Source organism: Schistocerca piceifrons, chromosome 3 (genome assembly GCF_021461385.2).
Source record: "Schistocerca piceifrons isolate TAMUIC-IGC-003096 chromosome 3, iqSchPice1.1, whole genome shotgun sequence".
NCBI classification, from domain to species: domain Eukaryota; kingdom Metazoa; phylum Arthropoda; class Insecta; order Orthoptera; family Acrididae; genus Schistocerca; species Schistocerca piceifrons.
In genome coordinates, this window is record NC_060140.1 from 837080993 (window position 1) to 837322008 (window position 241016).

The window sequence follows — 241016 nt, forward strand, 5'->3', positions numbered from 1 at the left end:
CCTGAGAAATCAGTATCCAGAACAACCACGTCTGGCCCTAATAACGGCCTTGATACGCCTGGGCATTGAGTTAAACAGAGCTTCGATGGCGTGTACAGCTACAGCTGCCTATGCAGCTTCAACACGATACCACAGTTCATCAAGAGTAGTGACTGGTGTATTGTGACGAGGCAGTTGCTCAGCCACAATTGACCAGACGTTTTCAATTAGTGAGAGATCTGGAGAATGTGCTGGCCAGGGCAGCAGTCGAACATTTTCTATGTCCAGAAAGGCCCGTAAAGGACCTGCAACATGCGGTCGTGCATTATCCTGCTGAAATGTAGGGTTTCGCAGGGATCGAATGAAGGGTAGAGCCAGGGGTCGTAACACATCTGAAATGTAACGTCCACTGTTCAAAGTGCCGTCGATGCGAACTAGAGGTGACCGAGACGTGTAACCAATGGCACCCCATACCATCACGCCGGGTGATACGCCAGAATGGCGATGACGAATACCCGCTTCCAGTGTGCGTTCAACGCGATGTCGCCATACACGGATGCGACCATCATGATGCTGTAAATAGAACCTGGATTCATCTGAAAAAATGACGTTTTGCCATTCGTGCACCCAGGTTCGTCGTTGAGTACACCATCGCAGGCGCTCCTGTCTGTGATGCAGCGTCAAGGATAACCGCAGCCATGGTCTCCGAAGTGATAGTCCATGCTGCTGCAAACGTCGTCGAACTATTCGTGCAGATGGTTGTTGTCTTGCAAACGTCCCCATCTGTTGACTCAGGGACCGAGACGTGGCTGCACGATCCGTTACAGCCATGCGGATACGATGCCTGTCATCTCGACTGCTAGTGATACGAGGCCGTTGGGATCCAGGACGGCGTTCCGTATTATCCTCCTGAACCCACCGATTCCATATTCTGCTAACAGTCATTGGATGTCGACCAACGCGAGCAGCAATGTCGCGATACGATAAACCGCAATCGCGATAGGCTACAATCCAACCTTTATCAAAGTCGGAGACGTGATGGTACGCATTTCTCCTCCTTACATGAGGCATCACAACAACGTTCCACAGGCAACGCCGGTCAACTGCTGTTTGTGTATGAGAAATGGGTTGGAAACTTTCCTCATGTCATCACGTTGTAGGTGTCGCCACCGGTGTCAACCTTATATGAATGCTCTGAAAAGCTAATCATTTGCAGATCACAGCATCTTCTTCCTGTCGGTTAAATTTCGCGTCTGTAGCACGTCATCTTCGTGGTGTAGCAGTTTTAAGGGCCAGTAGTGTATTATTGTTTTTTGCATGTGGTAGTTCTTCACTATTGTGAGTTTTTGATAGTGTTGCTTCCTCTCAGGACCTTGAGGTTTACATGTTTTTTTGGTGATGGTTTCTTTTATTAGATGAGATGCAAAATTGTAGTGTCTGGTAAATTTAAAATTTATCAAATAACTGAAAAGGCCATAGCGGATGGTGCCTGGTATCTGTGCGTTACTTTGCTCGGCGCTTTTGTCGAGGTGGAGAAGGTAGCTTTGTGGGGAGCCTGGATGGACGGGAAAGACATGAGATCGCGCCATGTGTGGGATCGCTGGAGGTCGCTGCTTGACGCCACGCCCTGTCCTGGCCTGCTGTTGCGCGACAGCACAGTCGCGATCGATACGGAGGGCGCCCCCACCCCCTCCCCCCCATCCCTGCAGCCAACCCCTTCCCCTCTGCCCGCCCCACTCACCAACAGCAGAGCGTCTGGCCGCCGTCTGCCAGCATGGAAGGCGGGGGGGGGGGGGGGGGGGGGCGAGAGGGGGGACAGGGCTCACACCGGGCGATACGCGAGATGGCTCTCAGGCTGTCCGCCGCAACGCTGTCTGCTGCCAGGGACGGCCTCCCACTGTGCGATGTGCGATGTGCATACTCTTTCCCACCTCGTTCTCTTTCTCAAAGGCTGGTCTCACTGGACATGTTAACTATCCTACTGCCAACTGCTCTCTCCATACTTTTGCCGCACGGGATTAGCCGAGTGGTCTCAGTCGCTGCAGTCGTGCACTGTGCGGCTGGTCCCGGCGGAGGTTCGAGTTTTCCCTCGGGCATGGGTGTGTGTGTTTGTCCTTAGGATAATTTAGGTTAAGTAGTGTGTAAGCTTAGGGAGTGATGACCTTAGCAGTTAAGGGGGGTAGGAAGTCAAACGGGCCGTCTTGGAGCAGGAGAGACACCACAGGACATTTTAATTTCCACTGTCTATACTTTTACGAATAAATTCTTAAACTTTGTCAGCATGACCAGGAAGGATTCAGGATTCACACTCATAGCAGTGGAAGTTCAAAAACAGAACAAAATTAATTTTGTTTCACATGTGAAAGTTCATCATTTTTTCACTTACTATTGGCTGCGTTTGTTGCCTTATGTACACGTTTCTTCATAAGTAAGAGAGATTCTTCGACGGGTTTTGCACAGCGTACAAACCATACTTACAGGTGTATGAAACTCTAGAAATCATATAATTTATGAAAAAATGAATGTGCTGTTACATTTTAAACTTCATGTTTAGAAAAAACTCAAATTTTATAGTTAATTATCTCAATTTTTACTACAGTTTTTAATAGATTTGGAAAATTCTAGAGTTTCATACACCTGTAAGTATGGTTTGTATGCTGTGCAAAATTCATCGAAGAATCTCCCTTACTTATGAAGAAAAGTGTACCTCTAGCAACAAATGCAGCCAATGGTAAGTGAACAAAAGGTGAACCACAAATGTAAAAAAAAAAATTATTTTCTTATATTTTTGAACTTCCACCACTATAAGTGTAAATCCTGAATCCTTTATGGTGATTCTGACAAAGTTTTATGAATTTATTTTTAAAAGTATAGACAGTGGAAATTAAAAATTCCTGTGTTGCCTCTCCTGCTCCAAGTCGTCCCGTTTGACGTCCTACCCCCCTTAAGTCCCATAAGATTTCACACACATTTGAATATTTTCTGTCCATACTTCCTACTTTCTACTTTATAACAAGCTACCCGTCCCGGCTTCGAACAGGTAGCATTAAGTACCTAACGCCGGACTACTTGCTCACGATATACGCAAACCTCCCTCGTGAATCAGTCTCTCTGCTCTGTAAATCGTATCAAATTCCCTACAGCAGATTCCGACATTCAACTTCACATACAGGCAGATTAACGCTACAGGGGACTGTAATCGTTACAACGCGGTTTGGAGCAGCCTTGGTAGTCGGTTCCTGTTTGAGATAGGAACATGAGATAAAAGCATTTTGGTTTAGCCTCGACCAGCAGAACAGTCATTCTAGCAACTGTCTTACTGTAGCTCTGTCGCAGTATATTAAGCAAGGGTTTAACGACGAAGAAGAGCTGGCGCCCAGGCAAGTTGTGCGAAGAGATTAATTCGTTTATCAATACATTTTATTGGACTGAAATTAATGCTGAACAAATGGCACCATTTTTATGTGCACCGTTTTGATTTTACGTGCAAAAACAATCACCTTTAAATAATTCCGGACTGGAGCGACACTGATGGTTCAGATTTAGTTCACCGGTGTTTCGGATCTTGCTCTAAGATAAGTTTTAACCGTCTGGAAAAAATCTTGTTTCCTTTGGATTTTTGGTGCAAGAAACACGCTTTTCTGAGAGGTTCCTAAAGTGCACCGCCTCTATACCTTATACCTGTACGAATCGTTTCAACCTTTACACGAGAGTAGATAAATGGATAAAGTCAAAACGAATTTTTTGCCAATAATCTTTATCCGTTGTCAATATACGATGCTTTAAAGTCGAGCTAAATGTAGAATGTAAAACTCATTCTTAGATGAATCGAATACACGGAAACGGTTTAAAATAAATCAAATAAATAAAAAAACTTGTTCTTACTAAAAAGTTTATAACTTGCTTTCAAAAATATAGCTTCACTCGGAACTTACGTGCAAGAAACATGTTGTTTTTGAGTATTTTTTTTCCTTTTTTTTACTTGCGCCACTTCTGCGTTTAAAAATTGTGCTAATCGGTTCAAATTATGTAAGAAGGTAGACAAATACATGTAATTAATGGTCATCCTGTTGCTTTTCGAAAGTTTTATCCGTTGCCTCGATGTAAGTAGCGTGGTTCGAAGGACTATGGAAAAATCTACACCACATCAGTCGTCATCTGTGTCAACAAAAATCTGCATCGGTTGCCAAGCTATGGCGGTCTGATGTCAAAATTATGGTGGAGTAAAAGTTGGCAACCGGAATGAAAAATGTTCGTATCATAGGACAGAAATAGGCGAATATGTCCCGGGCACAGTTAGGAATGTAAATAAAAGAAGGGAATTAGCTTTTCACGTATCTGGCAGTTTCAAAGATATTTAAAAGCAAAAAGTCTTGACGTATTATAAAGTACGTATAGATTCAGGTCAAGCTTCGCAGCTCTCTGGAGTTGCTTTTCCCACCAGATACTACCTCCTCTGTTGTTGCCATGGTCATAGCTGCCGTCATTGCCACACCAGTTAAATATGGAGCAGATATTACACAGTTATCATTGCTATAAAGGATAAATTATATCACCAGCACAGACGGTTTCTCGACAGTGCCTCGTTTCTGGAACGATTTGCCATGATAAAATTAATGGTAAACGACGTATTGGTGGTTAAAGGCTTTACGTATTTGCTGCTTTTCATATTATAATTACAGTACTATGAAATTATGGTGTTTCACGTCACCGGTGCCTTGAAGGCTTATCAGAAATGCGCCGTTTTTTGGTACATTTTGTTATAATTAAATGTCAGAGAATGAGATAACGGCCCGACTCTGTAGCTGACTGGTTAGTACAGCTGATGCAATGTGAGCGGGGCGGGGGGACTGGTTCGATTCCCGGCACTACCAGGGATTTTTCGTCGGTGGTAAGACTGGAACAGTGTGCAGTCAGCCTCCTGAGGTCAACGGAGGAGTTGCTCGGTCCAGTAGTAGCGGTTCCAAAGTCAAGAAACCCCATAACGACTGGGAGAGTAGGGTACCGACCACATGTCCCTCCATACTGCAAGCCGTTGGCAGAGGATGACACGGCGGTCGGTCGGAACCCGATTAGGCTGTTTAGGGCCAGAACACGCAACTTCAACTAACATTAATGACAGACTGCCGGTAAAGATCTTAGGGTATCGTAAGATCAACATTTTTAGACTCAAATCACGTTTATAGGCTGTACTATACTGTATAGGGATGCGAGCTGTGAAGGGTAAGTTCGTCAATTTCCTTTTTGCTTTCTGCAAGTAATGTATTTTGTAAGAGATTCTAGACCTGTGTTATTAGTTTAATAGAAGTATGTTCTGAAATATTCGATTTTATGTATAAATAAGAATGCTCTTCTACGAGGAGGAGGAGGAGGTTACTGTTTAACGTCCCGTCGAAAACGAGGTCGTTAGAGACGGAACACGAGCTCACATTAGGGAAGGGGGCAGAAGGACATCGTCCAAGCCCTTGCAAAGGAAACATCCCGGCATGTGCCTGAAGCACTTTTAGGGAAATTACTGGAAACCAAAATCAGGATGACCGTATGCGGATTTGAACCGTCGTCCTCCAGAATGCGAGTCCAGTGTGCTGCTCTCCTATGAGAAGTGAGTTTGTTCGATTTTGTGAACGTGCTAGGAAACATGGACAAACGAAATGCAAGATTGCTATCTAAGTCGCTGGCTGATCCCCTCGCAGTTCAATACAGTGTTTACTACAGGCAGGACAACTTGGTATTAGTGTGAACAGGGGCGGCTATGTGCCTTTTACTATAACAGACGCACTGAAACAGGAGCAGGTTCTGTGTAATGATAAAAGGAACAGTTTTCGCAATAAATATTGCTCAGTTAAGGTTGTTTCTTAAGTATTTGAAAAAGTTAAATACCTTATGACAGAGATAATAACTCCGAAAGGATGTCGAAGCATTTATTGACGAAGTGTAATACACTCCTGGAAATGGAAAAAAGAACACATTGACACCGGTGTGCCAGACCCACCATACTTGCTCCGGACACTGCGAGAGGGCTGTACAAGCAATGATCACACGCACGGCACAGCGGACACACCAGGAACCGCGGTGTTGGCCGTCGAATGGCGCTAGCTGCGCAGCATTTGTGCACCGCCGCTGTCAGTGTCAGCCAGTTTGCCGTGGCATACGGAGCTCCATCGCAGTCTTTAACACTGGTAGCATGCCGCGACAGCGTGGACGTGAACCGTATGTGCAGTTGACGGACTTTGAGCGAGGGCGTATAGTGGGCATGCGGGAGGCCGGGTGGACGTACCGCCGAATTGCTCAACACGTGGGGCGTGAGGTCTCCACAGTACATCGATGTTGTCGCCAGTGGTCGGCGGAAGGTGCACGTGCCCGTCGACCTGGGACCGGACCGCAGCGACGCACGGATGCACGCCAAGACCGTAGGATCCTACGCAGTGCCGTAGGGGACCGCACCGCCACTTCCCAGCAAATTAGGGACACTGTTGCTCCTGGGGTATCGGCGAGGACCATTCGCAACCGTCTCCATGAAGTTGGGCTACGGTCCCGCACACCGTTAGGCCGTCTTCCGCTCACGCCCCAACATCGTGCAGCCCGCCTCCAGTGGTGTCGCGACAGGCGTGAATGGAGGGACGAATGGAGACGTGTCGTCTTTAGCGATGAGAGTCGCTTCTGCCTTGGTGCCAATGATGGTCGTATGCGTGTTTGGCGCCGTGCAGGTGAGCGCCACAATCAGGACTGCATACGACCGAGGCACACAGGGCCGACACCCGGCATCATGGTGTGGGGAGCGATCTCCTACACTGGCCGTACACCACTGGTGATCGTCGAGGGGACACTGAATAGTGCACGGTACATCCAAACCGTCATCGAACCCATCGTTCTACCATTCCTAGACCGGCAAGGGAACTTGCTGTTCCAACAGGACAATGCACGTCCGCATGTATCCCGTGCCACCAAACGTGCTCTAGAAGGTGTAAGTCAACTACCCTGGCCAGCAAGATCTCCGGATCTGTCCCCCATTGAGCATGTTTGGGACTGGATGAAGCGTCGTCTCACACGGTCTGCACGTCCAGCACGAACGCTGGTCCAACTGAGGCGCCAGGTGGAAATGGCATGGCAAGCCGTTCCACAGGACTACATCCAGCATCTCTACGATCGTCTCCATGGGAGAATAGCAGCCTGCATTGCTGCGAAAGGTGGATATACACTATACTAGTGCCGACATTGTGCATGCTCTGTTGCCTGTGTCTATGTGCCTGTGGTTCTGTCAGTGTAATCATGTGATGTATCTGACCCCAGGAATGTGCCAATAAAGTTTCCCCTTCCTGGGACAATGAATTCACGGTGTTCTTATTTCAATTTCCAGGAGTGTATATTAATCGTTGTCGTTGTTGTTGTTGTTGTTGTTGTTGTGGTCTTCAGTCTTGAGACTGGTTTGATGCAGCTCTCCATGCTACTCTATCCTGTGCAAGCTTCTTCATCTCCCAGTACCTACTGCAACCTACATCCTTCTGGATCTGCTTAGTGTAGTCATCTCTTGGTCTCCCTCTATGACTTTTACCCTACAGGCTGCCCTCAGATACTAAATTTGTGAACCCTTGATGCCTCAGAACATGTCCTACGAACCGGTCCCTTCTTCTTGTAAAGTTGTGCCACAAACTCCTCCCCAATTCTATTCAATACCTCTTCATTAGTTATGTGATCTACCCATCGAATCTTCAGCATTCTTCTGTAGCACCACATTTCGAAAGCTTCTATTCTCTTCCTGTCCAAACTATTTGTCGTCCATGTTTCACTTCCATATGTGGCTACACTCCATACAAATACTTTCAGAAACCACTTCCTAACACTTAAATCTATACTCGATGTTGACAAATTTCTCTTCTTCAGAAATTCTTTCCTTGCCATTGCCAGTCTACATTTTATATCCTCTCTACTTCGACCATCATTAGTTATTATAGCAAAACTCCTTTACTACTTTAAGTGTCTCATTTCGCAATCTAATTCCCTCAGCATCACCCGACTTAATTCGGCTACATTCCATTATCCTCGTTTTGCTTTTGTTGATGTTCATCTTATATCCTCCTTTCAAGACACTGTCCATTCCGTTCAACTGCTCTTCCAAGTCCTTTGCTGTCTCTGACAGAATTACAATGTCATCGGCGAACCTCAAAGTTTTTATTTCTTCTCCACGGATTTTAATACCTACTCCGAATTTTTCTTTTGTTTCCTTTATTGCTTGCTCAATATACAGATTGAATAACATCGGGGAGAGGCTACAACCCTGTCTCACTCCCTTCCCAACCACTACTTCCCTTTCATGTCCCTCGCCTCTTTTAACTGCCATCTGGTTTGTACAAATTGTAAATAGCCTTTCGCTCCCAGTATTTTACCCCTGCCACCTTCAGAATTTGAAAGAGAGTATTCCAGTCAACATTGTCAAAAGCTTTCTCTAAGTCTACAAATACTAGAAATGTAGGTTTTCCTTTCCTTAATCCTTCTTCTAAGATAAGTCGTAGGGTCAGTATTGCCTCACGTGTTCCATTATTTCTACGGAATCCAAACTGATCTTCCCCGAGGTCGGCTTCTACCAGTTTTTCCATTCGTCTGTAAAGAATTCGCGTTACATTAGAAAAAGAAGACACAGCAAGAGAATACCAGAACACATTTCATTATCAAGTACGGTATAATATTTTTGTCAAAACTGATTTTCTCCGCTTACCTTCGACGTTCGCGAAGACCCAAGTAACGAACCTATTTTACGCGCTTCCGTTTTTGTAAAGGAACTGTGTGATTGGCGTGCCTGACAATCATTGTGGTCGCAGATCGGGTCGAGGAGCACGTTCCGTGTGATGTTCCAGCTCGTTTCTGAGCGTGCACCACGCTGGAGACCACGTTTGCCGTGCCTCACATCGAAACACACGTTCACTATGTGGACGGACCGGTTTCCACATAGGGTACCGTGTTCGGACTGTGTTTTAGCTGTGCTCCGATTATGTTACGAAGCATGCGATCACGACTTAACTCTTCTATTCACTTTGCTTAGGCGTCAAGTAGCTCGTTTCTACATAGCCTGGTGCGTCGCTGCCGTATCCATGCCATACGCCTGTCTCGCTCTAGGCTACCCGTCGGGAGAGCGCTCTAATGACAGATGACAAGTGCTCAGTCGGGACCCAGTACGTCATATGGAAACCAAATCGAGGTGCCGGTATGTCGCCCTTTCGCACTCGATCGGTGTTCGGCTCTTCCGGCTTCGCCAGAACGGCTACGAACCTCTCTCGAACGCTCGTGTCGCGTCGGACATCACACTATGCTCTGCGTGTTTTTCGTAAACATGGGTGAGGAGCTTGTAATACTTGTTCAGCAGCATCCACCGCTCTACGATTTGTCGCATAAAGATTCCGACAATACTCTTACCAAAAGCAATATATGGAGGTACATCGGTGAGAATCACAACAAATGCATTACGTGTGGGTTTTGTTTTGATGCTCGTGTTACCTTTTGTTGCACTTGATGAAGGTGAAACTTCTCCTTTGTATGTAAAGAATAACCGTGTTGGAAAAGCTCTTACGTTATTTGATTTTCAAACAGCTAAGCAAAACTGAACGTACTCAGACAGTTCCCTCTTCACTTATTCTGACCATCACTAACTGACAAACAATATTTTTAGAGCAACGCAGTCTGACTTTCAATGATCCCTACAAAAGAATGGCCCTGACTAACAATAACCTATATCTTTCATGAATCACAAACCTTACAAAAATCTTTGTTACTCGAACTACTACAATACAGCGAGCACCAATACAGCCAGCTAAATAAAGGATTCTAATTACTGAAGGCACTACCTACTGATAGGCATAGTTAGCGAATGAAAGATTTTGATAGAGAACAAACAATATATTTACGTTAATAGTATATATATATATATATATATATATATATATATATATATATATATATATATATATATATACAGGGTGAGTCACCTAACGTTACCGCTGGATGTATTTCGTAAACCACATCAAATACTGACGAATCGATTCCACAGACCGAACGTGAGTAGAGGGGCTAGTGTAATTGGTTAATACAAACCATAAAAAAATGCACGGAAGTATGTTTTTTTACACAAACCTACGTTTTTTTTAAATGGAACCCCGTTAGTTTTGTTAGCACATCTGAACATATAAACAAATACGTAATCAGTGCCGTTTGTTGCATTATAAAATGTTAATTACATCCGGAGATATTGTAACCTAAAGTTGACGCTTGAGTACCACTCCTCCGCTGTTCGATCGTGTGTATCGGAGAGCACCGAATTACGTAGGGATCCAAAGGGAACGGTGCTGGACCTTAGGTACAGAAGAGACTGGAACAGCACATTACGTCCACATGCTAACACCTTTTTATTGGTCTTGGTTCAGATGTGCTAACAAAACTAACGGGGTTCCGTTTAAAAAAACGTAGGTTTGTGTTAAAAAACATACTTCCGTGCATTTTTTTGTGGTTTGTATTAACCAATTACACTAGCCCCTCTCCTTACGTTCGGGCTGTGGAATCGATTCGTCAGTATTTGATGTGATTTACGAAATATATCCAGCGGTAAAGTTAGGTGACTCAACCTATATATATATATCAGTTCATGACATCTCGTCTTGCAAATATCCTTTTTCTGACGGACACACGTCCAGATCGTCCGCTCTCAAAACTCTGGCATCTCTCTCCTCATATCCACCACTGCTCGCGGCTCACCTCCAACTGCCCAACGCTACACGCTGTTCACGTCCAACTGCCAAACGCTACACTAGCGAATATTCCAACAATGAGTCCAACCAGCCACAGACTGCACACAGCGCAGTCAGCGATATTCATACAGAGCACGTTACCAACATAAAAACCTAAACAGCCTACTTACAAAAGTAACAGTGGTAATGTTTTTCACATTCAGGTATAATTTTTCCTTTACCTGTAGGTGATGAATGCACAAGAAAATAGGCGCTACTGAGGTCGTATTCTATTCGAACTCTTGTTAGAGGCAAACCCACATATAACCAGCCTGCAAAGAAGATACATAAATGGAGACTGAAAGATCAAATGCAGTTCTTAGTACCGTTTCTTCAAAACTGTGTGAGTTGTTCCAACGTTCTAAGTTCCCTAGATGATGTAAATGTAGAGAAAGAAAGAGAATGATGAGGTAGTTCCAGCCTCCGTACAGCCCCAGTACTTCCTCTCCCGCAAGTTGTACAAAATTAAGGCGTGCTGGCCAGATAAACAGAAGCCAGAGGACTTTAATCTCGCATTGAAGCGCTGGTGGCACTCGGAAACCGCACTGACTGATTCTGCAAGAGCCAGGAGTCGGTCCCGGCAACCGCCGCAAGTACCAGAGAAGAAAGGAAAACTAACGGCATTTTTTCGAAGATATAACAGATACAATGATGTTTTCCAATCTCGACACTACGGAAATAAAAAAAAAGAAATTGTAACATTGAAGACCTGAGAAAAAGGAAATTAGTGTCATGTGCAATTGGAAGTTCTTACCTTAGTGTTACAGCCTGTCTTTCCTCAGCTGAAATACACTCTCTCCATTACGTGTGTTTCTCCTGAAGCTTAGGAAGAAGAAACTGCAATAAATTCTTGGAAGGTAGTGAAATTCATTCTAGAATACTTCATGAATATCGCAGGATTATCAGCGAGCCGGTTAAATATCGTGTGGAATTCTCCCTCTTCTTCTCTGCCTCTGAATAGAGGGTGAACCCAGTAACGACATTTCTTTCTTTCCCGTTCTCTTTTTCTTCTCCACAAAACTAAATAAGTCACGAAAGCCTCAATAACACCGTGCCCTATTTGCGCCATTGGTGACTGTACACAGCTCGCACACGGTGTGTTACGCATGAACGCACGCAACGCGACACTGCAGGAGCACAGTCGAACGCGCTGCCCTATATGGAAACCGCCCCCAACAGTTTTTTTTCAGGTTTCCTGCTAAAAGTAAAGTTGTGTGGCATGAATGCCTCGGAGACCCCAAAGGGCAGCTTCAGCCACCTAATTGGAAAGCCTTTCGCCATCCTTCGCGCCCGGAAGCACCTTTCCTTCTAGAAGTACGAGACCTGTGTGCGAACGTGTATCTATTAAGTGTAGGTGAGTCTAGTATAGGGTGGTCCATTGATCGTGACCGGGCCAAATATCTCACGAAATAAGCGTCAAACGAAAAAACTACAAAGAACTAAACTTCTCTAGCTTGAAGGGGGAAACCAGATGGCGCTATGGTTGGCACGCTAGATGGCGCTGCCATTAGTCAAATGGATATCAAGTGCGTTTTTTTAAAAATAGGAACCCCCATTTTATTACATATTCGTGTAGTACGTAAAGGAATATGAATGTTTTAGTTGTACTACTTTTTTCGCTTTGTGATAGATGGCGCTGTAATAGTCACAAACATATGGCTCATAATTTTAGACGAACAGTTGGTAACAGGTAGGTTTTCTTAAATTGAAATACAGAACGTAGGTACGTTTGAACATTTTATTTCGGTTGTTCCAATGTGATACATGTACCTTTGTGAACTTATCATTTCTGAGAACGCATGCTGTTACAGCGTGATTACCTGTAAATACCACATTAATGCAATAAATGGTCAAAATGATGTCCGTCAACCTCAATGCATTTGGCAATACGTGTAACGACATTCCTCTCAACAGCGAGTAGTTCGCCTTCCGCAATGTTCACACATGCATTGGCAATGTGCTGACGCATGTTGTCAGGCGTTGTCGGTCGATCACGATAGCAAATACCCTTTAACTTTCCCCACAGATAGAAATCCGGGGACGTCAGATCCGGTGAACGTGCAAGCCATGGTATGGTGCTTCGACGACCAGTCCACCTGTCATGAAATATGCTATTCAATACCACTTCAACCGCACGCGAGCTATGTGCCGGACATCCATCATTTAGGAAGTACATCGCCATTCTGTCATGCAGTGAAATATCTTGTAGTAACATCGGTAGAACATTACGTAGGAAATCAGCATACATTGCACCATTTAGATTACCATTGATAAATTGGGGGGCAATTATCCTTCCTCCCATAATGCCGCACCATACATTAACCCCCCAAGGTCGCTGATGTTCCGCTTGTCGCAGCCATCGTGGATTTTCCGTTGCCCAATAGTGCATATTATGCCGGTTTACGTTACCGCTGTTGGTCAATGACGCTTCGTCGCTAAACAGAACGCGTGCAAAAAATCTGTCATCGTCTGGTAATTTCTCTTGTGCCCAGTGGCAGAACTGTACACGACGTTCACAGTCCTCGCCATGCAATTCCTGGTGCATAGAAATATGGTACGGGTGCAATCGATGTTGATGTAGCATTCTCAACACCGACGTTTTTGAGACTCCCGATTCTCGCGCAATTTGTCTGCTACTGACTAACGGATTAACCGCGACAGCAGCTAAAACACCTACTTGGTCATCATTATTTGTGCAGGTCGTGGTTGACGTTTCACATGTGGCTGAACACTTCCTGTTTCCTTAAATAACGTAACTATCCGGCGAACGGTCCGGACACGTTGATGATGTTGTCGAGGATACCGAGCAGCACACATAGCACACGCCCGTTGGGCATTTTGATCACAATAGCCATACATCAACACGATATCGACCTTTTCCGCAATTGGTAAACGGTCCATTTTAACACGGGTAATTTATCACGAAGCAAATACCGTCCGCACTGGCGGAATGTTACGTGATACCACGTACTTATACGTTTGTGACTATTACAGCGCCATCTAACACAAAGCGAAAAAAGTGGTCCAACTAAAACATTCATATTTCTTTACGTACTACACGAATATGTAATAAAAATGGGGTTCCTATTTAAAAAACGCAGTTGATATCCGTTTGACCTATGGCAGCGCCATCTAGCGGGCCAACCATAGCGCCATCTGGTTTCCCCCTTCAAGCTAGACGAGTTTCGTTCTTTGTAGTTTTTTCTTTTGATGCTTACTTCGTGAGGTGTTGGTGATGAGACAAGGCAGAGGGTGAAACACGGTACCGGCACACAGTCCACTCCCGTCTAAGAGCTCCAGGGAGGCTGCCCTGCTTAGCGTCCCCATCCGACGGACGGGTCACCATCAACAGGTCACATTCCCTCACTTCATGACACACTGCGGAGAGAGTTGGAATTTAAACCAGGACACTGGTGCAATGACTGGCGGTCAGAAACTTCAGGCCTCCACTTCTCCCCCAACTACCGGCCAAATCTAGTATTAAAAATTTCTTCCACCACCAGGATTAGAACCAGATTACCTCCTGGACGAGTGCCACCGCACAGAGATGTGTTAGCATCTATTTTTGTAATCTCATTTTGTTTATTATTGTTCGTTGCATTTGTTCGGGGCGGGCGTCCCATGACATCCATTCAAGTTCATCGTTGATCCATTCACTCAGTTTTTTTTTATTTATTTTTTTTATTACAGAGAGCAGCTAACCTTCTGACCGAACACGCTGAGCTACCTTGCCGGCAACTAGCTTACCTCCAGGAGGAGTGCCACCGCATAGGAGTGTGTTAGCGTCCTCGGCCACAGTGGTGCGTTGTTGCCACCATGACGCGCTATGTCGCTACTGAAAACCAGCTGGAAAATCCTCGAGCTCTCCAGGCCAAAGCTTATCGGCGAGATCCGGCGGGATACTCCAGCAAAAGGATGGATCCGCAGAAAATACCCAGTCCCTTTCTTTTCCACTTCTCGCCGATCATCCCCTTCAAAATTCCTACAGCACGAATTGCTTTGTCATCCACACAGCAAAAATGGGGTATTACACTTTGGCTCCGTTATTATTGGTATTAAGTGTGTATTCTGTCGGCCAGCTAAAATTAGAGCGCTGCTGGTCTTAGTGAAGGGTGTATTGGATTTGAGGAAGCCCGGTGTTGACAAAATTGCCTGCCATTGCGAGAAAGTCTATACCGCACAAACGATTCGTACGGTCCAGGATCGATGCGTGGAGCACCATTCAAAAATGGTTCAAATGGCTCTGAGCACTATGGGACTCAACTTCTAAGGTCACTAGTCCCCTAGAACTTAGAACTAGTTAAACCTAACTAACCTAGGGACATCACACACATCCATGCCCGAGGCAGGATTCGAACCTGCGACCGTAGCGGTCTCGCGGTTCCAGACTGCAGCACCTAGAACCGCAGGGCCACTTCGGCCGGCGGAGCACCATTACCACATGCGTTTATTTCTCCCAGAAGAATCTGATGTTGCGAAACATTGTCTTACTGAAGGACGTAAAATGTTGTGCGAAGCGACACATGTGGTTGCCTCTGCGTGGCGTTATTGGGACTCTGTACTGAAAGAAGCTGTCGAATTCCGGCTATCTGACGATATTGTAAACAGAGATAAGTTGTATTCTTTAAGTAAGAGTTGCAACCCTTTTTCATTTGACACTCAAAATCAATGGTGGCAACAGTGTTTGAATCAATGGTGGCAACAGTGTTTGATATCTATTTATGGTTTTCGCGACTTTACACTACCGGTGTGCAGTTGTGCCATGCGCTAGAGCGCAGTTAAGTTCGCGCACGCGCAGTGGACTTGAAGGCGATGTTTAAAGGAGCCGCTGCTGCGGTTTGATTTCAGTTCTGGCGAGTTAGTGATGATGATGTGTGGTTTGTGGGGCGCTCAGTCCAATTTCGCCAGTTTCATGATGAAATGATGAGGACAACACAAACACTCAGTCATCTCGAGGCAGGTGAAAATCCCTGACCCCGCCAGGAGTCGAACTCGGGACCCCGTGCTCGGGAACCGAGATCGCGACCGCGAGACCATGAGCTGCGCACGGCGAGTTAGTGAGACGGCTTACTCAACTGAAGATGGTAGCTAGGTGGACCTCCGAAATATTGTCAAGACGACGTTACGCTCCAGCTGGAAATCCCATATAAATATAGAGAGGTATTACCCTGCCTGGAGAAAAAAATAAAAAATAAAAAACCAGATGAAGCTCCCAGAATAGGAAGAGGATGCGAAGTGAAACTTCATGGGTTCAGGTGATGTTATTTCTATGATTACAAAATCGAGTCAGATTTGCAAACAACTTAGTAGTACAGTCCCACTTGTCACGAAGATATTTGTTCCCCCTCTGGCCTAGATGCGTGCACTGATTTGGTTAGGAGAATTATCTTTTCCTGAGGCAAGCTGGCCAAACAGCTGTCGTAGCTGCTCCTTGATAGCTTGCATACTGGCACTGGGACAGAGTTGGTCCCACACATGTTCCATCGGATACAGACCTGTGTATCGTGCTGGCCACGGGACTACCCCAGTATGACGCAGAGAGTTCATAGAGAGACGTCCTCTGCGTTGAAAAGAACTATCCTGTTGAAAATTGGCCTCACTATAATGTCACATGACAGGTAACACGCGGGACGCAGGATGTCCGCGACGTACTGTTATGCCATCAGAGTTCCCTCAGTCACTACCAGCCAAGACGTGAAGTCATACCCGATGGTTGCCCACAGTATGGTCCAAACAGCAGCCCTACTGGGCCTCTCCAAAACGCTGGCGGAACGAGACCTGTCCCCAGGTCGCGGACGATGTTCCCCCGGAGCAGTGCTGAACAATGATTCATCGCTGAACACAGGCGTAGACATTCATGAGCAGTCCATGCTTCCCGGTGATCACACCACTCCAGACGCAGCCGTTTGTGCTGTGGTGTTGACGGCAGCCTACGCAAGGGACGATAATTCCCTAGTCCAGCTTTCTCTGACTGGGGACTGGGTGTTTGTGTTGTCCTCATCATTCCATCATCACTCGTGAAAGTGACTAGATGGTACTGTGTACAGATTGGGAATTTGGACGGGCGCTGATGACCACAAACCAAACATCATCATTTAGCACAGCTACTGCTAGTCTCCACTGGTGCGAAATGACACGGAATATTGCATGGAATACATTACTTGTTCTACACTCCTGGAAATTGAAATAAGAACACCGTGAATTCATTGTCCCAGGAAGGGGAAACTTTATTGACACATTCCTGGGGTCAGATACATCACATGATCACACTGACAGAACCACAGGCACATAGACACAGGCAACAGAGCATGCACAATGTCGGCACTAGTACAGTGTATATCCACCTTTCGCATCAATGCAGGCTGCTATTCTCCCATGGAGACGATCGTAGAGATGCTGGATGTAGTCCTGTGGAACGGCTTGCCATGCCATTTCCACCTGGCGCCTCAGTTGGACCAGCGTTCGTGCTGGACGTGCAGACCGTGTGAGACGACGCTTCATCCAGTCCCAAACATGCTCAATGGGGGACAGATCCGGAGATCTTGCTGGCCAGGGTAGTTGACTTACACCTTCTAGAGCACGTTGGGTGGCACGGGATACATGCGGACGTGCATTGTCCTGTTGGAACAGCAAGTTCCCTTGCCGGTCTAGGAATGGTAGAACGATGGGTTCGATGACGGTTTGGATGTACCGTGCACTATTCAGTGTCCCCTCGACGATCACTAGTGGTGTACGGCCAGTGTAGGAGATCGCTCCCCACACGATGATGCCGGGTGTCGGCCCTGTGTGCCTCGGTCGTATGCAGTCCTGATTGTGGCGCTCACCTGCACGGCGCCAAACACGCATACGACCATCATTGGCACCAACGCAGAAGCGACTCTCATCGCTAAAGACGACACGTCTCCATTCGTCCCTCCATTCACGCCTGTCGCGACACCACTGGAGGCGGGCTGCACGATGTTGGGGCGTGAGCGGAAGACGGCCTAACGGTGTGCGGGACCGTAGCCCAGCTTCATGGAGACGGTTTCGATTGGTCCTCGCCGATACCCCAGGAGCAACAGTGTCCCTAATTTGCTGGGAAGTGGCGGTGCGGTCCCCTACGGCACTGCGTAGGATCCTACGGTCTTGGCGTGCATCCGTGCGTCGCTGCGGTCCGGTCCCAGGTCGACGGGCACGTGCACCTTCCGCCGACCACTGGCGACAACATCGATGTACTGTGGAGACCTCACGTCCCACGTGTTGAGCAATTCGGCGGTACGTCCACCCGGCCTCCCGCATGCCCACTACACGCACTCGCTCAAAGTCCGTCAGCTGCACATACGGTTCACGTCCACGCTGTCGCGGCATGCTACCAGTGTTAAAGACTGCGATGGAGCTCCGTATGCCACGGCAAACTGGCTGACGCTGACGGCGGCGGTGCACAAATGCTGCGCAGCTAGCGCCATTCGACGGCCTTCACCGCGGTTCCTGGTGTGTCCGCTGTGCCGTGCGTGTAATCATTGCTTGTACAGCCCTCTCGCAGTGTCCGGAGCAAGTATGGTGGGTCTGACACACCGGTGTCAATGTGTTCTTTTTTTCCATTTCCAGGAGTGTAGAATGGCAGGTGTAGATGTGAAAGGGAGAAGGTGTACTTGATGCAATCCTCGGCTGTGGTGGTCGGATTACAACCTTGAAGACGAATATGCTTGCACTCACGTTTCCAAGCAGTTCAACATTGGGGCACTGTCACATCCGAATGCCCCACACATCTGGATACGGCGCGATTCGACCAGCCGGCTACATAGAGACCCACAGCGACGCACTTTTCAAACTCTTTCAGGGGCAGATAACGCAGTCTCACACGCGTCTCCGGCATCTCCATGAACCGGGTGGTTATAATTAAACTTTCCCTATTTAACACGTTATAACAAGGAAACTAATTATCGTACGGAGATCAAACTTAAAAGCTTTAATGTCAAGAACATGGGGAAGAGAAATAACACAGAATCAATTTAGCTGAAACAGTTTTAATGTTGCTGGTACGGTACATCACACCATTACATACCGGTACCATTACTGCTACAAAGGGGTAGGGTCTTAGTATGGGGTCCATCAGTGTCCAGAAGAGTCTGAATACGAACGATTTCATTCTGCACAAGCCGGCCGCTATGGTCGAGCGGTTCTAGGCGCTTCAGTCCGGAGCCGCACTGCTGCTGCGGTCGCAGGTTCGAATCCTGCCTCGGACATGGATGTGTGTGATGTTCTTAGGTTAGTTAGATTTAAGTAGTTCTAAGTGTAGGGGACTGATGACCTCAGATGTTAAGTCCCATAGTACTCAGAGCCATTTGGACATTTTTGAACATTCTGCACAGCAGAACGAAGCACGTCCGTAGGTATACTGGCTACCTCTTTTGATATGCTGTATTTCAGTTCAGCACACGTGTGAATGTTCCTGTGGTAAATCCTATCCTTCAGGTAGCCCCACAACCAGACAGCACAGGGAGTGAGATCAGGTGATCGTGCCGGGCAAGCACTTGGAAACGATCGGCCGATAATTCGATCGTTTCCAAACGTGATTCGGAGAAGCAGGTGAGCTTCACGAGCGATGTGCGGTGGGAGTCCATCTTGCACGAAAACTATTAACCCTAGTGCGTCTCTCTCCTGTAGGGCGGGTATGACATGCTTGCGAAGCATATCGCAGTAACGCTGGCCCGTCACACTGCACATCTTCGTCCTTGAGCGCCGTCCTGTTCAAAAAGAATCAGCCAATGATGAACGTCGCCGTCAAGCCACACCATACAGTGACACGTTCACCACACTTGATGCACAGTGACTGGAGGTGAAGATCACCACACTCGACAATTCTGTGTGTTCACCTCACCCATCAGACAAAAATGAGCTTTGTGTGTCCGTAGGATGGTTCAGGGCCAGCCCTCGTCAACTTCAATGAAGTGGAACGCGGAGTCAACACGCCGTTGTGCGTCCTGTGATGCAAGCTGCTGTAAGATGTCGATCTTGTACAGATACCATTTGAGAACGGTTTGAAGCACCTTCAGCACGGAGGACCACGGGATGTTCAACAGTCGTGACACGGCACGCTCACTGCCAGACGATAGGGATTTGCCGCAGCGAGAGAGATTTCATCAACCACCTACGGTGAAACCGGTCGTCTACCTCTTCCCGGAGCGACGTCCAGTTCTCCAGTTGATTCGAACTTCTTCATCATACTCGGCACAGAAAGTGGAGGAAGAAGACCCCTCCATAATTCTTCTGGCCAGCGATATTGTCGAATTGCAGCTGCAGCATTACTGTTGTTTTCATAATAGAGTTTCACCAATAATGCCCTGCTCCTTTTGTCCAAGCTCATGTTGACACGTCAACAAGTGCACTGCGACTGGTCAGGTGGGTGAGTATATGAATCACGATGGCTGATCACGGCACCTGGTGTCTATATTTGGAACTGGACGGTGGCGCTGTGACGGATGGAAATCATACACCCAATACAAGTTTGGTACTCGTACGCTAATTAGTTTCCATGTTGTAGCGTGTTAAATAGAGAAAATTTAATTATAAACCCCTGGTACCTCACAGAAGTCACTGAAAACCCGACGTCGTTCACGCCCTTTGTGCACCCTACCAGGTCTGGTAACAACACTAAACACTAATGCACTCTGGTAGCCGTTCTCCTGTCACAGAGAACTCCAACACTAATCATTTACGTATCCTCCAAGTACGTCCACGAAGTTACATTCGCATTCGACCATCTCTTGTGGGTGCTGCAGATTTTTTGTCAGGCAGAGCTCAATCTCCTGAAACTAGGCGCTTATGTGATCCCAGATAAAATTTGGCGGAGTAACTCTGATGTGATTTTAATGGCTGGGAGACACAATGCAAAAATCTGAAGTAGGCGGCGGCTTTCCTAGAGGTCGTGGTTACTTTTGAATAGAGCACCCACAGCTCGATAGAGAAATCGATGGCAGTCTGGCCTTGACTTATCTGACTGCATCTAACAGACGTATTGTGAAACTGCGTCAATTGAATGAGACAAACGTCCACAGTTTTAATACATGATCGCCATCAGTCATAAGAAAGATAAACGCTTTATAGGGGAAATAGATTCGGCACAATTAATGACAAAATTCAGTTCCTACTGCATCTTTGCCCAGCAACTGACGAAAACAAATAATTCTGCTTTGAAGAACGTGTACATCTCAGCGTTGTCTCGTTACATATATCCATTTGCTGAAGACTATTGATTGCAGTACTTTCATGGACAAGATGTATTAGCAATTGCTCTGTTACTTCATGACCTTAAAGTGCTGTAAACTATATCATACTTTGGTATTTATGAGTGTGATTCATTATTGTATTCCTCCTTTGATATCAGTTTCTGTGCGACTGACACTAATAGCACGACTTTGAAATGACACAATTAAAAGAGCAACATCCACAACTTGTATATTTTTAATATGGCGAGTTTGATGCATTACCTGTAAATTACTGAGCCTTAAAACATTAGCTCACATTTATGCACGTTAAGATTAAAAGGAGGAGAAGGAAACTGATCAGTTGATGAAATAAAGAACAGAACAACAGGATTGTGTTCTGGTTAAGTTTCATGCCAGTGTCCACGATTAAGTACGGAAGTAGCACGTGCTTATAATTAAACTGACGGTATTCAGAGTACTGTAGTGCGAGCGTATACATCGCAGGACGCTGAAGCATTGTAGGTATTTTCATTAATCACTCCGGTCGCGGAGTATGCTGAAAAAATAATAGTTCCACTTTGTGCCACCAGTTGAAAATATGGCGTTGTAAGCAGTCATAATGTGGTGTGGGTGCAGGTAAAGCGGAGGAGCAATCGGACATTTTATAACGGTGGTTCTGGCACGTTTATAGGATATAGTCATAAGTTACAACATGTGTTCACCGTGGTCTCCCGACTCAGAAAAATTCTGCATCCGTAAGACAGTATGGTCGATGGTTGCTCGCAGTATAATCACAGCAATGTGTGGTGGTTGCGTGCTATCATTGAGATAAGGAAGAGTCTGGAAACATCCCTGAAAGGCACGATTTTTCAGATATCCCCACAACCAGAAGTCATGTAGATTTAGGTCGGGGTATCTGAAAGGCCACAAATCTTGAAAGTGACTAGAGATCATGCGGTTGTTACGGAAGGTTTCTCAAAGCAAATCTTTCACCTGGCAAGAGACACGAGACGTCGCCTCCTCTTGCATGAAAGTAGTGGTGTGGACACAGCTGCGTTTTTGCAAAGCTGGAATCGAGTGTTACACAATGAGGCCCTTATAACATGCAGACCTCACTGTACGCCTGACACGCCCGCGAAGTGTCATCTCCTCGAAGAAAAATGGACTGAGAATGAAGGAGCTTTTGAAATTAGACCACACTGTCACATAAGCTGCGTGCAGTGGATGTTGCTGCACAATATGTAGCGTATTAGAACACCACATTCGATTGTTTTTTGCATTTGCACAGAATAAAATGTGCCTCATCCGCCCAAAGAATATTCTCCAGCCACATGTCATCCATTTCCATGCGTGTCAAAAAACAAAGGACAAAGTCACGACCTTGTAGCCTATCAGGGCTTTCATTTGGTGCACATTCTGAGACTTTTACGGATACCAACGTAAAAGTTGCCGCAAAATCTTTTGAACTGTTGGCTGGGGTAGAGACAACCCGTAACACAGCTTGAGCACTGGCTGCAGAACTTGGGTCATGTGCTGCACAGAAAATTATACATACAGTAACTTCATAAACAACTGCGATGGAAATAGGCCGCCTCCCACTCCCTGCTGCACCATGTAACTCAACTGTTTCTTCAAATTTCTTGACCCTATATTTATTGACTTGGGGCCTCTTCACAGTTGTTTCTGTAGGTGATATTCCCGCAATGCAGCGCTGCTTCTGCTGCCTTTCCGATAAAACAACTCTTATCAGCAGTGCACGGTCTTTCTTCTCAATATGCACTGCGTTTCGTAACGTACGGAAAGTTTCAATCTTCTTCTACATCTACATCATACCCCGCAGGTCACCTAATGGTGTGTGGCAGAGGGTTCTTTCGGTACCACTATCTGATCCCTCCAACACTGTTCCAATCGCGAATAGTGCTTCTGAAGAATGATTGTTGGTAAGGCTCTGTATTGGCTCTAATTTCTCGAATTTTCTCCTCGTGGTCAATACGTGAGATGTTTGTGGGGGGAATTAATATTTTGTACGACTCATCCTGAAAAGTGCTGTCCCGAAATTTCAATAGTAAATCTCACCGTGGTGCTCAACGCCTCTCTTTTAGCGTCTGCCAGTGGAATGTATTTAGCTTCTCCGTAACACTCCCTCGCCAGCCAAACGATCCCGTGACGAAACGCGCCGCTCTTCTTTGGATCTTCTCCATCAGTCCTACCTGGTAGGGATCCGAGACTGATGAACAATACTCAAGAATAGGGCCAACAAGCGACTTATAAGCCACTTCTTAAACCTTTACAACAGCAGTCACCTCACAAAAGAAATCAACATACCTCCCCAAGCGACAAACAGCATACTGACGTCAAAACGGGAAACATTTCAATTCTGACTGCTTACAGCGCGTTATTTTCACATTGTCGCAGAAAGTGGAACTACTATTTTTTCAACATAATCCACGATCGCACCGATTAATGACCATACCCGCGATGTTTCAGCGTCCTAAGGTGTATACAGCCCGCACTACAGCACTCGGAACACCCTCAGTTTAATTACAGCCATCTGCTACATCGCCGTCCATCAAAATTGCAACACCATGAAGGCAGCGTGCTACAAACGCCAAATTTACATGAAGTTCGCTACAAGCTTGGATATGCATATGATTAGTACCGTGTCTGCTTGGTGAATACAGTACACAGCCATACAGAGAGAGGAGTAACACAGCTGTAATGCCAGACGCACACAACACCGGCATATTATGTTCCCGTGTTACGTCACGCAAATAGCACCCAAGCGAGCATTCATCCGCCAAATGCGGATAGAGGCAGACACACGGCTCCACTCAGGCAGGGTATATCGAGAGTTAGTTCGATAGTATCCAGAGGTAAGACATATCTATTCGTAGAGTAGTGGAGGGCGCAGTGTTACTTTATAAAACTTCATTTGAATTTTTTTGTCTTATCTGTAAACTACAAGTTTATGCCACAAATTTATATTTATCGCAATATATTTCTCACACTGCCTGTTCAATAGTTCCCAATTGTAATCTACCCCTCCTACCTACTTCCAACTATTGTCCACATTAATGAGCAAAGTACTTGGTGAAGATATGTGGGGAGCGTAGATTACAATAAACTTTCTAGTTTACTTAGCTTGTCATGATGAGTTTGCTCCAGTTCTTCTTGTCAAGGGGTCTGATTCTTGAAGCTGATAATCTCACATTATAGGTCCTCTCGAATAGACTGGACTAAATAAATTTGAAGATTGTTGTTGCAGAATTTTTATTTTTACGTAAATACATTTTCATACATTTTAGTATATCATATGGTCTTTTGATTTTTCACGTTAAAAAGGCCCAAATTACATTGTTCGCACAAAAATACAAAAATACGTCCGATCACATCAGAGGCATCTTACGGCTCTCACACTCTGCGGAAATAACACTATTCAAAAGGGTTTACAATTTTTATGAACAAATGAATCTCTACTAGCACCATTATATTATTAATTTCGATTATTATTTCATAAATGAATCCAGAAATAAACATAGTAAACAGTACAGGATTGCGTAATTAATAATAGAAATTTTAAGTGTGCCAATAATTCTTCGTAATTTCAAATGTTTCTAAGAAGAATAATCTTAACTGTACATTCAGAACTAGTGCTTCTCGATTAAAACATCGAAACTAAAGTATTTTATAAAGTAATTACTTTTCATAAAGTTTAGTATGAAATATAACATACTGTGTATAAAATTATGTGAAAGTTTTCAGAAAAGCAGCTGAGAAAATACTGACCTACTGAAAATTCGGAAAATAAAGCTGGTGTAGCCAACTACTGTTGAGGAAAAGTAATGTTAGAGGAGGATGTCCCGTTACACAGTGCACTGTACTGGTTCCCTCTTGCACCATTAAATTTAATGGCATTTATCTCCTTTGGACCCCGTTATTTCACTTCAGTGAATTCAATTCACTTGGTAAATAACCTGCGCAATACAATTGAAGGGTCAATTTTTCGAAGTCCCGTAACTGTATCCCATTGTGACGCAAAAGTTTGAAATTTAGCTCAAAGCTGCCCACAGCTGTCCTGTGTAATGGTGCAAAAACCTGGCGCCCTGCGACGTTACCCTCGGATACATGCAAGAAAAAGGTCGCAGTTCAGAAGTTCTTGTGGGGTATAAGGTGGGTTAATGATGTCACATAGGCACCAAATTTCACCACTATTCTGAAAAATGCCACCGTCGACCTGTCATGCGATGGGAAGGTCGTCACAGCCCCTCTCGCCTAAATTTCGCACCTTATTTTGACACCTCTGTGATGGAGGTCAGAACGTTACGCCCAGCGTTGAAAACACGCGGCATTCTTATGGGTCGCCGAGGAAAGTGTTTCAGACACATCGCCGCTCAGAATTGTCACGAAAGGACCACAGGGAGTGGCATAAAGGGCGTCAATCAAAACGCACCTTCACTTGGGTCGTTTCTTCCCACACATTTCGCGCGCGAAAACGGTGGTTCGCAATGCGATGAGCAGCAGCTCGATGTTCTTGACAAATTTTCCTCTGCTGATGCCCCTCGAACGATTCAGCCCTTCCCTACAGAGATCGCGTTCTGCAACCCCTTGTACGTGATCTCAGCCTCTTGCAGTGTGGCGTGGCCGCAGTTCTTTCTCTGGTGTACTGGGCGGAACCTCCAGGGACTGCTGAAAAGCATTCGATTAAATTTGAATGTGACCTAAAGCAGAAAAGAATGTTTATGCTTTTTCATCGATTCTTTTTCATGCCCTTCTTTGCCCTGTGCACCGGAGAGGGAGGGGGAGGTGATGCGACATTGACACGCATTTGAATGAAATGGCGAAAGGTCGCTCTAAGATGCCCAGTTCGGCAACATCCGGCGTGACACTCGAGCATCTTCGCTGGACACTTTAAAAATGTCCCTGTACGGAGATAGTCATTCACTGAGCCCTATTCACTTGCATGAAACGCAACCCACTTCACAGTTGTGCCTGCTGGCTGCATTCCACACCACAGGGATGTCGAAGGGGTTGCCTATCTTGTTGGTGGTTTGGGACTGGAAGGTGGCTGTCTCCGCACAGGAACATTTTTAAAGCGCCCGGCAAAGTTGCCCAGGTTCCGCCGTTAGTGTTGCCGGAAAAGGAATGTTAGAGGTACCATTTGTCGTTTTATTTACGTGTGTTTCAACGCAGCATCCTCCCTCCCCAGCTCACCCCCACCCCTCCACCTGACACGTGCAGACATAACATAAAGGTGCGACAAAGGAGGGATGAAAAAGCATAAACACCATTTTGGTTCTGATCAGGTTGAAATTTCATCGAATGGTTTTGAACAGTCGCAAGTGATTCCAGCCTGTACTCCAGAGCGAAGCTCGCAGTCACACTACAGTCCAAAGGAGTGAGATCAAATTCAATGGTTTTGCAGCGCCACAGAAAAGGGGGTCCGGTCGATCGGGAGTAGTCAACAGTGGCAAAATTTGTTAAGAAGGTTGTATTATTGGACATCGCTCTGCAGACTGTTGGTTTTGAGCACGAAATACGTGAAAATGAGCGTCTTAAGTGAAGGGGTGGTTTCATTGGTGTCCTTTATGCCGTCTACTGACGCCTTTTCGTGTTGGTTCTAAGCGACGGTGAGTCTGAAATGTTTTCCTCGGTCACCCTTAAGAAAACCGAGGGGTGATTTCAACGCTGCGCATCGCGCGGTTCAGACTTCCATCGGAGAGGCGTGAAACGAAAGGGTAAAATGCGGTAAGAGGTAGTGTAAGGACCTTGGCATCGTGCGACATGTTCACTGTGGGGAGAATTGTAGTGAAAATTGGTGTCAATGTGACATAATTAAACCACCTTACACCTCACATAAATTTCTGAGTTGCGGCTTTTTCTCGCACTTACCGACACCTTGCTGTTTGAAGCCTCACCGAACCCGAGAGGGACATCGCAGGGCGTTACGCTTTTGCTTTTGCATAATTAGACAGGAAGGCTGCAACCACGTCCGAGCCACATTTCAAAACTCTGCGTCGGAGTCGGAGATAATCACAGGGTTTCAAAAAAAACCTCACTTTGATTGTGCTGCGGACTGCAGATGTCGCAGTTGAAGCGGTGAGCGATCCTGATGGCAGATCTACATCTACATCTACATGGATACACTGCAAATCACATTTAAGTGCCTGGCAGAGGGTTCATTGAACCACCTTCACAATTCTCTATTATTTCAATCTCGTATAGCGCGCGGAAAGAATGAACACCTATATGTTTCCCTACGAGCTCTGATTTCCCTTATTTTATCGTGGTGATCTTTCCGCCCTATGTAGGTCGGTGTCAACAAAATATTTTCGCATTCGGAGGAGAAAGTTGGTGATTGGAATTTCGTGAGAATATTCCGTCGCAACGAAAAACGCCTTTCTTTTAATTATTTCCAGCCCAAATCCTGCATCATTTCTGTGTCACTCTCCCCCGTATTTCCCGTGCTGTATTTCTTTGAGCTTTTTCGATGTACTCCATCAGTCCTACCTGGTAAGGATCCCACACCGCGCAGCAGTATTCTAAAAGAGGACGGACAAGCGTAGTGTAGACAGTCTCCTTAGTAGGTCTGTTACATTTTCTAAGTGTCCTGCCAATAAAACACAGCCTTTGGTTAGCCTTCCCTACAACATTTTGTATGTGTTCTTTCCAATTCAAGTTGTTAGTAATTGTAATACCTAGGTATTTAGTTGAATTTATGGCTTTTAGATTAGACTGATTTATCGTGTAACCGAAGTTTAACGAGTTCCTTTTAGCACTCATGTCGATGACCTCACACTTTTCGTTATTACGGTCAACTGCCACTTTTCGCACCATTCAGATATTTTTTATAAATCATTTTGCAGTTTGTTTTGAACTTATGACTTTATTAGTCGATAAACGACAGCATTATCTGCAAACAACCGAAGACGGCTGCACAGATTGAATCCAAAATCGTTTATATAGATAAGGAACAGCAAAAGGCCTATAACACTATCTTGGGGAACGCCAGAAATCACCTCTGTTTTACTCGATGAGTTTCCGTCAATTACAACGAACTGTGACCTCTCTGATAGGAAATCACAAATCCAGTCTCATAACTGAAATGATGTTCCATAAGCACGCAATTTTACTACGAACCGCTTATGTGGTACAGTGCCAAAAGCCTTCCGCAAATCCAGGAATACGGAAACGATCTGAAATCCCTTGTCTATAGCACGGAGCACTTCATATGAATAAAGAGCCACTTGTGTTTCACAGGAACGATGTTTTCTAAACCCATGTTGACTGTGTGTCAACACACCGTTTCCTACGAGGTAATTCATAATATTCGAACATTTTGTTGTTGTTGTTGTGGTCTTCAGTCTTGAGACTGGTTAGATGCAGCTCTCCATGCTACCCTATCCTGTTCAAGTTTCTTCATCTCCCAGTACCTACTGCAACCTACATCCTTCTGAATCTGCTTTGTGTATTCATCTCTTGGTCTCCCTCTATGATTTTTACCCTACAGGCTGCCCTCCAATGCTAAATTTGTGATCCCTTGATGCCTCAGAACATGCCCTACCAACCGGTCCCTTCTTCTCGTCAAGTTGTGCCACAAACTTCTCTTCTCCCCAATTCTATTCAATACCTCCTCATTAGTTATGTGATCTACCCATCTAATCTTCAGCATTCTTCTGTAGCACCACATTTCGAAAGTTTCTATTCTCTTCCTGTCCAAACTATTTATCGTCCATGTTTCACTTCCATACATGGTTACACTCCATACAAATACTTTCAGAAACGACTTCCTGACACTTAAATCTATACTCGATGTTAACAAATTTCTCTTCTTCAGAAACGCTTTCCTTGCCATTGCCAGCCTACATTTTATATCTTCTCTACTTCGACCATTGTCAGTTATTTTGCTCCCCAAATAGCAAAACTCCTTTACTACTTTAAGTGTCTCATTTCCTAATCTAATTCCCTCAGCATCACCCGACTTAATTCGACTACATTCCATTATACTCGTTTTGCTTTTGTTGATGTTCATCTTATATCCTCCTTTCAAGACACTGTCCATTCCGTTCAACTGATCTTCCAAGTCCTTTGCTGTCTCTGACAGAATTACAATGTCATCGGCGAACCTCAAAGTTTTTATTTCTTCTCCATGTGTTTTAATACCTACTCCGAATTTTTCTTTTGTTTCCTTTACTGCTTGCTCAATATACAGATTGAATAACATTGGGGAGAGGCTACAACCCTGTCTCACTCCCTTCCCAACCACTGCTTCCCTTTCATGCCCCTCGACTCTTATAACTGCCATCTGGTTTCTGTACAAATTGTAAATAGCCTCTCGCTTCCTGTATTTTACCCCTGCCACCTTTAGAATTTTAAAGAGAGTATTCCAGTCAACATTGTCAAAGGCTTTCTCTAAGTCTACAAATGCTAGAAATGTAGGTTTGCCTTTCCTTAATCTTTCTTCTAAGATAAGTCGTAAGGTCAGTATTGCCTCACGTGTTCCAATATTTCTACGGAATCCAAACTGATCTTCCCCGAGGTCGGCTTCTACCAGCTTTTCCATTCGTCTGTAAAGAATTCGCGTTAGTATTTTGCAGCTGTGACTTATTAAACTGATAGTTCGGTAATTTTCACATCTGTCAACACCTGCTTTCTTTGGGATTGGAATTATTATATTCTTCTTGGAATCTGAGGGTACTTCGCCTGTCTCATACATCTTGCTCACCAGATGGTAGAGTTTTGTCAGGACTGGCTCTCCCAAGGCCGTCAGTAGTTTTAATGCAATTTTGTCTACTCCCGGGGCCTTGTTTCGGCTCAGGTCTTTCAGTGCTCTGTCAAACTCTTCACGCAGTATCCTATCTCCCATTTCATCTTCATCTACATCCTCTTCCATTTCCATAATACTGTCCTCAAGTACATCGCCCTTGTATAGACCCTCTATGTACTCCTTCCACCTTTCTGCTTTCCCTTCTTTGCTTAGAACTGGGTTTCCATCTGAGCTCTTGATATTCATGCAAGTGGTTCTCTTTTCTCCAAAGGTCTCTTTAATTTTCCTGTAGGCAGTATCTATCTTACCACTAGAGAGATAAGCCTCTACATCCTTACATTTGTCCTCTAGCCATCCCTGCTTAGCCATTTTGCACATCCTGTCGATCTCATTTTTGAGACGTTTGTATTCCTTTTTGTCTGCTCCATTTACTGCGTTTTTATGTTTCCTCCTTTCATCAATTAAATTCAATATTTCTTCTGTTACCCAAGGATTTCTATCAGCCCTCATCTTTTTACCTACTTGATCCTCTGCTGCCTTCACTACTTTATCCCTCAGAGCTACCCATTCTTCTTCTTCTGTACCTCTTTCCCCCACTGCCGTCAATTGTTCCCTTATGCTCTCCCTGAAACTCTGTACAACCTCTGGTTTAGTCAGTTTATCCACGTCCCATCTCCTTAAAATCCCACCTTTTTGCAGTTTCTTCAATTTTAATCTGCAGTTCATAAGCAATAGATTGTGGTCAAAGTCCACATCTGCCCCTGGAAATGTATTACAATTTAAAACGTGGTTCCTAAATCTCTGTCTTACCATTATATAATCTATCTGATACCTTTTAGTATCTGCGGGATTCTTCCATGTATACAACCTTCTTTTATGATTCTTGAACCAAGTGTTAGCTATGATGAAGTTATGCTCTGTGCAAAATTTCAACAGACGGCTTCCTTTTTCATTTCTTACCCCAATCCATATTAACCTACTATGTTTCCTTCTCTCCCTTTTCCTACATTCGAATTCCAGTCACCCATGACTATTAAATTTTCGTCTCCCTACACTATCTGAATAATTTCTTTTGTCTCATCATACATTTCATCAATTTCTTCATCATGTGCAGACCTAGTTGGCATATAAACTTGTACCACTGTAGTAGGCATGGGCTTCGTGTCTATCTTGGCCACAATATTGAGTGCACTATGCTGTTTATAGTAGCTTACCCGCACTCCTATTTGTTTGTTCATTATTAAACCTACTCCTGCATTACCCCTATTTGATTTTGTATTTGTAACTCTATATTCACCTGACCAAAAGTCTTGTTCCTCCTGCCACTGAACTTCACTAATTCCCACTATATCTAACTTTAACCTATCCATTTCCCTTTTTAAATTTTCTAACCTACCTACTCGATTAAGGGATGTGACATTCCACGCTCCGATCCGTAGAACGCCAGTTTTCTTTCTCCTGATAACAACGTCCTTTTGAGTAGTCCCCGACCGGAGATCCGAATGGGGGACTATTTTACCTCCGGAATATTTTACCCAAGAGGACGCCATCATCATTTAACCATACAGTAAAGCTGCATGCCCTCGGGAAAAATGACGGCTGTAGTTTCCCCTTGCTTTCAGCCGTTCACAGCACCAGCACAGCAAGACCGTTTTGGTTAATGTTTAAAGGCCAGAGCAGTCAATCATCCAGACGGTTGCCCCTGCAACTACTGAAAAGGCTGCTGCCCCTCTTCAGGAACCACACGTTTGTCTGGCCTCTTAACAGATACCCCTCCGTTGTGGTTGCACCTACGGTACGGCCATCTGTATCGTTGAGGCACGCAAGCCTCCCCACCAGCGGCAAGGTCTATGATTCATGGCCGGCCGGAGTGGCCGAGCGGTTAAAGGCGCTACAGTCTGGAACCGCATGACCTCTACGGTCGCAGGTTCGAATCCTGCCTCGGGCATGGATGTGTGTGATGTCCTTAGGTTAGTTAGGTTTAAGTAGTTCTAAGTTCTCGGGGACTTATGACCACAGCATTTGAGTCCCATAGTGCTCAGAGCCAGCCATGATTCATGGTGGGGCGGGGGGGGGGGGAGGGGGGGAGAGGGGTCGAACACAATATACACTCCTGGAAATGGAAAAAAGAACACATTGACACCGGTGTGTCAGACCCACCATACTTGCTCCGGACACTGCGAGAGGGCTGTACAAGCAATGATCACACGCACGGCACAGCGGACACACCAGGAACCGCGGTGTTGGCCGTCGAATGGCGCTAGCTGCGCAGCATTTGTGCACCGCCGCCGTCAGTGTCAGCCAGTTTGCCGTGGCATACGGAGCTCCATCGCAGTCTTTAACACTGGTAGCATGCCGCGACAGCGTGGACGTGAACCGTATGTGCAGCTGACGGACTTTGAGCGAGTGCGTGTAGTGGGCATGCGGGAGGCCGGGTGGACGTACCGCCGAATTGCTCAACACGTGGGACGTGAGGTCTCCACAGTACATCGATGTTGTCGCCAGTGGTCGGCGGAAGGTGCACGTGCCCGTCGACCTGGGACCGGACCGCAGCGACGCACGGATGCACGCCAAGACCGTAGGATCCTACGCAGTGCCGTAGGGGACCGCACCGCCACTTCCCAGCAAATTAGGGACACTGTTGCTCCTGGGGTATCGGCGAGGACCATTCGAAACCGTCTCCATGAAGCTGGGCTACGGTCCCGCACACCGTTAGGCCGTCTTCCGCTCACGCCCCAACATCGTGCAGCCCGCCTCCAGTGGTGTCGCGACAGGCGTGAATGGAGGGACGAATGGAGACGTGTCATCTTCAGCGATGAGAGTCGCTTCTGCCTTGGTGCCAATGATGGTCGTATGCGTGTTTGGCGCCGTGCAGGTGAGCGCCACAATCAGGACTGCATACGACCGAGGCACACAGGGCCAACACCCGGCATCATGGTGTGGGGAGCGATCTCCTACACTGGCCGTACACCACTGGTGATCGTCGAGGGGACACTGAATAGTGCACGGTACATGCAAACCGTCATCGAACCCATCGTTCTACCATTCCTAGACCGGCAAGGGAACTTGCTGTTCCAACAGGACAATGCACGTCCGCATGTATCCCGTGCCACCCAACGTGCTCTAGAAGGTGTAAGTCAACTACCCTGGCCAGCAAGATCTCCGGATCTGTCCCCCATTGAGCATGTTTGGGAGTGGATGAAGCGTCGTCTCACGCGGTCTGCACGGCCAGCACGAACGCTGGTCCAACTGAGGCGCCAGGTGGAAATGGCATGGCAAGCCGTTCCACAGGACTACATCCAGCATCTCTACGATCGTCTCCATGGGAGAATAGCAGCCTGCATTGCTGCGAAAGGTGGATATACACTGTACTAGTGCCGACATTGTGCATGCTCTGTTGCCTGTGTCTATGTGCCTGTGGTTCTGTCAGTGTGATCATGTGATGTATCTGACCCCAGGAATGTGTCAATAAAGTTTCCCCTTCCTGGGACAATGAATTCACGGTGTTCTTATTTCAATTTCCAGGAGTGTATGTTCTAAAATCCTGCTGCATATTGACGTTAACGATATGGGCCTGTGCCGGCTGGAGTGGCCGAGCGGTTCTAGGCGCTACAGTCTGGAACCGCGAGACCGCTACGGTCGCAAGTTCGAATCCTGCCTCGGGCATGGATGTGTGTGACGTCCTTATGTTAGTTAGGTTTTTCTAAGTTCTAGGGGACTGATGACTTCAGAAGTTAAGTCCCATAGTGCTCAGAGCCATTTGAACCATTTTTGATATGGGCTTGTAATTTAATGGATTACTCTTACTACCTTTTTTGAATATTGGTGTGACCTGTGCAACTTTCCAGACTTTGCGTACGAATCTTTCGTCGAGCGAACGGTTGTACCTAACTGGTATACGGACTGGACCAGAAGATTTGCTTTTATTAAGTGATTTGAGTTGCTTCACTACTCCGAGGATATTTACTTCTACGTTACTCATGTTGGCAGCTGTTCCCGATTCGAATTCCACTTTTTTGTATTCTATGCCCGCAGCTGGCGACACGCTCCATCGAGCCGTCCTTCGGGCTGCTGTTCGGCGACGAGCTGCGGGAGCTGGGCGTCGAGACGACGGGCGCCTCCGTCATCATGAGCGCCTACGACGCCACCATCAACTTCTCCGGTGAGTACCCCCCGCTGCCCGCGCTTCGCTGTCTGGAACAACTCGCGAGGTGGTCGAACTGTGCGTACTGTCCCGCGACAAGCCAGCTCCGTTTATCTACTCTGAAGCTCAAAAGAAACTGGTATAGGCAAGCGTATTCAAATACAGAGATACGTAAGCAAGCATAATACGGCGCTGCGATTGGCAGCGCCTCTATAAGATAACAAGTGTCTGGCGCAGTTGTTAGATCGGTTACTGCTGCTAAAATGGCAGGTTATCGAGATCTAAGGTAGTTTGAACGCGGTGTCATAGTCGTCGCACGAGCGATGGGACACAGCACCTCCGAGGTAGCGATGAAGTGGGAATTTTCCCGTACGACAATTTCACGAGTAAATTTTTTTGTTTATTTATAGACACAATAACATGTTTATGACACAGTCATAACTGGTTTCGGCCATACAATGACCATTTTCAGATGCTAAAGGCGTTGTCAACTCATGAACCTGTGTTCAGTGTATGCTGGTGGAGGCAGCATCTGAAGACAGTCATTGTATGGCCAAAACCGGTTACGACTTTGTTATAAACATGTGATTGTGTCTATAAATAAACAAAAAAATTTACAAGTGAATCAATCACGCACTCCATAGACAAAATGTCGTTTTTTCCAATTTCAGGAGTATACCGTGAATATCATAAATCCGTTAAAACATCAAATCTCCGACATCACAACGGCCAGAAAAAGATGCTGCAAGAACGGAACCGACGACGGCTGGAGAGAATCGTTCAACGTGACAGGAGTTCAACCCGTCCGCAAATTGCTGCAGATTTCAATACTGGGCCATTAACGGGTGTCAGCGTGCGAAACATTCAGCGAAGCATCATCGATGTGGACTTTCGGAGCCGGAGGCCCACTCGTATACCCTTGATGACTGCACGACACAAAGTTTTACGTCTCGCCTGGGCCCGTCAACACCGACATTGGATTGTTGATGACTGGAAACATGTTGCCTCGTCGGACGAGTCTCATTTCAAGTGTATCGAGCGGACGGACGTGTATGGGTATTGAGACAACCTCATGAATCCATGGATCCTGCATATCAGCAGGTGACCGTTCAAGCTGGTGGAGGCTCTGTAAAGGTGTGGCACGTGTGCATTTGGAGTGATATGGCACCCCTGATACGTCTAGATACGACACTGGCAGGGGACACGTACGTAAGCATCCTGTCTGATCACCTGCATCCATTCGTGTCCATTGTGCATTCCGACGGACTTGGGAAATTCCAGCAGGGCAATGCGACACTCCACACTTCCAGAATCGCTACAGAGTGGGTCCAGAAACACTCTAAACACTTCCGCTGGCCACCGAACTCCCCGGTGATGGACGTTATTGATCATATATGGGATGCCTCACAGTGTGCTGTTCAGAAGAGATCTCCAACCCGTCGTACTCTTACGGATATGGACAGCCCTGCAGGATTCATGGTGTCAATTCCCTCCAGTGCTACATCAGACATTAGTCGAGTCCATGCCACGTCGCGTTACGTCACTTCTGCGTGCTCGCGGGTACGCTACACGATATTAGGGAAGTGCTCCAGTGTCTTTGGCTCCTCAGTGTAGATCTGGCGAGAGCGTGCCTTTGTGCCGTACGACGTGATCGTCTGTCAATCAGGAAGAATTTAATTAATTACTTATCTTCGTATCTAGTGTTGTATGTAGGTTTGAAACGCTTTTCTTCCGTTACCTCAGGATTAGTGTGTACAAAAGTAATGATATAAAATATATTTATTGCAGGGATATGGACTCTACATCTACATACAGGGTGTTTCAAAAATGACCGGTATATTTGAAACGGCAATAAAAACTAAACGAGCAGCGACAGAAATACACCGTTTGTTGCAATATGCTTGGAACAACAGTACATTTTCAGGCAGACAAACTTTCGAAATTACAGTAGTTACAATTTTCAACAACAGATGGCGCTGCGGTCTGGGAAACTCTATAGTACGATATTTTCCACATATCCACCATGCGTAGCAATAATATGGCGTAGTGTCTGAATGAAATTTCCCGAAACCTTTGACAACGTGTCTGGCGGAATGGCTTCACATGCAGATGAGATGCACTGCATCAGCTGTTCAATTGTTTCTGGATTCTGGCGGTACACCTGGTCTTTCAAGTGTCCCCACAGAAAGAAGTCACAGGGGTTCATGTCTGGCGAATAGGGAGGCCAATCCACGCCGCCTCCTGTATGTTTCGGATAGCCCAAAGCAATCACACGATCATCGAAATATTCATTCAGGAAATTAAAGACGTCGGCCGTGCGATGTGGCCGGGCACCATCTTGCATAAACCACGAGGTGTTCGCAGTGTCGTCTAAGGCAGTTTGTACCGCCACAAATTCACGAAGAATGTCCAGATAGCGTGATGCACTAATCGTTTCGGATCTGAAAAATGGGCCAATGATTCCTTTGGAAGAAATGGCGGCCCAGACCAGTACTTTTTGAGGATGCAGGGACGATGGGACTGCAACATGGGGCTTTTCAGTTACCCATATGCGCCAGTTCTGTTTATTGACGAAGCCGTCCAGGTAAAAATAAGCTTCGTCAGTAAACCAAATGCTGCCCACATGCATATCGCCGTCATCAATCCTGTGCACTATATCGTTAGCGAATGTCTCTCGTGCAGCAATGGTAGCGGCGCTGAGGGGTTGCCGCGTTTGAATTTTGTATGGACAGAGGTGTAAACTCTGGCGCATGAGACGATACGTGGACGTTGGCGTCATTTGGACCGCAGCTGCTACACAGCAAACGGAAACCTGTGGCCGCTGTTGGATCACCTGCTGCACTAGCTGCGCGTTGCCCTCTGTGGTTGCCGTACGCGGTCGCCCTACCTTTCCAGCACGTTCATCCGTCACGTTCCCAGTCCGTTGAAATTTTTCAAACAGATCCTTTATTGTATCGCTTTTCGGTCCTTTGGTTACATTAAACCTCCGTTGAAAACTTCGTCTTGTTGCAACAACACTGTGTTCTAGGCGGTGGAATTCCAACACCAGAAAAATCCTCTGTTCTAAGGAATAAACCATGTTGTCTACAGCACACTTGCACGTTGTGAACAGCACACGCTTACAGCAGAAAGACGACGTACAGAATGGCGCACCCACAGACTGCGTTGTCTTCTATATCTTTCACATCACTTGCAGCGCCATCTGTTGTTGAAAATTGTAACTACTGTAATTTCGAAAGTTTGTCCGCCTGAAAATGTACTGTTGTCCCAAGCATATTGCAACAAACGGTGTATTTCTATCGCTGCTCGTTTAGTTTTTATTGCCGTTTCTAATATACCGGTCATTTTTGAAACACCCTGTAGATACTCCGCAAGTCACCGTAAGATGCATGGCGGAGGGTACCCTGTTCCCCTACTTCTCATTTCCGCTCCTGTTCTACTCACAAAAATAGAGCGAGGGAAAAACGACACTGTCTGTGCGCCTCTTTATAAGAACTAATTTCTCGTATTTTATCTTCATGGTCCTTATCCGCAATGTATGTTGGCGGCACTACAATTGTTTGGTAGTCAGCATCAAATGCCGGTTCTCTAAATTATACCTATAGTGTTTCTAGAAAACAATGTCACTTTCCCTCCAGAGATTTCCATCTCAGTTCCCAAAGCATCTCCGTAACACTAATGTGTTGTTCGAACCTACCTGTAACAAACCTACCAGCCTGCCTACGAATTGCTTCAATGTCTTTCTTCAATCCAACCTGGTATGGATCCCAAACACTCGATCAGTACTCAAGAACAGGTCGCACCAGTGTCCTATATGCAATCTCCTTTGCAGGTAAACCATTCCTTCCTAAAATTCTCCCAATAAACCGAAGTCGATCATTCGCCTTCGCTATGACAGTTTTCAAATGAACATTCCACCTCATATCGTTTTGCAACGTTACGCCCATCTATTTAAACAACTTGATTGTGTCAAGCAGGACTTAATACTGTATCCGAACATTATAGGTTTTATCTTCCACTTATCCAGATCAACTTATATTTTTCCACACTTACGGTCAGCTGCCATTTAGGGCTAGGTACTGTTCATCTCTTTTTTTTTCCTTTATTGAATTTCGATTCCTCCCGAAGGGGGCGGGCTGGCAGCAGCTTAGTACGCTGTTCTTCAGCCTACAGTATTTTTCAAACAAAAGCTGTGAGGACGGGGCGTGAGTCGTGCTTAGGTAGCTCAGTTGGTAGAGCACTTGCCCGCGAAAGGCAAAAGTCCCGAGTTCGAGTCTCGGTCCGGCACACAGTTTTAATCTGCCAGGAAGTTTCATATCAGCGCACATTCCGCTGCAGAGTGAAAATCTCATTCAGGCAGCGGGTATTGTCAGTAGAGACGCAGCAAGAGCATAATGGGTCGGTCAGCAGAGTTCCGGGGCTTCGAACGCTGACTACTCGCAGGATGTCGCCTGACTAACAGATCCATAAGGCACACATAAACCCTTCTAAAGCTGCCCTAGTCGACTGTCGGTGATGTGATTATGAAGTGGAACCGCAGCCAAACCAACAACGGGCAGACCTCACGTACACACGGACACGGACCGTCGAACATTGTAGAAGGTGGCTGCAAAAAGTAGCATGAAATCAGCGGAGGGAATCAGCCATGAACTCCAAACTGCTATCAGCCGTTCAGCTACCACAATGACCGTGCATAAGGAGTTAAAAACAATGGAGTGTAATACTCGAGGGTTCTCACAAGCCACAGGTTTCTGTAGTCATTGTTAAGAGTCGCTCCAGGTGGCGTAAAGAGCGACGTCAGTGCAAAGTGGACGTCTGCCCAGAGTCCTGACTAGTCAGAATGTCGGCTTCGCCGCAGAGACACGTCACTACGTTCTCTCGTTTCGGCTGCTGTGGAGGAATGGGCTGCCATTCCTCCACGGACATTCAGACGCCTCACTGAAAGTGTACCCAGCTGAGTTCAAGGCGAAGCGTTGACACACCTGACATTAATGCCCACTAATAGGTGTTCCCATACAAGTGATCTGGTAGTTGGTGATGAGTCTTCTGGGCTGTATAGCCGTGCTCGAAGGAACTTCTCCGTTCCTGACAGTCGGCAAGATTCAGTGTCGCTTGGAGCAATTCCGAAGATGTCCAGCGCAGTCTGGACGAAACATCACTAACCGAAAACTTTCTCGGACCACAGCGATCAGCAACTACGACATCCGGTAATGAAAGCCTTCACTGTGTGATCTGATAGTGTTTGTTATATCGGCAGTGGTCCTCAAACGCCTTATCCGTACATCAGGTTCCATTTTCTTCAGCTCTATTGTACATCAAGCATGGCAAGCAGACATTAACAACGTACCAGCTTATCACATACACGAAATGTTTCAAATGCCTCTTACCGTGTGTTTTCTGGTGTTCAGACGCCTAATTGATTCCATTTTACCTAATACTTTTTGAGACTGAGAAGCTTATGTCCCGAATCAGCAAAGTTTCATAAAGCATCGCTCGTGCGAAACTCAGCTTGCCGTTTTCACTCAGGATACACCGCGAACTATGGATGAAGGACAACGGATGAAGGGCAACAGACAGATTCCATGTTTCTAGATCCCTGGAAAGCATTTGTCACGGTGCCCTATAGCAGGTTGTTGAGGAAGGTACGAGCATATCGAAAAAGTACACAGATATGTGATTGGTTCGAAGACTTCTTAAGTAAAGAACCCAGTATGTTGTCCTCGACGGCTAGTGCTCGTCAGAGACAGAAGTATCGTCAGGAGGGGCCGAGGAAGCGTGATACGACCGATCTTGTTTCTTGTTCTCTGTATATATAAATGATTTGGCGGACAGGATGGGCACCAGTCTGGGATTGTTTGCTGATTACGCCGTAGTGTCCAGTAAGGCATCGAAGTTGAGTGGCTGTAGGAAGGTAGAAGGCGACTTAGACAAAATTTCCAGTCGGTGTGATGAATGGCACCTGGCTCTAAATGTGGAAAAAGTCAAGTTGATGCGGATGAGTAGGAAGATCAAACCTGTAATTACTAGTGTAATTGATAGTGTCCTGTTTGACACAGTCAAGTCGTTTAAATATCTGGGCGTAACGTGGCAAAGCGATGTAAAATGGAACGAGCGTGTGAGAACTGTGGTAGGGAAGGCGAATGGTAGACTTCGGGTTATTGGGAGAATTTTAGGAAAGAGTGGTTCACCTGTAAAGGAGGCCAGATGTAGGACGCTGGTACGACCTGTTCTTGAGTGCTGCTCGAGTGTTTGGGATCCGTATCAGGTCGGATTGAAGGAGGACATCGAAGGAATTCAGAAGCAGGCTGCCAGATTTTTTCCGGTAGATTCGAAGAAGACGTAAGTGTTACAGAGATACTTCGGGAACTCAAATAGGAACCCCTGCAAGGGAGGAGACGTTCTTTTCGAAAAACATTATTGAGAAAATTTAGAGAATCAACATCTGAAGGTGACTGCCGGACGATTCTATTGCCTCCAAGATACATTGCGCGTAAGGACCACGAACGTAAGTTACGAAAAATTAGGTCTCATACGGAAGCATGTAGATAGTCATTTTTTCCTCGCTGTGTTTTCGAGTGGAACAGGAAAAGAAGTGACTAGTAGTGGAACGGGATACCCTCCACCACGCACCGTGCGGTGACTTGAAGAGTATCTATGTAGATGTTGATGTATATGTAGACGACAGAATCAGCCCTATCTGCAGACGCTGTGCTCTGTGTTATTATGCGTACTGGCTGCTGCACTCCAACCAGACTGAAATATTGTTTGCATCGAGCCCTTATTTATAGTCGAGTTCGGAGCCAGCAGTGTTATTCCGCGAAACGCACATCCTCTCAGCGTTTCCCGGCCCTGGTGGTTGAGGCAGCCGGCGACATGTGAATAAACTGAACGCCGTTCCCCAAGCATTGTTTAAATTGATATCTCTGTCCTGTTTTATTAGATTCTCTGAGACAGTTACTTCGATAGGCTCCTTAAGTAAGCTGCCCCAGAAACGTAGCGTCTACGCCGTTTAACATTATGCGTACCTAGGCGAGCTAACAGCCCGCCTAGAATTTCCATGAGATTTTGGAACACATATTGTGTTCGAACATTATGAATTACTTCGAAGAAAACGGTCTATTGACACACAGTCAACATGGTTTTAGGAAACATCGTTCTTGTGAAACGCGACTAGCTCTTTATTCGCATGAAGCGTTGCGTGCTATTGACAAGGTATTTCAGACTGATTCGGTATTTCTGGATTTCCAGAAGGCTTTTGACACTGTATCACACAAGCGGTTTGTAGTGAAATTGCGTGCTGATGGAATATCGTCTCAGTCATGTGACTGGATTTGTGATTTCCTGTCATATAGGTCACAGTTCGTAGTAATTGCCGTAAAGTCATCGAGTAAAACAGAAGTGATTTCAGGCGTTCCCCAAGGCAGTGCTGTAGGCCCTTTGCTGTTCCTTATCTATATAAACGATTTGGGAGACAATCTGAGTAGCCGTCTTAAGTTATTTGAAGATGGCGCTGTCGTTTATCTACTAATAAAGTCATTAGAAGATCAAAAGAAATTGCAAAGCGATTTAGAAAAGATACCTGAATGGTGCGAAGATTGCCACTTGACCCTAAATAACGAAAAGTGTGAGGTCATCCACATGAGTGCTAAAAGGAATCCGTTAAACTTCGGTTACACGATAAATCAGTCAAATCTATAGGCTGTAAATTCATCTAAATACTTAGGAATTACAATTACGAACAACTTAAATTGGAAGGAACACGTAGAAAATGTTGTGGGGAAGGCTAACCAAAGACTGCGTTTTATTGGCAGGACATTTAGAAAATGTAACAGATGTACTAAGGAGACTGCCTCCACTACGCTTGTCCGTCCTCTTTTAGAATACTGCTGCGCCGTGTGGGATCCTTGTCAGACACAATTGACGGAGTACGTCGAGAAAGTTCAAAGAAGGGCATCAAGTTTTGTATTATAGTGAAATATGAGAGAAAGTGTTACTAAAATGATACAGGGTTTGGGATGAACTTCATTAAAACATATGCGTTTTTTGTTGCGACGGAACCTTCCCACGAAATTACAATTACCAACTTTCTCCTCCGTATGCGAAAATATTTTGTTGACACCAACCTACATAGGGAGAAACGAGCACCACGATAAAATAACGGAAATCAGAGCTGGTACGGAATGATATAGATGTTTATTCTTTCCGCGGGCTATACGAGATTGGAATAACAGAAAATTGTGAAGATGGTTCGATGAACCCTCGGTAGGCAGGGCAGAGATGTAGATGTAGATAAGGTGAATTTGATGGATTGCGGAACGCTAGCGGGCCCAGGGTAGAGACAGACAGCGCATCGCCTGACACGTGTCAATCCCAGAGCTGGGAATTCGGACACTTGCTGCTCGTATTGCTTTTGCGCAGAATATGCTCCAGGAAATGGCGGAGTGTCAGACAAGTTACAGCTCTTTGAGATTCGGCAATAGCTCACATCAAATATTAAAATGCAAATCTGAATACATTTGCGATCTCAGAAAATTGAGGTGCATTCAATGACACAGCAACGTCTCAATATCTTAAAAACTACTGAAGTTAATATCTCATAGCGAATAATCAGTTTCACAATGAACCTATGAATTAATAACTTTTAATCGCTTCAACCGATTTCAACAAACGAAATCTCAGACGATAGCATTGCACTGTATCTGTCATCCCTGAAAGCTACTTATCTGCATCTATTTTATTTATTAATGTACATCTTTTTTATTCTGCAAATGTTTGTCACAACATCGTATTCTCCACGGAACATCAGTACCTCACGGAACATCAGTACCTCGCGCACTGTTATACTTGTGTTTTTATTTCATGAACAGTTTACTGTTTACTGCTTTTCCAGTAACTTTATTTAAATGCTAACTGCAACTTCTATTAAAAAACTGTACTAATTTAAAAATGGTCGGTGGCCTGCGTTAGCGGACTCCACAATTGTAAAAAGTGCCACAAGAAGCTTTTGTCAAGTAGGCATAAATAATTGTTTAAGCAATTTTTAGCGTCTGTCTGATTGTTGTCTAACGTAAGCGCTCTTATGCAAGAATTCTGGCTTATTTATTAATGAAAAAACTTTTATGTATTTGTGAATAATCTCAGTGTAACGGAATGTTTACGGTATTACTTTACTTATATATTGTTGTAATATATTAGTTTAGTCCGAGAAGCGTCAACATGAGTCAAATCCTGTCTGTCGAGCTTATTTTTGGTGAGGATGGCCTTCAGCCAATGAAAGAGCTGATGGTAGCGGACCACTATGGGAGTCAAGTGGAGACCCGGGCTTTTGAGTGAAAAGCTCAAAGCAGCGATTCTTGACACTTCTACGCGAGTCCTTCGAGGAGGCAGACCTTCCTAGGTTATTGTTTCATAGTGGTGAATGGCGGCCACAATATCCAACTTTTGAAGGGGCTTTATATTTCGAGAGGTCTGAATGTGCCTCAGAGTAGGACTAACTTTTGCCGCTTGATTTACGGAGCTGAGAACAGACAAACTCACTATTCTTTGTATCGCGTGTGTTAATTTGTGAATCATCTCGCTGAAGTCTGAACTATTTTGAGCTGGATAAGTTTTCGCGTATTGTGATCGAGAAATGGACTTACTTTTCACAAGTCTTTCATTACTATGTAGTTTGAGGATGTTGGTACGATTCTAGTAACGCTCTCAACGTAACTTTACTGCTTTTGATAAGGGTATTTTCTTTATAAATTTTAACTGTACATCGTACGGCCACTTCTCGTTTTTTGGAGATGTCGTTTATTGAATAAAATTTATTTAACATAATTTTTGTTCAAAAAATGGTTCAAATGGCTCTGAGCATTATGGGACTTAACTTCTGAGGTCATCAGTCCACTAAAACTGAGAACTACGTAAACCTAACTAACCTAAGGACATCACACACATCCATGCCCGAGGCAGGATTCGAACCTGCGACCGTAGTGGTCGCGCGGTTCCAAACTGTAGCGCCTAGAACCGCTCGACCACCCCGACCGGCTAATTTTTGTCATCTACATCAATTAAAGAAGTGAGAACAGTATCCCTGTTGTTAAATTAATCATTTAACTTTTATTTTGTATTTCTGTGGATTTTATTAATTCGAAGTTCTAGCCAGTGCATAGAATCTTTGCCTGCAGAATCACAGCTGCAGGTTATTATTTGCAGCGAATTAGCTGCGGGTCATGAAAGCAGACGTGCGCGGCTCGACCGTGTGACCACATCGAAGTATTCTTTTTAAACAGAGCCATGCCCAAGTACCTAAAGTACGAGCGATATCAGGCAAACTCGCAACTGGGTTGCTCGAATGGGCTGCTGTCTGGGAAGAGCAACAACTCAACGGTAACGCTTGGGTCCCGCCCAAAAGTGTGCCGACGTTTTTCATTTCAAGATTACACTCGAGGCAGTGTTTGGCGGCAGCTGATTCGCATCCTTGTTTTAGTCGGGTGTGTCGTTTCTGCCCTACCTCCAACTCCACTGTTCTGATAGTCTGCCCAGCGTAAGACATCCCACATTCGACCGGGACTCATACGTCCTGCTTTCGGCGACCTAGATCATCTTTAACATTTGTCGCGTCCCCGCACAGTATCCCTACACGACACTTTTTTCTTTCTTTTGGCTTCGATATTATCTGCGTGGCGCAGTCAGGACGTTAACGACAATATGGGTTTAGTTAGCTTGTTTGTCAACCTTCATAACGGACATGAGAGGGAGCACCTCTTCTTGGTTCGGATGGGTGTTGGGTTACAACAGGTTGGTAATTCTCGTGGACCTGGCAGGACTGATCTTCTGAAGTAACAACTTTTGCTCAGCCGGCCGGGGTGGCCGAGCGGTTGTAGGCGCTACAGTCTGGAACCGCGCGACCTATGCGGTCGCAGGTTCGAATCCTGCCTCGGGCATGGATGTGTGCGATGTCCTTAGGTTAGTTAGGTTTACGTAGTTCTAAGTTCTAGGTGACTGATGACCTCAGAAGTTAAGTCCCATAGTGCTCAGAGCCACTTGAACCACTTTTGCTCAATTCATTTTTTATTCTAACCAAAACACTTGTTTCTTGAGGTGTCAGGCCAAAACCACTTAACAGAATGTTAGATACTTTCGATAATCATCAGGAAAGACCTTTATCAGAGGCGAGTGCTTTCACTGCCTCTCCATCTACTGGCCACTTCTTAGTCATAAATAGTCAGAACTCTGAAATAATTCACTATCAATCAAGGGCTACTTACGCTATAGTACTATATACAAGTACCTATCAGTAACACTACTGCTGTTCACAGAAAATCCTCTAAGTTCATTCTTCGAGACAGATTCAGATAGTCTCTGTTCAATGCTGCTCTAATGAACACTGAAAATTGCTATTTAGCTTGCAGCTGCCATGTGTCCACCAAAGTCTTCTCGTAACTGAAGCGTCTACTCCTCCATCAGGTGCTGCTGGGGAGCGTCGCTGCTCTCCAGCTGCTCTGATTACTCGTTGAATCCCTACTCTCCTTTAAGTTACCCCACTCTGAGCTTTTATTCCCTTCGACATTGATTCTACGTAACATCTATCGTGAATATTTCCTTGGAACCTTTCGTCGACATATGATAATCTTCATGTTTGACTATCATTCTAACTTCCAATAGAAATTCCTGCATTACGTGCATTGGCAGGTTACCACTGACGCCTGTGACCTCGACCCTCGTCACCTTGGCGAACTGTCAACAAAAATTCTCACTAGTATGTTTGGTAAGCCGCTGAGAAGCAAACAGTTTTCGGTTGCCTTCAGACTCGCTATCTCACCCTGTTTGTCACCCGTCTATTGTTCAAATGTGTGTGAAATCCTACGGGACTTAACTGCTGAGGTCATCAGTCCCTAAGCTTACGCACTACTTAACCTAAATTATCCTAAGGACAAACACACACACCCATGCCCGAGAGAGGACTCGAACCTCCGCCGGGACCAGCCGCACAGTCCATGATTGCAGCGCCCAGACCGCTCGGCTAATCCCGCGCGACACCCGTCTATTCCATGTGTCTGAAACCATGTGTCCACTTCTAGACATGACTTTGTTGTTGTTGTTGTTGTTGTTGTTGTCTTCAGTCCTGAGACTGGTTTGATGCAGCTCTCCATGCTACTCTATCCTGTGCAAGCATCTTCATCTCCCAGTACTTACTGCAAACTACATCCTTCTGAATCTGCTTAGTGTATTCATCTCTTCGTCTCCCTCTACGACTTTTACCCTCCACGCTGCCCTCCAATGCCAAATTTGTGATCCCTTGAAGCCTCAGTACATGTCCTACCAACCGGTCCCTTCTTCTTGTCAAGTTGTGCCACAAACTCCTCTTCTTCCCAATTCCATTCACTACCTCCTCATTAGTTATGTGATCTACCCATCCAATCTTCAGCATTCTTCTGTAGCACCACATTTCGAAAGCTTCTATTCTCTTCCTGTCCAAACTATTTATTGTCAATGAAACTTCCTGGCAGATTAAAACTGTGTGCCCGACCGAGACTCCAACTCGTGACCTTTGCCTTTCGCGGGAAAGTGCTCTACAATCTGAGCTACAGAAGCACGACTCACGCCCTGTCCTCACAGCTATACTTCTGCCAGTATCTCATCTCCCACCTTCCAAACTTTACAGAAGCTCTCCTGCGAATCTTGCAGAACTAGCACTCCTGAAAGAAAGGATATTGCGGAGACACGGCTTAGCCACAGCCTGAGGGATGTTTCCAGAATGAGATTTTCACTCAGCAGCGGAGCGTGCGCTGATATAAAACTTCCTGGCAGATTAAAACTGTGTGCCCGACCGAGACTCGAACTCGGGACCTTTGCCTTTCGCGGGCAAGTGCTCTACTATCTGAGCTAAAGAAGCACGATTCACGCCCGGTCCTCACAGCTTTACTTCTGCCAGTATCTCGTCTCCTACCTTCCAAACTTTACAGAAGCTCTCCTGCGAACCTTGCAGAACTAGCACTCCTGAAAGAAAGGATATTGCGGAGACACGGCTTAGGCACAGCCTGGGGGATATTTCCAGAATGAGATTTTCACTCAGCAGCGGAATGTGCGCTGATATGAAACTTCCTGGCAGATTAAAACTGTGTGCCCGACCGAGACTCGAACTCGGGACCTTTGCCTTTCGCAGGCAAGTGCTCTACAATCTGAGCTACCGAAGCAGGACTCACGCCCTCTCCTCACAGCTGTACTTCTGCCGGTAACTCGTCTCCTACCTTCCAAACATTACAGAAGCTCTCCTGGGAACCTTGCAGAACTAGCACTCCTGAAAGAAAGGATATTGCGGAGACACGGCTTAGCCACAGCCTGGGGGATGTTTCCATAATGACATTTTCACTCTGCAGCGGAGTGTGCGCTGGTATGAAACTGTCTAATTCTGCAAGGTTCGCAGGAGGGCTTCTGTAAAGTTTGGAAGGTAGGAGACGAGATACTGGCAGAAGTAAAGCTGTGAGGACCGGGCGTCAGTCGTGCTTCGGTAGCTCAGATGGTAGAGCACTTGCCCGCGAAAGGCAAAGGTCCCGAGTTCGAGTCTCCGTCGGGCACACAGTTTTAATCTGCCAGGAAGTTTCATATCAGCGCTCACTCCGCTGCAGAGTGAAAATCTCATTCTACACTCCTGGAAATGGAAAAAAGAACACATTGACACCGGTGTGTCAGACCCACCATACTTGCTCCGGACACTGCGAGAGGGCTGTACAAGCAATGATCACACGCACGGCACAGCGGACACACCAGGAACCGCGGTGTTGGCCGTCGAATGGCGCTAGCTGCGCAGCATTTGTGCACCGCCGCCGTCAGTGTCAGCCAGTTTGCCGTGGCATACGGAGCTCCATCGCAGTCTTTAACACTGGTAGCATGCCGCGACACCGTGGACGTGAACCGTATGTGCAGTTGACGGACTTTGAGCGAGGGCGTATAGTGGGCATGCGGGAGGCCGGGTGGACGTACCGCCGAATTGCTCAACGCGTGGGGCGTGAGGTCTCCACAGTACATCGATGTTGTCGCCAGTGGTCGGCGGAAGGTGCACGTGCCCGTCGACCTGGGACCGGACCGCAGCGACGCACGGATGCACGCCAAGACCGTAGGATCCTACGCAGTGCCGTAGGGGACCGCACCGCCACTTCCCAGCAAATTAGGGACACTGTTGCTCCTGGGGTATCGGCGAGGACCATTCGCAACCGTCTCCATGAAGCTGGGCTACGGTCCCGCACACCGTTAGGCCGTCTTCCGCTCACGCCCCAACATCGTGCAGCCCGCCTCCAATGGTGTCGCGACAGGCGTGAATGGAGGGACGAATGGAGACGTGTCGTCTTCAGCGATGAGAGTCGCTTCTGCCTTGGTGCCAGTGATGGTCGTATGCGTGTTTGGCGCCGTGCAGGTGAGCGCCACAATCAGGACTGCATACGACCGAGGCACACAGGGCCAACACCCGGCGTCATGGTGTGGGGAGCGATCTCCTAAACTGGCCGTACACCACTGGTGATCGTCGAGGGGACACTGAATAGTGCACGGTACATCCAAACCGTCATCGAACCCATCGTTCTACCATTCCTAGACCGGCAAGGGAACTTGCTGTTCCAACAGAACAATGTACGTCCGCACGTATCCCGTGCCACCCAACGTGCTCTAGAAGGTGTAAGTCAACTACCCTGGCCAGCAAGATCTCCGGATCTGTCCCCCATTGAGCATGTCTGGGACTGGATGAAGCGTCGTCTCACGCGGTCTGCACGTCCAGCACGAACGCTGGTCCAACTGAGGCGCCAGGTGGAAATGGCATGGCAAGCCGTTCCACAGGACTACATCCAGCATCTCTACGATCGTCTCATGGGAGAATAGCAGCCTGCATTGCTGCGAAAGGTGGATATACACTGTACTAGTGCCGACATTGTGCATGCTCTGTTGCCTGTGCCTATGTGCCTGTGGTTCTCTCAGTGTGATCATGTGATGTATCTGACCCCAGGAATGTGTCAATAAAGTTTCCCCTTCCTGGGACAATGAATTCACGGTGTTCTTATTTCAATTTCCAGGAGTGTATTTATTGGCCATGTCTCACTTCCATACATGGCTACACTCCATACAAATAGTTTCAGAAACGACTTCCTGACGCTTAAATCTATACTCGAAGTTAACAAATTTCTCTTCTTCAGAAACGCTTTCCTTGCCATTGCTAGTCTACATTTTATATCCTCTCTACTTCGACTATCATCAGTTATTTTGCTCCCCAAATAGCAAAACTCCTTTACTACTTTAAGTGTCTCATTTCCTAATCTAATTCCCTCAGCATCAGCCGACTTAATTCGACTACATTCCATTATACTCGTTTTGCTTTTGTTGATGTTCATCTTATATCCTCCTTTCAAGACACTGTCCATTCCGCTCAACTGATCTTCCAAGTCTTTTGCTGTCTCTGACAGAATTACAATGTCATCGGCGAACCTCAAAGTTTTTATTTCTTCTCCATGTATTTTAATACCTACTTCGAATTTTTCTTTTGTTTCGTTTACTACTTGCTCAATATACAGATTGAATAACATCGGGGACAGATTACAACCCTGTCTCACTCCCTTCCCAACCGCTGCTTCCCTTTCATGTCCCTCGATTCTTATAACTGCCATCTGGTTTCTGAACAAATTGTAAATAGCCTCTCGCTCCCTGTATTTTACCCCTGCCACCTTTAGAATTTGAAAGAGAGTATTCCATTCAACATTGTCAAAAGCTTTCTCTAAGTCTACAAATGCTAGAAATGTTGGTTTGCCTTTCCTTAATCTATTTTCCGACATAAGTCGTATGGTCAGTATTGCCTCACGTGTCCCAACATTTCTACGGAATCCAAACTGATCTTCGCCGAGGTCGGCTTCTACCAGTTTTTCCATTCGTCTGTAAATAATTCGCGTTAGAATTTTGCAGCAGTGAGTTATTAAACTGATAGTTCGGTAATTTTCACATCTGTCAACACCTGCTTTCTTTGGGATTAGAATTATTATATTCTTCTTGAAGTCTGAGGGTATTTCGCCTGTCTCATACATCTTGCTCACCAGATGGTAGAGTTTTGTCAGGACTGGCTCTCCCAAGGCCGTCAGTAGTTCTAAAGGAATGTTGTCTACTCCCGCGGCCTTGTTTCGACTCAGGTCGTTCAGTGCTCTGTCAAACTCTTCACACAGTATCGTATCTCCCATTTCATCTTCATCTACATCCTCTTCCATTTCCATAATATTGTACTCAAGTACATCGCCCTTGTATAGAACCTCTATATACTCCTTCCACCTTTCTGCTTTCCCTTCTTTGCTCAGAATTGGGTTTCCATCTGAGCTCTTGATATTATTACAAGTGGCTCTCTTTTCTCCAAAGGTCTCTTTAATTTTCCTGTAGGCAGTATCTATCTTACCCCTAGTGAGATAAGCCTCTACATCCTTACATTTGTCCTCTAGCCATCCCTGCTTAGCCATTTTGCACTTCCTGTCGATCTCATTTTTGAGACGTTTGTATTCCCTTTTGCCTGCTTCATTTACTGCGTTTTTATATTTTCTCCCTTCATCAATTAAATTCAATATTTCTTCTGTTACCTAAGGATTTCTACTAGCCCTCGTCTTTTTACCTACTTGATCGTCTGCTGCCTTCACTACTTCATCCCTCAGAGCTACCCATTCTTCTTCTACTATATTTCTTTCCCCCATTCCTGTCAATTGTTCCCTAATGCTCTCCCTGAAACTCTGTACAACCTTTGGTTTAGTCCGTTTATCCAGGTCCCATCTCCTTAATTTCCCACCTTTTTTCAGTTTCTTCAGTTTTAATCTACAGTTCATAACCAATAGATTGTGGTCAGAGTCCACATCTGCCCCTGGAAATGTATTACAATTTAAAACCTGGTTCCTATATCTCTGTCTTACCGTTATATAATCTATCTGATACCTTCTAGTATCTCCAGGACACTTGCATGCATACAATCTTCTTTTATGATTCTTGAACCAAGTGTTAGCTATGATTAAGTTATGCTCTGTGCAAAATTCTACTAGACGGCTTCCTCTTTCATTTCTCTCCACCAATCCACATTCACCCACTATGTTTCCTTCTCTCCCTTTTCCTACTCTCGAATGCCAGTCACCCATGACTATTAAATATTCGTCTCCCTTCCCTACCTGAATAATTTCTTTTATCTCATCATACATTTCATCAATTTCTTCGTCATCTGCAGAGGTAGTTGGCATATAAACTTGTACTACTGTAGTAGGCATGGGCTTCGTGTCTATCTTGGCCACAATTGTGGTGTCACCGCCAGACACCACACTTGCTAGGTGGTAGCCTTTAAATCTGCCGCGGTCCGTTAGTATACGTCGGACCCGCGTGTCGCCACTATCAGTGATTGCAGACCGAGCGCCGCCCCACGGCAGGTCTAAGAGACTTCCTAGCACTCGCCCCAGTTGTACAACCGACTTTGCTAGCGATGGTTCACTAACAAAATACGCTCTCATTTGCCGAGACGATAGTTAGCATAGCCTTCAGCCACGTCATTTGCTACTACCTAGCAAGGCGCCATTACCAGTTACTATTGATACTGTAATCATGTACCGTCAAGAGCGACGCTCATCATTTATGGATTAAAGTTAAGTATTCCACCAGCTACGTCCGTTTTTTGCTAAAGTCTAATTTCCTTGACCTGCGTGAGCTAAAACGCGTGCCTTTCGGCTTCCTCTCAAAACCGGTGTTGGCTCTCCTGCCAACCCACAACAATAATGCGTTCACTATGCTGTTTGTAGTAGCTTACCCTCACTCCTATTTTTTTGTTCATTATTAAACCTACTCCTGCATTACCCCTATTTGATTTTGTATTTATAACCCTGTATTCACCTGACCAAAAGTCTTGTTCCTCCTGCCATCGAACTTCACTAATTCCCACTATATCTAACTTCAACCTATCCATTTCCCTTTTTAAATTTTCTAACCTACCTGCCCGATTAAGGGACCTGACATTCCACGCTCCGATCCGTAGAACGCCAGTTTTCTTTCTCCTGGTAACGACGTCCTCTTGAGTAGTCCCCGCCGGAGATCCGAATGGGGGACTATTTTACCTCCGGAATATTTTACCCAAGAGGACGCCATCATCATTTAACCATACAGTAAAGCTGCATGCCCTCGGGAAAAATTAGGGCTGTAGTTTCCCCTTGCTTTCAGCCGTTCGCAGTACTAGCACAGCAAGGCCGTTTTGGTTAGTGTTGCAAGGCCAGATCAGTCAATCATCCAGACTGTTGCTCCTGCAACTACTGAAAAGGCTGCTGCCCCTCTTCAGGAACCACACGTTTGTCTCGCCTCTCAACAGATACCACTCCGTTGTGGTTGCACCTACGGTACGGCCATCTGTATCGCTGAGGCAGGCAAGCCTCCCCACTAACGGCAAGGTCCATGGTTCATGGGGGTAGGAGACATGATGTAACATGTAATTATAATTATTAACATATCCTGATCTGATATGTAATTAAAATTATTAACGTTTTTTACTGTCATGACACATCAGAGGACGTTTACCGTTGTTGGAGGATGGATAAGGTCTCAGCTGGTTAGATCGTCGCAATATCGCGCTGGAAAATGGAATAAACAACTCGGGTGGAAACCTTAAAGCACAGCATTAATAAACCATGCTGAAAAATCCTCGGGGATCACTTCACAATGCTCCCTTGTGTGTGTTAACTTAAGGTGTAAGGTTTTGTGAGAAGTGGAGGCGGATCAATTCCCTGCCCCCAATGTTCACTGGCCTGCAACCCACCAATCTTTTGTATGTAGCGGCATTTGTGAGCTCTCGTGTATCGAACCTGTGTACTAGATGCAGAGAATCGGAATTGTATCACTTCTGCAGATAGACACTTCTGTGGGGCTTTGGGGTCCGCGTGGGATAAGCGGCTTTTCACACGGAATGTGACAGTTTGGTTGTGAACTGGCGAAGACTACGCACGTAAAACCAAAAAACCTTGTTGTGGTGACAGTCTTATCTGCTGCTTAACCCTTACATCTAGGTTAGGTCGGAATGTGACAGGCGGTCCTTAGCTGGCGAAACTAACGAATGTGAATGCGGGAGACTATCTGAGATGTCTTTATCCCCACAGGAAATTCACAATGTTACATCTCCGTACACGTGTGATTCCGGACGACTTCCGCAAATTCTAGAGAGTCTTCGTGCTCATTTTGCGGTCGACTCCGAGACTTTGGATATAGAGGTATGTCATCACATCCAGGATTCAAATTCAGCGCTATAGCAGGTTGACGCACGTATCAGTGTTAACTGAATGCATCTCAAACGTTTGATTTCAAAGCCCTGACGTGTTGCTGAGACATAGCTCACAGCTATCTCTCGGTGATATACTATTCCAGCTGATGGCTAGATGAGTACAGAAGTAGTAGTAGAGTGGGGTTACGAGCGCAATTTTGATACCAAATGGATATACAAATTAATTAAATTGATCAATTAATCACATCCCCCCCGCCCCCTGATGATGTCACGCATTTTCTCAGCTGTATGTGTGCCCCAGCCCCCTCATCCCCCTCCCCCACTCGCCCCCCTCCTCCCGCTCCCCACGGCCTACCCTATTGGTGGGAATTTCGAATTTTGGCGGGAAATTAAAATTGGTGGTATCCTTTCCGGGACTCGAACCGTGGTCCTGCTGGGCGGAAAGAAGCCCAAGTGTACCCCCCTAATACATGCTATATCATAGTAGCGTTAATGAAACAAATCGTGAGAACCTGTCTCGCCCTATGTAGGTGGGAGATTGAAATTTCGTTAAAAGGTATCGCTGCAACCAAATCCTGTTTTAAAATTGGCTGTAAATGTAGTACAGCTGACAACATCTAGCACAAATGCACTATTTGTGATTAATTGATCAGTTTAATTGATTTGCATATCAGTTTGATTTCAAAATTGCGCTCATAACCCTACTATACTTCTACTTACAGATTCTTTGAGAGACACAGTTGCATATCGACGCACGCATGAATAGGCAGCGTGAAATTTGTTTCATTGATTCACGGCTGTTTCATCGGACAGTGGTGTGGAATCTGCACAATATTTCGACGTGACAGCTGCTCATCATCTTCAGGAAGGTGGGGAGCAGCTGTTTCTTTGAAATACTGTGTAGCTTCCACACCATCCGACGCAACGCCCGTGAACCAATGAAGCAGTTATTACATCCAGAAAGTCTTAAACAGCACGGCATGAAATTTTTTTAACAGCAGGCTATTTGCAAGTGGTATGTGAGTACCATCTCAGCACCTGTGGCGAGAGATTCTCACATTTGTGATTACGTAGGCTTTCCCGGCGTAATAAGTCATGAAAGTCTCTTCGGATTAGCTGCCGGATCCTAAAATCAACTTGACTCGATATTTCAGCGATCCAACTGGTCGCCATCTTCAGGAAAATGCTGCTGCTGAACGGTGGCCTATATTGGACGTTTGCAGCCTGGCGTCAGTTCTCAGCGGGACTCACCAGCAGAAGCAGCATTTCCTGAAGATGTCGACCAGTTGGATCGCCGAAATATCGAGTCAAGTTGATTTTAGGATCTGGCAGCAAACCCGAAGAGACTTTCATGATTCTCACATTTGTCTCGCAACATGCGGGAGTCATTGACGATTCGTTCCTTTTTTCTGGTTGAAGAAGTTCGCCTTCTGAGGAATGATTTCGATCCATCCGTCCAGCAGTCTAATTTGGAGGGAACTACAACTCCGCCAGCCATGCTTGGGATGTGACTGATATACGGGTTGCACCTGGACCAGCACCAGATGGAGGCCGCTCTGTTAAACGATTACCAGCAGCTCCCCAAGAACTCATTCACACTCTCTGTGAATCGGTGCCGAGCAGATACGATGCAGTATTGGGAACACCGGATAATCACACATTGTGATAGAGAAGTGTGGCGTCCTCTTCTTACTCTGCTATAAGTGTTTACAAGGTATCTAGGATCAAGCAAAGCATGCTTGTTCTGTGATATATGAACCAAGTAAAACCTTATATTTAAATAAGAGTTCTTTTATTTTCATAGTATATCGCTTTCTAACATTCATTTAAAGCACCATTCAGAATTCTCGTACTGTTCTTTGGGACACGGCACTAAAAGTAAAATTCTTAGCAAGAAATTATACACAACAACTTCGTTATTTTCAAATTGAAATGTTGGATTCGTCGTTCTGCCTCTTGCTTCTACCATCCCTCTCTCTCTCTATCTCATGTTTTCCTTTTCTGTTATTTATTTAATAGCCGCTTCCTCTCGGCGTAATTCTTTACTTTTGTCTATCCTTTCCTGAGATTTGAATCCTATATCACGTGTGTATGTTGTGGTGGTCTTCAGTCCTGAGACTGGTTTGATGCAGCTCTCCATGCTGCTCTATCCTGTGCAAGCTTCTTCATCTCCCAGTACCTACTGCAACCTACATCCTTCTGAATCTGCTTAGTGTATTCGTCTCTTGGTCTCCCTCTACGATTTTTACCCTCACCGCTGCCCTCCAGTACCAAGAACGCTATTATAGTGGAAAGTATTGTGAACAGGGAAAATCCACCTAAAATGTGGTCGTGCATTGACATTTACATTGAGGTGATAAAAATAATGGGACAGTGATATACACATATGCAAATGATGGTAGTATCGCGTACACAAGGTACAAAGGGCAGCGCATTGACCAAGCTGTCATTTGTACTCATGTGATTTATGTGGAAAGGTTCCTGGCGGAATTATAGCCGCACAAGGGGAATTAACGGACTTTGGATGCGGAATGTTAGTTGGAGCTAGACGCGTGGGACGTTTCATTTCGGAAATAGTAAGGGAGTTCAGCATTCTGGGATCCACACTGTCAAGATTGTATCGAGAATGCCAAATTTCAGTCATTACCTCTCACCATAGGCAGTGAAATGGACGACGGCCTTCACTTAACGACCAGGAGCAGCGGCGTTTGCGTTGAGATGTCAGTGCTAACAGACAAGCAACACTGCGTGAAATAACAGCGGAAACAAACGTGGGACAAACAACCAACGTATCCATTAGGACAGTGCGGCGAAATCTGGCGTTTACTGGCTGTGGCTCCAGACGGCTTCCTAACAGCGCGACATCGCCTGTAGCGCCTTTACTGGGGACGTGACCATATGGGTTGGACCCTAGACGACTGGAACACTGTGACCTGGTCGGATGAGTCACGCTTTCAGTTGGTAAGAGCTGATGGTAGGGTTCGAGAGTGGCGCAGACCTCAAGAAGCCATTGACCCAGCTTGTCACCAAGGCACTGCGCAAGCTGGTGGTGGCTCCATAGTGCTGTGGGCTGTCTGTAAATGAAATAATCTGCGTCTTCTGGTCCAACTGGAAACATCATTGACTGGAATGGCTATGTTCGGCTACATGGAGACCATATGCAGCCATCCATGGACTTCATGTTCCCAAACAATGATGGAACTTTTGTGGGATACACATTTGATAGACCGAGTGACGTGGCGCAGTGGCTAGCACACTGGACTCGCATTCGGGAGGACGACGGTTCAATCCCGCGTCCGGCCATCCTGATTTAGGTTTTCCGTGATTTCCCTAAATCGCTCCAGGCAAATGCCGGGATGGTTCCGTTGAAAGGGCATTGCCGATTTCCCACCGCGTCCTTCCCTAATCCGATGAGACCGATGACCTCGCAGTTTGGTCTCTTCCCCCACAAAAACCCCAACATTTGATAGGGCTGGTTTGAAGAATGTTCTGGACAATTCGAGCGAATGATCTAGCCGCCCAGATCGCCCGACATGACTCCCATCGAAAATTTATGGGACATAACCCAGAAGTCAGTTCGCGCACAAAATCTTACACCACCAACACTTTCCCAATTATGTTCGCTATAGAGCCAGCATGGCTCAATATTTCTGCAGGGGACTTCCAATACTCGTTGCGTTTTCAGACATAGTCAAAGTTTTTGACAAAATCTATCATCCATGATATCTACGTTTCACATATCACACTTTGTCTTTCATTTTTTTGACGTGAATACGTCTTTAAGACCAGAACCGGGTATGGAGGACCAAGCAGTGAAAGAGAAGCGAAACATGTACAGTTCACATTTTACTTATCCTTTACTTATTTACACTACTGACCATTAAAATTGCTACACCACAAAGATGACGTGCTACAGACGCGAAATTTTACCGACAGGAAGAAGATGCTGTGATATGCAAATGATTAGCTTTTCAGAGCATTCACACAAGGTTGGTGCCGGTGGCGACACCAATAACGTGCTGACATGAGGAAAGCGTCCAACCGATTTCTCATACACAAACAGCAGTTGACCGGCGTTGCATGGTGAAACGTTGCTGTGATGCCTCGTGTAAGGAGGAGAAATGCGTACCATCACGTTTCCGACTTTGATAAACGTCGGATTGTAGCCTACCTATCGCGATTGCCGTTTATCGTATCGCGACATTGCTGCTCGCGTTGGTCGAAATCCAATGACTGTTAGCAGAATATGGAACCGGAGGGTTCAGGAGGGTAATACGGAACGCCGCGCTGGATCCCAACCTCCTCGTATCACTAGCAGTCGAGATGACAGGTATCTTATCTGCATGGCTGTAACGGATCGTGCAGCCAAGTCTCGATCGGTGAGTCAACGGATGGGACGTTTGTAAGACAACAACCATCTGTACGAACAGTTCGACGACGTTTGCAGCAGCATGGACTATCAGCTCGGAGATCATGGCTGCGATTACCCTTGACGCCGCATCACAGACAGGAGCGCCTGCGATGGTGTACTCAGCGACGCACCTGGGTGCACGAATGGCAAAACGTCATTTTGTCGGATGAATCCGTGTTTGGCGACATCGCGGTGAACCCAAATTGGAAGCGTGTATTCGTCATCGCCATACTGGCGTACCACCCGGCGTGATGGTATGGGGTGCCATTGGCTACACGTCTCGGTCACCTCTTGTTCGCATTGACGGTACTTTAAACAGTGGACGTTATATTTCAGATATGTTACGGCCCGTGGCTCTACCCTTCATTAGATCCCTGCGAATCCCCACATTTCAGCAGGATAATGCACAACCGCATGTTGCAAGTCCTGTACGGGCCTTCCTGCATACAGAAAATGTTAGACTGCTGCCCTGGTCAGCACATTTTCCAGTTCTCTCACCAAATGAAAACATCTGGTCAAAGGTGGCGAGCAACTGGCTCGTCACAATACGCCAGTCACTACTCTTGATGAACCGTGGTATCATGTTGGAGCTGCATGGGCAGCTGTACCTGTATACGCCAACCAAGCTCTGTTTGACTCAATGCCCAGGCATATTAAGGCCGTTATCACGGCCAGAGGTGGTTGTTCTGGGTACTGATTTCTCAGGATCTATGCACCCAAATTGCATGAAAATGGCCGGTCGGGGTGGCGAGCGGTTCTAGGCGCTACAGTCTGGAACCATGCGACCGCTACGGCCGCAGGTGCGAATCCTACCTCGGGCATGGATGTGTGTGATGTCCTTACGTTAGTTTGGTTTAAGTAGTTCTAAGTTCTAGGGGACTGATGACCTCAGAAGTTAAGTCCCATTGTGCTCAGAGACATTTTTTTTGCATGAAAATGTAATCACATGTCAGTTCTAGTATAATATGTTTGTCCACTGAATAGCCGTTTATCATCTGCATTTCTTCTTGGTGTAGCAATTTTAATGTCCAGCAGTGTATTTATTACAAAGTGTTTTTTTTTAGTGATACTACTATTAGGTTTTTGAAGTTACTGTTGAGAAAACAGGCGAAAATCGAATGGGAGCCAAGCCAGGAATGTATGGAGGGTGATCGATAACGGTGAACCAACGGCGTCGGATTATTGCAGAAGTCGCAGTGCTTGTGTGTGGTCTGGCGTTGTCATGGCGCAGGAGACGGTGCTCCACGTGTGGATGAACTCGTCGAATTCCAAAATCGATTACAGCGTGCTGTTCCCCACAGAACTACATAGTTACCTTACACACCGCCATGTTACACGCTACAGTTAGTAGCCTTCTAGAGACAGAGAGCTGGAAATATGTAGACGTGAAGAATAAAGATCTGGAATGTTAATAGAGCTTCCAGCACGCACTCGTATAAAGTTTCTCGCTTCTGTCGGCAAGTGTTGTGTAACGCGCGAGAAAAATTCAGTTGGAAACACTGCCACCAGTAAGCCAGGACTTCATATGCCATCTGTTTCACATCTCCACAGATAATTTCCGGTAAAAATTATTTTATTTTCACACTTCTTCTATGTAAAATGTTACATTGTCTTGCTTAATTCATCCTTTTGGAACCACATTATATCATAAGATTTTGTCGCTCCCATAAATTTGCAGCCCTGAGTTGTGGCACTGTTCGCCTCTACATCTACATCTACACACATACTCCGCAATCCACCATACGGTGCGTGACGGAGGGCACCTCGTACCACAATTAGCATCTTCTCCCCATGTTCCACTCCCAAACAGAACGAGGGAAAAATGACTGCCTATATGCCTCTGTACGAGCCCTAATCTCTCTTATCTTATCTTTGTGGTCTTTCCGCTAAATGTAAGTTGGCGGCAATGAAATTGCACTGCAGTCATCCTCAAATGCTGGTTCTCTAAATTTCCTCCTTTCCTCTAGAGACTCCCACCCGAGTTCCAGAACCATTTCCGTAACACTCGCGTGATGATCTAACCTACCAGTAACAAATCTAGCAGCCCGCCTCTGAATTGCTTCCTTGTCCTCCCTCAATCCGACCTGACAGGGATCCCAAACGCTCGAGCAGTACTCAAGAATAGGTCGTATTAGTGTTTTATAAGCGGTCTCCTTTACAGATGAACCACATCTTCCCAAAATTCTACCAATAAATCGAAGACGACTATCCGCCTTCCCCACAACTACCATTACATGCTTGTCCCACTTTATATCGCTCTGCAATGTTACGCCCAAATATTTAATCGACGTGACTGTGGCAAGCACTACACTACTAATGGAGTATTCAAACATTACGGGATTCTTTTTCCTATTCATCTGCATTAATTTACATTTATCTATATTTAGAGTTAGCTGTCATTCTTTACACCAATCACAAATCCTGTCTAAGTCATCATGTATCCTCCTACAGTCACTCAACGACGACACCTTCCCGTACACCACAGCATCATCAGGAAACAGCCGCACATTACTATCCACCCTATCCAAAAGATCATTTATATAGGTAGAAAACAACAGCGGACCTACCACACTTCCCTGGGGCACTCCTGATGATACCCTCACCTCCGATGTACTCACCATCGAGGAAAACGTACTGGATTCTATTACTTAAGAAGTCTTCGAGCCACTGAAATATTTGGGAACCAATCCCATATGCTCGTACCTTAGTTAGGAGCCGTTCTGATGCATGGACAGCAACTTCTCTGTCTCAAGGAAATTCATTATATTCGAACTGAGAATATGTTCTAGAATCCTGCAACAAACCGATGTTAAGGATATTGGTCTGTAATTTTGAGGATCCGTCCTTCTACCCTTCTTATGTACAGTCGGCCCTGGGATTATGTATCCGTATATTCTATGCGGTAACTCTTTATTTTTTCGTGTACCTCACGAAATTGTCAAATTTTAAGCAGAGCTGCAGCTTCCTGGTGCGGCTGGTTCGCAGTTTCTCACGTATGGGTGGCATACGCGCCGGGCAAGTCGAAAGTCACGTGACATTATTCGACGAGTGCTCTACTGCGTATCGAGCTCTACAGCATATCGGGAAATCTCGGGCCCTTTCGGGTTCGAGTACCGTGTGCCCAGCCGCAGCATCATCTCTACTCGACAGAACACGCACTCGCGAAATCCGTACCTGGACCGCTCTGCAGAAAGAGTCAGGTGCATGCGCACATATCAAAAGAAGGATGCGTGTGGAACGCAGCTTAATGAAGTGACCACGGGAGCAGGTGTGGCGGCCGTGACGCAACGTACACGCACGGCGCTCAGCTAACGCGTGCGCTTTGCGTGCTGTGTACCACGGGGCCACAGATCACGGCTCACTCCACACGACACGCCTCGCCCACGTGACATAAGCAGCTGCTGACAGCCGGCCGTGTCTGAGGACCTGTTTTTTGTGACGGGCCGAGGCGCTAACAGCGTCTTAAGTGGACACACTTGCCTACTGGCCTGTTTTCCGCGTGATTCTCTCTGAATTGCTTACAAGGGAACTAGACACCCAATGAGTCGCCGATTTTGCCCATCTGTTATACTACTGTATCACCCGAATTCAAAAATCTTAGCAGTAATCCAAACGCTTTCAAATCGAAACTCAAGAATTTCTCATTGGTCACTCCTTCTGTTCTGTCGAGGAGTTCCTTGAAACATTAAGCTGATTCTTGTTGTATTGTTGATTGCCTTTACTCGAACTTATGGACTGACTGTTTTCGGGTTCATAAACATTTATTTTTATATCTGTTATTACTTTTAGGTTGTAATTTCATGTACTGACACGTTCCATGACCTTGGAGATTAGTTCCTCAATTTGGTCCTACGGAACTATTCGTATAAATAAATAATAAATAAATACACTATTGCGTCAAATGTAGCCGAACAACTATTAGTGGAGATTAATAGGGGTGTGAACTCCTTGCTTTTATGACGGCTTGAATTCTGCTGAAGAGAATTTCAATCAGGTCACCGAACTTTTGTTTTTAAAGGTGTAAAGATATAACTGCCATATCACTGTACAACAGGTTTTATTCCACAATCTAGATTTTGGCCTTAGACCATTATCAACTGCACTGCAGCAGATTAAAGCACAATAAAATTTCAAGTATCAGAAAAACAGCAGGGCAAACAGTCCAATTTATGTATGATCTGCATGATTTGTTCTCTTCCTTACACATGTAAAACCATTAAACTTGTGTAGAACACAAGTTCAAAAGGTTAAAATGGCTCTGATCGCTATGGGACTTAACAGCTGAGGTCATCAGTCCCCTAGAACTTATAACTACCTAAACCTAACTAAAGGACATCACACACATCCATGCCCGAGGCAGGATTCGAACCTGCGACCGTAGCGGTCGCGCGGTTCCAGACTGAAGCGCCTAGAACACAGCTCATCATCGAAATATGTATCTTCAGTTATATAAACCAATTTTGTCAAAAGTAAGTGACTACATTTGTCTAGTAGGCTAATCTACTGGCAATTAGCATGACTTCCACACTTGATATGGTTGTGGGATAAAATAGATGACCAAATCATATGTTTTAAACTTAGCTACACTGTGTCTAAGCAGCCACTGACATAAACATAAATGAAACGATCGTCAAAGACCATCATAAAGGCGTCCTAGTTTTTACCATGCGTTCTTTGGTATGTCATGAGAACAGGTAGTGAGGCTCTTTGTTACACAAGCTGGTTACATTATCTCTGAAGTGGGTGTTTACATAATGTGGTGTGAAGAGCCAATTTCCAGCGTGCATGTAAAAACCCGACTTACATAAGTAGTATAATCTTGCAACATAGTTTGTGAAAGTCTCTGTAGGAATGGCAGCCCATTCTTCCTCAAGTCCCGAAGCCAGATGATGTAGTGATGTTGGACATTGGGGTCTGGAGAGCAGACAGCGTTCTAACTCATCCCAAAGGCAATCCACTGCGTTCAGATCGGGACACTGGGCAAGCCATTCCACTTCAGGAATATTAATGTACACAAACCATTGCCTTACACATACTGCTTTATGACAGGGTGCATTGTCATGTGCTACAGCCACTGTCCTACTGTTCCTCTAATGTGCGCAGTACACAGTTCTGTGAAATTTGTTCTTATACTTCCACATTTAGCGTTTTCTTAAGTGCACAGAGGGATCATATTTTAACGTACCCCTTGGCGCGTGGTGGGGTTGCTATTGGCCACCTCAAGCACCTCCCTGTTCGACCCTAACCTCTCCTCAACAATCCTGCCGAGCATCTCACCCTCAGCCTCTTCTTCCCCACCCGTACCGTCATATGTGCCACCATCTACATCCACCATCGTACGCCAATCCCATACGATTACCTAGCCCACATTGACCGGATCTCCTCCATCAACGTGATTGCTGTAGACCTCATATCCACAGCCATGCTCCTGCCGAACTCCAGCGATGGCATTGGTTTATCACCACCCTCCAGGGAGATCTGGTTCCCCTCCCCCAACACACCAGACCCTAATCCAGCACAACTCGCGACGTAATCCTAGCCTCTCCCAACCTTGGGCGTGTCACTGCGAATGTCCTTGACCTAATTGACAGTGACATGCCCCTGTTCTCCTTACTATCTCTGATGGTCGCCATGCCTCCACCGTTCCTCGCTCGGACATTCCTTCTAAACTTGTCCACGACTACTCCCGTGCCAACTGGGATGCCTACCGAGACTCCATACACATTCAGGTCGAAAGCCACGATCCTACCCTCCAATCTCCCAATGACATTTCCTGAATTGCTGCCTTCCTCCACCAGACCTTGTCTGATGCTGTCGCCACCCATATCCCTACTAAAGCCATCCACCCTCACCGTCTGGCCCTGCCCCCACAGGTCATCCTTCTCCTTCGTGAATCCCGTTGCCTCTACAGATTCTACCTCCGCACTCATGACCGGGACACATTCACCTGCCACCAGTAATTGCAATGACACATCCGGAACATGCTTACTGTGAAGAAATGCTGTGCCTGGGGACAGACATGCACAAAACTCAATGCCACACTCCCGATAAACTCTTCCAAGTATTGGTCTGCTTTCCACCACCTTACTGGGAACCGCCCCATCCTGCAGTACCCTCTCCTCCTTGATGACATCGCTTTCCCGACAACCTCAGTAAGGCCAAACACTTTGCCTCTCACCCATCCAATGTCTTTTCCATTCCAGATGATCCCCAATTTGATTATTCCCTCTTCTCCGACGTCATCGAATGTATTAACACTCCCATCACTAGACGGGTCATCAGCCTCACACTCTGCACTAAATGCAACACCACTCCCGGCCATGACCGCCTTACCTACCGCCATCTGAAATACTGCCCTCCCTCCTTCCTTGCAGTCCTTGCCGCTCTCTACAATGAAATCCTTGCCATTGGCTTCTATCCTGACCTGTGGAAAATCTCCCATATCCTTATGTTCTCCAAACCCCTGATGCCTCTTCCTATCGCCTTATATGTCTCAACTCAGTGTTCAGCAAGCTCCTCGAATCCATCCTTATCCGGCACATCCATCACCTCCTCCACTGATACCACCTCCTCCCCAACACCCAATGTGGCTATTGACCTTCCTTCTCTGCCGATGACCAACTTCTATGCCGCACTCGTCTCCTCTCCATCCAGCTTAACTCCTGTCGCTCCGCCATTTTTGTCTCCCTAGACCTCAAAAAGGCCTACAACCATGTATGGCATCCTGGTCTCCTGTTTAAACTCTGGATCTACTCCCTTCCTATCAATTAGGTCTGTCTGATTGCCTCCTTCCTCTCCCACCGCCCCTGCTACATTACCATCCATAACGCTGATTCCTGCACATTGTACCCCTCTGCAGGTGTGCCCAGGGCTCTGACCTCTCCCCTCTCCTCTACCTCCTGTATGCTGCAGATATGCCCCAACCCTCCCCCCCCCCCCCCCATCCTCTGCCCACCTCCTGCAGTATGCCAATGCCTCCACCTCCCTTACCCTCGCTCCTACCCTTCAACAGTACCAACGCCTTCACCAGAATCACCTTGACCTTTTTGCCACATGGTGTAACCAGTGGCTCCTCAAATACAATCGTTCCAAGACTCAGGCAATCCTTGTAGGTTGTACTACTCGCTCCTTCTGGCTCCTTGATTTTTCCCTTACCATCTGCACTCGTTCTGTCTACCTCTCCCCCACCCTCACCTACCTTGGACTCACCATTGAACGTCACCTCACATGGATCCCTCTTCTCCAATCCAAAGCCCACAACCACCTCTGTCTTCTTAAAGTCCTCTCTGGCAAGACATGGGGGTTGAACCACTCCACCATCCTCCACAACTACAAATCCTAAATCCGTCCCATCCTCTGTTATGCCAGTCCCACCTGGATATCTGCCCCCCAAATTCTATAAGTCCCTCCAGATCCTCGAGTGCCATTTAATCTGCCTCACCTTCTGTATACACCTCCTGTCCCCCACGTGGATCCTCTATGACCTGATTCCTTTCCCCCATCTGCTCCTTTTCCTCGAACATGTCTGCGTCCTCTGCACCTCTGCCGACTTGATCCCCCTCATCCCCTGGTTGCTCCTCTCCAACCCCTGCCTGCTGCCACACCTTCACCATTGTACCCTCCTACTGTCCACCTCTACACTCTTCAACTCCTCCCCTGAGGTGGTTTCCATCAACTCACCCTCCCAGATGATGCCCTCTCTCCCTCCATCTATCCCTCCTATCAACTATGATCCTCACCTACCCCTCCCTCCCTCTGTCCTTTTCCTGGGCTCCTTCTCCCCCCTTCCATCCTGTTTTTTCTCCACCTACCCACTGCTTGACTCCATTGTCTCCCCCCCCCCAAGTCCTTTTTTCTTTCCCCTCCACTGTCTTCCCCACTCCTTTCTCGTGTCCACCCTGCTCCCCCCTTTTTCTGTGCTCTTTCCCTCCATCAGTTCCCCTCCCCTTTCCCCCTCTCATCTGTCCGAGTCCTCCACTCCCCCATACCCATACGCCTTTGTACTTATAGTGCAGGGTGTTCTGTGAGTGTTCAGTGTTGTGTGACCCCATTTTAAAGTGATGCGAACAGAAACCAGACTGTCACCGTGTTTTTTAATTGTACCTTTCTATTTCCTAAGTGTTTTTAATCAGCATCACTGACCAACTTGGTTTTTGTTTTCTTCCCAACTTTTTTGCCATGTACCAGTTTTAAACAGTCACCGTTTTATCACCTCTTTTTATTGTTATATCTCCTCATTTTGTTATTTAACTTTACCTGTAGGCTGCAGAGCGGCGTATTACGCTTCTGCCAATAACGAAAAAGAAGAAAAACATCTTAACCACAAAAAACTCCTCCATACCGTAACATCAGCAACTCCGTACTGCACAGTTGACACTACACATAATGACAGGTAGCGCCTATTATGAAGATTATAGAGGAGTAAAGATTATAATAAACTTTCTGGTTTACTTAGCTTCTCATGTTGAGTGGCTCCAGCTCTTCTTATCTAGGGGTCTGATTCTTGAAGCTGAAAATCTCACATCAGGTCCTCACGGTCGATTTGAACTAAATGAAAATGAAGATTGTTATTGCAGCATTTTTATACGTAAATATATTTTCTCACATTTTAGTATATCAGATAATCTTTTGATTTTTCAAAGTAACAAAGCCGAAATTATATTTTTCGCACAGAAATACATTCGATCACATCAGAGGCAAGCTTACGATTCCCACACACTACGGTCATAACAATATTGCAAAGGGTTTACGATTTTTCTTAACAAATGAATTTCTACTAGGTTCCGTTACATTATTAATTTCGTTTATTATTTCATAAATGAATCTAGAAATAAATTTAGTAAACAGTACAGGGTTGCGTAATTAATAATAGAAATTTTAAGTGTTCCAATAATTCGTAATTTCAAATGGTTCTTAAAAAAGTTCTGACACTACATTCAGAACTAGTACTTGCCAATTATAGTATCGAAACTAAAATAATTTGTAAAGTTATTCCTTTTTCATAAATTTTAGCTTGAAATATAACATACTGTGCATAAAATTATATGAGACTTTTCAGAAGAGCAACTGAGATAATATTGACCTGTCCAAAATTCGAAAAATAATACTGCTATCGACAACTACTGTTGAAGAAAAGTAATGCTAGAGGAGGATGTCCCGTTACAAATCCTGTCAATCGAATTGCCATAGGGTACAACATGAGTCATGAGTACAAATCACTCGTTTCCGGTCTTCCAGCGTCCAGTGGCGTAGCTCTTTGCACCATCTCGAGTGTCGTTCAGCACTGACAACGGAAATGTGTGGCTTGTGAGGAGCTGCTCAACCACTGTACCTCATTCTTTATAACTCCTTACGCTCAGTCACTGTGCTAGCTGGACTCCTGGTAGCACCTTGGAACTCGCGAGTGATTCCTTCCGCTGATTTTATCTCATCTTTTACAACCACCTTCCACAATGCTCGATCCTCCATGTCCGTCGGTGCATAAGGTAGGCCTATGCCTCGTTTCGGTGTAACTGTGGTTGTTCCTTCACGTTTCCAGTTCCATAATCGCCATATCTAGGCCCAAGTTGACTAACTTGGGCAGCTTAAGAAAGGTTGACATGTCCCTGATGGATCTGTTACTCAGGCGACAGCCAGTCACTAGCCCACGTTCCCAGTCGCTGAGCCCTCCTGAGCGAATTGTACTCCTGTTATCTTCGCTACTGACAACGCAACACTCCCTGCTTTCTTTGATACTCTCGGGTCTGTCTCTCGTCACTTTCAGTGGTCAGTTCCGTATCACGCAGTGGTGTCCGGATAGTTTTGAACAGATAGTGGCCATATTTACATGTGCCGAAATCTCCTCTAGAGCTATGAAATTCTCAACTGTTTTCGAGAAATCGAGGTTCAAAACTTTTCGAGCCCGCTGAATACCGTACGAGAGCGTCTGCTACAGAACAGCGTCGTTACTGCGACTGGCTAAAGGCGGGAGAGTAGAATTTGTCCATAACGCGTGCGAGATACGTCATTTTTTGGGTTACGTCCCTCAATCGCTAAAACGGAACGCTTGTACACTGAAGCGCCAAGGAAACCGGTACAGGCATGCGTATGCCGGCCGGAGTGGCCGAGCGGTTCTAGGTGCTCTACAGTCTGGGACCGCGCGACTGCTACGGTCGCAGGTTCGAATCCTGCCTCGGGCATGGATGTGTGTGATGTCCTTAGGTTAGTTAGGTTTAAGTAGTTCTAAGTTCTAGGGGACTGATGATCTCAGAAGTTAAGTCCTATAGCGCTCAGAGCCATCTGAACCATTTGAACCAGGCATGCGTATTGAAATACAGAGATATGTAAACAGGCAGAATACGGCGCTGCGGTCGGCAACGCCGGATATAAGACAACAAGTGTCTGGCGCAGTTGTAGATCGGTTACTGCAGCTACAATGGCAGGTTATCAAAATTTAAGTGACTTTGTACGTGGTGTTATAGTCGGCGTACGAGCGATGGGACACATTATCTCCGAGGCAGTAATGAAGTGGAGATTTTCCCATACGAACATTTCACGAGTGTACAGTGAATATCAGAAATCAGGTAAAACATCAAATCTCCGACATCGCTGCCGCCGGAAAAATATTCTGCAAGAACGGGACCAACGACGACTTACGAGAATCGTTCAGCGTGACAGAAGTGCAACCCTTCCGAAAACGGCTGGAGATTTCAATAGTGGCTCATCAACAAGTGCCGACGTTGCGAGCAATTAAACGCAACATCATCGATATGAGCTTTCGAAATCGAAGACCCACTCATGTACCCTTGATGATTGCACGACAGAAACCTTTACGCCTCACCTGCGTCCGTCAACCCCGATATTGGACTGTCGATGACAGGAAACATTTTGCCTGGTCGCACGAGTCTCCATTTCAAATTGTATCGAGCGGATGGATGTGTACGGGTATGGAGACAACCTCACGAATCCATGGACCCTGCATGTCAGCAGGAAAATGTTGAAGCTGGTGGAGGTTCTGTAATGGTGCGGGACGTGTGCAGCGGGAGTGATATGGGACCTCTGATACGTCTAGATACGACTCTGACATGTCCATTGTGCATTCCGGCGCACTTGGATACTTCCATCAGGACAATGCGACACCCCACACGTCCAGAATTGCTACAGACTGGCTCCAGAGACACTCTTCTGAGTTACTTCCTCTGGCCACCAAGCTTCTCAGACATGAACATATTTGGAATGCCTCGCAACGTGCTGTTCAGAAGACCTTCGTACTCTTAGGGATTTATGGACAGCCCTGTAGGATTCATGCTGTCACTTCCCTGCAGCACTGCTTCAGACATTAGTCGAGTCCATCCCACATCGTGTTTCGACACTTCTGCGTGCTCGCCAGGGGCGCTACACGATCTTAGGCATGTGTGCCAGCTTCTTTGGCTCCTCAGTGTAGCATCGCTTTGTTGTCCGTCTGTATGTTCGACTGTGAAAAACACTGTTTCTCAGGAGCAGGTAGAAGTATCAAGCTGAAATTTATGTCACATACTGAGGCCTAAAATCGTTTGGCGATGTAATAAATGTCAGCTTTGAAGTCACTGTAGCCAAATGCTACGGTGATTCAGGTCACGTGTTTTGATACTCGCAAACTTACTCATTAAAACTTAGAGGGTACTTCCTGTCGATCTGCAATGATGAAACTTGGCAAGAAGTAAGATTTCACAGTCCAAGCAAAGGAAAAAGTCCGAAAATGGTTGATTATACGACACGAAAAAAAATATTTATTTTGTTATTAGTTATCCGACATCAAACTTGAAAATAAAACAATAAGTATTTATGCGGTCAGGCTGACTGTGTCGCGAAAGCAAAAGTCAAACATCACGCAAGGAGTGACTTAGTTGCTCATATGAAGGATTTTGGGATATTTGTTTCACATAAACCTCGAAACGCCATATCTACGTCCAGTAATTGCACCTGGATATCCGATGATGGATAATTTCCGAAACCCTTTGTATGAGCAATGAAATCATTCTTTCCTTATTTTTTACTTTTACCATTGCACCCCAGTCAGCTGAATGGAGAACTGGTGATTATGGTAATAACTGCTTCGGGGGGTCTGCACCTACCATCAGCTCTTACCAACTGAAATAGGGACTCATCTGACCAGCCCACGGTTTTCCAGTCGTCTAGGGTCCAATCGATACGGTCACGAACCCAGGAGAGGCGTCACAGGCGATGCCGTGTTGTTATCACAAACATTCGCTTCGGTCGTTTGCTGCCATAGCCCATTAACAAAAAAATGGTTCAAATGGCTCTGAGCACTATGGGACTTAACATCTGTGGTCATCAGTCCCCTAGAACTTAGAACTACTTAAACCTAACTAACATAAGGACATCACACACATCCATGCCCGAAGCAGGATTCGAACCTGCGACCGTAGCGGTCGCGCGGTTCCGGACTGAGCACCTAGAACCGCTAGACCACCGCGACCGGCTAGCCCATTAACACCAAATTTCGACGCACTGCCCTAACAGGTATATTTGTCGTACGTCCCACATTGATTTTTGCGGTTATTTCATGCATTGCTGCTTGCCACGTCGCACTACCAGCCCTACGCTAACACCGCTGCTCTCGGTCGTTAAGTGAAGGCCATCGGGCACTGTGTTGTCCGTAGAGAGAGGTAATGCCAGGAATTTGGTATTCTGGAAACACTCTTGACAGTGCCTCGGAATATTGAATTCCGTAACGATTTCCGAAATGGAATGTCCCATGTGTCTGACTCCAACTACCATTGTGCGTTCAAAGTTTGTTAATTTCCATCGTGCAGCCATAATCACAACAGAAACCTTTTCACGTGAATCACCTGAGTACAAATGACATCTCTGCCAATGCGCTGTCGTTTTACACATTCTGTACGCAATAATGCTGCCATCTGTATATGTGCATACCGCCATCACATGACATTTGTCAACCCATTGTATATCATGCATTGTATTCTATCATTGCAGTTCATGTGGATACGTATTGTTACACCCAGTTGTTGTTATCCGTTGTCTGATATGTACATCACCTGCTAAACCTCTGAGATTGCCATTATGTGTAAGATCATTCAAATGCAACGTGAACAGCAATGGTCTCAACAAACTTCCCTGGGACACGCCTGAAGTTAGTTCTGATGTACATGTCACGATGACTCTCCATCCAGGATAACATGCCGAGTCTCCCCTACAATGAAATCTTCGATCAAGTTACAAATTTTGTTTCATGCTTCATATGATAGTACTTAACAATCTGTGGCGTTGTAACGAATCAAAAGCTTTTCGGAAGTCAAGATAGACGGCATGTGACTGACCGTCTTGGTCAATGGCTTAAAAGTGTCATCTGAGAAAAAAGCGGGATAGTTTTGTCTGGCTGGTTGGAGTAGTGAAAGTGATTTTGTTCAAGATAACACATTACGTTTTAGCTCAGAATATGTTCTAGGTTTGTGCAACAGTTTGACATTAATAAGGTTACGTGGACGTCGAACCACTGTGCACTCAGAATTTATCGCGCGCACAAATCGTTACCGTAATTGAAGAACACGAAACGTGACGGATGGGTTCCTGGGAGAACTGAGCATTTTCATATGCAGTCTGACATGCACTGAGCCACCGAACAATCAGCTGCCAATTACAGCGCTGCGTTGTCCGGTAGCTCGGAAACCGAAGCAGTAACTACGGACGCAGCGAAAGCCGGCTACAGCGGGCCTGAGACGTCGTTTTATTCCGCTCATTGGTGACCTGAGGAGTGCAGAGTTGCTCAAGCATTCATTTGGTTTGTAACTGAGTTTATGCCTCCTTAACGGGGTGGAAGCACAAACAGCTGACTAACAAGCACCTGTCCGCATTCCTCTTGTTTGCGTTTTCCTAATGAAATCCTCAATTACGAACGAGAAACTATTTTCTGTCAGCCGTCAATAACCGTTACAAAGTCACAATTGATTCATTTCGCACGTCTTAAACAATGAAAGGATTATTTGAAAACAAAAGTAACATTTTTGTTTAGTTTTCGGATATGGTCGCTCAAATGAAACAGACTTCTGTAAGTAACTTTTGTTTTTTATAGTGTTAGGATGAATATCTTTTGTGCATATGCATATCTCTCCAAAATGTTCGTGTCACACGAGATATTACTGAGGCTGACCTTCATTTAGTGCGGTAAATTAGAAGTTACTTGACACTGTATATACGGATACCGGATTGGTTCTCCAGACTGGGAGCAAATGAAATAAAAGTTCTGTTTGAATGCGTATATTTTAGGTTAAACCTGAATCAACTGTTGTGATATTCACTAATATTTGTAAACAGTCGTTTTTTTATTCTCCGGTGGACTTTCCGGGTGTTACACCATCATCACGTCTTTTCTTCCTTTATTTATTTATTTTTTTAAAAATAAGGTCAATGTAACGTGGGTGGTTGACACACAAAAGCCGCGCGGAATCAGCCGAGCGGTCTTGGGCGCTGCAGTCACGGACTGTGCGACTGGTCCCGGTGGAGGTTCGAGTCCTCCCTTGGGCATGTGTGTGTGTGTGTGTGTGTGTGTGTGTGTGTGTGTGTGTGTTTGTCCTTAGGATAATTTAGGTTAGGTAGTGTGTAAGCTTAGGGACTGATGACCTTAGCAGTTAAGTCCCATAAGATTTCCCACACATTTGAACATTTTTTTGACACACAAAATTTTCTGTGGCGCATGATGCGCAGTGAAACGTATGGGCGAACGGTCTCTCGCGTTATTCTGTACAAGCACACTTGATGACACTGATGTAACCTACTGAAACGCCTACAGACGAGATAAATATAGGTGACAGCTTACCGTGGATAATACATTTCAGCTGACGCTCTCGAAAGTTATCTGCGAACATGTTACCTAGAAATTTTTCTGTCTTGTTTCTCCTCTTATATCTAAGAAATATCCTTCAAAATTTTCTATAAATTTACACTAAAGAGACAAAGAAACTGGTGTACCTGCCTAATATCGTGTAGAGCCACCACGAGCACGCAGAAGTGCCGCAACACGACGTGGCATGGCTAAAGTAGTGCTGGAGGGAACTGATACCATGAATCCTCGAGGGCTGTCCATAAATACGTAAGAGCACAAGGGGGTAGAAATCTCTTCCGAACAGCACGTTGCAAGGCATCCCAGATATACTCAATAATGTTCATGTCTGGGGAGTTTGGTAGCCATCGTAAAGGTTTGAACTCTGAAGGGTGTTCCTGGAGCCATTCTGTAGCAATTCCGATCGTGTGAGGAGTCGCTGGAATTGCCCAAGTCCGTCGGAATGTACAATGGACATGAATGGATGCAGGTGATCAGACAGGATGCTTACGTACGTGCCACCTGTCAGAGTCATATCTAGACGTATCAGGGGTCCAACTGCACACTCCCCACACCATTACAGAGCCTCCACCAGCTTGAACAGTCCACTGCTGACATGCAGAGTGCATGGATGAGGTTGTCTCCATACCCGTACAAGTCCATCCGCTCGATACAATCTGAAACGAGACTCGTACGATCAGATAACATGTGTCCAGTCGTCAACAGCCAATGACGGTGTTTACGGGCCCAAGCAAAGCATAAGGCTTTGTGTCGTGCTGTCATCAAGCGTACACGAGTGGACCTTCTACCCCGAAAGCCCATATCGATGATTTCGTTGAATGGTTCGCACGCTGACACTTGTTGATGGCCCAGCATTTAAATCTGCAGCAGTTTGCGGAAGGGTTGCACTCCTGTCACGTTGAACGATTCTCTTCAGTCGTAGTTAGTCCCGTTCTTGCAGGGTCATTTTCCCGCCGCACCTGTGTCGGAGATCTGATTGTTTGCTGGATTCCTGATATTCACGTACATTCGTGACATGCTCACACGGAAAAATCCCCACTTTATCGTTACCTCGGAGATACTGTATTGTAGCACCAGTAACCGATCTACCTAATTTGTCCGACACTTGTTGTCTTATATATGTGTTGCTGACCGCAACACCGTATTCTGCCTGTTTACATATCTCTGTATTTGAATACGCATGCTTATACCAGTTTCCGAAGCGTAGCCTTTATGAGCTTTCGAAAGTTAAATCAGAAGAGTAAACGGATAAAACGGATAAAAAAATAATTTAAGAATTAAAAACTTCAAATGATTTACACGTATTCATTCGTACTGCAAAGCTTCTTGATTTTCAAAGTCAGCACTGTTGTTTTCGAACTCATTAGTGTAAGGGAAAACATAAAAAACAAACGAAATCGAAGGTGCAACGTTCTATCTGATTATTTGATTTTGTCAAACGTCTACCACAACTTGTTTGAACTGAACAAAATACCCGGCGACGCACTGAGCATATTGCCGAAAGCACCGTGTCCCGTTTTGTCAAACGTCGGGGATGTTTCGCTCTCCCTATTCCCTGCCCGCTTATACCTGGCGATCCGGCCCTCCAGGTGTACAGTGGGACCGCATCCCACACAGTCTCCAACCTGCAGGGATGGGCAAAGTCTCGCTTCCACGGGAGGGTGTCCACCTGCGACGCTTTATAGAGAAAACCATTCATGTTAATTTTATGGAGGCAAGTAATGACACGCCGATGATTAAAAGTCAACGTTGAATCTCTAAATGGCGTATCCAAAGATGTACGAGGTATGCTTGAAAAGTAATGGAAATTTTATAATGTTTGTAATTCTGTCAGTGACAGCAAAGGACTTGGAAGAGCAGTTGAACGGAGTGGACAGTGTCTTGAAAGGATGATAGAAGAGGAACATCAACAAAAGCAAAGCGCCAACAAAAGCAAAGCGAGGGTAATGGAATGTAGTCGAATTAAATCAGGTGATGCTGAAGGAATTAGATTAGGAAATAAGACACTTAAAGTAGTTCATGAGTTTTGCTATTTGGGCAGCAAATCAGCTGATGATGGTGGAAGTATAGGAGATATAAAACGTAGACTGGCTATGGTAAGGAATGCGTTTCTGAAGAACAGAAATTTGCTATCATCGAATGCAGATGTGTCAGGAAGTCTTTTCTGAAAGTATTTGTATGGAGTGTACCCATGTATGGAAGTGAAACATGGACGATAAATAGTTTAGGCAAGAAGAGAATACAAGATTTCGAAATATGTTACTACAGAAGAATGATGAAGATGAGATGGGTAGATCACGCAACTAACATGGTGGTACTGGACAGGATTGGGGAGAAGAGGAAATTGTGGCACGATTAGAAGAAGGGATCGGTTGGTAGGACACGTTCTGAGGCATCAGGGGATCACCAATTTGGTACTGGAGGGAATCAAGGAGATTAAAAATCGTAGAGGGAGACCAAGAGATGAATACACTAAGCAGATTCAGAAGGATCTAGGTTGCAGTAGTTACTCGGAGATGAAAAGACTTGCACAGGATAGAGTAGCATCGAGAGCTGCATCAAACCAGCCTTTGGACTGAAGATCACAACACCACCACCACCAACAAGAACAGTAACATAGTCCGATTCGCGAGATTTTTTTCGTTGTTGTGTTGGTAAATATGCCTGAGAAGTACCTACACTGTGTTAGCCATATCTGACATTTAATCTGCTGCCAGTTGTCAAAACAGATTACATGCTTCCTGGTAGAATTCACGCAGTTTCCTGTGGCTCAGTGGCCTCGTGAAAGTCTTTCTACTTTAGAGACTTGCGTGTCCCTAATCCACTCCCCTAATCTGTCCTAGTTATCGTACGGGGGTGAGAGATTTACAGTTTAACTTGGAATTCAAACCATGTGCATTTCCAGGGGACTTCTCATGTCGTTGCGAAGCGTAGACCAGATTAAAGGTAGGCTGTCAGTTTTCGTTGTTGGTGTTAAAGGTATGAAACGTTTGAGAGAAAAATTTGTTGAATTTCGAAGAAAAACAGCGTGAAGGCAAGTCGTCCAAGAGTCCCTGAATGAAGTCAGTAACAATGCAGAACTACTTACACGCGTCGTAACACGTGATGAAACATGGGTTTACGTATATATAACGTCGAAACTAAAGTCCCACGTCCAGGTGAAAGCATTCTGAATCGCCAAAGCCGAAAGAAGTTCGACAAGTGCCATAAGATGGGAAGGATATATCCACTGTATTTTTCGATTTCACCGGCATACTGTAACCTGAGTTCTTGCCACGAGGTCTAACGAACAACGAGTAGTACTACATAAAAGTTCATCTCCGCTTTCATGAAGCGGTCTGAAAAAACACCCGGATTTGTGGCGAAACAATTCACGGCTTTGGCACAACGATGCTCCACCTGATCACACTTTGTTGCTTGTATCTTTAATTTCTGGCCAAAACAATACTGTAATGACGCCTCGGACTCCATGTTCGTCAGACGTCTCCCCATGTGGCTTTTTCCCGTTCCCAAAAATGAAGCAAATCTAAAAGTGCTGTCGTTTCAAAAGCAGAGACTAGACACTGAGAGAGCTTAATGCTATCCCAAAGATAGAGTTCCACATCTGTTTTGGGGCTTTGAAAAAGCGCTGCTATAGGTTTATAATACCTAATGGGGCTATTTTGTAGGGGATAAAGTTGTTACAGATGAATACATAAAACTCGCTCAAAGATATACATTATTTTTTGAACATTTCTCATATTACGTTCCACAATGAAATATATTTTTTTGTCACAGAAGAAAATAACAAAATATTTAACGAGTGATGCTAACAAAAATGCAACGAAAGCAGATATATTGTATTGATAATACTAATTTACATTAATAAGAAGTAACAAGTTCAAAAAGGAGCTATAGGAATACGAATTTATATTTATACTACCATGCACGTTTCGTTTTATCAGTAAAATGAAATGCCGAGGGTAGAAACACGAAATTTTTTTATTGGTTGCAGGAACGGATTTTAAATATTCTTAATAATAGAAATGCAGCTACGGACACTGTGGCCACAGAAATGAAGGAAAAAAGTAGTTTTGCGTACAAACTCACTATGAATGCCTACAACCATAAGAACTTTTCGACCAATGCAAAATTAAAACATTACCGGACTTTGCTACACCCTGAAGCCCTACGTGCAGCAACAAGCTTGTAAGAAAAGAATTGCATATGAGACTAGGATTTGTGGAACAAGCGATTCTCAGGAGGATAGTCGGATCTCAAAGAAGGCGAGACGGTAAATACAGAAGGTGAGCGGACCAAGAACAGCATACCACAGTAGAGAGGAATTCACATATCATCAGGGAAAGGACTATCTTCTTCTGACACACCCTTATAATCGCCCAAGGCAGGGCGACACGTCAGTTATTGGAGTTTCTTGTGAACAAGAGGACCAAAGTGTACTGGATCCCATAGGTAGAAAATGGATAAAATGGCTCTGAGCACTATGCGACTTAACTTCTGAGGTCATCAGTCGCCCAGAACTTAGAACTAATTAAACCTAACTAACCTAAGGACATCACACACATCCATGCCCAAGGCAGGATTCGAACGTGTGACCGTAGCGGTCGCTCGACTCCAGACTCCAGACTCTAGCGCCTAGAACCGCACGGCCACTCCGCCAGAGGTAGAGAATGGCCTGGAAGAAACAGGAGCACAGGAAACAGAGATTTACAACAGGGTGACTATCGAATCAAAAATCTGGGCTATCATAGGACTATAGGACAGAATTAAACACAGGAGAAAAACATCATCTACAGAAGAGTGAAGAAATTTGTGAAGTAAGAATGTTGCACAGGATATAGACCAGCAGAAATACAAAGGTGTCCCAAGTTTACGTGGTCCTCATATGGCAAAAACAAAACGAAGAAGAAAACATGTGTCTCTCCTAAGAGTCATCAGGCACTTTGATTTAGTGTTTCGGCAGATATATGCAATTTCGTTTTTGTAATGTGTGGACGAAATCAGCTCAAACATATACTGCTCCTGTGAGGTTGTTACACCCCCCATCGGGTGCTTCCCAAGGTGTGGGATAGGGCAAACCCTCCCATATGTGGGTGGTACCGAAGAAATGAAATTTCCAGGGCGGACTAAATACCATCACAAAACCTAGCAGTGTCTGATCTGATATGCTAGCGACTGTTGATCATCGTTTGTTCATCTAGTTGTTGCGCCTGCTAGACATACGGCTTGATCTCAGCAATTAAGTCTTACAATCTTGTGACCTTCATCGGGCATGACCAAAAAATTTAAGTGGTAATAGGGGGGAGGCAGCGGTAAGACGCTGGGCCGATGCTACATTACACATTTTGCTTTAAATAATTTGTTACAGGTAAAGTCAGACTTCAATATTAAAATCCAAAGAGCGTGTTTTAACTTTCACGAAACAATAACACATGCTCTGTACTTCATATTACAATTTCTGATGACATCATGCCGCAAGAAACAACAGTTCGATCGTGATCCACATGAAAAACCAAGCTGTAACCACAAATTTCACACACTGACTTCAGATCAGGGAAAGAGGTATCAGAACCTAACTGAATTTCAGACTCTAGATAACAACTGTAAAATGATAGATCTATTTGATATACAAGTTGAGCCCTGAGTTGAGCAATGTAGCTGTACTTACGAAATTTTGACGTAATGTAATTACTATATTTCCATCTGATCAAGTTAATATGAAATCGCAACTATAATACAATTTATTAACCCCTTTAAAAGGCCTTTTGCCAAAATTCAATGTGGTGAACAGATTGTGAAAAAAATGCAACAGTAATTACATAATTTCAGTTAATGAAGAGTTCTTAAAGTTTTAAAGCCTGAGTACACAAATACAAAATAACGTTAATCGCAGGCACGGTGCCTCTTCGAAATGGTATCTACCTACACGAGCATATTTGCTGTATTACAAGGAACTCAATACAGTAAGGCAGTTCAAAAAATAGTAACGGCATCTTGGAACTAAATAGCAAATTTCTGTAACTAACAGGCCCTGCAGTACACAGAACTTGATAATAATTACAACTGACTAACGTACAACATGATGACAAATTACGAAAACCATACTACTTAATGTAAAAGCCTGGCCCAAACAATAACACTCAGGTACATTCCCCACTGTCAGATGGTTGCTCCGTACCTGTTTTTAAAACATCAGTCATCAACATGGCCTCTACAGTGCATTAAACATAGCAGAAAATTTCGATGGAAATACCTGAAACTTAAATTTGTTACTAGAAAACCCACACACATAAAAAGTAAGGGACGGCACTTACGAGGGCTATTCGGAAAGTGAGGAACGATCGCTCACAAAATGGAAGCCCCTCCCAAAATTAGAAATGTTTTCTTGACGACAGTTGGCTACACCTTCCACCCACTTCTCTACATAGTCGCCGCTCAGACTTAGACGTTTGTCGTAGCGTTGTACCGACTTACCAATAGCCTCGTCATAGAATGCAGCCACCTGTGCTTTCCGCCAATTTTTTGAGCTGATCTACGGCTTGTTGTCTGCGCCAAAGCGCTGTCGTCATGGCCAGCGGTTCATGTGAGCAGAGTTAAAATTCAGCGGAAGCCAATTACGGGGTGTATTGTAGGTGATCAAACATTTCCCATCCTAAACGCTGCAGGAGCATCTTCATTGATCCTGCACAATGCGGCTGAGAATTGTTACGAAGAAGGAACTGTATGACAGTTACGTTATATGGGCTGCACGACATTAGGCGAAATCTCTCACTAGGCCCTCATACACTACTGGCCATTAAAATTGCTACACCAGAAAGATATCGTGCTACAGACGAAAATTTTAACCGACAGGTAGAAGATGCTGTGATATTCAAATGATTAGCTTTTCAGAGCATTCACACAAGGTTGGCGCCGGTGGCGACACTTACAACGTGCTGACATGAGGAAAGTTTCCAACCGATTTCTCATACACAAACAGCAGTTGACCGGCGTTGCCTGGTGAAACGTTGTTGTGATGCCTCGTGCAAGGAGGAGAAATGCGTACCATCACGTTTCCGACTTTGATAAAGGTCGGGTTGTAGCCTATCGCGATTGCGGTTTATCGTATCGCGACATTGCTGCTCGAGTTGGTCGAGATCCAATGACTGTTAGCAGAACATGGAATCGGTGGGTTCAGTAGGGTAATACGGAACGCCGTGCTGGATCCCAACGGCCTCGTATCACTAGCAGTCGAGATGACATGCATGTTATCCGCAAGGCTGTAACGGGTCGCGCAGTCATGTCTCGATCCCTGAGTCAACAGATGTAGACGTTTGCAAGACAACAACCATCTGCACAAGCAGTTCGACGACGTTTGCAGCAGCAAGGACTATTAGTTCGGAGACCATGGCTGCGGTTACCCTTGACGCTGCATCACAGACAGGAGCGCCTGCGATGGTGTACTCAACGACGAACCTGGGTGCACGAATGGCAAAACGTCATTTTTTCGGATGAATCCAGGTTCTGTTTACATCATCATGATGGTCGCATCCGTGTTTGGCGACATCGCGGTGAACGCACATTGGAAGCGTGTATTCGTCATCCCCACACTGGCGTATCACCCGGCGTGATGGTATGGCGTGCCATTGGTTACACGTCTCGATCACCTCTTGTTCGCATTGACGGCAGTTGGAACAGTGGACGTTACATTTCAGATGTGTTACGACCCGTGGCTCTACCCTTCATTAGATCCCTGCGAAACCCTACATTTCAGCAGGATAATGCACGACCGCATGTTGCAGGGCCTGTACGGGCCTTTCTGGATACAGAAAATGTTCGACTGCTGCCCTGGCCAGCACATTCTCCAGATCTCTCACCAATTGAAAACGTCTGGTCAATGGTGGCCGAGCTACTGGCTCGTCACAATACGCCAGCCACTACTCTTGATGAACTGTGGTATCGTGTTGAAGCTGCATAGGCAACTGTACCTTTACACACCGTCCAAGCTCTGTTTGACTCAATGCCCAGGCGTATAAAGGCCGTTATTACGGCCAGAGGCGGCTGTTCTGGATGCTGATTTCGCAGGATTTATGCACCCATGTTGCGTGAAAATGTAATCACACGTCAGTTCTAGTATAACATATTTGTCCAATGAATACCCGTTTATCATCTGCATTTCTTCTTGGTGTAGCAGTTTTAATGGCCACTAGCGTATTAAGCGGGTGGCACCGTTTTCTACGCATCTTTACGTGCTCACTGTGCGCTCACAACTGAAAAGAGCGACATGACACGATCGACCGGAATACTAGAGACACTAACCAACACATACGTGCAAAGCTTCATCGAATTTTCGCAGTGGTTTAAATTTCATGATCGATCGGAACTTACTTTTCGAATAGCCCTCGTATAAACAAGGATCGAATTAGTGGTATGTGTGACACACAATAGCTACTCATTTGCACCTTAACAATACGCGACCGACTTGAGGTCACAACACTGTACGAAACTTGACGGGAGAATAAACACATTAGTCGGATTTCAGATGTAAGTAGAACGCAGAAATAGTGTTCAAATGGCTCTGAGCACTATGGAACTTAACACCTGAGGTCATCAGTCCCCTAGACTTAGAACTACATAAACCTAACTAACCTAAGGACATCACACACATCCATGCCCGAGGCAGGATTCGAACCTGCGACCGTAGCGGTCACGCGGTTCCAGACTGAAGCGCCTAGAACCGCTCGGCCACAACGGCCGGCTCGACAATTTCCCATACAGCAGCAAAAAGCCACAGACTGCTGCTCACGGTGCGTCAGATCATTTATTCATATAGAGAAACTCTCACATGGCACGAGAAGGAATTCCACTACACCTGATCCGAGTCAAAAGATAGGGGACCAGACATGCCATGTAGAGACGTATCGGAGCATCTCAAAACGTTTCCGAACAAAACAAAAAATTTTCGTAGGTATACTGAAAGTAAACACTTTATAGAAACCAGGAACACTGCAAGAAACCCGGTCTGCAGATGAAAATAATTTCGACTCTGAGAATTAGGGGATCTATAGAGCAAAACTTGCAGTGTATATCAACACAGGGCCGAAAAAAATTGACACAGGTTTTGCGGTTCATAAGTCCGTCTCAGATTAAGTCACTGACTTTACATTACCTTCAGAAAGACTCTGAAGATGTCAATAAAATCAAGGAATAAGGCATACACTCTGATTAACGAGCATGCGCCAACAAATGACTACGAGACAAAAGACACGCGGGTGATGACGCTGTCGTAAGAGACGGAACTTGGTAAAATGACCCACAAAGAAATTCTAAAACAAGAAAAATATTATCATGGTTAACGCAAGCAAATGAAATATCAATGGGCTAAAAGAAACACAAAGGCCCTTAACAACTGAGATTCTTAGAAAGAGAAATTGAGCACAGAAAACAATGCAGAAGTAAAATAAAAAAACAGGAAACTTGAATAATTCTCAACGGAAGAAACAACAGGGAAAAAACAGACAAACGAAAGAAAGACAAAAATACAGTGAATTAATGTAGAAGTTTTGGGGAGAAAAGAAAAGATGAAGAAAAGGAAGTGAAGCTGTGATTGAGTCAAGATCAAACTCTCTCCCAAAGAGGAATAATCGATAATATATATATGTATATAAACCTTTTTGTATTCCATGAGCTGCACTTCAAAATCTATAACCATTAAAAAGATTTTGTACGTGACGGACAGGTCGTTTGATGTGTTGTCGACAGCATATGGCACCGCTGATGGGTGGGATATACGCCTGAATATCCGTCTCGCAAATAAATGCATGTCATGGTGTTCAACAAGATGTCTCTATCAGATACGTATAAGGTGGTGCACCGAAAATACAAGATTTTCACATGTATGGCATCAATATAATTTTCAAGTGGAATACTTCGAGATTTTTCTATAAGGCTATCTAGTTTTTGCGAATGTTCTCAGATGTTAACGAATGTTCTAACATAAAACTTAGAAATGGCACATGTCGCATTGATCCGCTCCCTGGCAAAATCGTCTCAAAAAATGAGTTGTGAAACACAGTAAAGACAGAGGAACAACTCATCCAGAAAGTAAATTCGCTTGTGGAGAGAAATTATGTAAACAAAGAATATGATGTAAGCGAACAATTTTAGGAACGAAAAACATAGTTCAACTAATAAATTAGCGAATACAGAACATGACACCAAGGGAAGAAAAAAATATTTAAATCCATTGATACAATGATGAACCAAGACGAAAGTGTAAACTTACCAAGAGAATTCCTAAATTCGCTCAGTATTGTCGGTAAAACCTCTCACATAAACCTCGAAATAATATAGAGGCGGAAATACTAACCGGAAAGAGCAATACCACGATTCCACTCATTTCAACTAACGTACCACGTAGCTTTTAAAGGCTTCTATTTCTGATAAGCGTGGAGTATGACTATCAATAAAACACAAGGGCAAACATCCCAATGTTGTGAAGTGAATTTAAAAGAATATTATTTATCACACGGACAGCTCTACGTACCCTCTTCTCTTGTTGGGCAACGGCAAAACTTATTCCTTATATTCGCGAAAGCATAGCGCCAGATGTAGTTCATAAGCATACACTTCGAATAAGTTTCGTGATATACAAATGAGATGATTAATTTATTTTTTTCCAATTCAGAAAAGAGATGGAGTAAAGGACCAAGCGAAGCAGGTGCTTTTCTGCTAGTCACTGTTTCCGGCATCGTCATGTGGTAATCCATCCACGATCTCCCGCCAGAATGCCCCTCGCCACTGTCAAGTGGTACTTGACAGCTGTGTGGCTGCAGGCCTCGTCCTCTTGCAACCGTAATACCGACTGTGACGTCACTGGTGCTCAGTGCATCCCCATACAAGGCAATGGTTTTTTTCTTGTGTCTGCCGCGCTCGCTGCTTTAGCCTGGTGATGGCTGGGTTCCACTTTCACACAGCTGCAAACTGCCGTCTTTATCGAGGATGTTATCACGTACTTAGGATATCTATAGCTTCCTTGATTACACTGTCACAAAATAAATCCTTGAGTTATAGCTGTGAAGCTAAGAAATCTTATCTGTGCTTATCCCAGAAACATTTCACTTTTTATTTATAAAGTCGTCAACTGTGAGGATTTCTCGGAATTTTGTTGCAGTTGCTCAAGCATACGCTGTTTTTGTAACATAGGAACTAGTCACTTCCTCCAAGATTTTGGATCATAATGTTAACATCGCGGGCAGTTTTTGTACACAACAGAAGGAGATAGGTAGGAATATTGCGATTTATAGTCCTGCCTACGACGGTGTCACTAGAGACCGGACAATAAGCTTGGTTCAGTGAAAGGTGTGAAAGAAAATAGGGTGGAATTTACTCTAAATGATTTAGTGAAACAGTGGAAAATTATATCAGGATAGTCGACCGGGGGATCTGAAGCAACGTAATCCCGAATGCGCGTCTCTATTTTATCCTCAGGGCCACCTCGATCGGTAATTCTGTGAAGGCAGATTTAATGTGGCCGTCACTGACGCGCCGACGCTAGTGTATTGAGTTGCGTTGACAATATGGCTTCTGTTGCCGGCTGCTTTGACAGATGGAAGAAAAACTGGGTCGCAGCACAAAGTGTTCGCTTAAACGTCCTGCTTTCTGCTGTCGGCAGTGAAACGCCGCCTACGGCTGACGCAATACCGGGCAACAGAGCGAGAGAAGCGTTCACTGAAATGTAGGCCACCCACCACGCATGAGTGTCCGGCGACGTGCAGTATTCACAGTGCGCACGGCGTAAGCGTCGCTCGAAGACGTCCAGTGAAATTACGTAGGGAATACCATACGATAGAAAAGACTCAAAGTTGAACAGATGCTATGCAGCAGTGTCTCATGCATTTCTTTATCGCCATCACCACCTATGTGATCATGTCGCGGCAGAACGTGCACCTCATACAGACGTCGAATTGCTTCTCCGTGTCCCATGTCTCGTTGGAAAATCGAGCATTTAGACGAAATGGGAGCAGGTGCTGATCCAGGGTTCTGATCTGATAGGGGGTTACGGGTTGTTATCGTTTCCCCGTCCCCTCCAAACCTTAGTTTTCGTCATCTCCGCTTTTAAAATGCTGAACATGAACATTAGCAGTATTTATAAAACGTTTTAACATAATCATAATAATAATTATAATAATTTATTTACACAATTTCCTAGTGCATTACTTAAGAATAACTTTCAAGAAATTCCAGCTCATTGGAATAATCATTTGAATAGCATTCGTTCAAAAACTCCACAAGTACATCTGTCATGCTGTTGATTCAAAAGCTATAGTACCAACAAACTCATACAATTTTGGCGTCATACTTAGCATAATATAAAACCGAAGTGTGCACGCACCATTATTAGTATATTACTTAGCACTGCGACTGTGAAGACGTATTTGCAAACTATGGCAATACAATGGTCTAAACTGAGGTTCATTGTTGTCGTTTAGCCTACATTAAGGGAAGTAAGTATTTCTACTGTACTTCTCTTAGTTGAAGGTCTTTTCCTATTTGTCTTGCCAAAAGGAATAGTATACATCTATTTACATACACTTGTACGCAAATGGAACAGGCAGTAATCTTAATTCGTGGGACAGCAGGGAGTGCCCTCTGCCACGTACTTCGCAGTAGTTTATAGGCCATAGACGTATATATACAAAATTGAAGTGAATTTCAGTTTAGTCAGTGCCCTCCATCCTTGCGCCTCTGTCAACGTGTCTACCTTCCCTTCATCTCCAGACACTCCATATCCCTTCCCAATGTAATTTCGCTCGCTTGCTCTCCCACACCATGAAGTCATCCATGAAGTCATCCATGAAATCTACCCTTCCTTCTAACCGTAACCTACCCAACCCTCCCCAGATGAAGCCTCCAACCCACTCTTTCCTTGCTCAGCTCGTACCTATCTCCTAACACCTACATCTGATCCATGAGTTCCTCCCCACATAACCATCCCACATCTTCCATACATATATTGCTGTACCACATGTTTTCCATACATATATTGCTGTACCACGTGTTTTATGGTATGTGGCGCCGATTAAATCATAACCTGGCTGTTGTCTATTTGTCATACTCAGCACAGCGTACAAAATTTTAGCCATGAATTGCTGGAATCAAGTCCCCTTGGAGAAGCCGGCTTGCTACCAAACAGAAGTTGCTCACTCCGTGTTCTCTCTTTAACTACTTACACTGAAGACGGGCTTCAAGACCAACTGAATCATTTGTTAATTTTTAGATTTAAGACACGGTATGGAGATTGGGAACAAGAGTTAATACTGATTAGCTTCTCATGGCTGGGGTTCACAGTCACGCAGACTTTTCTAAACGACATCATATTCGCCGTTGGCTGAGGCGCATCTTAATGTTTGACGTCTGTTGAACCAAAATCATTTGCAATACCACTTTATAATGATCTTAAGGCTGAAATTTCAGCTGTGAAATAAATTATCTCTACAGTCAACGGTGAATATGATGTCCTTAAACAAAATTATTGACTCGTAACTTCCTTCATATTATTCCCCGTCATGTGATTGTAAGACTGCTAGAAAATATGCCTTGCAATAGAAGATTCCAAGTGACTGTTTGTACTAAATGGAACAAGCAAATGAAGTTGAATAATGATCTTCCTCAAGACTCTGTTTTAGGTCCTGTGTTCTTTACCATTTATAATGCTAGTATGCCTTCAACAACATCTCTTAAATTTGGATACGCTGATAATTGGGCGCTAGCGACAGAACACAAGAAAATTAAGAAAGCGGAGGATGTTCTAATAAATGACTTGACTGAAACGAGTAACTTTTTGTGTAAAAGGAGGCTCCATTCCATTCAATTTAAGACAGAGGTTTCGTGCTTCCTCCTGAACAATAAACTTGCACACTTGGAACTTAAAATTCCTTTCAGCAATGTCACCTTAAATCGGAGTATAAAACTACTAAGTCTACAAGGAACGTTAAGCTGTCAGTGGCGCCTGATAATCAGAGCCGCAAAATAATGTGATACATAAGGTATGTGGCACCACATGGGGCTCTTCGGCACCTGCGTTACGAATAACAGCTTTAGGTCTGGTTTTTTCAGTAGCAAAATACTGCTGACCCGTCTGACTTATCAGGACCCGTACCAAGAAAATAGATATCGAACTAAACCACACAATGCTAATGATTTAGGCCACGGATGAGAGTACTCCCACCTGGCTACCAGTCCTAAGTCAAATACCTCCACTACAACTCCGAAGACAAGGAACACTTCTTAGAGAATTAAAAAAAAAAATCAAAACAAACAACAACTTCGTTTTCATTCGTTTTCTGATAACATAAAAATCAAACGATTCCGCTCCATAAAACCACCATTTGTGGAAGTTAAATGCTTAGAAAATAAGAACTTTGATATTGAGCAATACTGCAGTAGGCTGGGAAGGTACTATAACTGCAGATCTGAAGAAATTTCGATGTACCGCTGAAAAGAACGACTTGCTTTGACCTCGCAAGATATTCCAGAGTAATTCTAAAACGAATTAGAACCAACCACGAAAAACGTGCCACTCATTGTATAAACGAAATCTGAACACACCTCCGACGTACGACAGACAGCAGAATGATAGACAGTCCAGCATATAGTGCAGACATCTCCACTGTGAGCCTACACGGGACAATTTGAAGACTTTCTGAGTAAGACTGATTGTTCCGTTAACTACATTTGTAAGCTAGATGTCTCTTTATGGATTTACTCTTTGCTTATGTTCATTTGTGTGATTTCTAATAATGCCATACGATAAATAAATAAATCCTTTATTCTTCTCCACATAGCCTTCTCTCCAATACTTCCCACGTTCAAGACCACGGGCTAACCTACGAAATCTACGCTTCCTTCCCACCTTAAACCATTCTACCCATATCACCCCAAACGAAGGCTCGAACACGACCTTTCACTTGCCCAGCTGGGATCCCACTCATCTCCTAACACTTATATCCTGCCCATCAGTTGCATCCCACACAGTCATCGCACACCCTTCTCCACGTAACTTCATTACGTCTCACACCCAAGACAACGGGCGCATTCCTGAACTCCAGTCTTCGTCATTACTATGACCTAGCTTACCGATCCCATGCCAAACCAACACCCCTTGCTCGGCTGGCATCTATCTCCTAGCATCAACATCCCGACCCACCAGCTTTGTCTCGTCTAGTCACCTCACAACCTTCTCAATATAACCTCCTCAATACTTTCCACTCCCCAGACCATGAACTCATCCATGAAATCTACCCATCGATCCAACTCTGACCCATTCTTCTCATCTCATCCCAGATGAAGGCTCGAACCCATCATCTCCGTGCCTAGCTGAAGTCCCTCTCATCTCCTAAAACTTATATCCTGCCCATCAGTTCCATACCATACAGTCATTCCACACCATTCTCCATATAACTTCATTACGTCTCACACCCAAGACAATGGGCACATTCCTGAACTCTAGTCTTTGTTATTACCATGACCTACCCTACCCATTCCGTGCCAAACAAACACCCCTTGCTCAGCTGGCATTGGCCTCCTAACACAACATCCCGATCCACCAGCTGCATCTCATGTAGTCATCTTACAACCTTCTCAATATAACCTCCTCTCCAATACTTTCCATGCCCCAGACAATGAAATAATCCATTGATACCTACCCTTCGTTCCAACCTTGACCCATTCTTCCCATCTCATCCCAAACAAGGCACGATCTCACCATTTTCTCGCTCCGGCTGCGATCCCACGCATCACGTAACAAGTACATGCTACTTATAATTTCCATCCCACATAGTCGTCTCACATCCTTCTCCACACAACATCCTCTGCAGTCACGCCCCAGTCAGTTCCCACAGGTACAAGGAGCCGCCGTCAGCAGCGCAGCTCCAGGTACTGACCCACGGACACTTTCTCGTTGTGTTTCAGGCCTGTTCGTGGGCCCGCTGATCAAGATCTACTCGTACCGCAAGGTGGCGCTCGTGGGCTGCGTGCTGAGCGCCGTGGGGCTCATCCTGACCGCACCCGCCAACAGCATGGCGCACATCCTCGCCACTTACTCCATCGTGGGAGGTAAGCCCCAGCCGTGTAGTACCCGCTAACTCCTGCTCACTCAGAAAACAAAGCTGAAGCAAAGCAGCACGACACAATTTACTGTTATGCGCTACCTGACAAAAAAGTTGAGAATTCAGAATGGGAGGGCGAAACGAAATGACACTTCATGGGTTCAGAGGGTACGTGACGTCATTTCAGTGGTTACAAAGTGGAGTCGATTTTACATACAGAACTTGACAGCATGAGCCCACATCAGTAAGACGTTGCACCCGCACTGGCGTGGATGTGTGCGCTGATTTAGTTGAGAATGGTCTCATAAAGCAGTTCCAACCTCTTCTGAGGCAAGTCGGCCCATAAATGTCGTAAATGCTGCATGATATCCTGAATGCTGGCAATGGGACGGATTTGGCGTCTGAGCTGGTCGTACACTCTTCGTATTGGGGACATATCTGGGGATCTTGCTAGAAATGGAAGTACCTCAACATCACGCAGGCAGTTCTCAGATACACGTGCCATGTGAGAGTTTCTCTATATGAATAAATGATCTGACGCACCGTGAGCAGCAGTCTGTGGCTTTTTGCTGCTGTATGGGAAATTGTCGAGCCGGCCGTTGTGGCCGAGCGGTTCTAGGCGCTTCAGTCTGGAACCGCGTGACCGCTACGGTCGCAGGTTCGAATCCTGCCTCGGGCATGGATGTGTGTGATGTCCTTAGGTTCGTTAGGTTTAAGTAGTTCTAAGTTCTAGGGGACTGATGACCTCAGATGTCAAGTCCCATAGTGCTCAGAGCCATTTGAACCATTTTTGGAAGGTGTCGTAGAGTGACTGTAGGAGGGTACCAAATGCCTTGGACAGAATTTTTAGTTGGTGTGATGAATAGAAGGTTACTTTGAACGTAGAAAAATGTAAGACAATGCAGATGAGTGAGAAAAACAACCCGGTAATGTTCCGACACGGCATTCGTAGCGTGCTGCTTTGAGACAGTCACTTTGTTTAAATATCTGGGTGTAACGCTGCAAAGCGATATCAAATGGAATGATCACATAAGGGCAGTAGTGAGGAAAACGGTTGGTCGACTTTCGTTTACTGGAATAATTTTAGGAAAGCGTAGCTCACCTGTAAAGGAGACAAATTCTTGAGTACTGCTCGAGTGTTTGAGATCCTCAGCAGATCGAGTTAAAGAAAGATGTCGGAACAGTTCAGAGGCTAGCCACTAGATTTGTTACCGGTAGGTTGTGGGCTTTCAAATAAAAATGTGAAATGTGTGGTGTGTAGTGGCCCTCAACTACGTACCGTCAGACTCAGAGTTGAAATATTAAAAGTTTTGGCAGGTTTCGTTGTCTAGGGGCTGGGATATGTACAGGGTGTTTCAAAAATGACCGGTATATTTGAAACGGCAATAAAAACTAAACGAGTAGCGATAGAAATACACCGTTTGTTGCAATATGCTTGGGACAACAGTACATTTTCAGGCGGACAAACTTTCGAAATTACAGTAGTTACAATTTTCAACAACAGATGGCGCTGCAAGTGATGTGAAAGATATAGAAGACAACGCAGTCTCTGGGTGCGCCATTCTGTACGTCGTCTTTCTGCTGTAAGCGTGTGCTGTTCACAACGTGCAAGTGTGCTGTAGACAACATGGTTTATCCCTTAGAACAGAGGATTTTTCTGGTGTTGGAATTCCACCGCCTAGAACACAGTGTTGTTGCAACAAGACGAAGTTTTCAACGGAGGTTTAATATAACCAAAGGACCGAAAAGCGATACAATAAAGGATTTGTTTGAAAAATTTCGACGGACTGGGAACGTGACGGATGAACGTGCTGGAAAGGTAGGGCGACCGCGTACGGCAACCACAGAGGGCAACGCGCAGCTAGTGCAGTAGGTGATCCAACAGCGGCCTCGGGTTTCCGTTCGCCGTGTTGCAGCTGCGGTCCAAATGACGCCAACGTCCACGTATCGTCTCATGCGCCAGAGTCTACACCTCTATCCATACAAAATTCAAACGCGGCAACCCCTCAGCGCCGCTACCATTGCTGCACGAGAGACATTCGCTAACGATATAGTGCACAGGATTGATGACGGCGATATGCATGTGGGCAGCATTTGGTTTACTGACGAAGCTTATTTTTACCTGGATGGCTTCGTCAATAAATAGAACTGGCGCATATGGGGAACCGAAAAGCCCCATGTTGCAGTCCCATCGTCCCTGCATCCTCAAAAAGTACTGGTCTGGGCCGCCATTTCTTCCAAAGGAATCATTGGCCCATTTTTCACATCCGAAACGATTAGTGCATCACGCTATCTGGACATTCTTCGTGAATTTGTGGCGGTACAAACTGCCTTAGACGACACTGCGAACACCTCGTGGTTTATGCAAGATGGTGCCCGGCCATATCGCACGGCCGACGTCTTTAATTTCCTGAATGAATATTTCGATGATCGTGTGATTGCTTTGGGCTATCCGAAACATACAGGAGGCGGCGTGGATTGGCCTCCCTATTCGCCAGACATGAACCCCTGTGACTTCTTTCTGTGGGGACACTTGAAAGACCAGGTGTACCGCCAGAATCCAGAAACAATTGAACAGCTGAAGCAGTACATCTCATCTGCATGTGAAGCCATTCCGCCAGACACGTTGTCAAAGGTGTCGGGTAATTTCATTCAGAGACTACGCCATATTATTGCTACGCATGGTGGATATGTGGAAAATATCGTACTATAGAGTTTCCCAGACCGCAGCGCCATCTGTTGTTGACAATTGTAACTACTGTAATTTCGAAAGTTTGTCTGCCTGAAAATGTACTGTTGTGCCAAACATATTGCAACAAACGGTGTATTTCTATCGCTGCTCGTTTAGTTTTTATTGCCATTTCAAATATACCGGTCATTTTTGAAACACTCTGTAGTTGCCTCATTACAGGTCAAATACTGCTGAGTCTACAGTATAAAATATGAATACACACATGAATCGAATGGTCGAAGGTTCTTAACACTCGGCAATTGCAATTTAATATAGCAATTTATAAATGAAAGATTGCAATTAAGTAAAATCTGCAGGTAATATTTTAACGACTTCAAATGATGAGTACGACAGTAGAAGTACTTTTGAGTATGCGGTATATTTCTGCCAAACACTTATTGGTACCGATGGTCCAGCAATTAAATAAAATACAAGTTGACTAACAGGGAAACAATAGATTCCTACTTCACGTAATTAGTTATGAGCGACAACACAGCTCGCAAGATATTCACTTCTAAACGCACACTGCGTCTTCACGTTAGAAGCCACGGAAAACTCACAAGTGTACCAGTCAGCACTCTGAAGTATTTGAACGGCTCCAGACTCTCCAAGTCTCTCCGCGACTGTGCGTCCGTCACGCCGTCGCGTCCAGCACCTCCCCGTGTCCTGTGCGACTGTCCCTCCGTGCCGCACTCTCCCGAACTGTGTCCTCCATTCACTTCGGTAGTCGCCTCCCATAGTAACGAGCGCTGTGATTGGCGATAGCGCTTCCGTCATATCTCCAAGCCAACGCACACTCACGAACATTTTGATACACTTTCGAAATGCTGGATTTACATTTAAATAACTTGAAATTAAATAAATATTCCTACGGCTGGACCATAAACACCCTCTAACACACATTATTAAATACATAAACAAATTAAATAGACATATATCAAACGAATAGCAAGCAAAAGTAGGCCAGTAGCCTAACGTCTCTGTGCTTTCTAAAACACAGTAAATATTTGACCAATTTCTTCATGAATAGTGCATATCGGATATGAACAAAGACATATACGAATAAATATATTTATAAGCATGCTGCTACCGTTTTCACGTGCAACTGTGGCGTACTTATGGACTGACGCGATCGATAGTAATCGGTCACTTTGACCTCCAATAACTCATGTATTATTGAAGTTACATGCCTGTAATTCATTCCAATTTAGGCTTACACCAATAGCTTTCTAAAGACACGTCGATCGACGAAATTGGATGAAGCGTTTAGATTTTGGAAATTCGTTGTCGGATACTAAACTTTAAACTAATAAATATATTGAAAATCTGATTACACCATCAGAATCGTCGTGCAAATAATAGTAATGTACCTGTTTCTTTTTGAGGTATCATTGAGGTATCATAATTCATCTGGCTACTATCAATTTCTATATGAACTGTGAAATGTCGGCCATGATGGTTTCAGAAAGTCCGCCATCTTTGGCACTCTCGGCATTCACATCTACTTCATGGACACAAAGCACCGTCCTTGTCACAGCGTCAACATGGAATTCCCAGCCACGTGACATGGCTGGACCACTCTTGCTTCAGCCAACGTCCGGTACCACGTGGTCGGCCTGCCGAGCGGCCCGTGCGGCCATGCCAACTCCGAACTTAGAATATTTCCAGGGAACTCCGAACTTAGAATATTTCCAGGGCGCCACAGTTCACCCATTACCTCACAAGGTACGCTCAACAGAGTGCTACGGAGATGCTTCACGAATTCAAATCAGAATCCCCTGACAGGAGACGACGTTTCTTTCGCAAAACACTGTTGAGAAAACTTAGAGAACCTACATTTGAAGCTGACTGCAGAATGAGTCTACTGTCGATACGTAAATTTCGTGTAAGAACCACGAAGATATGAGAAATTATGGTTCGTGTGGAGACATGTGTACCGTGTAGACAGTCGTGTTTTCCTCGGTCTATTTGTAAGTGAAACAGGAAAGCAAAGACTAGCAGTGGTACAAGATACCCTTGACCATGCATCGTACGGTGGCTTGCGGAGTATGTATGTAGATGGAGAAGTAGGTGTAGACCAGCATTGTCCTGTTGAAAAATAGCTTCATGATAGTGTCGCACGGCAGCTAACACATAAGGACGCGGGATGCGTGTGATGTAGCATTGTGCCATCAGGGCTGCCTCAATCACTACCGGCTGTGAGCTAAAATCATACCCGATGGCCTACCATTCATCAGCAGTCCATCTGGACATGGGAATACTCCAAACGTAATCGTTCGCGTTGTGGTGTTAACGGCCACCTAAGTATGCGACGGCAATTCACTAGTCCGGCTGCAGCTAGTCTCCAGCCAATGGTGCGGGATGACAGAATGTTGCCCGGAGTTGTTCTCAGATGACAAGCAAATGTATGAAGGGATTACATCGTGCCTGGTGGATTATTCAGCGATCCTCTCAGCTTTTCAACAGAAACTGCTATATATGCTTTCACTGATAAAATATTAAATGCTCTGAATAACAGAACATCGCCCTTTGGGATATTTTGCGATCTCTCAAAGACTTTTGACTATGTGAATCATGAAATTCTTCTAGGTAAGCTTAAGTATTGTGGTATGAGTGGGACAGTGCACAAATGGTTTAATTCATATTTAACTGGAAGAATGCAGAAGGTTGAAATTAACACTACAGATAGTCTGCAAAAATCAACAGAGTCCTCTAACTGCGGAAGTATCAAGAACTGTGTCCCACAGGGTTCAGTCTTGGGTCCCTTATTGTTCTTAATACATATTAATGAATTGCCACTCTATATTTGTGAAGACGTAAAGCTAGTTCTTTTTGCTGATGATACAAGTGTAGTAATCACATCCAACAAACAAGAATTAGCTGAGTAAATTGAAAATAGTGTCTTTCTGAAAAATTATTACGTGGTTCTCTGCAAATGGACTCTCACTAAATTTTGAGAATACACAGTACATGCAATTCTGTACAGTAGATGACATAACGCCATTGATAAATATAGACATTGAACGGAAGTCTGTTGCTAAAGCAGAATATTCAAAATTTATAGGTGTGTGCACTGATGAGAAATTGAATTGGAAGAAACACATTGACGATCTGCCGAAAATTTAGGTTGAGCTACTTATGCTATTTGGGCTATTGCAAATTTTGGTGATAATCGTATCAGTAAATTAGCCTACTACGCCTATTTCCATTCACTGCCTTCATATGGCACAATATTTGGGGGTAATTCATCATTAGGAGAAAAAATATTCATTGCACAAAAGAGTGTAATGAGAATGATAGCTGGAGCCCACCCAAGATCACCTTGCAGACATTTATTTAAAGAACTCGGGATGTGCACAGTACCTTCGCAATACATATATTCACTTATGAAATTTGTTATTGTCCCAATTCAAAAATGTTACCTTAGTGCATAGCTACAACACTAGAAGACAGGATGATCTTCATTATTCTGGGTTAAACCTGACTTTGGCACAGAAAGGGGTGAATTATGGTCCCATAAAAATCTTTGGTCATTTGCCAAATAGCGTTAAAAGTCTGACAGATAGCCAACCAAAATTTAAAAAGAAATTAAAAGAATTTCTGTATGACAACTCCTTCTACTAAATAGGTGAATTTTTAGATCTGTAGTAGTAACTGTAAAAAAAAAAAAGTATTGTGTAAAGAAAACTTATGTCGAACTGACATGTTCCACATCATTAGGAAATGTAATATTCATGTTCTATGGAACAAGTGTTAATGTAATGTAATGGTCAGATGTGGTGGATCGGAGGCTTGACAGCGAGTATGCCTGCGCTCACATTCCCATGTCCTACAATATCGGACCATTGCCACCACACACACATCTGGATATTGCGAGATTTGACCAGTCGGCGAATGGAGACGCACAATGAGGCCCTTTTCAAACTCTTCAAGTGCTAAAAACGTTGACTCACACCAGTACGCGGCATCTCCATGTGCTTCAGTGATCACTTAACTCCTGACACTGACCACACCTCTTATTCACACTACCAGGCTTGTTAGCAACACTAAACACCAACATCATTAATGCGCTCCAGTTTCCGTTGTACCTGTCGCAGAGAATTGCTCTCCTAATCAGTTACGTACCCGCCGATGGCGTGTATGTGTAGAGAGGTACACTTGCATCCGTTCCTGTCCTCTGGACGCATCACTTTTTTGTCAGGCAGTGTTTTTGCGTCACTCTTCTCAAAGTCAAAATCTTATCCACTAACTTCTTTCGCTGGTTCTTTCAGCTCGACGTAAACATTGTTTTACATCAAATTTTCTACAGAGTTGCCCCTATTGGTGGGACTGGAAAGGCAGAACGTATACCCCTTATACAACAATTACACGGTGTTTCAAACAGAGACATCCGATTTCACAGGAATATATCTCCTATTTGATTGAGGATAGAAGTAGACATCTTCGTTGCAGCGAAAAAGCTTAAATAACTTAATAAAGGCAAGACCTGGGGTTACAGGTATACCAGTTAGGTTCTTTTCAGAGTATGCTGATACAGTAGTTCCATACTTAGCAATCATATACAACCGCTCGCTCACAGAAAGATCCGTACCAAAAGACTGGAAAATAGCACATGTCACACCAAGAAAGGAACTAGGAGCAATCAGCTGAATTACAGACCCACATCACGAACCTCGATTTGCAGTAGCATTTTGGAACATGTACTGTGTTCGAGCACTATGAATTATGTCGAAGAAAACGATTTATTGACAAATAGTGAACGCAGATTCAGAAGTCAAGAGTGCTATCTATCGGCGATGTGAAACTGATTCCATATTTCTATATTTCCAGAAGGCTTTCGACACCGCTCCTCAAAACCGACTTCCAATCAAATTGCTCGCCTATCGGGTATCGCCTCAGTTGTGCGACAGGATTCGTGATTTCCTGTCAGGAAGGTCACAGTTCGCCGTAACTGTCGGAAAGTCACAGAGTAACCGGAAAGTCATAGAGTAAAACAAGTGTAATATCTTACGGTCTCCAGGGAAGTTTTACAGGCCCTTTGTTGTTCCTGATCTACTTAAACGATTTAGGAGACAATCTGAGCAGCCGTCTTTGATTGTCTGCATATGATGCTGTTATCAGGCGATCAAAAAAAACTGCAAAATGATTTATACAATATATCTGTATTGTGTAAATAGTGAAAATTGACTCTAAATAACGAAAAACATGAAGTCATCCTCATGAGCACTAAAGCTAAACTTTGGTTACAGGATAAAACGCACAAATCTAAAGTCGGTCAGTTCAATTAAATACTCAGGGATTACAATCATGAATAACTTAAATTGGAACGATCACATAAATAATGTCATGGGGAAAGCAAACAAAAGACTGCGATTTATTGGGAAAACACTTAGGAAATGCAACAGATCTACTAAGAAGACTGCTTTGCACCACGCTGTGCAGTGTGGAATCCGAATCAGATAGGATCGACGGAGGACATCGAAAATCTACAAAGAAGGGCAGCTCGTTTTGTAAAAACATAAAAAAAAAGTTTTGCATCACCCCGGTTTCCAGAACTCCTGAAGATAGACCTTGACTGTGGATATTGCATCACAGACACAGTCCCTTTCACTGTTCAGAGATGTCACTAAAACCGCTCAAAGATCTAAACAACCATGCTTGAGCAGCGCCTACAAGATGGAGGGGGTCCGACAGCTGATCAGTTCCAGTCATTCCACCAAGAAGGAGGTACACGGCTCGTGTTGTCAGTAGTTCAACCATGCCTGGACGGTCAATACCGCGATTCGATCGCGTCCGCATTGTTACTTTGTGCCAGGAAGGGCTCTCAGCAAGGGAAGTGTCCAGGCGTCTCGGAGTGAACCAAAGCGTTGTTGTCCGGTCATGGAGGTGATATAGAGAGACAGGAACTGTCGATGACATGCCTCGCTCAGGCGGCCTAAGGGCTACTACTTCAGTGGATGACCGCTACCTACGGATTATGGCTCGGAGGAACCCTGACAGCAACGCCACCATATTGAATAGTGCTTTTCGTTCAGCCACATAACGTCGTGTTACGACTCAAACTGTGCGCAATAGGCTGCATGTTGCGCAACTTCACTCCCGACGTCCATGGCGAGGTCCATCTTTGCAACCACGACACCATACAGCCCGGTACAGATGGGCCCAACGACATACCGAATGGACCGCTCAGGATTGGCATCATGTTCTCTTCACCGATGAGTGTCGCATATGCCTTCAACCAGACAATCGTCGCAGACGTGTTTGGAGGCAACCCGGTCAGGCTGAACGACTTGGACACATTGTCCACCGAGTGCAGCAAGGTGGAGGTTCCCTGCTGTTTTGGAGTGGCATTATGTGGAGCCGACGTACGCCACTGGTGGTCATGGAAGGCGCCGTAACGACTGTACGATGCTTGAATGCCACCCTCCGGCCGTTAGTGCAACCATATCGGCAGCATATTGGCAAGGCATGGACGAAAATTCGCGCCCCCATCGTGCACATCTTGTGAATAACTTCCTTCAGGATAATGACATCGCTCGACTAGAGTGGCCAGCATGTTCTCCAGACATGAACCCCATCGAACATGCCTGGGCTAGATTGAAAAGGGCTGTTTATGGACGACGTGGCCTATCAACCACTCTGAGAGATCTACGCCGAATTGCCGTTGAGGAGTGGCACAATCTGGAATAACAGCGCCTTGATGAACTTATTTTGTGCTACGACAAATACAGGCATGCATCAATGCAAGACGATGTGCTACTGGGTATTAGAGATACCGGTGTGTACAGTAGTCTGGACCACCACCTCTGAAGGTCTCGCTGTATAGTGATACAACATGCATTGTGTGGTTTTCATTAGCAATAAAAAGGACAGAAATGGTGTTTATGTTGATGTCCATTCCAATTTTCTGTACAGGTTCCGGAACTCTCGGAACCGAGGTGATGCAAAACTTTTTTTGATGTGTGTATTATTGCGAAATAGGTGAGAGGATACTATGGATACGAAACGCGAATTGGGGTGGCAATCATAAAAAGAAAGGATCTCGTGAAATTTCAAACACTTTCTCCTCAGAGTGAAAATATTTTGTTGGCGCCCTCCTACATAGGGAGGAATGATGATCGTAATAAAATAAAAGTAATAATCAATGCTCCCACGGAAAGATTTAAGCGTTCGTTTTCCCCGCTCACTGTTCAAGAGTGGAACGGTACGGAAGTATCTTAGAGGTGGTTCGGTGAAACCTCTGCCAGGCACTTAATTGTGAATTGCACAGTAATCATGTAGATGTAGATGAAGATAAAAACTTCGAGTGAATTTCTAAAAGTCTTTCGGTGCCATATCTTAACTTCACTGGCCGCTCTTATTACCCACTGTGTGTCGAGGTAACGTGACGACAACAACAAAGGGCGTTTCGCCGTCTCGGGTTCACAAGGCGCAATTCATTTCCATCTGCGCATGTTCATTTCGTATTCGCGGGTTCTCGCTAGAGTTTCGTTGATTCTGGAGCTTTCAGCGAAAGGGGCTCGAAGTGAAGAGGGCATTTACCTGCCGTTTCGTGTGCGAACTGCTGTCGTTATCGACGTGATTTGCGCGAGCGGTGAAGTCGACAGGAGTGGACGTGCTATCGCTGATAGAATAGGCACTTCAGATTCACAGCACAAAGTACCGAACAAAGAGAAATATCAATTTGTTCTCTGATGGTGCTTGTGTTGCGAGTGTGCTCGAATGAATATTTGGGTTAAGAAAACCTCTTTAGTCACGGTAATATTTTTTTTTCTTTTGCACAATGCATTTCGAAGGGTGTGTCTTAATCATCAGATGGATTTTAGTTCATATGAGAAAGAGGATAATTTCATTACATCGTTGCCTCTGTCAGGTAGGAAAGTAATGAAGAGGCAAAAGCCTTTGTACTTATTTTTCTTAAAAATGAACAGCAGGATAACTTCCTTCAGGCTAAATAAATACGAATATGTATTATTATGCTGATTAAAGTTGACTAAACATACACAAAAGACCTGCTTTTGTGGATTGCGTTCAAGGTAATTGTAACTTCTCCATAGAATTATCGGTATTATTTTAAGAGCTTTCAATGTAACACCTTAATAATTAAATATATTTTTTCCCGTGATTACGCTGCTTCCACTTCAGCAGGCCAAATACATTTTATCAAGTAATCGTATGTGTGTGTTACATTACATTATTCGTACTTTGTGGAGGCTTCTTCCTTAGACGTACTTGAATAAAATCTTTAAGTGCTTCACTTGTCGTTCCAGACTTCAGGAAACATATGAGATTTAACAGTCATTGAAACACAAAACAAAACCTAACATAAATGTCTCCAGCTGCTGATAGTCAGAATTTAAATGCTGGTCATTCGACAGATTGCCCCGTTTATAAATTTCTCCCTTAGCTACAATGCGAAGCCAGCGAATAGCGTCAACCGACGTACATGCAAGGTTTTAGAGTAATTCTAAAGGGGGGTGTTGGTTGGTTGGTTTGGGGAAGGAGATCAGACAGCGTGGTCATCGGTCTCGTCGGATTAGGGAAGGATGGGGAAGGATGTCGGCCGTGCCCTTTCAGAGGAACCATCCCGGCATTTGCCTGGAGTGATTTAGGGAAATCACGGAAAACCTAAATCAGGATGGCCGGACGCGGTATTGAACCGTCGTCCTCCCGAATGTGAGTCCAGTGTCTAATCAAAGGGGGTTGTTAATTCCGTGCTAAGTTCCACATTTGCTAAAAAAAATTTCCTAAGTCATTTTGTTTGCTTTGTCAAAATGACGTACTCGCTTCATTCATGATTGTAACTAGCGTTGTATGAAGTGAAATGTGTGTATCGATTATCAGTTAAATTAATAATACTAACAATAACGCAGCTTTCATGGGTTCTGATGGTTCGATAATATTCGCACGTGTCAGCATCTGATTTCTTTGCAGTTGAAGTCACTGCGCTTTTCTTGAGTTGGAGGGTATTTCGCCTGTCTCATATAGCAGTTGGTATGATTTTATCATGACTAACTCTCCCAAGGACTTCAGTAATTCTGGCAGAATATTATCTACTCTAGGTGCCTAGCTATGTTTAGGTCTTTCAGGACTGAAAACTAAGGTGCCCATTGCTCTCTTTCTCCATCGCAAACTGAACTTTCACACTGATATTACAGAGATGCGCCAGCAAGACATTCTACGAACGCTCGCTAGACTGTATTCGCTTTCATTCTTTTGGATGTAAACGAAGTATTTAGGTACCAGTGCCCCTCGAGCGGGTAATGAAAGCGCATGGAAAATCACCCGCACCGCTTTTCGCAAATCGACAGCCGGGCTGGTGCGATCCAGATGCTGGCAAGTAGGCCGTCCGCGGGGCACGGTCCGCCCCCCCACCCCCCCCCCCCCCCCCCGCCACGCCAAACCAACACCCCTCCCGTGACGGTGCCAGCAGCTGGAACAGCTGACAGCCGCGTCCGAGTCAAGGTCACGTGACGCGACCGCCACTGTCGGAGCCAGACGGCCCGACTCCGCACTGACCTCGCCCACGCGCATGCGCGCACGTGGCGACCAGCTGATCGCGCCATGCAAAGCTCCCAGCATGCCTCGCTGACGCAAGCGCGAAACGTTCCTGGCAACCGCAGTCTCCTGTGAAGAGACGCCCTACACACGAGCAATAATCGCCGACGATCTCGATCGACAGAAATAACGCCTGCAGTCGACTTTTCGAGCCCGCTACACACGAGTCATTTACCAAGCAATTTCACCTAGTATTTCGAACGCCAGTGTGTTACGAAGTTCTGGTTCGGAAAATGAACTAATATGTAAAGCAGCGGTAGCAACTGATCTGCTTATGTGGACAAAAACGTGTAAAAAATAAATTAAGCACAAAGCTAAAACGGAAGTTGAAATTTATCGGACTTGTTATGGAATGCTTTCCCTGGGAAGTGTAGCTATCCACCAACAGTTTTCAGACCCAAATAATCGCCTGCATATTAAAAAATTCCCTTCTGGAGAGTTCGGGAGCCTGTAGCAAGTCTTCTACTCTGACGCCATTTCGGCGATTGTGCCTCGATGATGATGATGATGATGGTGTAAGCACAACACCAACACATACACAGCACCAGGCGGAGAAAAACCTCGACCCTGCTAGGAATCAAACCGGTTCCCCATGATTGAGAGTCAGTATTGCTAACCACAAGACCACAAACTGATAACTTGCTACCTAAAACAAGTTGAAACTGTTTGGAATTTTATAGCTGTCTTTGGTCAGTTCATTATTCCACTCTGAAGAAATTTTCTTAGTTTCCTGATTCGCCGGCCGGTGTGGCCATGCGGTTCTAGGCGCTTCAGTCTGGAACCGCGTGACCGCTACGGTCGCAAGTTGGAATCCTGCCCCGGGCATGGATGTGTGTGATGTCCTTAGGTTAGTTAGGTTTAAGTAGTTCTAAGTTCTAGGGGACTGATGACCATAGATGTTAAGTCCCATAGTGCTCAGAGCAATTTTTTTCGTACTCTGAATTAACCACATACCACTCGTGTTCATTGATGCTTACTTTGCATGATTTTCTGATTCTATTTGCTCCCCAGGGTACAGGAGTATTCAAGGAACTTACACAAGTTAATTTAGTAGAACTATAGTAACCTGTGAGTTTATCACACAACACATTATTATTCTCGTTGACTTCAAATGTGTTCATACAATTTTCCAGCCCCCCATTTGTTTAATATTTGCTAGTCTTGTTTAAGAATCAGAATCTTAATTCGCCTTTCAGCATTTTTCAAACAATTAGCTCTGTCGAAGTACACAGTGGACTTGCATTTCGCGGAATAATCAGTTACATATGGCGTCACAGAAAGTAAAAAGCTTAAATAAAAACTAAAAGCACGTTTTGGTTATCACTTAAGAAAAAGCTTGAAGAAGGAAAATCCAAGTAACTGTTCCTTGTATTGTGTACATCCACATCACATAGCACGCTGGATTTCACCAGATTTTCTCTAGCATATATTAAACAGTTACATATGTACAAGCTACGCACCTTCATTATGCGTAGATATTTAAAGTAGCTTCTGCACGTCCCCATTGATGCTAATCCCAACACAAATGACTGCTTGCTTCTACCACCTGATATTCTCTTAGCTCCTGGTAATTACCCCGTAGCAATATTCCACGCTGCAGATGAGAATGGAAAAAAGCAAAGTATGAGTAAAGTAACAACTGTTTGCTCTTAATTTGTGGAATAAAATATTACACGAGCTAGTTTGCTGAACACATAATTTATGTGTCCTCCTCAAGAGAATTCTGATCAGCGATCAGTCCAAGTGATTTCGGTGTTTTACTTTTATTTTCAGCTATCTTGCGATTAATAGTTTTTTCTTCAGCTGCTTGGACTGACACCAATGACTAGTCATTTGCATCATTCTCTGATATTACCTATTGTAGTACACTCTCTAAATTCCCTACTGCAATTGTTGTTGTTGTTGTGGTCTTCAGTCCTGAGACTGGTTTGATGCAGCTCTCCATGCTACTCTATCCTGTGCAAGCTTTTTCATCTCCCAGTACCTACTGCAACCTACATCCTTCTGAATCTGCTTAGTGTATTCATCTCTTGGTCTCCCTCTACGATTTTTACCCTCCACGCTGCCCTCCAATACTAAATTGGTGATCCCTTGATGCCTCAGAACATGTCCTACCAACCGATCCCTTCTTCTGGTCAAGTTGTGCCACAAACTTCTCTTCTCCCCAATCCTATTCAATACTTCCTCATTACTTATGTGATCTACCCATCTAATCTTCAGCATTCTTCTGTAGCACCACATTTCGAAAGCTTCTATTCTCTCCTTGTCCAAACTATTTATCGTCCATGTATATCACTTCCATACATGGCTACACTCCATACGAATACTTTCAGAAATGACTTCCTGACACTTAAATCAATACTGGATGTTAACAAATTTCTCTTCTTCATAAACGCTTTCCTTGCCATTGCCAGCCTACATTTTATATCCTCTCTACTTCGACCATCATCAGTTATTTTGCTCCCCAAATAGCAAAACTCCTTTACTACTTTAAGTGCCTCATTTCCTAATCTAATTCCCTCTGCAATTATTAGTGTCTTATCATTGACATATAGTACTGTCTTATATGGTATACTAGGGTGATTTTGTCGACAGTATACAAACTGTAGGGACTGATCGCTGAGACGATACGGAACAAAAAAGGTCTCATGAACTTATGCCCGGAAATTCGTGGTTTCCACGCTAGAGACCATTTATTGAGTCACACATTGTTACAGAGACTGCGGTCTAATACGCGCTGTACCATGCAGTCACAGTTACAGTATGTGTTAATAATGGTTTCCATGTGCCTCAACGCATGGGTGTACGCGCCGTAGCATCTTCTGACTCATGCGCTCACGTCTGCCAGACTACATCCGAACAATGTCAAAGGCAGCATGAATACGCTGCCCCAATGTCTCCAGATCTGATAGGGGCTCTGCATACACGATACTTTTGAGATGGCCCCATAACCAGAAATCGCACGGGCTGAGATCCGGTAAATGAGCAGGTCACGCAACTGGATCCCTTCGTCCGATCCATCATCGACCAGGGAAGGCACAATTGGCGTGCGACCGGACGCTAACGGCGAAGTGGGCTGGGGCATCGCCGTGTAGTAGCCACATAACGCTTCCAATCATCAGTGTCGCTTCTTTCAGCCGGGCTCGCAAAGTCACTCGCAAGAAACGCCGATACGCAGAGTAGGAACGCGGTTAGAGGCGCTATGTCACGGATTGCGCGGCCCCTCCCGCCGGAGGTTCGAGTCCTCCCTCGGGCATGGGTGTGTGTGCTGTCCTTAGCGTAAGTTAGTTTAAGTAGTGTGTAAATCTAGGGACCGATGACCTCAGCAGTTTGGTCCCTTAGATATTCACACGCATTTGAACATTTGAACAAGAAACGCCGATAGCTCCGACCTGTTAGGCGGCGTGGAAAGAAAACTGGTCCCACAATACGGTCGCCAGTTACCCCGGCCCACACATTCCGGCTGCACCGATACTGATGATTCACTGTCATCATACCGTGGGGGTTCTGCATACTATCCCAAAGTCGACTGTTATGAAAACTGAAGATATCCCTCCGCGTAAATGTGGCCTCATCTGTGAATAGGATGGCTGACACAAATCCCGGAATCGTGGTTGCCTGATAAAGAAACCACTGACAAAATTGCTCCCGATGTGGAAAGTCTGTCGCTAGTAAGCCCTGCACTCGCTATAAGCGATAAGGGTAATGACAACTGTCATGGAGAATGTTCCACACTGTCGACTGGCTTACCCTGTACTGCTGGGCCAACTGCCTGGTACTGACACGGCGGCCACCTTCCACAGTGTTAATCACATTTTCCTCCAAGTCTGGTGTCCGAACATTTCGGGTACCTCCTTCACGATTTCCCGCTTCCTGAAACGACCCTGTCTCAGACAGACGGCGAAACACTGTTGCAAACATTGAATGCTGTGGTTGTTGTCAGCGGGGATAGGTCTCCTGATACAACCTTACTGCCCACCCCCCGTTGCCATTTGCCTTTCCGTAAGTAAACGCCATGTCGCCAAGCTCTCGATTCGAATACAGACCCGTTGTGTACAACGCCGTATCACACCCACCACAAGGTGAGTCAGCTAGAGAAGTGAATCGGACACAACATTACCAATTTCTATGGCAGGAGAGGGCGCTAAGGCATGACGTACGAGGAACAGTACCACCCTCTAGCCGGCCGGAGTGGCCGAGCGGTTCTAGCCGCTTCAGTCTGGAACCGCGCGACCGCTACGTTCGCAGGTTCGAATCCTGCCTCGGGCATGCATGTGTGTGATGTCCTTGGGTTAGTTAGGTTTAAGTAGTTGTAAGTTCTAGAGGTCTGATGACCTCACATGTTAAGTCCCATAGTGCACAGAGCCATTTGAGCCATTTTTAACCACCCTCTAGGAGGAAACCATGTATACTGTAACTGTGGCTGAATGGTACAGTACAGTGCGTATTCGACTGCAGTCTCTGCAACAATCTATGAGTGAATAAATGGTCTCCAGCATGGAAACCATGCATTTCCGGACATAAGTTCATTAGACCTTTTTTGTTTTCGTATCGTCTCATCGATCAATCCCTAGAGTTTGTACACAGTGGAAAAAAAAAAATCACCTTGTATAATTCGAGAAGTCATTAATGTAGAAATCTAACAGGAAAGATCCAAAAAACAATACCTTAAGGTATTGGGAATTTTCATGGCGCATTAATTGATCCACAAAATTACAGGAATTCGGCCATAACTACACTTTGACAGTTGTTAACATTTCGGCTGTAAACTAACCGGCCATTTCGGAGCGAGTCTGACACACTGATGGTAAAGAGTCTTTTTCTTTTTTTTCCCCTCCCTTTATTGTCATTTCATCCCCCATGCGCCACATGGGCGATGGTGGGCTGTCAGCGGTAACAATTCGCCGCTCCTCAGCCAAACGATTTAAAAAATTTAAAACATATTACAATTTTTTACATGGCCTTAAAGAATGAATGTTTTCACAAAACGAACTAGAGATAATGAGATGCGTTGGTTAAAAGGTAAAAGGCTGATTTATTGTTTGTTTACGTGTCGTATGACTAGGACCTCCCGTCGGGCAGACCGTTCGCCGGGTGCAACTCTTTCGATTTGACGCCACTTCGGCGATCTGCACGTCGATGGGGATGAAATGATGATGATTAGGACAACACAAAACCCAGTCATTGAGTGGAGAAAATCTCCGACGTAGCCGGAAATCGAAGCCGGCCCCTTAGGGTTGACATTCTGTCGCGCTGACCACTCAGCTACCGGGGACGGACATCTGTTTAAAGAATAGACTAGATAAATGAAGTGTCAAGTTTATGTACACTGCTTGTGGCAAGGATATTATGGGATTTGTTGGCTTGTGAATCTTGTGTAGTATTGACTTGATAAGGGTTGATGTTTGATTGAGGGATTTGGGAGGATCATGAAGGATGAGGTTCCGAACCGAGTGTTAGAATGTGTGTGGAGGTGAGTGGTGTGCACGGAAACCCTGACGAAGGGAGAAGGGCGGTTGCTGCTAAATCTGACAGGGCACGTATATACTAGGGCGGTTTTCGTGGTCGGGTAAGGGCGGGTGATTAAAGGAGCATTGGGACATGATGTGGAGAGTATGTAGGTGTAGTGTTCGGGGGAATATGGTGATGTATGCGACGCAGATGCTAGGTTAGGATAGCGGGGGCATTAGCTTAAAGTTAGTAGGTAATGTAGGATATTGGGAGGTGTTCAGTATGGAAGAGAAGGGTAGGGAATTTTATAAGTTGATAAAGGATTCGTGTAGGGGAAGATAAGTGGTTCAGAATAGCTGTTCGGAGTGCGTGGCGTTCTAGCACCAATAGGGAGTGATAGAAATTTGGACGGGCGAAAATTCATACCGCTGTGGTATAGCAGAGGATGGTGCGTATCATTGATTTATAGGTACGGAGGATTTTAGAACGATGCAGTCACTATCTTCGGCCGGTTAGTAGTTTTTTTATTGCATAGTTAGTAAATGGGATTAGTTGTCGTTGTCGTTAAAGTGCTAGTTCGAGGTATTTCAGTGTGTCGCAAAACGCAATGTAAAACTTATGCCGCCGTATGCTGCTAGTGTCTCATCCTATAATAATACACAAAAACGCCAAAAGAACTGGTACAGGCATGAGTATTCAGATCCACAGATATGTAAACAGGCAGAATACGGCGCTGCGGCCGACAACGCCTATGTAAGACAACTGTCTGCCGCAGTTGCTAGCTCGGTTACTGCTGCTACAATGGTAGGTTATCGAGATTTAATCGAGTTTGAAGGTGCTGTTATAGTCGGCGCACAAGCGATGGGACACAGCATCTCGGAGATAGCAAATGAAGTGGGGATCTTCCCTTACGGCCATTTAACGAGTGTACCATGAATACCAGGAATCCGGTAAAACATCAAATCTCGGACATCGCTGCGGCCGGAAAAAGATCCTGCAAGAACGAGGTCAACGACGACCGAAGACAATCGTTTATCGTGACAGAAGTGCGACCGTTCCGCAAAATGCTGGAGATTTCAATGCTGGGCCATCAACAAGTGTCAGCGTGCGAACCGTTAAACGAAACATCATCGATATGGTCTTTTGGAGCCGAAAGCCCAATCGTGTACCCTTGATGACAGAACGACACAAAGTTTTACTCCTCACCTGGGCCCGTCTACACCGACATTGGAATGTTGATGACTTCAAACGTGCATGTTGCCTGGTCGGACGAGTCTCGTTTCAAAAATGGTTCAAATGGCCCTGAGCACTAGGGGACTTAACTTCTGAGGTCATCAGTCCCCTAGAACTTAGAACTACTTAAACCTAACTAACCTAAGGACATCACACACATCCATGCCAGAGGCAGGATTCGAACCTCCGACCGTAGCGGTCGCGCGGTTCCAGACTGTAGCGCCTAGAACCGCTCGGCCACCCCGGCTGGCAGCCTCATTTCAAATTGTATCGAGCAGATATACGGGTATGGAGACAACCTCATGCATCCATGGGCCCTGCATGACAGCAGGGGACTGTTCAAGCTGGTGGAGACTCTATAATGGTGTGGGACGTGTGCAGTTGGAGTGATATAGGACCCCTGATACGTCTAGATTCGACTCTGACATGTTACACGTACTTAAGCATCCTGTCTGATCACCTGCATTCATTCATATCCATTGCGCATTCCGATGGACTTGGGCAATTCCAGCAGGACAATGCGACACCCCACACGTCGAGGAGGAGGAGGAGAAGATTAGTGTTTAACGTCCCGTCGACAACGAGGTCATTAGAGATGGAGCGCAAGCTCGGGTGAGGGAAGGATGGGGAAGGAAATCGGCCGTGCCCTTTCAAAGGAACCATCCCGGCATTTGCCTGAAGCGATTTAGGGAAATCACGGAAAACCTAAATCAGGATGGCCGGAGACGGGATTGAACCGTCGTCCTCCCGAATGCGAGTCCAGTGTGCTAACCACTGCGCCACCCCGCTTGGTCACACGTCGAGAATTGCTATAGATTGGCTCCAGGAACAGTCTTATGAATTTAAGCACTTCCGCTGGCCACCAAATTCTCCAGACCGGCTACTGTTAGAACAGTTTTGAGATTTGTTTAATGCAGTTTCACGTAGGTTTGCACTTGCAGACCGACGCATACCGTCGTCCAGTAATGATAACTTCCAGTAGCAAGTTTCGGTCACTATTTTCAGCGTAGGGCTTGTTAGACGGTATCAACTACGACGCCGACAGAGTCTTGATACAGCTGCACGCAATCAGCCGACTCCACCGCCACGCCGACCACGCAATGAACATGATAATACAGAAAATGCCCGTCTTCCTAGCTGCGCATTCTTCTTTCGCTTTCTTCAATTTCTTTGCAATGTGTTAGATGCTCATACAGCCGCAAGGCACAGTATTCACCGTTTGCCTGTTAAGAGAGTCATATGTTCAGCTGTTTTTTTATTCCTTCTTCATTTAATACACCAGGTCAACCCGTCTTGCGTAATTTATTTATATGTTAAATTAGAATGAAGTTATATAATGCTCATGTTAAAAGGCAAATACCAGGGCAGGCACCTTATATAATTCACTTGTTGTGAGCTGTTGGTACCAATTCAATTCTATTTGTTGTTTCTTTATTTGATACTTTCTACAGTATCTGGCAACCCAAATTTTTTATTTTTGTTTATCATTATTTGAACAATTTGTGAGTGATTGTTAAATGAATTTGATAAAATTTCAATAATTATTGCATGTGCCGTTTAATGCAGTTTCACTGAATAAACCACTTATATGTTGAACAGCACTCCTTGCATTTCATTTATAAAATTTAAATCAAAACTCACACCTCTTTCTCCCTCCCACACGAGGTATCTTGCAGAATATCTTCATTTGAAGTGAATGACGCCCAAGGCAACTGCGGACGACATGCGCAATACAATTAAGGACAGTGCTCCGTCTTATGCAACAGCGAAGAACTGAGTGTCCGACTTCAAATGTGGAAGAACGAGTGTGGGAGATGCGCCAAGGAGCGGAAGGTCTTTCACCGTTAGAGATGGGCAAACTCGTTAATCCTTGGGAACTAGTTCATTGGTGATCGCTCTTTATTTGGGAACCGGTCATTTTTACTCGTTCACCGTTCATTTGTGCTTGGTGTATGGTTCCTATGACAAATTCAGAATTAGTAGCATAGGCGACTGAAGATGGAAGGCGCCAAGAGGGGCACTTGCCTTCTCCCTGGAGCACAGAGTTTTTACTCACTACAGAATTCTCACACAATTGTAATTTTTCTGATTCAGCAAAATATCTAGTTTAGCCCTCTGTAGCATTCTGTGGCTGATCGCAGTGAAATAATGTAACGTGGCGCACGAAAAACCGGCCCCGAGTACAGACTGCTCGCCAATTACGCACTATTTGTTGACCGCTACGAGCAGAATAGATAAAGTTGTAATAATTAGGCAGTGAAGAAATAACAAATAAGCTAATGCAAACAACAACTTCGAAACAATAGATGACGATTGGCGGGCGACAATGAGCAGTCTAGCACTCGGGGCCGATTGTTCGTGCTCCACCCTGTACCACTGAAATAAAATTGTAGGAGTTACCGTATTCGCTTTACAAAATGTGACGCCAGACACTCGATTATGGAGAGCGGGCTTCATTCGGTTGTAAGTCGGTCTGCCTTCCATAACAATGAACATGCTGTATTACATTGGATCAAAAAAAGACGGAAAATGGCCACTCATGTGTGCCGTGCCGACTTCCTTTGCATGTGTAACAACAAAAAAACTTGCCTTTTTCAAGTATTTCTTCTGCTGTTTATTGAAATACGTAATTATAAAATACATTTTAATTACCGGTCGTGGACGCTGGATAGGATACGAAAAGAATCAGAAGTTCCAAAAAGGTTTGAAACGGATCTAGAATGGGCGTGCGCAGTGAACGAAACGAACGACTCGATACTGAACTAACTAGGAGCAGTCGGCAGTGGAACTGCGACGAGCGGCAATGTGAAGAAGGACGCATCCGGCCTAGCGAGACCGAGACCGACTGGAACGAGACCGGCCGACGTGTCGCTGCGGGAACGAGACCGACCGTTTCCCGTTCCCTGGAACTGTAAGTAGAAAGCCGCGACCGAAATGAACTATGAAAGACCGATCCTTAGAATTCCTACCTTGCTCGTTCCGTTCATCTTGGTGAACAGTTCCTTTTGACCCGGTAGTTCGCGGACGACCCATCTCTAGTCACCGTTGCCACTGATGAAACAGTGACTGCAATTCACGATACAATTTTGCAGGATCGTCTAACAACGTAGCAGCACATTGAAACCACATTTGGAATCTCCCATGGGCGTGCTCATGACATTGTTGTGGATATTTGGGGAATGCGGAAAGTTTCATCTCAGTGGGCCCCGAAAGACTTGAATGCAGATCGGAGACGGGAGCGTGCGCAGTATTGTGAAGAAATAGTCTGCCAATGTGAAGCGGATGAAGACGGCTTTCTTGCAAGATATCTGGTTTGGTCCTGAGACGAAACAACAGTCACGACAGTGGAAACATCCTTTATCCCCTTCCCCCAAAAAATACTAGGTGCAAAAATCAGCCGGTAAGGTGATGGCATCCGTCTTCTGAGATGCAGAAGGGTAATTAGAGTGGATTACTTGCAAAAGGACGTAACTATGAATGCATCATACTATTGCACCCTCCTGCGCCGTTTGAGATAAGAGATAAAGAAAAAATGTGCGGAAAATTGGCGCGCGGAGTTCTTTTGCATCAGGACAACGCAATTGTTACATCATCAGCCACATTCTACAGATTTGGCTCCATCAGACTTTTTTCTTTCCCCAAACCTAAAAAAAGACCTCAAAGGACGATGATTTGACGGTGATGCAGACACTGATGCTGTGAAAGCTTGGCTGCACTCGCGTACTTTCCTTGCCCGCGTCACGCCTACGCGATGCCACCAAACGACATTCAAAATCGCGGTGGGCAGTGACAATGTTGTGTTGGCTCATAACTGTAAATGTAGATGTCAAGCAAGTATTAAGCCTCGGACACCAGTTGAAGAGTCGTAAAATTACTGTACTGTACGATGTCGATGTGTGAGCGCCAAGGAAATGGGAATAGCTAAGTTCCTGTAGCCTTTCTGATCGCTGCAGATGACAGAACCCTGTCGCTGCGAAAGAAGGGAGAGACACGTGACGTCGTTATTCAGAAACCTGGGTGCGCAGCTAGGACAGCTGCACCGTTTGTCCCACATAGAGGGCAGCCTTCTGGTGGTGTTCTGTGCTGCCTGCCGGCGACCACGTGCCTGCAGCCGCCTTGTTTGTGCGGAAGTGGAGCGTGGAGCGCGTGGCGGCGGTCCTGGCGATAAGGCGCGGGCAGCTGCGGCGCGTGATAGATCCCGCCGCCGGGCACGCTTCCCGTGTGTTTACGCCGAGTTGCTGGGACCGCGAGAGGAGAGACAACTAACGCTGCTGGCGTATTTACTGCCGCTTTTCACAATATATATGTAAATGACCTAGTAGATAGTGTCGGAAGTTCCATGCGGCTTTTCGCGGATGATGCTGTAGTATACAGAGTAGTTGCAGCATTAGAAAATTGCAGCGAAATGCAGGAAGACCTGCAGCGGATTGGCACTTGGTGCAGGGGTGGCAACTGACCCTTAACATAGACAAATATAATGTATTGCGAATACATAGAAAGAAGGATCCTTTATTGTATGATTATATGATAGCGGAACAAACACTGGTAGCAGTTACTTCTGTAAAATATCTGGGAGTATGCGTACGGAACGATTTGAAGTGGAATGATCATATAAAATTAATTGTTGGTAAGGCGGGTGTCAGGTTGAGATTCATTGGGAGAGTCCTTAGAAAATGTAGTCCATCAACAAAGGAGGTGGCTTACAAAACACTCGTTCGACCTGTACTTGAGTACTGCTCATCAGTGTGGGATCCGTACCAGGTCGGGTTGACAGAGGAGATAAGATCGAAAGAAGAGCGGCGCGTTTCGTCACAGGATTATTTGGTAAGCGTGATAGCGCTATGGAGATGTTCAGCAAACTCAAGTGGCACAGCCGGCCGGTGTGGCCGAGCGGTTCTAGGCGCTACAGTCTGGAACCGCGCGACCGCTACGGTCGCAGGTTCGAATCCTGCCTCGAGCATGGATGTGTGTGATGTCCTTAGGTTGGTTAGGTTTGAGTAGTTCTAAGTTCTAGGGGACTGATGACCACAGCAGTTAAGTCCCATGGTGCTCAGAGCCATTTGAGCCAAGTGGTAGACTCTGCAAGAAGGCGCTCTGCATCGCGGTCTAGCTTGCTGTCCAGGTTTCGAGAGGGTGCGTTTCTGGTTGGCTCAAATGGCTCTGAGCACTATGGGACTTAACTTCTGAGGTCATCAGTCCCCTAGAACTTAGAACTACTTAAACCTAACCAACCTAAGGACATCACACACATCCATGCCCGAGGCAGGATTTGAACCTGCGACCGTAGCGGTCGCGCGGTTCCAGACAGAAGCGCCTAGAGCCGCTCGGCCACCAGCGGCCGGCGGTGCGTTTCTGGATAAGGTATCGAATATATAGCTCCCTCTACTTATACCTCCCGAGGAGATCACGAATGTAAAATTAGAGGGATTCGAGCGCGTACGGAGGCATTCCGGCAGTCATTCTTCCAGCGAACCATACGCAACTGGAACAAAAAAAATGGCTCCGAGTACTATGGGACTTGACATCTGAGTCATCAGTCCCCTAGGCTTAGAAATACTTAAATATAACTAACCTACGGACATCACACACATCCATGCCCGAGGCAGGATTCGAACCTCCGACCGCAGCAGCAGCGCGGTTCCGGACTGAAGCGCCTAGAACCACACGGCCACAACAGCCGGCGACTGGAACAGGAAAGGGAGATAATGAAGTGGAATGTAAAGTGCCCTCCGCCACGCACCGTTGGGTGGCTTGCGGAGTATAAATGTAGATGTAGATGCAGAAAGAATTCTGTAATACTCTCCCTGAGAAAAATGGTGAAGCCCCCAAAAGACATGGTCGAATGTGAACGTAGCTTAGTACATGTACTCACCATCAGTGGGCATGTAAACGGTTACAGGTGCAGTTCTCTGTGACAATTAGAACGGCGACCGCAGAACACTGGTGTTGTCATCAGACAGGGTGGGATATAGAAGGTGCGTGAATAGAGTCAGATGTTGGATGACCACTGTGAAGGTCACACAGGCGCTGTGTACTAGTATGAGACACCGTTATCAGCACCTGACAGACTTTGGAATGGGCCTAATTGTGGATCGCCATTCGGCTGGCTGGTCGAATCTTGCAACATCCAGATTTTTGGGGCATTCAGATGTGACAGTCTACATCCACATTTTCATCTACATGTATACGCTGCAAATCACATTTGAGTGTCTGACAGACGGTTCATCGAACCAACTTCACAATTCTCTATTATTCCTATCTCGTATAGCGGGCGGAAAAAACGAACACTTGCATCTTTCCGTGCTAGCTCTGATTTCACTTATTTTATCATGATGTTCGTTTCTCCCTATGTAGATTGTCGTCAACAAAATATTTTTGCAGTCGAAAGAGAAAGTTGGTGATTAGAATTTCGTGAGAAGATTCCGCCGCAAATCCTGTATCATTTCAGTGACATTCTCTCCTCTGTTTCGCGATAATACAAAATGTACTGACCTTCTTTGAACTTTCTCGATGTACTCGGTCAATCCTATCTGGTAAGGATCCCACGCGGCGCAGCAGTATTCTAAAAGAGGACGGACAAGCGTAGTATAAGCTGTCTCTTTACTAGATCTCTCTTTAGTAGATCTGTACATTTTCTAAGTGTCCTGCCAATAAAGCAAAGTCTTCGGTTAGCTTTCCGCTCAACATATTCTACGTGTTTTTTCCAGTTTAAGTTATCTGTTATTGTAATTCCTAAGTACTTAGTTGAATTTTCGGCCTTTATATTTGAGTGATTCACAGTGTAAGCAAAGTTTAACGGATTCCTTTTAGCACTCATGTGGATGACCTCACACTTTTCGTTATTTAGGGTCAACTGCCAATTTTCGCACCATTCACTAGTCGATAAACAACAGCGTCATCTGCAAACAACCTAAGACGGCTGCTCAGATTGTCTCCTAAATCATTTATGTAGATAAGGAACAGCAACTCGTGAGAGCAACTTGTTGGGACTCCTAGCAGCAAACAGAGCAAAACCTTTCGAATCAGCTGCCGCAGATAGGTCATTAGTGACCATAAGGCTATGAGAACATCAATGACTACAGTAGTTGTTTGGGCAGGATACACACTGCGGAGTATTTGAGCTGTGAACATCAAATATTCTGCACTGAGGTCGAAGACGTGCAGCACAAAAGAAAAAATTCAAAAGTACTGTTCAGCATGCCTTGGACCAGTACGTGCCGGGCAGGTTTTAAAGGGATCGAAAGGCCCACTGTGGTGTAATAGCCGTGTTAAGAAGTTACTACAAAAGCGAAAAGAGATTCATCGCAGATTTAAGTGAAGTCATAGCCCTGTTGACAAAGAAAAGCTGAAAGAAGCGTAAGTGAGAGGAAGGAGATCAATGCTAGAAGCATTCAATGAATTTTAAAGTAAAATTTGGCTAACTGTAGTGATTTAAAACGCTTATGTAAAACCAGTAAACGGATTTATTGAGTCGCACAATGATCATATTGGCACTGGGACGGAAGATGACAGACAGAAGATCGAACCACTGAAATAGGTCTTCCAAACTGTTTCACCGTCGAAGATCCTCCTTTAAACCATCGGAGGAATGCTGAAATGGCAGATATTGAGAAAATTAACTAAAATCATTCCATATCGGAAAAGGCATCTGGAACGGATGAGATGCCTGTGAGGCTTTAGAGACGTTATGCGAAAGAATTTGTTTCCCGTTTAGCAGTAGTGTATCAGAGGATGTTGGAGGGAAAAAAAGCGCAGGTCCTTCTCGTTTTCAAGAAGAGCCGTAGGACAGATGCACATAATTATAGGCCTATATTTCTGTCGTCAATCTGTTGCAGAATTATGGAACAATTTTATGCTCATTTATAATGACATTTCCGTAGAACGAAAATCTCCTCTATAAAAATCAAAATGGTTTCCCACAAACAGAGATACTGCGAAAGACAGCTCGCTCTGTTCCTCCATGAGACATAGGCTTTCAGGTTGACGTCGCATTCCTTAACTTCACGAAGGCATTTGACAGGATTCCACACAGTCGTTTAATGAAGAAAATACGAGCTGACCAAATATCGGACCATATTTGCGGTTAGCTTCGGGATTTCGTTACCAATAAACATTGACACGTCGTTCTTAACGACAAAGAATCACAGATGTAAATGTAATTTCAGCAGTACCTCAAAACACATGCAAATGGTCTGGATGAAAACTTGGAAAGCTCCGCGAGGCTGTTTGCAGACTAAGGAGATCATTACAGAAAGGTGCACATCTCACTGTTGTGACCCGACGAAACTACAATGGTCCAGCCACAACTGTGGGTTCTTCGGGTACTTTGGGAGATGGTTCGTTTTTAACTACAGTAGATGAAATATTAATGCACTTCATTACATGAATGAATGAAAATATTTACTGAACTTGCAACAGTTCTTTGTCACAGGATATCGTAGAATATTTTCAGTTGTCATTGACTGCGAAAGCACCACTTGGTGCACAGGTTAACAAACTGTTCTCTTGCAGTACGAAATCCAACCTTTACGAATATTCTGTTCATCAGAAACTTTAACTATCACAGCCCTACACGCTGATGTTGACTGCTCTAGTGTGCTCTCGGGCTGGGCTGAGGTCTTCCATTCTCCATACTATACTCACCTCGAAGTGAGGGCGCTCCTATTGCTGAAACGGAGGCGTGCTCTTCTGGAGCGCCTTCCACACGTCGTAGTGGATTGCAGTTCGCTGCTAATGTCTGTGGTAGCGATTAGCGGTACTGACTTTGGTGCGGCACCGCGATCTCTGTACAATGCTACATACAGAATACTGTAGCAAATTGTGGGAAGATCTGAAGAGGATTGATGATTGGTTCAGGATCTAGCAGTTGACCTTGAACATGATTAAATGTAATGTATTGTGAATAAACAGTCGAAGAGATCCATTACCGTTCGATTACTTATTGACAGCATATGACTGGAAATAGTAACTACCGTAAAATATCTAGGAGTAACTACACAGAGCGATGTAAAGTGGAAAGATCGCATGAAACATACTGTAGGAAAAGCAGATAGCAGTCTGAGATTTATTGGAAGAATAATAAGGAAATGCAATTCAACAAAGGAAGTAGCTTACAGAACATATATTTCACCGATTCTTGAGTGTTTCCCACCATTCTGAGGCCCTTACCAAGATGGACTGGTGGAGGAGATAGAGAAGATCGAATGTGGTGTGTCGTCAGAACAAGATATAGCCTGGGTAAAAGCACCACAGGCGCAAAGATGCGAGCTAATATCAATGCCATAGAGACTCTCCACTTGCGCGAGTTCCATCAGAGCCACGGGCGGCCCTGAGGATGAAGATGTTGACTTCGCGTCGGCCAATTGCCGGCCGAATACGATACGCCAATGTTCGGACGACAACGGACGGAAGCCTACTCGGAACAGAGATGAGCAGCTCTAACCCATTTGGTCATAGATCATCGTCCAGGGATGACTTGGACAGGGAACATCGTTTAGTGAACTTTTGGAAGGGAACATACAGTTTTTGTAATTGCATTTGCTATGTAATGTGAGGTCTGATGATGAAGATGTTCCATACTCCGAAAAGCATAGGGGACGATGCAGGAGACCCGCACCGCCGCACTAGGCAAGGTCCTAGGGGAGGTGGTTTACCATTGCCTTCCTCCGACTGTAATGGGGATGAATGATGATGATGAAGACGACACAACAACACCCAGTCATCTCGAGGCAGGAAAAATCCCTGACCCCGCCGGGAATTGAACCCGGGACCACGTGCGCGGGAAGCGAGAACGTTACCGCAAGACCACGACCTACGATTGTTTGCAATGAGCCATTGAGGGCCTCTTTTCTATTACAAGCAGTGTTGCAGACTTAATTATTAAAATAGTCAAGAAGATAAGTAAACCTTTTAACTTATTTGAGTGACTTCGTTACTAATTTGTTGGAGTGTTGTAGAACCCTTGTTCTCCTATGCTGTAGCTTAAGCCTGGGGCATAGCTGTGTAATAGTCGCTGGGAGAAATTGTCATAGCGGTGTAATGCACCAGAAGCAGTTTCACGAACTCACAGACTTGGCCAACCGTAACAGCAGTGGCAACTCGTGCTTCACAGCAGTAGCGACGAGGCCTTTACGAAACTGACGACGAGCGTTTACAAAATTAAGTATTCATCAGCATCAAGTGATCGATGGCTTGAGTTGTACCTTAAAGACAATGGCACACACATGAAGCATTTATTATAAGATTCACTACAACTGATACAAAATTACCAATTAAAAAACTGAAAAAAGTAAAATGAAACCTAGCCTAATTTTACATGTCGATGACTAATGTACATTATAGCATCCATGGTATTGTTTTGTCCATCTCCACTTTCGCGACAGAATAGGTATAACAGCAGTCAGATGATAATGATGATACTTCTGTCTGAGTGCCCAGTATCCAAAACATTAACCACTGTATTAAAACGTTTTACTAGACGTGCGTGGTTAGAGTTAGTAATAAAGTAAAAAGTCAGCAAGGACTAAATATGACAACAACACACACGGGAATACTAAAATCATGTTGTAATCCGTTCTAAAACTTCTTATTAAAAATACACTACTGGCCATTAAAATTGCTACACCACGAAGATCACGTGCTACAGACGCGACATTTGACCGACAGGACGAAGATGCTGTGATATGCAAATGATTAGCTTTTCAGAGCATTCACACAAGGTTGGCGCCGGTGGCGACACCTACAACGTGCTGACATGAGGAAAGTTTCCAACCGATTTCTCATACACAAACAGCAGATGACCGGCGTTGCCTGGTGAAACGTTGTTGTAATGCCTCGTGTAAGGAGGCGAAATGCGTACCATCACGTTTCCGACTTTGATAAATGTAGGATTGTAGCCTATCGCGATTGCGGTTTATCGTATCGCGTCATTGCTGCTCGCGTTGGTCGAGATCCAATGACTGTTAGCAGAGTATGGAATCGGTGGGTTCAGGATGGTAATACGGAACGCCGTGCTGCATCCCAACGGCCTCCTATCACTAACAGTCGAGATGACAAGCATCTTATCCGCATGGCCGTAACGGATTGGGCAGCCACGTCTCGATCCCTGAGTCAACAGATGTAGACGTTTGCAAGACAACAACCATCTGCACTAACAGTTGGACGACGTTTGCAGCAGCATGGACTATCAGCTCGGAGACCATGACTGCGGGTGCACTTGACGCTGCATCACAGACAGCAGCGCCTGCGATGGTGTACTCAACGACGAACCTGGGTGCACGAATGGCAAAATGTCATTTTTTCGGGTGAATCCAGGTTCTGCTTACAGCATCATGATGGTCGCATCCGTGTCTGGCGACATCGCGGTGAACGCACATTGGAAGCGTGTATTCGTCATCGGCATACTGGCGTATCACCCGGCGTTGTGGTATGGGGTGTCACTCGTTACACGTCTCGGTCACCTCTTGTTCGCATTGACGGCACTTTGAACAGTGGACGTTAAATTTCAGATGTGTTACTACCCGTGGCTCTACCCTTCATTCGATCCCAGCGAAACCCTACATTTCAGCAGGATAATGCACGACTGCATGTTGCAGTTCCTCTACGGGCCTTTCTGGATGCACAAAATGTTCGACTGCTGCCCTGGCCAGCACATTCTCCAGATCTCTCACCAATTGAAAACGTCTGGTAAATGGTGGCCGAGCAACTGACTCATCACAATACGCCAGTCACTACTCTTGATGAACTGTGGTATCGTGTTGAAGCTGCATGGGCAACTGTACCTGTACACGCCATCCAAGCTCTGTTTGACTCAATGCCCAGGCGTATCAAGGCCGTTGTTACGGCCAGAGGTGGTTGTTCTGGGTACTTATTTCCCAGGTTCTATGCACCCAAATTGCGTGAAAATGTAATTACATGTCAGTGCTAGTATAAAATATTTGTCCAATGAATACCCGTCCATCATTTGCATTTCTTCTTGGTGTAGCAATTTTAATGGCCAGTAGTGTATAAATTCATTGGATTGATATAATTACTTTAATACTTAGGGTGACCCAGAAATGTTGCGACAGACTTCGATGGGGTGCAAAGGGTGTCTCGAGGAACAAATCGTTTTATTGGCCGCACACTAAAAACACGCATCAGGTCTACTGAAACACTGGCTGCTACGGTCGCAGGTTCGAATCCTGCCTGCGTGGATGTGTGTGATGTCCTTAGGCTAGTTAGGTTTAAGTAGTTCTGAGTTCTAGGGGACTGACGACCTCAGATGTTAAGTCCCATAGTGCTCAGAGCCATTTGAACCATTTTTTTTTTTTTTTTACTGAAACACTGCCTTAACTACGTTTGTCCGTCCACTTCTATAGTATTCGTGCGCGGTATGGGATCCTTGACAAACGTGATTGACGGTGCACGCCAAAAACGTCCAAGGAATGGTAGCACGATTTGTAATGTCACGAAATATGGGAGAGAGGGTCCCAGATATAATATGCGATTTGGGGTGACATCCATGAAAACAAAAGCGTTTTTCGTTGCCGCGAGATCTTTTCCTAAATTTCAATCACCAACACCTGTTCTGAATGCCAAAACATTATTTCCTCGGGAACTAGCACAGGAAGAAATGACCACAGTAATAGTTTAATTCAGGGCTCGTAAGAAAATATTGAAGTGGCCCTTTTTTCCCGCACGTTGTTAAAGAGTGGGACTGTAGAGAAATAGTCGGAAGGTGGTTCAATGAACCCACTGCCAGGCACGTAAGTCTGGATTGCAAATAAATCCTGTAGATGTAGTCATCTAGATGTAACAACGAAATTATGTTGTAATTGCAACATGTGAGTTAGATTTGATTTGAACATCAAAGTTGTATACTATTTATTTATTTTTTGTTCATTATTTTCAGCCATAGACAAACACCTAGTTGCGTTAAATTCATGCTGAAATAAAGTGTCATGCATCGACCAATAACAATAAATTCTTACCTACTTGTTATGGTACTGAAGTATCTGCCAGCGTCTTCAGAAGTGGATATCGCATACGACGTTCCTAGGGCGTTTATAAATGGATATTGCAGACGACTTCCATCAAAATTTGAATGTAGCTTCTTAAAAGTTCCGTGATGAAACGATCTGAGTTGCTGGCGAGTACAGTTCATCCTCATTAGACAGTATATATTATCATTATACATGAGGTGAAAAGGGTATCGCCGGGTGCTGTGGCCGAGCGGTTCCAGGTGCTTCAGTCACGAACCGCTCCGCTGCTGCAGTCGCAGGTTGGAATCCTACCTCGGGCATGAATGTGTGTTAGGTTAGGTAGGTTTAAGTAGTGCTAGGTCTAGGGGACTCCTGATCTAAGCAGTTTGGTCGCATAGTTCTCAGAGCCATTTTTTGTCCTTTCCGTAAATTTTCTTTACATAAACGGCCGTCATCTTAAGATTGCGTTGACATAGAAGCTCACTTTTTTTTACCACCAGGGGACCGTATACCGCAGGAAATGCGATACATTACCGCTTATTATATCTACCCGTACTCGAGGTAAACGGGTTTTAAGGTTTGGGTAGACAGATAGACGGCCAAGAGAGTGAGACAAGTTGGGTTCCAGTTTTAGCGATAAAGGTGACGAAATCCTAACCACGAAAATAGCTACGACAGTCACTGAAGATAAGGGCCGCATAAATAATTCCCTTTACTCTTTATTCTAAATGTTCTAGTTGCAGGCGATACATTAGCATATTACTCGTAGCTACGCTTTCTATCCAAATCACGTTTACAGGAATGCAAATAAAATCCATTTGCCTGTACATATGGTAATTCAGATCACAATATTAATGCCATCGCGTTTTAGAAGTGCGAGCATTCCCATTGCCAGCTAGAAACACTTCGGCTAATGAACATTTTCTGGCTCTGGCGAGACTGATGGAGAATTCGAAACATTGTAAAATACGTTTGGCAGCTATGTCGCCGTTTATTTCCTGGGGTGGTGCAGAATTATCCTACTAAATTTACTTGCTAATAACACTATTTTGTTATTGCCATTTTCATTGCTAAATTGACGGCTTTTTCATGCCTGGGGTAATAATAGAGGGCTGTTTGCCTGGGTTGTCTGCTAGTGTTGTGAAAGGTGTTTGCTACTGCAACTGAGGTCTGGTTTGCTTTCGGTTCTAATCTCGATGGAGGCAGATAGACTATCAGTAAAGCAATTTCAAGAAATTCTTGAGGCCCCAATACGTTTTATTGCTACCTTTATTCTGTACTGGCGCCCTGTGGATGTCAATATGAAACTCTACAAGAGTTTCATACTTGTTACTGCCTACTTTTTCCGCATCTGTCAATAATTTAATTGACTTAAGTGTGGCACTGAATGATTTTTAACTGAATTTCGTTATGAATCTTTACGCATTGCTAAATTTGCACGCTGTCATGGTAGGTCGGCAACGGTAATCCAGTATGATTTTTCTGAACGTTGACACAGACCGTTTCGCGGCCGAATGCGCATAATATTTTGCTAATTCGTAACGATCTTACTAAAACAGTTATGTTATCTAGATAAGCTGAAATGGTATTTTATTAGTATAGTTCATACTAATTAGCGTTTCTTCTTTCATTTATATCTTATATTTACGTGTTGTGTTTAACACACTAATCAGCATTAATATAGTATTACACATGACTGAAAACAGTCTGACAAAGTTCGGATAGTTTTTCAGTTTCACGCCTGTGCATAGTATGTTGGTAGCCTTGCCTGTTATGCTGTGTAGCAGACGTTAAAGCTGTGCGGATCAGCAAACCGAAAAGGCGAGGGGTCTCGCTCGTTTTGTCCACGACTGTACATTTCCCGAAACTTAAGGCAGTCACGTGACTCGCTGCGTTTCAGTAATTGAAACAAATATGTCGTGTTCTCAATGAGATTCCAAGACTTTGCGTGACTGAAGACTGATTTCGATTTATTTCTTAGACCATACTAGCTTTTAGTTGACGTACCTACCTCATTACTTCCAACTTGAGCTGATATGCATACAGAGCATCATCCGGTCCAACGACCTGTTCGCCCATTCCAGGAGTTTTTTCCACTTTTATATAAACCCCACATTTAATGTGCTTAACTGCGCAGACAAGCCGCTAAATTAAATTCAGTGTCTGCTTCAACATGGCGTCTGCGAACATTTTTTATGTTATGAAACTGACAAAATGCAGCCATCGTTCGAGCTTAACAGATATTAAACTGTGTAACTCCATGTCCTCCGAAGCACAGCCAGATATCCTAAACTCGATATGTGTTTAACTTTATAAACATCACAGATTAGTGTTAAAAGGCTGTATGGAAAGCTTGTTGTAATTCTGCTCGCTGTATCAGCACTATTTAATGTGCTCATTTAATTAATTAATAACATTAATGCTTTGGCAGGAAACTAAGATTTTGAAAATAAGCAGTATCGATAATATCGGACTTGTAATAGTATTCTGCAATTTCACCTCCTAGTAGTCGCACACGTGTTCCTAAATTTCCCATCATGTGTAACCTTCAGCATGTAACGGTCTCACTCATGCACCTGCTCAGCCGGCCGTGGTGGCCAAGCGGTTAAAGGCGCTACACTCGGGAACCGCGCGACCGCTACGGTCGCAGGTTCGAATCCTGCCTCGGGCATGGATGTGTGTGATGTCCTTGGGTTAGTAAGGTTTAAGTAGTTCTAAGTTCTAGGGGACTGATGACCTTAGAAGTTAAGTCCCATAGTGCTCAGAGCCATTTTTTGCACCTGCTCAAAATAGCGCTGCGAATACGGGAGCCGGGGCGCCGAGCAGCAGAAATGGGGACATTTTCGTAACAAGAACGTCGGATAACCATTAGTTTTCTCCCCGAGTGTTGTGTGTCACCCACCGGAATTCATCGCCAGCTGATTCGGATGAGCGGTGATGTCATCACGAATGTGCACAAGTGGATAATAATGTCGTGTGACAGTGAACCAAAACAGTCTCGATGAAATCAGTGATAACACGATCTAGATCGCAATGGCACTTTATTAAAATGACCGGTTTCGGCCTATACTTAGGTCATATTCAGCAAGAAGTTTACGATGCGTACAACAGCCAGTTGAACTCAGTCGCTGAAACTACCAATAGAGTCCTTTCAGTGACTGAGGTCAACTAGCTATTGTACGCATTGTCAACTTCAGCTGATGGTGTTGTCTGAAGACGGCCAAGTATAGGCCGAAACCGGTCATTTTAATAAAGTACCATCTCGTTCTAGACTGTTTTTTCACCGATTTTATATTCATTACGAGATCGCTGCTTCCCGAAATTGTTACCAAAAATTCTTCCCCACAAAAGTACGTTTACTATCGTTCCAGTTTAAGTTTTACTGGGTATTGAGATGAACTGACAGTATTTCGAAGTGTGTTTTGTCATGTAACCGAAAGTTAATTATTGTTACTGGACTCAGCTTTCGTGTTTAATGTATTCCCCATTCAACAGAGTACGCTCCTCGTACACCACACCTAATTGTTTCAAAGTATTAAATTGTTACTGATGTTACCAAGTTGCAGTGGTCATCTAAAGTTGCCGTTTTGAAACAAAGGAAAATATTATAGTGAAATATGGCAATTAAAAAACTGACTATCCAAATAAACAAACATTTCTTGTTCCAGTCGTTGCAGTTGGTCTACTACACAATAACGTAAATCAGGAGCAAAGTCCATTAGTAGATCGTTATCAGGAAAACCAGCCCTCATAATGCAAACTGCCACTACAAGAAAGAAAGTTTCCAAACATGTCAATAAGAAGTCGAGGAAAGTGGACGCATTCTGTCTACTGAATCGCAACGCACGCCACTTAACGAGGCCCGCCAAGTGTCATACCCCGATCTTGGTGAAACTTCGCTCAGTGAAAGAGGGGACAAAATAAGCGAACACGTGTCTCGGCTTATCTGCATACACTCTACCGCTTCTGAGAAAACGACGGTCAAAGTTTTCAATGCGCTGTTGCTTTAGTGTAGATACCTCTTAGCGGGCAAGGATTCAACTGAAGCGGTGGCTCTGCGGCTACCATAGCGACTTCGGAACTTTGCGCTGCGAGTTCGAAACCCGGGTCCTCCCCCCCGCATCCCCCACTCTCTGAATTATCTACGAATGTTTATTCCAATTTATGTTGAAATAATGTTGTCGTTATTCGTCAATTTACTGTGTAATGAAAGAAGTTAAAAGAAATAAACGACTGAGAAAATTATGTGAAATATTTGTGAATGTCCTTCAACCTTACAGGCTGTAAGGAGGTTGAAAAGAATTTCACATTATTTTCTCATTCGTTTATTTTCTTTTTAATTCATTAATTACACAGAAAGTTAACTGACGAATAACGACAACATTATTTCAACATAAATTGGGAAAAACATCCGTAGATAATTTTGATAGAGAGGGAGGAAAAAATAATAAAAAAAAACCAGTATGGTCTCGAACTCGAGAATCAAAGTTACGAAGGAACGACGGTAGCCACTGAGCCACCTCTTCAATTGCATTCTCGGGCGCCAAAGGTGTCTACACTGCAGCAACAGCGCGTTGATAACTTTGACCGTCGTTTTCTCGAAAACGGCCGAGTGTCTGCAGATAATCCGAAACACATGTTCGCTTATTTTGTCCCCTCCTTCACTGAACAAAGTATCCGAACAATCAGCGTATGACAACTGGCGAGTTCCCCCCCGTTAGTCGAGTCGCTCCTTACGCCCGGCGAGAACTATGTATGCCTCAGAGTAAACTGCGCCACTTGGAAACACAGCGAGCGAGGATAAACACGTTTTCCTTCTTATAAGGCAACCGTCTACAGCTAAAATTCACGGAGTGTTCTTTAGGTTGCCTCAGATATTTCAGAAATGTTTCTTGCGTTAGGCCTGCCGTATATGCAAAACGTAAACATTTCATTTCATGTAATATTTATTAGGATAAGACATGACAAGAGCGGACCAGTCCATTCTGAGAAAAATTACAGATTCTAAGTTGCTCCACTATGTAATTACACGGGTACAGGCTTGCGAACTCTCTTTTATGCCATCGATTTCCGTGTTACACATACTTGGCCATTGCGTTGTGGCTGCAGTCGTGGAGGAGACAGTCTGTTTCCTACTAGCGCTGTTATCGCAGCAGATATTAACCGCGACGAATCATTCAGTCAACCCTAAATGGCCCATCTGGCTGAGGCAGACAAGGACGCTATAATAGCACTCCTTGCAGAGGGATTTTCAAATGGCTATATAGCAAGAACTATTGGTCTTCACAAATTGACGGTAGCTAGGTGGATTAGACGAAAGGAAGAGGGTGGTAACCTGAATGGAAGGCCTCATGGCCGTCGCCGCAAAACAGTAGCAACACAGGATTGGCAGATACGCCGTTTCAGTGAGAACCACCCATTTGTCAACGCACGACAAATTCAGCAGACTTTGGGTCTCAATGTTAGCAGTAAGACCGTCACTCGTCGCTTAAGGGAAGGTGGATTGAGAGCAAGAAGTGCTGCTGTGAAAGAGACATTGACTGTTTCGCACAGAGAAGCCCGCCTTGCTTTTGCTGCTGAAAATGTCCACAAACCTCTCCAGTTTTGGAGGCGAGTGATTTTCACTAGCGAAAAAGTTTTCTCGGCGGCATCAACCGGAAAAGTACTTATTTACCGGCCAAAAGGTGCTTGGTATAATACAAAATATATTTACAGTTGCCGAAGGAGGGGCAGGGAGTCGGTAACGGTATGGGCATGGATATCGACCGAAAGGTGGTTCGACGACCATAGTAATATTACTGTAATGGAATGGCCACCTAAAGGAGCTGACATGATTCCCATTGAGAATATTTGAGCAAAAATTGTCAGAGTAATACTGGAAAAGGGACAGTCACCGTCGACTCGCCGGCAGCTTTCTGATGTGATTCATGACGCTTGGAATGAGTTACTTGAATCTCCTAGTTATGTGGCTAGAGTTGTTGGCTCAATACCCAACAGACTTCGAGCCGTTGTGGAATCCGAAGGAGGCTATACGCGATACTAAGCAGCATCAGCAGAGGTGGTTTTTTTTCCAGCCATTTAACCAATCAGCTGCAACAGATGTTCCAAGTTTTTTTTTACAGATGTATATTTTATATAATTTTAAGGAAACGCAGTAAGTGGAATCTGGACAAACAAATCAATTTACAACAAGATATGTAATATTTAATATAACTCACGTTATATATTCAAGCAGTCTCTAAAAAATACATGACACATGTGTATATGCAAGAAGGGTAAAAATCAATTCAGCACAAATGAAAAATATTGAGGAGAAGCTCGCCGATGAAGGCGTAATTGAAAAGCGAAGGTTGGGCTAGAAGGGGAGGTAAGGAGGCCCGAAAAAGAAGAGAAAAATCAAAACCCAATAGACTGATTTTTGGCCCGCTATTTGTCCACAGGTGGCTAAACATCAGAGGTGTAAAAAATTTTGAGTGGTGCCAAACTGCTCTGGAACAGTAATGTGTTTTAGACAAGGAGATGATTTTTAGTTCACTTCATTTTAACCATTCACAGCACGCTTTGAGACTCTAATCTATAATTTCATTTTATTATTATGTATCTTTTCTTCACTGAAAGTGAACGGCAATAAGTTTCAAGATATAAAGAACAATTGGAAGTTTTTAATTTGTGGAATACTTCAGTCCGGTACCGCGCTGCTGCTACGGTCGCAGGTTCGAATCCTGCCTCGAGCATGACTGTGTGCGATGTCCTTAAGTTAGTTAAGTTTAAGTAGTTCTAAGTCTAGGGAACTGATGGTTCAAAAATGTTTCAAATGGCTCTGAGCACTATGGGACTTAACTTCTGAGGTCATCAGTCCCCTAGAACTTAGAACTATTTAAACCTAACTAATCTAAGGACATCACACACATCCATGCCCGAGGCAGGATTCGAACCTGCGACTGTAGCGGTCGCGTGGTTCCAGACTGTAGCGCCTAGAACCGCTTGGCCACTTCGGCCGGCAGGGAACTGATGATCTCAGATGTTAAGTACCATAGAGCCATTTTGTGGAATAGCGTATTTAAAAGTTAATATTTTCAACAAATCTGTAGTTATAGGACATATTAAGAAGCAAGTCAAAAATGGCATTGTGGAAAGAATAGGTTGGTCTCTAAAGGGTGACGACGGTCAAATAGCAAATACAAAACTGTGGGTAACAACTACTGTTGATGGTGAGGAGCCATAATCGATATGCCACTATTCTGTAATTGTATTTCGGAAGTTTATCGTCGATCCTAGGACTGAAACCGATACTCTGTTTTACGTAAAGAATATAACCTTAAAAAATTTACGTAGCAGCGCAGAATATTAATACACAGGAACCTAATCCCACTGCCTTTAATTTTATTCTCACGTATGGCATTGAGACAGTAAATAACAAGAAGGATAACAAAACTCTCAGAATCAATACAAAGAATTCAAGTGTCCAGTGGATTCAAAAGTTTGCTATGATAGCGAATAATTGCTTTCACTGACTCCTTCATGCCTACGTTTTCTCAGTCAGACAATATTTGAAACTAGGACTAGCAAGGTAAAACATTTTTCAACAAACTGTCAGATTGGAAGTCGAAGAGCAAGTTACATAAATTACGACGACAACAAACGTTTTTCTAGTAGACTGGTCACTGTAGGCATCCAACGCTTTTATTGTGCGTTACATGTGCAGTATGTAAACTGGCAACGCCACCAACACACAATACCACTAAGCTGTGAAACAACTGTAGCAAAACAGAGTATCCTCGTTGTCCACGTGATTGATGAGACGACTAATACGCAACATAAATGTCAATGTAAGCAGCAATTTCTTTTGGAACGTGCTTCCCGAACCAAATAACATACATTTCCTACGTCTTCAGGGCGAATCATGTAGCAAATGTAATATAAAGGACATAGATTTTCGAGTGGATTTACAAACGAAATTATGAACCACTCAAGAACGTAAATCGATGGTCACATAGTTGTGAGACGTATTCTACGGTGTTCCCATTGTCCATTACACTAGCAGCAGGAAGAAAACATTCGCTCAGCCGATGTCCTGAGATCGCTAGAGCTAGCGAAGATCGCGCTTCGAAGACGCCACAGCATCGTCTGCCACCACTTCGTGGGAAACGAAATACCTCCAGTATAAGTCAATGTGTTGTATTTGCATACCTGTGACTATGACTTGGCGCTAAAGCGTGATTATGGATAGTACGTATGCTCAGATTGCGAATCTAACATCATAAATAAAGACAAAGGGGAAACGAATTAGGCGTCCTTCCTCTTCCGTAACATCAAATATATTTTAGTTATTCTATCTTAAGTGAACTACGCAGAAAATCATTCATCAGAAGTGAATAACTTTTTAGCAACACCAGATGATATTAACAGCTTGCCGGCGCTGGTTAGCCGTGCGTTCAACGGCGTCATATCGCGGACCGTGCGGCAGTTTGCGCCGTCGGTTCGAATCCTTCCCCGGTTATCGATATGAGGTAGGCTAGGTAGGTTTCAGTAGTTCTGGGTCTAAGGGACTGACTACCTAAGCAGTTTTGTCGCATAGTTCTTAGAGCCATTCTTTGACCTTTCGCGTAAGTTTTCTTTACGTAAACGGCCATGTAATTAGATTGCGTTGACATAGAAGCTCACTTTTTTACACCACCAAGGGACCGTACACCGCAAGAAGTGCGATACATTTCCGCTTATTATGTCTACCCGTACTCGAGGTAAACTGATTTTAAGGGTTGGGGAGACAGATAGACGGTCAAGAAAGTGAGACTAGTAGCGTTGCATTTTTACCGATTTAGGTGACGAAATCCTAACCACGAAAATAGCTACGACACATACTGAAGATGAGGTCTGCATAAATGATTCCCCCTACTCTTTATTCGAAATGTCCTATTTGCAGTCGATACATCAGCATATTACTCGTAGCTACGCTTTCTATCCAAATCACGTTTACAGGAATCCAAATAAAATCCATTTGCCTATACACGTGGTAATTCAGATCACAATATTAATGCCACCGCGTATTAGAAGTGCGAGCATTCCCATTGCTAGCTAGCTTAAGAAACACTTCGGCTAATGAACGTTTTCTGGCTCTGGCGAGTCTAATGGAGAAATCGTAACATTGTAGAATACATTTGGCAGCTATGACGCCGTTTATTTCCTGGGGTGGTGCAGAATTATCCTACTAAATTTTCTCGCTAATAGCAGTATTTTGTTATTTCGATAAACATCCTGAATGATTGTCACATAAGCGTTGACATAAAGGTAGAAAATTCATGTTTTTTAGTCCAGAAGGCTATATGCAACAGAAACTGCAGATCATTTTGCCATTTTCATTGCGAAATTGCCGGCTTATTCATGTCTGGGGTAATAATAGAGGGCTGTTTGCCTGGGTTGTCTGCTAGTGTAGTGAAAGGTGTTTCCTACTGCAAGGGAGGTCTGGTTTATTTTCGGTTCTAATCTCGATGGAGGCAGATAGACTATCAGTAAAGGAATTTTAAGAAATTCTTGGGCCCCCGATAAGTTTTATTGCTACCTTTATTCTGTAATGGCGCCCTGTGGATGTCAATATGAAACTCTTGCCTACTTTTCCGCTTTTGTCAATAATTGAATTGACTTAAGTCTGGCAATGAATGTTTTTTAACTGAATTTCGTTATGTATATTCACGCATTGCTAAATTTGTACACTTTCTTGGTAGGTTAGCAACGGTAATCCAGTACGATTGGTCTGAACGTTGACACAGACCGTTTCGCAGCCGAATGCGCATAATATTTTGCTAATTCGTAACGATCTTACTAAAACAGTTATGTTATCTAGATAAGCTGAAATGCTATTTTATTAGTATAGTTCATACTAATTAGCGTTTCTTCTTTCATTTATATCTTATATTTACGTATTGTGTTTAACACACTAATCACCATTAATATAGTCTTACACACGATTGAAAACAGTCTGACAAAGTTCGGATAGTTTTTCAGTTTCACGCCTGTGCATAGTATGTTGGTAGCACTTCGTCGCCTTGCCTGTTATGCTGCGTAGCAGACTTTAAAGCTGTGTGGATTAGCATAACGAAAAGGCGAGGGGTGTCGTTCGTTTTGTCCAAGACTGTACCATGTCACGAACTTGAAGCTGAACTTTCGACTGCATTAATTTTCGTCTGAGAGCATCAATATTGTCCGCCAAATACAGGGTGACATATACAGGGTAAATATATGAAGAAAAAGGTAAATTATTTACAAACTTCGGCGTGCACACACTTTATTCAACATGTAAACGTCACTACAAATATTCAGATTTAGGTTATGAACTGTTCGATATGCCTGCCATCATTGGCGATGATGTGACACAGACGAATAGCGAAATTCTGCATGACCCGTGGAAGTGTCTGAACATCGATGTTGTCGATGGCCTCCTGAACGGCTGTTTTCAGCTCAGCAATGGTTTTGGGGTTATCGCTGTATACCTTGTCTTTGATATAGCCTCACAAAAAGCAGCCGCATGTGTTCAGATGCGGAGAATATGGCGGCCAATCGAGGTCCATGCCAGTGGCCCCTGGGTACCACAGCGGCAGAATGCGTCCCCAAAGTGCTCCTCCAGGACATCAAACACTCTCCTGCTTCGATGGCGTCGAGCTCCGTCTTGCATGAACCACATCTTGTGGAAATCAGGGTAACTTTGGATAATGTGGGATGAAATCATCTTCAGAAACTTTCGCGTACCTTTCGGTAGTCACCGTGCTATCAAAGAATATCGCACCGATTATTCCGTGACTGGACATTAAAAATGGCTCTGAGCACTATGGGACTTAACTTCTGAGTTCATCAGTCCCCTAGAACTTCGAACTACCTAAACCTAACTAACCTAAGGACATCACACACATCCATGCCCGAGGCAGGATTCGAACCTACGACCGTAGCAGTCGCGCGGCTCCAGACTGTATCGCCTAGAACCGCTCGGCCACTCCGGCCGGCCTGGACATTACACCCCACACAGTCACCCGTTGAGAGTGAAGAGACTTCACGATCGCGAGATGCGGATTTTCAGTCCCTTAAATGCGCCAATTTTGTTTATTGGTGAACCCATCCAAATGAAAGTGGACTTCGTCAGTTAACCAAACCATGCATGCGCATACTAATTGCCATCATGCCCCGCGGCCATCCGTATAGTTTGAACGTCCTAACGCAAATCGTTCAAAAATTAACACGATTTTATTTTATATAGTTTAATAACTGTCACCCTGTACATTACCAAATGATTCTCTCCTTCCATTAATGAATGAATGAATTGAAATAATTGGTCATGCCGACCATAAAAGATTTTGTCACAACTCTACTTTCCCCGAACCCAGTTCTTCCCTGATGGCCACCTTCACTTCATCCTGCATTCACTCTCATTCGTCAGAAGACAAGTGTGTCACATCGTCTTTGTGGCTGTGTTCCAATGAGGTTCCAGTGAGTGTTTTTCCATCTCATAATAGTGTGTGACATATACAGTAGCCTGCATCGCCTTCAAACGATGCGAAAAGTAAGGAATTTCCATTCTGCATTGAATAATGCCCCACCTGGACTTTTTGCTTTTTGTGGCAATTGCGCAAACGCCATCGTATTCCTAATGCAGATCAGAAATTTAATGTAACACAAGTATCATTGCTATCAAAGCGCTTGGCGTCTGACGAGGCGACTGCTTGATCCAGCGGCGTCTTATTGCAGCCTCTTCCTGTCCCTTCTCACCCATCATCTCCTGCACTCAGAGTGCTAGGCAGGGGTGCGACCGGTGCACAGTTCGGCCAGATGTGCGCTAAAGTTTCGTGTACCGTATAGTGGTGCCATCTGTGTCTGCAATATACGTGAGTGGCAGTCCAGGTAGTAGATACAACCTCTGACGCCAAAGTGGGTCACGTGACGACAGTCTGTGGTGTCCAGAGGCGCATAGCTATGCCAGCACAGCGACGCTCGGGCATGCTCACGCTTTTCCTCGCTCAATGCTATCATCTACACTCTGGTCGCATCACGTACAACTCTTGCCTGTTCCACAGACTCGCTCGGGTTACTGTGTCAGCCAGTTTCTCGCCTGCCGTTTGTCGACGACTATGTCTGGAGCTGATTCTGTACATTAGACTTAATCTGTCGAAACTGCTGTACATCGTGTTCGATGAGCGAGACGTGTACCACGTGTCAAGTGGGTCACAAATACAGAATGTTGTGACTGTACGAAATTACTTACGTCCGGCCGTAACTGTGGGTTGCTGTGGGAGAATGCTCATCACTAGAACATATGAAATATTCCTTCACTTCTTTACATAAATGAATAAAGATTTCCTTAACTCAGACACAGTTCTTCATCATAGGATTACTTAATAATTTACAACTGCCATTACTACGGAGCATCACTCGATGCACTTATTAACAAACTGTTCTCTCGAGGTACGGGGGCTGTTCGGAAAGTAAGGTCCAGTCGGTCTCGAAATGGAAATCGCTGTGAAAATCAAAAATGTTTTAGCAGCAACAGCTAACTACACCTTCCAACTACTTCTCTACATAGACGATGCTTAGATTTATACATGTATCGTAGCGTTGTAGCAACTTCCCAATATCCTCGTCATAGAAGGCAGCCGCCTGTGCTTTTCGCCATTTATCTAAGATAGTACACAGTTGTCTTTGCCAAAATGTTGTCTTCATAGCCAGCGTTTCATGTGAACAGAGATGAAAATGTGAGAGAGGCACATGCGGTCTGTATGGTGGATGAACAAACACTTTCGATCACAAACGCTGCAGGGGCATCCTCATTGCCCTTGCAGTGTGCGGCCGACAATTGTCATGAAGAAGGATACGCATGACAATTATGTTATGTGGGTCGCATAACAGCGGGCGAAATTTGTCACAACCACTCATACGTGGCAGGAGTCCGCCCCGATAGCTGAGTGGCCAGCGTGACGGATTGCCGTCCTACTGGCCCGGGTTAGATTCCCAGGTGGGTCGGGGATTTTCTCCGCTCAGGGACTGGGTGTTGTGCGGTCTTCGTCATCATTTCATCCCCATCCGACGCGCAGGTCGCCCAATGTAGCGTCGAATGTAATAAGACCTGCACCAAGGCGGCCAGACCTGCCCCGCAAGGGGCCTCCCGGCCAATGACGCCAAACGCTCATTTCCATTTCCATACTTGGCTCAGAACTGTGAAGAGCGATGTGACGCGATCGACAGACGTACAAGAGACACTGCCCAAGACATCTGTGCAAAGTTCCGTCAGGTTTTTCACTGTGGTTTCCTTTTCGCGCCTGATCGGACCTTACTTTCTCAATAGCCCTCGTACAATGTTTGACGTTTGCAAAAGTAAAATTCATGAGAAACTGTAACTGTAATTATCCTACGAGATGATGTAGACTGCCGCTCGGAATGGCCGCGCGGTTTGAGGCGTCATGTCACGGATTGCGCGGCCCCTCCCTCTGGAGGTTCGAGTCCTCCCTAGGGCAATGGTGTGTGTGTTGTTCTCAGCATAAGTAGTGTGTAAGTCCAGGGACCGATGACCTAAGCAGTTTGGTCCCTTAGGAATTCACACATTTGAACATGTTGACATAGACTGCTGTAGCTGAGGTCTCGAAGTGGGGTTGGGCTCTTGCGTGCTCGGTTCTATATTGACATCAGTGTCAGGACGCTGCTATTGCTGAGAGGGGAGGCGTGGTGTTCATGAGCGCCTTCCGTACATCAATGCGGATTGCAGCGAGGCCTCACTAACGACTTTTGTGTCGCACCATTATCTCTGGACGGTACCACACAGAAGGAATGCGTCTCTTCCGTCTGCTCCAAGTCCTTAGAAGATCGGAGACCTCAGAGCTCGAATGCCCCTCGTATTTATTGTTAAGCTGTTTTTGATGTTGCTGAGCAAGAGTCATAGAATCATTTTTAAATGAACACACCGCCATTTGACTGTACTGATGTTTATTTAATTACGACCCAGCTTTCGACCTTTTACGCCATTTTCAAGTCATTCCTTACCCACAAATAAAGAATAGATGTTATCTGGACATGTGTCCGGAAACGCTTAATTTCCATGTTAGAGCTCATTTTAGTTTCGTCAGTATGTACTGTACTTCCTCTATTCACCGCCAGTTGGCCCAATTGATGGAAGGTAATGTTGACTTTGGTACTTGTGTTGACACGCGACTCATTGCTCTACAGTACTAGCATCAAGCACATCAGTACGTAGGTTAGTGTTCATCACGAACGTGGTTTTGCAGTCAGTGCAATGTTTACAATTGCGGAGTTGGCAGATGCCCATTTGATGTGTGGATTAGCACGGGGCAATAGCCGTGGCGCGGTACGTTTGTATCGAGACAGATTTCCAGAACGAAGGTGTCCCGACAGGAAGACGTTCGAAGCAATTGATCGGTGTCTTAGGGAGCACAGAACATTCCAGCCTATGACTCGCGACTGGGGAAGACCGAGAACGACGAGGATACCTGCAATGGACGAGGCAATTCTTCGTGCAGTTGACAATAACCCTAATGTCAGCGTCAGAGAAGTTGCTGCTGTACAAGGTAACGTTGACCACGTCACTGTAAGGAGAGTGCTACGGTAGAACCAGTTGTTTCCGTACCATGTACAGCGTGTGCAGGCACTATCAGCAGCTGATTAGCCTCCACGGGTACACTTCTGCGAATGGTTCATCCAACGATGTGTCAATCCTCATTTCAGTGCAAATGTTCTCTTTACGGATGAGGTTTCATTTCAACGTGATCAAATTGTAAATTTTCACAATCAACGTGTGTGGGCTGACGAGAATCCGCACGCAATTGTGCAATCACGTCATCAACACAGAATTTCTGTGAACGTTTGGGCAGGCATTGTTGGTAATGTCTTGATTGGGCCTCATTTTCTTCCACCTACGCTCAATGGAGCACGTTATCACGATTTCATACGGGATACTCTACCTGTGCTGCTATAACATGTGCCTTTACAAGTACGACACAACATGTGGTTCATGCACGATGGAGCTCCTGCACATCATTTCAGTCGAAGTGTTCGTATGCTTCTCAACAACAGATTCGGTGACCGATGGATTGGTAGAGGCGGACCAATTCCATGGCCTCCACGCTCTCCTGACCTCAACCCTCTTGACTTTCATTTATGGGGGCATTTGAAAGCTCTTGTTTACGCAACCCCGGTACCAAATGTAGAGACTCTTCGTGCTCGTATTGTGGACGGCTGTGATACAATACGCCATTCTCCAGCGCTGCATCAGCGCATCAGGGATCCATGCGACGGAGGGTGGATGCACGTATCCTCGCTAACGGAGGACATTCTGAACATTTCCTGTAACAAAATGTTTGAAGTCACACTGGTACGTTCTGTTGCTGTGTGTTTCCATTCCATGATTAATGTGATTTGAAGAGAAGTAATAAAATGAGCTCTAACTTGGAAAGTAAGCGTTTCCGGACACATGTCCACGTAACATATTTTCGTTCTTTGTGTGTGAGGAATGTTTCCTAAAAGTTTGGCCGTACCTTTTTGTAACACCCTGTATAGCAATCCATCAAGTTCAAAACTGGTCATAAATTAAGAAAAATATTGGCTCCCCACTAAAGCCACGTGTGGCACTTTTTTTTCCTTTTTTAAGCAGCTCGCTAATGTTTGCTCGCAGGACTGGGCGTGGGCTTCGCGTGGTCGTCGACGTTCGTGTCGCTCAACTACTACTTCAGCAAGTACCGCGGCCAGGCGATCGGGCTGTCAATGGCGGGCACTGCGGTGGGCATGATGCTGATGCCGCAGGCGGTGCAGCTGCTGCTGGCCGAGTTCCAGTTCCGCGGGGCCGTGCTGGTGCTGGGCGGCATCGCGTTGCACTCGGTGGCCGGCGCCGCCCTGCTGCAGCCCGTGCGCTGGCACCTGCGGCCCGCCGCCCAACCGCCGCCCCTGGCGCTGCCGGCCGCCGCCGCCGCCGCCGTCGACGTCGAGAAGGGCGCAGTGCCCACCGCCATCGTCGTCACCAGGGTCAGTGCAGAGCGCGCGCCAGCTTCCGCAGTTGGAGTCACAAATGAGAGCTGTCGAGTTTAGCCTCGCCCTGTCTACGTCATGCATTCAACGACACTCAATGAGGGATCACTAGAGTACTGAGATCTCTGCTATGAACGTCATATCAGCAGGTGACTGTTCGAGCTAGTGGAGGCTCTGAAATGGTCTGGGGCGTCTACAGTGGAGTGATATGGGACACCTGATACATCTAGATACGACTCAGACAGGTGACACGTGCGTAAGCATCCTGTCTGATACCTGCATCCATTCATGTCCACTGTGCATCCCGACGGATTTGGACATTTCCAGCAGCAAGGGTTCATTAGTGTACTGAGATCTCTGTTGTGAACGTCATATCAGCAGGTGACTGTTCAAGCTGGTGGAGGCTCTGTAATGATCTGGGGCGTATGCAGTGGAGTGATATGGGACCGCTGATACGTAAAGATACGACTCAAACAGGTGACACGTGCGTAAGAATCATTTCTGATCACATGCATCCATTCACGTCCGCTGTGTATCCCAACGGATTTGGATAATTCTAGCAGGGCAATGCTGGAAGGGTTCACTAGTGTACTGAGCTCTTTGCTGTGAACGTCATACATCATTGAGCAACACATAGTTCAACAGATATGACGTCATAAACAATGGGATGCATGAAAATGTCACGCGTGAAGTTCTAATAAATTTATTCTCTACTACTAAGACACTCCTACGGTCGAATCAACTTAAGGAAACGCCTGAACTTGGCAGCATATTTGATAGCTTTCGACTCCTAGGCGCAGATGGTTGTAAGCGAAAACAGTAGCCGTTTTTAGAGCTATCAAGAGCCATTGCCATAGAGACGTCTATAAAATCACATTGTGGAGACTCGAAGCAGCTGTACTCATACACTTGTACATTATGCATATTTCGTTGTATGGCTGTTTCATAGCTTCAGAGGTATTTTCACGGATACCTGGAAATGAATTTTTTTCTATATTACACTACACACGTAGCTGATCTTTTGTTTCCGTTTATAATAGAAAATTTGCAAAATGAACACCCTGGTGATGCCGGCTTCCTCATCAAGTAAGACAGTTCCAGCAGGGCCATGCTGGAAGGGTTCACTAGTGTACTGAGATCTCTGCTGTGAACGTCATATCAGCTGGAAGGGTTCATTAGTGTACTGAGATCTCTGCTGTGAACGTCATATCAGCAGGGGACTGTTCAAGCTGGCGGAGGCTCTGTAATGGTCTGGGGCGTATGCAGTGGAGTGATACGGGACCCTTGTTACTTCTAGATACGACTCAGACAGGTGACACGTGTGAAAACATCCTATCTCATACCCGCATCCATTCACGTCCACTGTGGATCCCAACGGATTTGGACAATTCCAGCAGGACACTGCGACACTCCACACATCCAGAATTGCTACAGCGTGGCTCCAGAAACACTCTTCTGAGTATAAATACTTCCGCTAGCCACCAAACTCCCTAGACCTGAACATTATTGTGCATATCTGGGATGCCTTCCAACATGCTGTTCAAAAGAGACCACCACCCCGTCGTACTCTTACGTATTTATGGTCAGCCCTGCAGGATTCATGGTGTCAGTTCCCTGCAGCACTGCTTCAGACATTAGTCGCGTCCATGCCACGTCGTGTTGCGGCACTTCTGCGTGCTCGCGGGGGCCCTACACGATATTAGGCAGGTGTATCAGTTTCTTCGGATCTTCAGTGTAAAAATCTCCTCTTAAACCACCACACTGATTTCAACGAAGCTCGGTACACATACCCCTTACTGTCAGCTAACAATTGCTGTCGGTGTAAGAATCACCTATCTGTCACATTTCAGGAGATATGACACCATAAACAGGGAAATGAGTGAAAAACTGCCGCATTCTGCATAACTTTTAAATTCATTACTCTATTCGCAGCACGTTTCGCAGATGCAGAATGTACCTACACAAATACATCATTGAGCAACACATAGTTAAACAGATATGACGTCATTAACAATGGGATGCACGAAAACGTCACGCGTGAAGTTCTAATAAATTTATTCTCTACTACTAAGACACTCCTACAGTCGAATCAGCTTAAGGAAATACCTGAACTTGGCAGCGCTTTTGATAGCTTTCAACTCCGAGGTGCAGATGGCTGTAAGCGAAAACAATAGCCGTTTTTAGAGCTATCAAGAGCCATTACCATAGAGACGTCTATATAATCGCATTGTGGAGACTCGAAGCAGCTGTACTTATACACTTGTACAGTATACATATTTCTTTGTACGACTGTTTCATAGCTTCAGAGGTATTTTCACGGATACCTGGAAATGAATTTTTTTCGATATTGCACTACACACATAGCTTATCTTTTGTTTCCGTTTCTAATAGAAAACTGGCAAAATGAACACCCTGGTGATGCCGGCTTTCTCAGCAAGTAAGTCATAATTACAAATCGTAATTAGATATCACTGTGTAACGAGCAACCGGAGACAAGGGTTCCTTACACCAAAATACTCAGAAAAAATCTCTCAACAACCTGTGAAAGTTTCTCAGTGGAAACACCAAAATACTCAGAAAAAATCTCTCAACAACCTGTGAAAGTTTCTCAGTGGATCTGATATTCACACAGTAGACATCCAAACAAACGAGTCGGGACCAGTGTAACGCGAACTGATCGACTACTTATTAATCTGGTACCAAACACTTAAGTATGACAGCAACTCTTAATTCAATGCGTGCAGGAAGCTACCTGAACTGTAACCGAGAATGACAGTACAGAATATGAAACGCGAAGACATGTAACATAAAAAACGCCGGAATAAACATCGCGCATCGAGAAAGCACAAGCACACGCGTGTGGAAAAGAAAACGGCGCTCCTGGCGGCAGGGTGCGGAACTCTTTGACAGCCGCGATTCAGCTGTTACAGCACGAGACGCTGCAACGTACACACACTACGCAGACACTTAAAATTCCTCCGCACTCGCGTGTAACAACTGTCGTGTCGGACGCTATAAAAGCGTTTCCGTATGAATTAAGACATCGCAGGCATTTACACTACCGGCCATTAAAATTGCTACACCACGAAGATGACGTGCTACAGACGCGAAATTTAACCGACTGGAAGAAGATGGCTCTGAGCACTATGGGACTTAACAGCTATGGTCATCAGTCCCCTAGAACTTAGAACTACTTAAACCTAACTAACCTAAGGACATCACACAACACCCAGTCATCACGAGGCAGAGAAAATCCCTGACCCCGCCGGGAATCGAACCCGGGAACCCGGGCGTGGGAAGCGAGAACGCTACCGCACGACCACGAGCTGCGGACCGGAAGAAGATGCTGTGATATGCAAATGATCAGCTTTTCAGAGCATTCACACAAGGTTGACGGCGGTGGCGACACCTACAATGTGCTCACATGAGCAGAGTTTCCAACCGATTTCTCATACACAAACAGCAGTTGACCGGCATTGTCTGGTGAAACGTTGTAGTGATGCCTTGTGTAAGGAGGAGAAATGCGTACCATCACGTTTCCGACTTTGATGAAGGTAGGATTGTAGCCTATCGGGATTGTGGTTTATCGTATCGCGACATTGCTGCTCGCGTTGGTCGTGATCCAATGACTGTTAGCAGAATATGGAATCGGTGGGTTCAGGAGAGTAATACGGAACGCCGTGCTGGATCCCAACAGCAGTCGAGATGACAGGCATCTTATCCGCTTGGCTGTAACAGATTGGGCAGCCATGTCTCGAACAGTGAGTCAACAGATGGGGACGTTTTCAAGACAACAACCATGTGCACGAACAGTTCGACGACGTTTACAGCAGCATGGACTATCAACTTGGATACCATGCCTGCGGTTACCCTTGACGCAGCATCACAGACAGGAGCGCCTGCGATGGTGTACTCAACGACGAACCTGGGTGCACGAATGGCAAAATGTCATTTTTTCGGGTGAATCCAGGTTCTGCTTACAGCATCATGATGGTCGCATCCGTGTCTGGCGACATCGCGGTGAACGCACATTGGAAGCGTGTATTCGTCATCGGCATACTGGCGTATCACCCGGCGTGACGGTATGGGGTGCCATTGGTTACACATCTCAGTCACCTCTTGTTCGCATTGACGGCACTTTGAACAGTGGACGTTACATTTCAGATGTGTTACGACCCGTGGCTCTACCCTTCATTCGATCCCTGCGAAACCCTACATTTCAGCAGGATAATGCACGACTGCATGTTGCCGGTCCTCTACGGGTCTTTCTGGATAAAGAAAATGTTCGACTGCTGCGCTGGCCAGCACATTCTCCAGATCTCTCACCAACTGAAAACGTCTGGTCAAAGGTGGCCGAACAACTGGCTCGCCACAATACGTCAGTCACTACTCTTGTTGAACTGTGGTATCGTGTTGAAGCTGCATGGGCAGCTGTACCTGTACACGCCATCCAAGCTCTGTTTGACTCAATGCCCAGGCGTATCAAGGTCGTTATTACGGCCAGAGGTGGTTGTTCTGCGGACTGATTTCTCAGGATCTATGCACCCAAATTGCGTGAAAATGTAGTCACATGTCAGTTCTAGTATAATATATTTGTCCAATGAATGCCCGTTTATCATCTGCATTTCTTTTTGGTGTAGCAATTTTAATGGCCAGTAGTGTAGCTTAGTGCAAGAACCAGCAGCATTTGTTTAGTGGATCCAGAAGGCGCGCTGCCCTTGACCTTGCCGAACAGTGCCAGTCAGACATTTTAAGGCAGGGAAACGGAATGCAGTGCAGCCAGCTGCAGCGAAAAGGCGAGCTGGTCGATTCCGTGGCGACGTAGCTCGCTGGTACCGGCGTGCAGCCGCTTTGTGTGCGCCTCCACGTGGCGGGCATTCCGTGCTGTCTCAAAAGTGCGCCGCTACTGCTGCTATACTTGGACCGTGGGAACTTGTTCCAGTCCGTACCGAGGAAGTGGTGAGGTACGCCCCTGCTAAGGGCGCAGGCACACGGGAGGTGCAAAAACTGACAGGGTAAAATAACAAAGAAACTTCTAACTGGGATAGCTCCCCATCGCACCACCCTCAGATTTAGTGGTAAAATTACCCAGTGGATATCCCGTCAAAAACTGAACACAGATCAAGCATGAAAACAAGAAGAAGGTGTACTGAACTCTGAAAGAACAAGCGAAACAGAAACAGTAAACGGGCCAAGCTTAAGATGTGCATCATCGAGCGACTTGCAAGAACCGCGGCGTCATGCTTGTGTGGGCACGGTGTTGGACTGCAAAGCGGGAGATCTGTGTTCGAACCTCCCCCATGCCCCATTTATTTTTTCTCAAATTTATGAACTTTCTGCCCTGTTATTGAGGTGTCCGTTCCCCTTCTATAGTCTTGGCAACTGTCGTACTATGCACTGGTTATAGAATGTGAGTCACATGGTAAGAATATAGTACCGTCGCAAGTAAACGTGATGAATAGTGAGAGCAGTCGAGGAGTCTCATAGAACTCTCACAGAAATGAAAACAACAAATAAACAGGTGTGAACTACGTTACAACGAAGGAATTCAAGAGTCTAAGCTCCCAAAACGGAACGCAAGAGTCATAACGTGTGGTACCTGTGTAGAACAAGTAGGAGCTACGTACGTCTGGAGGTCCCTACCTTACACCTCGCTGTTGCAAACGGACGTTACACCACGACACAGACACAATTTTGAATATAGCGAGCAGACACGTCAATAACCAGACAGAGAGTTCGTAATTTTGTGAAAAACAGTGAGGAATGACGCAGGTCTGAACCCTGATCTCCCCCAACACAGTCCAACACCGTGACCACATAACCAAGACGCCATTAGATATTGCACCTCTTTAAGTTGGAGCGTTCACTGTTTCGATTTTTCTTCTTTTTTCCCGCAGTTCAGTACACGTTCTTCCTGTTTTCATGCTTGATCTGTTTTCAGTTATTCGGGGTATTTCTGTTTTCATGCTTCAACTGTGTTCACTTTTTGATGGGCTATCCAATGGACCATCTTATCTGTACCACTAAATCTGAGGAGGGTGCGATGTGGAGTTTCCCTCGTAGCAACACCATATATGAATACCTATTCGACCATTCGAAGATCACCGTCTTGTTTCACTTAAAAATAAAAAAAAGGTGCCTCTAACAAGCTTTCTGGAAGCCTTCCTGTAAATACGTATGTTCTGTGGCCGTTTCCTGATTCGAGACGCAGATCAAGTTTTAATGAACATATTTAAAAAATTACATTACGCAACTTTTTTTGTACATGTTTCAACCTAATCCAGATGCTTTCTTTAACTGTCTAATCATCTTGGACGAGGGTTGGGAACAAAGTGAACATTTGAATTGTGTGAATCCACATCACTAATGTGAGCAGAGACCCAACAATCGTCGGGCACTTTTATGCTGAATATTTTTTTTGTTCATAAGGGCATACCTTTCACAGCAGCACACTACCGAAATCTCCTGAGTAGATTACGAGAGGATGTCAAGACGAAGCGTCGCAGAAAATTTGCAAGGGGGTGTTTTTGCTCCACTAACCCGTCCTCGTTTCAAATCCAATCACGTCCTTGAGCGTTGTCCTAACTTGGAAATCCCCACCCCAGTGTAATATTTGAAATGTACCCCACGCTGCTACAAGTGCAAGTCCAAATCAGCTCACACAAAATAGAAACGACTGTCCCCATGTGCCTCCCAATAACTCCCTCCGTTCTACCCCACTACAGAAGACACTATCCGTTTCACTACAACTGTTCGCAAAATATCCCGCCAACTCAAATGGCTCAAGTCACACTGACTACTCGTTGTGCGGTTTACCTGAATGTCACCACCACATACTCCCAAATCGAGTCCCATTCCACTTTCCCCCAACATACCCTTGTAGAGGCCGACAATTATTGAAATATACGAAATAAAATCGTCATAACTTTTGAAAGGTTTGCGTTAGCAGGTTCAAACTGCACGGTTGGCCGCGGGGCATGATGGGAATTAGTATGCGCATGCATGGATTGACCTAGTGGCGAAGCCCACTTTCATCTACATCTACATCTACATTGATACTCCGCAAGCCACCCAACGGTGTGTGGCGGAGGGCACTTTACGTGCCACTGTCATTACCTCCCTTTCCTGTTCCAGTCGCGTATGGTTCGCGGGAAGAACGACTGTCTGAAAGCCTCCGTGCGCGCTCTAATCTCTCTAATTTTACATTCGTGATCTCCTCGGGAAGTATAAGTAGGGGGAAGCAATATATTCGATACCTCATCCAGAAACGCACCCTCTCGAAACCTGGCGAGCAAGCTACACCGCGATGCAGAGCGCCTCTCTTGCAGAGTCTGCCACTTGAGTTTATTAAACATCTCCGTAACGCTATCACGGTTACCAAATAACCCAGTGACGAAACGCGCCGCTCTTCTTTGGATCTTCTCTATCTCCTCCGTCAACCCGCATTTGGGGGGACTGAGAATCGGTATTTCGCGATCGATAAGTCTCTTTACCCTCGACGAGTGACTGTGTGGTATGCGATTTCCAGTCACGGAATAATCGGTCCGATATTACTTTATGGCACGGTGACTACTGAACGGTACATGAAGGACTTGAGGGCCAATTTCGTCCCCATTATCCAAAGTCACCCTGATTTCGACAAGATGTGGTTCATGCAAGACGGAGCTCGACATCATGGAAGCAGAAGTGTTGATGTCCTAGAGGAAAACTTTGGGTAGCGCATTCCGGCTATGGGGTACCCAGAGGCCACTGGTATGAGCCTCGTTGGTCACCAGATTCTCCAGATCTGAACAAATGCGACTCATTTGTGTGGGGCTATATTAAAGACAAGGTGTACAGCAATAACCCCAAGACCCTTGCTGAGCCGAAAACAGCCATTCAGGAAATCATCGACAGTATCGATGTCCCGACACTACAGCGGGTCAATGATGGCAGGCATATAACATGTCATAACCTAAATCCGAATATACGTAGTGACGTTTACATGTTGAATAAAGTGTGTGCACGCCGTAATTTACAACTAATTTACGTTTTTTTTCATATAGTTCAATAACTGTTACTCTGAACGATCCAGCTCCTGCAATAACATGTACAGCGTATCTAGCTGTAGCCTACTGCAAACAGGTCCCCATAATAAGCATAATACTATCCTGTCCACTTACCCCAGCCCTCTGAACGAAAGGCCGGCTGGAGTGGCCGAGCGGTTCTAGACGCTACAGTCTGGAACCGCGCGACCGCTACGGTCGCAGGTTCGAATCCTGCCTCGGGCATGGATGTGTGTGATGTCCTTAGGTTAGTTAAGTTTAAGTAGTTCTAAATTCTAGGGGACTGATGACCTCAGAAGTTAAGTCCCATAGTGCTCAGAGCCATTTGAATCATCTGAACGAAAGTTGAAAAATTTCCAATTTTCCTTGCCTTCTGCCGCTCAATCACACTATCGCTTTAGCGTGCTATTTGTTTATAACCTGACGTGAATGATGAAGAGTGGCTCTATAGCTTGTTAAAAAGAATCTATCACCTTGTTGCGTCCTGACATAGATGGGAGAGGGAGAAAATGTGTTATGGTCAGCCCGCGCTCCCGAGCGGTACAGAGCAGAAGGCAGAAGGACAATTCACAGTGAAGACATTTGATTGTTTTCTTCTATCTGAGCCAACACTGGAACAGGCATTTACTAGAAATGCAGGTGGTGAGTCTTGGTAGGGAACTCGTTGTGGAGACTTTTGGACAAACAGGGTTTTGAAATAGTTGTTTATTCCAGACAGGGCTAACTAATTCACTGGAGGCTAGTTCCAGGGTTAGAAAAAGCATGAATAAGACTGTTACAACAGAACCCAGTGCAGAAGTCCCAGGAGTAGATGCTAGTCACAGTAGCAAACACTAGCAGCATCTCATGGCAACAACTTAGTTGCAAAACAAAACATACTGAATGTGACACTGTTCACTGAGGCACTCCAAGTGAGAGAGCAGACTTACACGGAGATGAACCGAGGCTGGAGTCGACGGACGCGCATTCGGCGCCCAGATCGTCTGACTGAGAACTCCGCCAAAATGCGGATTCTAGGGGTTTTAAAGAGTCGGGTGGGGGCTCTGTTTTTCCCACTTAAAGCCACCCAGCCAATCCTGCAGGTCTCTTGCAGGCGCCTGCCAATCACGGTTTAGTTAGGTCCCCTCTACTGCTCCTAAGGCGGGGATGTTAATGCAGTTGCACTAAGTCCGTATTTGGTATGAACATTGTTCAGCTGAAAGCTAAACGTATCTGCTCTCCCAAATAAGGCTTGCAACATTATTGTTCTACGTCATTTAGCCCCGCCCCTCGGGCTCCCCGGAGTAGGGATTGCTAGGTCAACAGTTTTCTTTGGCGTTTTCGCTCTCTTTCTAACCCTTGTAAGCCTGCTGACGTTGCTGTTCTCATGGCTGGTATCAAGCTGGCTTTATACGCTAGTACGTGCCTGTTGGTTACAAAGTTCTACGGTGGCAACCTACCACAGTGTCTAGACGACATATGAAGTTACACGTTAATTCCTTGAAGAGTAACTAGCGCCCTGGGACCGCGTCTTGGGGCGTCTGCATTTTCGCGAGGCTCTCCCCTTACGGTTTACTTCATGTAACAATATCTCTCCTAGTTTCGTCTGCCTCAGCAACGTCTCTACTTCGGCGTCTTGGAGCGCCTGCCCTCCTTTCTCACAGCTTCAAGATAACACTACTGTAGCAAGGAATAATCAATATATTACAACCTGAGGATGCGTCTTCAATTGACTTTACAGTCAGTGCTGATGATTTCAATCGAAATCACGCGTTCTCGATACTAGCCCCAGCTTCAAACTGTCGCAACAGTTCTAAAAGAGTTTCTTTCAGCAGAAACGTTTTTGTGCGCCTGAAGGCGCAGCAGACAGCCTTAAATTCAGTTGTCGGGTAAATCGGGCAACAAGCAACGGCCAGCGGCGACAAGTGACGAACGACGTACTGGAAATCCCAGGAAATCGATACTCCCCGCTGCAGGCGCCCCAGGCCTCTCCGTGAGGTCCTCGGTTCCCAGCCAATCGACGAGCTGTGGAAAATACCCTGAGCTTGCACCAACAAATAACCGAACATTAGGTCTGTGTAAACATTGATGCGAGGACGGGGGAATCAGTGACGAGAAGATACTTACTCGTTAATTGACACCAGCATGCAATAAATTCAGATCCATCCCGTAAGTAACATCGTTACTATTCGTTTTTATTGTCTCAGAACATCTCTGAGGCGCTTTTTCTTTTCGTGCGGCAGTCGAGTTGTTGAATTTTTGAGGTTGTTCATGGCCGTTTGCCAAAGAGGACAAGTCCTGATAGGTATAACAGTTGCAAAATACTGGCACGAATCTTTTACAGTTGAGCGAAACGGTAGACAGAAACTAGCCCTACGTAACATCAGTTTGCGTTCTGCTGAAATGTAGGAACGCGCGATAGAATACTGATCCTACAACTTATCTTAGAAGATGGAATGCACAAAGGAAAACCTACGTTCATATAATTTGTAGATTTAGAGAAGGCTTTTGACTATACTGACTGCAATAACTTGTTTAGAATTATGAAGGTAGCAGAGATAAAATATACGGAGGAAAAGGTTATATACAAATTGTACAAAACCAGACTACAGTCGTAAGAGTCGTTGGATATGAAAGGGAAGCAGTAGCTGAGAAGATAGTGAGACAAGACTGTAGTATGTCCCTGACGTTATTCAGTCTTTGCTGTGGGCAAGGAGACATTTAAATTTTACGGAGAAGAAATAAAACTTGCATTGATGAGAAATTGAATTGGAAGAAACACATTGATGATCTGCTGAAACGGTTAGGTTCAGCTACTTATGCTATTAGGGTACAAATTGTACAAAACCAGACTACAGTCGTAAGAGTCGTTGGATATGAAAGGGAAGCAGTAGCTGAGAAGATAGTGAGACAAGACTGTAGTATGTCCCTGACGTTATTCAGTCTTTGCTGTGGGCAAGGAGACATTTAAATTTTACGGAGAAGAAATAAAACTTGCATTGATGAGAAATTGAATTGGAAGAAACACATTGATGATCTGCTGAAACGGTTAGGTTCAGCTACTTATGCTATTAGGGTTATTGCAAATTTTGGTGATAATCGTATCAGTAAATTAGCCTACTATGCCTATTCTCATTCACTGATTTCATACGGCATCATATTTTGGGGCAATTCGTCATTGTGAGAGAAAGTATTCATTGCACAAAAGCGTGTAATCAGAATAATAGCTGGAGCCCACCCAAGATCACCTTGCAGACATTTATTTAAGGAACTCGGGATATTCACAGTACCTTCGCAATACATATATTCACTAATGAAATTTGTCATTAATAACCCATCCCAATTCAAAAATAACAGCGAATTGCATAGCTATAACACTAGAAGAAAGGATGATATTCACGATTCTGAATTAAATCTCGCTTTGGTACAGAAAGTGGTAAATTATGCTGCCACAAAAATCTTTGGTCATTTGCCAAATAGTATTAAAAGTCTGACAGACAGCCAACCATCATTTAAAAGCAAATTAGAAGAATTTCTGAATGAGAACTCTTTCTACTCAATAGATGAATTCTTAGATACGAAGTAGTAACTGTAAAAAATTAATTAATTAATTTGTGTAAATAAAATTTATGTTAAAGTAACACGTTCCACATCACTACGAAATGTCGTATTCATGATCTATGGAACAAGGATTAATGTAGCTATGCATGAGATTTAAGGAGTGTATTGTAAGTTGGTCAGAGACGGCAGAGGACAGCCGGCACGGTAGCTCAGCGTGTTCGGTCAGAGGGTTAGCAGCCCTCTGTAATAAAAAAACTGAGATAATCGATCAACAACGAACTTAAACGGATGTCTAACGACGTCCGCCCCGCGCGGAAGTTAAGTCCCATAGTGCTCAGAGCCATTTGAACCATTTTTTTGAACATCAACAAACTTAAAACAAACTTAACTGAATTATGAAATTGGTATTGAACGAATTACATTCGGAAGTGAGACACTTAAAGTAATAGACAAGTTTTGCATTTGAGGAAAAATAACTGACGACGGCCAAAGTAGAGAGGACATAAAATGCAGACATGTAAGAGCGAGAAGAGTTCTTCCGAAAAATGGAGGTATTCTAACAGCTAGTATAAATTTAAGCATCAGAAAGTATTTTCCGAAGTATTTACCTGGAGTACAGTGTTATATGGAAGTGAAACTTGGACGATAAACAGTTCTGACAAGAGAACAGAAGCTTTTGTAACATCGTGCTAAAGATGAATGCTGAAGACTAGATGGGTAGCTCGGATAATATTGAAGAACTACTCACTGTAATGGTTAAGAAAATAAATTTACAGCACAACTTCATTAAAAGAAGTAACTGGTTGATAGGACACAGGGTAAAGAATCGTTAATTTGGTAATAGCGGGAACTGTTGTAGATAAAACTTGTAGAATGAAACCAGGGCTTGACTAGAGTGAGCAGGTCGTAATGGATGTAGGGTGCAGTGATTGTCAAAGGCATGAGGAGAATTGCACAGGATAGGCTAGCGCGAAGAGCGGCATCAAACCATAGAACTGAAGACCATAACAACAACAACGCTAACTTAACTGCTACTAGTGAAACGAACTACACCGTGTCTTTTTTTTAAAAAAAATAGGTTATTGACGGTCATAATTACATATAATTTCAACGAGGCATTAGCGGTAACGATAGGGAGCAGTAGATCATTCACAATCACATTGAAAGAACCACGTGTCACAGGCCCTTCTTACACAGTCACATCACATTGCTTGACATAACACGCGAAACAATAGAGATCACGGAGAAATTTTATGATAGAATTAATGTATGTGTTCCACATCTACATCTGTACTCTGCAACCCATCGTGAGGTGCATGGCAGAGGCTACGTCACATTGTACCAGTTATTAGGGTTTCTTCCTGTTCCATTCACGTATGGAGCGCGGGAAGAATGATTGAATGCCTTTGTGTGTGCTGTAATTATTCTAATTTTATCCTCACGTCCCCTATGTGAGCGATACATAGGGGGTTGTAGTAAGTTCCTAGAATAATCATTTAAAGGCTGTTCTTGAAACTTTACTAATAGACTTTCTCGGGACAGTTCCGTGAGAGTCTTCCAGTTCAGTTTCTTCAGTACCTTTATAACAGTCTCCCACGGATTAAACAACCTTGTGACCATCCTTCTCTGTACATGTTCAATACCCCTGTTAGTCCTATCTGGACGGGTCCCACACACTTGAGCAATATTCTAGAACCGGTCGCACAAGTAATTTGTAATCAATCTACTTTGTGGACTGATTGCACTTCCCCAGTATTCTACCAATAAAACGAAGTCTACCATCTGCTTTAGCCATGACTGAAACTATGTGATTATTCCATTTCATATTCCTTCAAAGTGTTACACCCAGGTATTTGTGTGGGTTGGCCGATTCTAGCAGTGACTCAGTGACATTATAGTCATAGGATACTACGTTTCCTCGTTTTGTGAAGTGCAAAATTTTACATTTCTTAACATATAAAGCAAGTTGCCAATCTCAGCACCATGTTGAAACCTTGTCAACACCTGACTGAATATTCATGCAGCTTCTTGCACATACTAATTCATTATAGATAGCTACGTCATCTACAAAAAGGCTGATTTTACTATCAATATTGTCTGCGAGGTCATTAATATACAAATGTGATCATTCCATCTCATATTCCTACAAAGTGTTACACCCAGGTATTTGTGTGGGTTGGCCGATTCCAACAGTGACTCAGTGAAATTATAGTCATAGGATACTACGTTTCCTCGTTTTGTGAAGTGCAAAATTTTACGTTTCTTAACATATAAAGCAAGTTGCCAATCTCAACACCATGTTGAAACCTTGTCAATACCTGACTGAATATTTATGCAGCTTCTTGCGGATAGTAATTCATTATAGATAACTACGTCATCTGCCAAAAGGCTGATTTTACTATATTGTCTGCGAGGTCATTAATATACAATATGGGCAGTAATGGTCCCAACACGCTTCCCTAGAGCACCCCGAAGTCTACATCTGAGGATGACTCTCCATCCAAGATAACATGCTGTGTCCACTCTACCAAAAAATCCTCAATCGAGTCACAAATTTTCCTTGATACGCCATGATCGTGCTCTTCACAATAAGCGTTGGTGCGGTACTGAGTCAAATGCTTTTCAGAAATCAAGGAATACTGCATCTACCTGGTTGCCTTGACCCAAAGGTTTCACATATGTCATGTGAGAAAAGTGCGAGTTGTGTTGCAAATGATCGATGTTTTCGAAGTCCATGCTGGTTGGCATTAGGGAGGTCAAGGTACCTCACTTTGTTTGAGCTCAGAATATGTTCTAAGATTGTGCTACAAATAGAGTCAAGGGTACTGGGCGGTAGTTTTGCGGATCACTTCTGCTACCCTACTTGTAAATGGGTGTGACTTTGCCTTTTTTCAGGGACTGGGCACCGTTTCTTGTTCGAGGGATCTACAATAGATTACATTTATAAGAGGGGCTAACTTAGCCGCTAATTCAGTACTGAATCTGACAGGGATTCCATCTTGGTCTGGAGTTTTGTTCTATTTTAACGATTTCAACAGTTTTTCAACACCACTGGCACTGATACTTGTTTCATTCAGATTTTCAGTGGTACGAGAATTAAATTTGTGTGTTCGATTGGGACTATGAAAATGGTGTGCCTTGTGGGTCACTAATTTACAATTTGTTCAATACGAGGCTGTTTCACTCTGCTGCAACCATTCTTATCAATAACTGAATTGTCCGCCAACATAGCTGACTGGTCAGTGCGGCAGATTGCCATGAGAGAGCCCGGGTTCGATTATCGGTCACGTTGGAGATGTTCCCCAGTTGTTGACTGGGAGTTGAGTTGTCCTCATCATCGTATCATCTCCATCGGCACGCAAGTGGCCGAAGAGGCGTCAACTAAAAACACTTCACCAGTCAACCGGTCTACCCGACGGGAGGAACGCCCCCCCCCCCCCCCGCCTCCCACACACAGTAACTGAATTCTCCACTGAGTCTCTTCTTACATCTTCTAAACATTCTGCGTGGTGTCTGTTTGTTCTATATCGTGTCTCCCTACCACTTTCGCACAACGACGCTCTGAGGGTGTTTTTTAGGAAATTGAATAGTTTGAACCTGGGACCTGTTGCTGGTAAGGAGACGCCAGACCACACATGACATGTAGAATTCAGAAGAGTTCAGTGAGACTAGCGATGATATAACCAAATACTTAATGATTTCAGCGTCAGCTCCACTGCACTCCCTGTAAAAGAATCTTAACACTAACTAAATTTAGTGGAAGGGGTTCAAGGCTTTCCTGTTTTTAGTTAGCTGGTAAAATAACGTCGAAAAAGCAGTTAAGTTTACCATTGGAAATTTTATTCTACTCACAAAACATCGTTTATAAATTGCACTATTGATAAAAGGAAATGTTTTAATACAGGATGGTAAAAACCAACTGCGTTCAACAAAAATGTGAACGAATATTCCCTGAATGGGTTTCCAACTTCTACAATGGATCGAAGGATGACCTATGCCATATCACATCTATAATCTAGGTTTAAATTAAGTTTCACAAAAGAGAAAACTATCAAAATGGTCTACAGTGACCCTCAATTATCTTTAATTACTTATCTAACTTGTCGCAAACTACAGTGGCTGATGTGGCTTCTCAATAACTATATAACAGAAAAATCATCGCGTTTCAGATTTTTACTTCAAGTGGCAAATGTGAAAACCATGAGCTTTAATTGACGATCGACTCTAGTATCACGTAAAGGGGATGTAACAGATGAGACTTCTGCAGTTCTGAGTGAAGCCTTATGCGCTCAAAAATGTGGCATCGCGTGCGTTCATTACCTTGTCAGTGTTCGTCAGGGGGCGGCGGACAGCACAGCTCCGCTCACCTCGCTGTCTCGGAAGCAACTCTCTAGCAACTCTCTCCTAACTTCTCCTTACTATAATTTACCGAAGTTGGTTTAATAAAAACCTATCTGGCTATGTTTTCGTCTGACCAATCAGGGTCTCAATGTTAACCTTAAGCTCTGCCTACAAAAATTCTGTCTATCAAATGAGAAACGTTATACTTTTCGTGGTGGGGCAATGTTTTTAAAGTTTGCATCGTAACAGAGAAGCGAAAAAGTCTCACGCTAAAACTTGCAGCTGGTGTGGTCCTTTTAGCGTTATCGTAAGATCTATACTGTTCTTCTGGAGGGCTCTATCTTTTAACATGGGCTGGGGGGTGGGCCTAACGTAACAGAGACGCGAAAAAGTCTCACGCTAAAGCTTGCGGGTGGTGTGGCCCTTTTTGTGTTATCTTAAGATCTATACTGTTCTTCTGGAGGGATCTAGCTTTTAACATGGGCTGGGGGGTGGTCCTAACTTAACAGAGACGCGAAAAAGTCTCACGTTAAAAGACTTGCGGGTGGTGTGGTCCTAGCAGTTAGCTGGCGACGTGGGTGTCTGTCCGTCCCTTATCGTAGGGCTTTCTCGCTTAACACGGTTCTGCTCTCGGCTTCTGTTCTCGTTTCTCCCCTCGGAACTGCGTCTGTCTCACGGTGGGAAGGTATTACATGCATTTAGGCATTCTTGTGTTAGTCTGCGGTATTCCATTTGCTCACTCGTTACTCGTATTACTTTGGTTAATTTAATGTCACGATTTATTCGGAGCTATGTGACATACTACTGGATTTGCTTATCATGTCAGGATTTTCATGGAAGGTGTTGGATTTGCCTGACACCTTACAATCTGCTGGGCAGATTCCGCTAGTAGCATCCTTTGTGCTGTGGAAAACTGCGATTGATTTCCCCAGAGTTAAGGTACTTGCGAAGCGCAGATACACATTCAAAAATACAGGTAGTGAAACGATGTTGTATCGGCGTAAGGAAGGAAGTAAATAAACTCATCGGAGCTCCGCCTCTAGAACTGATAATGGCCCCATTTCGGAGATGAACGCAGTCTGCAAGTTTCTTCAGGTATGCCACATCCAGCTGAGCCATCCCGCTGATGATCTGATCCTGCTGAGTTGCCAAATTTGAAAAATCTTAATCGACAACAAAATTTGAAAAACGGACCCCAACCACATACATACTATCTATTCTGAAATACATATGTGGGGTAGAAAGAATTGTCATTCATTTTTTGCCAGCTCTTTTAATTCGCGAGGATGGTGGTCAAGTATTTTTGACTGCACACTTTGCTTTATTCTGCGCAGGATTAAACTTAAGTTTTGAATAGTGGAGACTATTTTTTATCCTAGTGTCCTATTTATGAATTTCTTCTTTTGAATTCGGAGGACACTGCACACACATATTAATGTACTTTGAAGTATCAGTCACAACAAAACGTAAGTAGTAACAAAGACATGCGCAAAACCTTTTGACACGCCAAAATCACTTTTTTAAAAAAAATGAATTAAGGGATGTGTTAACTCGTTGATGAAATTGACATTTACATCGTTTGCAGACGACAAGCTATGAATGCAGACACCGTACAGTTGGTCCCGCAAAACAAGGTAATGTAAAATCACGGTAAAGAAGCAAAAAGAACAAAAGCTTTCCTTAGGCCTCACTTTGTTAAATCAAATCTTTTTACGGTTTTCAATAAACAAAAACCCCCTGTGATGGCTCAGAGGAGCTGAAACATGTTTGGGTAAAAACAAAAAGCAGTGCATTTGCAAAAAGGCGTAACCCATATCCTATAATTTAACTGCAAGTGCGGAAAGAAAGGACAAGAGCTGCAGATCCAAAAGGTGAATACCAGGTACTTCCTTCTCTCTCATCATGAGAGCTAATAAGCTACCTAACACGAACTTTTTCTTCCCTTTTAGTTACATAAGACGTGAGCCATTTACTCATTGCACCTCGAAAATAATAAACTTTAACTTTCTCCAAAAGAATATTGTGATTTGCATATTCAAATGCCTTAGACAGCTCTTAAAATCTCTAGTAGGTTTACTAGACTTTTTTGCCTCGATTGGTCGTTCCTATGATATCCATGAATATTGGCCGTTCCTCCTGCTCAACCATTCTTAAGTACATTACTTTTTCCAAAAATTTTGTCCCACTACCTTTCTTGAAGCATGTGTGTTATTCCGTTTCAGTACCAGGCTGTGAAGCAAAATTTATGCTTCTGTATGGTTCGCATTATAGTGGGCAAGTTATTTTGTTAATTTAATGAGCACGACAATGTTTATGCTGCAAATAATCCGCAGTTGCGCAGCTTTTTTAAGTTGAAGTGATACGGCATATTGGGCTGTGACTGTAGTGTGCTCAATGACTGCCAGAAGTTTCTGGGAGACTGAGCTGTCGGTGCGGGGCTTTTGATTTGCAGGTGAGGCTAGCGAGCGCTAGGCAGGCCGACGCGAGGCAAGGTTAGGCGCCGGTGATCAATAACGCCGCTAGGCGCCACCCACTGCCGCCGCCGTGGACTAGTCGTGTTGCGAACCTCGCAGACATTCTGCCGGCGGAAGATGAGGCCACTCCCCCACGTCAAACTGCGCCATATACAATCAAATATTACGCAAACATAGTAAAGTCTGAGAAACTGTTAATCGTGTACGGTAGTCTTCAGTTGTTGCCCTGCTGTCAGTTTACACGGGAACAATATCAATGCTATGAGGGATAGTCGCGTGGTCTGGGGCGTCTTGCCACAGTTCGCGCAGCTCCCCTGGAGGTGAGTCAGTCCTCCACTGATAGCGTTATCCTCATGTAGCCCAGGGGGAAACGCATGGTGGTAATGTCTGGGAATCAGGGTGGTTACGGAAACTCAGATCGCATAATTGTTAAGGCGACTGCTTGCGATAAGTGGGAAATCTGATTTCGGATCCTGGTCTGACGCAAATTTTCAGTTGTCAATGTTTATACATTATACTGCAGATTCAGCATATCTGAACGGTTTACACAGGTATCACTTCATACGATTGCATCATCACTGATTTCACCCTCATCGATCCACTCTTTCCGGTTCAGTGAATTTAAATAATATATTTGAAAATGAAAAACCCGCATTATTTTATCTACTAATTAGTGTTAGGCTTAAAAGACCGTAATCAATCCGAAGTAGACTGCCAAAAAACTTATTTCGCGTTTACGTAGACGCATGTTGCGCAACGCTTCTAATGTTTGTAGCGCATTTCGTGGAGGATTTACAGATTTTCTCCCAAATACTCTTCTACAGGCGTGCTTTGTTTTGTACCAACTCTCGACAGACTGTAACCATAGAGAAATATTGCCAGTCTGTTAAAACTTTGCAAACAGATCCTAATGGCTGCACAAACTTTAACAATACATAGTCGAACTGCTGGCTAAATGACTCATTGGAAAACAACTTCGTGCTACGGTCTACCTTTTGTGCTTGCTTGGGAAAGTGGAAAATTTCCCGGTCTGTTACAGATCACTGTGTCACCCAAGTAATAAATGCACTTAATTTTTCATGTAATTCCCTCACGCAATATTTATCCAGTGAGCAGATTTTATCCTCTAAGTCCAGTTTTGTGAAATTACTCATTAGCAACTGGCCTAGTCTCTTCAATAAACAAACCGATGCATAATACATAATGTGAAAAGGTTTTATGCATTGCATTCTAAATCTTGATGTGTTCGTAAGTATATATTTTCTCGCTGAAAGGAATGTCGATGTTTTGAAGTATTTGTACGTCGCTTTACCTATTCTTTCATTTGACAGCAGTGTAGAAAATTTGCAGTACAACATTTGTCAAGAAACTCAGTTTAGCCATTAATAAGCTCATTCACTCCTATTTCATTAAATCCTCTACTATATTCTGACTTTTTGTATCAATAACCGCATCTGAGAACAACGCATCCACCATTCAAACTGTGCTAAGCGAAGTGCCATCTAGAGTGCGCTATTCGCCTATTCTTTCGGTCAAGGCAACTTTTATTTATGGGCTAATAACGAGTTTGCAGATTTTTCGAAGACTGCTGCAAATTTATTTTAGTGATTAATTACCATCTGGAGAATACACTTCATCCTCATGTCCTGTTTTCTTGTACTGTCTCCACATACTCGATAACGTGACGAAAGTGTGTCTGTATTGATGAAATTGTTAGCTGTTCTCTGAACAGAGACTACATATTAAAATAAATTTACAGTAGCCATCGAAAAATTCCACCTGTTCTAACTTTGTTCCTCCTATTTGGCACTCAATCCGTTTATATCTCTTTCCCACTGAAATTACTTTCGTTGGCATCTCCAAAACGAAAGTAATGTCAGTGGGAAAGAGATATAAAAGGATTGAGTACCAAATAGCAGGAATAAAGTTAGAACAGGTGGACGATTTCAAGTACTTAGGATGCATATTTTCACAGGATGGCAACATAATGAAAGAACTGGAAGCGAGGTGTAGCAAAGCTAATGCAGTGAGCGCTCAGCTAGGATCTACTCTCTTCTGCAAGAAGGAAGTCAGTACCAAGACTAAGCTATCTGTGCACCGTTCAATCTTTCGACCAACTTTGTTGTATGGGAGCGAAAGCTGGGTGGATTGAGGTTACCTTATCAATAAGGTTGAGGTTACGGATATGAAAGTAGCTAGCATGATTGCAAGTACTAGTAGATGGGAACAATGGCAGGAGGGTGTCCACAATGAGGAAATCAAAGAAAAACTGAGAATGAACTCTATAGATGTAGCAGTCAGGCTTAGATGGTGGGGTCATGTTACACGCATGGGAGAAGCAAGGTTACCCAAGAGGCTCATGGCTTCAGCAGTGGAGGGTAGGAGGAGTCGGGGTAGACCAAGGAGAAGGTACCTGGATTCGCTTAAGAATGATTTCGAAGTAATAGGCTTAACATCAGAAGAGGCACCAATGTTAGCATTGAATAGGGGATCATGGAGGAATTTTATAAGGGGGACTATGCTCCAGACTGAACGCTGAAAGCCATAATCAGTCTTCAATGATGATGATGATGATCGAAAAAGTTTTATGCATATGCATACAAACAAACATATATACAACCACACTCTACATCTGTCAGTCTATCAGTCATTTTCAACAGAAACTCATGTTGTTGTGGTGGTCTTCAGTCCAAAGACTGGTTTGTTGCAACTTCTATGCTACTCTATTCTGTGCAAGCCACTTCATCTCGTAGTAGCTACTGCAACCTACATTCTTCTGAATCTGCTTACTGTAATCATCGCTTGGTCTCCCTCTACGACTTCCCCCCCCCCCCCCCCCCCACCAATACTAAATACTAAATTAGTGATCGCCTGATGTCTCAGAATGTGTTCTATCAATCGATCCCTTCTTCTAGTCAGGTTGTGCGACAAATTTCTTTTCTCGTCAATTCTTTTCAGCACCTCCCATCATCTGCAGCACCACATTTCAAAAGGTTCTATTTTCTTCCTGTCTAAACTGTTTATCGTGCATGTTTCACTTACGTACCTAACTACACCCCAGACAAATACTTTCAGAAAAGACTTCCCAACAGTTAAATCTATATTCGATGTTAACAAATTTCTCTTCTTCAGAAACACTTTTCTTGCCATTACCGGCCTACATTTCATAGGCACTCAACTTCGGCCATCACCAGTTATTTTGCTGCCCAAATATCAAAACTTATCTACTAGTGTTAGTGTCTCGTTTCCTAATTTAATTACCTCAGCATCGCCTGTTTTAATTCGATTGCATTCCATTATCCTTTTTTTTATATTCATCGCCGCGCCGGATTAGCCGAGCGGTCTGGGGCGCTGCAGTCATGGACTGTGCGGCTGGTCTCGGCGGAGGTTCGAGTCCTCCCTCGGGCATGGGTGTGTGTGTTTGTCCTTAGGATAATTTAGGTTAAGTAGTGTATAAGCTTAGGGACTGATGACCTTAGCAATTAAGTCCTATAAGACTTTACACACATTTGAACATTTTTTTATATTCATCTTGTATTCTCCTTTCAAGACCCTGCCCATTCCGTTCAGCTGCTCTTCCAAGTCCTTTGCTGTCCCTGATATAATTACAATGTCATAGGCAAACCTCAAAGCTTTTATTTCTTCCCCCTGAATTTTAATTCATACTCCAAATTTTTCTTTGGTTTTCTTTACTGTTAGCTCAATATACAGATTGAATAACATTCGGGACATCCTACAACCCTGTCTCATCGCCTTCTCAAGCACTGTTGATGCCCCTCAACTCTTATAACTGCTGTCTGGTTTTTGTACACGTTGTAAACAGCCATTCTCTCCATGTATTTTACCCATGCTACCTTCAGAATTTCAAAGCAGAAATTCATACAGACAGAAAACTAGCAGATAGGAAATACTGCCTGAAAATGAGGATACCATCGACCAGGGGTAAAGCGGACTGAAGAAAGAGAAAGAAAAGACGGAGGAAAAGAACATGTGAGCAGCTTCGAAACTCTGAAGATTAAAACATATATATTTGCGTAATTCGCTGTTAACCGATCATTTATTATACTGGTATATACACTGTAGCGTCAAATAAACTGGTATAGGCATGTGTAATCAAATACAGAGAGATGTAAAAAGGCAGAATAGGGCGCTGCGGTCACATTGGTTACTGCTCCTACAATGGCAGGTTATCAACAGTTTAAGTGAGTTTGAAAGTGCTGTTATAGTCGGTGCCTACGACCATTTCACGACTGCGCGAATATCAGGAATCTGGTAAAACATTAAATCTCCGACATCGTGCGGTTGGAAAAAGATCTTGCAAGGACGGGACCAACGACGACTAAAGAAAATCGTTCAGCGCGACAGAAGTGCAACCCTTCCGCAAATTTCTTCAGATTTGAATGCTGGGCCATCAACAAGTGTCATCGTGCGGACCATTTAACGAAAATTCATCGATATGGGCTTTCGGAGCCGAAGGCCCACCCGTGTACCTTTGATGACCCCACGACACAAAGCTTTATGCCTCACCTTGGCCCGTAAACACCGACATTGGACTGCTGATGACTGGAAACATGTTGCCTGGTCGACAAGTCTCGTTTCAAATCGTATCGATCGGATGGACGTGTACGGGTATGGAGGCGACTTCATGAATCCATGAACCCTGCATGTCAGCAGGGGACTGTTCAAGCTGGTGGAGGCTCTGTAATGATATGGGGCGTGTGTAGTTGGAGTGATATTGGACCCCTGATACGTCTAGATACGACTCTGACATGTGACACGTACTTAAGCATCGTATCTGATCACCTGCATTCATTCATGTCCATTGCGCATTCCGATGGACTTGGACAATTCCAACAGGACAATGCGACATCCCACACGTCGAGAAGTGCTGCAGAGTGGCTCCAGAAACACACTTCCACTGGTCACCAAAATCCCCAGACATGAACATTATAGAGAATATCTGGGATGCGTTTAACGTGCTGTTCAGAAGAGATCTCTACTCCCTCGTACTCTTACGGATTTATGGACAGCCTGGCAGGATTCATGGTGTTAGTTCCCTCCAGCACTACTTCAGACCGAGCGAGGTGGCGCAGTGGTTAGCACACTAGACTCGCATTCGGGAGGACGACGGTTCAATCCCGCGTCCGTCCATCCTGATTTAGGTTTTCCGTGATTTCCCTAAATCGCTCCAGGCAAGGGTGCGGTCGACTTCCTTCCCCATCCTTCCCTAATCCGATGAGACCGATGACCTCGCAGTTTGGTCTCTTCCCCCAAACAACCCAACCCAACCCACTACTTCAGACATTAGTCGAGTCCATGCCACATCGTGTTGTGGCACTTCTGCGTTCTCGCGGAGGCCCTACACGATATTAGGCAGGTGTACCAGTTTCTTTGGTTCGTCAGTTTCATACGGTAATCTTTTTGGATAACAGTTGCGTAAATAGCGGCAAAGCCGCAATTCCTCGATTGTACTCGCGTACACCCACTCCCTTGTACGCTGGTAGCGTCCACTTGCACGAGACAAAACTCAATAGACGAGTTCACTGTTATAAATGAGCAGTGGCTGAGACTTGCAAGTGGTGTCTCCTAACGTACGAAGACGGAGAGTTCGGTGATGACGTCATAGGACCCGCTGGCGAATTTAGAGCGAGTGCACGGAATTCATTTCTGATCACTAGTGTGAACATCTCTGCAGAGTGACGTTGCCTCCCGCACTGTTTCATTTCGTTGACACCCGGAGTGGATCGACCTGACTAAAGCGATGTAACTGTTGCGCAGGTCCCGCAGGACAAGAAGAAGGAGGAGGTGCAGACGGCGCTGCTTTCGGCGCCCAAGATCGAGGTGACGTCGGAGGCGGACGAGAAGCTGGCGCGTGCCGTGGCGGCGGTCGTGGCTGCCGGGGGCACGGTGAGGCCGCGCTCGCAGATGCCGCGCATCACCTCGCTCACCAACATGGAGGCGGCGCGCAAGCGCAAGGCCTCCATCATCTCCAACATCTCCAGCATGGACTTCCACGGCAGCTCCCTGCACATACACACGGTAAGCACCAACACCACCGCCGTCGAAACATTTCTAGCAACTGAAATCCTCTTCGTCTTTCTTGTTTCATGTTTTCCAGTACTTTATCACCTTCTCCCCATGCTGTCTTTTTTCTGTCCATATTGTTCCTAATTTCTGTTTTACCTGCCTCAAAAGCCCTAAAAATTTAGTATTTGACTCTTAACAAAGCTTCTTTCCGTTATTTCCTATTCTTTGATGTTGTTTATACCGGGTGATCAAAAAGTCAGTATAAATTTGAAAACTTAATAAACCACGGAATAATGTAGATAGAGAGGTAAAAATTGACACACGTGCTTGGAATGACATGGGGTTTTATTAGAACAAAAAAAAAAAACAAAGTTTACAAAATGTCCGACAGATGGCGCTGGACAGCAAAACGTCAGTGACTGCGCATGACAATCGTGTATAAAACGAGCTGTAATGAGAGAGAGAATCAGATGCGCCAGTAGTCGCAGCATGTTGACGTTACCTGAAAAGGCGCTTTTAGTGAAGCTGTATTATCAGAATGGGGAATGTGCTAGTTCAGAGCTACGAACCTACCGCCATAGGAAGGGAATTCGAACAGGTAAAGGTCCGTTGACAAATGCAGCTGTGGCGAGGATGATTTCGAAGTTCGAAGCCACGGGTTGTTTAGACGATAGACCCCGTAGTGGCCGACCGAGCACAAGGCGTAATGCTGCTGAGACAGTTCAGGAAGAAATGGAGGCTGTAGCGGGTTCGTCTATGCACGGGAAAGTCAGCGTTCGTGCAGTCGCACGTCGCACCGGCATTCCATACACTACTGTTTGGTAGGCACTGAGGCGTACACTCCGATGCTATCCGTACAAAATCCATCGGATTCATGAACTGTTACCTGGCGATTCAGTGAAACGGAGGGCATTTGCGGTGTGGGCGTTTCAAAAGATGGCGGAAGATGACGATTGGTTGAGTAACGTGTTGTGGACCGACGCTCCGAGGGTCTGTCAACGCCCACAACTGCAGAATTTTGGCTACCGAACATCCTAGAACTGTCGTGTAAATTCCATTTCACGACGAGAAAGTCACGGTATGGGCTGGATTTACCACATCTACCGTTATCGGGCCTTTTTTCTTCGAGGAAATGCGTGATTCTGGTTTTGTAACTGCTGCCGTGATGGGTGAGAGGTACGCCGATATGTTACAGAATGGCATCATCCCCAGCCTGGCTGATAAACACCTGCTGGAACGTACGATGTTTATGCAGGATGGCGCTCCACCCCTTATTGCTAGACGCGTGAAAGACCTCTTGCGCGCGTCGTTTGGTGATGATCGTGAGCTCAGCCGCCACTTTCGTCATGCTCGGCCTCCCAGGTCCCCAGACCTCAGTCCGTGCGATTATTGGCTTTGGGGTTACCTGAAGTCGCAAGTCTGTCGTGATCAACCGACACCTCTAGGGATGCTGAAAGACAACATCCGACACCAATGCCTCACCATAACTCCGGACATGCTTTACAGTGCTGTTCACAACATTATTCCTCGACTACAGCTATTGTTGAGGAAAGAACATCATCTTTGCTTTGTCTTACTTTGTTATGCTAATTATTGCTATTCTGATCAGATGAAGCTCCATCTGTCGGACATTTTCGAACTTTTGTATTTGTTTGGTTCTAATAAAACCCCATGTCAGTCCAAGCATGTGTGTCAATTTGTACCTCTCTATCTACATTGTTCTTGTTCATTCGGTAGAGAAGTTGAAAGAAGGTTAATCTTCACCTCCAGTATTTTCTGTATACTTTGCTATATTTCTTCATAACTTCCCATTTTCCAGTGAAATGTAGTCTTCAGTTTGTATTGCACCCATTAATTTTTCAAATAATCTGACTTGCAATTATCTCTGTTCTGTCCAATATATAGTTCATTGTTAAGCATGTACATACATATAAACGTTCTAGTCTTACAACTGTGGTATAGTGTCTTAACATTGTAATTCTAGAGTTGAATTTCTCGTTGTAGATATTATTTTTTAACCATATACTCTTCCCATTGTACTAACTTTTTCGTCTACTACAAATTTTTCTAGTCCATTCTGCTGTATGATTTTCCTGATGTATTTAAATTGCTTAACTTCTTTTATTTTTCCTACTTGTGTTTCTGTGTATTTTGGTCCACCTTTTATATTTGTCAGTGTCATGAAAAGGAAAGATTGCTACTCACCGTACAGCGGAGATATTAAGTCACAGATAGACACAACAAAAAGGCTATTAAACCAAGTAGGCTTTCAGTTAAAAATGCCTTGATCTGAATTAGACAACACGCATTTATATTTGTCATCAATTCTGGTTTTTTCAGTTAAAATTCTAAGACCAGTCAAAGTTTTTATTTATTTTATTTGTTGTTGTTGTGGTCTTCAGTCCTGAGATGCAGCTCTCCATGCTACTCTATGTTGTGCAAGCTGCTTCATCTCCCAGTACCTACTGCAGCCTACATCCTTCTGAATCTGCTGAGTGTATTCATCTCTTGGTCTCCTTCTACGATTTTTACCTTCCACGCTGCCCTCCAATACTAAATTGGTGATCCCTTGATGCCTCAGAACATGTCATACCAACCGATCCCTTCTTCTAGTCAAGTTGTGCCACAAACTCCTCTTCTCCCCAATTCTGTTCAATACTTCCTCATTAGTTATGTGATCTACCCATCTAATCTTCAGCATTCTTCTGTAGCACCACATTTCGATAGCTTCTATTCTCTTCTTGTCCGAACTATTTATCGTCCATGTTTCACTTCCATACATGGCTACACTCCACACAAATACTTTCAGAAACGACTTCCTGACATTTAAATCTATACCTGATGTTAACAAATATCTCTTCTTCAGAAACGCTTTCCTTGCCATTGCCAGTCTATATTTTATATCCTCTCTACTTCGAACATTTTATTATATAAGTATTTATTTTGTTTCAAATTGTTTTCATTAGTCACGCTAATCGTTATAGATCTTCTTTTAAGAATTTATAAATACATCTACAGGTCTGATGGAATTAGTTCGAGAGAATTAATCAACAATACTGAGTGCTTCAGATACAGTTTGCTTTTTTTATATATTACACACATTACAATACAAAGTCCCGGATGTCATCTTCAGTTGTACCATAATCGCAATTTGGAGAGGATATTAACTTTGAGGTGTTTCACTTTTTTTGGTAGTTATATCGTCTGCTCTTAATCTCTTGGCGGTGACGATTTCCTTCAGTTTAACATCATTATTATGGAACCTTGAGGTATGTTGAATAGCACATATCTTTCTTTTCCGTTTAATGTGCTCATTACATAATGTTTATCACTCCTCTTTTGCCTTAACTGCAACCTGCCGATAGTAATTTCTGTACAGAGTAGATGTCATAGTGGGTTCGAATTGTTTCTCCTTTCGGTAAGCTGGTCAATGCATTCACAGTCCCCTTGTGACGATGTGGCCCGCTATCCGTTGGAAATAGAACGATGTATGGAGGTGTCTCGATCTCGTAAGATGTGGTAGGAAATCCTGTCTGCCCACGGTAGCTGAATGGTCAGCGCGACGGATTGTCAATCCTCTGGGCCCGGGTTAAATTCCCGGCTGGGTCGGGGAATTTTCTCCGCCCAGGGACTGGGCGTTGTGCTGTCCTCATCATCATCCTATCATCCCCATCGACTGCAGGTCGCCGAAGTGGTGTCAAATTAAAAGACCGGCATTCGGCGAATGGTCTGCCCGACGGGGGGCCCTTTTCATACGATTAAAAAAATAAGTAGGAAATCCTGCGCTACATAATTCGTGGTTTTCCCAGAAGGTGCACTTGCAAGGGACGACAGAGCACTGATGTAATCTATACATCCATAGAATTTATAGACGTTTAATTCTGTAGCATGCAGTATAGCCTGTAACATAGCAAATAACTTAGCTGTTAGCACAGACATTTCTATAGGTAGCAAGAAGGGTCGACTGTGCCCATCTGCCTCAACACAGAATGTAGCTTCTACAGAGATGAGTGGTATTTTCGATCCATCAGTGAGCAAAACATCTTCTAGTTACTCATTAATACCCGTCCTACGCCTTGCTGCAACCAGGGACCGGCTACGATACTCATTTACAAATGTAAAGGAGCTTTCGTTCTCTCATATGCACTGTCACTACTAACGTCAATCGTCAGACATCGTCCATAGTTGTAGACGTAACTATAACTAACGAAAATAAAACATAAGTGGAAAGGACACACAACCTATCGGCCGAGCAAATATGTTCTCTGCTCGATTCCAAGAGATGACGAAAGACCTAACAGAAAGCTGTTAGATGACATAAGAAAACTCGTGTTGTAGTAGCGACTTGGATGTTTGTGGCTAAAGAAAGTAACGATTGAGAATTCTAGAAGAAACCTTTATTCAGCACTGTATGCCAGACGGTTGACTACATAATATCATCTACGTGAAATAAAATAAAAACTTCCTCTGAATTTTAATGTTCGAGACTCGACTTCGCTCGATACTTCTCGGAAGTACTCGGTACACCATGACATTTCACTCACTACTTTTCGTATGTGGAGTCACATTTCACCCGAAGTTGTTGGAACGGGGCTGTCTCTCACAAACCCCCACAACAACAACAACAAAATCAAATGCAGTGAGATCAGATCCAAGCAACGTGTCACGTTGCTGGTGACTTAGTCAGATGCTTTGAGTTGTAGAAGGCACAGTGCTGTAATTGAGACAGAGAGCGAAAAATGGCTTTTGTTGCTGTGTTATTGCCGACTTCAGTCGACACACGATGGGTAATGAATAAATTGGTTCTATAACTTCATTGTTAATTTGAACTATATTATTTCCAATATGATGGTTATACATCATTTTTGCTTTATTGCAATTATTTTTCAGGTCATCTTCCAAACTTGCACTATTCATTTCTTCCATTAGTTGTTCCCCCACAAGCAAACTATATGATCTCATTAAAAGATCGAAGCTAGTTCACATATGTTCTGTTAACATGTAATCCTTATTGGTTAACATGTAATCCTAATTGGTTTTCCCACTTGAAGGATATAAAACCGTTCTCTACGTCTGCTGGAAATATTTTTAGTGATTTTACATCTCCTTGCTTCCTCTTTCAGTTTTGAAGTTCTCACTGTTCTAGTATAGTCTAATGGAAACTGTAATATGTTGAGTATTATTCAGTTTATTGACAGTGTCTGAATCAGTGTCTCTTTTTTCAAGGAATAGGCGTAGATTTTGTTGACACTGACTCAGAAGCTTTCTCAAAATCTATGAATTTCAATTTCTTTTTTTGTTTTTGTTTTCATAATCTGTTTTGAACAGCTTCTCCTTTACAATTTTTATTCCATCTTCTCACAGCATTTTGAAAATATTTTCGATTTGTTTTGTTTGACTTTGCGTTTTCTATCATGTTCATGTTATCGTCCGCTTCAAACTCAATTATCCTACATAGCTGCAGTGTTCCATTTGTGATTTTCTTCTCTTTGGTTTCCTGCTGATCAACAATCAAATAATTAGCAATAATTTACCGTGATTTTTAGTGTTGTACGGTCGCAGGTTCGAATCCTGCCTCGGGCATGGATGTTTGTGATGTCCTTTGGTTGGTTAGGTTTAAGTAGTTCTCAGTGTAAGGGACTAATGACCTCACATGTTAAGTCCCGTAGTGCTCTGAGCCATTTGAACCATTTTTTAATGTTGTTGATTTATCAACTCTCAGTTAATAAGGACTCTGACAGCAATCAAACCATTTTTCTGCTCAATGCGCAACACCTTTCATAATGTAGTCTCCATAGATAAGGTGAGCGATCACTACATCTATTGTGCTATAGTTTAGGCGCTCTGTTGATTTCGCTTTTCACCCAGCAACTTCAAATGGCTACAGCATCTATGCGAATAAGGCGCAAGTCTATACTTTCTTAATTCAATGTTACGCATATTTGCATATTTTCAGTTATTTATGGTTTCTTCCAAAAAGAAACTTACGTTTGCAAGGGTGCCAGAAGCTACACATGGCCCGACGTAGTTGATCTTAGTGGTATGTGAACCACGTAGAGAGAAGGATGGAGGAAAATGTGCAGCATCGCTACAGCTGTGGAATTCAGTTGAAACAGAAAATTATGGAACAACCAGAAATGACGGAAATCCGCTGAGGAGACACTGGAAGAAATGAAGGTTCAAAGCTGCCCGAATTTGTTTACAATACAATGAAATTTTACAGGCATTAAATCAACAACGCAAATGCTTGAAAATTCGAGAAGAGCATGAATCAAGAAAGTAGAACACAGATTAAAATCAACATGACCACCCGTTAAAAATTGAATGTGATGTTACCTGTCAAGTAAATGACGCCTGCATACGAATGCTGACACTAGAAATACAAATAAAAACACGGATCTCTAAACGAAACTACAAAGCAGATGTAACAAATATTAAAAAAACACTGCCAATGAACTATGGAAAGTTTATTTTGCCCTAACCAGAAGAACACGCGAATCAAATATTTTCATGGAATGGTGTCGAGTAAACTCAGGGACTGAAAAGGAAGATCAAACAGCTCTTTTTAGCTTCTAGGAGAAATGAAAATAAAAGAAATTGACGAAGATAAAGAAATGTACGAACGGTAGTTCATACATGAAAGAAATTACTGAATGCGAGAATACAGATCCAGTGGGTGATCAGATGACAAAAATACTATGCACTCTACGTACTGACATGTAGGGGAGTGTGACAACGTAGTCACAGCATGCTTGCACACATCCACTCTTCGGTTATTACACTAGGCGTGAGCTTGACGATACGTTTATTGATCTATCATGTGGATACGAGGCTAAGAAGCAGAACAAAGCAATTTCAAGTTACTTGAGAACTTTTAACATTGCAGCGCGTCAGCAATCGTGAATAATTTAATGATTATAAAGAAACCGCCTCGATTGCAATCGAGGCGGATTCTTTATAATCATTAAATTTCAAGTTAGGTCTTAGCCAACTGTGGATACTAAAAGACAAGCAGATAGTAGTTCTGAAACAGCAACAATGTGATCTCGCTCGTAGAACATTCTTGGACGGTATGTTCTGAATATTTAAGATCTGCGCACTCCGGCCACTACGATAACCAACTCGCTGTAAACAGTTATGGCCTCCACCAGAATAGACAAAATAATCTGAACTCCAGTAAAAACAAACCACATATCTTTAAAAGCAGTGCCAAATTGTTTCAAAATTCAGAAAGTATGTCGTCCACTTCGCCATCTGTGATGTACTAAATATCGTGTTGACATAGAAGCAAGACTGAATGAGAATTGTAACATAATTTCAGACTTCTACGAAACTCTTTCTCGCTTACAACCCCCACAGAATGATGAAAGGAAAAAGTTTATCGCTTACTACATTTTAATGATGATGATGGTGTGATGACTTATGGTGGAAGACACTAAACATTTAGGTCATCAACGCCCTTGCATTAATGTTATGCCGAAGACGATTTTCATAATCTATGGAAGGAGATCAATAATCTGGAAAACTACGTTTGATCCCACCACAGGAAACGTAAAGCAACACCAGGAAGGTGAGGTTCAGAAAAGCCCGTAATAAAACCCCAGCGAGACACAGCGGGATAACTAAATGAAATCATGGAGAAAATACTTGTAAAGATGCTGTTAACAAAGGGACAAATTACCGTGGCTGGATGACGACTTAGAAATAATACATGACCCAGCCACTCTGTGACACATTAAGATTGCACACCAAGTATTTTGGGAAGAATTCCGGACACCGCATAAAATTTTAAGACACAAACAACACTCGCCTCGTTATCAGTTAAAATAGAGGGAAGATCCTGTGGGAAACCCTGTTCAACCCTCAGGTCGCCATATAAAACACACTCGGTTAAAAGATGTCATACTGACAGCTGTGTCCCGCACCTCTGACATACTGGGGGCTCCTCACGACGCAAGAGGAAGCCGTGTCTCAGTGGACAATGTCCCACTCTAAGCCGAGTAAGGACTACTTCTTCACACCATCGCGGGCAGAAGGAGCTGATCCATGGTCGCACTGAAGTTTTGATGGAACGCAGGTTATTGTTCCTCACTTCCAGCCACAGGGACCCCCACTAACATGTAGCCTTCTTGGTCACAAATGAAGTGACATCCCGCAGAGCGACTGAACAGAGCGGGCAGGAGGAGGAAGGGAGCAAGCCTCCTTAGCAGCAACATCAGCGAGTTCATTTCCCTGGATGCCTATGTGCCCTGGAACCCAGCAAAAAATGATTTCCTTGTTTTGTCTGTGCAACAGGAGAGCGTCCTGTATCTGTTGCACCATCCGATCTGCTGGGTACATCTGTCCAACGGCGAGAATGGAGAATCAGAGCAGACGATAAATTTTTTGTCACGACGCCTTCTCATCTGCTCCATTGCCCTCAGGATAGCAAAAAGTTCCGCGTAATAAACTGAAAATTGCTCTGGGAGCCTTATCCTGAGGATAGTGTCGGGGAACACGACAGAACAACCGAAAACATCTCCCTGCTTAGAACCATCCGTGTAGATGATAGTAAAGTCTGGGTGGCTACATAAAATTTCATTAAACTTAATCTTAAAAACATAGTCTGGGGTACAATGCTTCTTGTAAGCAGTCAGTTCTAAAAGCAATCTGGGCCTTGGTAGTAGCCAAGGGGACGCCCTACTCTACCCCTAGCTTAGGACCTTAATGCCCCCCACCTGTAATAACTCAAGGCTCTCCTTTGCAAGGATCCCAAATGGTCGTGTTGCCTGTGGTTGATGATCGAACAGCCGTTCCAGTGGCGGCTGAGCAACGTAACTGGATGCTGGCGATGTAGGAACAGACAGTTCCCTATATACGAGGGCCGTTCAGAAAGTAACCTCCGGTTGATTTAAAAAAATACACCAAGTTAAATAAAAATATTTTAATATATACATCTTACAACTACATCTTTGCACTATTTTTCTACATAGTCTCCATAGCGATTGAGGCACTTATCGTATCTCTTCACAAGCTTTGAAATTCCTTCTGCATAAAAATCACCCGCTTGTGCCTGGAGCCAGCCTGTGACCGCATCTTTGAGCTCTTCGTCGTCATCAAACCGCTGTGACCCGAGCCATTTCTTCAAATGCATGAAGAGGTGATAATCACTTGGCGCCAGGTCTGGGCTGTAAGGTGGATGGTTGATAACGTCCACTTGAAGGACTCAAGAAGGGCCGTTGTTCTGCGGGCAGAGTGAGGACGGGTGTTATCGTGCAAAAAAACGATACCGGAAGTCAGCATACCACGGCGTTTGTTCTGTATAGCCCGTCGTAACTTTTTTATTGTTTCACAGTACACGTCTTGATTAATGGTCGTACCACGTTCCATGAATTCAACCAACAACACCCCTTTGGCATCCCAAAACACCGTTGCCATCAGTTTTCTGGCAGAAAAATCTTGCAAGGCTTTTCTTGGTTTGGTAGGCGAATTTGAATGTGCCCACATCTTTGATTGTTCTTTTGTCTCAGGGTTCACGTACTTAATCCAGGTTTCGTCACCGGTCACGATTCTGTTTAACAATGGTTCTCCTTCGTCCTCATAACGCGACAGAAAGTCTATTGCAGAGGCCATTCTTTGAGTTTTGTGGTGGTCGGTAAGAATTTTGGGCACCCATCGTGCACAGATCTTACGGTAACCCAATCTTGCTGTCACTATCTCGTACAAGAGAGTCTTAGAAATCTGTGGAAAACCAGTAGACAACTCCGACATTGAGATACGTCGATTTTCACGAACTTTTGCATCAACTGTCTGAACGAGTTTGTCAGTCACCAATGATGGTCTACCACTCCTCTCTTCATCATGAACGTTTTCTCGTCCACTTTTAAATAAACGTACCCATTCACGGACAACTCCTTCACTCATAACTCTTGGTCCGTACACGGCACAAAGCTCACGATGAATAGCTGCTGCAGAATATCCTTTGGCTGTAAAAAACCTTATGACAGCACGCACTTCACATTTGGCGGGGTTTTCTATTGCAGCACACATTTCAAACTGTCACAAAAACTAAACTAGCGCAGGTACGACGTTCACTCGACCACGGCTTGATGCCGACTGACCTGTTGAGTGCGTGAACGCACAGATGGCGTCGCTACTCCCCCCACAACCCGCACTGTGACCAATCGGAGGTTACTTTCTGAACCGCCCTCGTACTTCGCGTATCGCGAGAAGAAGACGTCGAATAGACAGCGGAGACTCACCAGCCTCCGCACACAAACTAGCAACAGGGCTCGTGCGATAGGCCCCTGTCGACAGCTTAATGCCCTCGTGGTGAACTGCATCCAGCATTTTAAGGTATGAAGTCCTTGCTGACCCATAAATCTGACATCCGTATTCAAGCCGTGGTCGCACAAAGGCCATATAAAGTTAGAGCAGACGTGCTCTGTCGGCTCCCCAAGACCTATGACTGACACATTTAAGAATGTTTAGCGCCTTGAGACATCTCAGTTTCAGTTCTTTAAGGTGTGGCAACCATGTTAACTTCCCATCAAAGGTAAGACCAAGATACTTCACCTTTTCCTTAAAAGTGAGAGCAGTGTCCCCCAGTTCTAAAACGGGCAAATTAAACAGACAGTGGGAACGATTATAATCAACACAAACTGTTTTCTCTTATGAGAATCTAAAACCTGTTGTGAAGGACCATTCCTCCAACCGCCTGATCGTTTGTTGCAATTGCCGAGTAGCTGTGGTGAGGCTGGAGGATGCACAGAAGACGGAAAAGTCGTCCACAAACAAGGAACATAGTACTGGACATCGCACTGTGGTTGTAATACTATTGATTGCAATGGCGAAAGCCGTGACACTTAAAACATTCCCTTGAGGGACACCATTCTCCTGCTTAAAATGGTCAAACAGAGCATTCCCAACCCTGTATCTAAAATATCTGTCTGAGAGAAAGGACCATATGAAGGTCGGTAGACGTCCGCCGAATACCGACTGATGGAGCTGCGACAAAATATTATGCCTCCAGGTAGTGTCGTAGACCGTTTTCAAATTGAAGAAAACACCAACCGATAAGGTGTCGCTTACGAAGGAAAGCTTGTTGAATTGCAGCTTCGAGCACTGTCAGGTTATCAAGAGTGGAGCGACACCTCCTGAACCCACAATGGGAGTGACTGAGTATCAAGAACCCACACTAGGCGCCAATTGACCATACGCTCCAGTGTCTTTCCTACGCAGCTTCTCAGATTAATACTGCGATAACTACCAGGGTCTGTCCGATCCTTTCCTTGTTTTAAAATTGGGATTAAAATAGATTCCTTCCACGAGTTGGGAAAGTCGCCAGTTATCCAAATTTTATTGAAGAGATGAAGGAGGACTTCCTTTGACCGTCGGTCCAAATGTTGCAACATGCTGTAGGTTATCAGGTCGTTTCCAGGGGTCATATCACAAGCAACTGACAATGCAGCCTCCAGCTCCGACAGAGAGAAAGGCTGGTTGTATTCTTCCATGTTGGTGGAACGGAAATCAAGATCAGCTTTCTCCTGGACTTCCCGATATCGATGGAAGGTGGGACTCTGGCTGGAATATGCTATAACGGATTTATGTGATTCAGCCATTGTCTGACCTATATCCCTCATCAATGTTACAAGAGACCCCTGTATTCGTACAGCTGCTATTGGCGGTGGAGAGTTGTGCCTTGAGATGCTCCTGATGGCTTCCCATACTTTACTGGCGGATGAGGACTTATTGATGGAGTTCAAGAACTCTTGCCAAGACCTCTTCTTACTCTCCCAAATTATTCTCCTCGCCTTTGCGTGCGCCATTCGAAAGTATGCAAGATTCGAATCTGTAGGGCATCGATTGAATCTGTGCATAGCTGCCCTCATATGCCTGACTGCAAAACAATACTCATCGTTCCACCAAGGGACAGGTCGCCTCATAGGCACTTCCACAGACTTTGGGATGGATGCATCAGCAGCATGGTGTATCACAGCTGTAATGTGATCCACCCAGTCCTGGACGCCATCATATCGCTCGAAAACACCTAACTGCCTGTAAAGCATCCAGTTAACCTTCTTGAATAACCATCTCGGTAGCTTTCTTTCAGGGTCTGCTCCATTAGGCAGATGGATCCAGATTGGGAAATGGTCACTACCATGAAGATCATCGTCCACTGCCCACTGAGCAGTGTCCCCAAAAACAGGCGAGCAGAAGGAGAGGTCTATGGTGGTATATGAACCTGTAGCGGTGCTAAAATGTGTGGCTTGACCCATGTTCAGCGGTATAAGATCTGTTGTGTGTAGCATATCTTCAAGTCCTCGATCCTCTGGGCATGTGGCGTTAGAACCCCATAATGCACTGTGTGCATTGAAGTCCCCCAAAAGGTGAAAGGGTCAGGGTAGTTCATCAAGAAGTTGAGTGAGGACCCCACTGTCAAGAGGCTCATGGGGTGGTAAGTACACAGAGCACACTGTTATGTCAACATGGGTCACTATCCGAACAGCAACCGCTTGTAGTGTTGTTGTTAAGGGAATAGGTGAGGAGTGAAAAGTGTCTTTTACGAACACTGCAACCCCACCTTTTGCGTTGTCTCCAGTAAGGTCGTCATTTCTATAAAGGTGATAACCTCCAAGTACAGCTGTGACAGTCTCTTTGAAATGAGTCTCTTGAAGGCAGAGGCAAAAGGGTCTGTCCTGTACAAGAAGTCTTAATTTTGCCAGATGAGTCCTGTATCCATTTGCATTCCACCGATGTATGGGAGCCATTTCGTCAATGTGGTCTTGATTTACCCCTGTCTTTGCACCAAGGTGGTGGGGCGCTTGTAGAGTGAGCCGGGGTTTTGGGGCTGACGGGGTCTGGTGATGAGGCATCAAAATCCACGATGTCCTCATCATCAGTCAGACATGCCAGAATGACGTCTGATGGTGCCCAAGTCAGCTTTCGACCCGAATGTTGGGATCCTTTCCCTGCTCCCTTTCCCAGAAAGGGTGAGGTGGATAGGGGGCAGTGAGAGGCACTTTTCTCCGAAGAAACTTACCGTTGAGGGATACTCTGCTTTTGGGGTGCCTTTGAGCTGTGCACTGTGGAAGCATTACTGGTCTCTTCCATCGTAGCTGTTTGAATCGCTATGTCTTTCGCTTTACTTTGACACATACAGGTACAGTACAAGTGCTAGAGGTGTAAAATGGAACACTGGATGTCGTCTGAGTCCTTAGTAACAGGTTTCTGCACTGACGAAGCATAAGAAGTGGCAAAGACAGGAGTTTCATCGCCTGATAGTCCTTTTTGGCTTCTGCGTATGGGATCTGCTTGGTCACTTTGATTTCCTGAATTTTGCATTCCTCTGCAAAAACAGGGCAGGCTCGGCTCCAGACTGGGTGGCTTCCAGAGCAGTTAATACGAACTGCTGGAGATGGACAGTCCATCCCAGCTTCATGGGCTGCCTTTCCACACTTCCCATAAGTTGCTTTGCCTCTGCAACTCAGCATTGTATGGCCGAAATGCTGGCATCTGAAGCATCGATAGGGTTAGGTACATAGGGTCGAACCTTAAGTCGGAGGAGACCTGCCATGATGTGTTCAGGTAGCGTTGGAGAACTGATGTACTAAATATAGTGTTGACATAGAAGCAAGTCTGACTGAGAATTGAAACATACTTTCAGACCTTTACGAGACTCTTTCTTGCTTACAACCCCCACAGAATGATGAAAGGAAAAAGTTTGTCAAATACTACATTTTCACTTGTCATGCAGTAAGACTGCTGCATCAGACATGATGTTTTAATGTATTACTTCATTACTACTAACACTCTCTGTAACATTTTTAGAAGACAAATTTATATATACTACTGAACATACCTGTAATATTATGTGATTGTACAACACATAATTTAGGTATGACATCACGAACATTGAGTTGCGTGGAAACAAAGCTGCAGAGTCTAGAGATACGTGTGAAATACATATATATGTGAAATACATTAAAGATAGGTGAAAAAAATGGAACTTGTGAGAACCCTGCAAAACTGCAGGGAAAAAGCTACTCCTAAACTTCTGGATCGATTTCAACCAAACTTGGTACAAGTTTGTGGTTATCACATAGTGCTGATCAGTAATAACACACTTTAAATTTAGTAAATGCATTCATTAGACACGAAGCAAGAAGAAGAAAACATAGCATTACAGGTTGTGCGCCGAGAGACACATAGAACAAAGCAGTTCAAAGAGGTCGGAGTCAAAGATAGGGTTCTCCGTGCCAGAGATGCCTCAAGTGCTACTTTCTACAGTATCTAGAAAGAAATACTGTGTAGGTGAGGTGGGTAGGACAACGTGGTGATGGAGAGAGAATGTGTGAGGAGCAGATGGACAAAGAGAGGGGGACGAGGAAATAGACAGAAAAATGGAAGAGGAGGATATGGACAGAGAGGGAGGCAGGAGGAGATGGATTGAGAAAGGGAAAAGAAGGAGATGGACAGACAGAGGGAGAGGAAGAGATGGACAGAGAGGGGAGAGAATATGGACAGAAAAGGGATGGAGGAGGATATGGACAGAAAGAGAGGAGAAAATGGACAGAGAAAGGTAAAGAGGAGAAGAATGGCATAGAGAGGGGGGGGGGAGGAGGAGATGGACATAGAGAGGGAGAAGAAGCAGATGGGCAGAGAGATGGAGAAGGATTGAATGGACAGAGGAGGAGTGAAGCAGATGGGCAGAGGGATGGGGAGGAGCAGATGGACAGAGGGAGGGGCAGGAGGAGATGGTCAGAGAGGGGGTTAGAGAAGATGGGTGGAAAAGGCAGAATGAGGAGGTGGACTAATACATATATACCCAGCCAACACTGGGTATTCAACTAGTATGGCAATAAAAGCAAAAGCCCTCCAGTAAATGTGGAATCACAAATGAGCAATTTGCAATATAATTGCAAATGTACAGTTACAAGCCACTGCTGATTACAGTATGAAAAACAGCCCTAGTTAATACAAAAGTATTTGAAATGTAAACTTCCAATCAGGTCCCCATTGAATTGGGCTTAAATTTTACCCAAGTCCCTTGTGCAATGTGGGCTCAAAGACTTCTTAAGTAATAGAACCCAGTACATTGTCCTCGATGGTGAGTGTTCATCGGAGGTGAGGGTATCATCTGGAGTGCCCCAGGGAAGTGTGGTAGGTCCGCTGTTGTTTTCTATCTACATAAATGATCTTTTGGATACGGTGGTAACAATGTGTGGCTGTTTGCTGACAATGCTGTGGTGTATGGGAAGGTGTCGTCATTGAGTGACTGTAGGAGGATACAGGATGACTTGGACAGGATTTGTGACTGGTGTAAAGAATGGCAGCTAACTCTAAATATAGATAAATGTAAATTAATGCAGATGAATAGGCAAAAGAATCCTGTAATGTTTGAATACTCCATTAGTAGTGTAGCGCTTGACACAGTCACGTTGATTAAATATTTGGGCGTAACATTGCAGAGTGATATGAAGTGGGACAGGCATGTAACGACAGTTGTCAGGAAGGCGGATAGTCGTCTTCGGTTCATTGGTAAAATTTTGGGAAGATGTGGTTCATCTGTAAAGGAGACCGCTTATAAAACACTAATACGACCTATTCTTGAGTACTGCTCAAGCGTTTGGGATCCCTATCAGGTCGGCTTGAGGGAGGACATAGAAGTAGTTCAGAGGCGGGCTGCTAGATTTGTTACTGGTAGGTTAGATCATCACACAAGTGTTACGGAAATGCTTCAGGAACTTGGGTGGGAGTCTCTAGAGGAAGGGGGGCATTCTTTTCATGAATCACTACTGAGGAAATTTAGAGAACCAGCATTTGAGTCTGACTGCAGTACAGTTTGACTGCCACCAATTTATATTTCGCGGAAAGACCACAAAGATAAGATAAGAGAGATTAGGGCTCGTACAGAGGCATATAGGCAGTAATTTTTCCCTCGTTCTGTTTGGGAGTGGAACAGGGAGAGAAGATGCTAGTTGTGGTACGAGGTACCCTCCACCACACACCGTATGGTGGATTGCGGAATATGCATGTAGATGTAGATGTAGAATGTGGTACATGCACTATGGGGCATTGGAACATCTTGCTGCTGATGTAAGGCTTGTGGTCTAAGACAGCTAAGTCTTTCAAGGCATCTACTTTGATCTCTAAGATCACCTTATCTCATTCCTCTGGATTTTTCTGTATGGGTTCATCTCAAAACTGAAGTGTTCAGGACTCACTCTTCCCACTGATATGGCTAAAGAACTGGGGCAGCAAAATGTACAGTGTTGTCAAGCTTTACAAGATGATCCGGGGGTGTTTAAAAGAATTCATGACTCACTGCAGAGATGAGTGCAGTATTGTGTCCAAATGTGAAGACAAAACATGGAACACCTCCTTTAAAAGGCATGAGTGTAAACTGAAACATGTAACTTGCTGAAATAGCACTGTACTGTATTTCTTGTTGAGGTAGACAAAATGTGAAACTTCAGTCCAGGTAGAAAGACCTTCCTAGTTTGCACTAGGATCATACAGTATTTCATTCTGGAGTCAGTGATGGGTCATAACTACACATTTGCAGTTACCTCTCAAATTGCTTGTGTTGTGAGTTCATGTTTACTGGAGAATTTTGTCTTTTGCTCTTGTATGCTTTCACCTGCATCAGTTTCCGCTGTTAATTAAGATACTCCTTGCTTAGCTCATACTGCTATCTGTGTTTTCCAACTATTTCTCTCTATGCTTTTGAAAATCATATTAATGTGTGAATTGCAGCCTATTTCAGACTGATGGTCAAAGTATACTGATGTCATAAAAACTGAAACAAATAAAAATAATGTCCTGTATGTGGGAAAGTATTGATATGAACTCTGATCCCAGCTGACCATTTTGTGCTCTTCTGTAGCAATGGGCTGTATGTCATAGTCAATTTTCACTCTATCTGTGGTTTAGTTCTATAATCATTGCTGACAATTCAGAAACAAGAATGTATTTTAAAAGCACTTGTTGTCCACCTGTGTCAAACCATAAGCCTACAGTTACACATACAATATGTTATCACTGGGTAAAAGGATTTTATTGTTTATTTATTTTTAATTCCATAAATCCACATTGAAATGAATAACAAGGAAGTGGAATGAGTCAGGTTTACGTTATTATAGAAATACAACAAAAAATTTACAGTGACCAAAATGTAAATTACTGAGAATAACTTAAGATACTGTACAGAAAAAAAGATTATTTATGCATTGACCATCATAAAGCCAGAAAGATGAATAATGGCTAGCATATTAGAAATTGAAAGTCTCAAAATACAAATATGAATAACAATACAAATTTACAAATGCAATCATTGATTAAGCTTCATGTACTCATCAAGAGAGCAGAATGACTTACCCATAATGCATTTTCTTAAATTAGGTTTAAATGTAGATGGTACATTACTGTGGGCTTTGATACCTGATGGAAAACAATTGAAAACTTTCATGGTAGAATAGTGAACACTTTTTTGTGCAAGACTTAGATGTTTTAGATCCCTATCTAAACCAATTTTTGACCTTTTATTGTGGTCATGGCATGCACCATTAGATGTAAAAAGAGAATAGTTATTAGAGACAAAAATCATCAAAGAAAATTAGTACTGAAATGTGGTCGTTAATGTCTGGAGCTCATGGAACAAGTTTCTACAAGAATATCTTGGGTGAGTGCCACTCACGATTTTAACTGCTCTCTTATGTGCAATAAACATATTTCTTGGCTAAAAGTTGACTACCCCAGAAAAGTATACCATATGACATTATCAAGTGAAAATAGCCAAAATAAGCAGCTTTGATAGCATTCATATCATTAACAGAGGTAATTACATAAAGGACATACACTGCCACACTGAATTGTTTTTGAATGTCCAGTATATGCCCAGACCAATTTAACATGCCATCGATTAGAATGCTGAGAAACTTATCAGATTCACAATTTAATATATTTTGGTTATCAACGTTAGAATGGATTACTTCATTTCTCTTGTCAAGATGCACAAAACTGCATATGTTGCGTTTTTCCAATATTTGAGTTAATTCATTCGACTTAAGCCAGTAGAAGATGCCTACAAGTAAAGCATTACATTTATTTTCTAGTTCACTGTTTGTACAAAGTGAGAGATTATTGATGAAGGTAAGAAACAGTATTGGTCCCAAAATGGGTCCTTGTGGTACTCCACATTTTAGTGTGCCCCATCAGTTTCATTAAGAATCATCTTCTGCTTTCTATTGTGTAGGTATGATTCAATCCACCTATCTTTGCTACCGTTCAAATCATACAAATCATACAAATAAGTGTTGTGATCTACACAGTCAAAGGCCTATGACAAGGCACTGAAAATTCAAGTACATGACATTTTATTATTTATTGACTCAAGAATTTCAATTGTGTGAGAGAGAAAATGGTCTGTTTTGCTTACCGCAGTATTAACTTTTAACAAATGATCTTTTTCCTATAATTACATTTCTTGTTTCCCACGAATTTCTGTATGAGGTTACCTTCTTGTTCCAGTATATACTGGCAGTAGTCTTCTTCCTGGAAATCTCCATGCAAACTTTTTCTAAAGATTCTCACTAATAATTTTATTCCTGTACATCATCCAACATTCAAACTCTATTTCCATATTTCACATTGTAACATATTTCTCCTATTACTAGCATGAGATCTGTTCTAATCTGCACTGAAAAGTGAATGGCTGAGATTTGTGATTTGTCTCTCTGTTTACCTTTCTGCAGCCACGACATCGCCCGCTTTCCTCTGTGGTGAGTGGTAGTAGCTGTCTTCCATTTGAACTTTGTCGATATTTCTGCTTTTTGCTTTTTATTCATATTTGTAGGATTATACAATATTTCATCACAAAATGCATATTTTTTTGTTTCAATTATTTCCACTATGCACACACAGAAGCATAAGCACTCATCATGTTCACTCGCTGTATTGTGCAGATTTTAATCTATATTTAACCTAAAAGCACCAGATTTTTTTGTGCTTCATCTAGAATTTCACCTATTTCTTTCGATTTGAACTTCTGCCAGTGGATGTGAGGAATGGCAACATTGGATCACAGTTGCCATGCTTTCTGTAGACTGCACATGCATGAATACTACCAGATTCCTTCCTTTTTGTGGCTTTGTTCATTCTTGGCATGATCTTTGCAAAGTGGTACACCAGTACATGTAAAAATGTGGAATCGCCTGAAGATGGTCTGTCCCACGGTGAGTCCAGTGTTTCATCGATGCACAGTTTTTTTATTTCCTTGACCATTTATGGGAGATACTCCTTAAAACTGGTTTCACAAGTGCAGAAATAATGCTTCAATTCATTATTATGATGGATTAGAAGAAGTATTCAGCACATATGGAAAACAATAACAAGCCTGTTACAGACATAATTTCTTAAATCTAATTCATGGTGTTACAGGTTTGTAGAACAATTTCAACTGGTAGACATTTGAAGAAATATGCTCCCTGTCTCACAAAATGCACTGATACAATATTGATAATAGGTGTTAACTGAGGACTATAGGTCAGCCCTATAGCTCAACATGGCATTTACTACAGTTGTGAAGAAAAAAAACTTAGAGTACGTATGAAGGTATAATAGGTTTATTATCCCATCCATGTTAGATCCACATTGGACTGGGAAGAACAAATCATGATCTCTGTGTGGAACTCTCAGGGATGCCAACTTCACAACATTTTACTTTGAATAGCTGTAGCTATAGTAATCATGTAATCAAAAATGGTCACCATTCAGAAATATCCAGATGGAATGCTGTACAGAATAGTAAGCCTAATAAACAATTTAATTAAAACTTGGATACCAGTAGTGATATTCCAAAACCCAAGTCTCCTTTTCTAGTGCATAAAAGGCATCGGATATTTATGAAACCATAATATGTTTTGTGTATTGCTTTGCAAATAAAAATATGGCACTACTATTAAACTGACAGTGACAAATTCTCATCATTCCAAAGTCTGATGAAAATAATACCAAAACTGAGTAAAAGTAGCACAACTAAACTATTAAATGGTCACAGTTCTCATGGAGAGAGGAAATCTGATACTGCACTGTGTATATATATTTTTCACTTTCTAAATTTTGTTAGCAATTACTTACTCTGATGTGCCACATTTACAACCTGCCAGTAATAATGAACTGCTGGCCACTTCAGACTGTATGATTATCATCCTCACTCTGACTTGTCCACCAGTCTCCATGACTAATCATTCAACAACACCAATGCTTCCCATTTGCATTGGATAAATTTGTAGCAGGGGGCTACTTTTGCTTGATTTGATTTATATTTGATCCTTTTCATTATTTTTGTACAAGTTAAGTGAAAGAAAACCTAATGGTATGGCATGCCATCTCAGGCAGTGATGCCAACACTTTCCAGCTAATGAGCTTTGCTATTGTGCCTTTAATGGTACGGCATGCCATTTCAGGCAGTGATGCCAACACTTTCCAGCTAATGAGCTTTGCTATTGTGCCAATGTCCAAGACAAAGTTTCTACAACAAAAACAGTCTAACTTCATTAAGGAATGACAAATATAAATACTCTACTTTCAAGTTTGTCTAATTCATTCTTGCTGTAACCTGAAGAGATTGCAGTTGCTTAGGCTTTCTGACCTGGTCTTCCTGAAATCCACATTAGCAGTGTGCTTAGAGGCAGTGTTCCCTCATAAGACCAGTACAGAGACACCAAAGACAGTAAAATAGTATTAGTGCAGGTACCACAACCCGATGTGAGAGGCTTCTACACAATGTGTGTTATTGGCTGTCTGGCAGTTTCCATGTAAGCCCACAGTTTATCAATACTGTTGCTGAAGACTGGCCAGCCGAAATTGGTATGGCCATAAGTGATGGATGGGCCCAGCAAAATGTAGCCTAACAGAGAACCTCTCCTTGCTGCTATGTCGATCATGAGCTTCGTAGTTGGCCTTGTTTTGTTCCAATTTAGCTCTAGGAATGTGCCGAAGTAAGAATGTAACTTTAGTTTTTGCTAGTTGTTGAGGTAAAAAAAAAAAAATACAATAATTTCTATACACAAGATTGAACGGCACCACACTTTCCCTTTTTTTCAGCCAAATGCTAGTGGTATACATTCTTGTGTTTGTATTAATGTGTTTCAATCATGTTTTTGTAACATTAGTGGTGTATGACTTATATTTTATGCCTTGCTGATTTATTCATGGCATTGAAACGTTTTGTCCTGTTGTGAATAAAAAAATGTACAGCACATTTTTATTCCCCTCTTGAAGGAAGTCTCCTAGTTTTTGAGGACACCAAGGTGTGAGAATGAAGGTGGTACTGTTTGAAACAGCTTGACATATTACTGGATAATCTCTCATGCTCAAGAGATAGATAACAATGTTGGAGATATTTGTTTTCTGAAAATGAGCTCAAACTGTGTGTATGATGTTAAACACAAAGGTGCTAGTTCTGAAAAATGTGCGATTGGAGGATGCTGATACTTATCATATGTAAACTGTAATTATATCTCGTACCACCAGGCACTGGACAGATACACACCAAGTAAAATGGATCATGATGGGAGGGACCTTCCATGGTATTCAGTGACTGTAAAGAACTTTCTAAGGAAATGGTGACTACTTCATAATATGTGGAATACAATATATGGGGTTGGAGATACAGAAACACTGAATGTAGTGTGTTTGGCTGTCTAAAGGCCAATGACTAGTGTATCAAAATCTTAACAAAAGACATTTTACAAAACCAAAAGAAATTCTAGTCACATGTAATGGCTTCCATAAGTACCAAAGTTACTTTCCAGGTGTTCATGACATGAACTGAAACTGAGGTTAGCAAACCAAAAATTGAAATGCTATCACAGTTTTCAAATGTTTCTGTATAAATAAAATTACAGAAAAATTAAATTAAAGAAGCATGTAACATCTGATGCAACTCCTGTCTGTTGAGCATGATGGAAAATGTTGTGGTTTTAGGAACTGTGGCATAACTTGTTCGTTTTCATTTTAATGTATACCATGAGAGATCTGATAAAGTTTTGATGGTATGAATAAAAATAAAATAATTCTTGTATCAAAGCTGTGGAAGGCAAGCTAAAGAAGAATAGATTTGTTTGGTTTTCAGACTGCTCACAGAAATGCAATATTGTTTCCTGTGTGGAAATGATTTCAGTACTGCCCTGTGATCAATGGAGATGCAGTCCTTTGCAGAACATTGTCAAAACGAAATCTCTCATTTTTTCTCTTTCACTTCCTCATGCAGGCCTTATTGAGCTGCAGAGAGAGACATTTCAATATCCTGGTGCATGGATTCCAGTACCAGTTCCCACAATACATTAATCTTGGCTGCTGCACACTCCCTGATATCTGTCCCTAATTCCCATAAGGATACCCCTCCCCTCAGCTGCATGACTTATTCACACAGTACACAACATGTAATTGAATAAAAAAAGTCTACTCAAACAGTGGCAGGAGAACACATATAAAAAAGGTATTACATATGCAAGCTTCTGGAGCCAGTGGCTCCTCCTTCTGGCAGAAGGGTTGAAGGGGAATGAAGAGGGGTTAAGGAAAATGACTCGTGAGGTTTAAAGGGGTAGAGTTTGTAAAAGTCACTCAGCACTTCTCATCCCATCTGGTAAGTCTCCCCTCACTGGAGGTTCTGGGTAACATTTCCAAACTCTACATATTTTCCTTAACCTCACCAGTCATTTTCCTTCACTCCTCTTCCTTCTCCTTCAACCCTTCTGCCAGAAGAAGGAGTCACTGACTCCAAAAGATTGCATATGTAATACCTTCTATACGTATGTACCCCTTCTGCCACTTGCTGAGTAGATTATTTTCTGTCCAATTACTTTACTTTTGTTATATACAAAGTCCGAAGTTCAAAGTTGAAAACATTTCTTCTCCAAGAGTTGCAGGGCTTCTAAAATTCTAAGGGATGGCACACAGCACAATGTGTGCCAGGCAGTTTGACTGCTGACCTTTGGGTACACTTTACCCAAATAACCCAAAAAATATAACATTCAACTTTAATTATTCCAGGCAACAATAAAAAGTAGATGGCATGAATATAATGTAATAAATCAATAAATATGATCAGACATGATGTTTTGTAACCAAGTAGTGTTATTGTTGGCACCAGTGTTGAAGAAATGTATAAATGCTTTTTATTTTTTTTTAAGTTTTTCCTGTTTTTCCAATTTTAGGAGTATTAATCAGTGGCATTTTTATACTGGATATGCTGCATTTAATCATAGGAACATATACCTGTTTGTTAAATTTTAAAAAAGTGGCAACCCCATTCATATTAATAGTATAAAACTCACTTAGGATACACTAACGAAAAGTGTTTAGCTATAAAGTGTTAATTTAATCTATCTTTCAGAAAATATACAGAGTAGATACCTATCAATCCTACTTTCATGTAATGAGTTACATAAAAATGGATATTTTAGAATCCTGCCCCTCTGGGATAAATTAGATTTGATGGCTGCTTGTGTTGGACTATCAATGTTATCCTTCAAACACATTATTGCTATTCTCTTCAATACACTTAAATCAGTTACATAGATTAACAATAAATCTGTTCACTAACTAACATACCTCCTTATAAATATTAAATATGTGGGAGAGGATAGACTTCTGCTCACCAAGTAGAGGAATGCTTAGCAATGGGTGGAACTGTAGTAAAGCCAGAAATTTGTTTGGCCTTTAGTCAAAGTCCTTCTTCAGAGATGACTACACACACACACACACACACACACACACACACACACACACACACACACACACACACACACACACAAACGCGCATGCCAGGGCCCCCACACAAAGAGAGAGGAGGGAGAAAGACAGAGAGAGAGAGGGGGGGGGGGGGGGGGATTGTTTAAGCTCTGAAGAAAGACTTTGTCAAAAAGTGATGGCAGATTTTATCTTTTGAGTATCTTCTGGTCCTTTGTATTTAGTGATCACTGAATCTATTTTCACATACATATTGCATATCTTCTTGCATTTTCCATCAGTCAACAGTATAATTAAGATTTTTTTCTATAGACCAACAATGAAAGAGTGACATCAGAGAGAATGTTACAGCAATAGGGTTCAGCAATGAAAGAGGCATAATAGACAGACTTTCTTGGGTCTAGAAATCTAAATGTAATCCAGAATGTGACATAACTCTTCCTTCTTTTTAACACCTATCCAACTTGCCCTTTACCATGACCAACGAATTATTCAAACTTGAAACCTCGAGATTAAAATGAAAGTAAAAAAGTGAACATCAACGCAATTTGAGACAGGTGAAGAGTATGTAATGACTCACAATTGAACAGGAGCTTCTGGAGCAGTGGTGACAGATAAACATGTCGCAAGCTTTTCAATTTCTTTATAATTTCAAAAGAAAAATTCAATCAGGAAAGCTATAAAATTGAGACAGAACTGCAGCCAGGTATTTACTTTCAGGAGGAAAAAATTAGTAGTAGACTAATATTCATATCCTCACACCAGGAGAGCCACTCTAAATCTGGGGCTTGAGGGACCTGCCCCACATTCTTAACCTTTTGAAACTACATCTCTCTCCCCTCTAAGGAAAGAATTAATAGTTCATAAACCCGGGATAGTTCATGTAATTTTATATATATCTACCTGCAGCAGTGAGTAGTCGGTGTATCTCATAATTTTGTTATCAAAAATGGAAAATCAAGGATGTAATGTAAAAATATTATGAAAAGGAAAGTTGTTACTTGACATATAGTGGAGACATTGAGTCGCAGATAGGCACAACAAAAAGACTGTCACAAATAAAGCTTTCGGCCAGTAAGGCCTTCATCAACAACAGATAACAGACGCACACACACACACACACACACACACACACACACACACACACACACATGACTGCAGTTTCAGGCAACATAAACCATATTATTTGTCATAATTTTGTTACGTTGAATGGAAAAAAGAACAGGAGAGATACATGGTGTAAAAATAATCACAGGTAGCAACCAGCAACAAATAGTTGAATTCTGAAGCATTACAGACTTCTAGAAATCTGATCTGTATATAATCAGTTGTCTCTCAGTAAAAGCTTCTCTTCTGCCACAAATATTGTTAATTTTCATTTATGTGTATCACAAAATCAATCATTTTATGTGATAAATGTTGATTTTTGTTACTTCATTGGGAAATTAAGAAATTGGTTTTACTTTCCTATAATCATTAGTAAGATCCTTTACTTTAGAGCAGTGTAGTTTAAGTGTAGTTACAATAAAGCATTTTTGTTCACAGCCTCTTGAAAGTGAAGATGAAGATGAAGATGATTATATTACTTTTAAGCCCAAAGTTGAAACTCAAAAAAATGAACAGAATGATATAAACAAGAATATAAAGGAAGCAACAAAACCCAAAGTGATCAAGGCAGCTAAGAAGAGAAGTTACTGGAGGAGAGTTATAAATTTTATGGACTTAGATCTTCTAAAAGATCCAATATTCCTGAACATTTTGTTTGGATTGTCTATATTTTATGTGGCTGAACTGAACTTCAAAATGATTGTGCCATTTTTCCTTGCAAATCTTGGATATTCCAAATCAGATACAGCATTCTATTTATCAATGACAGCTGTGGCAGATATATTTGCACGTGTGGTTCTCCCACCAATATGTGACCGGATTAAAGTACAGAGACGAAGTGTCTTTATGATTGCAACTGTTTTCCTTGGACTTGCAAGGTCTGGTAGGTATTGATGTTATTACTATTATTATTATCATTATTATTGTTATTATTATTAATGTTGTTGTTTACTCCTTACAAGCACAATACTATATTGTAGTATTTAAATGAGTATTACAAAGTTTAAGTTCTGTTTACAATGTTACTGTTGGATTGTAGACTGCAGGCAATCCAGACAGAACACACCAGATTCCCAGCAATGTGTAATAAATTAACAATGCAAGTTCAGTAACTTAGAAAAGTAAAATTTTGGCTATTACCTACATATATTAGGATGGAATCATACCCTATTTACCAAGCAGAAGCATTTATTCATCATGCCTTCTTTTGGTGACAAAAAACAAATAGGTTATTCATTTGAGTAAAAAATATTAAAACCAAGTGAAACATAATACAAAGTACATTTTATGTTCCCTTGGAGAGTACAGCATCACAAATTAATATAACATAGAGAAATATGAGAGAATGTGGTAATAGTATGCTTCATTACAGTTGTTATTTTGGAATGTAAAAATAAGAGAGGAAAAAGTCACATAAATCAGACGGAAGAATTATGCAGTAGGTTTTGAACATAAATATTACTACTACTGATAATTTTATTACTGTGATAATTTTACCTCAGCTAGTCTGTAAATTTTGTCAAAACTTCAAAGTATTTGTTCAAAATAAGAGTAAGAAATGCATGCAACCAAAATAAGCCACGTCCTTTGTTGATGGATTACATTTTCTAAGGACTCTCCCAATGAATCTCAACCTGGTACCCGCCTTACCAACAATTAATTTTATATGATCATTCCACTTCAAATCGTTCCGCACGCATACTCCCAGATGTTTTACAGAAGTAACTGCTACCAGTGTTTGTTCCGCTATCATATAGTCATACAATAAAGGATCCTTCTTTCTATGTATTCGCAGTACATTACATTTGTCTATGTTAAGGGTCAGTTGCCACTCCCTGCACCAAGTGCCTATCCGCTGCAGATCTTCCTGCATTTCGCTACAATTTTCTAATGCTGCAACTTCTCTGTATATTACAGCATCATCCGCGAAAAGCCGCATGGAACTTCTGACACTATCTACTAGGTCATTTATATATACTGTGAAAAGCAATGGTCCCATAACACACCCCTGTGGCACGCCAGAGGTTACTTTAACGTCTGTAGACGTCTCTCCATTCATAACAACATGCTGTGTTCTGTTTGCTAAAAACTCTTCAATCCAGCCACACAGCTGGTCTGATATTCCGTAGGCTGTTACTTTGTTTATCAGGCAACAGTGAGAAACTGTATCAAACGCCTTCTGGAAGTCAAGGAAAATAGCATCTACCTGGGAGCCTGTATCTAATATTTTCTGGGTCTCATGAACAAATAAAGCGAGTTGGGTCTCACATGATCGCTGTTTCCGGAATCCATGTTGATTCCTGCAGAGTAGATTCTGGGTTTTCAAAAACAACATGATACTCGAGTAAAAAACATGTTCTAAAATTCTACAGCAGATCGACATCAGAGATATAGGTCTATAGTTTTGCGCATCTGCTCGACAACCCTTCTTGAAGACTGGGACTACCTGTGCTCTTTTCCAATCATTTGGAACCTTCCGTTCCTCTAGAGACTTGCGGTACACGGCTGTTAGAAGGGGGGCAAGTTCTTTTGCATACTCTGTGTAGAATCGAACTGGTATCCCGTTAGGTCCAGTGGACTTTCCTCTGTTGAGTGATTCCAGTTGCTTTTCTATTCCTTGGACACTTATTTCGATGTCAGCCATTTTTTCGTTTCTGCGAGGATTTAGAGAAGGAACTGCAGTGCGGTCTTCCTCTGTGAAACAGCTTTGGAAAAAGGTGTTTAGTATTTCAGCTGTATGCGTGTCATCCTTTGTTTCAATGCCATCATCATCCCGGAGTGCCTGGATATGCTGTTTCGAGCCACTTACTGATTTAACTTAAGACCAGAACTTCCTAGGATTTTCTGTCAAGTCGGTACATAGAATTTTACTTTCAAATTCACTGAACGCTTCACGCATAGCCCTCCTTACACTAGCTTTGACATCGTTTAGCTTCTGTTTGTCTGAGAGGTTTTGTCTGCATTTAAACTTGGAGTGAAGCTCTCTTTGCTTTCGCAGTAGTTTCCTAACTTTGTTGTTGAACCACGGTGGGTTTTTCCCGTCCCTCACAGTTTTACTCGGCACATACCTATCTAAAACACATTTTACGATTGCCTTGAACTTTTTCCATAAACACTCAACATTGTCAGTCTCGGAACAGAAATTCTCATTTTGATCTGTTAGGTAGTCTGAAATCTGCCTTCTATTACTCTTGCTAAACAGATAAGCCTTCCTCCCTTTTTTATATTGCTATTAACTTCCATATTCATGGATGCTACAACGGCCTTATGATCAGTGATTCCCTGTTCTGCACTTACAGAGTCGAAAAGTTCGGGTCTGTTTGTTATCAGTAGGTCTAAGACGTTATCTCCACGAGTCAGTTCTCTATATACAAGCTAAAACTACTACAAGAAATTAATCCAAATAACAACCTAAAGAAACTTCCCTTTGTTCAGACAGAAAGAAGTTTTTATTGGTCATATGCTTTTATCGGTGTCTTTTCCATGCGCCCTAACATCTCTCTATCAGGATATGTTATCATAGGTATTAGAGAGCCTATGTTCACATGTTTAAGATTTTTAGTGCAGTTCAGCCAATATTTGTGAATATGTGGTATAATATTGCTCATTACAAGATAACAGAGCAACTCTTTCTCCAAGAGCAATCTGCAGCAGTAAATATGTTCTTATATGGACTAAAAATAGTCTCCATCTCCCATAAAATCATGTGACTGCCTTAACGATATTGAAATTGTACACATTTTCACTACTTTGGAGCCAGTGTCAGATGGGACTACATGAATGGATTTATAAAATATTGGATTCATGATGGAGAGAAATTTTCCTTGATACTTTCTTGTGCACCTGTTCCAGCTCTGTAGAGGTTCATTTCAATATAAACTAAAGATATAAAGTATTGTGAAGCACCTATCCTCAACTGAAGTTCAACTTCAAGCCTGGATTTGATTCACTGACCCTTGTGACACAATTGATAATGATTGAGTGAAGGGAATTACTGTCACGAAAATCTCTTAAAGAACATTATTTCTGAGTTGCTATACTTCTGCCTCCTGAGAGAGCTGACTGTAATGATCTGTAGTTTCTTATCAATGTAGGTTAAATTTACCCATTTAAGAATATGATCTCTATCAGGTGTGGTCCGGTTTCAGTAGGTCTGTTCACCTGTCCACACCACACCTCAGTGGCTATTGGTATCTTCATCACCACAAATTTTAGTGTTACCTGTTGAGAAGGAGCACTTGATGCTTTACTTTAGTAGGTACCTTTTACCCAGGTTTTTTTTTTTTTTTTTTTTTTTTTTCACAGGATTGTAACACATCTCCTCAGTTGGCCTACAAAGGCGCCTGGATTAAATCTGATAGAGTAATTGTGCACCAGTTTGAAGCGTTCACAAGATGCAATTGATCATTTGATTCCCCATGGACAGGAATTTGTGTGCTCTGTGCTTGGAAGATGTTACTATGAAGCGAAAGTATTTCTCTAATGTGATGGCATTAGTGCTGGATCTGTTAGCTCATATTGGTGATGTCTGAGCCAAATATTAGTCAAAACTGGCTGGTAGTATTAAATAAAGCAAAAAGTGCAGCATTAAAATCATTCTTAAAATTGAAATTACAAAGTATATAAGTTCTAGTGTATATGTATTAATTTTCTATTAGAAACATGCCAATGGGAGGCACACAAGATCCTACAGCTACAGTATATACTTTAGTAATAATAAGGTCTATACACATTTTTGTTTTGCTGTGGTCATTGATGGGAATATGGAGTTTCATGAAAGGGGTATGTTACAGGTTCTGTACTTTTTTGTATGTGTGCAATGGTAATGTAGAATGAGATTACTTCAGTGACAACTGCTAATGTGGGGAGCGGAAATGAGAGGGCTCATATTACAGTCAGTGCAGAAAATGGTTAGTCATTTAAAATATTCAAGAAGTTTTGGGCAGTAGTTTGCAGATGAACTCTTAGAAGAAGCCTGCAGCTGTCAGGAGTTTTTGAAAGTCTGACTGAAGCATGAGGATGGGATTATAGTGTGGACATTTTAATTATAAGCATCAGTGAACCGGAGTAAGCCTCATACATCCTCTTCCTTTAGACAAACAGTACAGCTTTTAACTAGCACCAATAAGAGAGTTTTTAGCTATGACAGTTTGTATAACTTTATCTATCAGTGACATGAGTAGACACAGACAGATAGTCATTACTTGCACAGTGTACCATGCAGAGCATGTTCTGTTATGCAACACTATTGACCTTTGTGACTAGTTCATTACGAAGCTAACTGGCATCCTTTCTTCACACTAGTACCTAACCATTGTGCAAATGGAAGCTTACCTTACAGCATGTTGATGGCATCCCAAACTATACTATCTTGGTGTGATTCCTCTTACTCTCTTACCCATTTTCTCTTGTTTCTGCCACTATTTTCACATTTATTTATTGTCTCTTTCTTTCTCTCCTTGATATTTTATAGTTTCTTTAATTAATACACCTTTCCATTGTTGCTTCTTCTTAGACGTCTGCATCTTATTACTGCTTTTCTACACTCTTCCCTACTTCTATATCATTTACGCTTCTATCTTCACTTCGTCCCTTCCTTATCTCTGATTTGTTTAATAACAACATATCCAACCTTCCTGTCAACTGGCTTACATTTTGCCTGTCGTTGTTGGTCTTGTAAATTTAATTTAATTTTGAAAACCGTTGTAGCTAAATGTCTTACATTACAATTGAAATGCTTAACCTTAGATACATACGAGGGCTATCCACAAAGTACATTACGTTTTGGAATTAAAAATAAATAAAGTATTGGAAATTTTTTTTATTATATACAGATGAAAGCCACACTTAAATACTACTTTTCTACATAGTTGCCATTTAATTTAAGGCACTTATCATAGCGATGGACGAGCTTGGAAATTCCTTCGTCGTAAAATTCGGCCGCCTGCGCCTTCAACCACGTGGATACCTCTTCTTTTGGGGCAGAAAAGGTGTGATATTTTGTGGATTTCCTGGAAAGAGGCACTACAATAAACTCTCATAGGTATTGACACACTCTGCACAACCTCAGAAGAGCAATACAAAACAAGCGCAGGGGAAAGTTGGGCTCAAAGATCTTGCTGATTCACGACAATGCCCGGGTCCACACAGCAAATCTTTTAAGTGGGAGTTGTTTCCTCATCCGCCGTACAGTCCCGACCTGGCACCGAGTGACTTCCACTTATTCCCAGCAATGAAGAAGTGGTTGGCTATGCAGCGTTTTGATGACGACGCACAGCTTCAAGAAGAGGTAACAGCGTGGTTGAAGGCACAGGTGGCCGAATTTTACGACGAAGGAATTTCCAAGCTCGTCCATCGCTACAATGAGTGCCTTAATTCAAATGGCAACTATGTAGAAAAGTAGTATTTAAGTGTCGCTTTAATCTGTATATAATTAAAAAAATTTCCAATACTTTATTTATTTTTAATTCCAAAACGTAATGTACTTTGTGGATAGCCCTCGTATTACAGACATCAAACTTCAAGATATCCATTACAATGAATATCTGTATTTCTTATTTGCAGCACTAGCAGAGCAAACAGAGTATGCTCCTTTAATGGTGGCACTAGTAATGAATGGATTTCTGCGAGGGGCAGCTCTCATCAACTTCAACTTGACTATTTCAGAGTATTGCAGCCTGGAGAAATTACCAGCAGGTTTTGGTCTTCATATGGTTGGAAAAGGAATATTTATTGTTGCTCTTGGTCCAGTTCTGGGTATGTATAATAAGTACACTGATAATTAGTTAATATAAAATATTTCGGATGTTTATAAGACAGTACAGCTAACAGACCCACATAAATCAAAACAATGACAGCACTCCTAACTTTCAGAGCCACTTCTTCCTTGTCAAGGACAAGGAACAGAAAATTCTTTGGGGATGTTGTAGGTGATAGATCACTTAGAACCAAGGTTATGAGAGAACAGTTTCTTATGAGGAGCAAAAGGAGACAAATATAATGGAAAAAGTGTTTGAGAAAAACAAAACATGAGTTAGTACTCCAGTAACAGCTGGTAAAATTTCAGTGCAAAGGTGATAAAATGGAGATATAGGGTGAGCAATAAAGACAGATATAAAAGAAAAGAAAATGGAAATTGGTGAGAATAAAACAAATAAAGTGTGATAAATAGCAGAAAAGGGGACAACTCAAGTGAAAAAAATGAAGTCCAAAAGTCTCATCAAACACTAAAAGGAGAGAGGAATGGCTAACTTGAGTTCAGTCCATGAGGGTGGCAATATATGATGTTAAGGTGGAGAGGAAGATCACGTCTTGAGAGTTAGGAAAACGTGCTGGCTGGAAGAATTCAAATGGCACAATTCACATGGCAGGGTCTGAGGTCTCTCAATTTATGCTGTTTATCATGTTCAGTAAATAGGTAGTGAATGTGAGTTTGTAAAGGTACTTACACTGAATGAGCCATGCTGTGGTAAAATTGAACCCTTACTAATCTCCACCAACCTTTGATGGCAGGATGTGCGCACATCCTTGTGCACTAGTAGTGGAGTATTAATTTACTTTAATTTTTTTGTTCTAAGGAAAAAGGTAAAATAGTGTATAAGCAGCCGTCAGGGAGTGTGGTACTGCCAATGAAACAGAGAGTTCCTGGTAATTCAGTATGAGATTGGTGAGAAATGTTCTGGACAATGATACACTTGATCCATTTTTGATTCAATCAATTATAAAGATCCCACTTGACGCAAAACTACATACACCGGATGTTTCCTTAAGGATGTGCAAAAATTTAATAGGACAGAGAGGATGCTCCACTGAACAATTTGAAGTAGGGAACTTGAGTTGGAGAAGCCAGCTTAAGGAGAGGATAGCGACAAAATCACATTACTCTGTAGTGTTTCATTTATGCAATTAACTGCAAATACCATCACTCACACCATGACTGTACCATTTGTACTGTACCTTACAAAATGTGCTGAAACTGATGGCCAACTACATCAGTGCAAGCCTGACATTGGTGAACAAGATTCTGGTGTGTTCTGAATCACATCACAGGCAGCTACAATTCTGGCAACTAATTCCATCTCTGTATGCACTGGGGTCTCATACACAACTGACTTTAGATATACCCATAGGGAATAATCAGCAGGCCATGGAATAGTAGCTCCCCTTCTAATCCAGCAACCAGAAAATACAGCATTGAGATGGTTGCAGTTCCACACTGAAGTGAGGCAGTGCACTGTCATGTTGTATCCACACCCTCTCATGAACAGCCGAGGGTACATTCTCCAACTCAGGTAGAACCTCAATTACTGGTAGCCATTCAGACAGCCAGGTAGAAGATATACCCATTGAGATTGTAGCCTACAATGCTGGCCCAGATATTCACAGCAAAACGTACTTGATGGTGTGACTCCACTACAGCGTGAAGGTTTTCCTCATCTCGCACATGCCTATTCCTGCTTTTTGAAACACCATCATGATCAAATGAGGCCTCATCAGAATACAGCACAATTTGGAGGAAATCTGGTTGATCAATCGATTGTTGGAGCACCCATTGACACAATGCGACCCTTGGTGCAAAGTCAGTCACAAGCATTGCATGGACTTGTTGTGGGTGATATGGTTGTAATTGTTGTTCATGGAGTGCTTGCCACATGCTAGTATGCGCAGCACCCATTTCACATGCAGTACAACAATCACTTGTAGTGGGGTCCACTGCAACTCGTTCCAGTAATTCCTCTTCAAAATCGGATGTGTGAGTTGTCTTCATCATGCCAGGTCCCTCGTTTCTTCTTTCCAATGAGCCAGTCTCCCACATTCATTGATCAAGAGAAATAAACACTCATTGTGACAGATGATGTCAGTTAGGAAATTATTCCCTGTACAGCCTTTCAGCAGCGAGAGCATTGCAACATACCTCCCTATACACAACATGCATGTCAGTGAGTTCTGTGAAACTGTACCAGTACTGCTAAATCATATTGTACTGTACACCTCTGAATGCCACTGAGTAATGAATTGGTCTGCCATTGTTTCATAGCATGTTCTGTCATGGGACAATGTAAATACAACAGAGCCATCTTACAGACAAGTAAAGTGAACAAAACCTGCATCGTGACTCCCTGGTAATCAGGCTTGTCCTTCTTGTTCCCTTGCAGGAAATAAAGAATTTACTTGTAAATAAACAGCACAGTACATGTAAACTTGTACACATGTTGGTTGTAAATAAGCTGGAAAATGGTAATGCTAGACAAAGCAGTAGGCACCTTTACTTCTGTATCTCATTAAGTTGGCTTCTCTGACTGCAGGTTACCTACCTCAAATTGTTCAGAGGAGCATTCTCTATGTCCTGTTACATTTCTGCATGCTCTTATGGAAACACTCTTTAGGCTATGATTCAGTTCAGTAAATATGAGCAACAGAGTTCATTACAGTGCGATACACAACTTCAGGGAGCAGACAGATTGATGCTGCCCCAATGTGTCCAAGAGATCAAATTGTTGTAAAGGCAAGAATGGTTAATAAATTCTTAAAGCTGTTTCAGACAGAAATACATATTGTATAACAAAGTAATGGTTAACTCTGAAGTAAACTAAGCAATGAATAGCCATTAGTGTAAGTGAGTGCACTTCGCGGAATTCCTCTACGTGTTGCTGAACAGTATATCACCTTATTTGTATAGATTGTCTTGTTTCAAATCACTCATTCATGATTTTATGTCTATGCAAACAGAAATATGAGTTGTATTAAGAGAACCATGTTACTGTCATGTACACAGTCAGCAAAATATGCACTCATCATAAATGTCTGATCACCAAAGTTGAAATAATTCAATTTAGGAGAATAAAGAATAGCAGATAAACCAAGGAGGGGTGTTACATCTCCTGCCATTTTGAAGGTGGTCTTCCTGACTGAAAGCTGTGCAGTGTGTAGATGTGATCTGGTAACTGATACGAGTAGTTTTACGTATGATTCTGCTTTTAATGTTATATCCTTGACAGCAGTTGAGCTGTAGCAGGCAGTAATATGTGGTCTCATGGATCAGATTTCACTGTGGGAATTGTAGGAAGGGGGCTGCAATATTTGGATATCAATGACAGTCAGAGAATATTATAAGGACTGATAAGGATTTTGTGAACATTATGAGAAAGACTCCCAACCATGAACCACAGACCTCAGGAAAGGTTAAAGGTGGAAGGAGTGTATAGAGAGTCTGTACAAGGGAGATGTACTTAAGAGCAATATTAGAGAAATGGAAGAGGACGTAGATGAACTTGAAATGGGAGATAGGATACTGCGAGATGAATTTGACACAGCACTGAAACACCTAAGTCGAAACAAGGGAGTAGATAATATTCTGTCAGAATTACTGATAGCCTTGGGAGAGCCAGCCATGAAAATAATCTTTCCTCTGGTGTGTAAGATGTATGAGACATGCAAAATACCTTCAGACTTCAAGAAGAATATAATAATTTCGATTCCAAAGAAAGCAGGGGCTGAAAGATCTGGGTACTACCAATCTATCAGTTTAATAAGTCATGGTTGCAAAATACTAACACAAATTCTTTACAGAAGAATGGAAAAACTGGTAGGACCTGGCCTCAGGGAATGTCAGTTTGGATTCCAGAGAAATGTAGAAACATTCGAGGAAATACTGACCCTAGGGCTTCTTTTAGAGGATAGGTCAAGGAAAGGCAAACCTACATTTATAGCATTCTTAGATTTAGAGAAAGTTTTTGTCAGTGTTGAGTGTAATACTGTCTTTGAAATTCTGAAGGTAGCAGAGATAAAATAGAACGAGTGAAAGGCTACTTACAACTTGCACAGAAACCAGATGGCAGTTATAAGAGTCAAGGGGCATGGAAAGGAAACAGTGGTTCAGAAGGGAGTGAGACAGGGTTGTAGCCTATCTCCAAAGCTATTCAATCTGCACACTGAGCAAGCAATGGAAGAAACCAAAGAAAAATTAGGACTAGGAGTTAAAGTCCAGGGAGAAGAAATAAAAACTATGACATTTGTCGATAGCATTGTAATTCTCTCAGAGATGGCAAAGGACTTGGAAGAGCAGCTGAGCAGAATGGTCATGATCTTGGAAGGAGGATATAAGATGAACATCAACAAAAGTAAAACAAGGATAGTGGAATGTAGTTGAATTAAATCAGGTGGTGCTGAGGGAATTAGGGTACGAAACAAGACACTTAAAGTAGTAGATGACTTTTGCTATTTGGGCAAAAAAAAATTGCTGATGGCAGAAGCAGAGAGGATATAAAATGTCAACTGGCAAGGGTAAGAAAAGAAGGTTATTGACATTGAATGTAGGTTTAAGTGTCAGGAAGACTGTTCTGAAAGTATTTGTATGGAGTAGTATAGTTATGAAAGGAAGTGAAACATGGACAATAAATGGTTTAGACAAGAAGAGAATATAAGCTTTTGAAATGTGGTAATGCTGAAGAATGCTGAAGATTAGAGAAGATCATGTAACTAATGGGGAGGTACTGAATATAATTGGGGAGAACAGAAATTTCAGAGACCTCATGGGATCACCAATTTAGTGCTGAAGGGAAGTGTGTGTGTGTGTGTTGGGGGGGGGGGGGGGGGGGTGTAAAAATAATACAGAGAGACCAAGAAATGAATACAGTAAGCAGATTCAGAAGGACGTAGATTTCATTAGTTATTTGGCAACAAAGAGGCTTGCACACGATAGGGTAGCATGAAGAGCTGCATGAAACCATTCTTTGGACTAAATACGACAACAAAAACAGCATGAGGAAGACAGAAGTACACTGTAGTTGGCTGAGAAAAAAAATGGGGTGCATTACTTTCTGGGCAACCCTCATTTTTTGTAAGTGAAACAAAATGTGAAAGAGAGAATTGGTCAGGGATGTAGCTATGTAAGGGGCACACACGATGTGCAGGAATGTACAATCTATAAAACTGAACAAACATCACTTTCAATACAAAGTTCATTTTTTCTTAAATGGTACATGTAGGTTTTTCCTACTGAAGTGAAAACTAGAGGTACAATTAGTGGTGGTAAACTTGGTTAAACTGCTCTAAATCTCATACCTTTTAGAGTATTTAGACTTTAATGGATGGCAACAGCACCACAGTTTCTGTACATCCCTGGCCAATTGTATTTCTCACATTGTTTCATTTCAGAAAATACATTATGTCACAGTGCTAGGAGGGACACAGTATTTGACCAGTACCAGTAAATTTGATCTTTTTTATTTAGCATGGTTTCATTATTTTGGGAGTTAATATATTTGCTTTACTATATATAAGTATTGACATTTTACAAAAATTATTGTGTTACTTTATAAATGAAAGTAAGTTATAATTTTTTACTTTTCTACTTTCTTCAAAGTCATTTCACTAACATCAATGTATCTATTCTATTGTAATCCAATATCTCTGGGAAAAGAGGTGGTGGGGAGGGTGGGGTATGTATTGTGATGTCTAGTACAAGAATTCTGCATTTGTTTTGTAAATAAATATTCCACAGACAAAGTTTGTTTTTATTTCATTTAATTACATATATTTAACTTTTTAGTCAAATAAAAATTTAATGTAAAACAAGGTGTACCTATGGAATTTATATTTCCAAAGTAAATACTTCATCAACTGCAGACCTGCAAAAATAAATCTCCACCTAAAATAATGGAGAAGATCATGAAAAAGAATTCTGCATATTAGTTAAGTGTTCAAATCAGTTCCTTTCTTACAAGCTATGTTAAATATTGTGCACATACAGAAAGTAAAAGGTATGTAGGGTGAAACAAATTCAAGAGAAGCGCTATACCTGTGGCACACAATTTAAGACAACTACTAAGAAATGTTCAGTGATGTTAACATTAATATAAATACTGCATGCTCAATAATTTTGACAACAGTGGTAAACTAAGGTGAGAAAATGACGTTTGTTTTTAAGACAAGCTGTCCTGTTAATGATGTAATTAAGATGAGCGGAGTACCTATCAGTTAAAATACTTATTTTTGTTTCAGGTGTTATTCGAGATGCAACAGGAAGCTATCCACTGTGTATACATGCGCAAACAGTCTGTGTCTTCCTGTGCATAATTGCTTGGGGGATTGAATATATAGTTGTGTATCTTCATTCAAGAACCAAGAAAAATGAAGAGCCTCAGGTAGCAGAAACGTAACATATGAAGGAAATGTTGCACAAACCAAAAGAGCCTTAGTTGCTCTCAATTTGCAATAGTAAAATATTTCTCAAATTGGCAAGGTTTATTGAAAATCTTGTGAGAAATGTAGATGAGATGAAGAAATCTGATGGCAGGACAATGTATGTAAGATTTATTTGCAGTAGTGAAAGAGATGAGGTCAGATGATGTTATAAGAAAGAAAGCTGAAAAAGCACTGAGAAAAGCTTGACAGCATTGGTCTAAATGTGTTCCTACCAGACTGTATATCTTTCAGTAGGTGAAAATGATTTGTTTTATTTAAAATGTGTTAAATGAGTTTACATTTTAATTCATGAATGTAATTTGAGACAAGAGTGATATGTATTTTAAAGTGGAAGTGAATGGTCGGGCTAAGATTTCTTGTGAGATGAATGACTTCCATGCTGATGAGAGGATGATATTTCAGTATTCCTTGATGTAATGAAAGTACAATTACTGTGAAGACTGTTATTAGGCATTTTAAAGACAATAGAGGTGATTGTTTGTGGAATTATCTCATACAAGAGATGTCTTCATGTGTTGATGTGTTGTGATAATCCTATGAGCTATTATGTTCATAATACTTGTTCATTTTTACTTCTGCTGTTGTTTATACAAAACTCAGTTATAATGAAACTGTATGTACTCAGTTTTAACATAAGAAGGTTGACTCCAGAAAATTATTTACGCCAAAATCTACTTCCAGTTTCCAGAATTTTGGTTTTAATCATTTTACTGCTCAACAGTGAAGCTTCTATCATACGATGGTTGATTGCTTTGAGAAGTCATATTATTAGCTTTTGAAACTGTTTATGAACTCCATGCCTGTCATGGTGGCACTGAACAAAGTAACAGCTGTATTTTTTACTCTATAATAATGAAAAATTTTATGTACTTATTTTTTTATGCTCAACTCTCAGGATTTAAGTGCATTGTCACAAAACTTGTGTGAATGTATAACATAATTAATTGTGTGATATAAGAGATGTTAAGACCAAACTTTCACAGATTTAACTACAGTTGCAAACTGTCATGTTCCATTTTATGAACACTGTTATAGCTCTTTTTAATAAATTAAACTGTTGCTATTCTTGAGAATGGTATACAGGCACAATTTACATGTGGTGAACTGAAGACATTGGTGAAGGAAGGATGATCATTATTGGAGTACTTATAAAAATATTTTTCAATGAAATATTTTTGTAATCATATATGCAACTGATTGCATTACGTTAATGTTTTGTAAAATGCAACAAATAAAATAAACTGGATGTAAAATGCAGGATCAAATACCTAAAAATCTTATTTAACATTCCACACTTTGGTTCACAAGTATAGCCTTTTTTGTTAATGTGTTATTTATACCTGACAAGAAAAAAATAACTGGTTAGTAAAATTTTAGAAGTAAATGTTTGATTCATAAATGTTTTGTGCAGTTAATTACAACAGATTGAAGGATAGTTGTAAAAATGATAAACTTTGTCAAAAATTCTGTCCTGTCTCAACTGCAAGTAAATATTACAAGGTTTTTCAAGCTTGTGTAACATTATATTGAATGGAACATGGAAATACAATGAACTACTGAGAGTTCATTTAAGTCATTAGTTCTTTGTAGAGCTGTTAGTAGCAAAATATTTACCATTTTACCCTGTGTCCCATGCCCACTTCCTTTTTAAGATTTATTGTTAAATCAGTAATCCTGATACCCGAGAGGGCAGGTGCATATGGGTTTGAGTTACAAAACTCAGTTTGTGTCATGTTTGCAAAATACTGATGTGAATTGCCTAAAGAAGGGCAGAATAACTAGCAGAAACTGATATCAGGGGAAATCAGTTTGGGTTCCTTCTAGAGCAATACAGGAACATGCAAAGTAATCACAGCCCTATAACTTACCTTAGAAGACAAATTGAAGAAAGGCAAATCTACATTTATAGATTTGTAGACTTAGGAAAAGATTTGATGAATGATGGCTGAAATATGGCCTCTGGGATTCTTAAGTTATTGGGGATTCCAGAAAGCAGACTGCAGTTACAAGTGATATAACATGAAAGGGAGGCAGTAGCTGAGGCAGAATTGTATCCTATCTTCCATGTCTGTGCATTGAAGAGGCAGCAAAGGAATTGAAGTACAGAGGGACAAATGAAAACTTTAACATTTACTGATGATGTATTTCTGTCAGAGATGGCAATGATAGGGAGATCAGTTTAACAGGATGTAAAGTGTCTTGAAAACAGGTTATGAGTTGAATGCCAACAAAAGTAAAAGAAAAGTAAAGTAGTGTAGATGAATTGAGTCAGGTTATACTGAGGTAATTAAATAAGGAAATGAACTGCTGAAATTGGATGAGTTTTGCGAATTGGGAAGAAAACTAACCAAGAATGGATAAAGTAAAGAGTACATGAAATATAGACTCTCAATAGCAAGATGAGCTCTCCTGGGAAGGAGACTTGCATTACAGAACATAAATTTCAGCATTAAGAAGTCATTTCTGAAAGTTTTGTTTATAGTGGATCATTATACAAAAGTTTAACTTTTATAGTAAATGGTACAGACATAAAGAGAATATAACCTTTTGATATGTGGCGTTATCAAAGAATGCTCAAGATTAGATGGGCAGATTGGGTAATTAATGAATAGGTACTGATTCTGAGTGGGGAGAAAAGTTCTGTATGTCACAACTTGGCAAAGCGAAGGGGTAGTCTGATAGTACATTCCCTGCAATTTCAATGAATAATTAATTTGGCAGTGGAGTGAAGTGTGTGGGGGGAGGGGGGGGGGATAAAAATTGTAGAGTGAGACCAAAGTTTCACTTGTTCAAATGGGATCAAGTGGTTGTACATTCCAGCTGTTATGCAGAGATGAAGATATTGCACATGACAGACTAGTGTGGAGAGCTGCAAAAACCAGTCTTCAGACTGATGACTGCAAGAAGACAGTTGTTAAATCAATAAGTTCATACATACTGAAGTGTTACATGTGACAGTGAATGTACATCACTCTCCACTGTCACAAAACGGAAATAAGGTTTTACTGTTTGTGAGCAAGACAACACATTTTTGTTAAATACTCATATGTGTTATCCTATATGAGACCAGTACCAAATACTATTATAGGTAAAGTAAGTACATCACCCACAGAAAAGTAATTTGTACTTAATGGCAGCAGACTGAATACAGCCATCTCCTTATACATAATTTAGTTACAAGTGGTATTTTAAATTGTCAAAATAGATACATAATAAAAAGTGGTAATGTGTTCTAAGCTATTATTCAGAATACAGATATGGAATATCATTCGAAATTTTATTTAAGTGCTTGAGCAGAAACTGAACTCTAACATTTTTTTTTCCACCAGAAAGGCATACACTGTTAGAAACATTGATACACCTGAAGCTCATCTAGTTGCTTTCATTCAGTACCTTATTCTCAATGGGTTCTAACTGTTCAACCACATTAATATGACCACCTGCCAAAAGCCTGAATAACCATCTTTTGTGGTGCAGACCGCTTTGAGATGTGGATGAAGAGACTCAATGATATTCTGGAGCCATGCCAATTCCAGTGCTGTGGCCAGCTGCACAAGGTTTCTTGTTTAAGGATCCATGCCATGAACAGCCCAACTGAGGTTCTCCCATGGATTCTTGATTAAGTTTAAATTCTGGGAACTTTGTAGCCATGGGAGTATGGTTAACTCATCCTAGTGCTCTTCAAATCACACACATACACTGTGAGCTGTGTGACACAGTGCATTGTCCTGCTGATAGATCCCAATCCTGCTGAGGAAAAACAAACTGCATGTAGGGGTGTACATGGTCCCCAAGGATAGATGCATACTTGTATTGATTCACTGTGCCTTCCAGAATGATAAAATCACCCAGGGAATAACATGGAAACATTCCCTAGAAAATAACGCTCCCTCCTCTGGCATGGATCATTCTGACGATCATTGCAGGGTGTTTTATTTCAGACATCTGACACCATACACACCAATGGCCACTTGTCTGAGGAGGTTAGAACATGATTCATTTGAGATAGCCACCTGCCACCACTCAGTGGGCATGCAGTTGCAGTATTGGTATGCAAATTCAAGCCTTCATTGCTGATGAACAGCTGTTATCATAGGTACAGGTACCAGCCACCTGCTGTGGAGCCCCATATATAGCAATGTTTGCTGAACAGGCATTGAAGAGATGCTGTCAGTAGTCACTTGGGTCACCTGGGTGGTCAGCTGCTCATCAGTTGCACAACTATTCACCTGTACACATCTCTGTAGCTGTCATTCACCCTAGTCATCCGTGGCTCATGGTACACCACAGTTGCCTCACCAGCAGTTTTGGATAGCCCCATTTTGCCTTGCATGGTATGCTTTGTCCATAGCAGCATGTGAACAGTTCACAAATTTAGCCATTTTGGAAATGTTTGCAGCCAATGATCATGCCCTTTTCAGTGTCAGATAAATCATTCCATTTTCACATTATGATGAAGACTGCACTGTCTTCCACATCCACCCTCCACAGCTAGTTCTGCCACCAGCTCTCCATAAGTGATTATTGCACATTGACTTCAACATAGATGGTGAACACATTAATGTGACTGGGTCGTCTATTACCTGCCCTTTGACTTACATCAAAGCCATGTCTCAGAACTTCCAACCAAGAAATTAATATTTTTGAATCTGCTGATCAAGGTTAACTATTCTAGTGTTATCTGGCAGTGTGTAGTGACATTTACTCTCTCTTAAGCAATAGCAGCATCATTTGTATTTGTTAGGTTTCACAATGTTCATGAGAAATTATGGCAATCCCCTTGCTGCAACAGTGACTTTTATAGTGACAAACAATAAAGGCATATATGAACCTTTTCAGAGTTTAACTGAAAGAAGGGTCTTTTCTGTCACACATGCCCTTATGACACTGCAAGAAGGGCCTGAACCAACACCATGGCATACTGCAGCTACAGCGTGTTCGGGAATTCCCACTATAAACTTCTAGGACTTGTAGAGGGGAGTGAGCACATAATATTTTGAATAGGAACCCATGTACATAAATGTACCATTTTCTGTCCTACAACAGTTCCAGTTCAGATATGTAATGCATGCACGTCCACTGAGGTAAAGAGAAAAGTCTCAGAGTTGCTTTTCCTGGATGCAGTAGCATAGACAGGATGATGTGTACTACATCAAATGGTCACCTGGTGTCATTTAATATCTGCCTTGCTGCTGGACCTGTTCAGTGCCTGTGTATCTCGAGTACAGTCAACATGGTTTGATACACATCTTTGAAATACACAGATATGACCCTTGCATATGGCAAAGCTCACAGTAATGGAAAAGCTGCCAATTGGCTGCATCACAAATGTTCTCCACGATGTAGTACACCATCCCACAAACCTTTTGCCAAAATTACATAACAGCTCAAAGAAACAGGTACCTCCACTGTGAGGAGGCAGAACTGTGGTGCTCCACAGAAATACTGCACACCCTAATTTGAGGAAGATGTACTGCATCATGTTGAAGAGAACTTGTCAATGAATTAGTCACAGTATCATCTGAGACATTCTGCGTGAGCAATAATTGCATCTGTACCACTTACAAAGGGTATACACTATGAGTCCAGCCAATGTTCCACAACGCGTTGCCTAGTGCATGTGGTTCCTGCACCACTACATCGACACACTCCTGTTTCCATGTTGTGTTCTGTTCACAGATGATCATAAGTTCACTAGGGACTGTTTCTGAATTGATGAGACAGCCATGTCTGGACAGACAAAGACACTCATGCCATGCTTGTTCAGGTTTGGTATTAATACCTGGGCAGGTATTCTGGACAGTCGTGACTGGACTATACCTCTTCAACTAGAGCTAGCTGATTCTGCGTACCTGATCTTCCTACACATCATATTGGATTCATGCTTGGAAGCTGTGCCACTGAATGTTCATCAGGAAATGTGATTTCAGCATGATGGTGCGCCACTGCACTTCTCACATGTGGTTCAGAGACATCTCAACAGATGAAGGGCATGATCACGGGATTTAACTCCTATGGACTACTTTTGTGGGGTTGTATGCAAAGTTTATTTTACAAAGACTCCTGTAGAGACAGAGGAGGATCTACTGTCACAAGTTCTGCCTGCTGCACTAGAAATTGAAGAGAAGAGACACCAGGTGGGATGGAGAGTGTGTACAACAACAGGCTTTTTAGTTGCAATGTCTGTATGAATGTTGGTGGTCACCATATCAACCTGCTGTTGAAATGCATCAATACTGCTCTGTACATACAGTATACTGGATTCTCTTTTGTTCTGGAATGATGTAAACATGTAATGTGTTAAAACAAATAAATGTGCTTTAGCGATAAGTGGATGTTTCATTATGTTTCCTTTCAAACTGTTACGCAATAATTATAGTGAGTAATGCCTAATTCAGTTCTTCAAGCAGAAGTGGATGAGTTAAACATTTGCATGTCATAGAACAGAAACAGTATGTTTCTGAACATTCAGAATATTATGTACTCACTTTTCTCTACAAGTCTTAGAAGTCTGTAATGGGAATTTCCAAACACTCTGAGTAAACAAGACTCAGATAAAGACTTCCTCTTAACCTGCACAATTTAATCACCACAGTAGTTTGGACAAGAAGAGAACAGAAGCTTTCGAAATGTGGTGCTACAGAAGAATGCTGAAGATTAGATGGGTAGATCATATAACTAATGAATAAGATTTGGGAGAAGAGAAGTTTGTGGCACAACTTGACTAGAAGAAGGGATCGGTTGGTAGGACATGTTCTGAGGCATCAAGGGATCACCAATTTAGTATTAGAGGGCAGCATGGAGGGTAAAAATCGTAGAGGGAGACCAAGAGATGAGTACACTAAACAGATACAGAAGGATGTAGGCTGCAGTAGGTACTGGGAGGTGAAGAAACTTGCACAGGATAGAGTAGCATGGAGAGCTGCATCAAACCAGTCTCAGGACTGAAGACCACAACAACAGTAGTATACCTTTCATCTGAGCACAGAATAGATCTATGGTAGCTTGTTGAGACTACATTCAATTTTATAAATAACAGTAATATAACACTATAACATTTCATAAAGTTAAGTAATAGTGTTGTGCAGTAATCAGATAAACCTTACACAGTTACAAATTCCATGGGTTGGTTGCATCGTATTTCATAATTACATGGAATGTTTCAATTTTCAGGTTCCTAATTTCATATGTTTTTAAATGTGGCTGCGTAAAAGCTGGAACACCACAGTGCTTTACCTTCTATTGAGTGCTTTACTACCTATTGGACTACTGAAGGTGGTATGCCCTTGCCTTTCTCCAATCTCTGAGAAGACTTCTCTGTCAATTATAGGTGACCACACCTACTCATCTTCCCAGATTTCGTTCAGATTTATGGTATATGCAGGGCTTCCCAGAAATGAAAGTGACATGAGTGAGTGCTCCAGATGGCCAAGTGTTTAGAAAAAATAGTATTCTTGGCATGGGTCAGGTGATGTGTGAGCCATTTATATTAGCCATTTCCAGGTAGCAGCTGACACAGTGGAAGGACTGTGGGATCAAATCTGTAAACAGAAAGTTTTTTTCTTTATTTTCACTTTCTATGTTAGTTACACAGCAAGTAAACTGAAATAATATTCAAGATACTGTATTTATAAATATTTCCCCATTAGAACTACTGACAGCCTTGGGAGAGCCAGTCATGACAAAACTCTACCATCTGACGAGCAAGATGTATGAGACAGGCGAAATACCCTCAGACTTCAAGAAGAATATAATAATTCCAATCACAAAGAAAGCAGGTGTTGACAGATGTGAAAATTACCGAACTATCAGTTTAATAAGTCACAGCTGCAAAATACTAACATGAATTCTTTACAGACGAATGGAAAAACTGGTAGAAGCGGACCTCGGGGAAGATCAGTTTGGATTCTGTAGAAATGTTGGAACATGTGAGGCAATACTAACCTTACGACTTATCTTAGAAGAAAGATTAAGAAAAGGCAAACCTACGTTTCTAGCATTTGTAGACTTAGAGAAAGCTTTTGACAATGTTAACTGGAATACTCTCTTTCAAATTCTGAAGGTGGCAGGGGTAAAATACAGGGAGCGAAAGGCTTTTTACAATTTGTACAGAAACCAGATGGCAGTTATAAGAGTCGAGGGGCATGAAAGGGAAGCAGTGGTTGGGAAGGGAGTGAGACAGGGTTGTAGCCTCTCCCCGATGTTATTCAATCTGTATATTGAGCAAGCAATAAAGGAAACAAAAGAAAAGTTCGGAGTAGGTATTAAAATCAATGGAGAAGAAATAAAAACTTTGAGGTTCACCGATGACATTGTAATTCTGTCAGAGGCAGCAAAGGACTTGGAAGAGCAGTTGAATGGAATGGACAGTGTCTTGAAAGGAGGGTATAAGATGAACATCAACAAAAGCAAAACGAGGATAATGGAATGTAGTCGAATTAAATCGGGTGATGCTGAGGGAATTAGATTAGGAAGTGAGATACTTAAAGTAGTAAAGGAGTTTTGCTATTTTGGGAGCAAAATAACTAATGATGGTCAAAGTAGAGAGGGTATAAAATGTAGAATGGCAATGGCACAGAAAGTGTTTCTGAAGAAGAGAAATTTGTTAACATCGAGTATAGATTTAAGTGTCAGGAAGTCGTTTCTGAAAGTATTTGTATGGAGTGTAGCTATGTATGGAAGTGAAACATGGATGATAAATAGTTTGGACAAGAAGAGAATAGAAGCTTTCGAAATGTGGTGCCACAGAAGAATGCTGAAGATTAGATGGGTAGATCACATAACTAACGAGGAGGTATTGAATAGAATTGGGGAGAAGAGGAGTTTGTGACACAACTTGACAAAAAGAAGGGACTGGTTGGTAGGACATGTTTGAGGCATCAAGGGATCACAAATTTAGCATTGGAGGGCAGCATGGAGGGTAAAAATCGTAGAGGGAGACCAAGAGATGAATACACTAAGCAGATACAGAAGGATGTAGGTTGCAGTAGGTACTGGGAGATGAAGAAGCTTGCACAGGATAGAGAAGCGTGGAGAGCTGCATCAAACCAGTCTCAGGACTGAAGACCACAACAACAACAACAACATACAGCATGAGAAGGAAAGGCACAGTAAAAGGAAAGTTTGAGATTGCAAATGCTCTGGCCAGTGTGGCCGAGCGGTTCTAGGCGCTTCAGTCTGGAACCAAGTGACCACTACGGTCGCAGGTTCGAATCCTGCCTCGGGCATGGATGTGTGTGATGTCCTTAGGTTAGTTAGGTTTAAGTAGTTCTAAGTTCTAGGGGTCTGATGACCTCAGATGTTAAGTCCCATAGTGCTCAGAGCCATTTGAACCATTTGAGATTGCAAATAAATTTCCAGAAAGGAACTGTAAGGAGTACACAAGAATTTAGTATGTAAAATTAGCTACTTTTATTATTTTATAGTTGACTTACACATTCTAGAAGTGATATTCTTGGTTGAAACAGGGTAGGCAGTAATTTTCTCTGCATCTTGCACATGTTATAAATGCTGCATGTTTACAGTTATGTGGTTGTTTCTGAGTTTGTACAGAGAAACAAACTTGGTTTCATTCAAGAAGGAACTCTCTCTTCACACAATTTGGCAGCAAATCTTGCATAACACATCATTTGGCCAAATATCTGTGAGGACAGCTGGTGATATATAATTGATGCAGTCTTCTCAGAATGTTATTTCTTCTTCCTTTTCTTGTCTCTCTCTCACTCTCTCTCAATGAGATGAAAGTAGTTGCTAAGCTTTTTGATCAGATTCCTTATCTGGTAGCATAGCGAGTAGAAGAGAAGGTGTGCTGTCTCCCCGCCCGTTAACACAGGCAGCATAGGACAATGGGAACAATGAGCAGCACTGTCACTTGAGACTCAAGTTCATGTGGTTTTCTTTTATCTGAAAGTGTATTTTGCTATTGTCTGTGCTTATTTTGTGAGTGTATTTATGGTTCTGTGAGTGAACTTTGAAGAGTTGAAGTCTGTGGTGAATAGGTGGTGTTTAGGGATATAGTTACTTGTATTTGAAGAAGGATAAAAAATGCTGGCTCGTTTTGTTCCAGAGTGCAGATCTGGCTATTGAGAAAGTAAAGGTGAACATTTTTTTAGGCCTCCAAAAAATGAAGTAGAATTTGCAAAATGGGTCAGAGCAATTCCTCGGAAAGACAGAATTCTAACTCACAATTGTTTGGTGTGTGATTCACATTTCTGTGAGGAACTTATTATAATTATTATAAAAGCTGTTGTGTTTATCATTGAGGGTAAACAAGTTAAAATTCCAAGACAAATGTGGTCTCTAAAATCAGGGGCAGTTCCTCATTTATTTCAAAATGTTCTAAAATATCTATCGAAAAGATTACACAAAAGAAAACCACCACCAGTAAAATATCCACAAAAGAGTAGCCGCTGTAAAGAAAATGTTCAACAAGAAGTGCCAATGTTTCTCAGTGTTTCATCTGTTGAGGAAAATGTATGGAAGGTACCAGGTGCAGTGCTCATTTCACAAAAGAGAACGTTAAAGTGTAAGAAGTTGTACAGTTATGTAATAAACTAAGAACAGCGAATCCAGAAATCCATCTACTGTGAAAGCAGCTCTCATACGAAAAGCATAAGACAGCTCAATCAAATCTCCTAGATTGTTCCGAACTGAGTAAGAAACAGAAAATGATAGTAGACACTGTGATAAAGAAATGCCAATTAAAAAGCACTAAGGGAATGAAGTATGATGACACGTTTCTTCTGGACAGCATGCTCTTAAAAATTAAGTCACCCAAAGGATACAGACATTGTTTGAAGCATGGTTTGTTGCCACTTCCTTCTGAAACACATCTTTGAAATTTAGTAAATGGTCTTAGATGCTCATATGGAATCAATACACATAATGTGGAGGCCATTAAGAATTATTTTTGGGAAAAACAAGATGAAAACAAATGCTTAGGTGTGCTGATTTTTGATGAAATTAAGCTCCAAGAAGAACTACAATTTAATAACAATTCCCTGAAAGTTGATGGTTTCGTCAATTTAGGAGAGTATACTCTGGACGACTGTAAGAATAATCTTGTCAATCATGCTCTCATGTTCATGTTTGCTCCTAAGTTGCATAACTGGATCCAACCTGTTGCTGTGTATGCAAGTCACAATGGAACTCCAGGCAACGTCATCTTGCAGATATCAATTCAAGGGATTATCCAGCTGGAAGAAGCCGGAACAAAAATTATTGCATTCACTTGTGATGGCAGTCAACCGAATAAAAAGGTCTAGCAATGTCTTGGAATTAGTGGCAAAAAAAAGTAACTTGCTCTATATCAAATCCTATTGACAAAACCAGAAGAATTTGGGCATTTTCAGAAGCTGTTCACGCAATAAAGTGTGTAAGAAATAACTTTCTGTGATAAAATTAAAAGAATGATATCATCAACTATAATTTTTATTGCAGAGTCTATCAAGAAGATAATTTCCTAGGATTGGCCGGATTAAAAGTTTGCCACAAGTTAACTTCCATCCACTTGAACCTTACATCATTTCAACAAATGAATGTAAGATTAGCCCTGCAGTTATTCAGTAATTCAGTAGCCAACGGCATAAAATTCTTCAGGGAAATTAAAGCAACAGGATTCAAAGGCAGTGAATCAATGGAATCATTTACTAAATGTATGAACAATGTAGTGGATGCACTTAATTCTTTGTTTCCTAAGGACACATTGTACAAAAACTCAGAGGCTCACAAAACATCAATGAAATGGAAAAGCATTCTCGCCGAAGCTTTGCTTCCAAAGGAACTCTCCAGTCTCTAAGAGTAACCATTGAATGTACATTGGAGATATCTGAATATTTGTGGGAAAAAGGTTTCAACTATGTCTTGACTGCAAAATTTAATCAGGACCCACTTGAACTTCATTTCGGTATCGTAAGGTCTCTGAGTTGCAATGATCACCCGTCAGTCATAGACTTCTTGAGCTTGCACACGTTACAGTGCATTTACATTCCTGTAAAACTAGCCCTATCTTCTGGCGGAAACTACGAACATAAATTTGAATTTTCAATGATGTAATACGTACCCCAAATGCAGATGTGAGCCAGACATTTGCAGCAAAAGAACAGAGACAGAGTTCTGGAAATGGAAGATGTAATTAAAAAAATGCTGTGTGTTCCACATAACTTCACAGAGGCTCATCCCAATCCAAAACATATTCTGGAGAGTCTTGAAAGCACCACAGGAAAGGAATGTTTAGTTTATCATCTGGCAGGTTATATGGTGCATCAAGCAAGAAAAGCCATAAAATGCCATAAGTGTTTATGCCTTCTAAGTGGAAATTCGTCTGATATCCCATTCTCTTTACTTACATCTATTAGAGATTACGGCTCTTCTACAGAAAAGACATTGCTCACATATTCATCAAAAGGCGTCTTCAGTGTTCTTATGCAGGTGGAAAATATAGCCTCGGTGAAACTCCATGAGGACAGTTTATGGGGTGACATTTTTTTATTATTGCCTCAATAGTTTGGACCACATAAGTGTTGAAATATCTAACGTTGGATACTGCAAAGATCACATGATGGACATCATTCCCAAGCTGATTCTTCATTATATGAACTGTCGGTTTTTCACTGGCATTGAACAAATTCGGAAAGAGTTGAAGTCTTCCAAGACTGCCCGGAAACTATCCAAACTAACTGACAACTGATGTTTACTGAGGTCCAGTCCGGAATCCCTGAACCATTACACCAACAACCTGACCAACAACCTGACAACAGCTTTCGCGTCCCGCAACTACCCTCCCGACCTGGTACAGAAGCAAATAACCAGAGCCACTTCCTCATCCCCTCAAACCCAGAATCCCCCACAGAAGAACCACAAAAGTGCCCCACTTGTGACAGGATACTTTCCGGGACTGAACCAGACTCTGAATGTGGCTCTCCAGCAGGGATACGACTTCCTCAAATCCTGCCCTGAAATGAGATCCATCCTTCATGAAATCCTCCCCACTCCACCAAGAATGTCTTTCCGCCGTCCACCTAACCTTCGTAACCTGTTAGTTCATCCCTATGAAATCCCCAAACCACTTTCCCTACCCTCCGGCTCCTATCCTTGTAACCGCCCCCAGTGTAAAACCTGTCCCATGCACCGTCCCACCACCACCTACTCCAGTCCTGTAACCCGGAAGGTGTACACGATCAAAGGCAGAGCCACATGTGAAAGCACCCACGTGATTTACCAACTGACCTGCCTACACTGTGATGCATTCTATGTGGGAATGACCAGCAACAAACTGTCCATTCGCATGAATGGACACAGGCAGACAGTGTTTGTTGGTAATGAGGATCACCCTGTGGCTAAACATGCCTTGGTGCACGGCCAGCACATCTTGGCACAGTGTTACACCGTCCAGGTTATCTGGATACTTCCCACCAACACCAACCTATCCAAACTCTGGAGATGGGAACTTGCTCTTCAATATATCCTCTCTTCCCGTTACCCACCAGGACTCAATCTCCGCTAATTTCAAGTTGCCGCCACTCATACCTCACCTGTCATTCAACATCATCTTTGCCTCTGCACTTCCACCTCGACTGACATCTCTGCCCAAACTCTTTGTCTTTAAATATGTCTGCTTGTGTCTGTATATGTGTGGATGGATATGTGTGTGTGTGCGAGTGTATACCCATCCTTTTTTCCGCTCCCGGGATTGGAATGACTCCTTACCCTCTCCCTTAAAACCCAAATCCTTTCGTCTTTCAATCTCCTTCCCTCTTTCCTGATGAGGCAACCGTTGGTTGCGAAAGCTAGAATTTTGTGTGTATGTATGTGTCTGTTTGTGTTTCTATCGACCTGCCAGCGCTTTCGTATGGTAAGTCACATCATCTTTGTTTTTAAATATATTTTTCCCGCGTGGAATGTTTCCCTCTATTTTTATATATATATATATATATATATATATATGCTTAATCATCTGGAGCTCTCATTTCTGTCACTTTCATTTCTGACCAGCTTACACCATAAATCTCGACAAAATTGGTGATGGCAAGTAGGTATGGTCCCCTTGTCAACATTTTAACATTTTTCATGTCACCAGTGGAAAAGGAATGATAAGTGATAGATAAAACTCCTAGAACTGATCAGGAATTTAACCTCAGACCTTTGTCTCCAAGGTGTGGCACTCAACCACTGTGCTATGTTTTTTTTCATGATTTTCCAAGTCACGTTTCAGGAGTCATGCTAAACCATTCATGTATCATTCCAATTTCAGTATATGATCAACTGAAGCAAGTACAGCCACTGAACCACTGTCCATATACTGGTGGGTTCACCTAACAGAAATGATTATGTAGTTTAATAACAGAAATAAGCAGTGCCAGCGTAACATTTTTTCATTCAATAATCTATAAGTTTCTAAATAACAATTATTTTATGGAATAGAAGTTCCTCAGCAGGAACATTTCTATCAAATTTTCAAATATAACTTTATTATCTGCCGGGTCTTTTATATCACTGGATTTGTGATTGCACTCAACAGTGAGGTTATCAGCACCCTTACAAGCACAAAACAAATTGAATGTGGTTAAAATCTTCAAAACTGTTCCACACTCATGCACTTGAATTGACTAAAAAATCATTCTATCTCACACGCACTAAAACAACAGAGAAAAAGTAAAAGTAGCTATACACGAGATAAAAACACAAGTAAAGTGACAAAGAAGCTAAAAGAAAATCACAGGGAAACATCACTGGCTGGCCACTTACAAAAATCACAGGTGATCCAGTCACCCTGTTAACACATTAAAAACATCTAAAATCTTGGAAAAAATGTTGGACAATTCAATAAACTTTAAAACACAAACCATACTTGGTTGAATGTTTTTTAAAATAGATGGCACATCCATCGATAAATCTGCTTCAGCCTGCTGGTCAGAATGTAAAACCCAGTCCAATAAAATATGGTGTATAGTTATCTGGACACCACAAGCACCAAACATTGGAGGGACCTCGCACTAACACAAGAAGCCAAGCATCATAGGGCCGTAGCTATGCAGAGATGAATAAAGAGGACCTCGTCCCACTGACGTGGCTGGCAGGAAGTATGCCATGGCCATATTGTGGGCTTCACTAAATGGAGCTTATTGTCTGTTACTTCCAGCCACTCATCTTTCCATTGACACATGACTTTGTACCTCAACAGTGAGGTGATAGCACGCAGGGGGCTGGCCCACTGAAATAACTGAAGATCACAAAATGCCTGCTTGGCTGCTAGATCCACGTTTTCATTCCCCACAGTTCCCATGAACCCTGGTGCCCAGCAGAAAGACACCACCTTCCCCAGTCGCTGTATTTGGAGGAGAGCATACTGGATATTCTGGACTACTTTATCTGCTGGGTACAAACCTTGTAGAGAGTGAAGAGCTCTCTGAGAATCAGAACAGACAAGAAATTTAGGACTGGAAGAATGTCTCATCTGATCTAATGCCTCAAGATTGCATTTAGTTCTGTGCCAAAGATGGTGAAGTCTCGAAGGTGTCAGTCCTTGAGAACAAGATCTGGGAAAACAACAGAGCAGCCAACAGAGTCCTCCTGCTTAGATCTGCCTGTAAAGACAGGTACATAGTTGTGGTGCTCATTTCAAAAACTGTAGCAAGAGTGCCATCTCTCCAGTAATCCACCAAATCTAAAATTAGTCTAGACCTGTGCAGCAACCAGGGTGCCAGACAGTTAAAACCCTGGATTTGGGGTTGTACTTGCTTCACAATGAGTGACTCCAGGAGATGTAACACATGGATCTCAAATGGCATTGTGACTTGAGGATGGTTGGAGAAAACGCATTCCAGAGGTGGACAAGCAACACTCCCCAAGTGGCTAAGGCACTTTGTAATGTTCATTGTCTCCACAGTTCTGGCTTTCAGGTCTGTCAGCTGTGGAAACCACAACAATTTGGAGTTAACAATGATGCCCAGAAACCTCTATTAGTCTCTAAGATGTAGAATGGTGACCCTCATATGCATGTCAGATAGATTAAAAATACAACTAGAATGATTAAAATGACACACTTATCTGCAGAAAACTAAATACCCATCTTTCCAGCCCACACCTATAACATCTGTAATGGAAGCTGAAACTGACAGCTTGCTTCACGGCACTGAAGGAGGAACAGAAAACAGAAAAATCATCCACAAATAAGAAGCACTGTCCAGAACTTCTTACTGTAGATGTGATAATGATGGCTATGGCAAAGAGGGTAACAATTAAAACACTGCCCTGAGGGCACCATTCTCCTGCTCAAAACAGTTGGACAGCATGTCACCAACGTAGGTTCTGAATAACTGCTGAGACAGAAAAGACCTTAGGAAGATGGGGTGGTGGCCACAAAAGCCACATTGATGCAGATGTGCAAGAATACTGAGTCTCCAAGTAGTATCGTACACTTTACTGGTATCAAAGGATACGTTGATTCAGTGATGTTTACTTAGGAAAGCCTGCTGAACAGCTGCCTCTTGCAATGTCAGGTAGTCTACAGTGGACCGAATCTCTGGAATTCCCACTGAAAGCGGCTAAGAAGTTGCCTGGTCTCTAACAACCAGACCACACTGATTAACCATTCCCTACAGGGTCTTTGCTACACAACTCATTAAGATGATAGTCCTGTAATTACTGGGAAATGTGGGGTCCTTTCCTGGTTCAAGGAGAAGTACTAGAATTGCTTCCCTCCACGAGTTGGTGAAGCTGCAGGTCTGCCATATAACAACATTTGAGGAAGATTTCCTATGATGCCGCTGGCAAATGTCGAAGCACACAGTACTGGATTTGGTCATGACCGAGCGCAGTGTTAAGAGTCTCAGACAGTGCCTATTCCAGCTCCATCATGGAGATAGAGGAGTTGTAGGACTCAGAACTGTTGAATCTGAAGTCCAACATGCCGCTGTAGACAGTTGCACAGTAGCAATCAAATGCTGAATCCTAGCTTGCATTGGCAGTAGTTTTTGCAAAACTCTCAGCCAGCATCTTTGCCATGTCTCCAGGTGTTGTTTGGAGAGACCCCTGTTTCAGCACTGCTGCTATTAGTAAACGACTGTGTTTACTGGAATACTCTGGATGGCTTCCCATACTTTAACAGAACAAGGAGACAGTTCATTGAGTCCAGGAACGCCTGCCATGATCTTTTCTTGCTCTCATTAATTACACGTCGAGCCTTGGCTTTCATGACTCAAAAGGCTATGGGGTTGTCTGCTGTAGAGTGATATTTAAATCTTCAAAGAGCTGCATGCCTGTCCTGGATTGCTGAATGGCTCTCATCTGCCTTCTGAAATGACAAATGGACTTTGGGATGGAAAAGTCAGTGTGTGATGTATGATGTGGTCCACTCATTTCTGAACACTGTCACGATGTTCAAAGACAGCCAACTGGCTGAACGGCATCCAGTTAGCCTTACTGATCATCTATTTTAGTGCATTCTGTTGAAGCAATCCTCCATCCAGTGGGTTAATGCAAAGTGGGAAGTGGTCATTGGAATGAAGGTTGTCAGTGACTTTCCACTGAACACCGTCTGCGAGGGTTGGAGAGCAGTGAGATAGGCCAATGGCTGACAATGACCAAATTGCAGCACAGAAATGAGTGGGAATACTAGAGCTCAGGAAGCACAGCTCTTTCGACGCCACAAGGCTCTCTAATACTCAACCCTAAGAGCAAGTAGAGGGCGAGACCCACAAGACATGACGAGCACTGAAGTTTTCCAAAGGTGAAGTGTGTGGGAGGAGATGTTCTGTAAGGTTTGTGGGTGCCTCAGACTCTATTGCATCAGGCAGAAGCAAATACAGTGAAGAAACTGTGATCTCTCAACGTGTATGAATTTCAATTGCAACTGCTTGATGGTCAGTAGCCAGTGGGATAGAAGAGGAGTGGTGTGTGTTATTTGAAAACACAGCAGTCCCTCCCTTGGCCCTTTCCCCAGTCAGGTCATCCTTGTGATAGATTGTATAGAAAAGTAGGACAGGAGCATCAGACACTTTAAAATATGTTTCATGCAAACAGATGCACATTGGGCATTCCTGTGCAGAAGCTTCAGTTCCTCCACATGTGTCCAGAACTGGTTAATGTTCCACAGGAGGGTAGGAGCCAGTTATCATGCGGGTTGCACTTTCACCCTATCTTTCTGCCTGGGAGTGGAGTCTACCATATGTGGGGGTACAGCTTTGGTGGGAGATGATTGCCCCAGTCCAACATCAAGGCTCATTATCTTTGATGAAGAATCAATGTATATCAACTTCAGACTCTCATCCCAAAAACAAGAAATGCCCAATGTGATTCTAAATAACCAAGAGCTTACATGTGTGGGCTCTGTCAAGATTCTTGGCATATGGCTTGAAGAAAATCTTAAGTGGGAGACTCACACAAATTATATCTCAAAAAAGCTATCAATTGTGTGTTACATTTTAAGGACACTCAAAAAATCAGTCACAAAATCTGTTCTCAAACATGTATATTGTGCTTATTCCACTCTACATTACAGTATGGAATCATATTTTGGGGGAACTCACCTGGCGGTAGAAATATTTTCAAAATGCAAAAAAAGGCAATACGCATAATATGTAACCTAAGACATAATGAATCATGCAGACAACATTTCAAAACAAATGGCATTATGACACTGCCTTCTGCTTACATTTATAATATCGTCTCATTTGTAAAGTCATATCTGTTAAACAATGACTTCACATTAAAGTTCAATGGAGATATTCATAAATATGCAAAAAGGCAGCAATCTGACCTACATATGATTCAGTCCAGAACTACCTGCTACCAAAAAAGTGTTTTAAATGTTGGGATACAAATGTATAATAATTTACCAAATGAAATCAAAGCAACAAAGAACCCAAGAGCCTTCACACATAAGTTAAAAAAATATCTCTTGGACCAATGCTTTTATGCAGTTGATCATTTTTTTTAAAGGTGTTAATATTGTAAACAATTTTATAATAAATGTTCAGTCACGTCTGAAAATTATATACTGTGCATGTCTATGAAATATACTGGATTATTTTACTATTACATTTGTATTGGCTGTTTGTATTTTACTATACAACATTTGTATTTACTGTTTTGTTAAAGATAGGCAGTTTCCTCATTACAAAATAATGTAAAATCAATTTATTAAAAATTTCTTTCAAATATGTTCTCTTGATCTGTCCAGTATCATATGCACAACTATACAATTCTATGATTTGTATTTACTATTTTGTTTAAGATAGATAATTTCCTCACTACAAAATAATGTAAAAATCAATTTGTAAAAATTACTTGTAAATATGCTGTATTGACCTATCCAATATCATATGTAGAACTGTACAATACTATGATTGCCTGGGTCAATATAATACAATACAATACAATACAAGAGATACATCACACAGGATGAGTTCAACATCGCCAGACAGTTGTCTTCCCGTCACTGTCAGTGGTTGACACTTTGTCTTGGATTTTTTGTCCTGAGTGGGCTTTGGGGCCACAACCATGGATGTGGTAGTAGCAGCACTGGCTGGTGGACCAGGCTGAATCTTTGAAGGGGCCAGGAGCTCCGCAATAGTGGCAAACAGAGCCTTGTCTGAAGTCCTGGGTGGAGGTATGAGCTTCAAAATAACTGCATCAGAACTGTGCACTGGCAGACCCAGATACTAGTGCTGACACTGGAAACCTCCATTTGTGCAGTAGCATTGGTTTTTGGGACTGGCTGTTTGAGAATAGAGCAAAGGAGGTAACAAACATCGGGGACTGCATGGCCTTACAGATCTTTTTGGCCTCTCCATCTGAGATTCATTTAGTTGTCTTTATTTCCTGTATCTTCCTTTCTTCAAGAAAGACACTGCAGTCCCTATTCCAGACAGAGTGGTCTCCAGAACAGTTGACACAGGAGATGAACAACCATCTCCTTCGTGGGCAGCCTTCCCACATTTGCCACAAGTGGCTTTTCCCCTCACATCTGACTGTAGTGACCCCAGAGTGCTGACACTTAAAACAGTGCATTGGGTTGAGGAAATGAGACAGCACACAGAGGCGAAGGAAACCTGCCTTGACATGCTTTGGAAGTTTTGCGGTGTTGAACGTAAGTGTAAAAGAGTCTGATTTCACTACACTGCCACCCACCCTTTTCATTATTTATATATTTTTTTGCACATCAACAATGCCTTCTTGGGCCCACTCATTTTTCAGTTCTTCTCTGGAAATGTCAACGAGATCCCTAGAAGTCACAACACGTTTGGTGTAATTCAAGGTGCTGTTCAAAAATGGTTCAAATGGTTCTGAGCACTATGGGACTTAACATCTGAGGTCATCAGTCCCCTAGAACTTAGAACTACTTAAACCTAACTAACCTAAGGACATCACACACAGCCATGCCTGAGGCAGGATTCGAACCTGCGACCATGGCGGTCACGCGGTTCCAGACTGAAGCGCCTAGAACTGCACGGCTACTCTGGCCGGCTTCAAGGTGCTGTGCAGCTGTGTCTCTATCGCACACCCACCAAGACATGTAGCTTTTTGGAGGTTAACTGCTTGCTGGGAATGTCCGCATGTCGCGTCCCAATTTGCACGGCCACATTTGAACCTGTGATGTCACAAAAATGAGTGCTATATGCATCTCAATTTGCACCTGCACTGGGTCGCACAGTTTTGTAGTTGAGGCACAGTTTCTTGTGCCACGTGCCACATGCGCACTGCGGGACGGGTGAGGCAGGGAGCGGGAAGGCAGTCCTGCCATATGCATAATTCGGCATGGCACATATGGGCAGTGGAAGTATTGCCCGTTCGAAAAATAAAGCCTTGTGGTATACTGAGTAGTACTTCATTTTTCTCCATTTAAGCGCTCCATCTATTTTCGTTAGTACGTAATAGCTTTCAGTTACAAATATCTGTACAGTTCTTTTGTTTTGTTTCTTCTTTTGTCAAGAACAATGCACAGTTCAGTAACCGGTGATCCTTAGCCACTGGGATTATATCTTCTGCCTTCACAATGTTTTCAGATTGTAAGAAGGGACAGATGGTTCATCGTGAGGATAGTTAATAAGGAAGTAAGGAATATTACAAAATCACGTGATTTAGAAGCAAGGCTGGAAAGTAAAACAAGGTTACTTACTTGTTGCCTGCTATGCTGACGTATCTCTACGATCTGTTGCAAAAAGTTGGAAAGGTGTAATTTCCACAGATATTACTCCTTTTTGCTTCTGGTAAAAAGCGTCCAAGATATGAAGTACATAAGTTTCACTATCGTTACTTGGATATGGATGTAATAAGAGACGTTATACTATGTACATGTGTACATCACATTTCCACTGCAAGCTAGAAATAGTTGAAAATCAGTCACAAATAACAATGTTTTAATTGCCTCGCCGTGATGAGAAAAAGCATTTCAATTCTTGCATGCACATTATCAGCATTAATAAACTAATTATACAACAGGCTACACAAATGAAAAAAATGGTCGGTATTATTACAAAAGTAGGAATATCCTAAAAAAGTGTGGTGATTACATATATTTAATTTGTTGAAATGTACTGCTGACAAAGGCAGATCTACTTTCATGACAATGTTTTTTGAACTCCAGCTCACAAGGCACACATTGCTAGCTTGTGTATTCCTGTCACACGCATTATTCTCTGCTGCTGACAATACACTGACCATTGTGTTGTGCGACAGATCAATTGTTTATTTTTCTCAATAACAACTATTTTATTCGCTATCACACATTGTCAGTTTGTCAAGTCGTAAGTGAGTAACCAGCATGTGGCATATCCCTATCATTCCGCCTGAAGGAACACTCATCATTATTTGAATACTGCTCAGATCAAGAGAAGGAATAAAATCCTTTGATAAGTTTCCATTCCTCTCACTCAGTGTTAAAAATATGATGGGTTACAGGGAGTCAGCCAAAACTCCAACAGAATTGGCAATTTATTTTTGTGTGAGTTGTTAACCTTTTCTCTTTCTAAGAAGCATCACCATTTATGAGTAATGACCACATTCCTCTTGTCGGCAGGTTTAATTGTTCTTCCTTTGCCAAAACACAGTATAATTAGTACGTACTCAGCTATTGCGACACAATTCCGAAACAGAGTGCCTCATTAAACAAGTAATTGGCAATCACAGACCTCAACAGTTTATGAGAAATACCATAGTGTCGGTTTGCAGTAACATACGAGAAGAAATTTCATGTTTATTTTCATACTAGGAAACTCTTGCTTCGCTAGCTGTTGGTAACTCAAAAAATTACAGTCACTGGAGTGAAAAAAATAAAACGGGACTTATAAGTACTGATATATCACCATAAATAAGAAAGTTCCGTGTGTTTACGAATTGGCAAATTAGTCTCCTCCTTGTGTGCTATCATTCGCCAAACATTGTTTAGTAGATATGAGAGATGTTGCAAGTATTTCGTTCTCGTGGGCGTGAGATCGGAAGTGAGCGCGCTACATAGGATCCACTTGCTGGAGATCGGAGGCAGATAAAGACATCCTCCCAAGTCTAAACAAAAATTCAACATGTTAGCTAAATTTCATATGCAGCAACATATGGTGTAATACGCACCAAACGCATAATCATAGTGACCCCTATTTTTCATTGCAAAATTTTCGAATTTTGCGTAGCGTCTTACTAAAATGTGTATACCGCAATAAATATGACCATTAGCGAGATGATGGGCACTTCGCCATAAAGCTGACATATAATGCTACAAGCAAGATAAAAATGAAATATTTTTCCTGAATAGTTTCTGTAAAATCGTTTGAGAAAGATTAAAGTGTGTGCGCACTTCGTTTCTCTCAGCGCAGAGCGTTGTCAACCAGTGCATGCTAATATGTGTAAGCATCTCAATATTCATTGGACCCACGCGACATGTGCGGAACGTGTGCGTCGCGCTGTAGTGTCACGTCGCTTCTCAAGTGCTATACACATCTCAAAGACTTTCGGCGTGTTCCAACTTTGATGACACTAGTTGCATGAGTTTTGAGGTTATGTGTGTTCGTAGGGTATAGACAAACTGAAATATGAAGTAGGGAACGGAGAATAATGTTCGCTTCTTGGATATCTATGCTTTGGATAGGTGTTTGTGGGAATTCAGTGATGCTGATTACAAAAATAAGCAACATATTGCTGCCACTGAGACCTTCATGTGCAATCATAACATAGATGGTTTGACAATATCTGAGCTGCAGGGCAAAATTCATTGAGTTAGGAGCACATATACAACTGAATTAAGAAAAATACAAGCAAGTGTAATTCTAGCTGTGGAATGCTCTCGTCTGCAAGACTAAAATCCCATGGTTCAAGTTGTCCAACTCCTTGTTAAGGAATATTGTTGACAGGACAGAAGACTATGCAAATTCAAGAAGCTGCATTCTTTATTCAATATTCATCTATTTAAAACGTCGCTGCAGTGCTCCCCATTCACGTATGTTAGAATTTTGAAATATTGTCACTATACAGATATATCTTCAAGAGAGCAGTTTGCAAACCATTCTCTTCTTAATGTGGCCTGCTTCGAATAATTATTGTTGCTAATATTAATAATTATTACTGTTAATGTCAGTAATTATTGGTGTTAATGAAATAGTGTCATCACCAAGTAAAATGTATCTTATACCATCCCAAGTGTTCTCGACTGTAATGCACGCAATATATACAGGGCGTTACAAAAAGGTACGGCCAGACTTTCAGGAAACATTCCTCACACACAAAGAAAGAAAATATGTTATGTGGACATGTGTTCGGAAACGCTTACTTTCCACGTTAGAGCTCATTTTATTACTTCTCTTCAAATCACATTAATCATGGAATGGAAACACACAGCAACAGAATGTACCAGCGTGACTTCAAACTCTCTGTTACAGGAAATGTTCAAAATGTCCTCCATTAGCAAGGATACATGCATCCACCCTCCCTGATGCGCTGATGCAGCCCTGGAGAATGGCGTATTGTATCACAGGCGTCCACAATACGAGCACGAAGAGTCTCTACATTTGGTACCGGCATTGCGTAGACAAGAGCTTTCAAATGACCCCATAAATGAAAGTCAAGAGGGTTGAGGTCAGGAGAGCATGGAAGCCATGGAATTGGTCTGCATCTATCAATCCATCGGTCACCGAATCTGTTGTTGAGAAGTGTATGAACACTTCGACTGAAATGTGCAGGAGCTCCATCGTGCATGAACCACATGTTGTGTCGTACTTGTAAAGGCACATGTTCTAGCAGCACAGGTAGAGTATCCCGTATGAAATCATGATAACGTGCTCCATTGAGCGTAGGTGGAAGAACATGGGGCCCAATCAAGACATCACCAACAATGCCTGCCCAATCGTGCACAGAAAATCTGTGTTGATGACGTGATTGCACAATTGCGTGCGGATTCTCGTCAGCCCACACATGTTGATTGTGAAAATTTACAATTTGATCATGTTGGAATGAAGCCTCATCCATAAAGAGAACATTTGCACTGAAATGAGGATTGACACATTGTTGGATGAACCATTCGCAGAAGTGTACCTGTGGAGGCCAATCAGCTGCTGATAGTGCCTACACATGCTGTACATGGTACGGAAACAACTGGTTCTCCCATAGCACTCTCCATACAGTGACGTGGTCAACATTACCTTGTACAGCAGCAATGTCTCTGACGCTGACATTAGGGTTATCGTCAACTGCACGAAGAATTGCCTCGTCCATTGCAGGTGTCCTCATCGTTCTAGGTCTTTCCCAGTCGCGAGTCATAGGTTGGAATGTTCCGTGCTCCCTAAGACACTGATCAATTGCTTCGAACGTCTTCCTGTCAGGACACATGGCTATTGCCCCGTGCTAATCCATACATCAAATGGGCATCTGCCAACTCCGCATTTGTAAACATTGCACTGACTGCAAAATCACGTCTGGGATGAACACTAACGTGTTGATGCTACGTACTGATGTGCTTGATGCTAGTACTGTAGAGCAATGAGTCACATGTCAACACAAGCACCGAAGTCAACATTACCTTCCTTCAATTGGGCCAACTGGCGGTGAATCGAGAAAGTACAGTACATACTGACAAAATTAAAATGAGCTCTAACATGGAAATTAAGCATTTCCAGACACATGTCCACATAACATCTTTTCTTTATTTGTGTGTTGAGGAATGTTTCCTGAAAGTTCGGCCGTACCTTTTTGTAACACCCTGTACATATATGTAATTTAAGTTCTAGCGACAGTGCTTCATGCACTACAATACCTTTATTCCTTATCGCATAATTAACTCTATTTAGAAAAAATGTGAACAGTTCTGGTGACATTCTAAGATAATTAAAAGAACTTCTTGGATCTTGTGTTATAAATTATTTCAGCAAGGATGCAAGGATGCTGAGCAACCGAGCTGATATCTTTTCTTCATCCAGTCATGAATCGAAACACTTTTTTTTTTTTTTTTTTTTTTTTTTTTTTTTTTTTTTTTTTTTTTTTTTTTGCAACGATTCCACGCAACAAGCTTTAACTACACCACAACCCGTGCAACGTGCAGCTGCCAAAACTTGCATTTCAGACACGACTCAGGGACCCACAAAACGACAAAACTGAAGTGTATACTGGTGTCGCCGTGTCTACAGTCAATGAAACCACTTGCGTGCAACTCATTCCACACAACGAGTGGCGCAACCCAATGTCGTCGTGTAAACTAGGCTTAACCTTCATTCCCCATTCTGCTGCTTTAGTTGCGACCGCAATATCATTCACTGGGTGGAATCTCTTTGTGACTACATCGATTATTCCTCATATTTTTGCACCTAGGTGCCTGACTTTACCCCAGAAAATGGCAACAAAATTTATAAACCTATAGCCCAACAGTAATTCACATAAAAATCCAGGTCATTGTCTTGCAGTTTCTTGACAGAGTCACTGACTCCTGAACTGCTCTCAGCCTCATATCAGTTCTCTGGAAGCTTTGAAAGTTTAAAGACATACTGCTTCAACGCCACGTTGGCTGCAATGTTTCCATTTCTTCCTTGCCCGTATGTTCTCTGAACCACTTCACAGCTGTGTACTACATCACAAATAAATTATCAAAAGTAAATGCCGCACACAAAAATCAATATTCGCTGCGAAAGAATTTCCTTTTCCGTACATGAACTGACACCAAGCTAATCTATTGTTATTCTGAAATGCCTCGAAGTATACCCTGACATTAAAGGGGTGCTTTATCTGAAAACTACCTTGAGCAATTAAACAGAGAACCGACTCATGGTGATAACATATTAGACCTGGTGACCTGAAATATTTGAAACAGTTAACGCAGAACAGCGAATCAGCAATCATAAAGCGGTTACTGCAGCGATGATTTCAGCCGTAAATAGAAATATTAGAAAAGATAGGAAGATTTTTCAGTTTAGCAAAAGTGACAAAAAGCAGATTACAGAGTACCTGATGGCTCAACACAAAAGATTTGTCTCAAGTACAGATAGTGTTGAGGATCAGTGGACAAAGTTCAAAACCATCGTACAATATGCGTTAGATGAGTATGTGCCAAGCAAGATCGTAAGAGATGGAAAAGAGCCACTGTGGTACAACAACCGAGTTAAAAAACTGCTGCAGAAGCAAAGGGAACCTCACAGAAAACATAAACATAGCCAAAGCCTTGCAGACAAACAAAAATTACGCGAAGCGAAATTTAGTGTGAGGAGGGCTATGCGAGAGGCATTCAACGAATTCGAAAGTAAAGTTCTATGTACTGACTTGGCAGAAAATCCTAAGAAATTTTGGTCTTATGTCAAAGCAGTAGGTGGATCAAAACGAAATGTCCAGACACTCTGTGACCAAAATGGTACTGAAACAGAGGATGACAGACTAAAGGCCAAAATACTAAATGTCTTTTTCCAAAGCTGTTTCACAGAGGAAGATGCACTGTAGTTCCTTCTCTAGATTGTCACACAGATGACAAAATGGCAGATATCGAAATAGATGACAGAGGGATAGAGAAACAATTAAAATCACTCAACAGAGGAAAGGCCGCTGGACCTGATGGGATACCAGTTCAATTTTACACAGAGTACACGAAGGAACTTGCCACCCTTCTTGCAGCGGTGTACCATAGGTCTCTAGAAGAGCGTAGCATTCCAAAGAATTGGAAGAGGGCACAGGTCATCCCCGTTTTCAAGAGGGGACATCGAACAGATGTGCAGAACTATAGACCTATATCTCTAACGTCAATCAGTTGTAGAATTTTGGAACACATATTATGTTCGAGTATAATGACTTTTCTGGAGACTAGAATCTACTCTGTAGGAATCAGCATGGGTTTCGAAAAAGACGGTCATGTGAAACCCAGCCCGCGCTATTCGTCCATGAGACTCAGAGGGCCATAGACACGGGTTCACAGGTAGATGCCGTGTTTCTTGACTTCCGCAAGGCATTCAATACAGTTCCCCACAGTCGTTTAATGAACAAAATAAGAGCATATGGACTATCAGACCAATTGTGTGATTGGATTGAAGAGTTCCTAGATAACAGAATGCAGCATGTCATTCTCAATGGAGAGAAGTCTTCCGAAGTAAGAGTGATTTCAGGTGTGCCGCAAGGAAGTGTCATAGGATCGTTGCTATTCACAATATGCATAAATGACCTTGTGGATGACATCAGAAGTTCACTGAGGCTTTTTGCAGATGATGCTGTGGTATATCGAGAGGTTGTAACAATGGAAAATTGTACTGAAATGCAGGATGATCTGCACCGAATTGACGCATGGTGCAGGGAATGGAAATTGAATCTCAATGTTGACAAGTGTAATGTGCTGCGAATACATAGAAAGAAAGATCCTATATCATTTAGCTACAAAATAGCAGGTCAGCAACTGGAAGCAGTTAATTCCATAAATTATCTGGGAGTACGCAATAGGAGTGATTTAAAATGGAATGATCATATAAAGTTGATCGTCGGTAAAGCAAATGCCGGACTGAGATTCATTGGAAGAATCCTAAGGAAATGCAATCCGAAAACAAAGGAAGTAGGTTACAGTACGCTTGTTTGCCCACTGCTTGAATACTGCTCAGCAGCATGGGATCCATACCAGATAGGGCTGATAGAAGAGATAGAGAAGATCCAACAGAGAGCAGCGTACTTTGTTACAGGATCATTTAGTAATTGCGAAAGCATTATGGAGATGATAGATAAACTCCAGTGGAAGACTCTGCAGGAGAGACACTCAGTAGCTCGGTATGGGCTTTTGTTAAAGTTTCGAGAACATACCTTCACCGAGGAGTCAAGCAGTATATTGCTCCCTCCTACGTATTTCTCGCAAAGAGACCAAGAGGATAAAATCAGAGAGATTAGAGCCCACACAGAAGCATACCGACAATCCTTCTTTCCACCAACAATACGAGACTGGTATAGAAGGGAGAACCAATAGAGGTACTCAGGGTACCCTCCGCAACACACCGTCAGGTGGCTTGCGGAGTATGGATGTAGATGTAGATGTAGATCGAGTTGGCGCAGGTAGGCTGTGTCAGGTCATCCGAGGCGCTAGAGGAGGATCTCGGAATTCCACAGAATATTTTTTTTCAGGAATTAGACTTTTTGCCTCATATTTTAGAAAGTTCAGAACGTCTTTTAAACAAAATAGGTTTTTGTTTTTTAAATTCTACAGTAGTATTAGTGTCAACTATGTAACGTTAGCGACAGCCCCGGACGGTGCACAAGTCCCACCCAATCACCCCCCTCCACACCAATCCATATCCTAAACTGCGCCCATGGTCTGCCGCATGTTCCAACATCAAAGTTGTTTGTATCACAGATATGCCAGTCATAACAAGGGAGAAAATCAGTAGTTAGTACGAATTACAGTTTTTCCCGTACCATTGTGAAAAGAATTAGAAATATGTTAATTAATATGCGAGTTGAAAAATCATCAATAAGAAAGAAAAATAAAAATGGTATCCACACTGTCTTTTTTATTTCATGAGTTTCCACCTGCACTATATCAAAAAATGTGATATTTGTTAACTGCAATGAGTGAAAAATTTCCGTCACCTCATGTAGTGTAAGAAATTCTGTTGGGAAATATTAATTGGTAGTATCGACAAGGATGCTGTCCATTATATCGATTGTCTAAAGTCAATGTTGTGCATAAACAAGGCAAAGTCTATGTCTTGGTTTGTTTCTGATTACCTCATGAAGACTAAAGAATATAAGAGTGGAATAATGTAGAAATGCGTAATGCAAGCAGCCAGATATTTATACAGTGTCATTCTACATTAATATTTGCCTGTGTAATGGGTGAATTTTTACTTGTGAACTGTTATGAGTGCTTGCTTATAGCAGACACAAGATTACTTTTGAGTTCTTCTTCAGTGTTCCTGAGTCACATATTGATGCGCTCTTGGTTGGTGTGGCGGGGGGGGTAGGTGCGGAGGGGGTAAATGGGCGGGGCTTGTGCAAATGTCCGGGGCTGTCGCTAACGTTTCCTGAGTCAACTGGGGTAACTTAGCATCACTTTTTATCAGTTCTTGAAAATACTGGGCGCAAGGTAAACTACACATCGCAACAGACACAATGACATTTTACATCTATATTTACTGAGTATTTGGAAAAGTGAATATGTATACTAACTGTGCCCTTCTAGAGTGAAATTCCAATTTTTATTCTAGTACAAAGATACACTGTCAGTCAGGATAACGAGGAGACCAGTAAAAAAAAAAAAAAAAATGTTAATTTATTACTGCAGATTTACTTGAAAATATCAAGATATTTGCATGACTGGCATTGTTCAACATAAATCACACTCGCAAGATGCTCTCTTTACAACCAAAGCTATTAAAGGCTAATCACAAGCCTAAGAGCATGTACGAAGTTGGAAAGACAACTGAAGTACTAACTAGAAATCACAGAGATAATAAAACTGTTACTTTTAGTACAAAGTAATGGAAGTAGGTGGAGCAGCAGACATTTGAAACAAAATTGGTAAGTTATACAAAAATACTGTGATCAATAAAATGTTGCACTGACTGACTGTACCCCTTAAGGGCGTAATACACTAACCAGAGCATTTGCAAGGGCGCCTATAAAGACCCTGCCCTCACTGGTAGGTGCACTTATACATTTGATATACGACTGGTTATAACACATTCAGACCAAATCCAATTTCGGCACTAGGCCATTGACCCCCACTTCCTTTCAAGTACTTCATTCAGTGGACCAATTTGAGAACATTTTTCTACACAAGTGACACATCATTTGGTCCCCACCCCCTCCCTCAGATCCATTTTTCCACACAAATGACATACCATTTTGCACCCCCCTTCCCTTACCCTCATATATTAGTTGCCATTCCTTGGGTTCTTGGAAAGGCCTTTAAAAATAAATCTAAATGCGGTGAGGATGAAAATGGGTCATCATTGCTACAAATTATGATACACTGTGTGTACTAACTTGGCACCAGAAGCACCTCTGGCACCCCTCTCAGCCTGGCACACAAACAGCCATTTGCATTGTTTGGACCTTAAACTTGCCCATACTTAGTTGTTTCTCACTATTTATATGCAGTCTGAGTTCACACTATTGCTATTTTCTACAGCGTTATGTTGAGAAATTGTCGGTTCCGTGTTGCCATTGTTGCGCCATGGCTCTTAGGCCAAGTTAATTACTCCTGTAGTAAATGTTTCAGTTTATTGCACATAGTGCTACAATGTTCAGTGCAGTGATACTGTATTGTGCTCACAACACACTCACAGTTCACACATTGGTACATTTATGCCATACACCAATGAGGTGTACATCAGTGTCTGGGTAAATATAAATCACGTTACAAAATAGTACTAATTCGTGTAAGGTTCTCTGCATACCACCAGTCTGTGTGGAAAGCATGGCACAATGCTGACACTCCATAGACCAGGGATTCCCAAATTTTTTCTCTGCTGGGATAGTTTTAGAATCCTGGTACTTTAATGGAACACTTTGTTTACTTTTAAGGTTCATAAAATTTTAAAAAATTAGAAAAACTAATCTTACTCAGTGAATAATTCAGTTTTAAATCATAACTAATAACAAATAACTCATAATAAATTTTTTTTTAAATAATTAGTATCGGAAAAATGTCAAAGAAAAGCATCATGTTACTAATAGCTTTCCTTGGAGCACTTATTCGCTTTCCATAGAACACAGATTGGGAAACCCTTTGCTAGAGAAACGGTAAGTTTGCTGTGTTCTATTAGGGCTTTGTCTCTCTCTGAGGAATAAATTTTATCTGTACCTTATAGTCTCTGATAAGGCAAAGTTGCCACTAACCCAAAGGTTGGCTTGAACACCATAGTGATTTAGGGATGGCCTTTCTAGAGGTGGTATTCCATCCCCTTCCTCCAGCTTCTGAACTTACTTATCCCATCTGTTATAGGATAACCTACAGGATTCCAAATCATACTGCAACTCTGCATTTTTCACATTAACAAGCTTTGTTATAGATGAAAGAAGATAAAAGTGACAGATAAAAATGCAAGAGCTGATTAGGGATCAAATCTGAGACCATTGGACTCATGCACTGGCACTTAACCACTTGCCTTTTCTTTATTTTATTTTTTTATTTTAGAAAAAGCTTTCCACCCTACTCATGGGCTAAAATATGAGCAGCCTCCTTTGCCACAGAGCCACATTAGTCTTTGATCATCATCATCATCTTGGACAGTTTCCAGCCTCTGGCCAGGTCTGTGTGGAACATAGGCCTCTCCATCTTCTTCTGTCTTGCCACCATCTCTCCGTCTTCACCTTGGTCCAGTCTTCTCCTTTCATCTGTACGCATTCCTCTACTTCTTTCAGCCATCTGTCTCTTGATCTCTTTCCTTTCATATTCTTCTCTTGTATCCTCCTGGGTATCCTCTTCTCCTCCATTCTCTTAACATGTCTATACCATCTCAGCCTCAATTTCTCTATCTCCTCCTGTAATGGTTCCACCTTCATTATCTCTCTGCTCCTCTCATTTCTTAACCTGTCTATCTTTGTCACTGCAATACTGTTTCTCAAGAATTCCATCTCACTAGCTTGTACTTTGCTTTTCTCTCTTCCTTTCGTAACCCAGGTTTCTGATGCATATGTCAGGATTGGCACATAGTATTACTGGTATATAACCTTTTTAATGATTTGGGGTACATCCTTGTTCCATATCAGGTTTCTGACACTCTTCCAAAATGTTTCTGCTTTTCTCCCCCACTTGTTTATTTCTCTGTCATTTTTTCTATCTTCCTGTATCAGTCTTCCTAGTTACTTGAAACTCACCATTCTCCTCAATTGTTCGCCACCAATTGTTATTCCAGTTGTTCTACTCTCCTTCTTTCTTGTTGTGATAATCATCTAACTAATAATAAATTTCATCGCACATTCTTGTACTGTATGTTCCCATACGTCCAACTGCTCTTGTACTTCCTCCTCCTTATTTCCCAAATCATCAGATCATATGAAAACACCATAGCTTTCATCTTCCTTTCATCAATTACTTGTGCCACTGTACTCATTATATCATCCATCACTACAGTGAAGAGTAATAGTGAAAGTGCACTTCCCTGCCTCAAGCCAATCTTCTGTTCAATCCAAGCTGATCTCTCTCCTCCAACTTTCACACAGCTCACACTTCCATGGTCCATTTCCCTTATCCTCCAAATAATCTCTGATATTATTTATTTATTTATTTGTCCATGAGACCTTGTTGGTACATAGAATGTACATAACATGATGGACATCATTTAACACTATATTATTTCTATCATTTTAACATAATTAATCTCTTACAATAACACTACTTGTTATTGGTACATTATTTGTATTTGTTCAGTGGTTACAATGTTACTTTGGTTTCATTGGATAAGACTGGTACCTTATTATTCATACTGGCACATTATTATTTATCAAAAAACTCTTTCAGACTGTAGAAGCAGTGATCAATTACATGCACCTGAACCCTGCTATGCTGTTTATTGATCGTGTGTAACTTTTTTCAAGGTGCAGAACTCCATTTTGGCAGAGCTTCATTTTTGTATGGTGAATATGGAGTTCCAGTTTTTGCCTTGTGTTGTGAGTGTGCACATCTTCATTTCTGAGGAAGATTGCAGGCTTTTCAGTCACTTACTGCTCTGTGAATGCTATGGTTTCCTATACTGTATATGAAGCCATAGAAGTGGGAGGAATTGCAGGTTTCTGAAGAGTGGCTTGCAAGATTTTCTGTGTTTGGCACCTTCAATGATTCTTATGATTCTTTTTTGGATCCTAAATAGCTTTAAGGTGTTTGGAGAAGCTCTCCAGAAAATGAATCCATACTTCAGGATTGATTGGACACTTGCATGGTACACACTTTTTAGGCAGTTTTGCTACAGCAGCTTTCAAGGATCCTCATCATATAGCAGAGTGAGTTCAAATTTTTGCTGAGATTGTCAATATGAGTTCCCCACATTACGTTACCCTGGATCTAGAGCCCAAGAAACTTTGTCAGGTCAATTCTATCTACAGCTTTCCAAGTGGCGGCAGGAGAACACACACAACCTTTTGGAGCCAGTGGCCCTTCTTCTGGCAGAAGAATTTTACTTTCATTTTTACCTAATTACCATTAAGATGCATGAGTATAATCTGCATTTCAATAAAAGAGAAAGATTGGCCCTCAGTTTTAAAGAATATAGAACTAGATCTAATTTTCTGCTTAGTTTCGTGTATGTAGCTAAACTCCTAATTTATTTTGAACACTTCTTGTTAATATCTTTTGCTACAGATAATTATAGGGTGAAATCAGTAATTGTTTCTTGACTTAGATCCTATTGTTGACTTATAAACAAATATACATTCTGTACTAATTATAAACATTTGGAAGAAGAACTACTAGGATTCTTAAAGTATTTATTTGGCTCTATTCAAAAGCATGTTAGCAAAGCCAGCCCTTAATTAATTCCAAAATAATTACCAGGTTTGTCAAAAGTATTGCCTGTGTAACTATATCTGTTAATTTCATTATTTAAACAAATAATTCAGCAGCCTAACCTCTGAGGTAGAAGGAACTGTTAAAAAGAAGGAATTTTTCAATGTATTCAGTTAGTTGAATGAGTTATGTTTTAATTGTAATTTCTGTAACTTAAACACTGAACAATGTATAGTTTCAGTGGTATTATTGTGAGATGTATAAAGGACCGATTTTTGGTCCCAAGTCAGTCAGTCAGTCAGTCACGGCAGATTTTCAGCTGTGAAATATGTATTGGTTACATTAACCACAATGCATCAACTTAATAGTGGAATAAATGTAACACAAATAGGCCGTGTGTTAGAACAATTATTAATGACAGTGTCTGTTTAATTTATTTGAAAATACTGTCACACATACCGTATTATTCTGTAATAGCTGTGAACTGTGTGGTTAGGTTTGTATTGCTCATAGATGTTCAACAGCAAACTATTGTAGCGGTATGCTGATGTTGCCTCCAACCTATTAATGAGGCTTATCAACATTATCCAATAGTGAACTGGCAATATAAATGTATAATATTGGGGGGAGGGGGGGGGGGGGAGGGGGGGGGGGGGAGGGGGGGGGGGGGGAGAGGATGTGAACAGTGAAAGTAAATAACTGTGAAACGCAATTGTGCAACTGTTGGATACCTCATTTACAGTAGTCAGTGTTGAACTTCCATCTTCCTCCCCCCCATTTTTCTGTCAGCATAGTGGTGCAGTACATCGATACCAAGGACTATCAACGAAGAAATAAAGCAGGTGAATGTCACAGTCTGAGTAATGGTTCGTGACTTTATTGCAATCAGTGTGTTGTATTTCCACTTTTGGTTTCCATCTGCAAAGGTCATTAGGTATGCCTCTAATGCCTAGTTCATTTAATTTCTGTAGGAGTGCTTCATGATCTATAATATCAAATGCTTTTGACAAGTCAAGGCATACACCAGTGATGTATTCATCACAGTCCACGTTCTGGTAAATTTTGCTTACAAATTACAAAAAGATTTTCACACTTAAAGCTTTTGGCCAATGTCACACACACACACACACACACACACACACACACACACACACACAAATGCAACTCACACACATGATTGCAGTCTCAGGTAACTGAAACCACACTGCGAGCAGCAGCACCAGTGACTGATGGGTGTGGCGACTGGGTGGGGGAAAGGAGGAGACTGAGGTGGGGACCGATAATATGGTGGGCAGGGGAGAGTTGGGGAGGGGGGAGAGTAGTGGAAAAGGCCCCTCCTCCTTTCCCCTACCCAGTCACCCCTCCCATCACGCACTGATGCTGCTGCTCGCAGTGTGGTTTTAGTTGCCTGAGACTGCAGTCGTGTGTGTGATTTGCATTTGCGTGAGTGTGTGTGCGTGTATGTGTGTATATTGTTGACAAAGGCCATTGGCCGAAAGCTTTAAGTGTGAAAATCTGCCTATTTGCAACTCAGCATCTCCGCTATATGGTGAGTAACAATTTTCCTTCTCATAATATTGTTACATTCCATCCTGGATTTTCCATTGTTTCGATTAGGAATTCATAGACAGCACTTTTGGTTGAGTACTCCTTACTAAACCCACGTTGTGTTATGAATAGGATTTGATGTTTTTCCATAAAGGCTGCAAGTCTTTTGCGGAAGACCTTCTCTAGAATTTTTGAGAAGCCAGACAAGAGGGCAGTTGGCCTGTAATTACCAACTTCTTTTGTGTTTCCTTTATTGTATATTGGTTTCAATTTTGCAATTTTTAGACAAGAAGGGAAAGTCCCTGATGCCAGTGAACTATTGCATTAATACATTAGTGGTTTTACAACGAGTTCACTATGTCTTTTTATTATTTCATCAGGTATACCATCTACTCCTATTTTTAAGGTTTTTATGATCTTTAGGATTTCTTCTTCATTTGTTGGGTGCAAATAGAATGAGGTAGCAGAGCCTTTGATCGTATGTGGTGATGCTGTTGTATTTTGGTTACTTAGAATAATCTCACTGATCAGTTGCCCACTTATGTTTGTAAAATAGCTCTTGAAGGTATTTGCTACTTTCCTTGGCGCTCTCCATCTTAACATAGCGCAATATTAGCATTTCTGGTAGTGACATTCCCTGTCTGTTGGTTCACAACTTTCCACATTGCTTTGGCCTTGTCTCCAGCAGACTGAATGTTTAGACCATTTGCCTTCATTTTTGCTTCCTATACATTTTTCTTAAGTATTGTCTTGTGTTTTCTGTAATAAGCATAAATTCATTGCCTACCTGCTGTGTATTTATAAAATCATATAGTTTTCTCTTTTTCTTGGTTGAAATCTTTGTTCCAGTTCCTAACCAAGATTTGTTTCTATTATTAGACCTCAGTCTCTGTTTCTGTATCGGGAATGCAGTTTCATAGTAGTTCTAAATGAGCTGGAGGCTGTAAAATGAAAAGCACCAAAAGGATCACAATATCACTGCCTCCAGAGGTAGGTGTGGTCACTATAAGAGCACAGAGGCCCTAAAGTTTCTGATAGTAGGGCATTGGTGCACTCTCACGTGCATGCATTGATGGTCAAGTGCACTCAGTAGTGCCAAAAATATTGAAATGGAGGCTTCAAAAGAAGAGCAAATGGGTGTACTGAGTTTCCTAACAGCAAAAGGACTGTGACAAATGGACATTCATCAAAGAATGGCATAAGTGTACAGAGATCACTGCATGTCTGTTACAGAGGTCAAGGTATGAAACAAGCAATTCAGCCAAGGATGTATGTTGTTGGCCAATACACATTTTCTGAAATGACACGTTGCAATATTGATGCTATTGTCCAGCAGGTAGATATCTGTATTATTCTAAACTGATGAGTCATGGCAGCAGCCATTGCCTCAGAGACTACCAGAACTGTGAAGGATATGCGGTGCATTGGATAGTCGACATGTTAATATACTTACTCTGTCTTCATGTGGGTATGCACCTGTGTCCCTCTAGTGGTGAATTAGGGACAGCACCACTTGTATAGAGATGGCAACTTATTCCACAGGTGGTGATATAAAGTTCCTTTTAATGGTTTTCATTTTACAGCCTCCAGCTCATCCCTTTTTGAATATAGCTTATAAATAAGACATAAACTATTAACTAATAACATGTGACACACACACACACACACACACACACACACACACACACACACACACACACACACAAACACAAACACACACACGCACACACACACACACACACACACACACACACACACACACCACTGAATACTGCCAGTGACAAAATAGTGTCAATAGCTAGCCATTTGGACAGTGGTACAGTGTAGGATAGCAAAACTGTTCATATTGTTTTATCTGCAGTTTGGAGACAAAGTTGTCCTCATGTTGGTAATTTGTAAGTTGTATGTTTGCTACTGTCCCTTGTCACACTGCCAACCAGTCATCCAGAATGCTCACTGACCAACTTATTTATCCAGGTTAATTCTTTCTCAGGCAGCTTGCAACCAATTTGTGTCACTCATTTTTTTAATATAGTACTTGGCGTTTATTTAAAAACATCAACATATCAGAGCACAGAGGAATCCATCTCGGTATGGCTCTGAGAGCTTAAGTGATTATCTTCATTGACATTGCGACTGATTGCCTACAATCAAATCTGCAGAGCTTACTCCACCTGCATTTTCTGATGGCCCATATTCATTACCTACCACATGTACTTTAACTTGCTTATAAAATGTATTATGAACTAGTGATGATTTGGTTAAATTGTCTACCATACTGTGACTTACTAGACACATTTTATAAACTTTCTACCCCCCCCCCCCCCAAAAAAAAATCTGTCTCTACAGTGTAATCTACCACCAAACCAGGCCCAAAAAAAATGCTTTGTCTACTGTAGCATTGCCTATCACTTTAGCTAAGCAAATCTCTTTTAAAGGCTAACTCCACATTCCAGACACACCAGCTACCTTTACACCACATACTGGTGATCAAAACCTTCCAGAGTTCCTTGATTATGCTACACAGCTCCAGAGAAAGTACACTAAGGTTTGCACCAGTGTGATTTATTGCTTTGGCAATGGGCTTTCAATGAGAAAAGGAATTAATAGTTATTAAAATTCTTTCCTCAGAGTCATTAACTAGATTCTCATTAAGCTTGTCCTCATGATGGTAATGCATAAATTGCAAATATTACTCCTGCTCCATGTCACACCATCGACCAGTCATACATGATGGTCGTATGCGTGTTTGGCGCCGTGCAGGTGAGCGCCACAATCAGGACTGCATACGACCGAGGCACACAGGGCCAACACCCAGCATCATGGTGTGGGGAGCGATCTCCTACACTGGCCGTACACCACTGGTGATCGTCGAGGGGACACTGAATAGTGCACGGTACATCCAAACCGTCATCGAACCCATCGTTCTACCATTCCTAGACTGGCAAGGGAACTTGCTGTTCCAACAGGACAGTGCACGTCCGCATGTATCCCGTGCCACCCAACGTGCTCTAGAAGGTGTAAGTCAACTACCCTGGCCAGCAAGATCTCCGGATCTGTCCCCCATTGAGCATGTTTGGGACTGGATGAAGCGTCGTCTCACGCGGTCTGCACGTCCAGCACGAACGCTGGTCCAACTGAGGCGCCAGGTGGAAATGGCATGGCAAGCCATTCCACAGGACTACATCCAGCATCTCTACGATCGTCTCCATGGGAGAATAGCAGCCTGCATTGCTGCGAAAGGTGGATATACACTGTACTAGTGCTGACATTGTGCATGCTCTGTTGCCTGTGTCTATGTGCCTGTGGTTCTGTCAGTGTGATCATGTGATGTATCTGACCCCAGGAATGTGTCAATAAAGTTTCCCCTTCCTGGGACAATGAATTCACGGTGTTCTTATTTCAATTTCCAGGAGTGTATTTGCTGAGTGAACTTGGAATGTGTTCTTTGTAGAGAAACTCTCCTGAAACCCAAACTGTGATTTGCTCAGGATATTGTTGTTGCTCAGGTGAGATACTATTCTAGAAAACATCACCTTCTCAAAAATTTAAAAAAATGATACCTTTAGTGAAATTAGTAATTATTGACACCTCTCCTGTCACCCTTCTTATAGAGGGATTTAACAACAGCTTATTTCAGTTCTCTGAAAAAGTGCTTTGAGTAAGGGATGCATTAAATATATCAAATAAGACAGGGCTCATTATAAAGGAACAAATCTTTACTACTCTGTTGGAAACACCATCAAATCCAGATGAGCTTTTATTTTTGAGAAAATATGTAATTTCCTTCATTTCAAGAGGAGAAGTTGGTGATACATTCATATGATTTAATTTTATGGTAACTGCTTTCTGAGCTTACTGCTGTGGTTTATTTCTTGAACTCTTTGTCCACATACTTTCTATTATATTTAAGAAACGATTATTAAATATATTTGCTGCATGTGACTCATTATTTATAGCCCTTCCATTCAGGTCAATTGTGATGTCATCCTGTTATGTGGCTGGTTGTCCTATCTTGTTTCACTACATTCCATGTAGACTTAAATCTGTTGCAGCAATTACTGATTCTGACATTATGTGCATGTTCCTTGATTTATTAATAACTTTTCTTATTGGCTCTGCGTAGTGTTTGTAACATGCAAATATGCAGGATCTCTAGCTTGTTCTTGCCCAGAGATACATTTCACTTTTCCTTTCACATCCTTTCCTCTAGCCCTTTTCCTTTCACGACCTTTCCTCTAGCACTCCACTTTTTTTTTTTTAACATGACTGTTTAATGTCCTTTCTTATTGCCTTATGCAGAAACCTATTTTCAAATAATGATATGAATTTACAATAGAATAGATTAAGTTCTATGTTAACATTTGGTTCATTATAAATTTCTTCCCAGGCCATCTGTTGTTAGCTGTTTTTAGAAAACTGTTGTGGAGTCGTTAATTATTCAAACTGATTTTCACTGAGGAATATCAGTACTGTGAGACTCAATCTTATTTATCCTAATTTTGCATTATGATCAAAGAGAGCATTTGTTGCTAGATAAATAGTTATTTTCCTGTTTTGAGCTTCACTGAAGAAAACATTGTCAATTACGATCTAACTGTCTTTAAGCACCCATATTGGAAAGGAAATTATTGAGATCATATGGTACGATCCAAATAAGGTTTCAAGATTATTTTTCCTATCAGAATCCCTTAGAAAATGTACATTCAGGTCACTATGGACTATTAACTGCATACTGCTGTCTGACGGGTAGCAAGTAAGGAATCCAAACTCTCATAAACAGTTCAAAGCCCTCATTTTCCTTTTCCAAACATACATTTCATTTTTCCAAATATCAGATACTTCAAAAGTTATTTGTATTCAAAATTTTCGAATCTTAAAATGCAATCCTGTCAAAATCACATCACAATGTTGTAGCTTTGTAGCCATGATTTTTCAGATTAAAAAAATCTATGACTTTCTTAAAATGAAAGGTTAGGTTATGAAATTCAAGTTACAGAAATTAACATTCTAGAAAAATTTTAGTGGGTTTTTAAATTCCCAGTGCATGTTAAAACTTCCACATCATAAAATAGTACACATTATTTTGCCATGTTCTAGTTATACAGCTTAAAGTTAATTAAGATCATTTCCCTGCCTACTTTGTTTTTGTAATTTTTCACTTTTTCTGTTTTTTCATTAATATCTGAATTTAACAGTCTCATATTTTCCTGTTTTATCACTTCTGTACTACGTACATTTTTGTACAGTTGTCATACACAAAGCAGTAGTTGATGTCATCTGCTATTCGTTAAACAAACTTCCATGTCAGTCACTCAGAGATGGAGATACCCCAGGAAAGTGTATTGTGACCCTTGCTGTTCATTTTGTATATTAATGTTCTTGCAGACAATAGTAAAATCAGGCTTTTTGCAGATGATGCAGTTATCTGTAATGAAGTACTATCTGAAAGAAGCTGCTTAAATATTCAGTCTGATACTGATATCAAAGTGGTGCAGAGATTGCCAGCTTGTTTTAAATGATCAAAATTATAAAACTGTGCAGTTCACGAAATGAAAAAAGTAGTATCCTATGACTATAATATAAATGAGTCATTGCTGGAATTGGCCAACTCATACAAATACCTGGGTTAACAGTTAGTAGAGATATGAAATGAAATGATCACATAGGCTCAGTCATGGTTAAAGTAGGTGGTAGACTTCAGTTTGTTGGTAGAATACTTCGGAAGGGTAATCAATCTATGAAGGAAATTGCTTACAAGTCTCTTGGGTGAGCAATTCTAGAATATTGCTCAAGTGTGTAGGACCCTTACAGGTAGAGGATATTCAATGTGTACGGAGAAAAGCAGCACAAATGGTCACAGATTTGTTTCATGTGTGGGAGAGTGTCACAGGGATACTGAGGGAACTGACCTGGAAGACTCTTGAAGACAGACATAAACTGTCCCAAGAAAATTGGTTAGCAAAGTTTCAAGAACCAGCTTTAAATTATTACTGTAGGAATATACTACAACCCCCTATGTATCGCTCACATAGAGATCATGAGGATAATATTAGAATAATTACTGCACACACAGAGACATTCAAACAATCATTCTTCCTGCACTCCATACATGAATGTAACAGGAAGAAACCCTAATAAATGGTATAATGGGATGTACCCTCTGCTGTGTACCTCATGGTGGTTTGCAGAGTATAGATGTAGATGTAGCCATGCATTCGATGCACAAACGTCTATGTTCCTAGTTGTTTAGTTACTGGTTTTTGCTGTTCATCAATTTTGTGAGGTCGTTGTAGTCTATGCAGCTTACCAGTCTTGGTTGTGAAACCTTTAAAATCACATTACAAGCAAGCTGTTCATCATGTGTTTAATAATAATAAATATGAATGAACTGTGTTGTGTTACATTATTGTTAACTATCTGAGTCATGTACTAATTATCAGAAGAGGATTGGGCTGATAATATTATATGGTACTTATTAGGCATAGTAATGAGGTTAGTAATGCTTCACACTGAAAAATGCTTCTTGATGGTTCCTCACCTGCTCTCTTAGAATGCTGTTATAGAACAACAGAGAGCTCTGTTGGTGCAAAGTTTGTAGGTGTCGTCATTGCTCTTACACATGGTTCTGCAACTGCTGAAATATGAGATACACCTAATGTGATAGAATAATAACTGATGCACAGACCGTTGCTTGTTTGGTTGATTTGAGGGAGGGGACCATACAGCAGTGCCATTGGTCCCA

The 241016-nt window shown here is 43.1% G+C and overlaps 1 protein-coding gene across 1 annotated transcript; it reads left to right on the forward strand.

Annotated features, from left to right (window-relative positions):
- Positions 1-14567: 14567 nt before the first annotated feature.
- LOC124789101 (monocarboxylate transporter 9-like) lies at positions 14568-200082 on the forward strand. The gene is made up of 10 exons (XM_047256389.1): positions 14568-14645; positions 33738-33864; positions 88288-88431; positions 136021-136271; positions 158729-158760; positions 159467-159488; positions 160558-160809; positions 186079-186523; positions 192205-192396; positions 198643-200082. The coding sequence occupies exons 1-10, from the start codon at positions 14568-14570 to the stop codon at positions 198798-198800; spliced, it is 1701 nt and encodes a 566-aa protein (XP_047112345.1). The 3' UTR covers positions 198801-200082.
- Positions 200083-241016: the final 40934 nt, after the last annotated feature.

Bases quoted from the DNA above. Each gene is read 5' to 3' on its own strand.
- LOC124789101 (XM_047256389.1), top strand. From the start codon at position 14,568: ATGACGCGCTATGTCGCTACTGAAAACCAGCTGGAAAATCCTCGAGCT. The intron at 136,272-158,728 runs GCCGCCCAACCG...AGCGGACTGAAG, and splicing joins TGCGCTGGCACCTGCGGCCC to AAAGAGAAAGAAAAGACGGA. The intron at 158,761-159,466 runs GTGAGCAGCTTC...AAGCTGGTGGAG, and splicing joins AAGACGGAGGAAAAGAACAT to GCTCTGTAATGATATGGGGC.